Source organism: Dermacentor albipictus, chromosome 3 (genome assembly GCF_038994185.2).
Source record: "Dermacentor albipictus isolate Rhodes 1998 colony chromosome 3, USDA_Dalb.pri_finalv2, whole genome shotgun sequence".
Taxonomy (NCBI): domain Eukaryota; kingdom Metazoa; phylum Arthropoda; class Arachnida; order Ixodida; family Ixodidae; genus Dermacentor; species Dermacentor albipictus.
This window is the reverse complement of record NC_091823.1, coordinates 12,914,410-13,166,964: the sequence shown is the minus strand read 5'-3', so window position 1 is coordinate 13,166,964 and position 252,555 is coordinate 12,914,410. Positions and strand designations below refer to the sequence as shown.

The 252,555-nt window shown below is 44.0% G+C and overlaps 6 protein-coding genes and 2 long non-coding RNA genes across 13 annotated transcripts; 4 read left to right on the top strand and 4 right to left on the bottom strand.

Moving 5' to 3' along the window:
• The first annotated feature begins 13,711 nt into the window (after positions 1-13,711).
• Positions 13,712-32,913, top strand: LOC139057240 (uncharacterized). The gene is made up of 2 exons (XR_011512654.1): positions 13,712-14,232; positions 31,430-32,913. It is a non-coding gene; the product is annotated as an uncharacterized lncRNA (long non-coding RNA).
• Positions 23,371-33,337, bottom strand: LOC139057239 (uncharacterized). Of its 3 annotated transcripts, none has more exons than XR_011512652.1 (3): positions 33,256-33,336; positions 31,693-33,117; positions 23,371-23,480 (listed from the first exon to the last, which is right to left on the bottom strand). It is a non-coding gene; the product is annotated as an uncharacterized lncRNA (long non-coding RNA). The 3 variants fall into 3 exon arrangements; XR_011512653.1 differs by lacking the exon at positions 23,371-23,480 and adding an exon at positions 25,780-26,019 and having other exon boundaries at positions 33,256-33,337; XR_011512651.1 differs by lacking the exon at positions 23,371-23,480 and having other exon boundaries at positions 31,448-31,988; positions 32,120-33,117; positions 33,256-33,330.
• Positions 33,338-33,698: 361 nt separating this feature from the next.
• On the top strand, positions 33,699-72,993 carry LOC135898861 (centrosomal protein of 135 kDa-like). The gene is made up of 18 exons (XM_065428032.2): positions 33,699-34,091; positions 34,168-34,294; positions 35,149-35,319; positions 36,574-36,812; positions 38,374-38,478; positions 39,497-39,610; positions 41,438-41,497; positions 41,571-41,700; positions 47,271-47,485; positions 49,537-49,725; positions 54,829-54,884; positions 56,125-56,293; positions 56,508-56,618; positions 57,202-57,345; positions 58,975-59,184; positions 63,208-63,410; positions 69,817-69,921; positions 72,574-72,993. Exons 1-18 carry the CDS (start codon positions 33,927-33,929, stop codon positions 72,716-72,718), a joined length of 2,658 nt encoding a protein of 885 aa, XP_065284104.2. The 5' UTR covers positions 33,699-33,926; the 3' UTR covers positions 72,719-72,993.
• A 2,884-nt stretch (positions 72,994-75,877) lies between these two features.
• On the bottom strand, positions 75,878-81,220 carry LOC135898862 (phosphatidylinositol 3,4,5-trisphosphate 3-phosphatase TPTE2-like). The gene is made up of 16 exons (XM_065428033.2): positions 81,048-81,220; positions 80,397-80,558; positions 80,274-80,315; positions 80,027-80,188; positions 79,835-79,945; positions 79,613-79,767; positions 79,465-79,529; positions 79,316-79,376; positions 79,022-79,103; positions 78,784-78,934; positions 78,619-78,699; positions 78,440-78,545; positions 78,079-78,176; positions 77,655-77,750; positions 77,514-77,587; positions 75,878-76,257 (listed from the first exon to the last, which is right to left on the bottom strand). Exons 2-16 carry the CDS (start codon positions 80,555-80,557, stop codon positions 76,152-76,154), a joined length of 1,551 nt encoding a protein of 516 aa, XP_065284105.2. The 5' UTR covers position 80,558; positions 81,048-81,220; the 3' UTR covers positions 75,878-76,151.
• Positions 81,221-84,930: 3,710 nt separating this feature from the next.
• On the bottom strand, positions 84,931-109,711 carry Atg13 (Autophagy-related 13). 3 transcript variants are annotated; one of them, XM_065428028.2, is made up of 6 exons: positions 109,139-109,711; positions 103,641-103,979; positions 100,225-100,430; positions 95,413-95,517; positions 89,124-89,397; positions 84,931-87,717 (listed from the first exon to the last, which is right to left on the bottom strand). In XM_065428028.2, exons 1-6 carry the CDS (start codon positions 109,292-109,294, stop codon positions 87,502-87,504), a joined length of 1,296 nt encoding a protein of 431 aa, XP_065284100.2. In that variant the 5' UTR covers positions 109,295-109,711; the 3' UTR covers positions 84,931-87,501. The 3 variants fall into 3 exon arrangements, with proteins under 3 accessions (XP_065284100.2, XP_065284101.2, XP_065284102.2); XM_065428029.2 differs by having other exon boundaries at positions 103,641-103,976; positions 109,139-109,709; XM_065428030.2 differs by lacking the exon at positions 95,413-95,517.
• A 177-nt stretch (positions 109,712-109,888) lies between these two features.
• On the top strand, positions 109,889-126,849 carry LOC135898860 (post-GPI attachment to proteins factor 2-like). Its single transcript, XM_065428031.2, has 6 exons — positions 109,889-110,249; positions 113,026-113,272; positions 114,656-114,762; positions 114,843-114,951; positions 118,400-118,533; positions 126,589-126,849. The coding sequence occupies exons 1-6, from the start codon at positions 110,094-110,096 to the stop codon at positions 126,619-126,621; spliced, it is 786 nt and encodes a 261-aa protein (XP_065284103.2). The 5' UTR covers positions 109,889-110,093; the 3' UTR covers positions 126,622-126,849.
• Positions 126,850-128,780: 1,931 nt separating this feature from the next.
• LOC135898858 (NF-X1-type zinc finger protein NFXL1-like) lies at positions 128,781-190,813 on the bottom strand. Its single transcript, XM_065428027.2, has 19 exons — positions 190,616-190,813; positions 189,973-190,299; positions 184,320-184,438; positions 184,124-184,254; positions 179,761-179,939; positions 178,480-178,641; positions 177,695-177,795; positions 176,075-176,189; positions 171,280-171,395; positions 166,239-166,370; positions 164,830-164,920; positions 162,975-163,095; positions 158,991-159,150; positions 154,161-154,274; positions 148,482-148,613; positions 143,522-143,634; positions 136,835-136,958; positions 135,437-135,613; positions 128,781-128,997 (listed from the first exon to the last, which is right to left on the bottom strand). Exons 2-19 carry the CDS (start codon positions 190,295-190,297, stop codon positions 128,842-128,844), a joined length of 2,568 nt encoding a protein of 855 aa, XP_065284099.2. The 5' UTR covers positions 190,298-190,299; positions 190,616-190,813; the 3' UTR covers positions 128,781-128,841.
• Positions 190,814-191,280: 467 nt separating this feature from the next.
• kibra (WW and C2 domain containing protein kibra) lies at positions 191,281-245,855 on the top strand. 2 transcript variants are annotated; one of them, XM_065428025.2, is made up of 18 exons: positions 191,281-191,722; positions 196,612-196,721; positions 199,336-199,430; positions 200,117-200,353; positions 202,998-203,177; positions 204,300-204,550; positions 206,064-206,306; positions 208,663-208,896; positions 219,160-219,318; positions 225,063-225,284; positions 226,251-226,494; positions 231,153-231,312; positions 233,744-234,000; positions 237,083-237,181; positions 237,770-237,935; positions 240,619-240,692; positions 240,776-240,891; positions 245,076-245,855. In XM_065428025.2, exons 1-18 carry the CDS (start codon positions 191,595-191,597, stop codon positions 245,242-245,244), a joined length of 3,144 nt encoding a protein of 1,047 aa, XP_065284097.2. In that variant the 5' UTR covers positions 191,281-191,594; the 3' UTR covers positions 245,245-245,855. The 2 variants fall into 2 exon arrangements, with proteins under 2 accessions (XP_065284097.2, XP_065284096.2); XM_065428024.2 differs by having other exon boundaries at positions 233,744-234,006.
• The last annotated feature ends 6,700 nt before the right edge of the window (positions 245,856-252,555 follow it).

Here is a 252,555-nt window from a genome sequence, read left to right as displayed (position 1 = left end):
AGATCACTGTTGCGCAAGCTGCCGTCGCTACGGCAGCTTCCGACATAAAGAGTGACGTACTTAGCTTTTCGTATATAAAATAACCAGCCTAGCAACTGATTTCAATGTTGTTGCAGCACCGCTAGGGGCGGTGACGTGCTGTCAAAATCACAATTACTCCCATTACTCTAGAGAGAGAGAGAGAGAGATAAAGAGGAAAGGCAGAGAGGTTAACCAGATATCAGTCTCCGGTTTGCTACCCTACGCTTGGGATAGGAGATAGGGGTTAGGAAGAGGACAGAGAGGAGAACATTAAAAAAAGAAACACGCACACACGGAGGCACACACACACAAGAGACGTTCCAGTTAAAGACGTTCACTAAGGCCGGTATAGATCACAAAAAGCGCAATAGTGCTTGCACGGCCTTCTTTTGTGACGGTATGTCCTTTCGATAGTGTAAATTTTTTTTTTCCCCATAGTGGTTGGTCGTCCAGCTGGTCAAGTTCGTGGCGAAGGCATTCCCTCTGTGAACCGTACTGCGGGCAGGCGCACAAAATATGTTCAATCGATTCTTCATGGCCGCAGTGGTCACAGGTTGCGGCGTCGGTCATCCCTATGCGGAATGCATATAGGCTTTGGTGAAGGCAACGCCCAACCACAGTCGATATAAAAGCGTGGCGTCTCCACGGCGAAGCTGTGATGGCGCTCGAAGACTTAATGTTGGATCAAGTGAGTACAGTCGCGTAATTTTTAAACGTTGTTTATTCCATTGCGACGCGGTGCACTGCCGAGCAAGTAAGCAGAGCTTCCGTGCTGCGTCAGTTCTAGAGAGAGGAATTGGGACGTGGTGCTCCTCAGTATGGGCAGAGGGGGCAGCTTGATCCGCCCGTTCATTGCCGATAATCCTGCAGTGAATTGGAAGCCACTGGAAGGTTACCTCATGGCCTGCATCACTAATACGGTGTAACGTCTCCGTAATATGAAATATTATTTGTTCGTGTGGTCCGCGTCGTAAAGGTGACAGTATAGGTTCATCACCAATGTGATGAAAGGCAGTAAAGAGCGCTGCGAACTCTGCTGCCATCGATGTTGTCGCGTGGGTTTTCTTAAATTTGATTGTTTTAGCTTTCGCTGGTATGACGATTGCCGCCGCGGAGCTGTTTGGAAGGACAGATCCATCAGTGTAAATATGCGTAGAGTCACAGTAGTTCTCGAATAAATATAGTAGCGTGAGCTGTTTAAGGGCTGGTGATGATAGATCAGCTTTTTTCCAGGTATGGTGAGGTTGATTTTTGGATGAGCGAGGCACCATGGAGAAATCAAAGGTCCCGCAGCCGGAGTGAAACAAGCTGGCAATGATTCATCATATGCGGTTATCGTTTGGCTGAAAGATGTGTGTGGTCTGTCCGCTGGTACAGAGTTTAAGTGGCGACGAGGATTCCTTGCTAGATGCCTTCTATGGGTCCTGAGCACTTCAACTGCAATGTGGGTCTTGACAAGGTGGTCTCTAGCGATTGCTATCGTAGCGACTGTTGAAGCACTCTGAGGCAGGCCTAGACAGATCCGGAGCGCTTGAGCCTGAAGACTTTGTATTGTGTGTAGATTCGTTTTACCTGTGTTGGTTATTGCTGGCAAGCTGTAGTGCAGAAATACTAGAAAAAAGCACCCTGTACAGTTGTAACATGGCACTTGTCGACATTCCCCAAGTCTTGCCAGCGAAAAACTTGAACAGGTGGCAGATGCCTGTCAACCGTTTTTTCACGTATGATACGTGAGAGCTCCATGACAAGTCCCTGTCGATTATAACTCGTAGAAACTTGTACGATCGGACCCGTTACTCTAAATTACCATTACTACCATTACTCTAAAAGCAACGAAGCATTGCGTACCCCCCTCAGCAGTTGTAGTGGTGGTTTTCAACACCTTCACTGGACATCCACCTTTACAGGGCCGGTATGGCGAGTCATTTTTTTCTTTTAATTTTGCCTGACATTCTTCGATGATATGCTGGAAACAGCACGCATACGCCACTGCTGCGCCAGTGACGTCACGTCGTACATCTTCGGACGCAGCAACAAATCGCCTGTTGACAAGCTTGTTGGCGCTTCCGCACTAACCCGCCAGTGCCAGGGTGATCACACCGATGAATATGTTTAAAAATGGGATAGCATTTCTTGCCTCATTCGGTATCTCACGTCTTATACTGGTCATAAGAAGCCAACAAACAATGACACCAAGAACAACATAGGAGAAATTACTTGCAATTACTAATTGAATTAAAGAAATGATAATGGAAATGAAACTTGCCGCTGGTGGGGAACGATCCCACATCTTCGCATCACGCGCACGATGGCATCGCATGCATAATGCGAAGACGTGGAATCATTTATCCTTTCATTAATTGCATTAGTAAGTGCGATTTCCCCTATGTTGTTCTTGGTGGCCTTGCTTGTTTGCTTCTCATGATATGATTAATAAATATCGGGCCCCTCGGTTAACCCCCTTCCTTCTCGTTTTCTACATTGGTGCCACACGAACACTTTTGATCGAAATTCTTGACTACGATTAGCTCCCTCGCGTAGCTTGCGCAAAGGAGGCAATCACGACCGAGAAATTCGATCCGGATCAGGCTTAATTGCGATCAAAAGTGCGGAGTTTGACAGCCGTATTAGAGAGCAGCGACCATGATGACGCCGATGAAGCATGATTAACGACTGCGATAGCGCGACGAAAACAACAAAACGACAACAAAGTCATGACGACGACGACAGGACCACTGTGAAGTTATGAAGACGACGGCGTCATAACGACTACGGTCTAACGCCTGTATAAAGAAGTGCTTGGGGCTTCTGAAATAATTCTTTATACAGGTCACTTCTTTGTAAAGGTTGCGTACCGCACAACTCACAATAGAACCGGGACAGATGAACAGGACAGATGATGAGGTTTCTAGAGACTCTACCAAATGCTATTGGTTTTGGTCTCTCAGAAAGAGAGAGAGAGTGAACTTTTATGAGAACCAGCAGTTTAGTCGGCTGGGCCTAGGCCTCCCACGATGGGACGTCGAGGTCTTGCCTCTTCGCCGCTTCGTAGGCCTGCTGGGTAGCCCAGACTTAGTCGTCAAGATGGGAGCTGCGCAGGGCGGTGTGCCATCTCGACGAGAGGGTCACGGGATTAAGCTCTGGGTATTGATGTTTGCACTCCCATAGCATGCGGGGGAATGTTACTGATTGAGTTTTACAGATCTTGCACGTGTGGCTTGGGTAGATGTCGGGGTATATGATGTGATAGCGTGTGACGGAGAGGTATGTATTGGTCTGTAACAGGCGAAGTGTGGTTGCCTGTGCTCTGTCTAACTTGCGGTGAGGGGTGGGAAAGCTTCTTCATTCGAGGTAAAATGACTTCACAAGGTCGTTGTATATTGTAAGGCGGTCGCGTCCTGCGGGTGCACCTGCACCGTCTGCGGCACGGTTGACTAGTCCTCGTACTACGGAGTGTGTAACCTCGTTGAGGTTAGTGAGATGTGGGTGGACATCGCCGGCATGTGCTGGGATCCAGACAAAAGTGATTTGATTTTCAGACGTATGCGGGGCTTGTTGTAAGATACGGAGTGATTGTTGAGAAATACGACCCTTGATGTAGCTGTTGGTTGCTGTGCGAGAATCGCTCAGTATGGGGTGACACGCTGGGTCAAGAGTGGCCAGGGCGATGGCCACTTCCTCGGCCGTCTCGGCATTTTGGGTAACGATGCTGGCAGCATGTCGGAGCAAGCCGCCTGTTGTGGTAACCGCCGCAAAGCGACGTCCGTCTTGGTGTTCAGCTGCGTCGACGAAGGTGACGCCCGCTGTGTTGGTATAAGCTATGATGAAGGAGGTAGCTCGCGCCTTCCTGCGTTCTTTGTTGTGGTCTGGGTGCATGTTTTGGGGAATAGGGTTGGCGTGTATCTATTGCTGAATGTCACGTGGTATTGGGTGTTCGTCTCCATGTTGGCGGTGGTAGGTGTTATCAAGCTTGGTTAGAATGCCGCGGCCCGTTTGCGTGAGGGCAAGCCGCTCCAGTTGGGATCGACGTTGAGCTTCAATTAACTCGTCTAGGGTGTTGTGGATACCTAATTGTAGTAGAAGTTCCGTGCTCGTGTGGTTGGGTAGTCATAAGGCCGGCTTATGGGCTCCTTGATGATGATATCCAATTTAGTCTTTTCAGCTTTGTACCAGTTGAGAAAGGGCGCAACGTAAGTAATGTGACAGATGACAAAAGATTGGACAAGACGGATGAGGCTTTCCTCACACCCCTTCGTCTGTTGGTCACTCGTTTCAGCAGTCTGGATGTAGCGGTCTGTCGAGCGATCTTGGAGATAGCCGTAGAGGTGGCTCCATTGGCTTCTATGACCATACCAAGAACGCGGATGCTAGGGACCACGGGCATGGGTCTGCCATACCTCAGGTGGAGTTTGATTTCCTCGTATTGGCGTTTATTCATGGAGCCCCGTGGGGGACGTCCACGGAGTGTGGGGTGGTATAGGAGAAGCTCCGACTTTTCAGGGGAACAGCGGAGTCCCGTGCCTTGAGGATAATTTTCTACGACGTCAATGGCGTTTTGTAGGGCAGTTTCGATTTGGCCGTCACTGCCCTTTGCAGCTCAGATTGTAATGTCGTAGGCGTATAAGGTGTGTTCAATGCCGTCGAGTTTTTGTGGTTCTTGTGCTAATCCGAGCATAACCAGATTAAACAGCAATGGGTAATGACGGAGCCTTGCGGTGTGCCCGCGCTGCCGAGGGAGAGTTCCTCCGATCGAATGTCTCCGACCGAGAAGAAGGCCTTCCGATTAGATAGAAAGTCTCTTACGTATTTGTAAGTGCGTTCTCCAAGGTTGAGCAAGGAGATGCGTTCGAGGATGGTGGAGTGCCTGATGTTATCGAAGGCGCGCTCGAGGTCGAGACCCAAGATCGCCTTCGTGTGACGGGATTCGCCATCTAGGATTTGATGCTGAAGTTGGAGCATAGCGCCTTGGGTGGAAAGATGCTCTCTAAAGCCAATTATCGAGTGGGGGTAAACAGATGTGTCTTCGAGGTGAGTGTTTACACGGGTTAGGAGTGCGTGCTCCATGACCTTGCCTACACATGAAGTTAGCGAAATGGGCCGGAGATTGGCGAGGCTAGATGGCTTACCGGGTTTGGGGATGAGAATTACTTTGGCCGTTTTCCATAATGGAGGAATTGATCCTTGGCGCCAGCAGTTGTTAATGTATTCGGTGAGTTGTTTCACCGAGGGGTCATCTTGATTTCTTAGTGTTTTATTCGTAACACCATCTATGCCTGAAACCGAACGGTTGTTCAGCTTGTGCAGGGCAGCATGAATCTTTGCCACGCTGAAATCTTCATCAAGGGCAGGGTTGAAGGTCCCCGTGTATGGCGCGTGAGGTTGAGTGGGCCAAGATGGGATGTACTTTTGACATAAGGTACTCATAACATGGTCCTGGCCCTGTGTCTTGCTTTCTTTGAATAAAAGCTTGGTGAGGCGATCTTGTTGATATGAGCGGGTGGTGGTGCTATCAATCAAATGTTTGAGGACTTTCCACGAGCGGGGGTGGTGGAGTTGCCCATCTAGAGAGTTACAGAGCTCTGTCAATTGCTGTTGACTCAGAACTCGGCAGTGTGCTTCAATTTCCTTGTTGAGAAGTGCGACCATGCGTCTGAGTCTTCTATCGAACCGCTGTCCCTTCCATCTAGAGAGGATGGATGTTTTGGCCTCGATAAGGTGGGCGAGTCTGCTGTCCATGCGCTCAGACGGGGCATCTGTTGTGATAGTGCGGGTGGCCGATTTAGTATCAGAATGTAGATCGCATGACCATGATTCTATGTCAGTAATGGGAGTGTCCGATGTTGCTGTTACACGGCGTTTACGGAACGCATAACATTTACTGCGCTTCTTCAATATACTTATTTTCTTTGACTTCCAAGCATTTTTTGCCTCCTACCAACAAGCACTCTGTGGTAGGTAGGTAGGCTGCTGCATGTGTCACCTGGTTTCGGGCCTTTTTAAAAATAATCATGATGATGATGATAATAATAATAATAATAATCTTCATTTATTCTTCAAATATATATGTAATGATTGGGACGTGTCTGTTGAAACCAAGCATGGCTTGTATTGCATTACCCGACAGCAGGGAAGAATTCTAGTTTGCAGAACAAAGGCACGTACATACGTATGTGCACTTTTGGCATACACGGAAAAATACATATTTATTACTGCGATAGCAATTCTATGGACACTCCAGGCGCATTTCTGCTTACGCCGTGGTGTTGCGTGCAAAGTCCAAGGGCGATAGCATCGTCGCCGTGCGCTGTGTGCTCTATTGAATGGTATGGTATGCGAGGGTGAGCAGGCGACCGCACGCAAGGGAGGCAGGCGGGGAGAAAGCGCGCCGTCTTCCGTCGCGCGCAAGGCTTGGGAGGAGGGGGGGGGGGTGTTCTACTCCGGACTGCTGTATCTTGAAAGCCATCTGCGACGGCGACAGAGTCCGCCGTGCGCTGTGTTTTCGTGGCTTAGTTCGCGTTGATGCGACAGGCAGCGCTATTAGATTCGTCGGACGATCTCGCCGCTGCCACCATTTGAAGGAGTTGAAGGTCGTAGAGAGGAACTCGGTGAACAGGATTTATTTACATTATATACATTTTAGACAAGACATACATCGACAGTCTAGCGTGACTCCCATATGGAGCCCGCAAGACTAACATACAGCAAACAGCTCACGAGCACACAGCTCACGAGTACATTTCGAGCATGACAGGGAGCACGCAGCTCACTAGTACATCTTGAGCACGACAACGAGCACACTCTAGCAGTCGACAATCGCTGCTTATAAGCACTTGGTCCCCCCCTTGATTCTAAGCGGACGGAAACGTTCGTCCAGTCATCGTTCGACGTCACCGAAGATGACCCGCCCTTTTGGAGGTGGAGGAGGGCTCACATACACGTGCCGCACACACACACTGGTGTAAAGGTCCGGAGCCGACGTCAGAGGGGCTTCGTAGAACTCTGCTCCGTCCCGGGTGACACGCCGGGTAGCACATTGTATGTTGTCTCGAAAAGCTCATGGGGAGGTTCCGCCAATTACCTCCCCTCGAGAACTCCCCTGAGCTGATCCCGCGCCACGTGGCTGCCAGTTCTTTGAAGTGCGCCCCGTCCGGTTGGATTGGAACACGTGCAGCGGGCTGAAATAGCTGGCACGTTGTCACCCCGTACGGCCATTCCTAACAGCGCGAAGGTCAGTTCGCTCGCTGTTGCTGCCGTGCAGCTCACCCCAGCGTTTTGACAGCGAGTTTCCGCAGTCATTGAGTGAGATGTGTTCATGTTTGCTTGTGCACGCATGACACCGTGCTTGTTAATTTAGTTCATAAGCGAATGCTTACAAGTTTATACGGCCCATAAAACTACTATCCTTACTTCGTATAGTTGTCTACTAATTTGCTATCGCAATCGATGCTTCGTCTTTCGGGCGAAACCGCAACTTTTTATTGAAAGGAGAAAGCAGTGCTAGTTGTGTGTCAGGGTGACAGTGTTTTATAGTTAAGTACATGATTCTACAGCTTCCGGAGCAGACTACTCACAACTATTCAAAGAAGCACTCGGCAAGGTTAAAAGGATAGTTGTATAGTTCATTTTTACTACATTTCCGATTCACTGCCTAACGCGAGACAAAAGCGGGGACCGCGCATCACGTTATTTGGCACCGCTCCGCGCGGTCATCGGCGCAGCATAGATATTATATTTACACGACGCACCAAATTCCGCGGACCAGCATGACGTCGCGGACACCGTATCTGCTTTGTCATTGTTGGCAGCGTGATTTAGCGACACGTGGGTGGCACTGAGCCACGAAGTGTAGCTAGATATGGCTTGCACCATAGAGTGGCTTGCACGGAAATCATCATGGGCGCCATGTCGGTCATCCAGCAAAAGCTGCGTTTGTGACGTAGCGTGCAAGCTTTTCAATTTAGTGTTCGATGTCGTTCGATACCTGTCGCAGGTTAAAAAATCGGGTGGACCACGGCAAGTTAAACCGGGAGGACCCCGGCAAGGTCCACGACAAGACCATGCGGCGTGGGAACGCAGCGCGCCTTAGCACCGATTATGGCCGGGTATTCGAAAAATAGAATAATATTCGATTCGCGATTGGAATTATTCGGACGTTCGCTGTTCGATTCGAAATTGAATATTCGAGTATCTCACACCAATAAGCACAATAAAGCAAGCGGCACATGATCTCCAGAGCATCCAACGAGCAGTGGGGGATCAACGCTACGACGAGCGCGGTCCGATTCCGTGGGTTCGGTCGCCAAGGCCAGAGCGTGCAGGTGTGTGGTCGGAATCAATTCGCATACAAGATGGGATACCTTGGTCGCATTGAAGCACTTTTTACACTGTGCATTGAAATCTGCGAGCCCCCGGGCCCGTCGCGTCACGCCACGTCACGCCGACGTCACCGTCGGCATGACGTGGAATGAGGGATCACGTGGACATGGCGGCAGCGTCGGCTGCTTCGGAAGCGTCGAAGCGAGCTGGAAATGAAAGTTTAAAGTCCCACCTGCGCCGCGGTTCTGATTAAGTGGTGAAGCTTTACCGCCTTGACTTTACCTGCTTGACAACATTTGAAAGTACTATAATAGGTAGTGGCTGCCTTTGGAGGCGTGTAGCATGGTAGGCTACTGCTCAGTGCCGCAGTGCCGGACGTACGCAACGGAGCCCGGTGTCAGCCTTATTCACACGTAGCTGCAGGGAAAGGAGCTGTGTGAAGCTTGGCTCGCGAAACCGGCAAACAGCTACAATTCGGGTATGCAGCAAGCACAGACGCGAGGAATATTTCTGCTACGGCGCCGGGACTGCGATGTTCGGTGAGTAGGAGAAAATGCGCACTGAGCCGCGCCCACTGCCTGGCTAATGTCATGACGGTTTGGTCTATGAACTTGTTGATGATAGATACTGGCAAGTTCACTGGAACGGAAAGGGAGCGATAAGATGCACATTAAAAAAAACGCAGGCATATGGCCATGGATGTTTGTATTATGAATTAATGTACTAGATTACGAAAAATAGAGCAGAGGGAACTCACACGCTGTGAAGACCGATAAACATACAGTGCGACGCAACTTGAGAAATAATATTGAAATGTCCAAGAATTTAGAAGACAAAAAAAGATTGAATCGTCGCGACGGCACATCACAGTCGCCGTTGGCGTCCAAGTCCATAACAAAGTTATTTTTGGACAGTTCTGATAGCGACCACGCAACAATGGTTGCTAGTGTACTGTCAAATGCTCATATACTGCGGCCTAAAGCTCACGGCGCTCACACACACACATACGGTGCGAAAACGCGCTCACAGCGAAAGCAAAACATTGTGCGCGGACATGCATGCAGACGCGCAGTCGGTCGCTGCGAACCCGTGCAATCGCTGGATTGAGGCTCCATTCTGTTATGCCCCATTTGGTTACACAGACAGCCCACTATAAGAACATATTTCACATAGTTTACTCTCAGAGTTTGGCTACCTTTCACGAAAGAAGCCGGTTCCGGAGACTCCATCGCGGTGACCGCGCGCAGTGGCGTTCACTGTACGTATTCGGTAAAGAGATAGCGTCTGTAAACGATTCTGTGCTTTCAGTTTGCCGAAGATTATTATATCGACAGTCAAAAACTTCCCTCGTTTTGAGCGTACCGACGTAATTGTCCAGGAGGGCTGCCGCGTGGTGTTTTTATTGAGCACCGAAAGTGAAACTTATGAGGAGCGCACCACGTGATTCCTCATACTACGCAAGGGCGGCGCTTCCGACAGATGGCGACTCCGTAACTCCTCGCCTAGGGGCTTTATCCTCGCCGTCCCAGCGATCGCCAGCCCGCCTGGCTTGCATAGAGTTTCTCACTACATTACCTAGAGGGAAATCTGGCGCTGCTGCGCTGTGGTATGCATGGGAATGCCGGTATATTGTGGATTCGGATTGGCACCGTTCTCTTAGAGACAGGACACCTTGAAGACGCGCTTGGCAAGTACCCTTCCGTCTGTCACAATGATTCATTTTCTACTAGAACAGCACGTGAAAAGCTGTTTTAGCTTTATTATTACGCGAAAACATGTTTTGTTTAACTATGAGAACTTGTTATTGTGTGCACGACTACATGTTACGTAAAAAGTATCAGCGGGCCGCTAAAATTGGAGGACAGACGACAAGGTTCGCGCTCGCTATGAAACAGTTTGTCGTCTGTTCTTGCTTTTCTTCGCTTGGTCATGCATCGTGGGTGAGTAAAGATGTAATATGTGTGAATGGAAACATTTTATGAAGATTTTACTTTGAGAACGCTTTATTTGCGTAGTCATATCCACGTTTTAGACGAAGCCTCTTACAACACCAGCCAACACGAGCCTCGCAGACACATATACCGTCATTCCCATGACGGCGCGGTGCCCCCTTAAGAAACTCCCATAGACGGTAGCGCCAGATTACCCTCTAGGTGTTATAGTGAGAAACTCTATGCTGGCTTGTCGGCGTCGATCATAGAGTTTCCTACAAAATTTTGTAGGAAACTCTATGGCGTCGATAAGCGGCAGAAGTGCGCGCCATTGGACGCTTAGAATTGGCTCCGTTGAAGAGCAGCCGGATTTGCTCGTTTCATTTCGGGCGTGCTTGGTATAAAAACCGGCTGAGCCCCAACAATGCCCTAACGTCCCAAACCACTTTCCAGCCCGCGTTACAGCTTCCTTTATTGCCTCTTCAGTGTCGTGGCAATGGGCCGGCGTTGAGCGTACCCGGTGGTTCTAACGGGTACGTTGCGTTCACCCAAATAGCCAACTTATTACTGATTTGGCTTGGCTCCCGTTGGATTTTTAAAAGGCGGCGGTAGTGCGCTTTAGACATTTCTTGAATTTCTTGTGAGCGTCTGTGCAACAAGGTGTAACCTTTCTCTATGGTGAAAACTTTACGAGGTGTTTCTGCGTTGTATGTTCGATTTAAGTGGTCTTCGCTGCCGTGGTTAGTTTGTTTGGCTGGTTAGTACATGTGCAAACGGTCTTTTGTGATGTTCTGGAGTTGTGGAAGGTCGTCGCCCCTATTGCAAGTACTTGCGTTGTCGCGACATCATTCGAACACTATACGATCAGAGCAGAAACAAGTGCTGTAACCTACCCCGGTTATTGTGTAGGCGTCAGCTCTCGAAGTATTGGTCAATGCACGGTGGGAGCCCGTTTTATCTGCGGATGCGTGCTTGCACCAACTCTGACGAAACTGATCATTCGGGACCTATGAAAGCAGTGCTGTGTTGTTTTTGTTCCCTGCTTAGTTCGCCTGTTTACATACTCGCCTGAATGTGTGCTATTGTGGTTTTTAAGTTTTCCCCCGTGGGTCTGTACCAGATACCTCGCATTCAGCTGCTTGTCACCTGTAGTCGTTTATAACTTTGCTGCAGAATTTTGTCCTTAAGTCGAATAAACTTTGGAAGGAAATCGTGAAGCTTTACTCCCGGAAAGCGCTTGTACGTCCATAGAATTTACAGTTCAAATGCAACACATATCCTCATTTAAATTTTAGAAGAATTTATAGTTTCCGTAAATTGAAATTGCAGATAAACAGAATTCAATAAATTGAAGATTTCTATATGCACACCAAATAAGTTCTGCAAAGTAAAACGGTTTGTTACATTAAAGTTCAATATATGGAGGTCTAATTGTACAAAATTGATTGATATAGGGGTTGATTGGATACAGGGTGTGCATATTCACACGCCTGGTTCCGTAGTCAGTCGTTACGTGCCGCTCTACTTGGGCAATAAACCAAGCAACAATGTTAATGTTTTCGAACTGTTCATATATCGGGAGCACACCAAGAAGGTGATCTAAAACCTCCAGGCATATGGTGACTTTCTGTTCCAAAAGAAAAAAAAAGTAATAGTAATAATGTGTACAGTGGCATAGCAGAGTAAACAAACAAAAAAGCTGCCTTTTTAAGACAATGCTACATTTTTTTTTTCCTAATTACAGCAGCTGTGCAAGGTGTTCTAGACCAGTTAGGATATTTGAAAATTCAGTGTGATGGGCCAGTCTGTTTCCCTTAGTGTTATATTGGCCTCATATTCTTGCGAAGTTAATCATATGACTCCTGTATCCTTACTACATTGAACTCCTGAAATGTTTTATTCCGGCCACTGCTCCTCATCCACCATGCTGCTTCTGCTTAATAGTTCTCAAGGCAATTATATTGCCCTCCTCTCCCTATTATTCAGGCAGAGAAACAGATCCACATGGCCATCACAAACTAATTTTCACTTGCACATGCCCTGGCGTTCAAAACATTGCAGTTGAGCTGGAAGCTAGAATCAAGCTAGAAGCTAAAGGGAAGCTAGAATTAGCACTAGTGAAATGTGAAGGTTGTTAGCAAAAGTGCCCACAGTGTGTGAGGCCACAGTTTATGCGAAGATAAAAGTTTTGAGAAAAATTGTATAAATTTTGCAGTTGATATTGTTGTTTTATTAATGCTGCTCTTGCTTTAGTTATCCTTTTTTTTTAGTCACCATATGTGTTAAATGTCACAGCATTTGATATTATAGCATTGACATATATCAGTGGGGTGGGGGGTCCTCATCTGGATAGTTCATTTCTAATGCATACACTTTGCATGGCTTGTTCGCGTTGCCAACACCTACTGTATTACTTTGCTATTAAAACCTTCACAATTGTTTTTCACACATAAATAAAACAAGCAGTCTAAAAATGCTCCTTTGTCTCATGCAATATAGCGCTCCTCTCAACTAAAGCTGTATGTTCTCGAGACACAAGTTGACAGCTACATGTTAGCTGCAAAACCTCTTAAATTTGCAACAATATTGAATATATTGAGACAAAAAAGCTATCTTGGTGAACATAATGCTGCAGATGCTGACCAGCACATGAGTAGTGCTTCTTTTATTACAAACATTTAATCACATTGCAGAGAGTGTGTACCACTTAAATCACAATCATTTTATTGAGATATTTTTGTGTCATTTGCATGTGGCAGAAGCAGGAAATAGTAAGCTGACTCTGCCTTAAAGCAAACATATGCATGAGAGAGCGCTTAAAGCATTACTTGTTCAAACCGAGGCTTTGGTGTCTAGATTTCACGACGAAGAGAGTAAAATGTGAGGTCACACACCCTGTATTCTGAAACCATCTATGACTGGAAGCTTCATTCCACTGAGATGAGCGCAGTGCCACCCCTTGACTGAAGACGACGCTGTGTTTCACAGTAATTGACATGAAGTTTAATTAAAGCTAAGCAACCGCCTGTGTCAAGGAGTGGGGCTGCTGTGCATTTGAATCCAGGTGGAGGGTTGAGTGGAGAATACAGAAGTTAGTCACCTTTACCGATCCTTGAGCCTCTTAAGAGATTTCCTACAACATCTAAGCTCAGCCTTTCTGTTTTCTTACAGCATGGTTATTACAGGTGGTACAAAACATTCCATTGTACAGTTTCTATAATTCTTTGGGAAAACATACATCACCTCACTAAACAGGAATAGGCTCGATAGGTTCACTGGTATCATCTATAGTGTTTCCATCCAAGACCTATTGCTATTACAAGGCATTGCAGACATTCAGTGACGTAGCCAGAAATTCATTTCAGGGAAGGATTCTCCACTGGTCACTACCACTCCCCCATCACCTCTCTCTCTAGCACTACATAAATGTGTGGAAGGTTTTACATCACACCAAGACAAACTCCTAGCACTCCCCGGACAGGAATGCTTTAGCAATGAGGATGCACATTTTTACGTTGCCAAAACTTTGCTTAACTTCTGACAAAAGTTTTTCATTGCTAAGACTACGCCTAAAATTATGCTATCATCCTTGTGCTGTTTTTAAAAATGACTATATTAAAAATAACATTTTGTTTACAAATTGATGTATTTATATAATGTATATTATGACCTTGTTGTTACATTACTTAGGAAAGTGAACTGTGCTAAAAACATGACAGCGCTCTGTCTTGTGTCTTCTTGTTTGCAGCCCAGACTTGTTGCAGCCCAAGTAACAGTGAAGGTCAGCGTTATTTTCTTACCAGATTTGCTAGTGAGTGGTTCAGCCATGGCTGTGTATGGAAGAGAGCGGGCACTATTTTGCAAGTCGCCTATTACTTAATTGCAGGCATTATGGGCATGCTTCCCTGACACCTGCCTATTCTAAAGACTGCAAAGCAGCAAGCACAGCACATGCTATGACAGGGTAGGTGAATCTCAGCTAAGGCAACTGGCCACAGCTATCTGGTGTTGAGCGATCGAGCAGTGATGAGACAATCCCCCTATGTTCCATAATTTTTCACTTCATTCTTGATGCCCTTAATGCGTGTCACCACCCTAGCCCCCTTACTGTATCATCCTCCCCACTCCCTGGAGCTCTCTGAAACTCTTTTCAGCTAATCACTGTCCCACTTTTCAACATTCACGGGGTTGTTGAATGACACAGCATTCTATAACATTCCTATATTTATGTTTCTGTGTGGACATCGAAGCCATTCACCGAGCTCCCATAGTTTGTTGTGGCGGCTTCTTAGCTTCCCTGGTCCAGCACCTCGTCCTTGATATAGATTGCCGCGCGCAAATCAGCATTCTGTAGGCCTTTCTTTCTTGTCCCGTTTTCTCTCCATTTTTTCATTCTTAGCAGTGTGTACAAACTAGCCTGAGAGCAAGCTCTTCTGAAGTTTATTAGCATAATGAAAGTCAGAGTCGATGGAAAGTAAAAGAAGAAAGAAGAAGGTGGGGGAGTGTTTTTTATGAGTTTTCTAAACAAGCAAGTTGATATAAGTAAGTTGTATAATAGCAAGCACCAATTATGAAAGAATAAAAAACACATTTGCACTTCTCGTCTGACGAAATTTACTGTGCTTTTACAGAAATGAAAATCATTGAAAAGGAAGTAAGTGTTTACGTTGAGATACGAGCACGTAATCTGTAAGCCTCGTAAGCTTATGTCAAGTAAAACAACATGAAATCCTGAGAGATTGAGCTTCTTAAGTACACGTGTTATAATAGGAACACCAACCTTCTTCAGTATGATAAAAGCACTGTAGATCAAGGTTCTCCACGTAGTGGAAACATTGTTAAATCTGTTAAGATGTGAATGTGGGCAAGTTGGTAACAAAGTTCTAACTTGCTAAAGCACATTACTGTCCTCATCGAACTAATGGCTATAGTTTCTTGTACATGTGTCTTGATCACATTCAGCACAACATTATGCATTTTTAGCTTTCTTTAATACATTCTGTAGCCCCTCAATGGATTCAAGATGCTAGAAACCTATGTTGAACTACAAAGTGCTTGCCATTAAAAAAGACAAGAAGTCAGTTCCTGTGTTAGAAATATTTATTAGTTAGAGAAAGGCTAAAATTGAGTATGAACATTAGCCATGTCTTGAAGTTTTCATCCTACTCATTTTACAGTTGAAGCTAGCTTGCTTCTCAGGTTACTTGTGCTTAGAATTAAAGCACAACAAACAGATGAATGGCTTGCCGGGGCGTTATTCACAGAAAGTGGTCACTTTTCTCACTCTCTCCATAGAGTTTCGGCTACTGCTGGTACTGTTGGCCGCATAGCAGCCAGTGCAGAGCCACTGAGTGTCGTGTGCCGATGTGCCAGTTTTTCTTAGCATGTGGACACTTCTCCCACGAGTTTCTTCGATGTTGTCTTGACGAGGGCCGAACAGTGAATGAGCCAGTTCATCTTGAAATTTTATAATTGGCGTAGAGTTTCCTTCAAGCATGCCACGAATGTTCCACGCATTTATGATGACACATCCAACAAGAAACTCAACAGCTACCTTTCTGTACCACTTGAGTCCTTTTCTAAGGCAGTTGTGGTATAACGTCATTTGGTCACTATAGTCGACGCCCTTTTTTGCTGCATAGTAATCGAGACCGGCCTGATGTTTCATGATTGGTGCACCGTCCCTTGTTTTCTTCCCACTGTCCACCAAAGTTGCTTCATATATGGCGACAGATGTGAGTATCAGAACAGGCCTCTTGTCCATCCACTTCAGTGCCTTCACTCCATTTTTGGACTGAAGTTCGGTACTGCCATTTGCAACCTTTACTTCAGTGAGATCTTTTGGCAGCCCTTTCCTCACTGAGCGAACTGTGCCACAAATGAAAGTGTCTTCCTTTAGAAGGCGAAAAGTGAGCAGCAAGCTCATGTAGAAGTTGTCTACGGACAGCGGGCACACAACTTCCTTGTAATTTTGCAGGAGTTTCAAGCATACATCTTCGGCATGTCCGATGCCAATTGTTCAGTCACACTTTCCGGCATATACATCAACCTTTAGCCTGTAACCGTCTTTGGTACATGCCTTGAACAGCCTGACTCTGTAAGAACGAAAGTCTGCCACACCATGGCACTATTGTTTCATCTATTACAACCTCCTATCCTGGCTCAAGCACAGTGGCAAAAATTTTGGTTCAATTTCTCTACCAGAGGATGGATCTTAAAGACATGATCCTGCAACTCTGCAACCAGTTAATTGTCTGCAAAATGCCGGAACCTCAAAAGGAGGGAGAAGGCGGTCACGGCTCATATTTTGATGAATGAGTTCAACACCATACAGGTTACTTTTTGCCCAGTAGTGACTCGGATAGGAAGATGGACGAGATTAATACAAATTGGTATTCCAACAAATGCTTTCGTTTGTTGGAGATTGGTTTCCATCTAATTTTTCAACTTTGATTTAGATTTGGGAGTAGGAAGACGGAGGAGACCAATACAAATCAGTATTCGAATAAATGCTTTAATTTCTTTGGCATTGGTTTCCGTCCAATTTTTCAAGCGTGATTTAGATTTAGGAGTAGTTGACTTCAACACTTGTGTGAACCTGTTTGTTTCATTGACCATCATTTGCCAAATGTCATCCGTAATAAACAGTGAACATAAAGATGGGGCATAACGGCTAGATGGCAACTGAATGATAGTGGGTGGCCTAGAGTATGTGTGGTGTCACACTAGGCGAAGTGGTTGTTGCCGGTGTCCATTTCTCTAGAGATGGGCTGAGAGAAATGAGAGCATTGTGTCCTGAATCATCCACCTCAGAATCATCAGTCAGGTCTGACTCTCCATTCGACATGCTGGCTGAGGTCTGTGATGGTTCGTAAACACTATCTTTGTCACTGATTTCACTGTCCACTGCTGAACATCTGACACTGAAGCACTTGACTCATCCGCTGGTGATCGCAAAGTTGCTGGTGCATTCTTCTGGCCCAAAATTAAGTTTATTTGTTTCCTCTGCATTGTGCTTTTTTTTTTCATCCGTAAGGGGCATGAGGATCTATCTATTAGACACGCTGAAAAGTTTGGGAGTAGCAAGAAAAATGCAGGTACTTATTCCAATGGCACGTATTTCAAAGACTCCTGCGAAAGTTTGCAAGAAACCCAACTGAGAAATGCGCCGCCACTCCACTCTCCGAAACAAACATGCCACCCCATGTCCAATGCAATAAAAATATATATTAGTTGCAATTTCAAACCTCAGATGGCAACACAAGAGCAAGAATTCTTGCGTGTGGGTCACTGGTGAGTCACGCCACACGGAGCATAAAAACGTTTTCGTTGAGTGCATCGTGGATTGCCAGTGGTTCATAGCATTTAACATCAGACAAGTAGTCTACTGGCTATCTATAATCTCACACAACAAAAATCGTACCTCTGAGTTAAAGTGTCATAATGTTATCACAGCAGCAAGCAGATGAATGCCCGTAACTTTGCTGCTGCATAGGAGCACAGGCTGTGCTGTGATGGCACTCAGAGTGACACGTGACTTAGATTCAAGGCAGCATCAGTTATTTGTTGAATCTGTTGCTGCAGTGAACTAATTAAAGTTTAGAGAAATAATGAAAAATACAACCCGAATGTCTGGGTGCTTTTGTTTTACTTCGCACTGTAGCAAGAGAGATGAATTTCCGTTTCGTCTCCTTTTCCCGACGTTTGCACGCGCGCAGAGAACCAAACTATACGTCATTGTCTACATGTGTTCCAGCATTGCGATCATGAATGCTCTTTTATCCTCTCGCGTTTGCCTCAGTGCTGGGGCACTGACTTATACCGCTAATCACGTGTTCTCGTGTAGAGCGCGCATTATCGTCCGCTACAGGAAACGAGACAAGCGCAACACCTCGCGCGACACCGTCACCGGAAGTGTGCCGGTGACGGTGAAAAAAAGAAGACGGCAGGGTATACCCGCCGCGACCCCTCGGCTCCGGTATGGGAGAACGCAGTAAAGGAAATTTGCTTACACAGGCGAAACGGGGAATGTCGAGAGAGTGTTTATATAGGCGGCGACGCTCGCCTCCTGAAATCATGCGTTCGCGGCACTTCAATCATTCTCTATCTGCTGTTAATGAACCAATTTGAAAAATGCTTGCGGTAGAACACTTCTTAGAGGGCACGTAACAACTTTCAGTGTATAACCAAAATTTGTTATGTAGCCTGTGAGGGGCCCTTTAAAACAAACTCGGTAAAAATCGGGTGTACTGTGGGATGTTGTTACAGCTGCGTCGAGCTTCACAGCCCTTCACAGCTGCTGCGATATTTGAAGGTACAGGATTGAGTGAGCGTCTGTAATCCGGACTGAGCGACTGGACGATATCCCCGGTGGACTTTCTCTTCTTTCTTTAATCTTTCCGTCCCCATTTCCCTTTCCCCAGTGTAGGGTAGCCAACCGGGCTCAGTCCTGGTTAACCGACCTACCTTTCCTTTATCATTTGCTCTCTCTCTCTCTCTCTCTCTCTACACAAGCATTGCTGTGAAGCCTGTGGCAGAAATAGAGTTTTATTCAATCAAAGGACTGCATAGAGCGCGCTCTCGTGTTGTGCTACGTGAATTAAATCATTCGTTTCCTGCCTGCACAAACGTTTGCATCTCGAGTGGATTTCAAGCACACCGTATAATAACGTGCAGTTCCGTCGTGCTTCGCAGCACTATACACAAGCACTGCCGTAAAGCTAGTGGCAAAAGTACGATGTCATGAAACCAGATCAATGCATATACCTCGCTATTTTGGTGCGCTGCGTGAATGGAAACATTGCTTGCCTGCCTGCACAAACGTTTGCATCTCGAGTTAATATCAAACAAATCATATAATATGTGCAGTTTCGTCGAGCGCTTCACCGCACTGCATGCAAGCATTGCCGTAAAGCCTGTAGTATAAATAGGGTTTCATGAAATCAAATTAATGCGCAAACCTCGCACTTGTGGTGTACAAGGTAAACAAAGAATTCGTTGCCATGTCTCCGCAGTAGTTGGTCACGTTGATTTGTGTGAGCATATTGGTTCATGTGCCCCATCTACCTCTGTGATGAGAAAATAAGCAAGAATATCAGCTGCTATGTGTCGATGCATATGCTTTTTATTACAAGGTGTAGGAGCAGTACATCTTACTGCATGAGTAAACCACTCATGGAAACAGTACGTTCCTTGAACATTGTAGCTATTTAATAGCCTAGGAAGCGCGCTATATTCGAAGTTGCAATTTTTTTTTCTGTTCGCAAAATTCAATAACTCGATGCTTTTTCTAAAAGCAAAAAATTATAAATTTCGCAATGATACGTATGCTGCGTCAGTAAGTTAAGTAGGCAGCACATAATTAGGCTAAACCAGAGGAATATCCGCAGGTATTTATACAAATGTACAAACTATTTAAAAAAAATGTTTTCTCAAATGTTTTCAGTGTGGAGTAAGGAGTTGCATGTGCGTCCAGCGCTGATTTCCAGCGCTTAATTTTTGTTGAACCTTGATGTAACAAAGACGTAACACTCAGCACTCTATTTTGTTACATCAATTTTTTTTTTTTTTACAATGGAACACTGCATTCTACTATACGTGCCGCTCATGCGCCCCAAAATTTTGGCCCCTCTAAGGAAGTCACTGTTCTCTAAGTTTCGCCCGAAACTTAGATATCGCTACTTCCAATTGACACTCGTGAAACCAGCAGCCACGTCGGCTTGCCGCCTTTACACCGGCCGCAAATTACTTTTAAAAAATGTGGCACGCGCGGGCCGTGTATATGCACTCTGCTGCGCGCGGACAGCCATATGCACGGGCACGGCCAGGCAAGAGACGTCGCGCGCTCTCTGACCCTAGCGCGCACTTGATCACGGGACGTGGACAGCGCGCATAAAGCTGCCATCCTTCTCGGCTCACAATCGCACCCTTTCATTCGCAATTAACCCCAGCATGTGGGATGCAACGGAGCACTATAATTTTTGTCACACTTGGACTTTAAACCAAACATCAGGGCGATGGCGAAAATTCGCTTAGGGTGTCCAAAAATTGCTATCGCAATAATACACTATGGAGAAAGGTATTATGTAAATTATCTGTGGATGGGTCGAAACCCCCTAATTTCCCAAACACGCACCCATCCACTGGCACGCTGCACACATGGATCCCGCGCGGCACGCTGCATCATTAAGGCGTATCGTTCTTCGCTAGCTCTATGATCATTTATGCAGTAGTCACTTGGCGAGAAGCTTAATTTCCAACCTATGCGCAAGTGTCGTAGCTGAATTTCGAAAGTACACGGACCATATATATGTTGGAAAAATAATCGGAACTCACTATTTAGACTCGCCAAAATTATAATTAGCTGCTCACTTGAACTCATAAGAATATACTACTCAGCCGAGCTCACTCGGGCTCAAACTCGCCAAAATACTGCTCAGCTGGGCTCACTCAGACTCATGGGATGATCTCAGGGAGTTGACTCATCAGTGAGTTTGCCAGCGTATGATGTGTGCTGAACCACAAACCTGGCTTTCTTGAATAAAAACAGTTGGTCGCTGCAGCATATGGATGCACATAAGTGTAATTCAGAGAGCGCGGCATTGTAAAGGCTGCCACAGTTACCATGCCATGCTGCAGCTCATTTCAATCATGTCAAATGCAATACCCCTGCCAGCTTTTAGTCAGTCGATCAAATGTGATTGCTATTTATCTCATCACAACACCTCATTTTCCTGCCCAAGGCTTTGGGTGAATTTTCCTTGGCATCCATTTTGTTACTCTAACAGGTTACCAGTTATCTGTTGCCTATACGAAATTTGAAGTTGTGCACATGTCATGTGGACTCCATGCCAAACTCGTAGTACTGCATGCGTTTTTGCAGTTAGGTCTAGAGTTACAGAATCGCATGTGGGAGTTACTTTAGTTAGCAGCTGTAGCTTTGGAACAAACACGTGCATGAGAGTGTGCTTAAGTGTTACCTGTCAAGACTGGGAGCACCAAGGCAACTTGTGCAGTAAAGGCATGGGCAGTACGAGCCCACAGATTTTACTAAGTGTGGCTGAGGTGATGCGTCTAGATTTCACTATGAAGAGAGCCAAATAAAAGGTTGCCTATCCATCATACCTATTCTGGAGCCTTTTCTCGAGCTTTTCTAAAACATTAAGCTCAGCGTGTACACTTTATCACAGCATAATTATTACATGTGATATAAAACATTGTATTGTGCAGTTTCTCCAACTCTTCGTGAAGGCATCTATCCATACATTAAACAGGAATAGGCTCAATGTTGACATATCTCCACAGTAGGATCTCCAGGACCTCGTACTGTCACAATGCATCACAGACATTATTTAAGTGAACTCCAGAAGTGAAGCTCTTCGTTAACATTGGCTAAAATTGTATTTTTATATAGCAAAGTGATCATGCATAAATCTGTATGTCATGACAGAACACTTTGTTTCTCACGGACTTTAGTTTACAATTGTTTTCAAGATCAGGAAAATTGTGCAGTGTGCTAGTTGGTTCAACATACTTAACACTGTTGTGCGGAGTGACAAAGGGACAGGACTTGAGCGAGAAAACAATAGACACCTGAGCACAAACTATCAACTGGTGATTATCACAAGGCAATGATTCTGCTGAAAAGTAGGAACCAAAGGAAAAGACAAGTCGTGGAAGCTTACAACCTCAAGGTGGACCCACAGGGCTCATGTGTCAGCCCGCCGTCTATTTCACTCAGCAATAAAGAGATTAGCATAATCACTGACAATAGAGGGTGTAGGTAGACCGGGAAGAGGACTCCTGTGCATGCGTGTAGGCTTTATGTACGCTTCACTTGCAGAAAAATAAACCAGTTCATAGTTTGCGCTCAGGTGTCATGTGTTGTTTTCTCGCTCAAATCCTGACCCTTCATCGCTCTTCGCAACAGTGTTAAGTTTTCAGGTTGTTCACTATGTGATGTAGGAAGGGTAAAATTGATGGCAAATCCCAATATTCTCGGGCATATCGCGAAAAATATGGCCCAAGTCAAGTGTCATTTTAGGCTTCACTGTCCCCTTATATAGGGCAAATAGTAATAGTTTGAATTCTATGGACGCTGGTTGCTTTTTCTGACTTAACCTAGGCAGTGCTCAGCTCTCAGTTGAAAGGAACAGGTAAACAGGAGGACTTGCCACATAAGCAGAAGGTAGCACTCCAGACTTAAGCTTAATATACTGCGTGCTTCCACAGCCCTAGGGGGCTAGTCTGTAAGTGTTGACTAAGTGGACTGTCCATTCCAGTACACGCTGAATGAATAGAGCACGAGAGCCCATGGTGACGATTGCCACTTGCTCTACCAGCTTATAGCTCTACCTAATCAATGTGTGCTGAAACAGTCCACTTAGTGGATCCTTACAGAATCCTTCCCTAGACTGATGTTTATGTTGGTAGGTTGCAAGTATTGCACTTTCTTTCCTTTGATGTGGGCAGTTCCCACATATGGATGCAATTTAACATATTGTATTCATATTGCCTTTGGTCTATACATATCTAATTCATGCTTATAACCAGGCCTACAAGCTCTTGTCCTGCATATTTATATAGCCTTCTCATTGGAGAATGGAGTCATTTTCCATTATACCCTCAAGCACTTGAAGTAGACACTGCAATAACCCCAAGGGAGGGGGGACAGTAACGCAAAAACCTTACTGGGCTTGTGGTGCTGCTGAAGGATGCACACATACCATCTATGCTAAAATTCCCAGCAGACATTCCAAAGTTTGTACGAGTTCGACTTTAGCTGGCTAAACTAAATGATTCATATTGAAGGCAATTCTTGCAACATTTGGTCAAACTGAATGAAACTGGACAGCACAATTAGCTGTGTTCTTCTACCATTTATACGACTGCTGCCCCGAGCATTTTGCCTGTTACTTTGCCTTTCGTTTCTGTACTATCAAGTTCAAGTACACATGTACTTTATCACTGTACAAGTAGAATGGCTTCAAGGCTTTTCCTGGGCATTCAACAGTCACTATTTATTCCTATAAACCTTCCTGCATGTGAAGGCAAAAGAAACTTATTAATTCATGCTGGAAGTATAAAAAGACAGGTATTTGCACAGAAAATGTTTATTTTGAGCACCGAGGTTCTTGCTGATGTAGATATGGTGCTGGCTCCCTCCTTGCCCGAAGCATGTGCTTGCTGTACACAGCACCAGATGATGGCGTCCTAGGTCAAAAGATCAAAGTGAAATAAGAGGCATTTTGTTTTAGCCCCGGAAAGAAAAAGCAGGATTGAGACATTAACATGTATAAAAAATACTTGCCTAAAGAAAAATTAATACACAAGCAAATTCACTAAAGAGGTTCACTTTCAAGAGCGAAAGTATGGTTACGATGAAAATTACAAGGAAGCTTCACTGCTCATTGAGGTTTCGGTTCAGTAGTTGTTGAGCCACGAGGGTTAGCATGCTACATCTTGCATATTATGTTTTGTAGAACAATATTGCACTTTGAACAATGTAGTGCCTATTTAAATGAACTGAAAAGGAACGCTGAAACTCCAGGCTAGTTTGGTCTGCACAAGATATGATACAGACACTGTACTGCATTCATTTAGTGTTTTTGTCACTGATCTCGTGCACAAAGGTCATTCACACCTATCCTACATGAAATGCAGTTACTTCTTTGAAGCTTCATCTAGTCCTTGAATTTGCTGCATGCTTATGTCTAAGGGAGTTCGTTTGGTTCCTGTTAATGTAGTACATCTAAGCAACTGTTATCAAATGCCCATAGTGTTCCCTTGCATGTACAAAACATTTTTGGCCCTTTCAATGCACAATACTCATTACATTTGACACTTGGGACTCGTGCAAGGCGCCATTTAGTATTATATGCTTGTCCAAATCTGATAATACTTTCATAGCTGGGTCATTCCCATGCCAAATGCCTTCGTTATTACTGTGACCATCTCACACTTTTTCTTTAGAATCTTCTTGTCCACTTTTAAGGAAGCACCCCACGACACAATGTCTCCATCCTAGTGGTGCTATGGAGTTAACTTATGTGCTAGTTGTAGCAGATGACGTCAACTGAAGGCCACTGAAGATAAAACTCTCTGCGACAATTCCTTTTACACAAAAAATGCAAACAATACAGAATAGTCAAAATGTAGTTATCTGGCAAGACTGGCTGCATCCATCATCTTTGTTTGGCGCAATTCTGAGGTGGCTCCATGTTACAAGACGCTTGGCGATTATTGCCATGTGACTGTTTGGGACTCTATAAAACACAAGAATTGCCTTACTCCGGCCTTTCTCTTTGTGCAGCGGCCAAGGTTATTACCGTATTTACACGATTGTAAGTCGACTCGAATGTAAGTCGACCCCCCCATATCGCGTGACCGAAAAAAAAAAAATAAGAGAGCATACCCGAGGGCACATTCAATAACGAAAATTTATTAGTAGCTGACATGGTCACTGGACTACTCGTCTTCACTAGTGCTGTCATCGTTGCTGCAGTCCCACAGCGCGTCTTAGTCCAGCGAAATTTTAAATTTGGCAAACGACCGCACCAGGACATCTTGCAGAACAGCAGCCCACGCCAAATGCACCCAACCACACGCAGCCGTCAGGGAGGCTCTTTTGACAGGTCCAGTTGGCGTAATTTCGCAGTCTTCTGCCGCCAGCCACTCGTTGTACTCGCGGCGGAGCAGAACCTTAAAATTAAGGCGAAGGTCCGGGCTTGTTTCATGACCACGTCGCACTTCACTGGCAGGGACCGATCACGCATTTCAGCGACGTACGCCGCAAGCTTAGCCTACAGCTCCGGAAAGCGTCCAGACTTTGGCACGTGGGAAATTTCGCACTTGTCACAGGTGAAAATTTCGCTTTGCTGCAGTCGCCACTCTCGCACCACCCGTTTAGAAACATCGAAATTGCGGCCCGCTGTGCAGTGATTTGTTTCTTCGGCGTAAAGGATGGCAGCCCTCTTGAACGCTGCTGTGAACGAGTGCCGAACGATTAGTGGGCCTGGAGCACTCATGACGACTGGGGAAGCATAGAAGTAGCACAAAGCCGGCAGTCAAGTGGAACGCGTCAAACCAATGCCAATGCCTTCAAACAGAGAAAGAGCACCCCATGAGCAGCCAGCGAGCGGTGACTGCTCTTCCATGAACTACCGATACTCCCCGCAAGCGCCGCCGTTCTAAGGGTGCCGCCGCAAATGGGAACAGCGGCGCTTCCATCAACTATCGACACCCCCCCCCCCATGAGCGTTGTATGCACTGTAAAACTCTCAAAAAATGTTGAAGAACCCTTCCGAAAAGCGTACAAACACGCGGGATAGCGAAAAGATACGGGTAGGGCCATAGCGCAAACATAAAATTCTAACTACGTTGTAGATCCCGTTGGTATCGCTTTTTTTGGCGGGGCCATGTTTCGGTTTCGATTGTAAGTCGACCCCCCAACTTCAGACTTTCAAATTTAAAAAAAGGGGTCGACTTACAATCGTGTAAATACGGTATTCGTCCAATTGCACCGTGTCCTGCTCGTGTGTCCATAGACTAAATTCTTCACCACATTGTTTTTGCGGTATTTCGTGAGTGACCCATGAACTCATCTTGGGGTGGGACTTCTTATCTTTGGCGTTTGCTTCTATCTCTTGTCGTCAGCGCCTCACACAACTGGATGATGCCACTGGCAATTCTCTTCCTAACCACGAAGAATGCATTTGTCTCGTCACCTCTTCCGATTACGTTCTTTGGCCACCTAGAGAAAAGATTATAGGTGTCAACTCCTGTAACATTGTGGATGGCGGCGTATTCATTCTACCCTATGACCATACCCTATCTCGAGCAATTCTGATTACCCCTGGCCTTATTCGCTTCTCTGAGGGGTCTGCATTGCTTACTGGAATAAACCAAATCGAACCCCAACTGTTGCCTCGTGGATCAACTGTCACTTGAGCTGTTGACACTCATGTTGTTGCAATTGTCACGAAGACAGCTCAGTGTGTTCTTGCGTCTGTTACCGTGCGCTGAACAAAATCGTGCGCAAAGATGTTCACCCCGTGTCACGGATGGATGATGCACTAGATTCACTCCACGGTGCTGAGTATTTTTCTAGCCTTGACTTTAGACCAGGCTACTAGGCAAATACCGATGTCCAAATCCGACAAAGCAAAAACGACATTTGCTACCCCTGATGGGCTCTACGAGTTCAGTGCGATGCCTTTTGGACTCTGCAATGTGCCTGCCACATTCGAACGCATGATCGATAAGTCTTGTGTGGCTTGAAATGGAAAACCTGTCTGTGCTATCTCGACGACATTGTGTTTTCAACCATGTTCTCACAACATTTGCAACATCTTGATGAAGTCCTTGCCCCTCTTGCAAATGCTGGTTTGCAGCTCAACACACGCAAACGCGCGCACGCACACACACACACACACGCGCGCGCACACACACACACACACACACACACACACACACACACACACACACACACACACACACACACACAAATGCAGTTTGGCCAGCAAGGCCATCAAAGTTCTGGGGCACATAGTCTGCAAAGAAGGTATTCGTCCGGACCCCGAGAAGCTTACTGCCATCCTCGAATTTTGTGTCCACTGCGTCAAAAAGACATGCACAGTTTTCTTGGACTTGCTTCTTCCGGCACTTCATATGCAACTTCGCTACACTTACGTCCACGCTCCATCAACTCCTCCCCAGTAATGCACCCTTTGTTTCGTCCGACGAATGTGAACATGCTTTCCTGCTTTTGCAACATGCCCTGACGTCAGACCCAGTACTGCGCCACTTTGATCCAACCGCGCCCACCATCTTTCACACCGACGCTAGCAGTCAGTCTCGGTGCCATTCTACTACAATGTGACAACACATTCCGCAAACGAGTAATTGCTTAGGCTAGTCGTGCACTAACCAGTGCAGAACATTACTACACCATAACCAAGCAGGAGTGCTTTGCTGTTGGGTTGTGCAAAAATTTCACCCATGTCTTCATGGCCGCCATTTCACAGTTGTTACCAACCATAACACACTGTGCTGGCTTTCATCGCTAAAGAATTTATCAGGTCACCTGGGTTGCTGTGTGCTTCACCTACAGGAGTACGATTTCAATGTCACCTACAGGGCTGCAAAGAAGCATCAAGACACCAATGCTCTCTCTTGCTACCCTCTGCCGAATCATGACGATTCACCATAACCTCTCTGCGATTGTGTACGTCCTGAGTCCTCTTCATCGGCTTTACCCATTGTAGCCCTCGAATGGCTAAGACACAACAGCCCATCTGTCCTTGTGTCCCACTAACGCATCGACCCATACTGCTGAACTATTCTCCAACGCATGGAAGATTCTTCGTCACCTCCAAACGCCTGACTTCGTCGACAACTTAATCAATTCAAGCTGCACAATGGGGTTTTACATCGCAACATTTATCACATCGATGGCAACAAATGGGTCCCGGTCATACCATGTTCTCTGCAATGTGAGGTGCTTGAAGCCTTTCACGATCATGCGACGACTGGTCCTCTAGGCTACCACAAGACTTACAACAGAATATGAAGTTGCTGCTCCTGGCCTGGCCCATCTTCAGCCGTTGCGAAGTATGTTGCACCCTGCGTTCATCGTCAAAGCAAACCCAACAGCTCCTTCTGGCTCTTTACAACCTCTGCCTTGTCCAGCTTCGCCTTTTGAAGTAGTTGGAATAGACTTGTACGGTCCTCTTCCCATGACCTCACATGGAAATCGCTGGATTGCAACGGCCATAGACCATCCAACACGCTATGCGGAGACAGCATCTCTACCATCCTGGACTGCTGCTGAAGTCGCCGATTTCTTTCTACACAACATTATCTTACACCGCAGCGCTCCGCGCGTTCTCCTCAGTGACCGCAGCAGTCTTCCTCTCTTCTATCCTTACCGAAGTTCTGTGCGCCTCTAACACAATTCGCAAGACGACTTCCAGTTACCATCCGCAGACCAACAGCTTGATGATTGCGATGTACAGTCACGTGCAATATGAATTGCAACACCGGTGCCCGTGGTCGAAGGGGTTCCAAGGCTGTACGGCTGTGCAGACACATGGTAAGTTCCAGACCGAAACACAGCTTCAATTAGTGGTGTCTATTAAACTGCTATTTCGAATGTCAGAGCTGCTGCGCAGCCGTGGAGCCCCTTCAACAACGAACAAGAGTGTTGCAAGTCATATTGCATGCGACTGTACATCTACCCTGGCCACACGAACGGGGATGCAATCCTGTCGTTCATGACATTCGCCTATAACATGGCTACGCAACGTACCACTGGATTTTAACATTTTTTCTTCATCTATGGCTGTTCACCAAGTTTCATTCTTGATGTATCATTCCTTTCGACTCCTGTACCCCCATCAGTTCCTTTCTTGGAACAGTTTGAGTCTCGCCTCGCAGAGTGCAGACGCCTCGCCCCGCTTAACACCGACGTCTCCCAGGACGCTCGCAAGTTTCGTTACGACTCGACCCACTGTGCTGTAACTTTTTCTCCTGGTGACAAAGTTCTTTGGACTCCTGTGTGCGTTCCTGGCTTATGCAAAAAATTTTGCAACACTTCTTGCTTATGCAACACTTCTTGAATGCCCACAACACCATATCGTCGGGCAGCGAGCACAACCTGCGACACCCACGTGGCCACAGTGACGAGAGGCGGCCTGCGCAGCTGGCCGGTTGGGGTCATCAGGTTGTCGCCGGCCATCCACTGATTATATTGTTCACGGACACAGTCTTTAACAGGCTTGTTGAGCACGACGTCCAGTGGCTGAAGTGTTGACGTCATGCCTCCCGGAATGACGGCGAGTTCCGTCCTCCCGTCACGGAGTGCCAGCTTCAATCCTGCGGTCAAGTGCCCGCGAAAGGCATCCAAGACGAGCATGCTCGGACACCGCAAGAGTGCCCCTGGTTGCCGATTCCAGACGGTCTTAATCCAATTGAGCATGAGGGCCTCGTCCATATAGCCCTTTTCATTCACGCGAACGACATCCCGTGGGAAAGCCTCTTTCGGCAGCGTCTTCCTCTTGAATATTATGTATGGAGGCAGCTTTCTGCCATCTGCAGTACATGCGAGCATCACCGTGAATGCTCGTTCCCCGTAGAAAGAAGCTCGACTTCTTTTGTGCCGCGTTCGCACACTGTGGTGAGCGACGGCTTGTCGAACCACACCGGCATTTCATCAGCGTTGCCGATCTGTACCAACATGTAGCCATGCTGCTGCCGGAGACGGATATCATAGCGCTGGAATTCGACCAACTTGTCCTCGTATGCCTCTGGCTGCTTCTGCCAGATTGATTTGCGCTGTCGAAGTGCGAATCCCTTGCGTTGCATGAAGCGACGAACCTAATAAATGGAGCCCTTGAATTGTTCCTTGGGCAGTCCGGATTCTCGGGCGATCTCAATAGCTTTGATGCAGATGAGTTCTGCTGTGACTGGCAAAGATCTGGCACGATGCTCGCGGACAAAATCCGCCACCCTGTCTTTGAGCTCCGGGTGCACTGCGCCATAGAACAAAGAACTTCGTCAGAATAAAGAACCGCGCAGCGCTTGCGAGTTGGGCCGCGTCGGTCACCAAGGGGGCGATAACAATGTGGACGCCGAAAGGTCTGCGCTCCTACATGCTGCCAGACGACTATTCATGCTGTGCCAAGGGCCGGTATGTAAGTCAAGGGGTGAACTTGTAGTAATATTTTTGGGAAAAAACCTCAACCTATATTCCGCACTATACGGTACTCGCACTGCTGGAGACATATGCCGTGGCCGAGAACCTACGGCTTCCCGACTACTCGGGTGCCACCACCTGTGCCACACGCAGTTGCACTGCGGCACCCTGCCTAGATGGAGTCCATAAGCCAGGAAAGCCACGCACGGCAATCTATGTCCGCAGCACCCTGGCGCGTGCTGTTCTACCTGTTGCCGACATCGCCGGTGGCCCCTTGGAGTCATGCGCCGTTGTGGTACGCCTTGGCAGCCAGGACACGGCTGTGGCGAGCATCTGCATCCGTCCAGGAAAGCCGTGGGATCCCTCCAGCCTCATCCAGCTGGCTGTTCGCCTTGGTGGGCATGCAGTCCTGTGCAGTGACTTCAACGCACACCACACGGATTTGGGAAGCCGCAGCTGCACCCGCTGAGGCAAAGGCCTCACAGATGCCATCAGCTGAGCTGGCCTGCTGACCTTGGAACACCAGGGAGCCCACCTACGTCTACCGCAGAGCTCGCACGGCCATTGACCTCTCCCTCAACACTGAGCAGTGCTCCTACTCCTGGGCCACAACTTCGGACAAATGGGGGTCTGACCACTTCCCTATTGTGATCAGCCCCAGGTCTGGGAGAAGGCCTAGGTCAAGAACTTACGTCACAGACTGGTCCCTGTTCCGGAAGCACTGCAGCAAGTTGGACGATGGCCGTGACTTCCTGAGCGCCATCGTGGATTGTGCTCAGGCTGCCACCGTTCAGTGCTCTACCCAACCAGATACCCCCGCTCCGGACCTCCACCTGCTCAACATTCGTGCCTCCAGGCGCCGTATGGAGCGTGGAGCAATCCGGACGGGCAAGGCAGAGCATTGGACTGAGTACAGACGTGCAGATGCCCGCTGCAGACGCCAAGCCCGGCGCAGGAGGAGCCTCTGCTCTGCCATCGAGGGCAGGTCCAGGGGACCCCTGGCTTGGAGACTGCTCAAACCCCTCACCAGCAGGAGAGGAAGCCTACAACCTGTCCTCGCCGTGGCCATCACGCTGAGCATCAGCGAAGAGGCCCTTGCGGAGCTCCTCGCCAACCAGTTTGCGCTGGCTGTACCACGCACTGCAGCCATCCTGAAGGTAGGGCAGCCTTCCGTCAGCCTGCCTAGCTGCCTGCACAACCACCACACAGGGTCTTTGCTTCTGTAAATGGCCTGTCATCCAGTCTTGGGAGCCTGGCCTCACAGTTCATTGGCCCAGAAAGCAGTCCGAGCGCTTTTTCGCTGCCTGAGGGCAACAGACTTGAGTGCCTGACTATAGACATCCTACACTTAAGTTCTCTCTCTTCCTCTTTCACTCCCCATTCCCCTCCCCACGTGTAGGGTAGCAAACTGGACTCAGCCTGGTTAACCTCCCTGCCTTTCCGTCTTCCCTTCTCTCTCACCACCCAGGGAGGCCATCGAGCCAGGTTATGGCTATCTACCAGGACCCGCTGACGCTGCACGAGCTCCAAGCATCGCAGTGCACCAGGAGCCCAGTGCACCAGGAACCCAAATGCTTCGCAACCTGGCCGCCAGCGAGCAGCTGCACCTGCTTGACTGCTTAAACATCTGGCAGTCAGGGCAGGTGCCGGAGTCATGGCGCACAGCCTACGTGGCCCCCATCCTGAAGGCCGGCTGAAAAACGTGAGCTCCTATCGGCCAGTCTCACTCACCTCTGCTGCTTGCAAGCTGATGGAGGCCATTGCTTTCTGGCCGATGAGCAGATAGGCTTCCGGCGGAGCTGATGCAGTGCGGACTCCATCGTGGACGTGGTCTCCACGCTGGAAGAGGCCAAGGCCTATGGTGACGCCGTGCTCCTGGTGCTTATCGGCATGGAGGGGGCCTTTGACGGCCTGCCCTATCCAGTCGTTCAGCAGGCCCTGGACCTATTTGGTAGAGGGCGTCCCACAAGGATCAGTGGTGAGCCCTTTCCTGTTCAACCTGGCCCGACTGCCTGCTGTCCTGCAGACTGACCCCCACAACCACGTGAATACCTCCATCAACGCGGACCACATCGCCCTATGTGTGCGAAATCCACCACACAGCCACAGCAGTGCGCGCTCGGCTCTGCAAAGAGCCCTCGACACCGCCGCTGCTTACCTGAGCTGCATTGGCCTTGCCATCTCGGCAAGGAAGACGGAGGCCATGCTGCTCCACCCAAGAGCAACCGCCCGCTGCACAGCTGCAACTGGAAGGCGACCTTGAAGCCCGGCAGTGACGTACCCGGGGCTACACGTTCATCACCGGCTGACCTGGCTGCCTGCTGTCAAGACCCTGCATGTCCAGGTCCTCCAGGTCCACAAGGCAGTCTCCCAGCTTGTTGCCCGAGGACAGAGCTGCACCACTAGGTGGGCTCTGCGGCTGTACCATGCAGTAGCCACCTCACGCCTGCGGTACGTCCTCCCACTCGTGGCACTACCACGTGCCCGTCTCAAGAAGCTGGAGCTGCAGCATAGGGCCGAGATTAGGTTCTGCCTGGGCGCTCCCTGCAGCTCTGAAATCGCTGCAACCTTGGCCGAGGCAGGAGCATGGTCCCCATCACTCCTGTCACAGCCCACATTCTACAATCAGCCACAGCTGTGCACATCGCTGAATGACACTGCGTTCAGGAATATCGGTCACATACCGACCGCACACACAACCCCCACCACATCTGCACTGAGCATTACGCTGCGGAGAAAGCTTATCAGTGAATGGCTACTGACAGCGCAGCGAAATTTTGGTTCTAAAGCAATTTTCCCCGACCGTGCAATGAGGCCGCAATGCGAGACCGCAACGAGGCCGCAATTTGGTGACTTTATTCACTACCGCCCTTAGCCGGCAGATCTGAACCATGCATCAGGAATGTGCATTTCCATTGGGGAACAATAGAAACTCTTATTTAGGCTAAACAAGCGCGCGTACGTACGTACTTACATGCCGCACTCGGGACATCTGCCATTCAAATATTCTGCCATGTAGCAGCACCGTAACCAAGTAATGTTACTGTTACGTGCTTCTGACAAAGACTCTAAATAACTCTGAAGGAGCGCAGTTCCGTGTAATATACGTTCTCTGCATTAGGACACTGCAGCACTGGCTGGCCGGTGTGGCGGTCCCTGCAATGCATCACAAAAGCTCGTGAGGAACCTGGCTATAAAGTATCATCACAGAACATTTACATATGGCATCATGCAGTCGAAAGATTAGCTACGCGTAGTAGATGCACATCAAACGCAAAGACGAAGTATACTTACGAGAAGCAAAAGCCCGAAAAATAAGCAATCCACCGCTTCGTGCACTCCGAGCCTGCCATATGCCATATTATGCCGCCAAAAAGGCCGGATGTGACATCACGGACGTGAAAAAACAAAGACCGAATGTGGCGTCCCGGACGTGACGTTTGGGTGAACCTAACGCTTGCGCTGCGTTCACCGGGTGAACGCAGACACTTTCGTGGCAATGCCATGCAACAGTGGTCGTGACGATACGGAAGATACCGCCAATGTTTGCTAAATAATCATACATTTTTTTACTTGCGCTCTACACTGACAGCTCGACTTACGCGCAGCGCAAGAAAAAAAAATCTAATTAGATGCGTCTTGTAAGTAGCGCCCTCTCTATTTCTAAACAACAACCTTTTGTGGTATTTGTACGGGCCTGCCTTAGAGAACGGGACCTGGATGGATGTCGTCATGGGTGCCGTACTATGGTTGTACTCGGCTGGCTTGGCCAGTGGCGGTTTTGTTTAAACTATGGTGACTGTGATCGGGATGCCTATAATATTGCGGAAGATGACCGAAAGGTACTTTGGAACTGTACACAATGGTTCCTACTTTGCCAAAATGTTTAACTTCACGTAGTCCGCGGCGCGTTTGAATTTGTTCCCCCTCCGATGCCAGCCTAACGTAACCTGTGCGGGTGACCGATGGGTTTCAAGTATGACGCTCTCCGGAGCGATCTTGCTGAAATGGGCTACACGGAAGACTTCAGCCTCGAGTCTGCGCCTCTGGTGGCTCGGTTGTGGTCGGACCTCTGTAGCTACCAGGAACAGAGCGTGGATGCAAACACGGCTCTGCGAAGGATGGTGCAGGTGATCGCTAGTTCGTTTTCAAATGTCATGTATCTACCGTAACATGATGATAACACCCTAACCAATTTTCGTTCAGGAAAGGCAAGAGAAAGAGGACCTGGCCGAGTGTTATCGAAAGGAGAACGCCAAAGCAATCGCCGAGGTGAATCGCCTGCACGCCTGCGCCATGCAATTAAAAGAGAAACACACAGATAAACTGAAGGGTGAGCCAGTCTGTATAAATCGCACTGTACTTATGATCACACAATGCCTCCAGCATTACTACACGGGAGTCTGTATATAGTGATTTCGATAAAGCTGAGCTTGCATTCGCTGAGTCTCTTGCGTACTTCTTGAAGTTTTTTAATCTCGATGCTATTTTTACTGTTGGAAAGAGATTCGCATACAGCATATTCGCATTGCTTGTTGCACTAGATACATGAACCGCTATCCCGACTCATCACATCACATGCTTTACTTAGTTGTTCTTGCTATTGAGGGGTTGGGGCTGTAGGTTTTTTTTTCTTTTTTTCATATGCTGATCGCTTGCTTGCAATCATTCAACACAAGCACTACGACCACAGTTCATTTGCTCCAACATTTTCTTCCATATTATTTTTGTGATCACCTTCCTGCTTGGACTTCTAGAATAGTGGATTTTGTTAGTAAATAAATGAGCAAATATTGATATGCTGTGTGGCCCTTATCGACTTCATTAGCCATGCACCAGTGCATATATTCCTAATGCCCTATTGCGTATGAACACCCACGCAGTATCTTGGATTGCGCTACTTTCTCCATCTTTAATTGAAATCGCACAATAAGTACAACAGCTGAAAAGTTAAAATTTGCATGATTCCATTTAGTTACATGCAGATGTTGCTTACACATACTTTATTGCCAAAAACACATACCTTAAACAAGCCAGAAAGGTATTTCAAAGTACATGCACACTTTCTGTAAGAATTTCAGGTGCGATTTCTCAAACATCAGTGTCTTGAGTTTTAAAGTGAAAATGAATGTGTCGCGGTGTGGTGTAACTGACATCATCTCTCCCATTATTGCACACTATTTCCAGATTTGGAAAATAGGCTTCATGAAGCCGAACACTATAAAAAGAAGTTTGAGTTTGTGAAAGCAGACTGTGCAAACAAAATAAAACAACTCGAGAAAGAACTGCAGCTGAAATCAGACAGGATCTTACAGCTGCAGTCAGCACTGTCAACGCAAGCAGTTGTTCATGTTACAGGTACTGCCGATACTTATTTTTCTTGTGTTCTTTGCTGCACGAGTATAGCACAAAATTCACCCCAGTTTGCCTACATCCATTGCTTTGAAGTGAAAAGTAAACCAATTGAAGCTTGCAACTTGGCTAATAATAATTGAGTGTGCCTAAATTAATTTGTGAACTGATGTGCCAGACATGTAGTCACACACTATTTGCAGCTTATATCAGGAACCTTGAAAACTCCTAACCTAACCTTTCCATGTTTCTGCGCAGTTGACAGAGATATTTATTGTTAAATTGCGATAATTAAAACTAGGACAATGCAAACTTCTGCTTGTCTCAAATTTTTCATTGGTCAACTATGTTGTTGATAGATATTAAAGCAGCCTCAATCAAACAAGAGGTTCATTTAATACATACTTTTAGAATTCCCAGGACAGAACAATGTGGCCAGAAATAGCTGGTGGTGGTGATAAACTTTATTGAAAGGGGAAAGGGTAAAGAGGGACGTGGCTGAGGGTTTGGGCTCAAGTAAGGCCCTGGATGAGAGGATATATATGAGGCATGGGCGCATAATGTAGGTGCACTTTCATTGTGCCTGCTGCTGTGTGTATTCACGTACCATACTACCAGATAGCACTGCTGGCCCAGTTGTGTATTCTGGATCATATGCAATTTTTTGCACAGCTATTCTGATCGCACATCTGCAGTTAATGTGACTGGGTAGGTTTTATTTGACGCAATAACACATAACTGTGTTTCTAAACCCTTTTTATTTAGATTTGAATGATTCAGACGTCTGATAAAGCACACTGTGGCAGCTCAGTGGCAGTGGCATTCTGCTGCTGAACACAAAGTCGCCTTTCAATTCCTTTCTGCGATAACCTAATTCTGCAGTTGCCACAGCCAGAAATTGCCTACTGCAGCCAATTGTAGCCAACCAACTGCAGAATGCAAGAATACTTGTACCACATTAAAGAACCCCAGATAGTTAAATTATACAGTCCTCGTAGTATAGCTTTGGGATGTTAAACCCCACAATTTAATTATTTTCATTTTAAATTCTGATAATTAAAGAAAATTTGGGCACCTTTGCAGTTTCGGTCAACATGAGTGCATGGTGTTACGTTGAATGTGTCACTGTGCTGATGTATTGAGTAGTAAGTGTAATAACCCTACTTCATTGTTACTGATAGTTGGGTTAAAGCTTTGTTGAGTAATGTGCAGTATGCTTATGAGATGTGCTTACCTTTTTCATGTTGTGTTTTCTCATAGATGCTGCAAAAGTACCTGCGTCCTATCGAACTCAAGGCATTGAACTAACCTCGTTACTGCCAAGGCAGCATGGACTGGCTGGTCGGAAACCACGGCCCCAAACAGCCATACGAGATGCCCAAGAAATCGACATTATTCGGATGGCTGATACAAGAATCCACCAGCTACAACATGAACGAAGAGATCTCAAGGAATCACTATATCAGTCAAGAGTTTCTGCAGACTTGCTACAGCAACGAGTGAGGACTCGTGCAATGCAACGCACAAACATGCATTGTACTCCCACACGTGCCACATACATATTCACACTTAGTGTTTTTCCTACCTTCATCAAATTCAAACAAATTAAAGTAATGTAAATCACAGTGACTCTTTGTTTACGATATCAATGTCCGAGTTGGTAGCTTCTAGATAAGAAGTGGTCTGTCACAGTTATTTGCTCTAGTTAACATTTAAATTAGTGGTTTTAGATGGCTAATGCATTCAAACAGTTGTAAGCCCATTCCCGGCATTCTTTAGCCAGACAATGATATCTTATAACATATTCTCGGACGATCACTTTCAGAAATAGTTTACCTTCAGCGAGATTTTGTAAGAACCGGATCTGGATGCGTGCGCACTAGGTTCGAGCAAACACTAGAAAGAAGCTCTCATGGGATGAGTCTCGCAAAATCTCACTAAAGTGAAGCTATTGCTGAAAATGATCACCCGAGAATACTGCCCCTTGATTTCAGAAGCTCTTGTGGGAGCTATGTGAGTAATTATCCTTGCTGAAATCAAAACTGACTTGGAAAAAAAGAGTCTGCAACATCAATCTCGCTGCCCCTACCTTTCATTAGGCTACCATAATCACTACATTGACATTGCTGCTGCAAGCTGGTGCTTTATGGCTGGCCAACGTTTAGGTTTATCATTACTGCCTTTCTTGACAAGGAAACAACCTAGCATCTGTTGTAAATAAAAAATTCATAACAACCAGGAACCTTACCACTGTGCTCAAGCAGTGCATGAGAAAATTATCAAGAGAACAGACTGGTGGGCTAGTTGGTACTGCATAGAATGGAGCAAAATGCAGAAAAGCACGTAGGACAACAGAAAGAAATGAAGCGCTGTGTCTTCGTTCCCCTCTGTTGTCCTACGTGCTCCTTTGCACTTAGCCTCAAGTTACAAAATTATCACTTGGATTTGGTGCTACATTGGCATCAAGACACTGTGCTGTCACTCAAAGCAAAAAGGTATTGAAAGTAAGTGGTAAGACATTGCTCACACCACTGTGCCAGCGATAATTGTACATATTTCACCTTGCGCGATGTACAAAATCGACATCAACGGGGACATCACACAAGAAGAAAGCATGAAAAGTCACCAACTAACCCCTTTCATCAGCCTTTTAAATTTACTGCATACTAATTCATTTACTAGAGCCTCTCTAAACATTTATTCAATCTAATGGGAATAAAGAGCCAGGTACCTGAATGTTACATTGCACGCATAGGCCAGGGGGCAAAGATGGCAGTCCACTTCAATACTTTTTGAAACCTTGAGGTGTTGCACAAGAACCCAGCCTCCTTAAAAAAGTATGTATTCAAGGTTGTGATGTAAAACCATGTAGCAAGGTGGAGTCATGGCACAGAAAATATTTATCAATTTTGACCAGTAAAACATCAATTTCATCCATCTACTGGTGGGTGACAAAATTTAGAATGGCTGTTTAAACAGAAAGTAATGCAAAGCTCATACAATAGTTTACTTGGGAGCTGAAGCCAGCTTTTTGTATGTGCAATATATCCTTGGTTACAGATTGAAGCACGAGATGCTGAAATTGAGCGCCTCACAAGGACCCTGAGGGAGGGCCTTCCACACACTGCGTTGCAAGACGGATGCAGCTGCGGCCAAAAATTGCAGGTGACATTGGGTGCAATATTTCCAATGTGCTACTCTTAGTCAAGATTTTGATGGAAGCTTGTCTGATCGGGTAGCTTGTTAGAAAAAGTAAAAAATTAAGGTCATTGATCTAGTCAATTATTGACATTTCAGAATCCACGTGAGTACCTTGTTCAAAGTGCAGCAAGGTATAATGTCACAGTCAGTTTATCATCTATTTGACTACAGGCCCTGACATTACATAGGAGGGAAATGAAAAAGGATTGAAAAGCATAAAATATGTGCACAATTACTTAAATGTGGGTACTATACAAGGTGTCCCACGTAACTTTAGCCAAACTTTAAAAATATGCAAATGCCACGTAGCTGAACAGAACTAAAATAATGTTGTTTGCCGTCGCTTGGAGATACTCATATTTTTTGCATTCTGCCTAATTACATGATTAGTCTTAATTAATGAATCAACTTCTCAAATATTATAATTAAATTAAGAGTGTCCATGAGAAAATTGTAGAGCAGCGTAAAAACTGTAAAACAGTAAACTGTAAAAACAGTATTCTGTTGCTCAATACAATGCACGAGGCACTTTCTGTGTATTCGTGGGATTCTTTCACACTCGGAAAAACATTTTTATGTAGCACGTTTTGAGCAGCAGAAAGCTGTATCGGGTGTTCTTCATGTTGCTCTATAATTTTCTAATTGTAACTTTGTGCAAATGAGAAATGTGCAAGTAATGTACACTTTGTGCAAGTGCGCCTAAGTCTATGCTGTGATGTCGCTCATAGTGACACCTTACTTCGAGAATTATTCAAGGCATCATCTGTTATTTGTGTAATCTGTTGCTTCAACAGACAAATTAAAGGTTAAAGTAATAATAAAACACACAAACCAAATGTCCTGTAGATAACAGTGCAAGAGGGAACAAGATAGTTCTAAATCAGTGGAAGCATCGTGGCTTACTCTTTGCAGCATACATCAGCAAATGTTTATCATTTTCCTTTCCCAGAAGTTAGGATGTATAGCGATCCTTTCTGTGCAGGTGCAGCCTCAAGCTAGTGAAGAGGGAAAGGGTGCCTCTACAAACCCACGCTCCAATGAGCCCCAAAAGCCAGCCTCTGCCAAACAACCGGTGAAGCAAGTTCGCAAAGTTAATGTGAGTTGTTTGTGATATTTGTTTCTTGATTGCATAAAGGTCAGTACAAAATTTGCAGGTTGCCCACTCCTCAGTATTATTTAGTACACATTCCAAAACAATGCAGCGGCCGCCTCAGCTGTTTAATGTTGTAATCAATTGAGACATTTGTTTAATTTATTGCCAGAATATAAACAATTGAGTGTTTGCTGCTTTACTTACATGCCTCCAAATTTGGTACACAACCGAGACGGACCATGAGAAGCTCTTGCCCGTGCATTATTTCTACAGTATGAAAGAGCACTAAGAGAGATGTAGAAATGACCGAACAATGAATTTTTATCTCTTCGTTATGCTTGTCTTCTGTACTTTAGAAATAATGAACCATTATCAACTTGACCAATTTATTGTTTTCCTAAACTTGCTTGTGTGATTTTTTGCGCCAGGCCATAATTAGTGTTAGTGGCACCTGGGTATGCCAGCCTTACCCTTATCAGTGCGTAGGTATATGACTCGCTGTAATATCATTACAAGCATGTTCCACTACAAAATTATAAGACTGCTGCATGTAGTTAATACCCTTTTGCTGCAGTGTGCTTCCTCTGTGGTGCCTCTTCAAATATCATGCGGCCAAGGGTGTGGATTTTTTAAATTCAGATGTGTAGCTCAGAGCTACAAAACCTGATAGGCAAAACCTACGATCACTTTTATTTCTTCTCCCCAATTTTCTCCCCCTCATTGCTTAATGTGTTACTGATGTGCTTGCATGAATATAATGCAAGTTCTTTACGTACTGCACGTGAACTGCAAAAAATAAGGGCAGAAGGAGGGTACAACACATGCGCCAGCTTTAACAGCAACAACAAAGAAGTTAGTGCACGTGTTGTACTTTCCTTCTGTCGTTTTTTATTGCACTTTACTTGCAGTACGTCGTACCAACAAGGCAAAATTTCTACGCTGCTTTACATATTTACCACCTTAAAAAACACATTAGGTTATGCGCAAACATATGCTTCACACATAACACAAAACTTCCTTTCCTCCTAAATTTCATGCCTCAGCATCAATTGAGCTCAGCCATGAGGCAGATAAGTTTTGTCAGAAATCTGACCTCTGAATGTTCTGGACAGAGTATAAATACATTTTCGAGACCTTGGAGTCGCTATGCTGAGACCTGGTGCATCCAGAGCATAGATCAGTGTGTGCATACAGTTTCTTCCTTTTACATGCGTCTGTGTCCATGATGTTTCACTTGTTCTATTTTATTTATTTATTTATTTCTTCATACTGTCAACCCTCTGCTGAGGGTTCTTACAGGGAGGGTTTAAATACAGGCAGACCATATATACAGGTGCATCAAGCGGCGGCGGAATCGCAAAAATACATGTTTAACAATTTTTCAAATTCAGAAACATCACTGACTTCTGCCACAAAGCTTGGTATTGCGTTCCAGAGTTCAATCACGGCAGGGAAAAAAGAAAAGCGGAACACATCACTGTGAGCAAAGTATGGACGTAAAACATATTGATGGTTAACACGACTGCTTCATTTTCCTGGAAGCTGCACATACTCATCTTTGTTAATTTTTAAATGTCCATGTAGTATTCTGTAAAACACTTTCAGACGATTTTTTAGCCTTCGTACTTCTAGTGTTTCCAGTTCACAAGACTGCAACATCAGTGTAACGGAATCTAAACGGCGGTACTTTGAGCATATGAAGCGCGCGGCACGACGTTGAACTTTTTCTAACTTTGTAGTCATTTCTTTCTGATGAGGGCTCCAGATGACTGAGGCTGAGACTGACTTATTGTTTTCTTTCTTGTGTGCTTCCATGCACAAATTACACAGTTTGGACACCTGCATCGGAAAACAGACCCACGGGCAAGAGACCCGAAGTCAGCAAAAAGTGTGAGTCACTGTCTCTTTTTTGAAATGTATTGCATCAAAGTGTAATGAAACATGATTGATTTTACTTCTGCAGAAGCGTCCGACAAGTGTCACTAGGCACACTGACCAACAGTCAAAAGGTGACACGCTTGAGGAGCAGATACAAGCGCTGGAAAAAGAAAAAAGAAAGCTGCAGGAACGAGTGAAAGAACTGGCTAGTAATGGTTAGTACTACTAAACCTGAAACAAGTTTCTAGTACAGTCAACTTCGTTAATTTGTCCCTGAGGGGGCCGACAAAATTTGCCGAATTAAACAAGAAGCAGAAAAAACACCAAGACTCACAGATTTATTTGGCAGTATTTGCCCCGATCCTGAATGTTTGCAAATCGAAATCGTATCCACTTTTTTGTGGGTTGGAAGCAGAAAACTAACATAAGAATGACATAAGAGGTTCTAAACAAATCAGATATCTAACGCACACCCACTTTAAAGCAAGGAAAACATGGCATGCCTCCAATTTTGGCAATAGGAAAATAGACGAAACCAGCAAACTTTACCTACACGGAATCGAAATTTATTTACATAATCATGACCACTCTCGGACAACACTTCATAACTGTCTATGAAGAACCACAACATGTCACCTTCCGTATGGTCGACCGCACATTAATTATTCTACATTTATCAAATGACTCCGCAACATCACGAATGGGGCGGTGGCCCACGCCTTGACTAATCGGTTCACCAGTCTGTCCTGCGATGTGTGCTACGCTCCGGAATGCGAAAAACATGTGAAGCAACTTGTTGCCAATAGTTTAACATGTAAAATAACTTAATGTTTGAACGCACTTTCGTTATCAGACTGAAAGCAGTGCATTGTCGCTGTCATACTATGCGAGAACTCGTTCTGTTGGCATCCATTGTGGTCATTTTGTGATGGCAATGGCACTTGGCTAGACTGGCTTTTACGGTAGGCTGCTGTATTTATTTTTATTTTATTGTACCCTCAAGACCGAAGTATTACAGAGGGGAGTGGGTAAAAAAAACATAGACAAGTAAATAAACAAAGCAGCAATAAACAACAAATGTGATTAGTTAATTGCATCCGGGAGTAATTATGTCTGATAAGGCCGAACGAAACTTTGAGTTGTTCTTGATTGCGACAACTGCACCGGGAAGGTGGTTCCATTCCTGAGAGGTCCTAGGAATGAATGATTCGTTACAGGTTCTGGTGCGGCACTGAATGATTCCAACCTTATGGCTATGATCGATGCGAGAGGAAATGTAGGTAGGAGGTGATATTAGATTATCCCGTAGGTACAAATTGTGGAAATATAGTTTATGAAATAAAGCAAGGCGAAAGCACTTACGCCGGGCTAAGAGAGGAGCAAGCAACAAAGAGTTTTTCATGGCAGTTACGCTTGATGTACAGCTGTAATTGCTATGAATGAAACGTACGGCATTGTTTTGGATTAGTTCAAGTGATTGAGTAAGGGTTTCGAGGTGCGGGTCCCAGATAGATGAGGCGTACTCCATTTTACTCCTAATAAGCGTTTTGTATAGAATTAATTTTAATGATGTAGGAGCAGAAGAAAAGTTTCGGTGAAGATAACCTAGCATGCGATTAGTATTGTTAATTACGCTGTTGAAGTGCAACAACCAGGAAAGTGACGAGGTTATGTGGACGCCTAGGTATCTATAGGAGGTTACGACCTCCAGGGGAGTATCATTAAGGTAATAGTTCAGTGGAGGAATAATGCTGCGAGTTACACGCATACATTTACATTTACTTACGTTAAGTTGCATTAACCATACGTCAACACCAGTTAGAGATAGCGGTTGTATCGTCTTGTAAGAATTTGTGATCAGATTTGTCCGAGATTTCACGGAGGATAACACAGTCATCTGCGAAAAGGTAAATATTAGAACAAACGTCATTGGGTAAATCGTTAATGTAAATTTAAAAAAGAAGAGGGCCTATAACTGATCCTTGGGGCACACCAGAGTCTACAGGATTAGATGGGGACATATGATTTTTTAACACAATATACTGCGACCGATTAAAGAGAAAATGTTCAAGCCATGCAAACAGGTGAGGATCAAGTTTAAGTTTACTAAGTTTAAATAGAAGTAATTTATGACACACTTTGTCGAAGGCCTTGGCGAAATCAAAGAAAACACAGTCTGCGAAAGAACCTTTGTCGAGAATAAGATGAAGGCTGTGAGTAAAAGAAAGAAGTTGGGTTTCACATGAAAAGTTTTTTCGGAAACCATGTTGTGCTTTTGTAAAAAATGAATTATTGTGTAAGTGCTTTGCTAAATGTGAGTACAGAATATGTTCAAGAACCTTGCAAGGAATGCTTGTGAGGGAAATGGGGCGGTAGTTGAGTGGCGAATGTTTGCTACCGGACCTATGAAGTGGGACCACCTTCCCGACCTTCCAATCTGCAGGTAGCCGATGGGTATCGAAGGATTGCTGAAAAATTTTCGAAAGCAGAACAGTTTTGGTTTTAGTTTTGTATCAAACTGCACCACCCAGGTAATTTTCAGATGAATGTTCTTGGAAAAAAAAAGGCGAGCGTTACAGTCGGGTAAATACTGTAATAATTCACTGTGAACTACCATTTTCCTTTTAAAATCTTAATGGGGCAGGCTGAAAATAGCTTTTCAATGGGAGATGATGTTAGTTCAATGCATTCACTGTACCCTACATACCGCCAAGACTAATACTGCTGCTGTTGGAGTCATCACAGCGGTCACCATAGGGGTTGGGCACATGAGGGATGACTAGCCAAGTTCAAATTATCCAGTGAGGTCTAATTTCAGAATCGAAATAACAAAAGTTCCCACAGAAATGTACGGCTACCAGCCAGGACCTTTGGTTTGGATTGAAATAACCAAAAAATTTATTTAACGGAAGTCTACTGTACTCCCCAACCAGCAATCAAGAACACTCAATTATTTATAAGGCAACTTAATTAGTACTTGTGATGCATGTCGGTATTCTTTTGCACATTTGTGTATGTTTTGATGTTACCGCTTTACCATTTCTAATGTTGGCTGTGTTTTCATGCTTTTAATTACTTATACAGCAGCATCGCGAAACATTGAGGTATGGCAGACTCATTATTACAGTGGAATCTCGATGATACGATCACGGCTGATACGAATTTCTGGATGATACGAATTTTTCTGTGGTCCCGGCCGAGCCCCATTACTTTGCAACGTGTTAGAGAATGGTTGTTACGAATCAGTTTTCGACCCGCGTCGGTTGATACGAAAATTACCGAAGACATTGGAAATTTGAAAGTGTGCTTGGCGAAAGCCAGACGCTGCTGCCGTCTGCGCTCCAATTCATTCGCTTTGGTGTTCGGCGATATCGCCTGTCGCTGCTGCCGTTTTCGTTCTGCTTCCCTGCCTTTGGTACCCGGCGATCTAATCAGTCGCTGTTGGCGTTTCTTTTCTGCCTCCCTTGCTTTCGCATCTGGTGACATGTTCATTCGTGGCATGCGCATTCGCTCCTTGTTCTTCTGGCGTTTGGTGTCGGGGGAATCCGGCGTCCACTGGCGCTTCCCCGAACCGCATGGCGCGCAACACGGGCCTCTCACTCGACTGCAACGAAACGGCTGGCGAAGCAGCGGCGGCAAGGTAAATGTACCTGGTAGCGAAGCTTCCATAGGAGCCCATACGTTCAAAACATGGCGGTCCATCAGCGGTCCATGGGGCTTAGCGCCATCTGTATGTGGTGGGAACACTTCCGGCGGAAGAAAAAATAATGTGATGCCATGTCCGTAAAAAGCAGAAGTGACGTCATTTTCGTTTTCGAAGGCGCGAAATTTGTTTTGTTGTTCTTCCTTTGGAGCTATATATTCAAATGCCCTGCCATTCGACTTGATGGGCGTTTCGAGCTTTCAGCGTGGAAAGCGATGCAGGAAAAGGCCAGCCGTACAGTTGTCGATATCGCATCCCTGCACAGAACATACTTTCTTTGGAGGCCGACGAAAGAGTGCTGATCCTATTGTTGGATGCCAAGCCCGTCGGCCAGCGCGGTCGCACGAAAACAACTACACAATTATCTGGCGGTCGTAACTCACTACATTTGACTGAACAGATTAAGAAGCAATGAAGCTACCCGCGTCACCAAATTCAGACAAACTTTGACAAGCAAGAAAGCACAAACTGTGAGGGGGGCGTATTTCAACAGGTGATACGAGTGCGCCTTTCTGCCCATTTCCAGACGTGAATTGCATTGCGAGTGATAGTTGCGTCAACGCCCCCTTGTAGCGATGGGCGCTTAAAAAATTCATTTATTATTAATAATAAAATTAAACTTGTATTTTCTTAACTCGTCAAGAATGTATAAAATTGTCTAGGAATTTTATTTTCGTTGAATGAATTTAACTGCGTCTCGTTTGAATTAAAAAACGCGTTTTTCTTTCCCAACGTTTGTTCCCTCCAAACATAGTCGCGCTTCAATCGCTGCTCCCATAACCCCCCATGCTGATGTCGGTGACAATCTGTACTGAACCGCTTTTCGCCCGAAGCTTCGCGACCTATTTGAATCGACCTTGGCGGCGGTGCCACCGCCGACGCGCGCGCGCCCGTTCTACCGCTACTGTGTGACGTCACGGTTGTTATGCGCAGCTGCGCCCCTGACCGGCGCGCCGGTTGCTAAGGAGGGGAGGAGGTTGCGCCGCTGCGCGGAGGAGAGACCACAGTTGGCACGATTCCAGCGCACGGATGGACGCCACCGCGAGCATGAGCCCCACCGATGGCAGTGAAAGAGAACAGCGCGCAGTTACGCGATTTCTCCCTCTCTCTTTTGGTGCGGAGGCGCGGTCGCGGCGCCGGACAGCGCGGAGGCCGCGACTGGGCGCGAAGAGTTTGAAACGGTGGCACTTGTGTTGCTTTTGTGCTTTTCTTCATTTTCCGCGTGCCATCGGACGGAGTGGCTGCTGTGCTTCGGGCCGCGTTCTTTGTGTTAGACGTGGGCGACGGCGAAGGACCCACCACCGGAGGCTGAAACGCTGCATGCGCGCTAAGTTCTGAGGCGTGCGCGAACGAAATCAGCGACGACACGTGCACGCGTTTTTATGGATTTGAACAAAATCTGCTAATTGACCTGACAAAGAAAAAGAGGCAGAGGACATTAGAGAATTTTCTACAAGAAATAAATCCTTTTTACGTACGTGTGTCTGAGTGAGTTCACCTCTGACTCTTTGATTTAGCTAGTTTTAATTGTTTCGATGATACGAATTTCGGCTAATACGAATATTTTTCGTGACCCCGTGAGATTCGTATCATCGAGATTCCACTGTATTTGAATGCAGATAATTACATAACAATGCCACTTAACTTAACCTAATCTCAATGTTTTGTTCAACCTGCTATGTTTTCAAGACATCTTGAAGATGCCAAACTTGAACAAGGTTATCATGGATGTGAATTTTATGGCTTTCAAGGAGCAGAGCAACATGGCCTTAAATGACTGACTGAGGAGCACTCATAATGCACATATAGACAACTGCAAATAGATAGCTAAAATAGACAGACTATTATTGCATGTGCATCTACATATCTGTTTGTGTACCTTTTCTGGCCTTTTGTCTGTTCAAACAACTCGGTGTGTACACCTGTTGGCTGCAATAAGTCATAATTATGTTTTGCACCATGCTTTATTCAATCTCGGTTAGTTCAAACATCTGACAAGTCAAACAGAAATCTGTGGTTCTTAGGTGTTTGAAATAAGCTGACTGCATCCTTGCTGGCCTGTTGGTGTTCTTGTTCTTGCAGAACGACAGCTTCTCCTTGAGATACAGGGTCTGCTGGCCAACAAGGGACAGTCAGCTGCCTCAGACAGCAGTGCAGAATTGCATGCTTTGCAGAGGGAGAGAGACCACTACAAGGATGAACTGATGCGATTACATCAGGTGCTCAAGTCTGGAAATGCACGACACAAACTCCCATCATCAAGTGGTAGCGAAAGTGGAAACCAGACCAATTCCAAGGTGTGACCATGCAGATTAGTGACTTGAAAGCATGCATTAAGCAGTGAAGTTTAGATTCTAAAATTACATAAACAGCTGAAGTGACAATGCCAAAGCTGACTGTGAAGGTGTTTTCACTTGCATCATATTGAGCAGCATGTGGTGGCATTTGGCGTCACAAGATAGTTGACAACCTCAAAGCACGAGTAAAATTATGACTTTCTATGTGACTAGAAGTCTATATATACATGAGCTGGCTTAGACTCCAGGACAAAAGGCCTTTGAAGTACTGGATAGATGGTAGTAATGTGCATGTGGACACTTCACTTTATTGCATCCCATGACATCCGTCTTCCTTGAACAACAATGAGGTAATGATGGGGACTAATTTGCCATGGTCATGGTGGCTATAATGGACATTACAACAGCGTCCTATGGCTGGCACCGTCACAACATTGTAACTTGAAGCTAATGTGCACTTAATACAGTTAAATCTAACGAACTTCAATATAACAAAGTCTTTAACTTTTCATAACCTCTTGTCTATAGGGCACCATGTATTTATAACCTCAATATAATGAAGTATGTTCGTATGCGATTTCAATGTAATGAAATTTCATTTACGCCGCAAAGGAATGCCAAGACAATAAATGGAATATTCCGTGGGCGCAGATGGGCAAATGGTTGAATTACAAGTGGCTACTTGCAAACGCACCTCTCAAATCGTGTGGTGCGACAAGAGCGCCGAAGTGGAGCCACATCTTGTTCTGTATAAAGTGCAATAAGAGCCTATCGCGGCCCGCACACTTCGTGCTTTAGGTGCGAGTGAAAGTGTGCAAGAGTGAGACAAGAAATATGGTGGCTTCATGAGTGCTGCCTTCCCATGAGAGCAAAGGGAATGAGGGGGAGGGGAGCTCGCTCGCGGTAACACATTTAAGTGCGCGTGAAGGGCGGGGCTAGGGAAGGGAGAGGGTAAGTTGACATGTATCACGATTTCTGGTGCGCATCTCGGTTGTGCCATACACGACTGAGCGTATACGTAACCACGCAGCCGCGCACCCTGCTTTATAGGTAATCTGCCGCATGTGCAAAGAGTGGGCATGCCAAGACAGCGTGGCACTATGTAGGCTGTCTTCTCGCGTGTTTAGTATTGGAGGTTATGTAATCTTTAGTTTTGGTGACCTGTTGGAGTGAGACGCAGACGAAGCTTTTGCTCCCTGCTGTCTGCGCTTTTCCTGATAGCGTTGTCCCAGTGCAGGTGACACTATCAGCCGTGGGGGTGGAGTGCACGTGAAAGTGTGGCTGCTTCGCTTAATTCCTACCACCGATGTGAAAATATCGTCAACGTGGCATGAAACCGTATCATTCATCGCCGTCTCCAAAATTCATCAAAATTGATTGCTTTTTCATTCAAATTTGCTTTTTCAATTGCCTAATAATTCAGAAAATTCTGCGGCTCCTTCCCATGTGAAAAAAAATCGATTGGCGACTGTACTATTTGCGTAAAAGGTTGATTTTCAATACAACAAAATTTCGATATAACAAAGCAAATTGTCGATTTTATCTACTTCGTTATATTGAGGTTTAACTGTATATTCAAGCAGGCTCACATTATGAAGCTTAAAGTGGAGAACAAAGCCCTTCACACACCTGCAGTGCCGGCTTCTGCCAGTATCTGAGCACTAGTGTTATCTCTTGTCATGGCTGCACAACTGCAATGAGTTGATTACCACTATTGCATAATTGTCATGCAGGGAAAATTAATTACAGGGGATGCAAAAGAGCCCCACAAGTGCTCTTGTTCCTCAGCATGGCGGCATCTTAACCTTTGCTGTAAAGGCTAAGATATAACCTTCTGTGACAAACAGCGCTTTGTTGCTAATTCCTAACCAGACTGTATCTGACAAATTAAACGTCTTTCCTTCAAAGAGGCATTAAATTCAGAGCTGTGAAGCATTTCACGAGCTGTCCTAGGCAGGGAACAGTAACTATATATGACCAACTGTCATGTCGTACTGCTTTCTGTAGCTTAGTGTGTAGAATTATGGCGTTTATCTGATGGTTCATCACAGAATCTGCAAGCCAGCCAGATGTCTGCAGAAGATGAGCAGTTGTTGAGTCGGCTGGAGCTGCTCCAGAAGGAAGTTGACAAACTGACAGCCATGGTGGATAATCTGTCCAAGCAGCGTGATCACCTGCTTGGGGAGAGGGACAGCCAGGCTCGCCAACTTGCCCTGCTCACCGAAAAACTCAAGGAAAAGGTGTGGTCCTTTAAATCTAATCTCTCACGTTCCCTTTGTTTTCTTGCTGTTACTGGGCCAGAAGGACCATTAGCGAATAAATAAATAAAAAATTCATGCAGAAACTCCTCTCGGAGTTGTCTAATTATGTGTAAGCATTGTGCGACTTGCCCATCTCCATGCAGCCCGGTGTCATTATGAATGTTATGAAACTTGATCCGACCAGTACAAACGACAGCGCTGTGGTGACGCGAACTGCTGCGAATGACACAAGGAAACTACTGCAGATGACGTTCCAATCATTATAAGCCATTATCCCTCTTTAGAGCCTTATCCATCCATGTCAAACCATTACCAACTGTGATCAACTGTACTCCGGCGGTGGCAGATGAACGATGCGGCCACGAGGGCCCTATCTTGAAAGTGATCTGCCATGGGGACAGAGTGCACCGAGTGCTGACAGCTTCGTGTGTGCTGTATTCTCATCGCTTGGTTCGCATTGAAGCAAGGGCAAACCAATTTTTGCCAACTGAAATTTGTTGCTCCATACTGCTTCAAAGGGGTCTTTTTTACCTAATCTGTGCCATTACTGCACCACAACATAGTTTCAGCGGTGTTAAAATTGCAAAGCTGCTATGCAAGCAATACAAAGCATGTCACTGCTACATTCATTGGCGGCATTCATTCACAGCATTACAACCAGTGAGACAGCCATTATGACAGCCGACAGAATATAATTCCTTTCTTTATGCATCAACCATGAGGCATGTATTAGCCTACATTGAGTTGGGAGGGGCTACGCTAGCTTTGTGATTGCATGATCAACACAGTAGTTTTGTGCATAGAGGGCTGATGCGGAATGGGGCTTTGTTGACAAAAACGCCATCAATGTCAACATGATCTTGGATTGTAGCACGAAGTGATACGGACAGAGACTAGAAGCAGACATTACGAGCGCTAATACTCAACTAAATTTTTACTGAAGCTGACAACATATATATAGGTGATTGCAAATACCACCGCATATGAACATGACAAGGTCTAAAGACATCAGTTAAACATATCAAGAGGTAGGGAAGCCAAAAAAGAAAATAACAAAAAGACACTACTTGAGATTAACACAAGTGCTGTGAAGATACTGAAATTCGCATTCTAACAGAGACAAAGATGTGTGGCTTACGCAAGTCTCACCTAATCTTTTGATGTGAAATGCCTCGATTATTTCCCGTGTGGCTTGGCATTTGTATTTTGAAAGAATTTTTGTGTCTTCAAGACACAGTATCTTCAATTGTCGTGCAACTTGATTTGTTGGCTATTTCAAGCTGTTAGTGCGGAAAACAGTGCAAAGAAACGCCTACCGTACAGGTCTCACAAACACACCCATGCAACATCGCTTCTTTACGGGCTGAAAAATGCTTTGGGTTTTGAATGCCAGTCGCATAGTCAGACATCAAGCCCGTCGGTTAGCACAGCCACACAAAGACAGCTAAGTCAACAATTATCTGCCAGTCGTAACTCACCACTTTTGACTGAGCATGTTCCCCACGATGAAACACTTCTCACAAACCCTCCATCAGTATTCAGACAAATGTCAACAAGCAAACAATACAACATGTGAGGCAGGCATATAGTAGCAGGTGAACTTTACAAGTGCACCTTTTGGAACACTATGAGAGTTGCATTGCATTGCTGTTGATAGTGACGTGAACTCCCCCCTTTTTTTGTGCATGCTGAAAAAAAGATATTTATTGGTAACGGTAAGTGAAAGAGAGTTGCCCTTTCTTTCCCCACCACATGTACATAAAGTTAATTCGGAATTTAATTTTTGTTGAACGAAATGAAATTGTGTTTTGTTTTCAATAAAAAATAAAGGTTTTTCTTCAATAATGTTTGTTCCCTCCTCACGTACTCACACTTCAATCACTGTTCTCATAGTTGCCTTTGTTGATGTCGGTGACAATTCGTTCTGAACCGCCTTTCAGCTGAAGCTTCGCGACCCATTTGAATTGCTGTTGGTAGCGCGATGATATCACGAAGAGCAGTGGCAACAATGCTTTGTCTGCTTCTTCAATGTGTCTTTGAAACTCGAGATTATGCAACCGCTAGTACTAAACGCTCTGGAAGACAGCACACATGATGCCATGCCATCTCGGCACGCCAGCTCTGTGCACGCAGCAGATAACTTCGAAAACAGGGTGTGTGAGCTGTGTATGCGTTCAGCCATGCTGAAAGCCACGTGCAGCCTCGACTTCGCTAGAAAAGCTCACTATGACATCAGACTTTGATGCCGTCTGCTCGGGCCCAGGTAACTGTGCATCGGTGAAGTTGTACCACATTACATCCTAAAAGAGCGAAAGAGTGTACTTAGTCAATTTCAAGAATTTTTACTATCCCACAACTGGTCAAATACGAAAAAGTACTTTGAAATCTGTGATGTCACACTGGGCACTGGTGTTTCAGCGAAAAATTTAGTAAGAGGAACTGTGACCATCATTTGCTGTACTGATAAATCCACTTATTACCTCATAATTTCAGGTTTAATGTTCCTCTTTATAGTAATGTCCTTTTAATGGTCCTTGCGCGTTTTGTGCAGTGCCACCAGGAGCATGCAATCGTTCATGTAGGCTCGCCGCTGCTGTTGTGGCATGCTGCGGTGAATCACACACAGTGGAACCCCGACCATATGACATTCCTGGGACCGCGAAGAAGCATTGTAAAATGCGAACATAAATTATGCCTATAAATTTACTACTTATTTCGCGCAACGGATTTACAAGAAACTTCAATGTAAAATACTAACATACTCTGCTGGGCTTGGGAACCCAAATTACTAAAAAAGTAAATGCGATAAGAATTAATGATGCAGTAGAGGTATCAATCATGCTTTGCTCAAACGGACCTTTACGGCACTCCACTGCCCACTGCCGCGATTCCCGCCAGCCGGCGCGAACTTTAAACAAGGTCGGTAAGTTTCTTTTGGACCTTGTTTGATCCGTGATTAAAGAGCCGCTCGAGTTGGGCAACGTCCGAAAGGAGGTCCTCTGCGGCGTCGCATGAACAGATGAAGTTTTAGATGCCGCCTGTGTGCCGTAGCACCTCGGTGAACATGGTAGGCACAGGCACAGCATCTGTGGCGTCGTCGTTGTCCTCGTTGGATGTCGCAGCGATGTCGGCACTAGGCAAAGCCTCCTCAATGGCATCATCCAGCGGCACCTTGCCACAGATCGCAACGTTGTCGTCGGCCTCCACGTACTCGGTGAAGGTCATGGTGAGGTTTAAACTCTCGAAATCGTCGTCGGCGAAGCCTGCATCGGCCTCGAGCGGCATTGAGGTTGTTGCATCCCCAGCAGAGGAGGCAGTCTCTCGCTTAAAGCCACGGTGCTTGAACGAGTTAGCGATTGTGCTTCGTGAAACTGTGTTCCACGAACTGGCAATAAAATGCATGGCGGCGAGCACAGTGATCTTTTTTTCCCGACTCGCTGCGCTCCATAGCCGCCAGCTGACGCTGCACTAACCGCTTCCAGTACCCTTTCTTGACGCACGCACTTAATGATGCCGGCATCCAGCGGCTGCAGCCAGCTTGTGCAGTTGGGCAGAAAAAAAACAACCTTTATGTTTTTCAGGCTGGACTTATCAAGTGGGTGGCATGGTGCGTTGTCCACGAAAAGCAATACTTTCCTCGCGCTAGCACCGATTTTGTTATCCAGCTGCTGCAAAAAATTTCTGAAGAGCGAAGATGTCATCCACACCTTTTTGTTGAAGTTGTAGCTGCATGGCAGCATCTTCAAGTTCTTAAAGCGCCGTGGCTTTGCAAACTTTCCAACAACGAGCATGGGCAGCCTCTCAGAACCATCCTTATTAGCACAGAATAGTGCCGTCACAGGCTCCTTACTACACTTGCCACCATGACAGCTGTCACCCTTAAATGCAAGGATTTGCTCAGGCTGCATATGGTAAAAAATACCGCTCTCATCGTCGCAAGGCTTGTATGCAGCAATCATCTCCAGCAGCAACTCCATCCACTCGTTCACCGTCGAAACGTCCACGGAAGTGCTTTCTCTGCAGGAGCGGCTGTACACAATCCTGTTTCATTTTTTAAAGCGATCCAGCCACCTGTTCGATGCCTGAAAGTCGTCGATGCCCAGACGCAATGCCACAACGTCCACCTTTTCTTTTAGAATGGCGCTGTCAACGTTGATCGCAGAGCTCCGTGCTTGATCCAGCCACTTGACGAGAACGTTTTCTAACTTCTCATGCTGTCCTTTCTTTGCCACTTTTCGCTTGAGCCCAAACTTGTTGGAATACTGCAATATTGCCGCTTTGTTTGCCAGGATCGTCTTAAGCGAAGATTTGGGTATCTTAAGGTCCCGGGCAATGCTGGCTTTCGTGGCTCCATGCCGCTTTTCAGCTTCCTCGATAATATTCAGCTTATTGCAGAGTGGCAGAACTGTCTGCTTTCGGGACATTGTGTGTCACGTTGCTCCACACAACTCAAAACCTCCACTGAACGCCGGTCGCTAGGATTACGACGAACACATGCGATAAATCTAGGCCTCTCCGCACTACCTTGTCGGCGATCTGCTTCTGGAAAACTGGAAGTAGAGAAACGCCTCCCCAACGCGACGAGAGCCGACGCCGCCAAGAAGAGAGGGAGAAAGTGATTGTGGAGAAGAAAAGGCGCTATTTCAGCACAGCAAGTGGCGCGGGCGGCTGCTGGTGGGAGAGAGAGAAACGAATGATGAGACGAGGCAAGGAAGAAAGCTGCGCCGGAGTGAACAGGTCGAGCGGTGTCAAGCGCTCTGCATGCAGAGAGACGAAGCGAGGAAAGAGACCGGCGGCACTTTTCTTTCGTCTGCGTTCCGTCCCGTGCTTGGCGAGGGTCGTCGCCTAACGCGGGTAAGGCGTAAAATTGCACCAAATAACCAGGGTTTTTAATGCATTGCTTTTATGGGGACTCCGCCAGGACTGTGCTAATCCGTCGTAAAAACCGGGTCGTTGAAAAACTGGGGGTGTATAACCGGTGTTTCACTGTATTTTGCTCCTAGTTTCCATGAACAAATGATTGTATAAAGAAAACACTAAACTATATTTTGGTTTTCTGTTTTTTTTCCTTTTCCTTTCTAGGATAAAGATACACAGACTGCCCGCTTTACATGCCGAGCTACAGAATCGCACATTGAGTAAGTCACTGTCTATATTTGTCAGACAAGGTACAGCAGCAAATTAAGCCCTAATACTGTATCATATTTGAGTGTTTTGCTAAAAATACGAATTCACAATGCAGTAGTATTAGTATGCAGCATCTCTTGTTTACTTTACCACATTTGGCTTGACACAGCTACTGCCTGATAGCCAATCAAATTCAGGTCATTTGGACAGCTTATGAAGAAAGCATTGAGCCAACTTGCAAACTATGGGCTCGTATTCTCTTTGTTTGCTTCAATCACTAGAGGACAGGACAAGCGAGACATGACAGTAGAGGCAGCTGTGGTGCTCCCAAGTCTCTCGACTACCGATTTTCATGTGAAAGAAAAATTTTCTCATGCAATCAAGTGCGAGCACAACATTCTATTTCTTCAGCATGTCCATGTCCTAGCTTACTTTGCGGCAGAACTCGCTCATGGCAGATAAACTTTTGTAAAGGCCATGCATTGCTTGCGAATTCCTGCAGTAGGTGAGGCCTGTTTTATACAGTATACGGTAAGATCTCATTAATTCAAACTCTAAGGGGACCGGAAATTTATACAAATAAAATGGAGTTCGATCTAAGGAGAGCCCCTTTAAATACTATAGCGCCCGATCAGTTGTGCAGTACAGCGTGCAAAGCAACCAAAACCATCACTGGGCTCCCATTGAAAAAGTCTTATCTTCCCTCCATCAGCATGCTAGATGTACCAGAATAAGCTTAGGACCCCTAAGTTTTGTATAAAGTCCAAGTGCGATAAGATCACGCCTCGCATGCCGTTTTCTGTGGGTGCGAGGGAAAATGTGCAAAGGTGAGCCGAGAAGGATGGTGGCTTGATGTGCACTTTACTCCTGCACGCCCAACGTTGGAGAGAACATGGTGGAGCGAGCGCGCTAGGAGAGGGGCATGGTGAGTGCACGGTAATGTGATCAAGCATGCACTGGGAGCTTCTTCTTGCAAAGCCTGATGCAAAAGGAGGGCGCAGGCTGCTTCAATTGCTCCGGTTCGGTCTCATCTTCTCGCACTAGCGACGCATCGAATTTTCACTTTTGGCTCAGATTTGTCCAAAAAGTGCTGCGTGCGAGTGAGAGATGTTGTTCAAATTTTTAGAAGTTTTTCTCTATTCAAATCTATAGGACATTGCTGGGACCAACAGAGCAGTTCGAATTATAGGAATTCCGCTGTAACATGCCGGATGCTGTTTGACTTAATAAACATCATTTTAATGTCCGCAGCAAACTGCAAGACAACCTAAACGGCAAGGAGAGTGATGTCGTGAGGCTCACATGCCGAGTGAGAGAGTTGGAAGCAGAAGCTGCGTCAGCAGCTGAATCCCATTCCCACCTCCTGCAAGAAAACCAGAGGCTTCATGAGAACTTAACACTTGTGGCCAAAGAGCACAAGGTCTGTATGTGGAAATCGTAAACACTCTTTGAGGAATTTATTTATGGTGAATGAGTGACTCCCTGTGACGCTGAAAGAAGAAAATAATAAGAATTGATTTCTGTGATATTTTTATGAGCATTCATACATGTCAGACGCCACTGTTTTGCTTTTATGTAGTTTTACTTCATATAAGAGGAACACTGCTTCTGCATGTCCTTTCTTTGGCGTACAGAACATGGCAGCTGACTTGGAGAATGCTGTACAACAGAAGAAAGACCTTGAACTTCAAATCCAAGAGTATGTGATTAAAGTGGCCAAAATAGAAGAGCTCCTGCGTACAAGGGTGAGTTTAGCAGAATGCCTCCATTGATGATTGAGCGCTGTTTGAACTGTTAAAGATTAAGCAGCTCAGACTTGCCACGAAACATGATAATATGTACTGCATAACTACATACAAGCCAGCTTACAGTTCGTAAAGATTGACTGCTATCTGTGGGAATGCCCTGTTGGTGTAACACATAGGCATAGAACGACCACTTCTGAAACATTAAGACAGGCTCATTAATCATTAAAGACCGATTTGCTGCTCTGCAGGTAGCACTTAGACAAGGAAGGAAACAAACACAATCGCCGATTTTACACATTTATTTTTCTCAGAAGTAGAATGTACTTATGTAGAAACAAGATTACATTGTCTTTGCGAAAGGCATGTGGTTGTCTTCCTATTATAAACGCATCCTATTTCTGGAAAAACAAAATGCTTACAGTCACAGCTAAGCTCCCGTGCTGCTAAACTGTCATCTTCTTTTAAATCTAGTAATTCGTGTAAGATAGGCGTATGCTAGTAGCGTTAATCTGGATTATTGCATATGAACCCCTGAGCATCTGGAATGCGCGAGCAGCTTTCTCACTTGTTTTCTCTGCAGGATCGAGAGAGGGAAGATCTTTTGGACCAGTACCGGTCCCTTATCTCGGCCAACGCTGATCTACGGACTCAGGCCGAGCAGAGCCAGAAAGAACAAGACAGCAGTGATGCCACACTCAACAGTCTCCGTCAGCAGCTTGCACGAGTGAGATGCTGCGAACTGCAGTAGCTAATGTTTCTAATTAGGCACATCGTGGGAAATGACCAGCGTTTCTTAATCGTATGTTGCAGCTCTCGACTGTGCATTGTACCAGGAGTATCGTGTTTATTGAGGTTAAACGTGGTGCGAATCAAGTGTGCATTCTAAGGAACATGCCACAGAAGAGTTGTAGCTTTAAGCGTGCCATAGGAATTTATGAAATTTGCGCTTGCTATGGTTTTTCTATGTGGTTGCTAAGGGAATAAAATATTTGCCATTTGCAAGCTGGTAGCTTTATCGAGAACTATTTGTGGGGAAAAAATTGTGCATCAGAAGGGGACATGCTGGATAAATTTAACAGATGTGGATATATTGGGCGCCCTGTAGGTATTTATTTATTTGTTTGTTTATTTTTCTTAAAGTGCCCAAGAACAGCCTTACGCCTCAATATTGGTGCACTTGTGTTACAAAAATATTTCCAACTTACCATCGGAGCAATACTCTTTCAAATAGCTAATTAAATTTCTACCATAAGCAAATGGCTTACTATTCTTGTTTAAAACATTGTACGTGTAATGTATATCGGAGATCCTCTACACTTAGACGGACCCGCCGTGGTTGCTTAGTGGCTATGGTGTAAGGCGGCTAAGCACGAGGTCGCAAGATCGAACCCCGGCCACGGCAGCTGCATTTCGACGAGGCCTAAATGGGAAAACACCTGTGTACATAGATTTAGGTGCACTTTAAAAAACCCCAGGCAGTCCAAATTTCTAGTCCCCTACTACAGCGTGCCTCATAACCAGATCATGGATTTGGCACACAATACCCCATTATTTATTTAAATTAATTGCACTTAGACGCAGCCATTGAAAGTACCTTTCTAAGTTCTGATGTGCTCATTTGAGTGCATTAATTGCAAGCAGCTGTGTATTCAATATCATTGCTGCCAGTGTAGCAGCCATGCCCAAGAACAGCGAGATACATGGAGGCAGTGAGGAGAATGCATGAGGCCTGCGAAAACGTTCCACGGGAAACCAGAAATGCCTATTCTTTGGGAAAATGCTGCGAAGAGTGCCAGGCACCACAGTTTTGTCATCCCACATTCCGTTTCTCTGGAGCTTGGGCTGAAGTTTTGCAAGGTCACACTAGTCATTTCAGCATTTTTTTTTTTGTTGTTGTTGTTGTTGTTGTTGTTGTTGTTGTTGTTGTTTTTCACTTCTTAAATGTCGCAACATTTCTGCAGTTTCAGTGATATCCTACTAAACATTGGCCGACAGCCAACCATATTATGCTTCCTCGGAAAAAGTTGTTGAGTTTGAACACGGAAGACTGATGTTTTAATTTCAGATTGACTGTATTGGCAAGAAAACAAAGTGTAACACCTAAGGAATTAATAGCACTGTGAAAAAGAACTGCATGTTTTACATTCTAGTGCTTGGCCAGCATTCACTCTGCTGATGCGCTTCAGGCCCTAGTCCCTTTGCAGACTTGCGCACGTAGAACTTGAGCATCATTTAATTCATTGCATCTTCCCTTTCTTCTAGTATTGTGCAGTCACTGCACTGTTAGGTATCTGACTGTGTTGCAGTTGGAATCGCTGGCTGCCATTAGGTGCCTGTGTTTGCTTCTCTGCAGCACATGAGTGTGACGACAGACCAGGAGCAGAAGCTGGCTTCGCTGGGAGCAACAGTGGCAGCCTTGCAAGAGTCCCTGCAGCACAGCGCTGCCGAGGGAAGTCGGCTGAAGGAGGAGCTGCAGAAGAGCTCAGACATGCGGGCAAGACTCGCTGAGCAAGTGGAATCGCTTCAGGACCAGCTCGCCAAAGAACAAACTGTCAACAATCAGGTAACAATGAAATATGCCTAAATAGCATTTTATAAATTGCTATTCAGGCGTATGCAGAATGACTCAAGATCGTTTTATCCTCCCTAACTAGATATAATCGCTTGACAAGCATAACAGCCAGGAAAGCCAGCGTTTTCTTCCCATCTTTAGCAGGTCGTCGAATATTTCGCCACCTGAATTTATTTCATAAAATATACCACCATACATCCTTCACAACAAATTTATTCTAGCACCACAGTACTTGTACCATCACATCGATCATCATCCTAAGGTGGGTATTCTATCCTATAAAACAAGAGCATTCTCTGGTTCTTTTTCATTGCACGCAGCAACTCAGTGGAATTGCCTTCTTGCTCACATAACTTCTATTAACTTCTATGTACCAGCCACCATTGTATAATAACATGTTACTTGAATTTTTCATTGTTATTAATTACTCACTGCATTTTGTTCCGTTTACTACTATTCCTGTTTTTACAGTGAAACTGTTAAGGGCAAGTTCCCCCAGGATCTCGTCCGTGTGTAGACACAAAATTCCCTATATGTGGGCTGATGCCGAAGATAATGCAATGCCGGGCTGACCCGCAGCGAAGGTGACGCAGGCGTTAGCACTCCCCATACATGGGCCGATCCGAAAGATAGTGCAATACTAGGCCAACCCGTGGCAGAGGTGACGCAGGCATCAAGCAATCCCCGTACATGAGCTGATCCCAAAGGTAGTTCAATGCAGACATCACATCTGACGAGATGAGGGTGGTCTTACAAGACCTACGCTGCAACATGGCATCGGGAGCCGACCACATCCTATTCACCACCCTTCGTAATCTAAGTGACGCGGATATTAACCACGTCACCCATATCTTCAATGAATTCTGGCACAATGGCATGCTTTGCCAAGCATGGCGACATGCCAGCATTACACTGATCCCCAAATCGGGCAAACCTGCAAAGGTTGAAACCTCACAGCCTATCTCCCTAACATCCTTCATTGGCAAGCTCATGTTGAGCCCTTCCTCAAACAAAAATCATTCTTTTCTCACTCTCAATTCGGATATCGAGCTCATCTGCCTGCCAAAGATGTGCTTTTACAATTACAGAGAAAGTCATCGGACCTCCGTTGTGCACCCGAACGAGAGCAGTCATTGCCTCAGACCTTAAAATGGGCATTCAATAATGTTGAACATGCCCTCATCCTTCGCAATGTTGCACAGTCGCACTGTGGAAGTTGTATGTATAACTATATCCACACATTTCTTCGAGATTGCACAGCCACTGTAGAAATGGGACCTCATTGATCCAGTACAATTCGCCTCGTAGGACGTGGGACACCCTAGGGCTCAGTTCTTTCCCCTATCCTATTCAATATCTCGCTCGCAGGGCTCCCCCGGCCACTCGACCAGATCCCCAATGTCACCCACGCTATTTATGCAGAAGACATTACCATCTGGTCAACACGGAGCTCTGACAAAGCCATGCAGGGCCGACTGCAGCTAGCAGTTGACACTGTCTTCGAGTACGCAAGAAAAGGTGGCTTAAGATGTGCTCCGCAAAAGTCGGAGCTCATAATCATTCGCCCCCGCAGCCATTCCTCTACTTCCCCCATCACTGTGCACATGGATGGGATACCCACCCCATAGGTTAATCATTCTCGCATCCTTGGCCCACATGTCCAAGCAGATCGCTGGTCTAACTATGCACTGTTGCCCTTCTATCCAGACAGATTGAGAAAATTCTGGCCACAATCTGGAGCGTCTCCAACAGGTGCTCGGGCCTTCGAGAAGAGGACCTGCTGCTCTTGGTGGAGGCATGCGTGATCAGCCGGCCTACATACCATCTCCCCTTTCAGCGGTTGACCCAAGCGCTATAGCTTCACATAGACGCAATGACTCGCAAAGTGACAAAGCTGGCCCACGGCCTCCTGAACTATATTTCTACACGCCGTCTCCTTAACTTAGGGACACATAACACACTAGGCGAGCTACTAGAGGCACATTGGATCAGCCATTGCCAGCACCTCCTACTCACCCATACTTGCCGCCATCTTCTCACATGGCTAAGATAGTACTCTGCCCCACTTGTTGAGGCTGAAGCCCATCCAACAACCTGGTCGCCTGCGATACACCAAGTAGTAACTATTCATCCATTGCCACATAATATGCACCTCGAGCATAACAAAGAATGGCACAAAGCCCATCTGTGATACATTGGCCACATGCCTGCAAACATCTCAGAAACACAGACTTTATATACGGACACAGCACGCACCCAAGAGGGCTACACCTCGGTAGTGTTGGATGGCACCGAATCCCTGAGGGACTCTGCTGCAATGCACGTTACAAATGCCGCTTACAGAGAAATTCTTGGCATTGCTCTCGCAATTTGATACACTATCCGTGTTCCCGAGGAAGCGTACATACTGACGCATTCGCAACAGGCATGCCGGACGTTCCTATCAGGACATGGCATTCCAAGAGCAGCACACCAAATTCTCAAACAGATCCCGTAAAATGCACCAACCACATCTCCTCGCATCCACTTGCACTGGACCCCTGGTCATACCTCGCTGCTGGGTAACAAACGCACACATGCAATTGCCCGAGGAATTTCCCTCCAGGCAGTTCGGCATGGTGAGGCAACTAGTTCAGAGGGGGGGATCCTTTGCACCATTACAAAGACATCCTCTGTCATTATACACACATTCGTCACACCCACGTCGCACCACCGCCCGTCCTTCTCGTGAGAGGAAGCAGTGGCATTATGCCAGTTACAAACCGCAACTTTTCCAAATCTTGCCTCTCTCGATAGATTCTACCCACACTGTTATGCAGACTGTTGCCCAGGATGTAGCAGCTCGCCCACAATCTTCCACATCATGACTGAGTGCACTGCAAACCTCTTTCCTCCCTTGCCAACTCTCCTTTACCCCTTACTCAACAAAGAGCTGTGGGACGATGCCCTCCATGACGGACCTCTCGAGGTCCTCTCAGCCATGATACAAAGGGCTCAAAACATTGCCGGTATCATCTTAGGCACCCCGCACTGAGGGTTCTTCCCATGCTCCTCTCTCCATTCAAATATTAATAATAAGGATGTTTTACTCTCTCGGGTGTTAAGCACTCCCCACAGGTGGGCCGAAAATAGTGCAACACTGGGCTGACCTGCGGCAGAAGTAAAGCAGACGTTAAGCACTCTCGATACATGGGCCGATCCTGAAGATAGTGTAATACCGAGCCAAGCCGCAGTGGAGGTGAAGCAGGCGTTAAGCACTTCCCATACGCGCACCGATCCCGAAGACAGTGCAATGCCAGGCCACCTGTGGCAGGCGTGCAGTTTGCCATTAAGGGGCCCACGTACACAGCTTTGCTGGTCATCCTTCTTCACAAAGTGGAAGGGTACCGAGTATTTGTGTTTTTTTTTTTACCAATTCCCCTGTGTAATGCCTTTGGCCGTGAAGCTGAAATAAATAAATAAATAATAATAACAATAATAATAATAATAATAATAATAATAATAATGAGTCTGCACAGCAAAAGAAGTGCACGATACACATTGACAGAGAAGGAAATGAAAGACCAGCAGCGTACTGAACACTATTGCACTCAGCACTATTGCCATTTACACTTAAGTGCTCTTAAAAATCTGGTAAAACTTTGTGTGGTGCGTGTACACCTTATTTGAAGTTGTTACATCATGGTACCACACAACGCTTTTGTGTATAGTTTGCTTGTAGTCTTGTTCTAAAGCACTTTTTTATTACCAAAGTGTTCATTAATCAGCCCAAATCAGTGCTTCGCTTACACATATTTTGTGATACAGTGCAGAATAAAACAGGTATGAAGAAATAACCTAAACACATGACGTGCTGTGTGCGTTCTCAGTTCTCTGGTCTGTTTTCTTTCTCGTTGTCCATGTTCTGTATGCTGCTCGATTGAAATTTCTTGCTCTGAAAAGCCTCACACACAGTTAGAAATAATATCTTGATCTGTAAATTAAATATTTGAAATATGGCATGCCTGCTTCCAGATTTCTGGGCACTTGAGACGCCTAGAGGACGACCTTTCTCTGGCACGCACTGAAGCAGCTACGGCTCGCTCCGATGCAACCAGCCTGGAGCGCTTGCTTGCCACATCTCGGGAGCAGCGCTGCCAAACAGACATTGCCCTCGAAAGGCTCTCTACCGAGATGGAAAACATGAAGCAGGAGCTGCAAGCAGGAGCCACAAGCAGGTATGCCACCCATGTGGCGAGTGTGCCTTGTGAGCACATTTTATGTAGAGATTGCCTTCTGCAGGTTCAATTGTGGGGTTAACATCCCAAAACTGCTCAATGGGTTTGAGGATTGTCGTAGTGGAGGCCTCCAGATTAATTTTGACTTGATGTTCTTACGTACAGCTAAATCTAAGTGCCCTCTGCAGGTTACTAAGCTGCAGCCATCAGGAAACTACTCATTTCACAATTATCAGGCAACACTATGCAAGTTCAAGCAACTTTTCGCATTGCCTGCACTCGCAATCAAAAATTAGTGCTTCATGTGTGGTAAGTAAATGTGGCAATGTATAACAGGAGCTGGATATATTACAACTGTAAAATTGAATAGCGCTGAGCGGTCCTTTTAGTTTTGTGCTGCGAGTACTGCTTTTGAGTTTTGCTGCAGGGTATGTTATCGAGTTTTGCGATTAAATTGGTACAGGGTTATCTTTTTGTTCAGTTTCTACGTTACCATGTTGGCTGTAGACCAGGATCATTTGGACGATATTGTCTGAGAAACACTGGACGCCGCATGCCACCAATTCCCTGCGCAACAAGAGACCGAAGAAGCAGTACTAGCTGCTACCAATGGGCCCTCACTGCATGGCATGGTCGCATTGCCAGCACTCGTGACATGTCATCGCAGTAATGGCCTCTCCCCTCACGCAACAGCTGGCTTGCTGTCGCAGTGGCAGCCTGTGACATGGCACCGCAGCCAATGCGAATTCAGCTGCCATTCCGCTGCTACAGGCGCCACCAGCTTTCTTGCTCCACAGGCCATTTGATGCTATCATGTTGTATATATGGTTTAAGTATTAAATGTGAGATGCAATATGTCTAAATTGTTCACAATGAAATGCACAGAGCAGCATGTTTGTGTGATGGCACTGCTTGCATGGATTTCACTGGGCACTGCCTACATTAGGGACCAAACCATAGTGGCATAACATATTGGATGCAAAAGTTTATACAGTCACCGACCAATAATTCGGACTCAATGGGGACAGCCAAAAAGACTGAATAAATCAGAAGTCTAAAATACCAGATTAGCCCGAAAATAAGTGACTTCTTTCCACAAGTGCCCAAAAGTGTGCAGCATTCGCGGATTGTTACTTTCAGGGGTACCTTCACTTCGCGTGACTAGCGTAACACTCATCGGCATCTATGAATGACGGCATTCTTCGCACAGTGCCTAGCATGTTATCTTATTCCAGTGAGGAAATCCTGCCTCCATCGACAAGTTTGGTGCTTGTCACACGAGATATCACGAACGTGAAAGTATCTTCAGAAGTGATTGTACAAGAAAGTGGCCAAAGTTTGTCAACTCATTGCTACGCACACATATGCTTCCCTTTGGCCTATACATTCCATGGCCGCAATGTTGTAGCAATGCCCTTTGTGCAATTCCCTTTCACGCTTTTCGTGTTTCGTCAGTGGTCAGAGCGATGCTCGCACACTTTATCAACAGGAGCAGCCAGCCATGAACATTGGTGAATAAGAGCGGCATAGAATGGAGCAGAAGGCATTGCTACAAAACCACGCCCTGTTTCTCAACCACTGTCAGGCTGTTGCTTCAAATACGACAGCACTCAATGCACGCACCAAACTCTCATCGGTGACTACCAGGTAGACTAGGCTTCATTAGTCTTGGCTTCAAGCTGGTGACATATCAAAAGAAAAACATCGCTATTTCTGCTCCACTCAATGGCCAAATTTAGCACAGTCGTGTAGTTGGAGTCTGAATTATCACACAGCGCGATGTAAGGTGTTAGAAATTTCGGTTGTCCCTATACATTAACATTAAGTCTAGGGGCTAGTGGTGGCGTGGCGAAGCTGTCCGAATAATAAGCAAGCATGTCTGAATTATCGGTCGGCAGCAGGACATTTAATGAGGAGGGAAGATAACCGATGGTCATTAAGGGTTACGGACTGGATTCCAAGGGAAGGGAAGCGTAGCAGGGGCCAGCAGAAAGTTAGGTGGGCAGATGAGATTAAGAAGTTTGCAGGGACACATGGCCACAATTAGTACATGACAGGGGTTGCTGGAGAAGTATGGGAGAGGCCTTTGCCCTGCAGCGGGCGTAACCAGGCTGATGATGATGATGATGATAAACTGTACATAACGACATTGCACAATTTGACAGTACAATTTCACACAATATAGCTATACAGTCGAACCCACTTACAACAATATTCAAGTGTCACGAAAATTCCATTGTTGCAACCGATAATTATTCTAACTGGGTAGCATAAAAGAATCAAAATGGGGGGATGGCAAAGCTGATATGTGAAAACTATATGGCGGAGAGGCCAGTGCTCACCCCAACCCCCACCCCACCCCCCACCACCACCACCACCACCTTCCTCCATCCAGCTGCTGATTGTGTTCATTCGTTTAACTGCTTTCTGAGTGCTCCGACCTTGTGTAACAAGCCACAGCTGTTGGCGCTAAAGAATGGCACTGCTGTAATAACTGCAAAGAGGTGTCATGGGTGGCAAGTGATATGCGAGCGCCACCGAGGCATCGAGTTAGTGGCCCCAAAAGGGACCTTTTAAAAAATGCAAGAAAGTTGCTGCAGCAGCCTGTCAGCTTGAGAAATCCAGAAGAAAGGCTGAGGCGAAATCGCCACAAGCATCTCACCACATACTTCTCACTGGCTTACACGAGAAAACCCTGTGTCCATCAGCCTTGCACGCTTTATGAAAAGCTTGCCGACATCCTTCTCGAAGGCATCCTGGTGCTCCACGTAGTGCAGCAGATGGTTCCTCATGGAAACGAAGTCCCGGAGGAACTGAATCATCTGCTGAGCCTCCTGTGAGGACAATGTTGAGGCAGCCTGTCCTAACTTGTCATCACTGCCATTGTCGCCGTCGCTATCCAATGCAAGCACGTTCGCAATGATCGCCTTATCGGTCAGAAGCACTTAGTTTCCAAATCCATAGCCATGCACGTTATTTTCACTGGTAACGTCGTGCATTGCCAATGCTGATCGGGCGAATCAGCCATCTTCTGTTTTGGCGGCGAGTCAAACGAGGCTGAGGAACCACGTGGCCAGGAACAATTTTGATGCAACCAACAAAGACGAATGCGAGCAATTAAGCTGTTTGCAGAACTGCGCTGAATGAGGAGCCAGCGAGCAATCTGGGAGCAGCGCAATTGGCGCGGTCCATTCATGTTCAGAGGGGTGGAAGGGCGATCGGAGAGGGGCACCCACAGAAGGTTGGAAAATGAGTGCGCGGTGGCTGTTGGGACGGCAGGCCACTGTGCTGCAGCTTGAATTTCTCGTTTTCTTTTTTTCTTTTCAAGGATTTTCACTACCTTTTCAAGGACTTCACTACCTTTCAGCACGGACACCCAGCAGCCAGACTTCATCATTGTAACCAATAATGTGGCATTGGGACATAGTAGTAAGCGGGTTATTGCACCATGGAAAACATACAAAAGTTGACGGTGCAGCAGCTGCTCATTGTTATCACCAATGTATTGTTCAAACCAGAATCGTCATAATTGGGTTCGACTGTACTATACGAAGGTGGTACTCTATAGAAGGTGCAGCCGATCTGAACCATTCTATATATATGAATGCATTACAATGCTTGTGTTACTTCCATAGCATTACTGGAATGAATGTAAACTTTGCAGTAATATGGCACTGGAGCAAAAGCTACAACTGGTGTCAGGCTATCAGGATACACACAGTCATGTGAATTCGCGTGCCCTTGCATGATAGAAGTTCATCTGCTCAGTCGCAGTCTTGGAATGCTAGGGCATGCTTTGTAGGTTTAAGTCCAGCGGACCATTACTGTTCAGCAGAATATTTAACAAGTGTGCTCAGGTCTTACGCTTCTTAATATGCAGACCTTCCATTTTATAACCAGATCAGTGAAACAGTTAAGGAGAAGGACAGTTGCGAGGAGAAAGAGGGGAAAAGTTTTTGTCTCTCGCAAGAGTTCTGCAAAAATTCGCAGTGTGAAGGAAGTTTAATGAAAGGAAGCGCTGGCTTTTCTGCAAAGCTTAGTTGCCTGATGGCCAAGAGTCTTTAACCTGGAGCACAATATTTTGTAGCACAGAGCAAAACAGAAGACATGGGTCAGAGAAAGGGAGGTGCGGGCTCACTCCTCCCCTCTAGCAGCCATAGAGTTTCATACAATTACTAAAGCGAACTGTGGTACTAGTGTCTACACAGGGTGTCTACCAAGTTGACATTTCCAAATTCCCTGAGTTTTCCAGGTTTTCCCTGAGCACCTTTGCGAAATTCCCTGAATAAGCCAGAACTTTGTTTTATGTCAAGACAGGCCGACACCGCGTTGCCCGATGCTGTCACTCTCTAGTAAGCATACTGAAACAAAAAAAAAAAGACTTAATCCAGTTTGAATAGTAAGGAGTAATATCTATTTTATTTAAAAAGAAAACAGAAGGAAGGTGTAAAATGCACAGAGAAAGAAATGGTAAAGCCCATTCCAAATTGAGTCGAACATTTTCAAATACGAATGAAAAGGAGATGCATACATAAGTAAATATTTTTTTAATATCAGCTATTTCCATCAACTGATAGCAAGCTCATCTGTATGAGGTCCTGAACTTTGTCACAACTAATTATTAAGGTTATCTCTCAGCAGCTGGAAAGTCAACCTCAACTGTCCTGACATACTCTCAGCCCGTACACAACATCTCAGTGTTGGGTTTCACTGCTTAAACAATTTATTTTGGTTTGGATGAGGGTCACCTGTGTCTCAGCGTCAGCCAACACTTAGTTATTTTAGCTCAAGCTCCTTCAGAAAGGCGCCGGCAATTCCTTTCCCGTTAATTCCTCAGTGCGTCGGTCCTTTCTGTTCTCATCCTCCTTCTACCACGCTTTCACCACATGGATCATCTGAAGCATCCTCTTCGTCAGTTGTACAGTCAACATTTGATTTCTTGGACTTCCGAGGGGCCGCAAAAAAAAATTGAAAAAAAAAACGGGCAGTCTGAAAAAAATTAATGCATGTCTTTAACTGCCTTTAAGGGCTAAAATTACCACAGGCAAGTCTGAAAAAGCTCTGAAGGCCTGCCAGTACGCTTATTAGGCATATCAGGGCTTGTACTGTGGCAGGAGACGGGGTGCACGCATGTGTAATTAAGGAATACATACTATGTCCCGTGACAATGCTTCGCCGCCTAACAATAGTGTACTGAGGCGAAGCTAACTTTCGAAGACTGGCATTACGCAACGCGCAGTGCTCTGCGAGTTTCACAGCCAATCGCGAGGATTACAAAGGCGGAGTCGGTGCCATTGGTGATAGCGGTGATAGCGGTGATAGCTTAATAGCGGACATAGAAGCAGCTAGGCCTAACGTTGCCGCGGTGGTGGTTATGGCTGCCAGCGGATCTGCCTGCGAGAGTGCCGGTTCGAGGCGGCGAGATAATCAAAATAGCGGCGGTGGCGGCTTTGATTAATGCCATTTCAGACCTGCAGTTAGGGCAGTGTGCATTGACTATATGGAGTACGTGGTGGTGCCACAAAACAGTGCAAATTATCGGGCATGTCCGAAAAATCGGGCGTCTAGAAAATCGGTCGTTTACTACTCTGGCAATACATCGTGCCGATGACACGGCGTCAATGACGATTCGTTGCGATTCCTCTGTTACTGGAGCCAGCATTAACACGACTTTCGTTCTCTTTCAATAAAGTTACAGCTAATTTTCCCTGATGGAAGCACAAATTCCCTGAGTTTTCCCTGAGTTCTTCCAGACTGTTCAAATTCCCTGAGAATTCCCGGTTTTCCCGGTTTTCCCGGTTGGTAGACACCCTGCTACAGGAGCTGCAAGCAGGGTGGTTCAGCCATCATGGGTATCATGGTTAGTACATAGATTTGCCTAAGCTTCATCCTTCCGGCTTTAAACAGCTTCATGATTTGCAAACTATCAATTTTCATGAAAGTGCTGCATTATAAATAATTTAATAAGCATTATTTAAATTGTCCAATGGCAGAATTTTAACACAGAAGCCCAATATTGACATAATTATGGCAAGGATGCATAGACAAGCGGAGCTACTGCAATTAGAAGTAATTACGCGTATTTGCAGATTCTTATTGCCTTCTGCATTAAAAAATAAGTATAGATTGCTTTGAAATTTAGGCCAACAAAGGCAGATAAGGTAAAATAAACGAAGCCCCAAGAACGAAAATCAGACAAATATATGTACCAACCATCATTCCCACGGTGGCTGAATGATCACAGCACCAGAGTTTCCTCTAGTAGTTATTGTAGGAAACTCTATGCCAGCAGCATTGCTTGTCTGGCTTTAATGGTTCGAAACTGGTACTGCCAAATGAAACGAGGCAATGCCAGTAGGTGTGTGGCTCAAAATAAGCTTTTGTCATTCTCTGCACTAATTTACAGGGCAGCCCAAAATGAGGAGAACAGTTTTCTCAGAAGCAAGCTGTCGGAGTTTGAGCATGCAGTGGAGCAACTAAAGCAACGAGTCATCAGTGAGCAATATGAAAGGTGAGACACAGACGCAGCAGCCTTTCTCCGTACAGTTTATAACACTGTGTGGTGTGGTGGTGCTTATGCTTCAAGATAATACAAAGCAGGGGACTTGTCCGCCACCTAGCGAACAAGTAGTGTGACCAGCTCCATTTACTGTAAGCACATGTCAGGCTTACCGTGTTTATCAAGTCACTGTAAAAAATTTCTCGTTTATAACGCTTCTCAAGGCTCGTTTGGCTATCCGATCTTCTTGTTCCAAAACATGGAGGCTTGGCATCTATGTATATACCTTTTGTATTGTAGTTTAATGTGGTCTCACTTGGTACATTTATTTTGATTGAAAGCTAGAAAATGATTACCACAGTAATTTCATGGTGAAAATTAGTGTTGTCAGCAGTGATGACGACCGTTTGTTTCACCTCAGTGTTATAATCCAAATCCTGCAACCTCCAAAGTATGGAAATGTGTCGTACAAAGTATATTCTTACATCAATTGTATTAGACTTCTAAGCACTGGAGTCTTCTTCAGCAAAGATATTGCACATCTTTTTTACCATCTTTAGAGAAGTAATTTTGCTTGTTCAGGATTTTCCCTGAAAAGGCCATCTGGTTTTTTTTTTCTTTCTTTCTTTTACCTGTATGTCCCCCTGTGACTAGGCCACCTTCCAGCACAAGCACCACCATTTTACTGGCAGCATCATAACTACAAAGAGAGGCCAGCTTGCAGTATTTTGCACTTCATTAATTGGGCAATCAAATGTGACTTGTCCATATGTGTACACACACATCTGTGTTATGCATTGCAAGTGCAAATATCAGTGACAGTAAATAGTAAACAATGCAGAAGAATTTACGCAAGCAAGAGGAATACTGCATAGTTTTAAGATTTAAAAAAATTCGGAGAGGACAGTGTAGGTTTTAGCACCTACGACACACCATAGACAGCAGCAGCTACCTAATGGTTTGTTTAAAGGAGTACTAGCACATATTTGAAGCTGTAAGAACCCTACCACACACTTCTTCCATGTAAAAGAATCACACTTAACAAGTACAAAGGTTGGGAAACACTTATATTTTAATTTGATACTAAAGTCTGGAAATGTCATACATGGTCTCATCGAAATTACCGTGATGAGTGAGCAGAGTTTGCTGATTTCTTGTCGCAATAAGGCTATCGGTGTAGCTAATAAAAAAAATTAAGAGGGCTGTGGGCATTTCTTCTGGCTGCATTCGCATGTGGCAACCACAGCAATCAGAGGAACAAAGTGAACTAGTGTATTGCGATATCATGACACATCCATCTCCCGAGGACTGAAACCAAGACTTAGTTAACAGAGGAACAAGTATGATAGTAAATAATTTAGGGTTGTCGGACACTTGCTAGTATATTTTTAAAGGTTTGCAGGGTTTTGGCCTTCAATTAGAATAAAAAATATATATATATATGTCGGTACTCCTTTAAGATTGCCTCATGCGTGCATCATGACACGGTGCCCTGAAAGGTTGGAACTGCACTTGTTTACTTTGAGTAAAGAAGGGAAAGGTATGCACATTGCCATGCCAATCAGCTTGATAGGTCAAGGCACGAACAGGCACTCGGTGCAGAAAGCAAAAGTGTATTAAATCGTGAAGTGAACTCTTACAAAGTGTCTACACTCTGGGGTGCAACTTTTATTCCACAACAGTAATCACCAACCTTGCATTCATTTTCTCTCCTTAATGTTCCTTGCCCAATACTTTCCTGCCAAAAACACCAGGCGAGTCTTTGCATTCCATCCTGGCTTTTGAGCAAAAGTATTAAGTCCCAGCTTGACCGAGTTGGGGCAGCAAAATGTCCAGACATTTGCATTTCTTTTTCTACTGAGTAACAATCAATGAACCAAATTTCTTTTTTCTAATGGCTGACAGCTCACTTGCACATTCTTCCGTATTCTGCTATATTATGACGTAGTAGTTCCGCGGAAACCCGCAAGGTAGAGAGAAGTAATGAAATGATTCCTTTGTAGCAATAGCTACGAACGGGTGGATGTCTAATTCACTGCTATATTATCATAAACATAAAGCCAGTTTCTCTTTTGTTGCGGTCCTAATTCTGTTGTAGGCTCTAACCATTCGCAGTATTACCTCTAACTCCATGTTAGCTAGGGAAGTGCTGCACCTTTCTTGATGTAAATCATGATATGGGAGGACTAAAAAAATATGTGCAAGATTGTTTCTCGTACTATGACTAGTGGCTCCTGGCACTGACAGCCTGTCATCGCCAGCCACAACTTCATCCACTCAACAGTTGGGAACACTGCTCAGCATGTCGCTGTATTCCCAACAGGAATGTAGCAAGTGCAAAGCTTTAAATCATTGCAAGATTGACGATGATTATTCTTGTGGGATGAAACAAATTATAAAAGGCATAAAAATTTAAAGAACTGTGATGTTCAAAAATTGGAAAATGCTTAGCGGTGATGTAATTTGGTCCACTGCTTGAAGGGGCAGGAGTAAAACTATGCCATGGAGTGGAAAGGGCGCCCTAAGAGGCAGGACTTACAATAGTTGTAGTAGCCCCAACTTCTTGTCAAAAGACTAGAGAGCTGTAGGCCACAAAACAGTCTCCTAAACATCCCACTGGTCAGGAACAAAAACTCATGCAAATTGTACATTCAATTTCTGCAGGGAAAAGTGCAAGGAAGAGTTGAAACGACTGCAGCAACAAGCAGCCAATGGACTGCACGGCAAACTTACACTGCACGGTTTCACAGGTTCATTACAGACGAGGCTCAACTTTAGCCCAGAAAATGTAACCAGGGCTCCGCAATAGCCCTAGTCTGTCATTGAAGCTTCACAATAGAAGGCACAGCACATGTCATTTGAACAGTGCATTTCACATAATATGAATGCAACCTACTCATTTGTACAGAAAATCATTTGGCATCACCATACTTTCATATCTTATTTTACTGCAATTTTCTTGAAGCATGCCAAAATGCTTTGCACTATTGCATATATCTTCTTGTTAGACCCACAATGCGACTTACATTGTATATTTCTTTTACTTGGCTGAATAAATTTTTATATGTCCCCTGCATCCCAACATGCAATAGAGAACAAGCTATTTGAACATTCAAGAGAATTTTTAAAGCTGAAAGTTAGTGCTCTCCACACTGCTTGCACAACGACCACATTAAAGGTACACTAAAGGCAAATGCTAAGTTGATGTGGACTGCTTAAATACCACTCCAGAAGCCTCGCAATGATTGTTTCATGCCAAGAAACGACAAGAAAATTGCGTCTGAAGGGTCCGAATCAGAGTTTCATATTAGCATAACTAGAGGGAAATCTGGCGCTGCGATCGTTCAACCATCATGGGAATGACCGGAAGCGCAGTCAGTCAACAGAATGCCAATCCATAGATTGGCATTCTGTTGACTGGCAAACTAGTCTACAAGTATTTTTTGGCAGTTTTGGTTTCGCTTGCTATAATTGCAAGCTATAACCTATTATAACTATAATAATTGCTATAACCTGCAGTGGGACAGTGCAACACAAAGCTCTCTGCCTTTGTTCTGTTGCTCGAAGTGGCTATAGCGCGCTGGGACAGCAGCTGGGACGATGTCGCAGTGTGGTGTCGAAGCCCCGACAAGAAAGCGATGGCGTCGTACACATTGAAAGACCATGTTTTGACTGTTTGGACCTCAGTTTGTTAAGTGTGTTAGGTTGGCGCTGTAGCGTTACATGCTTTATGAAACTTCAGAATAGGAGAAAGAAGGCACTACTGATACAAGACAGACAGTTGTACTTCTAGTGGCTTGACAATCAAATTTTATTGAGGGCTTCATTATGCATAGCTTGTTTATGTGCTCATTGAAATGCATGTTTTAGGACTTTGAGAACACTAACGTGGTAGGAAAGATTGCTACTTCCTGGCTGTAGTGTAGGGTCTCAAAATGGGTAAGTGCAAAGCCGTGCCGTAATACTTCAGAAGCGGTACGTCAATATAAAATACAATGAAGCATACTTGTAGGAGGCCTCAAGCATCCCTGCTAGCACTGCAGCAGATGTGCTTAAAGGTACTTGAAGACGTTCAGCAATCGTGACAGCCGAAGCAGCCTTTCGAAAGAGCAAGAGAGTTCGCAAGTGCCTGTCGTCTGCGAGAAAAGTCTCACGTTTGCAGCGAGCAGGCGTCGTAGCGGAGGACACTTGTAGCATTCCTCTCAGAGACGCAACACTTTCTCACAATATGAAATTTTTATTTTCATAAATACTTCATGAGTATTATTATACAAGTACATGCACGGTTGTTACAGCTGTTGTAAAAAGAAATAAGTTATTCTCTGGCATCAAATCGGTAACAGAATTTCACTAGAATGCCTACCCTGGTGTAAACCATGCTTCAACCTCAAAGTCATACAAAGTTCATGTAACGTGTTGTGCATTATATAAGACACTTTAGAAATAAAATTAGATTTTACTCGATAATATTTGAGTATAGCTTCGTTTACTGCGCCGCATTGAAGGCACAGCCGCAAGCAAACGCCGCTAGTCTAAAGATTGAAGTCATTCCGAAGCCTGTACTTCCCATGTAGGTTGAGGCAATGCTCAGGAGAACCCCCGTAGACACTAGCACCACATTTCCCTCTAGGGTACTTATTTAGAAACTCTATGGTCCGAATACTTTTATCGCAGTTCAAATCTCCCGCCACCCAACCGGGGTGTGGTGACTTTGCGTACGCCATCACCACCCTTTGTTGCCATCTGTGAGTAAAACCAAGCCCGACAGACGGCAGCACAGTTTTTTTGCACTAAACGCAAACGCGCGTTCGTGGACAAAGCAAGCCAAGACAGAGCGGTGGATTCGCCGCTGCAACTGCTTTTTGGTCAAGTGGTGTGGACCATTCGAGCATCCCACAACATCACATGGAAGTTGAATTCTCTGCTACTTAGTTTGTGAGAGTTTCGCGAGCCAGCAAAACCAGCGCAACACTACGCGAGAAAGAAACTGCTGAAACGTGAAGGCGTGGGTGGTGCAGAGTCTAGCGAAAACTGAACCTTTCGACCGCCCGTGTCTTCAAGGGTAATCCGAATGGTTTTTTTTTTTAAAAACGAGATAAACTGGACAAGTAGCATTTTATTTAATCTTGTAATGCAATACAGAAATGTTTTTGTAACGAGTGGCTGAGTACTAGTGACAGAATTTAACTGAGGTGTGCTTTCATCATCGGGCAAGTACTTGAATGTCGTGGGGGAGTCTCCAATTATGTCCTGCACTTACATCAATTTCTCGATTACTAAGGCTTTGATAGCGATATTATTGACACCTGAGATTCTCGACCACTAATCTATCACTTTAGCATAACTTCATATTTGCCTTTAGTGTCCCTTTCAGTACCTCAATGTATAGTTTCCTCTAAAATTACTTGAGGAAACTGTAGCTCTGATCATAGTTACCACAGGACCAATGGGTATACTAGTACATAGACTTGTCCATATCCATGCTAGTGGCTTAATAGACTGCCTTCTTTCCGGAAGTTCCCAAGCAATCATTCTAAAAGCACAAACGCATTAAGCCTCTGTGCATGCACGTAGTACATACTCTTGCATTTATAGCGCAACAATTCGTTGGATATGATCAGTTTGCAAAAGAATTTGAAGCCAGAAGGATGAAGTTTAGGTACATCCATGTAAAACCCATATGCTAGCTTAACCATCATGCTTATATCTTAGAGACTAGTGCCAGGTTTCCCCTCTGGTAATCCTTGTAGGGACTGAGCAATAAAATTTCAGTCAGGCACATTTATAAGTGGGATGTGGAGAGGCACATAACTATGCAAAATAAAGCATTCTCTTCCTTCAATTCTGTTACCACTATAACATCTCACCAAACAGCCAATATGTGCAGGTGAGCTAATGATTAATGGAAAAAAGGGAACATTAATCATTACAAAATGTGTCCCTTACACAATTTGCTGCAAAACCATGATTTGAAGGTACAATGTAGAGCACTGCTCCATTTTATTTGTAACATACTACACAAGCCTAAACATACATTAATAAAGAGCATAATTTGTAGTATAAACAGTATGTACATGGCTCTCTGAAGGCAGAGTTTCCATAAATACAACCGTCGGTTGTAGTCGTCTGTGGTTCTCCACACTGCCAGTGTGGAGTGCAGCTGAGTTGAGTAGATTGGCCAGGATTGCACATCACAGGGAAAAAAGTCAAGAGGCACCGGTTGTGCATGCAGCATCCTCGGCTCAGGATGGATTGGCGAAAAGTAGCTCGACGGCAAAGCCGGCGTCGTACACCTTCCACGTCTTCGGCTTGTGAGGGTTATCAAGAACGTCTCTTGGCAAGAACAGCCTAAGACATTCAAAGGCAACAGCTAAAGAGCTCATACAAGCCTTTGTAAAAGCCTTCTTAATAGTTACACGGCATGTCCACACAAATAGCTGATTGAGTACTATGTGCTTACTATGAAGATAAGGGCACAAATTACTTTCATGAGACGAACAAAATGTGCATTCTAGTCACTAACTAACCATACATTGAAAGAGCTACAAAAGGCCACAAAACACTGCAATCTTCCCCACCAGAGTGTTGTGAAGCAAAAAATTGAGTCTCCTTCAGTTCAGCTAATCGTTTAAAGACAAAAGTATATTACATTGCGTTCTAAGATATACCAACGGCTGAACCTAAAAAGTGTAGAGAACTTTCTGCTCTAGAACATCCCGAATACAAAAAAATAAGATCATGAAGCCACACGACATACTTGTGTTATGATTTAGGCACAAAATTTGGAAAAGGGAAGTTTGGCCTTTGTATTGCCTTAGTAATCCATTTTCAGTCATAGGAATGAAGGTTGAGTTTCTAAGTATTTTGCCAGTCAAAGTTGAGTTACTTATTTAACTAAGTTCTGCAGACTTTTTGTATGGAATAATGATGCTCCAGCTATAGCCACTTGCATTATTGCAATGCAAATCCAGGTGTGCTCAAATTGTGGAAGGGCCATGTCCTTTAGAGGGCACCACTTTCCATACGTTAGCCACACTGTGGGGCATACGTAGAATGATGGTGACGATCTCACTACTTGTCACCACTGCTCAGGTTGGTGTATGGAAGCAGAAGGGGAGCAGCACAAAGTGCAAGTTGTTGGTGCTCTACCAATGACAGGTATAAAATATCTGCTGTGGTAATACCACCATAGTGGACCAGTGGCTCCCATGCATGTTCACACAACTGGGCAGGCATTGCAACAAAGCGGGAAGTTATGCTCCGACTGTCAACATAGTCCGGATCCGAGTCATTTGGTGAGCAAACAAACAGCTGAATTGTGATTGGGAAAACATGAAACTACAAGTAACATCAATGGCCACTGTATCACAAGATCGCTGGCATGATTCGATATCCTTTGCAGTGTGCAAAAAGCCTTTTGTACTCTTTGGTATTTATGAACACATTTTGCTCTGAATAAAGTGCAGATAGCCAGCAGTATGCCTGATCTTCTCGTGTTCCTTTTTTTGCAGTTCATTTGACAGTTTATTACGTAACAACCTGCAGTATGTGAATCGCCACAATACAATTTTGTGGCTAAGAGACTTTGCTGTACAACAACTTACTTGTTGTCTTTGATGAAGCTGGTGTGGAACCAGAAGTAAAACGGGCAGTCTTCATAACCTCGAGGCACAGATGGCTACAAAGAGTAGAGAATGGTTAATGTGCAAAACTTACCAGTGAAGGCCATTACTGAGTACACTTACACTTTGGCAGGAAAACTTGAATTTCACGTCCCCTTTAACAACAGGGAAGTTAATGGGACTCACTTCAAGAACGTCAGCTTCAGAACGGTAGTGCACCTGAAAATGAACAAATGCAGGCACAAAAGTATGAAAACAAAATTCTGCCAGATTAAGTTTAAGAAAATGTGCTGTAGGGCAGTGTTTACTGGTGTAGCCTTTTGTAACCCTGTGGAGGTAAAGAAATAGCTCCCACACTGTCAAGCTCATCACAAAATCGTGAATCGTGAAGTAAAATCGTGAATACTGAGCACATCTTATTCGTACAATTTGGCACTAGGGCAAGTAAAAGTTTTTCCCTTGTATGGCCACAGGGAGTTGCTAAACTCTATATAGTGGTGCAATGCACTCACTGCAATTTCAAACAAACGCTTTAGCAAATACTAACCTGACAGTTCATTTGACGTCCAAAGTCCATCTCGAACACCTTGGACTTGGCTTCAAAGACTTCACATGAAAAGTCTGTTCCTGTGCCTTGTCCAACCCCTGTGTATTTTAATACGAGCCAGTAAGAGAAGGTTCCACTGACAAGACACCTGTGACTCATGAAATCAGTTCATCTTCTGCATCTTTAAACTGATAAGATAGCCAACTTGGGCTGTACTTTGGGTCAATCACTTTTGGAGATATGAGCTAAAGTGACCAGCTGAGCCAGCAGGCATGACGCCTCACTCCTATGAGGTGATGTGCTACATTTTCGATCAAGAATACAGCCCCTGGTGTTGAGAATGAATGCAAAATGAACTCGCCTGACAACTTGTAGATCCTTATTTCTTTGACTTTTAATGAAGCCTCATCAGGCACCACTCCATCATGCTTCTCCTTCACTTCCTGAAAGTATTCTACGTAGCGGCTCTGCAGATACAAAAGCAAAAGTCATTTTCCGACTTGTCATTCTTTAAAAATGCCCCAGAAAATGTTGACATGCCTGACTAGGGGTCTCAACACCCTGAAACTTGGTCCCAACGGTCTTGTCTGTGCGGACATTTCCAAAGTATTCCAGACTTGCCTTTAAGAAGTAAAATAATTTATAACAATTCTGCAATACTGTGCAATGCAGTCTTCTGCATGTTCATCTCGCATTGTGTCTCACCTGGGCAGATTCAAAAAGGCCATTGTGCATGAGCAGCATACAAATCATTGTTCCTGTTCTTCCTTTGCCGCCTTTACAATGCACAGCCACTACATTTTCAGGATTCTCATTCAAGAACGCTTGAGCCTTTGCCACAAACTCTGTTGCATCCCTGCAAAAAAATATGAGGAAGAGTGGCAATTTATGTGCAAGGGTTTGTTGTACTTTTGCACTTGCTTAGAATTTTCTAACTACGCACCTAAGTAAAGGTACGTTGTGATCATCAATTAAGTAGCGTTCAATGCAACCATTGAAGTGGCTGTTGTCGTAGGTTCGTTCACCTGGAAGTTAAGCATTAGTATTAGCATAAAAATGCAATCATGGACAGCAGGGCATATTGAGTAGAGTGGTGATATTAGGAAATTTGTAAGCCTAAGGTAGAGGTGAATAGAAGAGAGCTTCGTCATGCAGCAGGCTAAATAACCTAATGACAATTTTGAGTATTAGCAATATGCCTTGGCATAGCAGGACTGAATGCATTAGAAGTCCTCACTGCACATATTGTAGATGCGGTAGTGGTTTGGATGTTTTGTGCTGAAAAATCTCTCCACTTCCTGAAAGGAAAAGGTGGCCAATCACAATGTTGCCATTCAGTGGTGCACCTTTTTAACGAAAAAGCCAGAAGTATAGAAAATGACTTACTTGAATTGGGTTTCGATACCATGACATCTTTCCAGATGACGGATATGACATTGCAATGATCCTATCTGCACAAAACAGCCAGGAACACATAGTATATTGAGGCACCCTTGGAGCAAATAATTCATCATGAAAGATGTGACAAACTCACCAGTCACGTAAACAAGGTCAAGATCGAAGCCATCTTGCCTGTACCGTCGCTTATTCTCGGACACCATGAGTCTGGCGCCCTTGGTCAAATTTTTCTTTTCAGTGTAGATTCGAAGAAGGCTAACTATGCGAACTACTCGACCAATTACCAGAAGCCTGTACAAGTAAATGAAAATGATGTGCCCTAAAGGCTCAGTTTTAATGCTTGAAATGCTTCACTTACTTGTAGTATCCGGATATTTCGACAGAGACATATGCAACTGTGGCAACAAACGACAGCGTGACTACAATGAAGTCCACAGCATTGTACCAACGCTTCAGGAACTCTCCAGTACTGCAAGGAAGAATTATTGGAACACGTGTGTTGAAGCTGCAATGCATATATATGTTAAGTATCAAGTAAGTGATTGTTTACCCTTGAGCATATATCCGAAAGAGGATCTCGAGGACAAAGAAAGAAACAAAGCATAGTGCCACAATATCATATGCATTCTCAGCATGTGCCGGCTTGTTTGGTTGACATAAGTCTGCTATAAGCACACTTATGTCAATAATAATTAGAGAAAAACTGAAGAGTCTGTAAAAAGAAGAAAACGAAAGGCAACGATACAGCGGAACTGCCAAAGCAAATATTCTTCACAGTAGTTGGAGCCTACACGCACCTGAATCCAAGGTGTTCCACAAATCTCTTTAGCATTGCATGCCTGTAGAAATAAAGTGCCACAATAAGTTTCGTGTTTGACTCTGACAGGCTATAAGGCACAAAGCTAACAGACGGTACCTACCTTGGGATTTGCTCGCTGGGCTGATCAAAAGCGCTGCTGTTCAGCTGGTGACTTTTCTCAATCACGACCACCTCTGATGCCTCTTGGCCGGTAGTGCCGTTGCTGCTCGTCGCGCCTATTTGCTCCATGCTTTCGTTTGCGAATTGCGTGTACTTCACCATTCTGCCAATAGCCAATTCAACGCAATTAGCGCCATAATAGCACGAACAACAGGTGTCAACGAGCTCATTGGGCAGTGTTTTCGGGCCGTCAACAACCTTTAAGACTTTCCTAAGTTACACCTAGCGCTGTGGCCCCCTCATATATACTTGGGCGTTTGAATGCGGCAGGCTTGCCACGAGGCAGCTGTTGAGAAACTTGAGGCGTTGTCGAATTCTTTCCTCCCGCAGCCGGCGCAGTAATAAGTCGACCGGCCGAGCTACGGCGAAGCGAAATCGATCCGCTTCCGCGCGGAACGAGAGTGAACACCTATGCAAAACTTTCTAGCTTTTGTTTTCATTTCGCACTGATTATTCTCTTACACCTGTATACGCAAACAGGTACGCTGTGACGCGCTTTGCATGACCAAGTAGCAAGATCCGCCCCCTTTCCCCTAGCAAGCAAGTTGACGCGTACACGGGAAAAAGGCAAGAAATAAAGAGACCAACTCACCTGCAACCTTGTCGTAACGTCCTCGCACGAAAAACCTCCCGGATTCAGCACAGTAACAACGCTATGGCCACTCTCTAACTACTTTAGAAACTAGTTAGCAACTTTTCGTATCCCGACCCACGTCCCGCGGCCGCAGCTCGCGCACCAGCTGTTCTTTTTTCTTTTCTTTTTGGTTCGTTCGCACCACGTGATGCCATAGGCTGTGTCCGGAAATGAGCCGTGATTGGCCCTAGCCAGCCGCAAGCGTTTGACATTGGCTCGGCGCGAAATAAAATCGGCTCGCGCCTCTTTCAAACATCTCAATGTGCGCGCTAACGTGCACTCGTAACAAACGTCTTTACGCGGAACCGAGGAGACATATTCTGCATATTTCAGATGCAGGCCCATAAGAAAGTTCACAATGAACTTCAACAATTTCTTGTTATATGTTACATTTCGGGTCATCGTACGATGGCAGGCCGGAAGTACGTGTTCAAAAAAGATTTTGCGCTAACCGCTGCACTGTTCTTGCTCAAATTTTCCAGAACGATTGCATTTCGGCGTCTACTTTGTTTAGTAAACACTTGGCACGATTATTCGCCTGTTTTTAAAGACATTAATGTGAAACTGTTTTCGTCTATGGTAAAAATTGCGTTTGAAAAACCGGCCCTGGCACAGACTGGTTTCGCCACCTGCCGTCATCTACAGACAGCAGCGTTTCATGGAGGGCTGCCGTGTGTTGCCCGCTCCTGGAACAGGTGACCTATGAGGTGATTGCCCTCCCTGAAACGCTGCTTTCTGCAGATGACGACAGCTGGCGACACAAGTTTATGTTTGCGCCGTCCCGGCGGCAGCTCGTATTCACATAAGCTCAGGCAAATTTTGACTTTTTTCTTAGAAACCAGGCAATTAACTGTGCCAAGTGTTATACTAAACGAAGTCGACGCCAAAATGCGATCGTTCTGCAAAATTTGAGCAAGAACAATGCAGCAGTAAACGGTATATTTGACTGACGTTTTCATCCAAATATACTGTGCTTATTGAACGTACGTTGTACTTTTCTTCATTTTACTACCGGGGCCAGCGCGATTTCCTCGGCCATATATATATATATATATATATATATATATATATATATGATTATCAGTGACACGCAAATGCGTGTCATTGATATGATATGCGTGTTTATAATGCGCAATGATGACGATTTATGATGCACAGTGTATGGTTTAGTCAGTGCAGATAGCGTGCCCTCTGCTCTTGATACGGTGCCTTTAAAGCTGTGTATGTGTTGTACAGTACATGCGTTACTGTACTCTGACGAAGGCTGGTCCACCAACCGAAAACGTTAAGTAAAGTCTTCCAAAATGTTCGTCGTCTCTTACTTATGCTGAACTTTGAAAAAAAAAAAACCCACATATATATATATATATATATATATATATATATATATATATATATATATATATATATATATGAATAAAATGAAAATCAGACATCCACCCATTCGTAGCAATTGCCACAAAGGAAACCCATACGGGTTCCTCGAAAGAAGAGCCTCATAGTTGAAGAAAAATTCGTCCTGGTCCGGGACCTTTATTCATTACTTCTCTCCACCTTGCGGGTTTCCGCAGAACTACTACGTCATATATATATATATATTTCGCATGCGAAATGCGAAGGTTGTGGGTTCGGTTCCCACCTGCAGCGAGTTGTTTTTTCATCCACTTCAATTTCCATTACTTTCTCGTTTCTTTATTTCATTTATTAAGCACAAGTAATTTTCCCTATGTTGTCCTTGGTGTCAGTGTTTGTTGGCTTCTTATGATAATATGACTAATATATATATATATATATATATGTACACGTAATCACGGATTCTTCACGTCAAATGAGCGCCTGACTCCATCGCCACGTTTCAGTCAATTCACTTAATTACTGTGAACACTATTAACAAGAGTAAAGCAATAAAAGCAGCTAGTTGTTACATGTTCATGATTAAGTTGCGCTGAGTTTTATACTGGCAAAAGATGACGTCATCGTTGCGCTTCGTCCGTCTGCGACCTTCTTCCCTTCTTCGTCAACTTTTTGGCCAGTGTAAAATTCAGTACAACATATTCATGGAGAGTACTAACAAGTCCTCATTGCCAAAAGCCCCTCGTACATTTAGAAATCTACACGTGATACCGAGGACCTCCTCGTACTCTGGGCACTTTACCATCTGAAAAGGGTTTGGAAACAGTGCAAGTGTGCACAAATTCCTTCGAACTATATTTGCCTAGTAACGTTTCAAACCTACATTATGTACCATGCAAGACTTCATAAACTGCAGCTTGACGAGATTTTGTTGTATGCCACACAAACACTCTTTAAACAAGTACACACAGAATGAGTTTTGGAACACTGAATTTTGCTAATTCCTGACATTTTCCAACCTGGAAGATCTATTTAACAACTTAGGCATTATCTGTGCATCTGCGTGAAGAAACTATTGTGTAGTAGTAGTAGAATGCCTTGCACTGCATTATTGTTGGTTCGATTCAAGATAAACCCACTCAGACATAGGCGCCAACTACGGGTGGGCTCCAGGGCTCAAGCCCCCTCCAGAGTTTTCAGCAGAGGGACAGAGTCCTCCCCCCCCCCCCCCCCCTCCCCTAAAGTGTCATTACCCGAGTTGTTACCCACATCATTTGAGGTCTCTTTTGAGTTGCCCCTACCTTTTCATTTAAATTTTATTGCAGCTAAAAGCTTATTGCATCATTGTTAGGGCAGAGGAGCACAACTTCTAATTAATATTTTCGCTTTATTTCTGCAAATCTTGGCAAGAGGACAAGCATATTAAAACACTATTGGCGGCTACCTCATCTGTATTTCACTTTTAACTTCCACAGTGAACACCATGCACAAACGCGATATATATGTATATCATGTGTATATTTATATATATACAGAACAAAGTTTATTCTATTTTTTAAAGGGAACAAGCTAGCCAACTAGCATTTATTTCTCATGGTGTAGATAGCAGATGCCTAGATAATGCATGTGTTGCTGTATGTTCACCTTGCTTCAAATTGTTTTGCATACTTTATTGACCCTGAAAAAAACCTGCACACTCTAGTTACCCCATCGGCAGAGTCTTTAACAACGGCATGTTAAATGCACACAAATGATATGTGTCTCTGTATTGTTTCTCTTTCCAGTAGGCAATGCTAACAAATCATGCAAAAAAAACCTTCTAATTTATAACATTTATTAGGGATAGAAACATTGCCACTTCCCTGCAGAGGTCATAAATATGTTAAGTTCACTCGGTAAGTGAAATGAGGCCAAGTCGGACTCACTCGAAATCAGAATGAATAGCAGCGACGCGCAGCAGTGCTTATACTTGACCCCACAAGAGGCTGCAGTTTTGCCGGAAAGGCGAAGCTGCATTAGTGATAGCAAAGTATAAGACAATTACACGAAGGAAGATTACACCACCGAGACGTCAGTCTCTTGGTTGTGCGAGGGGACTCGGGCTGTGAAATTGAACTTTCTCCTACTATGATGTCTTGTAAATGCTCATACAAGGCAGTCTCTTCAGTGAAAAATTATTCCTGGTCACACAAAGTATCAATTGCAACTGGTATTAAAGGTTATATATATATATATATATACTCACATAAGTGGGGTTCGGCAGGCTGGTTGACTCCACACCCCCCCCCAATGGAAAAATGAGAACTTTGCGCCTATGCACTCAGATATAGTCATTGTCCGCACCTCAATTGTGGTGTGGTGAAAACTGTTGTTATTAACCGCAAAATTTCATTAGAGGTGAGCGTAAGTTGTGCAGGAACAAGCAAAATACTATGCAATATATTGTTTTAATCACACAAAATACATCACGAGCACACAGAGAGAGGAATTGTGTTTTGGCCACATTTATTGACAGAAGCAGACAGAAACATGGAACAAGGCAAGTCACACTGCAAAGAAACATGGTCATCGTCATCATGTCAAACTTCACTTGGCAGCACCATGTGCATTTCAGTGATCATTTCAGGATATGCATTGAATAGTAGTATTGATAATCGTACATGAATTGCCATCAACAGGAAACAATAATTAAATTTTAACCTGGTTCGAGAACAGTGATGTAAGCGTATCTGACCATATATATTCCTGACATCTAAATTTCAACACAACTCTCCATCATTTCTTGAACAAACACTGCCAAGTGCCACCTGGTTCAGTTGCTTGAAGTAGACAACTTGGAGGCATTCTTCTTGGAACGTTGCTTCACGCTATTTGTTCAACTATATGCGCAACATACACAGCTATCACAAAGGACAATGAATTTTCACCATCTTGCAAACTACAGGAAAGGGTGATAGGAAGTGGAGGAGTGGCTCCTTTGCATTGATCAAACACCAAAATGCAGCAGCTGCGAGAAGACTTGGCATCATTTGCGCAGACCTAACACTTCAGCAACAATTTATAATACACCCTACTGTCAGACTTCAAAAACATTCCCTCTGCACCCCATGTAAGCAATTTAGTGCACAACAGACTCAACCAACAGTGACAGCTGAGTTGGGCTGTCGTAAGACCCTATTGGTGATTACTACGTGCCCTGTCATTCACTTTAGAAAGAGTAAATACTGTTCACTGTACCAAGGACTTAAGTCAATCCGGCAACTTTTTAAATGTGGTACGTTTGAATGTGGTACATGAAGTTGCTTAAATGGTAGACAATAGTTCCACATGGTGTAGCGGACCAGATGCCAGACTCGTATCAACACATACACTGTGTAAAGTGCTCACACCTCGGGACTCAAAATCTACTTCAACCGAGTACACAATAATATCTTCCGTTGTGGTCATAATCGTCAGACAGGAGTCTAAATTCTGAAGCAAGTCCCCGAATTTTCGAGCTGGCACTGTTTATTGGTGTAATCGCCAGCATAGGCAGACATTCCTGCTACTGGGAGGGGTCTGGTGCATAAGTCGAGCTTACCCTGCACCTCCACTACAATTGTTGCGTACTCAGTAGAAGTAGATGTCGAGTCCTCATATGTGAGCACTATACACACCGTACGCATTGATGCATGGCCCTTAATAATCTTCTCCAGTCACTGGTCTATCACACCATGTGGCAATGTCATCATGGACATCTAGCTCAATATCATTCCTGTGCTTGCATGAGGGAGCCTATAGTTTTGTATGTTGCCACTTTTCAACTTCACGAAATCCTCATCGACATTCTTGCAAATTCACATTCTTAGAAACTTGGTGGCCATTGGCTTATCTCTAGAAGCCACGAATAAGCAGCACTTCTAGCAGAAACAAAAGCAGAGAAGTCTAATCCCCAATATGATGATGGGGCCACCTGGTGATAGAGACTGATATTACTGCACTGATACTACTGGCCTCAGAGGTCAGGGGGGATGTAACTGTGGGTTGCACCAACTGGCCTCGACTCATGCCAATATAAAAGCTCAATGCGATAATGGGCACTTTTATCAAGCGGGCACAGCAGCACACCTTTCAAGTGCAGCTAAAAAGCAGCCGGCTGTGACACCGTGGCACCATTTCACTGCTAATTCTTTTCATACAAGGGGCATTCAAAAACTTTTCATTGGAAAATATTTTTGTGAGGAGACTTCACATACCACACTTTTCATAAAAGGTATTGCAAGGCCCCTTAAAATTTTCATTGGATGCGCTTTGCATTTTTTATGGCTCCTCTCTACAATCTAGTGAAGCACGTAAAGCACCTGTCAGGCAAGCCAGCTTAGTGAGCACAGCTCAATGTGCTTGGTATGTTCATACTTGGCTCATACCACTGCAGCTCTGCACTGCTGTATGCACAGTGCCAATATAGCACTGAAAGCCAAAGCATCCCAACAAAAACCTGGGCAGCGATATTGAGTACAATTACCCAATATCCCTCCACCTCACGCCCTTAAATTACCATGCTTGAATGTTGAGTGCAAAAGCGGTCATGGTGCAATGGGCATGGCAGTAGCTAATTCATTTACGGGCAGGTTGAGAGGGCAATTTCAAGCTCCCCATTAACACAGGTATTAACTAATCAGAAGCACCAAAACACAGCATAGCAACATTGGGTGTATTGTGCCAATCCTTGGTCTTCTCATGTGAAGTAGCCACTTCTGTAGTGTGTCACCGGTCTCACTGACAGGCAACAAATGGGTGCCACAGCAAACCCCATTTGTTTTGCCTAGTCACAATGCTTTTTTTTTTTCTGCTTACATGGGGTTTCTCTTCCCCCTTTTTTATTCTTAACATGCACTTTGTACTTGAGTCCTTGTCCATGACTGAGCACACCATGATGTCAACGTTCTCATGATAACGACACTCGTAACAATCCATCAACCACTGCATCGAGGCGTGGAAATTCTCCCTGCACAGTCCTGTTGACTCGCGACTGGCCCGAGACTATCCCTTAATCACATTCCACATTTGACACAAGTCTTCACTTCAGAGAATCACTTTGGCAAACGGACTCGACGAACTGATCCAGGTCAGGCAGACTGGACTCCAGTGCGGCCAGATGTGCACTAATTTCGGACACTTGCTGCTCTAGCGTTGGCTGGCAGGAAAATGAAGAGAGCATCGGTGCACTCTGACACTCCTGGAAGAATGTGCCCAAATCTGTGCCACCTTCCTCGCCATCAGCAAACGGAGGTTTCTGTGGGAATGAAAACAGTACATGTGACACAGGTGTGCGAGTTGCATGCATGACCTGCAAGGCGCAGAAAAGTTTTCATGAAGTATTTACATGTGAAATAATATAGCATATGATTATAGCATCAGTAGATAGAGGGTATATTACATTTCATACATAGCAGGCAATGCTATGAAGGCTAGTGAGATTACTCACACTAGTTCGCATTCATGGTAAAAATATAGTGGGCCACATATGAAAGAAAGATACGGGTATGGATTGGGTAATTAAGTGTGACCTTAGGTTTCTTAATTTTTTTTTGTCACAATACATGATATAATTAAAACATGAGAAGCATTGAAGCTCTGAACCTATTAAACATTGAACAAGTGGAGCGGCACCCAGTGGCCACAGCATACTGCTAGCACTCGAGACCAACATAGTATACGCGTTGCCACAAAGGTGCATAAATAATACATGACGTGATACAACCGTACGAGTATAAGGTTTAGTTGACATTCATAAAGTGGTTATTCCATCAAAGGAATTGCAGATCATAGACAACTGTACTGTGAAATATGTAGAGAGAGACTTTTATGACCACACGGCTTGCATAGCTTTCGTCAGCATTGCTTGCAAATTATGACACTGAGTATAGTACATTGCAATCTACTTATACAAATGCCATTTGATTTGCCTGCACTTTTTCAACTGCATTTCCATTGTTCTTCATTGTGCAAGCTCAAAACAGCAGCATCTAAGGGTTGCCATTTGTTGTACAGAATGTAGGCTTCATGCTGAAAGGGTTGACAAGTTTTCTCTGAAATTGCGAGAGAGGCTAGGGAGGACTCGTGCAAAAGTAGGCAGGCTAATTCTGGCACTCGGAACTAGTTTCATGAAGTGAGGGTTGAATCAATATGCCTAATATCATTGACAATACCTGAAGATATGATCACTCTAGCAGGCTTCCGTCACATCTTAGCCGACACAAAAACATACACCAAGGATTACTTTCACGCTCGTGCAAGGGGAGCACAATTTTTTACTGTTTCAGCAGGCCATGGGTTCAAAGTGCACTTTAACCTTATCAACTGGCCCGTTTCCCTTCGTGACAAGGATGAGCATTATGAAAAGTGGCCACTAGAATGAACAACACAAGGTAGTTCTATAGTGCTTTTGCAGTAGTCACCTGCATGCTATGAGCTAGGTGAGTGCTAAGATCACTGAAGGAAGTTCCAGAAGAAAGGTGCACTCTCTTTGAACTCTGCCTTAAGTGCATATATAAAAAACGTAAAAGGGTAGACACAGAAGCATGTACCATATCACGCATTGGGAAACAAGAGGTCTGGAAGGTGGTACCATTTCATTCACAGAGACTGCTTCACTAACGCCACCTCTAGAGGCAGAAAGGTGATCACATTCACACGCACCAATTCAACCAGCACAAAGTCCTCGGCTGGAAGCAGCACCTCCCGGGGCTCAACAAAGGGCTCGTTGACGTCAGAGTCATTGTCCTCTTCTGATCGAGACTTGTTACTTGTGGTTGACTTGGCAGGCATGGAGAGGAGCGAAGAGAAGGCAGGCTTTGGCAAAGGCCAGGGGCTCTCATCCTCCCTGGCCGCAATCTCCTTGAGATCTCGCGGACAAGGAGGGGCAAAGGCACCCTGTTGCATCTCACCAAGACTGTCACCCCCATCTTTGCGCCTGCAGTTGACCCACACACCAAGCACGTGTTGTGAGGCATGCAATCGCAGATTAGAACTGCTCATTATTTGCAAAACCTTAAGCAGGCTCTCCCAACGTGATACACACTGTTTTCCCTACAAACTATTACAGTGAAGCACTTCATCAGTGGACAAGGCTAGAATAATGTGATAATTCCATTCTTATAGTGTTCCTGCTAGTCGCTTGCTTGAGCAGCCTCCACATAAGGTATGGCCAGGGCTGGCCAGTAGGGAAAGATGAGTAATAAGAATTGAACAGAATCGGGCAAAAACAATCACAAAAATACGCAATGACCCTATTGTGTGTTTTAAATGCTAAAGCAGCCTGGCTGCACTGAAGCTTTGAGTCCTGGCTATGGAAGGCCACATTTTTAAGAGTTCAGAGTGATGTAAGGATGTGTTAGTGTGGAGCAGGGAATGTAGAGATAGAAAGTGCAGTTAGTGAAACGTGTGCACTATGCACACGTTTGCACGTTAATCACTATGCACGTTACCTAGTGCAGAATGGTGCCGCCTTGCTCATGAGACGGTCCAAGAATGCCTCAAAATGGCAAAATTAAAGAGTAGAAGAGCACAGACACACTCGTGAACAAGTACAGGCAACAGGAAACTTGCCCCCAATCACCGAGAACAGGTTAGCAGTGGCCTTTCTTTGCTGCTGTGGCCCTCTTTATAAGAATAAACCATTTTCAAATGCTGCAACAAGGGATTAAAGAACGCAAGGAGGCATGATACAATTATTCCATTATGCTATTGTGATACGGAGCAAAAGCAAAATATCAGTTATATCCATACATAATTGCTGGAAAGAAGGCTCATGCACTCTGGCCCAATAATTTCTAAACTTACATACTATACTAGTTGGCTGATGAAGATAATTAAAATATGCAATGACTACAATACAGCTACGAATGCTTCTGCAAAGTCAACAAATTTCACTCGCCTTTCCAGCAGTAACTGTCTAATGGGAAAAGGAAGTGATGGCCAAAAAGCATGCAATGAATCTGTCTAGAGTCTGGTGGCCCAAACATAAAGTTATGCCCAGGAATCAATAGTGGTTTTAGTGACACGAACAACAGGGCCAAGAAGAAAAGAATAGTAAAAACCAAAAGACAAAGAGCTTAACTCTTTTCACACGGGAAAATTCAATCTTAATATGCAGCACATGACATTCGATACATGCAATCACATATATTCAATGCGGAACTAGATGCAAAAATGAAGCCTTTCTGAACGTAGAAATTACGATATGAAAATGCAAAAGACATAGAAAGGGTCATAGTGAATGTGCAAAATGTTCTTAAGTACATGTACTGTCATTAAATTTAATTTCAAAACTTTGCACTGATGGAAAATATAAAATCACATTCGTATAACTAACCAGACGGCACTTACACATGCCCATTCAAGAAAAGACTTAAGCCAGGCAAGAACTCTGCTGGTTCTCAAGAGACAAAATGGCTGACATGGTGGAACACAATAAAATAATGTGAAGACTATGTCTATCACTGAGCAGGCAAAATGTGTAAATGACCAATTAAAAATTAAACTACAATGCTGTTCTATTTATTGCTATTCTTAGCAGAGCATGTGAATTAGGTTCTGAAACACATTCAAAGAAGTTATGACTATGAAGAACTTCTAGTCTAACAAAATGTAGCATCACCATGTAGGAATAGATGCCATTAAACATAAATGTTATCCAAAACAAATGTCAAAATCTTCCCGTGTGACAGGGTTATTTTTTTCATGTCAAGACCATGCCATTATTAACAAAGAACATGATGATGGTTCAAGCTACTCATGCAGCGGTCCAATGTTGTAAGCTTGCCAGCGTCATTACACGCAGAAAGAAAAATAAAACAAGCAGTGTTTGTGGTAAGAATGAGAGTCCAAGTTTATGGTGCACCAAGAATATTCTGAAAATGTGGTGCCTTAAAAAAATAGAATGAAAGCATTCCACCAAGAACATGCAACAACGCGGGCACACAACCTCAAGAAAGTAATTGTTAGAATAACATAATGGTACCCCTGTTAAGCAGGCAAATTCAGTGTCACTTTGAGCAAGCATCACTTACATGGGTGTCATCAGAGGCTGTCACGTGAGATGATATAGTGTACAGCTAAGGGTCCTCGGAGTTTACTTTACTTAAGCACCACCACCTTAAGTGGCACTAGTTTTCAAAGGTGGACATTGTAACACCCAGCTTTCCCAACACCCAACTTTCTCAGTCTCGTTGTTTCTTCTACAAGTTTTATTCCAGCTTCATCTGTTTTGATAAACAAAACAAACCATATTGACCTTCCAATGCTCAATTTCAGCGGCCATCACTACTGCATTATTGCTGTGCACATACCTGTTACAGTGGATTAAAAAATTGGCCAGTTAAGCAACAGTTTTGCTGTCCAAGCAGTTGACGCATTTTCTAATGCTAAAAGACAAACCCTAATCATCATCTCAAATGCTTTTGTAGCTTCTTGTAGCCACTAACACTGGTTTCCAATGACATTGTTTTGTCATGTAGCAGCAAGCGACCAAAATGGCATTCAATAAGGTGAAGGTAAAAAAAAAATTTAATTATGGGGTTTTACATTCCAAAACCATGATCTCATTATGAGGCATGCCGTAGTGGGGGACTCAAGAAATTTTGACTATCTGGGGTTTTTTTAACGTGCACCTAGATCTAAGTACACAGCAGGTGTTTTCCCGTGGCCGGGATTCGATCCCATGACCTCGTGCTTAGCAGCCCAACACACCACAGCCACTAAGCAAACATGGCGGGTTTGCTCAAGGTGACACTACATTTGCAAACCTGACCAGTTTAAGATTCAGGCTTTTACACACACACACACACACACACACACACACACACACACACACACACACACACACACACACACACAAACACACAAACACACACACACACACACACACACACACACACACACAGTGGAACCCCGATTATACGCGAAAAAGCGTTGTAAAATACGAACATAACGTATGCCTATAAAAATACTACTTATTTCGCACGACGGATTTACGAGAAACTTCAATGTAAACTACTAACATACTCTGCAGGGCTTGGAAACCCAAGAGAGAGAGAGAGAGAAAACAAGGATAGGAAAGGCAGGGAGGTCAAAAAAAGGAAAGAGGAAGAAAGGGAGAGAGTAAGCATTGAATATGTGTGGGAGGGACACCATACACAAAGACACTATAAACGGTCTCTTAAGCCGGTGCACTTCAAGTACTGCACTAGTGCACGAATCGCTTTTCGAGCCAGTGACGGGTGAGGCCACGGTCCAAGTATCTTTGACTCGGTGAACGGTCTCGAGTCCAGTCGGCATAAAGTTGCCCGCAGAGAGAGGCGTTGCACATCGTAGCGAGGGCAGGTACACAATAGGTGCTCGATGGTCCAAAAGGACTTCTTCTTGGGCAAGTTGGTGCTTAGATTTCTTAGGTATACTTTGTGGCGCAAAATACATTTCTGGAAAAGGGACAGAAGAAAGGGAGACAGTGAAGCGCCAACTGTCTCCCTTTCTTCTGTCCCTTTTCCAGAAATGTATTTTGCACCACAAAGTATACCTAAGAAGTGCTCGACGGTCTCCTCGCACCCACAGGAGTCGCACATTGGGCTCTCGGCCATTCCCATACGGTAGGAGCATGCGTTCGTGAACGCCACTCCCAGCCACAAGCGACACAACAAGGTTGTTTCGTCGCGGGAAAGGCTAGATGGCAGTTGTAGCTGTAGCGTGGGGCCCGGTTTACATAATCTGCAATTGAAGGCACTTGAAATCCAGAGAGCTTGTGACTTCTTGCGTGCAAGTAGGCGAAGTTCTCTGGCAGCGCCCGACCTCGTCAAAGGTGTTGGACGCGTCTTGGTATCTTCGTGGGCACACCGGGCAGCCTTGTCAGCTAGGTTGTTGCCGACGATGCCACAGTGAGCAGGGATCCATGGAAATATAATGTGGTGTCCTCTTTCCAGAGCATGGTGGTGCACTTCCCTGATGTCAGATATCATCTGCTCGTAAGTTCTGTGACGTAATACAGACTTGATGCTGTGAAGGGCTGCCTTAGAGTCACAAAATACGACCCATTTCTCTGTTGGCTCTTTGGTGATGTACATCATAGCGGCATGGATAGCTGCAAGTTCTGCCGATGTAGATGTAGTCATGTGCGACAATTTGAATTTAACTGTTACGTTCTTGGATGGAATGACGAATGCAGCAGTTGAGCTGGTAGGTGACGTCGAACCATCGGTATATATATGAATGCGGTCATGATACGTCTGGTGCAGTTATAGGAGCGTAAGTTGCTTCACAGCCGGCGCTGGATGATTGGACTTTTTTGTAATTCCAAATTACCAAAAAAGTAAATGCAATAAGAATTAATGCTGCAGTACAGGTACCAACGATGCTTTATTCAAACGAACCTTTACAGCACCCCACTGCCCACTGCCGCGACTCCCGCCAGCCGGCACGAACTTTAAAAAAAGTCAGTAAGTTTCTTTTGGACCATGTTTGATCTGTGAACCAAGAGCTTTTGCTCGAGTTGAGCAACGTCCAAAAGGAGGTCCTCTGTAACGTCGCGTGAACAGATGATGTTCCGGATGCTGTCTAGGTGCCGTAGCATCTCAGCGAACGTGGTAGGCACAGGCACGACATCTGTGGCGTCGTCCTCGTTCGATGTCGCAGCGGTGTCAGCACTAGGCAAAGCCTCCTCAATGGCGTCATCCAGCGACACCTCACCGCAGATCGCAACATTGTCGTTGGCCTCCACGTACTCGACGAAGGTCGTGGTGAGGTTTAAACCCTCGAAATCGTCGGCGGCAAAGCCTGCACTGGCCTCGAGCGGCATCGAAGTTGTTGCGTCCCCAGCAGAGGAGGCAATCTCGCTTAAAGCCACAGTGCTTGGACGAGTTTGCAATTGTGCTTTGCGACACTGCGTTCCACGAACTAGCAATAGAATGCATGGTGCCAAGCACAGTGATCTTTTTTCCCAACTCTCTGCACTCCATAGCTGCCAGCTGACGCTGCACTAACCGCTACAGGTACTCTTGCTTGATACACTTAATGATGCCGAAGATTCAGGTATCTTAAGGTCCCGGGCAATGCTGGCTTTCGTGGCTCCATGCCGCTTTTCCGCTTCCTCGATAATATTCAGCTTATCGCCAAGTGACAGAACTGTCTGCTTTCAGGATAACGTGCGTCGCGTTGCTCCACACAACTCAACACTTCGGTGAACGCTGGTCGCTAGGATTACAACGAAGAACACGTGCGATAAACCTAGGCCTCTCTGTACTACCTTGTCGGTGATCTGCTGCTGGGAAACTGGAAAGAGAGAAGCGCTTCCCCAACGTGATGAGAGGCGACGCCGCCGAGAAGAGAGGGAGAAAAAAAGTGATTGTGGAGAAGAAAAGGCGCTATTTCAGCACAACGAGCGGCTGCTGGTGGGGGAGAGAGAAACGAACGATGAGATGAGGCAGGGAAGAAAGCTGCGCCGGAGCGAACTGGTCGAGCAGTCGAGCACTCCGCATGCGGAGAGACGGAGTGAGGAAAGAGACCCGCGGCACTTTCGTCCGCTGTTCCGTTTCGCGCTTCGCGAGAGTCGTCGTATAATGCGGGTTAGGCGTAAAATTGCGTCAGATAACCAGGGTTTTTAATGCATTGCTTCTATAGGGACTTCGCTGGGACTGCACTAATTCGTCGTAAAAACCGGGTCGTCGCAAAACCGCGGGACGTATAACCGGGCTTCCACTGCGTGTGTACACACACACACACACACACACACACACACACACACACACACACACACACACACACACACACACACACACACACACACACACACACACACACACACACACATGTTATGTATGTATGAAACGAGCAAAACAAAGTGATGCAGGCAAGTTATTTGCATCAGTGCAAACCCAAACAAAAGTGAGGGGCGTAATGAACATCTAATTAGCAGCATAGACAACAAACAAGCACAAACCCATTAGCACATCCGTTGTGACCTGCAACGCTGCTTTGCCTCCTGATCCCTTCTGGAGGCAAGTCTTTGTCGCTTCGCTTTACGGCATCAGTTGCTACGTCCGTGCTACAACGCATGTGGAAGGATGAGAAGAAGAAGAAGAAGAAGAGAGAGAAAGACATGGGGCAGAGAGGCGGTCAGGCAAATCAAACAGGATTGGCAAGAGTACGGTGGGGCACACGTAATAAACAGACACCTCCTCTCATGCTCAATCCAGTGCAGTCAATGTGAACACTGGGGGGCAAACAAAGGCAAGTTTTGAAAAAGCCTCAAGAAAAAGGACATCAGGGGACTGGTTCAGGATGGGAAAGGAGGGGGCTTGATGAAGGGGCTCTACTAAATTAAATTAAATTCTGAAGTTTTACCAGCCAAAACCACAATCTGATTATGAGGCACGCTGTACCGGGCCTCCGGATTAATTTTGACTACCGGGGATTATTTAACATGCATTTAAACCTCAGTACCACGAACATTTTTGCATTTCACCCCCATTCCCTTGTGGCCATGTGGCCAGGGTCAAACCTGCGACTTACAGCTGAGCAGCACAATGCTATAGCCACTGATCTACCAGCAGGTAGGGGTCTACAGTGCTTAGCTGACTGCAGCTCATGCTTACACATTTGCCTGTCCTCCCACCTATGGCAACGGGATTCACATCATCCTGTCACTGAATATAGAGCACTTGTACGAGCACCCCACAAGTGGTGGTGCTCGTAGAGGTTTCATCAAAAGAAATGTAGCTATCAGAAGCCTGAGTGCCACCAAGTCCTCGCTGTGTCACATCATATTTGTAAAACTCCTGGCTCTCAAAAGCTCTAAAGGGTGAGGACAAGAACTCTCTCTCCAGAGTGGTTTCAAGCAGAGCAGATGTACCAGGAGGACTTCAAGATATCACAGGACCAGATACAGCCATGCACATAGTGGCGCCATTTCTTTTTGCAAATCCCATAAGTTTGGCAGTGCACGTCACTGACGAATAGGCCCCCCCAAAAAATTTTACAAATGGCTGCACATCACTGATATATATGTGGTGCAGTGGCCCTGAATGAGTGTGCTTATACAACAAGAGGATACAGACAGCAGAAAGGACTGCTAAGAAACAGCTACGTCGACAAGAGAGGTTGTAGAGCCCCTTCACGCACAAATACCAAAGAGCCAGCAGTCACTGAAAGACAAAAGTGGCCAGCAGACACTTTTTCTGCTTCATTTCTTTTATATATAATCTAAAGGAAACATAAAACTAACACTTTCATTTCACTTAAAGACAAAACTGCTTCCAATGACCGCTGGCCCTCCCTTAGATAATGTTGGCAGATGTGATGGTTGATACCAATGATAGAATGGTAGCGAAGCCTTGTGAGCTAAAGTAATGATCAGGTGTCTACCGTATTTACTCGTTTAAGTCCCACTGCCGTACAAGACCCAAACCTCCACTTTGGAGAGAGAAAATTTTGACAAGAATGTTTCCTTAAGTGTCACACGCACACCTGAATTTGTGGCTTCCGAGGTTGTACTGGAGTACTGTTGCAATATCAGAGTTTATGCCCGCAAGCTTTATGTAACCATAAGCCTGTTTTGTGCAAGGCCTGCACCCTGCAAAAATATGGGGTGGGGGGTGAAGAAGTGTAGGGCTTACCCGAGTAAATACGGTAAGTTGTTATACCAAAAATTAAAATGGCACAAATAGTGGCAATACAGAAAATGCAGTGTGCCCGACAATAATTTTTCCAATGACGAACTAGAACCTCCTGCACTATTCGCTGGTGGGGACCAGTGATATGGCGAAAGAAATTATGCTTAAAGGGACACTAAAAGAAAAATAAGCTTAGCCATAATAGTACATTACACTTGTAAAATACCATTAAGCGTACCTTTACCACCAGAAGAGGCTTGGTAAACCAAAAAATTCAAAAGCCAAAGCACAGGTGGCGCCGCCACCTTGAAATTCCCGCACCAACTTGCCATGAAGTCATAAATTTTGATGACATTTGCTTGGGCCAAGTTAATTTTTTATTGGTAGAGATTGACCCCATTGTATTCTAAAAGAGCCAAAGACTGAACTTTGCAAGCTTCAAGAAACTTTAGTCAGCCCGAAACAGCTGAAATATTTGAAATTCATGACATCACACTGACGTACTGATGCCCAGGTTTCAGAGCAAAATTTCAAAAATGAGACTGACCTTTAGTTTCTCTATTAATAATCAACATATTATCACAAATTAAGAAAACACTTTTGAAAGGATACTTTATCAGTCGTAACTGATCTAGTGTTCCACATCCCCTTTTATGAGACACTAAAGAAAAATGTCAAGCTAAGCTAGACTGGTACATAACAATTCTGCTGTACCATACAGGTTACTACCACCTAGGCAAGTCAGAAAAAATGCGAAGATGCAAATGGGTGGCAATGCTATTTGGCAATGCCACGTGTTTTGGCAGCATCTGCTTGGGACTGATTAATTGTCGGTACAAAAAAGTTACTAAGATAACACTGAATTCGAAAGTAAGGAAAAACCCAGCGTGGCAACTTCTGGAAAGCTTCCCTACACAATACAGGCACCATGAAATTTGCATTGTCACATTGCTGTCATGGACGTGCTGGTTGGGGCTCATTTCTTTTTTTAAATGTAAGTTTTGAAATTCATCTTTTCCACTAATAATCAACCTTCTTGCATGAAAGAAGTAAAAATATTTTGAAACATACTCTACCTGTCTACCCGCTTAAACTCATTAAACTCAATGTTTCTTTTTGATGTCCCTTCCAAGAGTAGAAGCAACAAACCAGATAAGCAATTAATGATTCTGCATAAAATGGAGTGAGTGCTTTTTCGTGCCACTTAAATAGCACACTCCCTTTTTAAGTTAATCAAGATTTTGTTAAAGCAGGAGTTGTGGAAATGTCCTTCTAGATTTACTAATGACATAACTCCAACTGAAGCTCTGTCCACAAGTAACTGCGCTTCAAGCACTTTCGCACATAAGAATAAAGGAGGAGAAGTGAATGCTGGATATATCACCTAGAGCAATGCTAGAGGTAAATAAGTGTATGCAGCAACAGTGTCTCACACCTCTTACCTACACACAACGTCCAAATATTTCACGGGTAAACTTGTTTGTGCACATACAATCTCAGCTGCGTAAAAGCACTATGACAAAAAACAAAAGCCTTAGGTTATGTGCAATCAACACACTCTATCACTTCTATGTGCAACACTGATGTGAGGTCAAGTGGAATGGAGCAATAAACCATTATTTTCCCCGACGTTCTGTGGAGCTTTGAAAACAAAATTTCCTACTTATCAGACAAAATAATTTTTTGCTTCGATCAATGTGAGGTGTGATCTTTTGATTTTTACCACTCTCTGACTGCACAATTTCAACAGTTAATTTCCCCTTTAAAGGGGCCCTGAACCACTTTTTATCGAAGTGGAGAAACGCATTCGAAGTGAAAATAGACTATTTCAGAAATACTTTGCCTCAAAAAGTACTTCAATGCATTCAGCAGAAGCAAAGATGTTGGAAATCAAACACGACCCTCCGCTATGCTCTCGTTCCTTTTTGAATGCCTTGCACTGTGAAGGCTACGGCGCAGTGGGGCATGCCTTCTATTTGTCACCGTGGCACGCAGCTCTAATTTCACTTTGGATGTTAATGTAGACGCCACAACTTCTGCCTTTGGTGCCTACGACGGGCTAAACATAAGCCAAACACGGTTGTCCTCAGCAGGCCGCAGTGCGCTTAGCCAGTGGGATTGTGGCAGCACCCCACGGCGGCTGCGGTATCTACACCATGTAGCTGACCGCAGCTTCATGTCAGCTATCGGCCAATAGCAGCCGTCTAAGGGAATGACAAAATAGTGTGTCCGGTGATAAAATAGTGGGTCTAGAAGAGAGTGAGGACAGGGCCTTCTGTTTAAAAGAAAGCATTTGAGAGAAAGGTGACTTTGCGATCCGCTTGCGAGCTCCATGTACCGCATACAAGAGCAAAACTAGGCCGAGATGTTCACAGCAGCGTATGCTACTCGCGGACTATGTTATTTCACTAAGCCCAAGGGTTGGTTCAGGGCCCCTTTAAAATGACCACAGCATACTGTATTTACTGACATATTGCACCTCCAAATTGGCAACCAAAATGAAAATGTCTTCCTCAAGCCGCACTCTCTAAAATTGCTGCAAAGACAGTTGCCTACTTGTTCTATCAGTGCTGACACCGACTCGGAATAGGTAAGGCCAGAGCCACTTTATTTATTCATTTTGTGACTCAAGGTACAAGTGTCTAAAAAAACAAGAAAAGAAAAGGCCTTTTCCGTTCCTGCTTGAGTAGACCCTATTCTGCTATCACAAAAGTTGTTCGGAAGTAATTTCTTTTTGTTTACTGCAGCTGGCCTAAGAACCCCCAATTTACAACCACTTCGTTTTTCGTTTTTATATTTAGCACCTAGAATGTTCTACCGGAAAATGTTTTCCACGTAGTTATCACTCTTTCCAACTTTGCACTAATTTATCCCGAAAGAAATTGTGAGCATTATGAGAGTAAGTATGGCAGCAAATAAACTAAAATAAAAGCACACAATGTACAGGTTCACCTATGTCAGGTTACCAATGGACTGGTTACCAGTACGGATTGACTGAATAAGATGTACAATTACTACCATAACTACTGGAATTAAAGCAAATTTTCACATGACCTGCAGCTCATTATAAATGAGTTTGACTGCAGTGTGTTATTGGTTAAAAGATAAGTACGGAATGCCTGTGCCACGATCGTGCATACCTAGGTCGCATCCGCATTCCTCGAGGACTGAGGTCGGGCTTGAAGTAGTCGCTCTTAAGCATCATGGCGGGGTGGGTCTGGTTAACAGCCTGTTGAGGGGAGATGGTCATCTTGGTGCGGTAGACCACTCCCAGGGTCAGGGTGCCTGTGGGTGTTCCCACTTGGCCCACCTGCACCCTCTTGTAGTCCTCACCCAACATATCTAGCTGCATTATTGCAGCCGGGCAGGAAGAAGATACGAGGAGAAGACATGAGGGCCAGCACTTTACCACAACACAGCAGAGCCTGCTTTCATAACTCTTTATGCTGCACAAGTACACTCGCGTAGAGAAAAGCCAATGGTTGCTACTGAACTGCTGTTTTCTGTAGCAGGAAGTAATGATAAGTAAAACATAATAATGTCAACAGAATAGTAAACTTATAAACAAGGCAATGTCATTATGCATCAGAAACAAACAACCCTGGAGCAGCTGAAGATGTGACATGCAAGCTCTCTGTGCCAGGTGCAAACATGCACTCAGCATCCTTACGGTACATCCTCCCTTCAGTTGTCACCAACAGCAAAGCTCTTCAATTTACAAGATGTTCATGCCACTGAAAATGTGCCAGAACAAATTAACAAAGTCAAACCACATCAGTTACTGACAGATAAAAGTAAAAATTAACTAGGCCTGCTGATATTGACACCCATTGATGATCAGACATTCATGCTTCTTATCAACAGCTACATTAAACGAACTTTCATCTCATTAAAGAAGCAACCTTGTTAGCTATGGTATGGTTCTTGCAACAAAAACATTTAGAGGCCCGTGGTAGTGGGGGACTGTGGATTAATTTTCACTACATGGTTTTTTTTAACGTGCATTCAATGCATGGCACACAAGTGTTTTTGCATTCCATCCACACCAGAACATGGCCACTGCAGCTGGGATGCCACAACCTCAAGCTTAGCAACGCAACACCATAGCCACTAAACCACGACAGCGGTTTTAAAGCGAAGCTTTCTTTGCTAACCCTCCCGCACTTTGCAGACCGTGACTGCTGGGTGCCGCCGCAGTGTTGTCAAATAGCTTGCACTTAACTCTTTCGTTACCACAACTATAAAAATCAATTAATTCGAGTGATAGTGTTTCTGTGAGTTGATAAACATTTACATTGGGATTCCTCTACTAGCAACATCATATATAACAACTGAAATGATGGCTCAACTTTAACTATTTGTCAGATTTGACAATTTTTGGCAGATTGGGAAGTCAGTAATAATAAATCTTCTACGGGAGATATTGTCGAAACTAGCCACCAATGCTTCCAGCCCTCCTCCAATAAAAAGAAGCAAAATTTGTGGTTTGGCCCACCCAGCAACCAAATTTTTAAATGACAGCAGCAGTGAAAACAAAGAAGCTTCTTTCGAGTTGTCAATTTTGCAGTCCAGCGTAGAGTGCTTTGTCAGTGTCTCAAACAACAGTAGATGCTCGTGAGTGTGTGTTATTCTGATAATTGTGTTCAATAATATCAATGCAACTTAATTTTTTTCTGTGGGTTGCTGTTATCCATCAGCACTTTGACAGCACATGTAGAAATTATTACGAGCAATCCTTCCCTTCGTGCGGGATTTTCACTCAAGTGTATGCAGTCAACCTCAGACTGACCTTCAACAGAAGTGACATTTTGAACCCCACCATCCTTATTCATTACTGTACAATATTGTGCAAAACTCCTCACTGTTGTACAGCACTCAACAGGGACTGAACAAAGCATGTGTAGGCTCCAGCACCAGCAGAAAGCACACTAGACCAGCTTGTTTGCACAGAAAAGCTCATCGAATGAAATAATAAAATATGCGGAAGCCTCCGTATGCTCACTGACCTGACCACCATTGCTTCGCGAACCTAAAGAATGTAGTAAAAAACAAACCTGGTGCCTGATGCAATGAGTAAAAACAAATACTTCCTGTACAATAGGAACTTGCACATTGTCACATTTGTGGAGCTATTGCTTTCCCGTATAGCATCCGCATCACTATGGCTAGTACTGATGCCAACAAATCCTCATAATAATTTTCTTGCATGATCTGACTTACAAAGGTCGGAATGAGGTGCATATTTTGTATGCTTCAGATATTTTTTTTAGTCTCAGTATATACACAAAAAATATCAAATTCTTACTTTTATTCATGTTCCTTGAGTGCTTCTTTGAAGTTACACATAAGAATTCTAAAAAATTATCTGAGAAATCATTAATGCTATACATTCATTCGAAGCCCCATGGTCAGGCTAAAATGTTATGTATCACAGCATACGACTACTAGGTCTAGAAATATAATGTTATAACATAATATCACTGAAAATAAGCGCGTTTCTAGCAGTAACGAAAGAGTTAAAAAAAAAGAAAACTATTCATGTGCCCCATGGTGGGATCGAACCTTGGTCCAACACAGCAGCTCCATGCTCTAAACATTAGGCCACAATCGCACATATACTTCTATCGTACTAACACCAACTAGCTCTTTTGAGATTATCGCCGCATGTGTCGCACTGCACAGTACATGCACGCGCACCTGACCAGATCCGAAGGGGCTTTGTTTAGACAGCTTGTAAAGTGGATATGTGGTTTGGGAGAAGGCCTTCTGTATGACCTTGCACTGACATTACAATAACAGAGAAACTAACACAAGTTTCAGCACTCTTTATGCATTTAAACAAAGCTTCGCTGTACACAGATTTTAATAATGTTTATTGGATCGGCCTTAACTTTTTTTTTTTTCAAACAAATCTCCTTATGATAACAATGCTGATCCAATAAATTTCTAGCTTGGTTAAAAGTTATTTGATATGACAGGGTTATACCTTAGCAAGACATTCCATACCTGCATGTGTATACATGTGCATGCATGTACTTAAATTTTCATGAGGCAAACTACGAAAATGCTTAGTTCCTTTGTAGCCTAAGTGTCTTGCCAGGCACCGTGAGGTGCAGTCTGACAGATGTCCAGACACCAAAGTCAGCCTTGCAAACAAAAGCTGAGCGCCCAAGCAGGATGACAATTTGGTTCCCTTAATGTTCTCTTTCTCAGCGGTCCAATAGCTTCCGTTTGCATCTGTTCAGCTTGCATTTGTTGAGTTATACTCCAAGTGACAAGACGTTTTGCTCAGGTAATCACAGGCTTAGATTACCATAAACCAAGTAAAATATGATCCAAGATGAAAGTATACACACTTTCTTGTTTTGTTCAACACAGTCGTAAATGAAAGCGCACATATAGCAAAATATCAAATGCATCACTTTCACCCATAGTCACTCTTAAGTACATTGTCAGCAGCATATCTGTTGTTCGGTCAACTGAATGGTGTGTGTGGCATTGGTGGAAATATCCTTGTGAGGATCAGAATCAAAGCAGAAAGACTTCTAGAACGCACCTGGGGCTCCCCCATGTAGACATTGAAGCAGATGATGTAGGAGTCACGACTTTGGTTATGTGAAAGCCTGTATGCTGGCGTCACACGCGTGATGGTGATAAGTGATTTTAGTAGGAGACTCATGCGGTTGTATACTGTGTAGATAGCCCGGACGGAAGAGTCGCAGACGTTGCTCACAGACAGGTGCCACACCTCCAGCACCAGAGTGTCACCGTCGACAGTCTGAAGTGAAATCTGCGTACAGAGACTGGGCCCGCCTGGCTCGGGTATCTGGCCGGCCATAGCTTCATTCACTCGTGTCTGGATCTCGGGCAGGTCTGGTATGTCCAAGTTGAACTGCTGGCACAGAAATAAAACGCACCGCTTGACTTCAGCACATGGCTAGTAAATAGGGCAATCAGTACACATTGACCAGGAGTGGCCTTACACCTATCTAAATGACCACAGGAAGGAACCACTTTGCTGATGCATCGCACCTAGCACAGTTTTTGCATATTTCAATTATCTTTTTGACTATTTTCTGTAACTCCTTCCTCTGATAAGGAATACTAGCCTAGCTCCTGAGGATAGTTGATGACTAAGTTCATTAATGGTGTCTGGATCAATATACAGTGGCACAGTAATCTACATAAAGATGAGAGTAGAAAACTGCTACTTGTCCAAGCTGCCTGCAGCAGAGCATAAGAGAACCCAGCGACAGAAATGTTCCTACTCGGGGCCACAGTTCATATACATCCTGCTGTAGACCATTTGTAAAAAACTCCAGGCAAGGTTCTCTGCACAGCGAAAAGTTCTCCACTATGTCAGTGCAACATCTCCCAGAGTTCAAAATTTGGTTGAGCACAGGCCCTCTCTAGTGTAATGCATATAAACTCACCGTCTATGCAAGCATTTGACATACAGTGAATTTCCATGCCAAACCTAAAGAATGCTGGCACGGCACTACATACCCTCTTATCACCGCAAAATGTCTGGAAAAGGCCTAATTTTTATTTTGGGTAAAGGGATTACCGCTGTGAGGAGTAAATTTTTGCAATGCAAGGAAGTTGACATTAAAGTGATACAGAGGCTTCACTGTGAGCTGGCTCTTGGGGAAGGTTGACCCACCAGTGCAATAGTGGCAGAAGTATGCAGCCTAACAACATGCAGTGATGGGATGTTGTATGCAATGAAGGTGACTCATCAAACACTCCACGTGAGTCACAATTTAACAATCGGATAAAACGATGTACTCATACACATCTGTAAAGCACCGTCAAAGGCTAAATGTTTTATGAACTCCAGGACCAACTCAGAGCTGCAAAGCATGAAAAGCACCACAAATGAACTGTGTCAAAAACATTGAGAGTCGCCATGTATATTGATAACATAATGCTAGCGTCTACTTACGATTAGATAATACAGCTCAAAGGAAATTTGCACACATGCACCGGCCAATTACCCGAGTTGAATTTTCCTTCTTGCCACTTGCATCTCTGCCTTTGCCTACATTAGGCAGTGCAGTGCAGTGATGCTAGAAATGCGAGGTTTTGTAGGAGGGCTAATGTGGCCTCTGGAGGGTTGTCTTCTTGGTAGCCATGCATGACCTTGCTGCTAGTGGGAGGGAAAGGCAGGGTGTGTCTTTCATAATGACATCAAGATACATCCTCCCCATACCTTGTGATTACCTGTAGGCTCCAATGAAATTTCTGCTAAGCAATGCAAGTTATTAAATTCTGTGGATGCATCACCATCTTTCAATGAGTCCTCTTTCTACATCAGGATCATGTTTTTTCCCACTTGAACAATCCAACTACATCCTTGCGTTCAGTACACCACCCTTCTCTGATTTCTGTGTCATATTAAGGTGCATAGTCCTGTTGTATCATTTTGCGTATGTTTTGTCTATTCCAAATTATCTATAACACATTGGCACTGCTTTTCACAAAATCCTCCCATTGTTCCTGTAGCATCTTTGCTGGTCCAAGTAACCGCCCAAAATATCAGAGGCCTGCACTGATTTACTGTGGTAGTGCATGTTTCAAGTTAAACCCGTCCTTGGTTGATAAAAGTGGGGTTTAAATCTAGAGGAGGCACTAAAGTTGACGACTACTGTGAAACCTAATAATCTTGTGACAAATACTTCATGACACACAGCTATCATGATACAGGGCTATTAAATGCTGCAGTTTTTATCATATGGTGTGGCAAGCTGCTTTATAATTTCATACCTGCCAACCTGTGAACACTAAAGTTAGTAAAAAATCCTGTGAACATGACAAGGGGAGAGTCATAGCATGCATTTTTTTGTATGTCTTGTCCTCAGCACACACCTTTTGCAGTGACACATGCACACTTTATTAACAATCACTTTCCTTTAGATGCAGCAAACTTGCAACACCAGATACTAACAAGCAGCACGTTGTTTATAGATTACAGTAATTTTTGCAGCAACCTTGCGGTTGCTTATGTTGCTTTCTTAAGAAACTATGTGGAATAAGCTTACCAAAAGCAAGTACTTCCTGGTTTATACTGTGCCTTGCACTTCCACAACAGGATGGCATAGGTATGTACCATCGCAATTTCTTTTTCTGCACGCATTTTTTTTTTTTTGCAATAACGCCCTGCAAATCTTTCAGGAGCTTTAAAACATTCTCGCAAACAGAATTCGTTGTGAGACATAATGCAACATTTGTAAAGTCATAAAACAAGCCCAAATTCATAAAATTGATGAAATATTACAGACGTAAACTTTTCAACTACAGAGATTAGGTGAAATGGAAGGACCTTGGGATATTTTGAGCTTATTTGTTTTGTGCAGTAAGTTACAACAGCTAGATAAAATTTTCCATTTAAAAATGGAGCGTTTCTGTTTACCATATCAAGGAGATAAATGCATGAGGGGCCACCTTGCTTTTCACTTCTAGGTCTGTGCTCAATGCAGCCATTTGTTAGTGGAATACTGAATAATTATATGTAGTAATAATGTACTCACTAAGCTGCCAAAGCACAATAAACAAACATGCACTTCTAGCATTATGCTTTTTCTATTATGTATGCCAGTGAGCCAATAAAGTTAACAGACCCCAAAACTTATTAGCAGCCTCTAAAACATGAAACAGGTGTAGTGCAGTGCTCTCGCAGCCAAATTCTTGCCTAGGCTACAAATGTATTATGCACTTTTGCTGAGCCTAGTGTACTGCTCCTCAGAAGGCATGCCCCATCAGATTTAGCTAATCTCAGTTATACCCTGGCTGCTTAAAACCAGTCATATTTTGCACACAAGCTGGTCGGTATTTGTGGGTATATCATGCTGTAGGGGTTGAAGTACGGACGTCGGGATGAAAACCCAAACTTGGGAGGGTTTATTTACATATTATACAGGGAGGTAAGCGTCAATTAACATTCGTACAGTCATTACGGGCCGGCAGCAACTCGGACGCTGCGGCTCGCGGCAAGAAGTTCGAGAGAGGTGAATCAGGGAATCAGGGAATGCTCCAGAATGCTCAGGTCTCTCTGGAAGGCTTCTTATACACCCTTCGTGCACTGTAAGTCACGTCATGTTTGACAAATGGGAGAGTCCGCTCCGATGACGCCACTTTCAGCCAATGGTAGGCGCCCGTGTCGCGGTGTCACACCTGGCGGCTCTCTGCGGTCTTGCCTCGCAGACTGGCAATGCACTTCTAACGAGGAGAAGGGGAGGGCTGCTCATGCTCCATTGTCCGAGGGCCCCTTCTAATCCCGGCGGCACACGACCTGGGGGCCGCAAACTTGTTTGCACGTGTCTCCTCTGGAATGCGCTTTCCTGCTTCTGCATTCCTCAATTAGCTGTGCTGCAATCCGATGTGGTCTGGGGAACTCGAAGTAATCGCAGGAAACAGCTCCATATCTAACAATGCTTACAAGTTCAAAGAAACCCATCATGAAACTGGTCTGTTCAAGAAATCACCTCTCTCCCCAATACTGTCACCACTGACTGAAGTTGAAAAATCCCATTGTGACTACATTGAATGCAGTGTTTGCAAAATTGCTCCAAAATGTGTTTAAGACCGAGGATCTCACTGGTGCCAAATGTGTGACTGCAGTTTGCATCTCTCAACAATAAACCTTCAAAAATGCTGACTTTCTAGATAAACAAGTGAATCATCATGATCTTCAAGCAGAGCTTCAGAAGAGACCACAAAAAATGTAAACAGTACCAGGCTTGTTCGTTTTGCTCTCCTGATATTCAAATCTTGTCCTGCAAAGCCCTGGCCTAAATTTTGGAGCAGCAAGGATTGAGTATCATAACTTCCACATTGTATTTTACACCCAATAACAGCTATACTTTAAACAAAACTTCACATCCTCTAGGGCCTCTTTTGTCAAACTATTATCATGCACACAGTTCCTTCACCTAACACTCAGTGCCCACTATGTTCATGTTGTTCCTGACAGGAAAGTACAAGGTGCACAGCAGGAGAGAGGGAATGTGCACAAGATAAATGCCAAAAGGGCGTAAAAGATTATTTGAAGAGTGTAAATCTAATCAATAGACCAATTAAAATGTTCTTTTCCAGCATCACCACAATTAGATTTAGTTGGCCTAGCTGTAGCACAAAACAATATAGAAACATATTGCATCACAGAACACGCATTTCACATTGCCAATTTATTGACATGCTCGTTACCTAAGAAGCAGCAGTTGAAATAAATATCAAACGTACACGCATGCCCAAACACTAATGGCTGTAATTTGTGATGTTTTATTAATGCATTGTAGGGTGAGTGTGCCGGTTTTAAGGCAGGCTCTAGTACTTAAACATTAGCAATAGTCTACTGTCAGGTCACAAAAGCTGGAAAGGTCATCGCGTGAAGATAGCGCATTGCCAAACGGCGTGCTAAAAAAATGTCTTCGCGAAACCACGCTCTTTAAAGCTTTCATCTGCTCGGCACTCGTTAAACAAATGAATTACGTGAACATGTGTTATCATTTCTTGTCGTATGTTTTAATTTATATCCAGGAAGTTCATATGCACTAAGCGTCTTTGTTGGCATTTCTTTCTACAATCCTATCTTCAGCGGTGCTGAAAATTGGATTGTAGAAAGAAATGCCAACAAAGACGCTTAGTGCATATAAACTTCCCGACTGAAAATTGGTTTGTAGAAAGAAAGAAAGAAAGGAATGCCAACAAAGGCGTTTAGTGCATATGAACTTCTTGGATTCAAATTAAAAACATGCAGCAAGAAATAGTAACACACGTGTTCACGTTTCAAAGCGTGTCACGGTGCAAACCACTGTCTCGAGATGCGTAAAAGTGGGCCGCATCGAAGCTGCCTGCCGGTTTGCGCAAGGTTGGCGAAACGCAGCAGCGCTGTCACTCGCCCTTCGTTAGTGTCACCGCCAATAGAACAGTTGCGTACTGACTTGTGGGCAAAACACGACACAAAGATCGCGATATGCCAGGCTTGCAGGCGGCCTCGAAGGTCGCCGCTTCCGCGTGACGTTAGGGTCGCGTTGTAGGAAAAGGCACGCTTACCCAGTCCGACAACGAGGCGTGTGGCTTAGATTTCGTTTTTTGCTTTACGCCGAAGCGAGACTGCACGATCACTTGAACAGACTTGCAGGCCAAGAACAGGGTGAACTTGTCCAGTTCTTTTCTATCGTGCGGGGAGAGCTTCATGACTGTCGACATGTTGACAGCTGCGGTAAGGCGCGATTATATGCCGCGATTTCTAGACGGCTGCAAGTCCGCGGTACCACATCCGTCGCAGCAAAGGCCCGTCCCCGGGCTTGGGCCTCATAATCAAGTACGAAGCACGGCGACGAGTGGACAGCACGCATAAACAAGGACGAAGACACCTCTAATCACAATCTCCAATATGCGGGGATGCCGAGTGTACCGAACGATTCGGAAAACTCACTCGCCGACTGCGCGAGCTTCAGCCTACAACGCGTGCGGATGAACGCTTCATTCGCGCATTCGCCAGTATTGTATATTCACTTTCCCGGCACATCATAATTGATAAATTCATTCTAAATACCACTGCACTACCCAAACTGCGCCGACCGTAACAACACGACATCGTTAATAGATATCCCAGCATGCCGCATCTTTTCGAAAATAACAAAAAAGAAAAAAATTCAACGCAAGAAAATGTTCATTATATTTTGAAAAAACTTCATAGAAACATGCTCACATGCTCAGCGATTAATAAAACGCCAACTAGGGTACTAGCTTATAGGGTTTAGCAAAACAAATCGAGAAAACAAAGAAGAAAAAAGTTCGCAATGGTGGCTGTGAATGAGCCTCTTCTCTCTGTCCGCTGGTTCCGCAATGTTGTCTGTGTAGCAGCGCCAAAATTTTAGCCACAGAGGCCAACATCTCCGCAATATGCCCGCTATCAACAGTCCGTTCGTGGCACAGCAACTAAACCCAAGCGCTGGACTCGTCAAGCTAGCTGTTTAGCACGCGTGTGTTACTGGACATTCCGATGACACCGACAATGGCACGGCCGGCGGAACTTCTCCGCATACCGTTTCGGATATTAGCAGTGGTGACCGTGTTGCTTCCCTTCACTTCGTTCGTCTTCTGTGTCCTGTGGTCGCTGCTGTACAACTTTTCTTCAGTCACGTCGACGCACTGTGGGGTACGCGTATACCTCTTGCATAATTCATTGCTCCCTGCTTCTTTGACGTAAACGCGTACGTTTTCCTTTGTTTAAACACTTAATTTAATGCCTCCGGAAGACTGGATACACAAATTCCCCATTCAAAGGTAGAAATAAAAATAATTGTATGTGAGAGGGGCTCAGCTACGGTTACTAGTGCTGCTGCACTCTACACGCTAGCCCCTCTTTATTTTTTAATTTTTTTTGCCGGCGTTCTACGGTTCTGAAAGCAGGGGCGTGATCGGGGATCCCCGATGGCGCACCAGGTGTTTAATGTTGTATCCGCTTCGTTCCCTTTGTTTTCTATCCTTCTTTTATTTTTATTTTCGCAATGGAGGACCCGTACCGCGCAGATGGCACGAAGAAATAGAGTTATTATGTGTTCACGTCACTGATCAACACAGAGTTCAAGAAGCGGTAAATCGTCAACTGGTCGACTTTCCGTTGCATCCTCCGCCTTACGTTCATAGTAATCTGCTACGAACTTGCAGCCTAGATTTCTATTCTTTTTTCCGGGTATAGAAGCGGAGTTAAACTTGATATTTTCGTTCTGCTTTGGAATGTAAACATGTGAAAGAAAGCAAGGTTTAACTTACTTGACAGGCTGTTTTTTCTCAGTAGCAAAGCGAAGGCGTGTATTTATTTATTTATTTATTTATTTATTTATTTATTTATAATACCGTCAAGTTACTACGTATAATGCAATATGTAGTGAAGGGGTAAGAACTGAATACCTGAAATTTGAAATCAAACTTCGATAACGAAAAATTATGGCTAATTCGAAAAAAAAGAAAAATCGGTGTCAGTGCATTTTGGCGCAGCTTAATACAAATAAGTTGGACCAGAATGACAATTATGCCGGACTTAATGCTATATCAGTCATAACAGAAGGTATAAATAATCCTCGTTTGACACTCTTGTGTCTCCTGATGGGTACTACCATGAAGTAACATCACTGACCTGGTTGTCGCAGTAATTATCAGTTCATTCGTATACCTGATTAAATATAATTGTGTGTATATGCAATCTTATGCATTTGAATTAAAGCAAATGTACCATTTCTGTGCAGCTCATGCAAACGCTGTTCTATCACTGAAGCTTCACTGCTTTGGGCTTTTTGCTAGGACATATAATAATTTGGACAAAAAGGTTCATGTGTAAAGCCAAGTGCTTTTTTTTTTGTAATTGGACACGTGCCTAGAAAAATGAAGCCATTTTAGAAACGACCTATGAATGCACAGTAATTTGAATACTGCCAGTCTTGTTTGGGGAAACAAAATGCTGTGAAACTATTGCTGTGCCGCTCATAACCAGCATTGCTTACATGCTGTATTCTGATTGTTGTTTAACCTCCTTGAAAAATATGCCTACTCTATATTTGAGTTTTCATTCATAAACATTGCAGTCGGATCAAAACAGCACAATATGTCAGCCAGATTAAGAAAAAGGTGAAACATATAGGCATTAGCTTTCCTGCATTACTGCACTAGCTGACTTCAGTATGTGCAAAAATAAGTTTCTTTCTTTTTTTTTTTAGAATCACTGTCGTATAGCGAGACAGTAGATAAGGAATCCTGCCAGTCACTTTGCAGTGTTTGGCTGAGTGTCCTATAACAGTTACTGCATTTAAATTAGACATCAGAATAGAATAAAAGATTCTACATTACAGAAATTAACTGTGCTAACTTGTAATGTTCTCCTGTACCAGCTTGTTTAAATGTTTGAGTGTGAAACTTGGTGTGTTGTGGTTGTGCTGTGGAATGATCATTTTCAGGAAGCTAAGTAGAAGTGGATGCGACAAAAGAAATTTGTGGGCAGGCACAGTTACCAGTAGGAGTTCCTTGCTGCAAAAGCTGTTGTAAGCATTTCCATGCAGTGTTTGCACTGGTGGGACGGTGTCCTTCCATCAGCTTCATTCTTCATTGCAAGTATGAGAGAACATCTCTTGTAGCTTTCAGTTCATTGTATTAGCAGAAGTAGGTAGGCGAAATGGCATTTGCCAAAGCAGAAATGTTTTGTCACTACTGTGAATCCTCAGTTTTGCCAAAGAAATATTTTGATGAAAGTTGCAGAGGGCTGTTGAGCAACAATGATAGTTGCACAAGATAGCATGTAGGAAGCTGGTTGCTGCATGGCAACCCCTTGGCTAAGAAATAAATATTGAGCATGTAGACACATCTGCATGGGCACACATTGGCCTGAGAGCTTGTATGCAACACAGAACAGGCTCAGGCCACCTTACTCTCCTTTGTCTCTGGCTTGGGCCTGTGCCAGACCAAAGTACCTTTGTGTCAAACGGGTGAGCTGAATACAAAGCAAGGCTACTTCAGGCAGTGATGAGCAAATTGCTTGTGTGTCGCTGCAAAAGTTTATCACAAGTGATACAGCGTGAAACACTGAGTCCTACTCCATTTAATATTGGTCTACCCATCATGGTTACCCTTTTAAACTTTGGTTGAAACATGAGGAATCTTTGTTTCGCAGTTATTTAGTTGTACATGATGGGCAGGAACAGAATGGAATCACAATAAACATTGCTCACTGCTGTGTGGAGGATCACACATTGAATGTGTAACCTTATGCAAATAGAAACTGCTTGAGGATGGCAGCATCAACTTCATGCACGAAATGAGGAAGTTGACAAGCTGTGTGAGAGTTTGCTGTCAAAAGAGAAGTATTGCTGAACTTTTTCATTCCAGAACATAGCTACAGAAAAATAAATCTTTATAGACACTGCCCTCTTGAATTCCTGCAGGTGGCAAACTATCTTCCATCTGTCAGTGCAGCGATAGGGGGCCACACACCACAGCGCTACATTTGGCGCTTTGGGATCGCCCTACATTCTGCTCCTAGGATTCTCATCAGTGCTATGTACCATCGCTACTACCAGAACATGCTTGACACCCAACATCAGTATGTTGCCCGAATTGCCTTCTGGATAAACGTTGCCGAGATCCTCACGCTGCTGGGCCTCTCCAATGTCACATCTACTGAAAATTATGGCAAGTGCTTTGCTTTATCCAAACACTTGGCTTGTCTCCAAGAGATACTACACTCACAGACACCTTTCTGTGGCAATGAAAGAAAAGTTGCCTGCGCACTGTGTTTCTGCACCAAGTAGACTTGTAGGGTCTGACAGCACCTTTGGCATCATGGCTTTTGGTCTCTTAGAACAGATACTAAATCAACATAGCTTCAACGTGCAACGGTTTCCATTTGCCTTAAGAGGAAGCTTTAAGAGGAATTTTCGCAAAACGAAACTATCAAATTTACAACTCTAACTCGACAACAAGAAATGATAATATAATTCTGTGAATTGCATCTAACAGTACATCTAAAGCGCACAAAATTGGTATGTTACACATGAATATAAAAAAATTTTCTAATATTGAAATACAGCTTTTGCAGAACCCTTGTAACCAACGTAACAAACTCATGTAAGATGTAAAATGACATATTGAATTTGTCTGCTTTGAATGATCTAATGGATGCCGTTTACAGAACCACGATATCTGTTCTTGATGCAGAGCTATGTATTTGTAAACTTCGTGCTTCTATTTTTTTCAAACGGTCAAATATTTAAAAATCTTTTTAACAAAATTCAAGCCCTAAATCAAAATTCCGCTTCTAACAGTCACTAGAATTTAACTTTCTCTCTCAAATGCAACTCATTTCATTAAAATCGGTCCAGGGGTTATCTCAGAAAAACGTTTTTGCATTTTACATGTATTTGAATTGGCCGCGTCGGAGTTTGGCCTGAGCTAAAGCTTCCTCTTAACATGGAATAGAAAGGGATTAAAGTAATTGAAATCTAACACTCAGTTGTGTATTTGTTATATAAATAAGATGTTTGTTTTCTCTTCTACAGTTTAAGCTAGCATGAAATAGAATGCAGGACTTTTTTTCTGGAGCCTTGCTTCACTAGTTTTCCCTTCACTGCCACAGAAAATTGTCCGTGAGTAGAAACATACATTGAACCAGCCTACTTAGTTAAAAATTTTACGACAGTCATTGTTCACGTGTGCATAGACCTTCTTCAGTGGTGCTCACCTTGTACTTATTTGTCAGAAGCTTTGCCAGGGCAGTGTCACTTGTTGTGCCAAGAGAACTTCAATTGCGATTATTTATCCATGGCAGACAAACTCACAGAAAATGTTTTTTTTTTCTTTAATAATTGTTGTTGGAGAAGTGACCAAATTCGCCTTTTATTGTTCCATTTTGCATTAAGCTGCTATTGCTTGTGCTTTGCTGGGCTATCATTAGACACTGTACTTTCCCTTTTCAGCATGTTGCTGCTTCAAGGCATAGGAGAGTGTTATATTAAAAACAAGCGGGCATAATCTTTCACTAAAAACTGCATTCCACTTTTTTTTTTTCTTTTGCAGCTGTCCATGAAAAGATGTTTGTAACATTCATATTGTGCTCCCTTATGTACATGATACTGTGCTGTGTTATACCAAGTCTCGGTCGAAGACGTTCACTCTCAGGACTGGTAAGCGGAGCTACTGAGTGTGTTCCTATCAGTAATAATTGCTTATTGCCTGCTTTTCTTGTCCCTCCTCTCTTTCATAGGAAGCATACTCCTTGAAGGTGAAGAAGCAGCTGACTGCAATGTCTGTCATCCTTTCTCTTCTGTGTACCTTCTTTTTCGTTCGACATACCACACGCTGCGAACCAGGAAGTGAGTAACCTCTGTTGACATTTAAGGGGGTATTACAACAGACAGTGGCACTTAAGAGGCCCAGAAATGGCCTTTTGTTAATGCTGCAGTTTCTTAATTTCTGAGGTTTTCCTGCAAACCTTCTACAGGCTGTAGCATCCCTAAAATGTATCACATAACAATAAAATTTTTAATGTTTATGATGAAATTTATGATGATTTATGAGGTTTATGATATCGATTAGCACTAGAAATTTATCTGACAGACACTTCAGTGGGCGACCTTGTCAGCCTTTGCTGCACTTGAAAGTAGCGACCTTTGCTGCCTTACCACTCCAGAATCGAGTAGACTATGTTGGTTGGCTCAAGTATAGGGGATACATATTAGTGCAACAGGCAACATATTAGCACTCGCCTTGTTCTTTTTTTAGTCCCTCGTACTAAGTTTTAATTTCCATGATGCAATAATATGTACCCCCTGCACAGAATCGCATTGTGCGCAAGCACCTTACATTCTGTAGAATGGACATAATGGGATGACTGTTCAAAGTTGTTTTTTAAGTAGTGTTGTTCCTGAACACCTGTGTGCTATGGTACCTACGGAATATAAACAGTAAAGCTTGCAGGCCCCTTTGCATATGTTGACAATGACAGCAGGTAAAAAACATTATTTTGAGTCATTCTGGCTCAGATAACATTCATTGAAGTGATTGTGAAAGCTACTGAGATATGAGGTGCTCGAATGGCTCAACTATATTGAATTTACTGTGATTGGTTATGTCAGATTAGTATGAAGAAAGCCTGTGGTAGAGCCTAGTTGCTGTTATCAACCAAGGTCCACTGACAGGCCTTGTCTTTGCATTAAATGTTATCGCTGAATAACATTAATTCTCGGGAGTTCTACAATGGTACTTTTTTTTAATTTATTTCAAACTACCTTACAGGCACCAAGGGGAGCATTGAGTTAAAGGGGGCGTCGTTGAACAAATGACAAGAGAAAACCGATATATGAGCGCTAAAAAATTTGAGCTAAAAATGTTTATAATGATCACATGCTTGGCAAAACAGTGTTACAAATAATAACGCTAAATGAACATAGAGAGTTGTCGGGATAGGAATGAAAAGTACAGTTCACGGTAACATAAGATGTGACGTATCACTCGCGCAAAATAATGTACATAGCACAAGCACATAAAACAAACAATATTGAACAAAAAAAGAAGAAAATATGGCACATATGTGACATGTATTATATGACATGACTTATGTACAGATGAATATATTTGTTATGATGAAAACTGTGGGTTCAGTAGTTGTCTAAATTTATCATTGCTCATTTGCACGACAGTGCTGTTAGGAAGCAAATTCCATAACCGAATCGCTCGTGGTAGAGTCGAGAAGTTACATGTGTTAGTGTTGCCATAAATCCAAGTGAGGCTTAAATCATTATAAAGTCCTAATGTGCACGGCACGCATTCCAGTGGCAAGTTATTTGGCTTCATTTCGTGAACATATCTACAGAGCAAGGACAGGAGTGCTATGTCACGTCAGCTACTCGGTGATTGAAGGGAAAGGTCGAGTTTTATTTGAGTAATGCTCAACTGGTAGCTGTAATTTCAGGAAATGAATTGACCAACTCAGTTTTGGATGGCTTCTAACATGCGGTTTAAGTATTCATGGTAAGGAGGCCATATAGGGGATGCGTACCCAAGCTGGGGGCGTACAAATTATAGGAATGCTGGATGGGCAGTTGCGCAAGTTGTGACGAATTTATCCAAGAGATGTGGAAGCGTTTGTGCATATGGTTGTGATGTGAAAGGCCCAGGAAAGGCTCTGTGTAAGATTTATGCCTAGATACTTATGTACTGATGCCCGAGATACTAGATTTATATTTATATAATAGGGAAAGCTATGAATTGATTTTTTCGCATGAATGTCATTAGTTTGCATTTAGATGAGTTAAGTTTCATTTACCAGTCTTCACACCATTTCGTAACAAGATGAAGGTCCTCTTGAAGAATGCGATGATCATCAAGGCTGCGAATTGGTCAATATAATATGCGATCATCTGCAAAAACACGCATGCAGGATGAGATGTTATTGGGCAGATCATTGATGTAAATAAGAAAAAGCAAAGGTCCTAGTACGCTGCCCTGCGATACACCAGGACTGACATATGCAAGGGGTGACGTAAAATTATTGACGACTGTAAATCGCTGACGATTTGTTAGAAAGTTACGAATCCAGGAGAGCATTAAGCAGTCTAACTTGAGAACAGATAACTTGTAAATTAGACGGCAGTGAGCTACAGAGTCGAAGGCTTTGGAGAAGTCGAGAAAAATGCAATCTGTTTGAAGACTATGGTGAAGACTGCAAGTCTGTAGTGATTCCTAGTAACTGTGCCTCACATGACAAGCCTTTCCTAAACCTATGTTGGTTAATAAAGAAAAATATATTTGATTCCAGATGATGTGAGATGCAATGATATGTTCAAGCATTTTGCAGCAAATACTTGTCACTGATATTGGACTATAGTTTTCTGGGGAATTCTTGCTGCGATTTTGGTGTACTGGTATCACTTTTGCAATTTTCCAGTCTAAGGGAAGCTGGCCTGATGATAACGACTGGCGCAGAATAAGACATAAAAATTTGCTAGATAGTGCGTCTGTATTTTAAAAAATTTTTGAGTTAATATTGTCGACACCCAAAGAAGTAGTCAACTTAAGGTTATTTATGAGACCTGTGATACCATCCTCTGTTCATCGATGGATTGCATGTACTGGTAATCTAGATCAGTGACTTGTGGCAGATTTGAATGGTCTTCTAGTGTTAATATGGATGAGAAAAATGCATTATGTCGCTAATGTCTAAAGACTCTGGCTGTAACATGATGACGGGTTCGGCTAGTTTGTCATTGTTGATCATTGAAGGTGTTTAAGAAGAGCATGCACATATTTATTAAACTTATTTATTTTTAAAATTTGTTTATTCGTTTACAATTCAATTCTGAGTGAACCATTGTCCTGTGCTCCTTCTGTAAAGACGTGCCACACTCCTAGGATGGAGTTGTTGTCTAGTGATTATGATTAAAACTGGTTGTCGATTGGTGGGAATTCAATGTTTCACGTAGTGTGCACACACAAGAATTCGAGCAGTACATCTTAAATTGAGAAGTTTTCGCATGCGTTCAGTCTGTGTGCCTGTCATAAAAATACTACAGGTATGAAGAACGAAACAAAAACTATACATCATAGCATTCGAGGGCTCTTTAACTGCTGTCCCTTTCATGACCTCGGCAAGTGTGCTGCCCTTTCGCCAGCCATTTAAGAGAGGTTGCACATTTGCTTCGAATTGTTGTGTTAATGCAGCACATTCACACTGCGCATTAGTTAGACATTGCCCTTTAAGCCATAATGAGATGTGTGAGAGTTTGTGTTTTTCCATGCCCCCTTTCCCTTTTTTCTTTTCAGTGTACACCCTCTTTTCAGCAAGTGAATACATTGTGGTGATATGCAACATGGGATTCCATATGACTTCCTTCTGGGACTTCGCAGACAAGGCGCTTTATGTTTCAAACCTTCAGTGTGAAAGCACAGAGGACAAGGTCAGCTGAGTCACTGCGACATAGTGTGCCGATATCTCTCTGAAAGATGCCCTCGATCCCAATTAAGAGTGAGCTTGGCTCCGCTTGGAGTTCAGCGTGGTGCAAACACGTCATCAACATTTCCGCATTGTGAGCATGTGCATGTTTCTCATGCAAGCAGCTTTACATAATCATCTCATACCATAAAAGCCCATGTGAGTCTGCTCCATCAATCCTGGTACTGCGAGCTGCTGCTAATTGGCTGCAAATACCGAATGATGCTGAATTGACATCACACTTGTTGGGCTTACTCCTGTCATTCTGGGTGGGACCAAATGTTCATCATATAACAGCTAAAAATGGAAGGGCGGGTTGGCATATGTTGTCTTCAATTCAGCTTGTCTAAAAGAGGCAACACTTGACCTCTACTGTTTCGACCTCATCAAGATGTGTATATTTCTTTTGAACAATCTGAGGTCGCAACTAAGGCTGTCTTGAAATGTTTAATCTATCAGGCTATGCCTTTGTTTAGCTGAGGTATGACTTGACTGTTCTCCAAAATAACTCTGTGAAATGGGCGAAAAACTAAACCTGGCTTGTTTACGCATTTGGTGCAGCCAAAGCATGTGTGTGGCAACAGCCATTGTATCTACATTGTTCAAAATAACTGGAATTTGGCATTGAAAGATAGGCTTTTCCTGCTTAATTGCCCATTGGGGACTATAAAACAGAATTGAATTAAGCAATAAGATGTGTAAATGTCAGCTTAGTGAAATTTGATAAATGTGTATGCCCTCTGCTGTCATAGCTTGGCAAACCTACAACACAATCTCCGTTTTGATCTTGATATAGGAGGCATGAATCTGCATGACAGTTTTACTTTGTAAAAGGCACAACTAGTGCTATAGTGATTTCTCTTTGCTTGTAAAATATTGGAGGAGGTAGCTGTTCTGGGTGGAAAAGTCTTCATCAGTGTTGTTTAACAGAAGAAAAATGTCCTTGTATTTGATGCAGCCTTTTCATGTAATATTGTGTTTTTTAATGGTTATATGCTTTGTACATTATTAGCATTCTTGCATGGGGGACAATGTATTTTGATATATATAACTACAATTTCTTTTAAATTGTCTACTGCTTTTAGAGAGTCTCTCTGGAATCTAAAGTGTGATCTTATTTTACTGGTGTAGGGATCTCATTTGTGTTGTAGCTTCTGTAGAATCACAGGGTTTGCTATTGTACTTTCATTTCTGAAGTTCAAGTTATCATTGCACTTTCATTAGTGTTAGAGTGAATAATGCTAAGCTTGCTAGAAAGCCAACTATTTGCCGAAGAAGGCTACAGAAATGTTGGCGGGCATTTTCACCTAGCCAAATGTTATGAAGCTTTGCCATCTGTCTACTTGATGAATAAAAAGCAATGCTTGCCTTAAATTTATCCATTATTATTTATGTATATTTTGCATGCCAAGTTTACAAACCAGGCTTTTTATGCAACTTAGTGCCCTCACATACAGAGCACTGTTTACCACTCACATTGTGTATTCCTCATAAATATCACATTTATCCTCATACTGATGTTATGCCGCATGGCAAACTAAGTGGGAAAAAAGATATCACTTGCGCTACCAGTGTAGGCTAGCATCAGATTCAAGTCTGATGTTTTCTTTTCATGCTAGACTTCTCAGTTCAGAAGTCTGGAAGGCTGGGCACTTATTTTACTTGGTGCTGCAGCATTTTCGCTTGCTCTGCCTCTTCAAGCATGTTGTACGTGATAGTCTCGGCACTTTATTACTTTTGTTTTGTTTTAGTTGCGTGGTGGTTGGACTTGGCAATTTTCTATGCAAGCTCTACATTATTCTGAATAATTATTGTTTTTCCAGTGGTGTTTATTGCTTGGCATAAGCTTTCTTTAGAAGTTGCATCTCTTGCACATTGTGTTGGAAGCCTTGTTTGCCATGTTCCCAGATGCTTATTTGTTGGTATCCTAACACTGGGCTTGGAGCTGTGACACAAGGTGATACAGTGTGCGTCTGTGACATACACTCTTGGTCAAAAGCGTGCAGGTGACGTGACATGTTGTTGGAGCTAGGTGGTGTTGCTGCCCCACATGCTACTGCAAACCTCTAAAGAGGCATGTGTAGCGAAAGAGCTTCCCAAAGTTTTTCACTCATGCTAGTTGCAGATATTTCACATTTCAGACATGCCGATTCACAGTGAAAATTGGTGCGCTTTGGCTGATTGCTACACCACCTGTGGGAAAGAAAGCTATCTACAAAGTGCTGTGCCCACGAATCACACTACTCTGTCAATAACCGAAAAAAAAGTGGGTGTGCTTCAAATACATGGCTATGAAAACAATAAATATCTCCAATTTGCATGTCCAGCGTTTCCCTGCCACCACCCAGTCCCCCTCCTTTTATTTCCAGTACTTTCTGTTTAGCAGGCAGTGGACAGCAACAGCACATCAACTATGTTTAATTTTGTCACTGAATTATGGTGCATTGCTAGCCTGCACAGGTTGGTCTTGAGCTCAAGGCAGAGGTTTTCTAACTGTTATGTTTGAAGAACCCTGGTTCCCCAGCTCTTTACACTGTTGGGGCGTAGTTGATATGGCAGGAGTACATAGGACCACGAGTTCGAATTCCAGCCACATGTATGACAACCCTCGGTGCTAAAAATGGGACACAGAGTATGAACAACACATAATGAATGCTAATACATCAAATGATTTGCTATGGAAAAAAGCACCATGCAACGTGAAGTGGTTCTGTGGCAGCTGACTGAGTGCCACTCGTCATGTGTGCATGTATGCCCTTTGAGCAATCAAATTCTTTAAGGTTGATGTGAAATGAATGCCTGCGTACTTTTCTCCTTCTGGTTAGGTGCAGTGCACTTGCTTGTGTTACCTTGGCACACATGTGCTGTATAACTGATACATACTGACCCTCGTTGTGAACGAATCTTCCATAGCTGCAAACGTCAGCACCTTGCCCCTTATTGGCTTTGAGCTAAGTCTAGCCAGCACGAGGCCATCCCTCTTCTGTACACAAGGAAGCATGTGGTAGTGTTTATTTTTCATGCTCTTTGTCCCATCTTCAGTACTTGTCAAAACTGGCTACAAAGTTGCTGCGCAGGCTTATGGAAAACTGCCTTGCATACTTTTGACAGCACATTTGGCATTTATATCTAAATGCGAATGCATTTTACAGCTTGTGAGCATCAGCTACTCTAGTCAAAATGGCAGTGGCCTCTTGTGTAACATTTTGGACTTTGAACCTCCATCTATATTTTTTTATCACAAACTGCTGCTCATAGATGTTATTCGAATATATACAATACTTATTTCTTTCATAGCCCAAATATGGTGTCTGTACTTCCTGAAATGTAACTATATAACCAGGCAAAGTGTGAGGAAATTCCACCTTTTTATGGCTTCCCCATTCCAAAAGCTTGCATGGGGGGCTCTCATTTCACTTTGATTAATTGTTCATTTACGGGGCGCTAAACTCTTGGGCTCAAAGCTGATGAATGTTCATTGGCAAGTTGCAAGTGTTCCAAGCCTTCCGAGGCCAGAATCTTTTGTTCATTTGTGAGCAGGTTGTACTGTTGATTTCCGCAAGTTCATTCTTGTTTGCCTTCACTGTTAACCTTTGTAACAAAATTGTGCCTTGTTAATAATAATCTTTATTGTACTTTTGTTTCCTTGCCTATTCATTTCTTTTTCCAGTATTCAGGCTTCCTTTCTGGAAATTGTGTATGTGAAGCTTGTTAGCGACGAGCTCGTATAGTCCAAATAATCACGAGCAGATAGTGCACTCCTGTCAATCTTTTATCACCTTATGATTATTTAAGTTGCACTGTAGTGTTGCTTTTCAGGGCCATGGCATTATTTTCCCTCTCTAGAGAATGTTAATGCAACATGATCATGATCTTGCACTTTGGATGTAATACCATTGTCTGGTTACTAAGTCCACACGTTACATGTTCATTTGAAGGTTATGCAAGTTCATATTTCAAATGCTCTTTTCTTTTGTAAATAACATTGTTCAATGAAATCCAAGTTATCAATTACATTGTCTGTTACAACAAAGCTTTCTAAAAAAGTTTCTCAGTTTGGGAGGAATCGTTGAATATCAATGCACAAGTGACAATGCCTAGCATAGGGTATTGCAGTCTGATGATATTTAAGGTGCTACCGTTTTGGTAGCTTTGAAAGCCAGATCAGTTTGTTCAGAAAGCCATTTTGTTTTCTAAAACCATTATGCCACCACCTCCTTTTCTTGCTGATAAAATGAGGGTGTTGATCTCCTCTGTTCCATTACTGAATTGTCATAGTTCTAATTGTACATATATCTATGCAAATTAAATGGGCATACCTCGAAAGCGTATCTCGCTCTGAAATGTTCATTTTCCTGTCTGGAACGCAGGCTGGTTATGTTGGTTCCTTTTTGACAAGCAATTCCAACTAATTCATAATCGTCATAATCGTGCCGTGCGACTGACTTGCTTTCTTTACAAGACTTGTATTGGGAGCGTCCTTGTTATACAGTTCAGTAGGTGGTGTGCCTAGGACAGCCTTTAAAAAGTTCAGAGCATTTAACACAGTGTTGAACACTTTTGCATGGTGTACGATGAATTCAGTCCAACATAAATGATTGCTGCAATTACAGGATCGCATAGTCAGGGATGTATAGTTACATACTGTGGATGGCTCTAGGAGAAATGGCAGCCATCATTAGGCAAGCAGATGCAGCCTTTCCCAGTGATCATTACCAATTGGAAACCCAATGATGGCAAAGGTGCCAATTGTGTTTGCTCTTTTCTCCATATCCCACCCGTGTGCAACACCTCGCCCAATGTTTGCGACTTAAGAACAAGCTCAGACACAGGTCAAATGCAAGCACGCTGTCTTGGACAACTACTGAACTGATTCTTATGGAATATGGTGCAGTTGAGAGAGAAACTTAAGTTTTATTGACTGTTACAGTTGAACTTTAGTTTGGGGTCACGGTAAAAGAAATAGCCAGAAAGATAAAAATGTTAAGTGTTCAGTTCTCAACTCGGACTCTACATGAAAAACAAATATCATAATTCTATGAACTGTATCTCTTGGGGTCCAAAAGCAGACAAATGTGATCTATTCGCTTACAACTCGCACAAAATCGTAACATTAACTCAAACTTCTACCCAGACAAGCGGTATATGTTGGAGTGGTGTTCACAGTATCACGACAGTTGTATGTATTGCTTAAGGTTGTAAACTTCAAGACTTTCGTTTCTTTTTCTTTTGGGAATTCCTGTAAAAGACTCTAGGTGTAAATAAAAAATAACCTGCTCTCCTCAGCTAGTAGATGTTATTTAAATGCAACAAACCTTACGAAAATCAGTTCAATGGGTGCTGACCAAAACCATTTCTATATATTTAACTCCACGGTAATGCTTCCTCTTAAAGGGACACTAACATTAAATCCATTTTAAAATCTTATGTTCATACATTTGCTGGAAAAAGTTTGATCCTTACTAAATACCAAACTTCCATTATTTAAATTCTGTGCTGAAACAGTAGTGACGGTCTGTGCGGCGTCGTGGATTTCAATTTTTTTTACATTTCATCCATTTTAGGGAATGATGTTCTTGACACTTGTTAGTTATAGTCTTTTCTTCCTTTAGAGTGCAATGTAGTCCTTTACTAGTATCAACCAGATACGAGCAGATGTTATCAAAATTCATGATGTTGCAGCTAGCTGGTGTGAGAATTTTAGGGGTGACATTGCTGCTAATCTTTTACTTGCTAAAATCTTTTCTCGCTTGCCAAGATAAGGCAGGGTAAGAGCTGCCACTTAGCTATTGCAAAATACATATTAATATTGTTCTTTATTGTCCCTTTAAGTAGCCAACACTGTCACACCATCAAGCAGCCAATGACTTCAACTTCTGCACTGCATATAGCCGTGAGAAGAAAACATTCATTGCTTTGCAGGGAGGCATAGTGTTTCTAGGTGGTCTTCTTTGCCATTTGGGAAACTGAAGTTAATTGTGACCACTAAGACCACATGCCCCATCAGTCTGCATTGAGCAGTAGGACATCATACTTTAATTGCTTAAATTAAGCATAGTTGAGCCATACAACCTTGAGGGAGAAAGATGTCCGCCATTGAAGTTCAGCGTCAATTAGTTAAACCTGGTAATGTCAAAATGACTGACATGTAGATGAGTGCTACAAGTACTGTATATACTCGTGTAAGGGCCGCACTTTTTTTTCCCCGGAATCTTGGCTGGGTGCGGTTCTTACACGAATCAGGCCGCCTGCTAAATGTTCGTACTGTTTCTGCAACTGTAGCAGAGGGTAAGGGAGGCGCAAATGACATAATGCTGCAGTAAACGACCTCGGATGCTGGCCTATGATCCCTGACCAGCGCCGAGCCATACAAGGCTCTTTTCTCTAGAGGCAAAATGCCATCGATCTGACTGGAAACACTGCCAACACAGAAATTATGGCACGGCAGCGCCAGTCTAAGCGGAGTCCATGGAAAAGCTGCTAGCGTCATCCAGTAGCAACGAAACCAACTTTGCTTTCCGGCGGGACGTTTAGAATTTTTTCCCAAAATGTTGCCCTCCGAAGTGGGGTTGTGACCCTTGCACAAGTATATATGGTATGTGCCGAATTATGGGAAAGCTTGCTTATGCTTTCACAAATTGCAAGCTCTATGTGATTTATATACAAGTGCCACCACTACACCTTGCCAATTTATGCCATATAACTATGCAGCAACACTGCACTCGGCCAACATTCAGCCTACATTTAATAACATTCACATAGCCATATCCAGTTTCAAAAACTGCCAGTCTTTCCACACAGTAGTGAACTTGAAATGCAGTTTTTTTTTTTTTCTGTGGTTATGAGAAAGTGGCACGTCTAGCCAAGTAGATGTATGATACAAATGTTACGAACACTCTGAAAGTGTTCCTTTCACATTTGTATGCTAAAAAGCATACAAATGTGAGGCATATGAGGATTGCAAATCCTCACATGCCTAAATGTGTTACTATAAGAAGTGCAAGTACTGAGTTTGCTTTCTTTAGGTACTGTGACTGGTGCGTAATAAAAGTGCTTACTTCTGTTTGGCGTATCAGGCTGTTATTTTTCATCGAAATGTCCTTCAGAAAACTTGGCCACATTATAATGGGCTCCGTCATCAAGCAGGTGACACTCAAAACTAATGGACAGGCTTGTTGGAGAGAGATACACCATGCAAGTACTTGCACTCTTGTAAAAGAAACAGAGCAAGAATCCCTGCAAAATATAGGCTTGGGAGAGCATTTTTATGTGCTGCAAGCCAGAATTCTATCATTAGTGCCTTTTTAATGAAACAGACGTTAAAAGCTCCAAACCGAGTTTGCTGCGTTTGTCCTTTTTCCTATGCCGTCATCGACAGCCGTCGTTATTGTCATCTTCATTATCGTGTTACCACCAGGCGATCATCTCAGCCTCACCTTGGGTTGAAAAGAAAGAACTTTACTCTCTACCAACACTGCAGATAGGAGCTCTTTCCTCTGTGGCATTGTGCAACTAGTTGGGAGCCGAGCATACTAACCATTGCACTTTCATGTGGCTTTGGGGTTAGGTAATAGCGCAGGGTTTTGCCTGTTGCACAGAATGAAAGTGGTGCCATCCAGTGCATGCATTTTGGAGGCCACAACAGGCAACGCTGTAGCATACGATGTGTGCATTCGAAAGTAGCCATTTTGAAGAAAATGTTTTCTGCGAGAGCCTGCTGCTGTCACAATGTGCAAGTTCATAGCCAGAGGAATAGCTGAAGTGCGACAATCATTTTTCTTTTGCATAACAGGCAAATACTTTTGTTACCCATGATTAACTCTGGTAATTAATGGTACTGGCAACAGCACTGTATTCTAACCATGACTGCATGCAATAAGAATCAGATTAAGAGTTGCACAGGTGTCCTCAACACATTGCTGTTTTTCCACATAGTTGCTCTTGGTGACAAGTACTGCACTCAGACCTCTGGAGTCCCAGATAAAGCAAGACCTATAAACTGTACACTGTCTCCTTGCAGGAACGACTGCTGCCGTTGAATCAAGATGTTTGATTGGTTGTGCCACAGAGAAAAAGATCCTTGAACAGGAACATCAGCATTCCCCTAGCCTCAATGTGCTGCGTGTCACTGGACATCTGTTCATTACGAGGAAACCAAAAAATTGCCACTGAAACATCCAGCACTTTCTTTTCAGATCTAATTACGTACTTGAAGACTCTACGACCAGAGGCTTCGACTTTGCACACGTAAATAAAACCCTCTAGGATTGTCCTTTCCACTGCGCCGAAGGGAAACCAGTTTTAAGCTAGGACTTCGTATTTTACGAAATTGAGTAAATATACTGTGATATTTGTTAGTGCAGGAGCTGGGTTCCTGTACCCGTTTGTAATTTCTGCTTTTGTAAATGACCAATCTGTTATGGAATCTTGCGCAATAAAGCTAATTTGTTTGCAAGTGGTTTATTTCATTTTGATGCGAAAGCGTCAAATAGCCCATTGAGAGGAAAAATCAGCCTCTGTAGTCTGTAGCAGTGAAACAGCATCTCAATTCCCATTGGCTGCACACCATATCACAAGCATGCCTCGACAGAGTTTCCATCGGCTGTGACGCCATGTCACGAGCCCACCTCAACGGAGCAGAGCGGGTGAAAGAACGCCTGCTGCTATAGCACGGCAGGTGTTGTGCGACGGGAGAGCACATCACCAAGATGCCACATCACCCTCATTCTCAAAAACCGTAGCATGGTCTATATCTATCTCTCAACCCCACTGGGCTTAGCTGCTGCACGTGCGTGCAGGCCTTGGTGGCCGTTGCTGCTTCCTCGGTTTTGTCGCACAGGACATCAGCGGCATGCAGCGTTCAGTTGGACATTAATGCTTTCACATTCACAACTCGTAAGTGCTTAGGTGTCCTCGGAATATTTTATTTATTTTTTTACATTATGCAAGTAATGTAATCTTCAAAAAGTTCAAAGTGTCCAATGACATATTTGGTAGCAGTGCACACTACCAAATGTTGCATGAATAGGTGTGCGGTGTGCACATGTACATAGTCTTTTTAGTAAACCACTGGCTCGTTCACGTTCAAACTTTGTGTAGAGGTGGCACATAGCGGCGCATGCTGTTTAACAACACATTTAAGTGCATCGCCTGCTTTTTTCATACACGATCAACCAGAAGCCCATATCTCCTGCTGCAATGCCAAACAAATAACAAGGAAAGAACAATGAAGCTATCTCTTGCTCGAACCATGAAACATCCCTTGTGGCAAGTTTAGTCCCAACTGACATGTGATGCCACTATCTTGTGCCAACCAGAGGCCTAGATAGATAGATTCTGCCTTTGTTTCAGCAGAATCGACATTATAATGTAATAAGCATTCTTGGGATACTTCACACATCTTCTGGTATTTATGTCTGTGCGCACTTCTCTTCACCAATTTAGGTCACTGGGTAGTCCAGGGTTTAATGGGCAAGAGCATCGAGCTACTGTGGCAAGGGAACTAAGTATGAAACCAGCTATCGAACCAACTTGGGTCACTGGGTATGTGACATTAAGTATGCGTCGCTTCAACGAACCTCTCACACCAACTTGGGTTACTAGGCATGTGCCACTAATCAATGAACCTCTGACCTCAATGGGTACGTGCAGCTTTTCAATGACACACACACACAAAAAAAAACAACTGCTGGGCAGAAACGAACCCATGTCGCCTATGTTCAGAAAGCTTGTCTAAATATAGATAATTCAGACACGCTATGTGCGGACTTCTCGGCACCGTCACTAAATGGTGCAGCGTGTACGGAGGGAAGTGAGAGAAGGAGCCTGGCTGCAGTATATGCCCTGCACATTACACGTTTAGGCAGTCGCAATATGGTGTGTTGCTACATTGCTTTAATGCTAATCGCAGTAACGTCATCTATCATCCTGAGATAGCTTTTGCCACAATTTTTTTGTTGGACTTTGCGGCAGACACTTACTTGTGATTTACTCAGTAAAACCGGCAAGTAATGCACCCAAATGTGGCATGCACTGCAATATGCCACCTCTACGTGAAGTTAGAGCTCAATCATCATAGATGATTCAGAGTTCATCATAAATGAACAAATACATCTTTCACAGAGACGGACAAAAACAAAATGATTCAGGCACGTGACCACCTGAAATATACATGAATGCACATGATGAATGATGTCAGCAATGGACTATAAATACCTGCAGTAGTCTGTTTATTTTTTCTCTTTTGTTAGAGTAGTGTAGTTTGAGTCATTTCTTACTCATTCCACTGCGTTACCCAGATGGCTAATGCCATAGCAGCAAACAGCACTACAGCACTGAGTGCAATCAGAGCCTGAATCTGTCCAAATTTGTGGCCTTTTGTCTTCTCTTCTGGCTCTGACTTAGGTTCTCTTGCCTTCAGGTCTTCTTCCTAAAAGAAGAAGAAAAAGTTAGTGATAGTATTCCACACACAAAATCCTTGGCTACAGCTCTGCTGAAACACAATTGTAACCTGAAATGTTGTGGCGTCGCCAAGATATTCAAGTCCAAAAAAGAATAGCTCATAACCGACTTGCCAAACAGTGAAATTCAGTAGACTTCCATTAATTTGATTTTTCACTTAATATAATCCTGATCATAAGCCCCAGCAAGCACCCATCAATTTCTATGGGTCAAAAGTTTCACCGTATTGAACCTGAAATTGTCCCTCACTAAAAAAATTTGAAAATGACTGGTTGTTAGAATAAACCTGACCCAAATGGCTTATGTCGGGACCTCACTATCTGCAGCGTCTGTCCTGGCAGTGCTGGGGTACATTGATTGCACTGAATGCATCGAAGACACGATGTCTCCAGCTGAAAATGCTTATTTTCAGCCTGCCTCAGGAAGATTTTCTCAAGAAAATAGCAGGTAACAATGATGTGTATTTATTTGGCAAGAACAGCAGCTAGCAATTGGCATATTTACTCGATTCTGATGCATCTTCTTTTACCAAGAAAATTGCTCTATAAAGAGCCTGCACGGTGCAACTGGAAGCAAACCCAAAACCACATTTACAGTTTTTGCGACAGCCTGCCATCAAAGCCAATGTCATCATCGTTGTCACTATAAGATGGTCACACATCAAGTTTTCACATGATACGGTGGTGGATACAATGATGTGCTGCTTTCAGTCTTCGATTACAAAAGTTCATTCCACAGGCAAGTTATTTTAAATGCTAAGCTAGTGGTAACATAGTCAGATCAAGTGTTTTCAACGTTCCAGAGGATTGAATGTGTCATAGAAGAAACTAGTGGCGTGTTAGTCTAGGTGTAGGTCATAATAGTGTTGTGTTTGTTGTGGAGTCATTCCATCAATGTAATGTGTCAAGAGTGTAATGGATGAGATGTTGTGGTTCATTAATGAGCAATAAAGTGCTATCTGTGAGCAAAAATGTTGAGCATCAGATGTAAATAAATTTGCATTCTGTGAAAATAAACTTCGTTTTCATCGTTTTACAATTGTCAGAATCGGAAACATGCTACATTTTTCTCATTTAAAAATTGGCTGCATGTTGTTTTTCTACTTTAAGAACTCCAATATCATTTCTATACTAATGTCAGTGGAGGTCCAAGCTCATTTCTACTTTAGTTTTCTACTTTCAACCTAAAAAAACTAGGCACACATTAGATTCAGGGGCATGTTAAAATTGGGCACATACTGCCAAATGAAGCAGCAGTGTGTTGGGGCATACCTTCTGCCTCTGTTACTTTGACCTGTTGAATAATTAGACAGTTATAAAACAAAATATGGGGTTTTATGTGCCAAAACCACATTCTGATTACGAGGCATGCCGTAGTGGGGGACTCCGGAAATTTGGACCACCTGGGGTTCTTTAACATGCACCTAAATCTAAGTACTTGGGTGTTTTCGCATTTTGCCCCCATCGAAATGCAGCCGCTGTGGCCGGGATTTTATCCCATAACCTCCATGCTTAGCAGCCCAACACCATAGCCACTAAGCAAGCACGGCGGGTAATTAGACAGTTATAGCACAGCGTATGCAACTATAGTGTACACTACACGCTAAGCATGCTAATGCTAAGCCGCGCAAGTTTGTTACAGTTTTAGTTGCCCTGCGAGATCTTCGGACCTCAGAGGCCACATGCCTACGCCACGGCTATCTCCCGACTTCGCCGATAGGTGCCGCTGACATCTTGAATGTTTCTTTCATTAGGCTTTGACTCGTTCAAAACAAGAAGCGATCTTGAAAATTCTACAAGGTTATTCACAATACTGTTGTCGAAGCGGCCTGAGACTAAGCGAAAGCCGTTTACACAGTCATTCGCTACAAACTAAGTGAATTTAACAAAAGCAACGCCAAATTCAATTCGAAGTGGGCAGCTGGGACTGCCACCATGTTTTACATTTATGCAAACTACGCAAACATACCACGCTAAATCTGAGAAATAGTGTCCGCATGCTATACGCTATGGCCTGTGGAGCGTTCTGCACATGCGCAGTGACGACCCACTATAATATGGCGTATGTAATGGTATAGTGTGTGCTAAGTAAAACTGTCTAAATCAACTTTGCCAGCCCCATCAAGATCGGATTAGGAAAAAGTTGCTGCATAAAGCACACAAGGACGAGAGAATAGAGACATGGACTGGCTCAAACTTCCAACTATAATCAGCAATACAATCTACTACTGTCAATTCGACACTGGCGGGACCAAACAAATTGATCGCTTTAACCCTTTGAAGGTTTTCGCCGTACGTGTATGGCAGCGGTTTTCTGTCCCGCAAGGTCTTTGCCATACGGGTACGGTTTCGACCCTCCATATGAAATTTCACGCCATAATGACGATGCGTGCTCTCTGGGAGGTGGTGCCACCTCTTAGGACTTACAAGAAGCGTTTGGAATTTGTGCTACTTTCTTAGGGAGATAAACAGAACTGGTTTGTAGCTTCAGCACGTCGCGCAGACTGCGGCAACACCCCTTTCGCGGTTTCGGTTTCGCCGCGTGGTCGCAACGAAGGCAGGCGAAAGGTCATTTTTCTCTTTGTCGGCACTCTCTTGCAAAGGCGGTGGAAGTTGATTTCTATCTTGATTGGTGCTGCTCTTAGCTTGTTTATAACCGCCGTTCGCGAGGTATCCTCACTCTCAGCGGGAACACGCTTTCGCGGTTTCTGTTCCTCTGCATGATCGCAACGGAGGCGTGCGAAACGTGATTTTTCTCTTTGTTGGCACGCTATCGCAGGGGCGACGGAAGTTGATTTCTATCTTGATTAGTGCTGCTCTTAGCTTGTTTATCACCGCCGCTCACAAGGTATTCTCGCTCTCTGCAGTAACATGCTTACGCGAGAGGGTGCCTCAGACCTCTGCCCAAGGCAGCCGCACGCAGAGATGTCATGTGCGCCAACACAACTCGTCGCTCCAAGAGAAGATGCACGCATTTTAGGTGTGCGGATTGCGATAAGGCGCTGTGCGGAGACCCGTGTTTGAAGGAGTACCACACTCTGAAATACTATTGAACATTTTGCAGTTCTGAGTGATGCCAACACCAAAATACTGTTCCTAATATTTTTTTACTATTTATTCGCGACTTTATACATCTTGTACATTCAAGATCCACAATAAAGTAATTTGACCACCTGGGAAAGTTTTTTTCAAAATAATTCAACGCTCAAAGGGTTAACATGCTTTTGGCAAACTTGCTGGCCTATGCTCCTCCAAAATTGCCTCAGTGCCTCTGAGAGGGAAACAACTGGTAGTTGCCATGAGACGCACACTCAGGCATTCAAGCACACTCAGGCATTTTTAGGTGCTGCATATAAAATTCCGCTGTCCTGTGCGAAGTCATATTGGGCAAACTGGACATTGCATTAATGATTGTGCTAGGGAGCATGAACATTTGGTAAACTACAATGGTATAGCCCAATTGCCTGGTCATTGTCGAATTTGCATGTGCACTGCGAGACTTCAGGAGATCAAGGTTTTAGCCATAAGCAAAGATTCTGCTGCCAGAGAGCTGATGGAGGCATTTTGTCACCTCTAAAGGTAATGCATGCATAAGCGATACATTGATTTCTTTGTTTGGTAGTGAGGAGAGGTTCTTGCACAGCATGCTGTAGTGACACAATCATTTTGTACACATTTCATCATTTCTTTTTTTTTTTTTTCTCCTGTAGTGAATGTGTGCTGCCTCATTGCGCATGTGTCATAATGTGCTTATATTGCCCGACTCTGACTGCAATAATGTTTGTGCCAGTCTGTGACTCTACCCTCTTGTCCTTGTCTGTTTTGCACAATATATTTTTCTATGCATTATGAACCAACTAGCCCAGCAGCAAGTTTCATTAAGATCAAACTAATAAAAGTCGACTTTACTAGCTCCGTACACCATAGATAATGCACTCCGATAGGCATGTTTAGTAAACTAGTGTTATGTTGCTGTGCACGCTGCTGGACTGAATCAGAATGAATAGGGAAAAAAGTTCGTGTTCAGTAGATGCAAAAGAAAAAAACTCAGTGTCCTTCCACTCTGTGATGAAGGATGGCCAGCGAAGCTGTGTATGTGGGCCCCTTAATGGCGAACTGCACCTCCGCCACGGGTTGGCCAAACATTGCACTATCTTTGGGATCGGTACACATATGGGGTGTGCTTAACGCCTGCTTCACCTTTGCCGTTGGTTGGCCTGGCATGGCACTATCTTCGGGATTTTGTGTCTACACACGGACACAACCCTGGGGCAACTAGTCCTAAACAGCTTTGCTGTAAAAGCAATTTCCTCATGGTGTAGGCAGGCAGCCTACAATGTTGAAGCTCTGTGTTCCATGCAAGAGTGCTACGATGCTCCAGTTCGTCGCTGTGTGCCTTGGAAAATGATCAAAAAAGGTTTCTGCCTCATCTGTTTGCAAACTTTCCCTGACCGTATGTAAGGATTTCTTGGCCCATTATGACCCATGATAAAAGTGCCAGTGTGATTTTCATCAAAGTTTGTGAACAATAAAAGAACAACACGAATATCACGTCTTCAAAAAATGTAGAGAAGTTTATTGGTTCTCAAGCTACAATGGTGTGCTACATCTAGTACACTGGGCACACGGGGTTTCAATGGCCAAGACACTTGTCATTGTGCTCCTACCTGCCTGTATGAATTTTTTGAAGCACCTTTTTTCGAGGCACAAAGTGGCTGGGCGCTTCTCATGTCTCCATGATGCTCGGGTGTGACAAAATCGGCATCGCAGCTGTTTCCTGATTTTTACAGCGTAGTAGCTGTGACCATCCAACTTGAGCATCCAAACACACACATAATCACAACCAGCTAGCACAGCAACGGCAGTGCCGACATCACGAGTGCAGCTAAAGTGCCCTCAATAATGCTACTGCAATGCAAACATTTTGGCAGAATATTGTTGCAGGCTTTGCTAACCTACACTAACCGCAGACAGTGTTCATGGCAAAAGCATCGGTGTTGACATTGCCATCTTCGTTGTTGACAATGTCAACAATGAAGCATCGTTGTTGACATTGTCATCTTGTTGACATTGTCATCATCGCCAGAACCAGCTGACATTGTCAGCTGGTTACCATAAATTATATATGTGTTCTGTTCTTTGAAAGGAAGTGGCAGGTTAGACAGTTTGTTTCTAACATCCTCAAGATATGTGCTAATACTAAACACTGTAAAAAGGACAATGCAAATATGTAAAGTAGGCAAGCAGAAATGAATTAAAAGCGAGTACACATTCTAATCCGCCACAAGTCCACAGTTTTGCAGAAATTGGCACGAAATTTTTAGATATGGTGTAAACAGTATATTCTACCCTGTATTAGAGTGTGTGAGTGTGCCCTCTGGGTAGAACAAATGTAAATAGCCAAAAGGAAACGTTCAGCTGTTCAAGAGGTAGGGATGCGAAACAAAGTGTACCGATTCTAGTACAGTGGGCACTAATAGGTCAACGTAACAGCACGCAAACACACCAATGTTCTTTGCTTTTCTGATAGTAGTACTATATACAGTGAAACTCCATTAACTCATGTTGCAAAAACCAGCAGAAATTTCGAGATAAACAAAATTACAATATAAACTTGTTCAGCCATGCATAGAGCGTAGAAAGCTTTTTCGAAATGCCACCACTAATATATTCTCAGTCACTTTCATATGCAACAAAACCGTTTATGTCGCCATCTATAGACAACGGCATTACTGGCACTGTACCAATACGACGTAGCTGCTTGACGTCGAGTCAAGACGATTTATCCTAATGCAATATTATTGATCCGAATGACAACTCCTATTGCTTTCTTCCTGTATTTTTAGAGTCAAGATTTCGAGATATCCACGCTCTGCTGCAAAAGCTTTTCGAGATAAAAGGTGAAAAGAAAATGGACTTACACCACGGCCAGAAAAAAAAAAAAAAAAAAATCAACTTATCTCTGCTATCTAAAAAAATTGGTTAAGTTAATAAAGATTTACTGTATGTTTTCTTTGGCCGTTAACATTTTTTTAAGTAGTAGTAGTATTCAAGTAGGACACATCTGGTGTTAATGGCTTTTGTACAAATGAAAAATTGCTCTGTACTTGCATATCCCTGAATCCATGTAGTGCAGTCAAAGTTACAGATTGCACTAGGCAACTAGGCATGAGAACCATGAAAAGGACGTCATTCACGCTTCCATTTATCCACATTGTATACTGCTAATCCACCCATGATCTTTCAATCCAGCTGGTGTTGCATGAAGGAAACAGCAGTGAACAGTAGATGGGCACTTCTCCTGGCCTTATTTCTGGTATGCTGCCACCAACCCGTGGCAGTGACCACATGCATGGCTTTGGTGAGACAGTACAGTTTCATGTGTGCGCACAGGACGCTGCTACTGACCTGTACACTGGAATGGCATTCATTAGTGCAGTCAAGACTGCTCTGAAGTTCGCAGCAGGGTCCCTCTACTTTGCGGCACTTGCAAGGACAGCGCAGCGTGACCTTCTTGCGGCACTGGCTACGTGGGGCGCATGTGCCTGGATGGCAGTTGAGGGGACACCGATGGCCACATTCCAGCTGAAAGGAGAGAGAAACAGTGAGAAAAAAACACAATTTTTAAAAATATCTTATTATAGTGTTTAATGCCCCAAAGCAACACATTGGTTACGAGGGACAGCACAGTGGGGAGCTCCAGATTAATTCAGACCACTTTGTGTTTTTAGCACCCACCTAAATCTAAGTACACAAGGGGTTTTGTTGTAGTCTGCCCCTATCAGAAAACAGCCACGGTGGATGGGATCAAATTTACAACCTTGTGCTCAGCAAATTCAATTCCCTGTTGCAAAGGCCAGAAGAATGCGCACCTTACATGTCAATGCTTGCAGAGTACTGCACAGTGAATATCTTATCTACCCCTCAATCCTGTACAGTCTAATGCAAAACCTAACCAATCTGGTGCAATTGTGTGGGGAGGAAAAGATGTACTAATTCCTTAGGAATGCTATAAATATAGATATGTCACCACCTGCTCTGCCATCCAGTGCAACTTTACCAAAATATTTTTTAAATACATGTTAGCAACTAGAAATCGAAAAATATGCCGAAAATTCCACTGGTAATGAACATGCTTAACATCTTTCTATCTTGCATCAGTCTGATACTTGCGACAACGGACATTAGGTGTAAACAAATTGTCATTCTGAAAGGGACGTTCTGGGAGCATAAATGTGTATTGACCAGTGGCTTGGCTTGGCTGGATTGCAGCCATTAGAAAGCATGCCAATCCCATGCAATCATACCTATCACACGAATGCATATAAATGACATCATGAAACACATTTGTAATTTTGCATTGCTCACATGCCACTTATTGTCATGGCAAGCCACCGCCGGTCCATCAAAGTCAACAGGATACTCCCAGCTGGCCTGTCAGAAGGAAGCATGACACATGTTTCCTTTGCATAGACCCGATTGCAATTTCTCTTTCCACCAATGTCAGTGTGTTTGCTCAGAACAAATACCAGGTATATTAAAGGAATTTTTGTATCAAATGAGATTTTGTTGTAACAATGTTCAGCTGTATATGCGCCAGTACAAATGTTGCATAGCCATGGCCACATTCCCCAGTGAATGGTAATTTTCATGACCACTCTTGGTCATTTTTTGGGGGGGCAATGAAAATAGTACACCACAGTTAGTTCAGAACTGTTTCAGTCATGGAATGAAATGATTAGGGTAGAAGCACACATTATATCTGCCACCAGAGCAGCACAAGAGCTTGCATTTGCAGCCACCCACCTGCTTACAGCACCTGTTCTTGCAGCTCTGCAGTTCATCCTGCCGGTCCCTGGACTCCACCGTCCACTGGTGGCAGGGCACGTAGACAGGGTTTAGCCCACAATGACACTTCATCTTGACGTACCTGCCAGTTGCAAAAATGCCTTTAATTAAATAGTGCGCTATAATTGATGCCTTCACGCATAATGGTCAGAATTATCAGGGTCTGTAGTTGGTAATGATCCTTTTGTCAATGGATCAGACGCCACTGTTATTATGCCAGTATCTGCCAAACAAGACCTTCGAGATCAGCCAATGGATGCAAAAAATATGAATGTAAAACAACTGGACTGTCACAAAATGAGGGCACAGCTATTATTATTACAAGTATATTTGGGCTTTGTTTTGACCAAGCTGTTTATCAAATTATCCAGTACCGTGCTGACATATCTTTATTCCTTTTTCGTAATCTCAGAACATACTCTACAGTCGCAAGCAAATATCTAGTGACTGTAGGTGCTGCGAAAGAAACATTTTTCTTCATAGCCAAGGCATGAAAGCTGAAATCCTGAGATGCAGCCTATGTGCGTTCGTTCAACCATTGTCATGCATTAAGAGGAAGCTTTACCTTGGGCCCAACTCCGACGCGGCCTATTCAAATACATGTAAAACGCAACAACGCTTTTCTGAGAGAACCCCTGGCCTGATTTTAATGAAATGTGTTGCATTTGAGAGATAAATTTAATTTATAGTGACTGTTGGAAACATAATCTCCATTTAGGGCCTGAATTTCGTGAAAAAGATTTTCAAAAATACGGAAGTGAAAAAAAAGTAGACACACGAAGTTTATAAATTAATAGCTCTGCATCAAAAACAGATATCGCGGTTCCCTAACCGGCATTCATTAGATGGCTGAAAGCGGACAAATTCTATACGTTAATTTATATCTTATGTGAATTTGTTATGTTGTGTACAAGGGTTCTGCAAAAAGCCATATTTCCATATTACTGAATTTTTTTAGATTCATGTGTAACATATCAATTTTGTCCGCTTTAGATGTACTATTAGATGCAATTCACAGAATTGTGATATAATTTTTCCTTGCTGAATTAGAGAGTTGTAAACTAGGGAGTTTCGTTTTCTGAAAATTTTCGAGTTTTGTCAATTTTTTATAAAAAGTTCACGACCTAAATAAAAAATTTGAAACCAACAGTCACTAGATCTTAAGTTTGTCTTTTAAATGCAAGAAACCTCGTCAAATTTGGTGCAGTGGTTGCCGAGAAAAACGAATTCTCCTTTTACATTTATTTAGATAGGAGCACCTGAGCTAGAGGTTCCTCTTAAGGGAATTACCTTTTGCACAACTATGCTAGAAGAAATTTAAATTTCTCGCTGATGATGTGGTCTCTAGACTTTTGCCCTTGACTGTATATATGCTTGTCTTTGTAAATATTTTTGTCCAGTAAACTCTCCAGGTAGTGTTGGTTGGTACATTCAATTGTAACCCTTGTAAAAGAAGACAAGAGATGATTAAAAATATCACAATCATTACTTAGCATGAAGGGGCACTTTAGCCTGTCATGGTGGCTAGCTATTGACTGTTGCTACCCTAGGTTTAAATATAGGATACATATAGTCACGTAGCAGTCGAGTGATCCCTCTTGTGATGCAAATTTCACGGTCAAGAAGTAGACGTCAGTCGCCCTGCATTACTCCTACGTCTGTGGGTGTTTCAGTGCCGATGGAAATAACGATGCTGGAACAAGGCGGGATATTGACATGGTCATCAAGAAGACTCAAGGCACGCTGACTGGAAGTCCTCCCTGACGGTATCATTTGGTCTGTGGGCAGCGTTATCAACTTCGACCTCGGGTCGATGATTGTGCCATGTTGGTTCAGGAAGTCATGACGAGAATTACATCTCGCGAGCATTGTTAGAGGACAATGAACGTTGCAGGGTAGGCCCGGTCATGAACTGTAATTCTTGCCATGCAGATTACAGTCAGCATTATCAGGTGTCCTCCGCCTGTCCAAATTTGAGGGCCGTCCCATGTAGTCTTGACTTTATTCAACTTGGCGGTGGATAATCCACTGATGCCCAGAGGCTACAAAAGCGGCGACTTCATGGCCGTCAAGATGCACGTCCAGGTCGGTGGCTTGGTTCTTTGTCTTGCACTGAAGTTAGGTCCTGGTGTCGGATCACAGTTGCATTGCATTGGCTTGTGGCTTGTACATGTCTTCTTTCGTAGGTCTATTCTTGGCTTCCAGGCTTCGTCGGGATGGCGGTGTGTTGTTGCTGCGTCGTGGAGATAGATCTTGAAGCATCGGCAGCGGTGGCAAAGGGTCTTCAGCATTTCAACATACAGCAACCGCACCTCTATCAGTTACTGCTATTAGTTTTTCGGATATGGGCTTACAGACCAGGCCTGGGCTGGGCTAGTGTATGGTCGGAGCTGTGGCGACAGGTAGCATCCTGGCGCCGGCAAACGCAAAGGATGTCGGGGCCTCTAGTGTGTTGCGGCGATGTAGTCGACAATGTCACGTGGCTGTTCACCAAGCTGTGGACATGGTGCATTGATGGTGAAGCCGCTTCGGCCCATCTCATGGTGTGAGCATTGGTGGTAGACATGGCCTGTTTCTCCACAGTGATACCAGAGCGGACAGTGGTCAGGAGTGCACCAAACATCCGTCTTCCTTGGAATGCTGCGTCGGGCAACGGTGGACGATAAAACTGCGGCATTACCATGCCCTGGCACAGGCGCGGAGGGAGAATGTGACAGCGGGCTACAGCGGTGTATGTCAGCTTCCGGCCGAGGCTGCAGCGATTAAGGGACTTCCCAATCGCCGACTCCTATATTGAGGATCTCCTTGCGTACGACATCAGCAATCGAAGCCACTTGAGGCTGTGATGAAGGGAACAACTTCTGAAGTTCTTCCCGCACGACCACTCTGACGGTCGCGCACAAGTCAATGGTGTGCAGTGATTGAATTTCGGCCTAGTTTAAAATCGTGTGGTGGTTGTATTGCCAGTTCCGCATTTCCAGTGTTTTCTTGATGATGGTGGCCTCGTGAAGAAACTCTTCAACGGTCTTCAGTGGGTTTCATATCATTCCAGAGAAAAGTTCTTGCTTAACACCACGCATGAGTAGGCGAACTTTCTTCTTCTCGGACATATAGAGATCAGCATGGTAGAACAGATGGGTTATTTCTTCCGTGTAAATGGCAACGTTTTCGTCCAGGAGCTGAACTCCAGCTTTGAGCAGTTTCTGTCCTTTCCTTGTGCATGACGCTCGCAAAGATTGGTAGGAAGCCGTTGTGGAACAGGTCCCATGTTGTCAAGGTCGACTACCAGTTCTCAAACCACGTCCTGGCGGTGTCTTCTCAGGCGAAGTATACATGCTGCAGCTTGTCGTCGAGTTCCAGTTGTTGAATGTTGCGATTCTTTTGAAAGTCTCCAGCCACATTTCTCGGTCATCAGCTGATGGTCCACAAAAGGTCGGTGCCTCTCGAGGTTGTTGCAGCAGGACAGGCGATGCCGGGGCTGTCATCATGCCTACTGCCTTGGTGTGGGTCATTCTGGTCTGCTCAGGAAGAAGTCCATGCTCTGGGGGGGCAGGTATGGTAGCCTGTGGCTTGCTCGATAGTCCAAGGCAATGCTGCTGTTGTCTTCGGAGTGTGGGTGTGACGGGGGCATCCGGTACATGAATGCAAAAGCACCTCCACCAGATGTCACATAGTAGCAACCGTCACGAACACAGGAGCAAGACTGTGAATGACAAAACCAACTTTTTTATTGGGTGAACTTGTGCCCACAAAAGGAACGCTCAAAGCACAATGATAGCGGTGAACACAGTCAGCGATTGGCGAAATCTGATCAGCGGGTCAAGGGCGTCATCTTTTATACACCACTCGTCAAAGGTTCTAGTGTAATACAAGGTTTGGCAAGGACATGCACAACAGATAGAATGGACATTAAATTCGTGTAAGTTCCAAATCATGCAGGCGTGTCTTGCGCTGTGCGATAACGTTTAACATGTGTTAGCCGCTGAACAGTGGTCATCGGAGAAAGATAAACAAGCACACATGTCAGTATAAAATGTCTTTGCGACTCAAGTAAAGTTTAATTTTTTAACATGCTCTTTTTCACACATTCACACAAATCTCTTCACAAATTTGTTTGGACTTTTTTTAGACAAGCTGTTCTGTGTATCTGAGCCAGCTTCAAGGAGACTATTGTGTCTCTGACCAAAGTTTATCTGGTTAACTTGGTGATAATGGTTCTTCATAGTGAAGCCCGATGCAGGCTTGTACTAGCTGATTGGACATGACATAAATAGTGTGAGTATAGAACTTGAACAAAGGTATTTTTGACCAAGTTCCATCTTCACATTGTCAGTTTGATATTCATAGTGAGTACTCGTTTTCTGGCTGCCTCTTGGTCATAAAGCGTGGAATCAGCAAGATAAGCTTTCATGCTATATGCACGTCTGGCCTGCATTTCGCAAAACAAAGTTGGATAAATCAATGTAAAAACGTGATGTAAAACTCCATGAAAGAGAACTGGGATGCAGAAAAAAAAAAATGGGACGAATGATTGTCCCTTTGTTTTCATTCTTTTCCCCACCATATAACAAGCTACGTAGATTGTGGTTGTGCTGCAATGCTCGTGTACTCAAGTGCAGGCTATACACAGAGTCAAACATTTTTTAAAAAGAAGCGGCATCAGAAGCAAGAACATGTTTGCTTACATGTCGTCACTGCTCCAAATTTCTTTAGTTTGCATCAAATTGGTATCTTGTGAATTGTTCAAAAACTGGTGCTGCTTTTCTTTTTATTTTTTGCGATAGCAGTTATATACACTCCAAGCGAATTTTTGCCATTGTCGTTGCCGTGAGGTTCCATATATATTTGGGCATATCTATGCTATATGCCATGCCATGCTATATGACATGCGGTATATGCGGGTTACGTTGCCACACCATTCTATCACTAAAGTTGCTTCTACCCAGTCTTACATTCCTGACAAAACTATTCCTCAGAATTTTTAGAATGGCAGCCCACAAACAAATGTCATGAAACAAAATGCTGGCAGCACATGCCTTTTATCTGAAATCTTCTCAGACTTAAATACAGTCAACTCTCGTTACAATGGACCTTGATAATCTAACAAAAAAAAACTTCCGTTTTATCTGAAGTCCGTAATATCCAAAACACCTCACTTCCGAAACTTTGGTAGTGATGTCTTACGTTATTGCAAAGAGTGAGTTATGAATGTCCAAAGTTAAAAAAAAACACAGTTATACCCAGAAGGCGAAGCATTGATTGCGACAGCAAATTAGTAGACACCTGTGCGAGGTAAGGATTGTAGTTTTATCTCGCTCGATGACCGCGGAAAGTAGCTGTCAAAATGTTGGAGTGAGGAAGTGCGGCAGCAGCAGCAAGTGAACTGACAGCTGTCTCTCGCTTCAACGTCAGCTAAACGTCGAAAGCACAGCACATATGAAGCTACCGGCACTGGATGAAGCCACCGGCACTTTGTCCACATGAATAACTTTAAAGAGAGGGCCCGTGCGGCCGCGTCATACGCAGAAGCCGCAGGAATAGAACACCCTCTCTCACCAACACCTTGCGTGCAACGAAAGACAGCACGCATCCTCGCCGCTTTCCTCCCTTGCGCGCACTAGATTGAGCCGCCAAAAGAAAGACACGGACAGAGACAGGTGCTCGTCCTTGTTGTCCTGTCTCCATCCGTGTCTTTCTTTCAAGCATTGCCGCCTTTTCAAATATGTACCAACACGCCCAATTCGCCACATTAATTGCTTTGAAGATGAGGCCCGCACAGGCACCCACTTTGTCCACATCGCAGATCGCTTTCAAGATATGGCGCCTGCAAAGCTGCACCGTAAGCAACAGTCGCTGGAGTAGAACCCCTCTTTCCTTTGCCTCCCTCAGTGCCTCGCGCACAAAAGAAGACTGCGTGGTCCGTCCCGCCTTCTTATTGCGTATGCGCGATATTGAACCACGATCATTGGCTGACCCTCGCAAGTCGGTTGTCAGCTTGTGTCAACACGGCAAAAGTAGGTTTTGTACGCCCGATCTTGAAAACATTTCCGCTAGTTCTGTCCATTGTAGTGGATAGTCCATTGAAGCGCGGTCCATCAAAAGCGAACTTCATTGCACTAATAAAATAGGTAGAAGAAGCTAAGGTTGAAATATGGTCCGTTATATCCAAAAGTCTTGTACGAGGGTCCGTTGTAACGAGCGTAGACTGTATTGAAGCTGCTAAACAATAACAGAGCTTGAATCTGAAAATGATGTAATTTTATTGCGTGGCTGTGCACTAACTCCGGCATCGGCCCAGGAAAGAAATTTGATACATGCCCAATACGGAAATGTGGTAAAGCAGCTAAGAAAGAAGTTGGCTTTAATTCATAAACATAAATGAAATTGTAGGACGGCAGAATCCAAGCAGAGGAGCCCTAACACAACAGCTCATTTTTACTTAGTCAGCTTACATTTACTTCAATTCATACTGGCACTACAGTTGCGAGTCTTGCAATTTGTGTAATATTCTAAAATGTTGCTATCGCATTCATTGCTTCGCCCTTATGGCAAAACTGCGATATTTTATTTCTCTTGTACCATCGTTTTCAAATATAATCTGGTTTCTGATTTAAAAGAACTTCCTGCACAACCCGGCAAACTCACTGGGTGCATGGAGCACAGTCTTCTGGGTGGCATGGTTTATTACAAGGATGGCTGCAGCCAGGTGGGCGCAACTTCTGGCAACCTTCGTCACATGTGCTGCAGTTGCTTCCAGCCTGTTTTAAATTGCAAAAAAGAAAGAAGAAAAACCTCACATTGCTCTTCATATGCCACAATATTTTCACTCACTCAAAAACACCAAGTTCATGCTGACAAGAGAGCGAAGCGAGTTGGTGTATTCTTAACAGAATACGATTCAAAGCAAAACATGGTGATTCTCAATTCTAACACTTCAGAGGTTCTGGGGCACTTCCCTTTGTATCCATGGCATTGAACTTGTATGCAGTTTTCTATTATGTGGTCTTAATAAAGAAAAAGTCAGACATCCACCCGTTCGTAACAATTGCAACAAAGGAAACCCATACGGTTTCCTCGAAAGAAAGGCCTCGCAGTTGAAGAAAAAGTCGTCCTGGTCCGGGACTCGAAACCAGGACCACCGCCTTTCTGGGGCAGCCGCTTTACCATCTGAGCTAACCAGGCGGCTAGCAGATGGCAGGGTGAAGTCGTAAGTATTATGTGGTCTGTAAAATAATATTACCAGATGCATCTGTTTGCACACCGCTGTTATATTGCAGTCTAATATTCTATGCCTTCAATATTTTTTCTTTCTCCTTTCTTTTTAACCAAGATAAACAGTGTGAACATACAGCAAAACTTGCTCATGATCACTGTCAATGTGTGTACAAGAATCAACACTTGCATGTACTATTGCACTTCTATCTGGACCCATTACTAGCACATTAGAATGGCAGCACAAAGCAAACATGCAACACAGAGAAGAAGGACCACAAAACAGCGCTGGATCGGTACTATATTTTGTGGTCCTTTTCTGTGTTCTGTGTATGCTTTTAGCATGCATTTCAACCAGCTAGCTGAAGTATCAGACTCATTACCCATTACTAGCCTTTGACTACGGATCCAAACAGATCTTGTAAATACACTGTACGCTTAGGTCAATTACAATTGGATTGAATTGTAAGGAAGCTACTTCATGGAGGTTGAAGGGCGGATACATCACAATGAGCTACTCCGGCATCTCAGACTTGTCACTGACTACAGTAATAACAGAAAATTAATAATGTCACACTTCAAAGTGAACGAATGGAAAGTTCACGATCTTTTGTTGCAATATCCACAGACAAGTTAGACACACTCGCACCACTCTGTCAGTACTTGTCATGGAAGTGTGACATCCTCTCTCTTAGCTCAAAGCCGACTCTTAGCTCAAAGCTGGTAGCAGTGCCTGGCTATGACCATCAGGATAGCCAGCGCAAGTGCCTGCCGTCATAAGAGATTTTAATTGCAGAGAACTGTACGGTACCTTCAGTCATAATTTTCTGTTGCTATAAAACTACCATTGCAAGGTCTTTAGAAGGGTAACCAAATGATATACAGTAAACCTTTCTAATTCGACTTCCATTAATTAGATTTCTCATCCAATTCCATCTCGACCGAAGGTCTCAGCCAGCACCCATGCATTTCTATAGGCCCAAGGTTTCGTTGTTTCAATCCTAAAGTTGGTGTTCGCCAGAAAATACGAGCTCCACCAGTGAACATGCACACGCCTGATCCCTAAAGTGACCCCAATGACAACCCCTTTAGTGGCAGCATGTCTAAGCAGAACTTAGGGGACAGTGAATGTGTTGAACACAAGTCATCTCTTGTCGAAATGCCTATTTTTGGCCTGCCCTAGGAAGATTTTCAAGTAATAATCATAGCTCACAACGTCCGATTACAGTATTTGCTGAATTCTAATGCACACCTTTTTTTTTCCAAGAAAATTATGCTGAGAACTGCCTCCACGGTGCAATCGGATACGATATCAAAACCGTGTTCCCAACGTCTGTAATCCTTCCGCACAAGACAGCTGTATTGCGGTGAAGCCGACTTTAGGAAACTGGCCATCATTGTGCAACACATATCAAACCCTTCCCCTATTTTCTTTGTTTTTTTTTATTATTATTATTATTTTGCTAAAGAATTGGGTGCGCATTAGATTTCTATTTTGTTTAGGAGCTTTAATGCCATTTCTATGCTAGTTTTCTACTATGGACACATAGAAAGCAGGTGTGCATTTGGTTCGGGCGCTTGTTATAATCGGGCAAATACTACCAAATGAATCAATGGTGTATTTTAACGTTTTTCATGCATCTTGTTTGATTAGACATGCCAGATAATTCGATCAATTGTGTTGGCTCTGGCAGGGTCAAATTAATAAAAATGAACTGTACATTGATTTAATGCTTATGTTTAATGGCCATTTAACCCCTCGAGGGCTCTTGATGACCTCAGTTCATCACAAGCGACTGCCGATTGTTGGCTTAAGACAAGCTCACCTCGTGATGGGTATTTCACCACTTTCGGAATGCCTTGTGATGAAAAGAGGCCATCAACAGGCGATTTTCGTTTCATAACATAGATGGTAGTAGCTGTTGTATCATCTGCACTTTCAGTGAGATTTTTCACATAATATGGCAGCTAGTGTGCCCGGCACAGACACGCTGTTGTGTCATCTGCTACCTGAAAAGGCGCAGCATTGAAAAAAATGTCTGCAAGGAAACCAGGGCCTCGGGTATGTGGTGTGAGAAAGGGCGGTCCGGGGTGACATGTTTTGAGTGCTATCATACTGCTGGTAGTCCTCAATAGTTTGCACAGTATCAGTTAAAGAACACTGCAATCTAAACATTATATAACCTTTTCCATGAAGCTTCAAGGAGTAAAATGGACAGTTCATAACGGTAAATAAACAATTTTATTTGCCATACAAGTGTCCCAGATATATTTTTGTGTTCCAAGCATGTTTTGAAGCATTTCATGTCATTATAAAATGAGCCATTTTGGATCTGGTTCTCGAGAAAAAAAAAAACTTAGTGACCTTTTACTCTGTAAACGATGACCAACGAAGCTGTGTATGTGGGCCCCTTAATGGCAAACTGCACCTCCACTGCAGGTCAGCTCGGCACTGCACTATCTTTGGGATCAGCCCACGTATAGGGAGTGCTTAATGCTTGTGTCACCTCTGCCGCAGGTTGGCCCGGCATTGCACTATCTCCGAGATTTTTTTGTACACGCAGACACGATAGCGGGGAAAGTTGCCCTTGACAGTTTCGCTGTAAAAAGAGCCCTTAACTCTTTCTATACTTCTAGAAATGTGCTCATTTTTGGAGCTACATTAACGTATTAGTTCAAGATTTCTCAGCACACATCGCAATACATAAAATTATAGCCTCATCGCTGGCATTTTGAATGGATGTAAAGCAGTAATAATTGCTCAGACGGTTTTCGAGAATTCTTGCACGAAACTTCAAAGAAGCACTTCAAGGAGCGTGATGGAGGCCATGCTGACACATCCCCCTCCCTTCATCACGCTTTCAGACAAATAGCTGGCATATTTACGCATGCACAGATGATAACCCCTGGATTGGACAGCACGTATATATTCATGAACTATTCCCAATCACGTTATTGGAAGTTCAGCGCTCGTCCTTGTCGTCTCATCTGTGTGTCTGTGTCTTTGGTGTGCTGCCGCCTTTTCAAATATGTACCAACAAGCCCAATTCACCACTGTAAAAAGTTAGGGGGTTAAGGCTACTGCGCAGACAGCAGCAATAGAGAGAATACATTTATAGCGCACACTAAAACACTGGATCCGAAATAGTGGATCTCTCGGGATCCAAATCCACTTTCAACAACCTTTTGTATTAACAAAATTGTGAAAATAAATTTAACTAGGAATTATTAATCCATGAACCCTCTGAAGGTTTTTGCCATACATGTACGGCGGCGGTTTTCTGTCCCGCAAGGTCTTTGCCGTACGAGTATGGTTTTGACCCTCCGTTTGAAATTTCGTGCGATAGTAACGATGTGTGCTCACTGGGAAGTGCTGCCACCTCTTACGACTTACAAGAAGCGTTTGAAATTTGTGCTACCTTCTTGGGGAGATAAGCAGAACTGATTTCTAGCTTCAGCACGTCATGCAGACTGCAGCGACACCCCTTTTGCAGTTTCGGTTTTGCCGCGTGATCGCAATAGAGGCACCCGAAACGTCATTTTTCTCTTTGTCAGCATGCTCTCGCAGGTGCGGCGGAAGTCGATTTCTATCTTGATTGGCGCTGCTCTTAGCTTGTTTATCACCACCGCTCACGAGGTATTCTCGCTCTCTGTGGCAAAGCGCTTACGCGAGAGAGTGCCTCAGACCTCTGCCCAAGGCAGCCGCACGGAGAGATGTCATGTGTGCGCCAACACAACTAGTCGCTCCAAGAGGAGAACAGACACGCATTTTAGGCGTGCAGACTGCGATAAGGCACTGTGCGTAGACCCGTGTTTCAAGGAGTACCACACTCTGAAATACTAGTGAACATGTTGCAGTTCTGAGTCATGCCGACATCAAAATACTGTTCCTAATTTTTTTTTACTATTTATTCCCGACTTTATACATTTTGTACATTCAAGATCTGCAATAAAGTAATTTGACCACCTGGGAAAGTTTTTTTCCAAAATAATTCGACCCTCAAAGGGTTAAAGGCAATCACATTTTTGGTACATTCGACTGATTTCTACTGCATTTCAACTAGGTTCGCAGAGACGTGGGGCCTTCTTGAAATTGGAGTCAGAGAAAGCCGAACCAAGCTGATGTTCAGCTTCTCCCAGAGCAATGCAACAAAATATGTGATCAGGATATTCTGTACAATTTCGGTCACCCTCCCAGAGTGAAGGCGAGAGCCCCTTCAAGTGCTCCGAGCTGGAGCGCAGCCCTTTGAAATAAGCCAGATAAATTTGCTTCGAGTGCGCGATCTGACCAGCCAAATGTAAACCACACCGCGAGAGCGCTCTAAAGTAACCAGTCAAAGGAGCTAATAACAACCATTAGCATCACGTTTTTGATGGTCTCTTTCTGTCATACCTGTGAATCATTGGGTGCTCCTTCGACTTCATGGCACTCCATGGCACAAGTGTGGTTACCACAGGCTAAGGAACGACCACAGGGCTTCCCGCACGAGTATGACCGCAGCTCTGAACAGGGGAATGTGCTAATCTGCACAAATGAAAGCATCTGTGTTAGTTAAATAAACCCTAAAACTATATTGATAAATGGATAAACCCTGAAGCTATATTGATGAATGGATTATTGCAATGAGAAATGCACGAACGTATTAATTTGGCTAATTTTCAACAACCTGTAGCTATTCTTTTACGCATTCACTGTGATGTGGGCCACAGGTGGGTCACGGCACTTATTCCTCCTGTGTGGCTGTACACTGCTTTCCTGCAGGATGCAAGTGAAGTCAATCAGTCAATATATCAAACACTATTTATTTCTGCTTCCATTGTCAGAGGGCTACAGAAGAAAAGGCCGTAGTTTGATGAGCTTTTGAGCCCTAGACAGTTGGACAGTGGTATAAAATCAAGTCTGGAAGGACAGGAAAACTGACTTCAATAAAGATTATACAGGCATAACAACAGTAAGCAGAAGGACAACCAGTCTTAACCTCGTAAGTGTTTTGGACGAGCTCAGCCTTTTTACAGATTTAGAACAATAGCATCTTCCACTGACAGCTTGCATGTGAGTGGCGTGTGCAAATTAAGAGCGCCGCTCAACTCTCACTGAAATTGGGAGCGGAAGTGATGCACTAGAGTTTTGGTGTTAGACCAAAGAGGAAGACTTGTCGCCCCTTCAACCAAAAGTGAAGATTTGGAAAGCAAAGACGACAATGGCTTGGCCCAACAATGATGCAGCATGGACGCTGACAGCTCCCCTCAGGATCTGGAGGGGGGTTGTCGTGTAAGAATACATGAAAAACTTTCTTCAGTGAAGAACTTTGCTTTGCAGGATAGTTGATTTTGAAACAGGCTACATTAAAGCATTCTTCCTAATTTCTAACTGTATCGCTTGTGACAATCGCAAGTACAGTCAACTACAAAATTTTACAGAACACGAAATCTAAGAAAAACTTGAATATCTGCACGGCCTCACAACACAGCTTAGTATTCACTCTTACAGACTCAACCCGTATATGTGAACAACATTGTGATGTTCTGTTTTGCTGACTACTGTTACAGGCTATTTGGAAATTGAATGTTTTTTGAGGTCCCGTGGTCCGTAAACTTTTGTGGTTGACTGTACATATAGTATATTGCATAGTGAAAAGGTTAAATGAGGTTTTCTACACTTAAAACACAAAACAAACTGATTGAAAGCTTTAGAAGGGTTTTCGATGGATGGAAGTTTGAAAATGAGTAGGGGTGTACGAATAGTGATTTTTGAGATCGAATCAAATATGAATAGAATAGCGTGAGAGGTGACTTGAACCGAACACCGAACACTTTTTGAATAATAAACAGCCATTACCACCATTAATGTAAAATGATGTTCATATCCTATTATCTTCTTAAAGTTAGGAAGTTACATAGTACATTATGAAGTGTTGTTTATTAAAGATGCAAATCAAGCATTAGAAGCAAACATCAGTGTTTTTAGCATGCATGGAACTCTTTAGAAAGTGCAAACAATTGCTGTATAGTCTGTAAAGTATGGCTACCTAAGCAATGCAACCTGCTCCATTGTGCAAGTTCTCGTGTTTTGTGTCTATACTACGCCCGCTGGGGTGAAAATACACAGTGCTATTGCTCCAATTTTATATTTAACTGTGCGCAGTTAACATTCTGAAATATTCTAAAAAGTATCAGAAAAATATTTGCACTTATGCATAATGACTATTCGACTAAAAGACCAAATCGAAAAGACTACCATTCGATTGGTTACTCGAAAGTTTCGAATATTCACACACCCTTAGAATAAGCCCCCACCCCCTCCCCAAGAAAAGAAAAGAAAAAAAGAAAAGAAGGTCACTTTTGGCCAAATAATAACACTTAAGGAGTTAGCAAGAAAGAAAAAAATTATAAGTGCCTACAATGTGCCAAAATACAGAAATTTCAGGCTTATTAAGATAGAGAACACGTAATCAGAGTAAGATGAAAAGCAACAAAAGTACATGTTTGCATTTACAAGAAAAGAATAAGTACTGCACAATAATGGCCATATTGTGAAATGACAGCTAAGTTAAGCATCACTACATGTACCTATATTAAAGCCCGCAAATGCAATGGTGTTGAGCAGCTTAGATAAATAGTGTTTCAGTACCTGTGAGCCTAGTTGTGAGCGTTATGTGCTAGTGGAAAAATATTGTAATGTGTGAAAAGACACAGATGAAAGAGGCTATTTACAGGCTATTTACACTGGAGCCAGACAGCCAGGCCAACCCTCGCTCACGCTAAGGGCAGCAACCAACTTCGTCGTTCTCGCGGCGGCCCGTCTCTTGAGCATCGCTTGATAATATCGTAATAATATCTTATACGACATAAAGGGTATGATGGTGTGTGAAAGGTGAGTGAAGCTGTACCAGAAATAATTTAAATGTTGCGTCTGAGTTCTTGTTTGTAGCGAAGCAAAAGACAGACATCATAGAGGTTTGGGTATGTTTGTATTAAGAAAAATCTCTGAAGGGGAGCAGTCTCCACGAAGATTAAATATGATTCTTAGGGCTTTCTTTTAAAGAATACAGTTTATTAAGGCTCGTATAGGCAGCAGTTCCTCAAACAAGGTGACAGTAATGAAGATGTGACATGAGTAATGATTGAAAGGGAAGAAGTTTCACATTGGTAGGAAAAGATTTTCCATGGTGATGTAAACTACCAACATTAAGAGCAACCTTCAAGGCTGATGTAATCAACATGCGTATCCCACAGTAGCTTAACATGTGTATGCCTCAGTAGACCATCTGAAGGTACTAAGATAGGCTACAAAGTCTTCACTAGAAATCAAAGGAGAAGCAAAATTTTTGTTGCTTCTAATTTGATACATTGTGGTGCTATCCTTCTGCAGTTTCAGGAAGTTCAAAAAAAGCACAGCTCCCTGGTGACTCACTCGTGGGTCAAGACACACCAGAGAAATATGACAAGCGACCCACCGGTGGATCATCACGCACAGGAATTGGGGCTTCAAAAGTTTTTGCTGCAGTGAGTGTGCTAATATTGCAAGCTATCATGAAATATTCATGAGACAGCATAACACGGGATACTGTCTATGTCTAAATGATTCTCTTAGATATGAAAAATAGTTTAAGGGCACTTTTATGTATCACCAACTAAATGTCATTAACTGTGCATGCACTATTGTGACTTTACTCATGCCCTGTCTCATAGCAATTAGATAGGTATTACAAGTCCTATTTCACAAGCAGATAATGTTACAGGCTCTGTTCAACAAACTCCAAAGATGTTTGGTTCAGATATAATACAAAGCTCAGTTACATTCTCAAACTAAATTGACAATTATCCTGTTATGTGATTATTTGTTAATACTGGTCAGTTATTAGATAAGTTCAGTCATAAGTGCATTTGGCTAATGTCACCATCACATGCTGATATCTAGTCACGACGATGCACTCTTCCAATACTGTATAAAAAAGCCACCAGGCTTTTTATAGTACTGACAGGAAATGTCTGTCATGTCTTTATTGCTTTATTGGAAAGTCGTCAACACAGTAATTACACTACAGAGCTCCAAATGCCCAAGATCGCAACAAGTAATAATTCATGTTACATTTTAATGGAACCATTTCAATATGCGTGCAAAGAGCAATACAGCTTCGGACGTGAAAAAGAAGGCTCATCATGTCCTCGAAACTTGTAGCGATCTCGTGGTACCAGATACTACTGGTGTGTACGCACACACTATGGCCATCCTGCTGCCATAGTGTGTTTTCATTCAGCATTTGACGAGACAAAATAAGAGGCATGATTATGCCTAATTATGCCTAATTATGCCCAATTATGCTAATTATGCCTACGAGACAGGAAGACAGCAGTATGCCTGAGAGAGCATGCAGGTGTTGGGGATATTCTGACTGAGATTAAGATGTAGAATGCACAGAACAGATAACATATTAGTATGTTTGAAATAAAGGAACGGGCTCCAAGGAAAGGCAATCGCAGCCAAGTACGGTGTTGGTGGGGTTGTGCAGGGTTCCACGATCGTAAAAGCAAAGATGTTGAAAAGGAACAATACTTCATTCGAGGGGAGAACGTGCCCTGCATTTTCAAGAAAAGAGCACAATTGGCAGGGCCAATTTGACAGATTTCGACGATGCAGTCATTTCATGGCCTTCAAACACCACACTGAGCTGACTGGCGAGATCAACCACCATGGTTGCTCAGTGGCTATGGTGTTGGGCTGCTGAGCACAAGGTCGCGGGATCGAATCCCGGCCACAGGAGTCACATTTCGATGGAGGCGAAATGTGAAAACACCCGTGTACTTAGATTTAGGTGTGCGTTCAAGAACCCCAGGTGGTCGAAATTTCCGAGTCCTCCACTACGGTGTGCCTCATAATCAGTAAGTGGTGTTGGCCCGTAAAACTCCATAATTGTTTATTTTTTTTTGACTGGCGAGCTTTTAAGTTGTTTGTGATACTGCGCGGCTCCCAACTCCACTTTAGGCGACGTGTTGGGTCTCCTTTTTCCTGTCCAAAGCTGTGCAGCGCTCGATGCATGCTTAGAACGGTTTGTTTCAAAGGTGCTGCAATTAAATATTTGAGGTCATCTTGAGTATTTATTATGTAGTCCACAGCTACTCAATGCAGTCGATTTCTGTTAATTTAACCGTGATAGACGGACAAAATTAATTGCATTATCGGGTGGGTCGAATTAAAAAAGATGCATAAGAAATGTCCAAACACACCGCCGATTCATTTGGCAGTATTTGGAAGAACACGCCCCCGAGTCAATTGCACACCCAGTTTCTATGTACCCAAAGTAGAAAATTAACTTAAAAACGACCACTAAAGCTCCCAAACAAAATAAATATCTAATGGGCACCCGATTCTTTAGCAAGAAAATTATGTGTTGCACAATGACGGCCAGTATTCTAAAGTCAACATCGCCACTGTACGTTTGTATTATGCGGTAAAGCATATGAACGCTGCAAAGGAGGTTTTGGTTCTGTATCCGATAGCACCGCGCATGCAATTTACGGACCAATTTTCTTGGGAAAAAAAAGGCGCGTGTTAGAATTGGATAAATAGTTTAATCAGACATTATGAGCTACGATTATAGCTTGCAAATCTCCCTAGGACAGGCCGAAAATAGGCATTTTTAATGAGAGATGACTTGTGTTCAACGCACTGTTCCCGAAGCTCCACCGATACAGACACTGCCACTAAAGAATCGGTACAGGGGTCACCATACGGGTCAGGCACATGGGTGCTGAACAGACAAGTTCAGTTTATCTGGCAAAAGCCAATTTTAGAATCTAAATAACAAAAAATTGTGCCCATAGAAATGCAGGGACTTTCAGTCAAGATCAAATTAACTGAGAAATCCCCGATCCATAATAACATTTAAAGCTATGCTCAGTGCTGCATTTCTTACTGTCTCCATACTCGGCTTACTGTAGTGTTGCTGGAACGGCCACTGGCTGAAATCAACTTACATAATTTGATGAACTCAAATGCTAAAGCACTAAACTTGTCTCAATGCAAGAAACACAACCACAGCACTATTTACATAATAAAAGCTGTTCTTACAGAATGTTTGCCACGGCAAGCCAGTTGCATGGGCACAGTACACGGCGGGCAGGATTGAGAGACCAATTCCATCCGAATTGCAGCCAAAGGTTCCCACGGTCCAACACGTTGACCCTTAAAAAAATTGGAATCGCTGTTTATACAACTTGCTCACAGTGGGTGTTTGGAGACTCCATGCCACAGCGCTCAGCTGAACTAAACCTTTTGTCAAATAATCTTTCAATATAATGATATTTCTTTTATATCAGTACAAGCTGATGAAAGAAGCGAGACAAAAATAAAGCAAAAGAAATTTGGAGGATGCTTAAGCTTCGCCTTTAAGAGGGCAACGCGATAGCATTAAAAGATCCGTGACTGCTTCTTACGCTTGCCAGCAACTGGAGTATATGTAACCATAATGTTTACCAGGAAGCTGTGCACGAAGGCGGGCTTTCTGATAGAAACGTGACCTATTGCATGGGCCGCGATGCGACGGAGGCATGCGCCAGCTGGAGGTATTGCAAGGAACCGGGTACACCACTCCGCGGACCCCAGAACGTCCGCGCGGCAGCCCACGCAAATGGCGGACGCCGCGGCTGGTTTGTGAATGGTAGAAACGCTGGAAAAGGTGTTTCTTTGACTTTTCGCATAACAGAATTATGTTTTCTCGTATACTCAAATTACAGACCGAGAGCTATCACATCTGCAGGTTATTTGCAAGTCACAGTTTACGATTTTTCCACGTACTTTAGCTTGAGAAATTCAATTAACTAGTTCAGTGAATTCCTTGCATCACGTGGAGGGCCTGGGTACGGGTGGTACGAAAATCTTTTTTGCCAAAATGACGTACAACGCCGACACTGGATTTTCTGCTACACGGACTCCTTAACGCTATCACATCAAAAAAAGAAAGCTTGACATGGGTCTCGCCCATTTTACATTAGGCGAGATAGCACCAACACTGTATATACATCTTACACTCAATGTACCAAAGTTACTTTACCTAATTAGAAATGAACCTAGGAGAACTAAAACAAGTACTTCAGCTAACCTTGTACAGCCTCCTGCATATATACATCGTGCGGGCATCAACCACATCCTATATTAGTGCCTTCCAATGATAAAAATCAGCGAGACCAGAGCAGTAAGCATAGGTGCCCAAAGCACTCTCCAGTGCAAGCATCTGCTACGCTGTTCCCGTAAGTACGATGCACGCCTATATCATAGTGTGCTTGTGCTGTATAGTAAAACATGCAGGAGGCTGTACACGCTATAAACAGATGTGTACAAGACACGTACCCAAAGCACTTACGCAAGATTTGATACAACAAGTAGAATGAAGATATGTAGACAGAAGAATTGGGACAACACTTGCAGTGTCAGCATAATGTCACAAGTAAATTAAATATCAGTAGTGAAAGAATAGAAATGATGATCAAAGGAGGAGGAGGCAGTGAACCGGCTCAACGTCTCCTAGTTAACGTACAGGGCCGCAACGGCATGCAACCCGAAACTGTCTAAGAAGGCAAAGAAACAGGATGTTGGAAACGCTGGTTGCATTCATTCTTTTTTTCTGGAAAGCATGGTTTGAATTTGGAGCAATAGCCCTCGTAGATGAGGTCATGTCACATTATGCATACGTGTGCAAGTTATATGGAGGTGTTGACAGGGATTACACTGAAAAAAAGAGCCATAAATGACAACAGTTAGGTATTCTAGCACAATGAGGAAGGTAATGATGGGGATAAACACATGGAATGTGCAGAAGAGATCCAAACATTGGGGATAATGTAATAAAGCATACGTAGCCATGGCTGCGCATACACGAACCACGCATGTCCGCTGTCACTGTGCGCACCCAGTCTTGGAAGTCAAGTAATCTCAATTTTCAGAGACATGTTGAACAGGGAGGCAGCAAATGCATTCGCTCTCCTCTGTTTGCACTCTCAATCATGCCATCACTGTGAGAGCGAGTGTTCGCGGTCAACGATTGAGATCTGATCATGTTTGCCTGTGTGTATGTGGCATAATGCTTTCTAATTTAATTAAACAAACAATGTTTGCTGTCATTTATATGGCTGACAAAACTACTAACATTACTTTGTGTAGCTCTGCATTATTTTATTGTTATTACCAATGCTTCGCCTTGAGTAAAACTGCAACTTTCTTGCGATTTCCTCCTTTTTCTACTGCCTGATAATTCGGAAATTTTTAGAGCCTCTTCAAGGCGAGAAAAATCCTGTGATGACTGTACTTTCTTTAAATAAAAGGTTGAATTTCAATATAACAAACTTTAGATAGAACGAAATGAGGTGCCAATTTTACCAATTTTGTTATATCAGGTTTTTTTCATTATATTGAGGTTTAACTTGCAATTTTTTTCCCTCTACATCCTTCTCATCTTTGCAATGAAGCTTTCACGCATGTACATAACATACCACAACATATTGTACCAAACTTAGCAGAGAAGGATGCTAGGTGCAAAAGCACATTCACAGTTGTGGTGCAATTTTACACAATTTTGTGAAGCAAACCAGAGCTTACCATACACATATGTATTTTGATAGAAAGTTCAATCTTGTTTTAACAATGTTTTACAAATACCTTTGTTCTATCCAATATTCATTACAAGCATACAGGCTAATATACCAAGAAAAGCAAGAAACAAAGAAAAAAACAAGAAAAAGAGAAGAATGAGAACACGACCAGGCGTAGGCCAAAGAAATGCAAGCGTGCTGTCTCTGACGGGCCAGCAAGGGATATTCTCCAAATTTTGATGGCTTGTCAACAGCTTGCCATGTCAATACGTTGCAGCGAAACAATAAGTTACATTTGGGATAAGAATTATCCCAAATAAGAATTAGGGATAAGATTTAATGTAGAATACCTTAATAACTTGCGATTCGCTGATGACATTGCCTTGCTTAGTAACTCAGGGGACCAATTGCAATGCATGCTCACTGACCTGGAGAGGCAAAGCCGAAGGGTGGGTCTAAAAATGAATCTGCAGAAAACTAAAGTAATGTTTAACAGTCTCGGAAGAGAACAGCAGTTTACGATAGGTAGTGAGGCACTGGAAGTGGTAAGGGAATACATCTACTTAGGACAGGTAGTGACTGCGGATCCGGATCATGAGACTGAAATAATCAGAAGAATAAGAATGGGCTGGGGTGCGTTTGGCAGGCATTCTCAGATCGTGAACAGCAGGTTGCCATTATCCCTCAAGAGAAAAGTATATAACAGCTGTGTCTTACCAGTACTCACGTACGGAGCAGAAACATGGAGGCTTACGAAAGGGGTTCTACTTAAATTGAGGACGGCGCAACGAGCTATGGAAAGAAGAATGATAGGTGTAACGTTAAGGGGTAAGAAAAGAGCAGATTGGGTGAGGGAACAAACGCGAGTTTCTGATAACTTAGTTGAAATCAAGAAAAAGAAATGGGCATGGGCTGGACATGTAATGAGGAGGGAAGATAACCGATGGTCATTAAGGGTTACGGACTGGATTCCAAGGGAAAGGAAGCGTAGCAGAGGGTGGCACAAAGTTAGGTGGGCGGATGAGATTAAAAAGTTTGCAGGGACAACATGGCCACAATTAGTACATGACCGGGGTAGTTGGAAAAGTATGGGAGAGGCCTTTGCCCTGCAGTGGGCGTAATCAGGCTGATGATGATGATGATGAATAAGTTACATATATGCACTTCACATTGTCATTAACATGCAGCTGTATGATCACTACGATAACAGCATCGTTCCCATTCACTCGCTGGCTGTGGTCCAACCAAGCCAAACCATTGGCCAAAACATGTCCATTCATCCATAATGTGCCATGTCAAATTGCTGTTAGTGAGTACAGCTGCCAACCAATTTTTCCGACACTGAAGGAGCGATATGCAAACTTGAACTCCGCTACTACAGCCACCAGTCTAGCATGTGCGCGTAACCTCACACTAAATCATCTATGTTCTATCAGTATGAACACATTGACAGCAGGTTTTCCACAAGGCTTACTGCCAGTAACTGCACTGGCTCTAAGCAAGTTTTCATCACAGCCGAAGTGCCCAGGCCACTATGCCTAACCAGTGCCATCAAAGTGCACACAAAGTTGCACTTTTATGCTGTGCTGACATGGCGGCAACTTTGTTCATGGCTGCTGTGTTACCAGCATCTTGTGCACAGATTATGTCTCACACGGATTATGTCCAAAGAGCTATGTGGCACAGAGTGCAGTATCCTTAATTTTAATTGTTGTTATACATTGGTTTTAGTGGTAGGTGAAAATGCCAAAAGAAAGTCCAAATAATCACGCAGCTGTGAAAAATCAGTTGGTGACAGGGTCATTTGTTCTACTGAAATAAATATTTAGAGCCACATGAAAACAAAAATTTTCTTTGCTATAACTGATATCAGCTTCGATATCGCATCTGACATTGACACTGTGTCGAATCTCACATTTTTGGTTTTGTTATAGCACTATAATATCTCAATGAAATAAAACATGATTAATCAAATTTTAGATTTGCCATATAAATGTTCACTATAACGAGGTTCGACTGTACATACATTTGAACAACTGGGTATAGGCTTCCCAAACAAGTGAGCGTGTAAACACTGCTATGCTGATCTCAAGCCTGGAGACAAAACCACTTCTATATAAGCCACATGGAAACAACTCCTAACTTTATGCTTTTGCACAATATAATTACCACATATATACAACAGCTATAACCACATGCATCCACATGCACACGCACACACATTTTCAGAAAAAATAAATGTGTTTTAAAACATAATGTATGGATCAAGATACTTTATACACATTCCCCAAATGACAATTGCAATAGAACAAACCTGCTTGGGTACAATTTTGGTCCAGACAGCCAAGTGGCAGCGAGCCTTGCATATGTGGCCGCACTTTAGTGTGCGGTTGCACTTCTGGGTGCAAGGCGGGCAACGACCGTCATGACAGAAATGTGGGTCTCGCTTCTCATGATTGCACTCTGGAGGGATGCTGAAGATGCCACACACAAAACAAAAATGTCAGTGTGGATTCCTTTCAAAGACAAAGCACTTAAGTGAACGACTATGAACTGAACTTTGAACTTTATTGTATAACCATACGACATACAGATGACACTAACATGGACAAAAGCCACTTTCAACTTCACTGAGTTTGTGTCTGCTATCAGCAATTGGCAACGCACACATGTAAAACTATCCAAATGTTATACATGCGAAATATGTCTATTCAAAGAAAGTATGGGTTTATTAATAGCATCATTTGAAGTAGCAGCAAACAATGACAATAATAGATAACTAAATAAATAATGCTAGTTATGTACCATGTGTCCCAGCTAACATTAGCCAAGGTGTTTAAAAAAATTAAGTAAGAAAAATTGAAGACACGGTGCAAGATACGAATGTAACACCTGCAGTGTTCGGTCGGCAGACTTCTGACAAGCGAACACCATAGGACTTAAAATCGTACTTTGTAGTTTTTTTTTTTTCATCTTATTTTTTCGTTGAACAGCTTGGCTAGCTTAGCTGGGACACCCTATGGAACTATACAAAATAAAACATAAAACACTAGCTAGCTTACATCACCTTCCATTTGAAAAGAACATCAATGAGAATACATAACCAAATACATAACAGCACTTGAGTAAATCACACTCTTAAAAGTTTACACCCTTTGGGTCATATATTGTCCCGCAACAATAATCGCCATCTGTGTTGTCCACATTTCCTTTCTTTAGTGCTGCGAGCGCGGTACTCCTAAGTCACCAACAGCTTGCACGTTATCAGCGTGACACAGCATTCTCGATAGGAAAGTGGTGAGCGCAGAGTTTTCAAGAAAGGAAACGCAAGCAAGGCAGACGATGATTATTGTTGTGGGACAAGATATGCCCCAAAGGTTGTCAACTTTTTAAGAGTGCATGCTTTACATAATAAAGGAATAGTAATACAGAAAGATAAGCCACTCTCAAATCTCTTGAAGTGTCTACCAGTTCAAACGCTATTTTTCTTTCTTGAATGTGGCAGGAAAAACTGCCACATGCTGCTACAATCATGGAGAATCCATTTTCAAAAGACAAATCATGTGGTGCAGCATAAGCTCTAGTGTCAACATGAAACAAGTGGCAGTAAAATTCAGCTATTTAGAGCAAAACCCGACTTATAAAGTTGAAGATACTACATTGCAACTCACAACACTATGATAATGGGTCTTTTCAATCCTTGTCTCAGTAGTATGTGTTGCTGGGCTCATTGGTTGATACTGAACAATTTCAGGCCATACGTGTTATGGCCTGAAATTGTTCAGTCGAATCTTGTAGGCAGAAAACTGTGGCTAAGCCCCAGCAGTTATGCAATAAAGAAACGGCGGCTAAAAATGTCACACTTTTGATTTTCACGTAAAAAAAAATTAAGCTATCATGTATAAAAGCTAAACCTTATAGAATTATTGCTATGCAATTTATTTGTGTCCTCACATGGACAACTGCTCATAAAGTTTCTTTTTAATGCAGTACCTGTAAAAGAGCAGAATTACTTCGCAATTAAAGGGACACTAAAGGCAAATATTAAGTCAATGTAAGTCGTAGATTGAGAACGTCTAAGGCATCAATATTATCGTGAACAGAGCTTCAGTAATAGAGAAATTTACGTAAATGCAGGACACAATTTAAGACTCCCCTGGGACATTCAAGTACTAGCCCAATGACGTAGGCACTCTTCATTATATAATTCTTCCACTAGCACTCAACCCCTCATAATAAAAAGATATTTCAATTGCATTATAAGACGGAAGAAAATGCTACTCGTCCAGTTCTATTCGATTTTTAGAAAAAAGAACTCATTCGTCAAAAGGTTTCCCTTTTGCTCGACTCTGCAGCGCCTGCGCTATTGCATTTCAATAATTTCGTTATCGCGAAGTGCTGCGCTGGTTTAGCTGGCTCGCAAAACTTTCACGAACTGCAAGTAGCAGAGAATGCCATGTCTATGTGATGTTGCAGGATACCTGAACAGTCCACGTCACTTGGCTGTAGTCTCTAGAATACGTGACCAAGAACAGCTGCAGGCAGCAAATCCAATGCACTGCCTTGGCTCAGTTCTCCAAGGCCGTACTTTTGCGTTTTGCGCAAAGGAATGTAGCACTATCTGTTGGGCGCTGTTTTACTCATTGACAGCAGTGAAAGGCGGTGATGGTGTATGCAACGTCACCCCTCCTCCCTTGGGGGCGAGCGATTTGAATTGCACCAAAGGTATGCGGACCCTTCAGACACAATTTTCTCTTAAATGAAGTCTTTTCTCGGCATGAAACAAATGCTGCGAAGTTTGTGGAATGGTATTCTTACAGTCAATTTTGACTTAGTATTTGCCTTGAATGTTCCTTTAACCATGCAGCCTGCAATTGGTGAATGTACTCTGCACCTGAGCTTAGGCCATTACGAAATGCACTCAACTCCAAACCCGACACATGGGCAATGAACTAGTTGATCCTTCCTACACATAACATGTGTTTTCTGAAAGCTCTCAAGGGCAGGTGTGCAGCGTGCACCTGTCACGCCATCCATGACAACGACTTACCTCTGCATGAATGTACCCTCAGTTTTCTATCTTTTCTCTTTTTCATGCTACAGTCGAATCTCATTAATTCAAACATGCATAATTCGAACTTCCGCTTTATTCGAACTGACACTGTGGTCTTGTAAACGTTATGTGCAGTCCATTGGGCGAAAACACCCAGTAATTCAAACGTGCAAGTATTAGCGACGATTAATTCGAACATACCACGCTCCAACAATGCTCTCAGCAACGCGCCAAATCATGTAGTGGCACCTCCTACCAGCATTGGTCTTACCCCACCATAGAGGAAAAGCTTAGGAGAGACCCCTCAATGCAGCACTCAAAGTAAAAAAAGCACACACACACACACACACACACACACACACACACACACACACACACACACACACACACACACAAAACCACAACAGTAACGGAAATTTTACTTTCTTTTAAATGGCAAAGTCGCTGTTTCTGTGTGGCGCTGTAATGCCCTAGCCGCACTAGCAGCAAAATTCGCGTGGCGGGAGGGATCAGTCTTGGACCGATTTTTCACGGCTGACTGCCGAGGGCAAGTGACCCGTGAGCGGAGACAGAGGGCAGAGGTAATTAGCGCCATCCATCAAGTTAAAAGAAAAGCAAATCCACTTCCCTCCCACCCTTCCTCACAACTACGCACCCCTCGCCCACCTTCTCAACTCTCTCGTAACTCCCTCACCTTTGACGGTCTACGCGCATATCGGCCTCGGCGCTGCTGCCGCCTGCTCTGCCAGTCCGGTGCCTGCTTTTTCCTTGAAGTTTCGTTTTCTGCCGTTATAGAGAAGCGAGCGATGGCTGGCACGGGTAGTTTCTTAGTCCTCGCTTGCTATGTGCTTGCACACCGCAGTAGTTCATGACTTGCACCCTCCGTACATCGTGCTACGGTGCACAAATACTTCAAAAACAATTCCTTCGAACAAATTTTTCGGCCCCTTCAAGTTCGAACAATTGAGATTCAGCTGTATAACCCACTTCACACCTGTGCTTTTGCACGTTAACCGACAAGCACAGCATCTTTCATTAACAGAGGATTCCAATCACAGGCAGTCACTTTCTTTATTTTACTTCTTTTCTGTCATTGCATGAAACAAGTTGCGCCTTCATACAAAGGCATGTCTGAGAGAGGGATGAAGAGGCTGAATCCAACACCTTTGATATGGGAAATAGTTTTTTGTTAGCAGCTGTTTACATTAAAATTGAAAGACAAGCAACAATAAAATTCTAACTGACCTGCAGGGCTGATGACAGGCAGGTGCCTTGGTCATTCGCTCCCGTCCACAAGGCACAGCTACCTTGGTTGCCTTGCATCGACAAGTCAGTTCCACCTTCTCGTTGCATGGATAGCAGGGACCTAAAGCCCAGAGGGCCAGCAACATTGTATGCCATACACATTTCTCTGCTAAGTTTTCATGTTCCAGAGAATGCAATAAGACCAGGGTTCTTGCAACAACACACTCATTCGGCTGTGGCTATTACTACTACAAAGGAAAGGTAAAGCAGGGTTCTCAGAATAGAGAGTTTACCTAGACAATTTTTACTTGACTACCATCTAAAAAAAGTTTGCACCTTCTGGCACTTAACTTGTTCCCAAACAATAATCGTCATCTTTCTTGCGTGCCTTCCCTTTCTTTAAAGCACTGCACACGTAATGCATCGTAGGATCATTCCCCACCTGTGGCAAGTTGTTTTTTCATCCACTTTTATTGCCATTAATTTATCATTTCTTTAATTAAATTAGTAAGTACTAGTAATTTCCCATGTGTTTTCCTTGGTGTCTTTGTTTGCTGGCTTCTCATGATATGATTAATAAATATCGGGCCCCTCAGTTAACCACCTTTCTACTCATTCCCTTTCTTTAATGTTTTGTATCCGGTACTTCCAGGTCACTAACGGCAAGCACATTATCAGCGCAACATTGCATTCCTAACGTGAAAGTGGCCAGTGCAGAGTTTTCAAGAAAGGAAACTCAAGTCAGAAAGTGCTCATTGTTTGGGGACAAAGATACACCCCAAATGGAGTAAACTTTATTCAGAGTGTAGGAGAACTTGGCAGGACATAGCAATGCAAGCATGCCAAAAATTAAAGGAAATATGCTTTAGCATTTGTTCCAGTTATATATCACCTGGCAAGTAGGAAGAATCCTAGTTTGTAAATGCACAACAGTGCTGCTGATATGACTACACACTGGCATACAGTTAGCACTTAGTAGTATTAGGACGGATGTGAATTAATATAAAATAGTTAAGTGCACTCCGTTTACTGCTATTCTTTAATGCACTCATAGATGCAGCATGCATGTGCCCATGTGTAACTGTTTAAAATGTCTATCCCTGAAAATTTAAGCCCCTTTTTTTCATACACGAAAGGGGTACATCTGTAAGCCATCTGTATGGTAATACAGTTCAACCTCATTATAAGAAAACTTAGTATAACCGTTACTTTTTTATAGCCTAGGATGACTAATGGCAAATATTTTAGTATTATAAGCACAGTTGTATGACACACAAGTCAATTCCATTACCAAGAGGCTCTTGTATGGTGTGAGCGAACTAGTGTGAAATAACTTCTGATATTACTCCCTTTCGTGTCTGCAACAAAAAAAGTGTATCGGTACTGAAAACAAGTGAAGAAAACAATGTACAGTTTGGCTGTTGATCAACATTGGCACAAAGTTTGCACATTTTTTCAACAATTTCTCCTTAGACAAAACTCCTTTCTTAGAGCGTCCAAGGCCACTCTTGCATGTCAATACAGTTATGCCATGACTCCCTGCCGTTGGCACATGCTAGCATTTCTTACTGCATTGGCATATTGGATGCACAAGTATGCAGCATTCACACTTCTGGACACTTTCGGCCTCACACAACAGCATGCTACACGTTGCGGATTTAATCTGTAACATTGAAGAAAGGAATGCTTGAAACTTTATCCTGATGGTTTGCGAGATTCAGGAGTCTGGAATTGCTAAAGCAGCATCCAGCAGCTGTTTTCCTAGGTAAATATGTGGTGCACAATTGTTGATTATTGATAAGTTTGGAGAAGGAATGATTAATTAGGCCAATACAGTTCTAATAAAGAATCTCACCCATATGACAGCAACTGGAGCAACGATGATTCTTGCAAGCCAAGGAGCGTCCACAGGGCTGCTCACAAGGAGGACACCTGCCATCACAGCACTGAAAGGCCAAAAACAATGAGGGTAACTTGCCCCTTCTCCAAATACTGTTTTCCTAACGTTAGGTTTACTTTATATTTAGCACTTTTTATCACTCAGCAATGGCAGCTGTCATCACTCACACAAATATGATGTACCAACAACATATGCTAGTACAGTTGCCTCCTATACTTACGCAAAATATTGTACAAGCAAGCTGCATCTCTAGACAAGGAAGTCTAGTGTAGGCAAAGGGAGCCAATGCATATGTTGACGCCTCTCTACTTCACTGTTGGACACTTCGGGCAGTTTTTGCAGAGAAACTTTTTAAAACTTAGCACTGTATATTAATATTTCCTCCCAGGAAAATACACACCAAAAGGGTTTGCTCAAACTTCTTTTTGCCTGCATCACACTGCTACATGATGGCAGTGCCGTTGCATCTTTGTGGCTTACACTCTTCAGCTTGTCTAAGAAGTGAAAAACAAGCAAGCCTTTTCCGTCTAACTTTCCCAACCTTGAACAAGCAGAGACTGCTAAAATGAAATTGTGTTCACACTGATCAAGTTTATCATGTTTTTTTGCACAATTACAATCGTAAAAAGGCAATGAAGAGCTTAGAATTGTAGCGTTTAATTTCACGTCAATAAGGCAATGATGAAAAACATACATTCCAAAAAAGAGGCCTTTCCCTCATGAAATGTGAAAATGTCCGAGCAGGTCATAACGAAAGAAAGACAAAGCAAAAAAAAGAAATGTGCAAGCAGGTGCTTACTCTACCACACAATTACATTTGCCACTAAAAACCAGGAAAACAACAAAGTGGCAACCACAACTTGCAAAGGTTGAAACGCCACCGAAAACAGCAAGGGCATCTCAGGCAGGCACCATTCTTATAGTCATTACAGCCTGCCATGCCCACACATTCACCTACAACACCAGTGATCAAGCAACTGCCACTTAACATCCTCACTTATGGTGGGGCTTCAGCTTCTAGGAGTCATAACTTGAATTTGTGTTTTATCCTTTTTGCGCCAAAAGTAACTACGGATTGCCATGAACTAGCCAAAACCCACAGCATGTTGATTGTACGACTCAACACAAGTCGACTAACACGGCTTGCTCCCAACAAGCAAAGTTAAGAAGCTCTGGCCTGGACAAACAGCTTGAAAGCTACAGCTCGGACTCCAGAGATAACACACACAGAAGCAAGAGCAGCAACTTGGGGATGGCACTTAAATTTTATGGCAACATAAAAGGAAAAAAGAAAAAGAAAAAATGTTTAGGGAATTGCATTTCTCACAAGGTAAAATTTAAAAAGAAAAGAGCAATGCCCTTGCCTTGCGACTGCATGGGTGTCTTCGGCAATCTCTAAGCCTTTTGCATTTTGTTTCACAGGTGTACTCCCGGCTACATGGGACCTCTTTTTCTCGTGCTCCACACCGACATCGCTTGGGACGTATCTGAAGGCACTGGAGACAGCAATGTATTGGCAGTTTAGTTACTGGGAGGGAAACGATTGGGAACAACCCATGACTCTTATTTTTCAAGTTACAGATATAGTATATGTGACCGTGCTGCATAACCATACATTTATATATGAATGGTCATGCAGAAAAAATTACATAACCATCATCAGCTCTCTGCATGTTTAGAAACTATCACGTTAATCACCATCTGCAGTCATCTGTATGAACCAGGTAACCTACAATAAAACCTGAAACCGTAAAAAACAACCACAATGCCCAAGAAAAAAACCAAGTATGGTTCATGTATGCTGTATTCTTCGTTTTCTCCAAGTGCGCAAGCCCACAAACAAGTGTGTGTCTATGCAACCATGATGTCTAAGAAAAAGCCAAGAAGCATATTTTACATACACTGTCGTGTTTTTGATTTCTTCAACTGCGCCAAGTCTGCACATGAGTATGAGTCTTCAAGCACACCTACCATGCATGTGTATAGGTGACTTTTATTAAGAAAGAAATAGTTATCAGCAATTTCTATCTTACTTACACACACATGCGCACGCGCACGCACACACGCACACACACGCACACACACAATCAGAAGGTACAATACACCTTTTGATGGCAAGTTTAAGTGCAGCAAGTACTTCTTACACACAAGTTCATTCTTGTGCAGTACAATTGTTGGAAAAAAAAAGACCAAGAATATCTGTGTGCAGGTTATGTACTGACCACTTTGTGCACTACCAGCATATAAGTAGAACACTGTCACTCATTGAAATAAGGGTACTGCATGCTTTGGCTGAACAGCGAATCTGCAAGATATCATCACTTCTATTGTCTGCATTTAAACATCAAGTATCAGAAAAGTACTAGTATAACGCTAAAACATAAGCGTCATAACATAAGTGTCAAGTTACATGTCCCTAGTGACTTATACCCATGTCACATGGCCATGCACAAACACCTTCAGGATAAGGGAGCACGAGACTTCCTAAGGGAGTTCAACCTGAAGAAAGTTGTGGTCGTGCCGCACAGCCAATATCGAGTTATTAAAAGAAACTGCCAAGGGCACATTTAGCGGTGTTTGGTTTTTGTACAAATACGAAATGTAACATATAATTATGTCCGTAGCTATTATAATTAACACTCCTTCCATAAAATATACATTATTCAATATACATGACATGGAAAACATACAAGTTGTTAAAAACCAAAGTGCGCTCCCTATACACAGCAGTGCTGACAGCGACACTAGCCGCCGTGTACTTATCCGAGTCTTTCTTTGCGACGTGGCAAGTACACTCTGCATTCTACGACTAGAACTGCTGCAAACTAGCATGCTCAAAACACAACATTTCGTGCACGGTGAGCTTATGAGCTTTCCTTTTATTTTGTGTACTTTGTTGGTGTCAGTCATGAATGACCACACCAACCACTGCATGACTAGCACGACAGAGGTTACGCTTACATGAACCCAACGCGAGCAAGTCAAGTAAAAAATTTGGGTGACCGAGCCTGACGTGACCACATTTACATGAACTCGCTTCTGACGAGTCTCATCAAGGATGGCACACAGCGTCTAGCCGAGATGTAAATGTGTTCGAACTGGGCCTCTGGTTCACGCTTCATGGGTCTTATCACTATGATTAGGTTGCACTGCACAGTGCTTGTCTTGGCCTTGTCTGAATACCATTCCTACTGCTGGCGCCTAAACCGCGACATCACAGTGGTCCAGCACAAGTCTCAATGCTCACGGGCACGATGCGTTAGCGTTAACATGCAGGCTGCAAACGGGTCAGGCTGGGTCAACCTATCCCTATAGAGTTGGGCTGACTGTGCCCGACTCTACGCTTGTTCAGCCCAACAGGCTAGCGTTTACATAAACTTGACAGGCATATAATCTCCGAGAGGGCTGGGCGTTGTCATTTCCTCACATGGCACATCGCATTGTGGCAGAATTATTAAACTTTAATTGTATTATGGGGCTGTACGTGCCAAAACTACAACCAGGTTACGAGGCATGCCTTGGTGGCAGACTCTGGGTCAATTTTGACACTGTGGTGTTGTTTAATGTGTCCATAAATCTAAATGCACAAGTGTTTTTTTATTTCGCCCCCATTGAAATGCAGCTGCCAGGGCCAGGATCAGGATCAAACCCGCGACCATGAGATATGCCATAGCTGCAAAGCTACCGTGGTGGGCATAGAAGTGTTGATTTGATGTGCAACTGCTTTCGTTGTGTCGCGTAGACCTTATGGTGCGCTTTAGTGCGGCTCTGCTTCTGTATGGCCTGCATAAGTTGTCCGCCTGACAAATATACATGGTGTTTATTTTTCAGAAATAGCAGAAATGTACCATACCCTACCTTGAACTTAGATTTATAGAGTGCCCGCAAGTGCTGTCGTGTCTATAGTAGTAGCGTTTCCTCGCCTTCTCACGTCACCTTCTCCCTATCTCACCTTCCCCTTCCTCTTGTATAGGAACTGCAAGTGAAGAGGTGCGAGGCTGTTGTTCACATGTCTCGTGACTGTGTTGGTTTTACCCATTCTCTGCACCCTCTCCCCCCTCCTGTCTGCCATTCTATGTAGCTTCCCTCTAGTCTTGCACATTACCAGAAAGGCAGGCTCTGCGGTTTCCGCAATGCTTTAGCGGGGAGGTCACAGATACTTACAGCTGTCAAGAAACTAACCTGGGAATGCCGAGGGAGCTCCAGAAGGTACTGCGCACATGCGACACGATGGAAAGGTCCAAGCGAGTTTCTTTCTCACATCGCCTTTCCTCTCTGCCATGCTTCTGTTATGTATACACACGCTCTCAACCACCCCCCAATGCAGTGTGCCAGACAGCAGCAGCAACAGCAGCAGCGGGAAAGTCGAAGGAAGAGACAAAGAAGACTTCGGTTTAAAAATCTGAGGACACCTGAGCACTTTTTATGGTTTGTGAATGTGAAAGAATTATTGTCCAAGTAGACACCACTGAGTGATCCTTCGAGTTACCACTATGGCACTAAGTACCATAGTGGTACTTGGTGCCTGAGCTAGCAAGCAGCAGCAGCCTGCGGTGCCAATGCTGCATGCCACCACCAAAGCTGGCAGGAGTGTGCAGTAGCTATGCCTAGTGCGAGTGAGAGAGAGAGATACGGATCACACACCGGCTTCCAAGAGTGAGGATGACGTGGCATCACGGCGATGTTCTCTCTCCGCACAAGCTACAACACCTGGCGCACTACAGCAGAAGCAGGTGTTCCCTTTCGCCCACTCTGCTCTATCGAGGTGCACTCGTGACGTGGCGTCGCATCCAATGGGAATTTATCTGCTGTTTCGCTGCTGCTGACGACAGATGCTGGCTTTTTTGCTCAATGGGCCATTTAACTCTTCCGCATGAAAAAGTTATTACCATAATGAACTTGGATTTTGCAGAGGAAGTATATGGCAAGGCAGACGAACTTCAACTCAAATAATGCAAGTTTAGACTTAACAAGATATTCACCGACAATTACTCCCTAATGCGAAGTTAGAGCACAACTCTATACGTGTTTTCCTTTCGCAATATATTGGCTGATGCGGACAATCCATCTCATGCGGCACATTACAAATGAAGCAAAGTTTGGCGCGACTTGGGCAGAACGTGGGTGACACATGGGAGCAATTCACAGCAGCTGCCACAGACAGACCTCTGCTCATGCAGCACTTTGTTTCCATACAGACAATGCATGCTACTCTGGCACCATCTAATAGCCATAGTCGCCACAAAGTCCATCTTGCATGACACTACGCTTTTCTTACGCTTTCACCACACCCTCCTCCTCCACGTTCCGTCTCATGGTTCTGCTGCACCCTCCTTTCCTTTGCTTTCCTCCTTGCGCTCTCCTCGCTATCACCGTCTTTCATCTTCCGCTGCACTTTGCGTTTGCTTTCATCCTTCGCCGTGCTGTTTCGCTCAGTTATAAGGAAGACCGCTGATGCTCACCGCAGGAACCTAAAAGCTGCAATCTACAATTTCTTAATTACCGTATTTACACCGAGATAGGTTGAATACAAATACAAGTGGCGCCCTATATAATCAACTCGCCCAGAAATTTAAAAAATAATTCGTGCATAGGTCAACCCATATGTTTGTAGTGAAGCAAATAGCTTTGAACATGAGACACCTTTATCTATCGTAAGCTGGACTGCTGAATCTCGCTGTTCAATTCCACAAGCTAGATCACAAGCCAGTCTGGATGACCACCAGACTGGCTTTACGACAAGCGTGAGGAAGGAACTGCGTTAACTCGATACTTTTGCTAGCTATGTTCATGAATACACCTGGAGATTCTTTGGTCGCGAATGTAGATAGACAGCTTAGTTTGGGCCATAATTTCGAAAAAAGAAAAAGGTCGACTTACATTCAATAAATACGGTAACTCTCTTTTTTAGAACGATGGGGGGCAAAGAATTTGGAGGCAGTCACATTTTCTTCCCATTTCTTCTTTCAATATTGAACATGACACTAAATTTGAAATATTCATTATCGTATTTTAACATTCAATCCAGACAATATAAAAACTGGGCATACTGGGAGCAAAGAAGAGAGAGAAGCTTCCCATGATGAAGTGTGTGAGACAAAGATTAAATGATGGCATGTTACAACAAATACTTATACAGCACAATGTAGCTGATGCTTGCCAGGCGAAGCATGCCATATAAGCATGCACCGTTACTGGCTGCGACGTTCAATTTCATGCTTCGTCATGCTTTTCGTAAGAACCAGAAAAACGGAACAACAGCGTAAGAACAAGAAAAACATAACGAACAGGAAGGTATATTAATGAGGTTCTACTGTATTAGAAATGAACTTTCTTCACATCAACTAGACAATTCAACATATGGTCTTGTGCTGCATTAGAAATGGTAACAAATCTGCTCGTTACTGGAGGGCAGCTGCCTAGGTGGCAGCGCTGACTGCAGTGGTGGATGCCACAAGCGAGCAGCTTGTCACAGGTGTCTCCACAAGGTCCCACATCTTCGGTGCATGGTAGCTCCCACTCTGAAGCAGTAAAGCAACAACATGTCAAAAGTGTACCACGGGTCGATTTCAGGCATCTGGCACTCTGACACATGCCCTAAATAGAAACACTACTCTTTTTCAGATTGTTTCCATTGAAATACGGCCACCATGACAAGGTATCAAAACATTGAGCTCAGTAGCAGAACGCCTTAGCTGCTGGGCCAATAGCAAATGTCAGTAATATGAATAAAATATAACCAAAAGGAAGTAACTAAAGTGTATACCACAAGGTAAAGACGTAAGGCACAAAAATGAGCAGAAGACAATGTAAAATTATGCAGAACCTCGTTCATACGTTCTTGAAAAAATAAATGCAAGGGAAACGTACTAACCTGCAAAACGTATGATTCGAAGTAACTAAACATTTGATGGACTCAACTGTAGTTGATATCTACATGATGCAAAGCATTACACGAATAATTGTGGCACGAGGCAAGAGATGCCGACGTGCATTGCACTGTTGGGGCTTCCATGGCCCTAGATGCATTTTGTTATTTTGCTATTAACGTGACCCTGTGTCACAAAAAATCCAATGTCAGTGTCAGGTGTCGCTTGGTGAAAGATCACTCTGAACAACAACCACATAGGCCCTCTATGTGGCCCAGATGCGTTACTGAACTAATTGAATTCCTCAAAGTAAGATATTTTAGGAAAATCATAATGTACGACCTAAACACGACCTACAGACATGATAGCGTCACGGGTTTATTTTGAACATACCAGAAAACATCATTCTGTTACGCGGACAATCAAACACAAACCCCATTTCCGAGCAGCACAACCCACTTAGTTTCATGCAACAACATCGTTGCGCTTGGCTCCGCGCCTCCGCAAGAAAGCTGCGGTTGCCAGAAGTGCAACAAGCAGCAGCCGGGGATCTTTTAATTCTACCGCATTCCACTCTTAAAGGCGAAGTTTAAGACTTCTGCAAATTTTTGTGTAGCATATTATTAAGATGGTGACAAGAAACTAATATGAAATTGAGCTGGTGGGCGACGTCGGATGCCACGGGAGGAAAATGTGATGCTCACATCACGCCACCTGATGCAGGGTACAGCAGCGCGTTCGAGTTATCGCCTACTAAATGTGTGCAGTATGTTTCCAATGGCACTATGCCCCACGCCCTGTAAAGATGCCTAACGCAAGTGGGTTGGCGGCGATAGCTGTGAACGCGATGTGCAATGACCAGGGAGGCGAATTGCTGGTACCTGAATAAGAAACTGTGTGCGCGCTGGCGTTCTTACGTGAGACGGGCGGATGAGTACTGCAGGGAAGCGGACACAGTGGGCGGCTACTCTTCTGGATCGCGCACACCTTGCGTCTTTTCTTGTTTACATGGAATCTAGCAGCCAGAAAACGTATCATACAATCACAGTTTGGCTACATACTGAACGTTGCTGCCAAAAGATTGCGTTTTCCAAGAACGTAAGAACTGATAAAAAATTACAGGGCCTCTTAAGATCTCTTGTAAGAGGTGAACAACGTAAGCCTACTCTTCCTCCTCTTATCATTTGCCTCTTTCTCTTTTTTTTTTTAGTCATTACTGCTCACTACTAAGCATTTTTAGTAATTTGTAATCAATTGCGGTCATTACAAGCCGTCGTTATACATGTTGGTCATATCATAGTCATCAGTAGTGATTACAAGTCATTTCAGTCATTATTAGTAATTACTGGTCATTACTAAGCATCTTTAATCATTCCTAATCAATTGTAGTCATTACAATTCGTTTTTAGACATATTGGTCATTTCATAGTCATTTGTAGTCATTGCAAGTCATTTCAGTCATTATTAGTGAGTACTAAGCATTTTTAGTCATTTTTAATCAATTGTAGTTGTTACAATTGTCGTTGGACATATTGGTCAATTCATAGTCATTACTAGTCATTACAAGTCATTTCAGTCATTATTAGTCATTGCTGCTCACTAGTAAGCATGTTTAGTCATTTGTAATCAGTTGTGTTCATTGCAAGCCGCTGTTAGATGTATTGGTAATTTCGTAGTCATTACAAGTCATTAGTGGTCATTATTAGTCATTACTAGTCATTCTCTACCAATCTCTATTATAACGTTATCATTCACTAGCTGTCACTATCAATCATTTTTCATTCTTTAATCTATCTTCATATGGCGTGATGATGCTTCGGCGGACACTCCGGCAGTCAGGTCTGCTGACACACACTTCACCACAAGCCTAGAAAGGCATTCACCTTAAAATAAGTGTAACTTTACTGATTCATTTTTTGTGTTCTCGGTCTCGAACGTTGGCGCCGGGAAATCGTGTGTAATAAGATCGTATCAACGAGGTTCTACCGTACTTCCGTCATGCCAAATGCACAATCGGCTTCCTTTGAAACCTGCGACATGAGATGAAGTTGAGCGTATGGTGGAAGACCGTCTGATCAGGATGATACATAGCAAGAAGGAAAGGGCCGAGACACTAACCAAAAAGATTTAAAGGCGTTTTAAGGTTTTAGCTCCCCCGCAGGATCCTTGTTCACTTTTTTTTGGTAGCAGAGCGTGGTGAACAAGGCTCTAGTGGTGGAGTTGAAACATTAAAAACGCTTTTAAATCTATTTGGTCAGTGTCCTCACTCCTTCCTTGTTATAAAAACTATGCAATACGAGAGTCCAGTTTTTTCATCCACTTTAATTTCCACTAATTTATCATTGCTTTAATTTAATTATTAAGTACAAATAATTTCCCCTATGTTGTCCTTGATGTCCTTGTTTGTTGGTTTCTTATAATATGATTGATAAATATCGGGCCCCTCGGTTGACCCCCTTTCTTCTCGTTCATTGCATAACGAAAGTCTCGAATCCGGCAACATTGACGTCTTCAGGTAGCATGTGTGGTTTCATTGACCAGTTGCCTTCACCTAAAAAGATCATGTACTCGAGACACCTGTGGCAGAAAGGTTGTTCCCCATCCGCCGCCAAGGTTTGCGAGTGGTGGCGCTGGCTAACACTTCCAGGGTTAGTTCTAGTAGCAAAACATAAATACCCAAGAAAGTGGATGGGAAAACAGTGCCGCAGTAGCTCAATTGGTAAGAGCATTGTATGTGTAATGTGAAAACGTGGGGCCATTCCCTCACCTGTGGCAAGTTGTTTTTTTATCCCCTTTCATATCTATTAATTTATCATTTCTTTAACCCTTTCGCTGTCACGGACGTACCAGTACATAATCGCGCTTCCCCCCCACAGTGTCACTGACGTACCGGTACATTCTCAATCGTGCATTCAAAATTTCGCGCCTGAGCGCAAAGCTGGCGCTCCTGGATTGGCCACGCCATCTTTTGACTCTTTCTACAAGTTCGTATATTCGCCCCGACCTGTGTTAGTCCACATATTGAAGAGTACAGTGTGACTGACACTCCCCACTTTCTCTTTGCCGAGTGGCGCGGTGGCTCCGCGTTTGCTGGATCATGCGTCACGCGCGTGTGGTTATGGGTTCAAGGGTTGTTCTGCAATCTCCGCTGGTTTGAAGGTTTTTATTTTTCTTCTGTTGATGTGCCTGCTATGGCGCGTCAAGTTCAGGCGCACGTGCCGTTGCCTCTCCAAAAAGGGTGACTCAATTGCTGCTTTCGCTCTCTCGCCGCACCCTCGCTTCAGACTTGCAGCAGTAAACGTAAAGCCCTTAGAAGTTTGTTTAGCCTTTTTCCATCCCCGTCTGTCTTCTTGATCACGCAACGTCCCATTTCTCTCTGCTGTGCGGGCGACTGAAAGCGCATCCTCCCTGCGCGCGGTTACTTTGGGATGGCTCAGCGCGCGGGACCTTCGTCTGCTCATTGGAGCGGTGGCTGAATTCCGATTCAGTATACGAGCCGAGCTCGGATTCGGACTCGGACAGAGTCGCATGCGAGGAAGAGGATTCCGCATCATCAGATTCCGATGTTGAACGGATTTTACAGTCAGGCTGATGATGATGATGATGATGTTTACTAACAGCAGCTGCAGAACACTGAAATGTGCATATTGCATTGACTATGTTATTTTTATACCAATCACAATCAAAAATAAATTGCTATGTTCATTCCCTGTTATGCTCATTCCCTGAAACCAAGCCGACACTGGGGGTGCGTCACGGCCAGAAAGGTCCGACAGCGAAAGGGTTAATTCAGTTATGAAGTACAAGTAATTTCCCCTATGCTGTCTTTGGTGTCTTCATTTGTTGGTTTCTTATGATATGAGAGTCCAGTTGTGATACAATGAATTGTCAGCTTTTAATATTTGCTTTTAGTGTCCCTCTCAAAACAAGGCAAATAAACAAATGAACTGTACAGGAGATCCAGGGAAAACACAGGGAAGGCGGAAGATGGAAATTCAAGACGACGAGAAAAACGAAAAGAAGGTGAAAGCAGGAGCCAACGTTTCAACAAGTCGACTTGTCTTCTTCAAGGCTGTACAAGAGATGTAGTTTTGATCAACCATTTCTTGTACAGTCCTTCATTACGCACAGATTGGCTAAACCAGCAGAACCAGATGAGCATGAAAGAATCGCATGCCTCTCAATTGAGTTATTTTTAAATGATATTGTTTTCAAGTGCACTCACAGCATGCCTGTCACACCAACAAAGAGTCTCAATGGGTGTGTTGCACAAATGTAATAACTGTCCCCAAAAGTGGTCAATTCAAGATACGGCCCAAGCCCTAACTTACTTGACTTTCCACAGGGACACTCCCTAGGGCCTGATCTTGGACAGACCGAGCAAGGGCCCTTGTGACACACACTTTCACACTTGTGCTCTCCACATGACAAGAGCTTACCACAAGCCTGTAAAACACAAAGCAGTGCATCTGCAATTCATCACACCATGCCACTTCACCACAAAGTGCCAATCAAGGTAATAAATAACGTGTTGATAAAATATTTGTGCAGAAACCTTTGAAGACGATCGTCAGAGTAAGCGAAGATGATACTATTTTGTACCACACTGTGCTTGTCTCCAGGCAGCTTTTTTTTATCTTGTCTAGCTGAAGTATCATCGTCTTGTGTGGATGTTGCTCAGCTACAACTTGCAGTCCAGTGCAGGCACGAAAACAAAACTAGGCAGCTTTTGTGTGTAGGCATCAACAGCAAGACACTGCTAGAACTTTGTTGTAAATGCATGTCTAGCTTTAATCATGTATAGTAGTGTTTCACAACATGCAATGCATCACTGAAGGTCGCAAAATTTGTATTTATGTTATACTTACTCAAATCTAATCTTTCTGTGATATTGTTACCTTGTATGCTTAAACATGTCATTCATTGCATTCAATGTATACTTGTTCTTCACACCGGCTTGTGCCCAACTATGACCTGCGATATGTTTAAATACTTTTTCTTTAAATGAGACTTCTATGTACTTCCTCACTGCACCTCTCCTCATTCAATATGGAAATTCGCTGAAAGTGAGACCCCTGCAGCGAAGATGGCCAATCATGGGTGGCACTTACCCAAGAGAAACTTTCCAGTTATAGAGACTGACATCAAAATACTACATGTGCTATTCATTAAGCTTGTAATATAAACAGATAAGAGGAAATGAGAAAGCCACATTAAACTTTAAAGATTAGGTGAGTGGCCATCTGAAGTAACCAAAGGTGCATGTCATCGAATAAACACCAACTCCTAGTTTTCAAGTAACTTTCAACATTACTTGCTGACATAGCATGTCCCCACCATCCTCTCATACTAAGAGAAGCAACAGAAAGATCCCAGGCTCCCTAACTACATTCATTCGCCATGTGTCTAAGCATTAAACATTTCAACTAACTCATTTGATAGCCTTAGCGAGAAAGAGGAAGGTTGACAAGTTACAGGAGACTAAAATGTTTAAAAAATAGTTTCAAAGGAGCTTTTGGTGGAAAAACTTTCAATTTTTTGTACATTAATGCAGTACATAGACAGGGGGCAGCCTTTAGCATACACCACACAGCTGACCTGCAGAATTATCATAACTATGAAGTGGCAGCTATCAATTTCACCACCCACATTTCGACTGTGCAATCAAACAAACGTCCAATTCACTGTTTTCTCACATTTATCATTTTTGTCAGCACACTTGCTCTATTTATTAGAGTCAGCTGTTACCAGGACAGTGACAGACAATAACATAATCAGACATTATAAGTGATGGTAAAGATACCACTTGCCATTTATGATAAAGGGCAATATTTTAAACATTTGTATACCGTGGTAACAGCAATTTTCAATGGCAGCATAACCTGTTAGACACCATCCTGCATTTTACGCACAGGTAGATCTCTTGAGAATCAATAAAAGCAATAGCTCACCTTTTCACATTGCCACAATGGATCAGCACAAGGCCTGTCTGCTTTTGATGCCCCACATAAGCAAGCCTGCCGGCTTTTTCGTGGGCAAGGCTTGCATTCACCTGGAAAAAAAGCACCATAAATCTTAAAACAGTTGTAACTACTATCAACGCCACGTAGAACAAAACAGAGGACATCAGTGTAATTGAATACCAATAAATTTAAAGGATTGCTGTACTTGGGCTACATTATCTACTGCCTATTTACCAAGAGATTGCCCAAAGCTGTAATTTGTCCATAACATGACAACTGAGACTGATCTATATAAAAAATTTACAGAAAGATTTCCGAGAATGCAAAAGTGAATAAAATACTGCGGCTATTACTTTGACATGTTGCTTAGATCCAAATTATAATCTTGTTCTCTGTTTTTAAGTACCTCAAAACTATTGTAGTGTCCCTCAAATGTATATAAGACCTAAAAGAATAAAACAATATTTTGGGGTTCTATTTCCAGAAACTGCAAAATGGCTTATGACGGGCGCCATAGTGAAGGTCTCTGGATTAAGTGTGAACCCCATGGGTTCTTAAACGTGCACACAAAGCACTGTACACGAGTGTTTTTTGCATTCTGCCTCGATCAAAATGTGGCCACTGCAGAGGAAAAATTAACCCCCGCCCTCAAGCCCACCAGTACAACACCGTAGCCACTGAGCTACCATAATGGGCATGGGTTGCAAGCTCCAGTAATGCATGTTTCAAGCAGTCTGCAGTGTACTTTCATGACAATGAATGATGGCACATACCTGCGTGACACGTATGCTGACAGGTGTGCTGACCGCATGAAAGCATCTTCCCACATGGGTTCCCACATGACCAGAGACGAGAACTGCAGCGCCTGGCAGTGGGATCGGCTTTGCCACAATAGCAACTGCTTCGCACCATCTTGGGACAAGGAGGGCATGGGCCTAAAAACAAAACATATCCGGCCCTCACTACACACACCTTACATGCAAAATTGCAGCCTCAAGAAATGTGCACAGTGAACTTAGCTGAATCCACAAAGTAGTAAAGTAATGGCTTACGGCAACAGTTTGTCAGATAGCACTGGCCCTTGTTTAGCCATATGTGCCATGGCCAACTTTTAATCGCAAGGATTATCTGCCCAGAAAGAGCTGACAAATTAACTACACATTAACTCATCTCACTCAACAATGCAATGTTGTTCGTTATGATTCCTTAATTCTAAATGAAATTAAATCATACTTTACCACTGTGTTTTTGCAGTAACATGCAGAAGTGAGAAATGTTTAACATAGATTTTCAATACAACATGCATTCCAAAAGGGTATGCAGCAGTTACAATGTGTGATGCAGTATTCCACATAAAGAAAGAAAAGAAAAAGTGCAGTTGCTCCTGGCAGTAGGTGACTCCCGATTCATTTTTGACAACCTGGAGGTCTAACTTGCACCTAAAGCAAGGTGCACCAGCTTTTCTGTAATCTGCCTCCATCAAAATGTGTCTACAGTGGCAAGGAATGAACACATGAGCTTGTGCTCTGCAGCAGAATGCCACAGTTGAACACTTTGCTACAAAAATTACTTGAACGCTTCAATCATTCAGCTTTGGAATGACGGGTAGTACATGGACTTCTCTTATCTTTCTGCTTATGAATTAGCAAGTTTTGGGGCATTACTTAACAAGCTTTAGCTTTTTCAATTTCCAAGCAATCATATTTTTCTTAATGCATGAAAGCAGTAGGTTTCAGTGCACGTGCATAATCATTGCAAATTGGTGCATCTATAATGCAATATTTTGCTCGAAATGATCAATTTGCAAATCGCAAGGTTGTCCACAGCCAGAAGAATTAAGTTTAGTCAAATCCGTGTAATTACTATTCCCCCGCTGCCAGAACCAGCATACTTGCAGCTCACATAGACATTAACACCAGTGTTCCATCTAGTAATTTTTTTTCAATATTATAACAATGCCCATCGAGCCACCGCAGCAAGTGTGGCTGCACGATTCCCAGTATCAGTCTGCTACAGTGGAAGTGTGAAAGGCTTCGACTGAAACTTCCACATACCTGGATGACACAACAGCAAGCAACGGTGGCCACAGGCGGGCACTAGATTACGTGAGCAGGTCTGGCCGCATGAATGTGGCACCAGCCAAGGGTCATACTCGGGGTTCACCTTCTGGCCACAGAAGCACCGATACTCATTCAGACCCTCCCTACTGCTGTGGTCCTTGCGACACTTCGGGCTGCAAATGTGACAACTAATGTAGTGTAACCAAACACACTGGGCCATACGTGTTACACACAAGGGTTCCTGTATATGCTCCTGTAGGGAGCACAGTTCTCTAAAAGTTTGCTTTCTTGGGATTCAAAGGTATGAGGCAGAGCCACTCCTCACATTTGTGGCAGCCAGGCAATAGGCTACTACAAGCTTTATTCTATACTAAGAGCTTTATTCTTGAATACTACCACTTAAACGAGAAATGCATAAAGATTATGCCCATGAGCCTTGTTGCCATGAAGAGAGTGTTTAACGAGGCTGAAGTGAAAGCTTGCCGCTTAGCTAGATGCCATAGAAGCAATGGAGTCACTTTATGCCATCCAACAGCACCACTGATCTTTTCTCAGTGACAATCCCATCATTTCTGCTGGTTACACTTCCCTGTCATTAATAGTGCAGTTTGGCATATTGTGCATTAAACATAAAACTATCAATATCAAGCATGGTTTCAGAGAAAGCATGCTCCAAAAGGCCACCTCAATGCTCATTTGCAACAGAAAAGAGGCAGCATACCACAGATAGGCATTTGTATGTGCGGCCAATTAAGGTACGATGGACGGGCATTCTTATCCTAGGATTTTAGCAGAGCATAGCATTCAAGGCAGTTCTACAGTTCGGAATAGCACAGCAAATACTAAGGCAAGTTCATTGCAGCAATGGAGTCACTTTATGCCATCCAACAGCACCACTGATCTTTTCTCAGTGACAGTCCCATCATTTCTGCTGGTTACACTTAAGTAACCAGCACACTTAAGTAATGGTAAAGCTAGCACAGCAAAAGCAAAGCAGCTGTAAAGTTGGTTCTTCAGCAAATGACAGTGCAAGCAGCCGTGCGGAAAACCAAGTGCATAACTACCTCCTGTAAGATCGTACACAGGAATGCTACATCAGACTACATGGCGCACCCATGCCACAGGTAGTGTTTTACATGTAAAGATCATTCAGTAATGCAATGCGCCACATTCATTTTTCTCACTTGATAAACAAAACTCAGCAGCATGCTCGTTCACTTTCCTGCAAAATATTTTGAAATCTCACAGCAGCCATTTCATTAAAATGTTTTCCGTTTAACTGGAATTGCAGATATTTATACAAACTACAAACAATGCTGAATGAAACAGTAAGAAGGTGTCAAAGAAGTGCACACAGAAAATTTGGGTCTCGTTTTGCGTTACTAGATGGCAGGTAACCCAGTGATTAGACTATGGAGACTCAACTCCCCAAGAGCATGACAAATAATTAAGTTATCTTTTAATGTGATCAGTACAAGATGTGCGCAACTTCACTACGGCTTAGGACGTGAAAAGGAAAATTCCAAACCTGTTGTGGCAGTCTCGTGGTACCAAATGCCATCGACACCATGCTGCCCACAGCCGAGTAGATTTGGCACTCAACGAGACAAGAGCACGTCCCCCAGCCATTTATAGAAGAAGCAATCAATTGGAACGGCCAATTTTGTAGCTTTTCAGTAACACACACATTATGTGGCCATCAACCGCTGCACTGGAATGACTGGCAGGCTTTTAAGTTGTTTGTAACACCACATGGACCGCTAACACCGCTTTTGGTGATGTGGCGAGCCTTTCTCACGTCCAAAATAGTGCTCTGCTTGATGTGCATTTTGAACAAATCATATGAAAAGTGCTGCAATTATTTGTGGTGCTCTCGAAAAATTGAGGCATTGTATGGCAATTCTGGAGTTGGCAGTTACCTAAAGAAGCAAAGAAAGCGGGAAATAAAATTTTGACATAACTACTTTAAATAATTTCGATATACATTGTATTTAACACTTCTTCATCACCACTGTCAATGAACTGGCCACAACATGTCTGCCCACAGTAGACAGAGTAGACCCTGTACTCCTAAGTATCCGGCTGTTGGTTTCCACGTGAAAAATTTTTTTAAATTCAAGGTCGAGTGCAATGTAGTTGATTTCATAGAGATAGTTGAACATGTACTTTTTTATGATTTGCTTTAGTGCACATGTTCAGCCATCTTTGTAAAACATTCTGCATCTTTAGCTGCTGTGAGCACATGAAGCGAGCTCATGAAAGTCCCAATTACAACAGTTGCAGCTAAGAAAGAGAAAGCTTTAGCATGGGCCTACCTACGATTTCACTATTCAAATACACGTCAAACACAGAAATGCTTTTCTCAGACAATCTCTGGGCCAATTTGAATGAAATTTGTTTCATTTGAGAAAAAAGTTAAATTCTACCAACTAGAAAGCAGAATTATTATTTTTTTACAAAAACTGCCTTAGATTAACAAGCTAAAAAGAAATAGGAACCACAAAGTTCACAAATCCTTAACTCTACACCAAAAACAGATGTCACAATTCTGTAAATTACATCTGTTAGGGCATCTGGAGCAGACAAAAGGGTTACATCAATTTATAGCTCATGTGAAGTTATTACAATGTTTACAGGGGTTTCAGAAAAGTCCTATTTGCAAATTAATGGTATACTTGAGAGCGGTGTGTAACACATCAATTCTTTTCCACTTTAGATGTATTATTAAGTGAACTTTAGAAGAGTTAACTGCTGGGCTAGTTGGTGATCTTGCATACTGAAAAAATTTTGCGCCAAAAAACACAACACACACAAGAAAGACGACAACACCACAGGCGCTACTTCAACTGTTTGATGAGGGTGAAAGCACTCGACATATATAGCCTTCCAAAACACCGCGCATGCGTACAAGGCAACATGGAGTACATATTTTTATCAAAGTAGGCATGATAGAAACTTCAGCTCAGCCTCGTAAAGAAAAACCGATGTATCGCTAACACAGTTAGGACCAGCTTTCTTGATGTAGAAGGCTTCCAATGTTTCACGCGATGTCTGATGTTTGCCTCTACCCAAAATCCTCGCTTCGCGGAACCGTGGAACGCAATCGGTGCAAGCCCTGCAGTGATCCACAAGTCGCTCACCTTCATTATTTTTTATACCTTTTGCATGTTCCCTAAGCCGGTCGTTGACACAACGCCCCGTCTGTCCAATGTAGGATTTTCCGCAGGACAGAGGAATTTCATATACGACTATGTGGCACACTTTACGAAACGCTGGCCATGCTTCTTCTGACAGCCAGGCCTTTGGCTTTCGCAAGTTATGCGACAGCTTAGCTGGGCAAGCTTTTGGGGAGCGGAGAACACCACCGGTACATTGTTAGCGATACATCGGTTTTTCTTTACGAGGCTGAGCTGAAGTTTCTATCACGCCTACTTTGATAAAACTATGTACTCCATGTTGCCTTGTACGCATGCGCGGTGTTTTGGAAGGCTATATATGTCGAGTGCTTTCACCCTCATTAAACAGTTGAAGTAGCGCCCGTGGTGTTGTCGTCTTTCTTGTGTGTGTTGTGTTTTTTGGCGCAAAATTTTTTCGGTATTAAGTGAAGTTTACAGAATTCTGATATATTTTTTAATTACCGAGTTAGAGTCATAATCTTTCTTGCAATTTTCAGGAATTCTTCTAAAAGCATTTTGACACAAATTAAAAATCCACTTCCTAGAGTCAATAGATATTAGCTTTTCCTTTTTTTTAAAATGCAACAAACCTCATTAATATCACTGCCGTTGTTTCTGAGAAAAAACAATTTCTCCGTTTGTATGACCACTCGAAAGCCTGGTGTCAGACAAGCTGAAATGCTAGGCTATACCAGAGGAAGCCACATGTGGCAAAGGTGCTGAAGAGGGTACTGATTGTGCCAGGGCGCTCGGTTATGCCTGCCATGTTAAAAAAGTTTCACAGACTGGCAAATCAGTTCTTTGGAATCTCGCGAGGTGGAGGAATTATCATGAAAGGGAAAGATAGACGTCCACCCGAATGTAGCACGAAGCTACAAAGGAAACCCATATGGGTTCTTTCTGAGAAAACCATGTAGGTTTCCTTTGTAGCTTTGTGCTACATTCGGGAGGATGACAATTATTCCCTTTCAGTCACAGATAGATAAAAAGAAAAGAGGGAGATACCTTGCTTACACAAATCTGTAGATCTAAATTGTAAAATAGTCAGCTCAACAGGATTGTAATAACTATAAACTGAGGGTACTCACGTAAGTTGGAAGTTTTTCTCTTAGTATCTTGTACTCTCCTGTGGATCTACTTGGCAATAGAGCTGCCACTCAAAAATAAAATATGAAACTTACCAGTGCCACTGCAATTTCTGTTGAGCTATATCTTCTTGTTGTTGCTGTTGCTGCTGAAACATGCTGTCTTTGGCCCATTTCTGCACACAGCTGAGATGCAGAATACCATAACATCCCCCACATGACCAGACCTGAGAGCAAAAATAATTTGCATTATTTTGCTGAATGCCCTAACATCTCTTCCTTTTTTACTCACCTTCTCAGTTCTCTTTATTGACTCAATACAAATAAGGCACACTACAGCCCCAGACACAAGGTTGTCGGTCAAAAACTGGACAGTTCTTTGCAGATCGCCTGATCCCACATCATTCAGTTCTGAAAGGCAGTTAAAACACAGAATGAGCATAATAGACTCCAGACGAGCTACTATGGTCAAAAAGTTCTACACCTGAGAGACCATTCAAAATTTTGAAACTCGATTGAAAGTGCTGCAATCCAGACTTGCAAGTGTGCAGTCTTTTGTTTTTCCCCATACTGTGCAGGCTTCTTTCAGAGCCCAGAAGAAAGAACCACAGAAAAGATAACGCCATGGAAACGAACTTTATTTTGTGCTCTGAGCCTTTGGCGCCGACTAGGAGGGGGGGGGAGCAGGAGCAGAGCGCCCCCTCCCCCACATAATTTGTCCTTACCAGAGTTCTGTTACCCAGATCATTTGAGGTTTCTTTGGAGTTGCCTCTAGCTTTCCACTTAAATTTTATTGTGGTAAAAGCTTACTGCATCATTGTCAGTGCAGATGTGCATAGCTTTTAATTGATGCTTCCACTTGATTTCTGCAATTCCTGACAATAAGAGGAAAAGCTCGTTGGAAGCGCCAGCGACGGCTACCTCATCCGTATCTTTAACAACATTTTTTGAAATTTCCATTATGAAAACCATGCACAAACACAATATATTTAAATATATACACAGGTCAAAGTTTATTATACTTTTTCATGAGAAGAAGGTAACCCACTAAAAATTATTTCTAATGGTATGGATAGCCTATTCTTAGATAATGAATATGTTGCTGTATGTTAGCTTCATTTCAAATTGCTTTCGTTACTTTTTTGATCCTGAAAAAAACCTGCAGACTTCAGTGACCTTTCTGTAGAATCTTTTATCAATGGTGTGTGAAATGCACATGAATGATATGAGTCTCAGTATTGCTTCCTTTTTCAGTAGGCAATACTAACGACTCACAAAAAAAGAAAAAGTAACCTCTTCTTTATTAGGGACAGAAACAACGCCACTTGCATGCAGAGGTAATATATATATATATATATATATATATATATATATATATATATATATATATATATATATATATATGTATTTATATTTATAATACATATAGCAACTAGTATATACATATAAATATGTATAATTTACTCAGTAACTAAACTTGAGGCCGAGCCGTATTCACTCGAAATCAGAATAACAGCCGTCATTTGCATCAGCCACCATACTTGGACTCACAGTGGAAAAAAAAGGAAGGGGGCTGCAGTTTTGCTGGGAAGGGGAAGCAGTACTGTGATAGCGAAGTTTAAAACGATTACTCGAAGGAAAATCGTTACCGTATAAATTCGTGTAATGGCCACACCCCCAACTTAACAGCCAATATTTTTTAAAAATCCAACCCAGAAGCAATCAGATTCGGTGCACCGATTCCGATCATGCTCAACAGCAAAATCTTGCGCACAGCGTACTTTTTCGCATCGCTACTGGATAGTGAGAGGAGGCGATCACCATACGTATGGCGGATTTCATACCTGTATTGGAAAAATTTGGTCAAATAGGCCAGTCCCATGCAAGGCTCGTCAAAATTGCAACAAAAAAGTGCGGCCTTTACATGAGCGCATACATTAGTTATATGGGCAATGTAAATTATGGTAAACATTCACTTACTAATTAAAACAACAATCATAGTCTAATGCACAGACCATTTAAAACTCTAAATATCTGACTGGATGACCACGAGCCCTCGCTGTCACAACACTGGGATATGAAGATCGCCAGCAGAAGGGGCGAATGATTCGTACAGCCATGCGATTCACCGCAACTCCGCAAATTAAATTCATCATCATCTGCCTATGTTTATGCTCAGTATAGGACAGCCTCTGTAATTGATCTCCAATTACCACTGTCTCATGACTAGACTAGGCGATCTGCAACACTAGGGACACAGAAAGACAGCCTGGAAAGGAATACAGTGACATGAAGTTTGCAGCCATCCCTACTCACCCTTGCCCTTTATTATTGCACCGACCAATGATTAACTACAATTATAGACGGCTCGTGGGCCGCATAAGTGTCAGCGGTGCACACTCATTCGCAGATACAGCAGGCATAGGAGACAAGGCACACACTTTCCTTCCCAAGCGCATGTTCGATGATGTGACCTCCAACTAACCTGAATATTGAGCGCATGGGAATATAATGCCCATCAAAAGCCACCATCTTTTTCGGCTCACTGTAACGTGCTTTTTCTCGCACCCACGATGTATGGGTAGCTCATTCATTTGACTTTTGAACTCTATATGGAACTTCAAGGCGACGACGAGGAATAAAATGAGAAATAGAAAACATGAGTCGAGCTCGCCTTTACCATGGCTACAGACGTCGCAATGTGCACCCGCTACAAACACAGGATGAGCACCAACAACAAAACCAATAGTGGGCACATCGCTTACCGGTACTTTGCCAGAACCCGTCCGACGCTGAGAAGGAAGTGTATTTTCCGCCGTGTAAGCACCAGCAGAAACATAACACAAGGCACGCGGGAAGGCAGCATACGCGAAGGGACAAGCCATCTCGGATTCAAAGCTTGAACCCGGAGCAGATTACCCCCAAAATAAAGTGCACAACACGTGTATGTGGTACTCCTCAGGCGTGTGAACAACCAAGTGCAGATACTACAAACTCTGAGAAAATGTGCATATGGTTCTTTGCGGCTGTCTTGCGTATCTGGCGTAACTGACTAATCCGGAAAATTGTTTGCTTTCGTTCTAATGGAGGGGTCCACCTTCTTGAACGTTGCATGGCGATGAGTCTTGATAAAAGAAAGAAGTGGGGAGCTATCGCATAGCTGTCATCCATTCTGTACCAGGGTGCCAGTTTTACACAGAGAGAGTAAGGCATACATGAAGTATTCGGTTGGGAAAATTTATCAGGCGCTAAAACGATGCAAGGAGACAGTGAGGGAAGCTTCAAGCAAACCACCTGGCTTAGAAAACGCATGAAGTCCTACAAAGGAACGAGAATCGGCTACATAACAGAGCAAGTAGGGTGAGTATGCAAAGAGGCTTGGTTTTGCTATTTGTAAATACCTCCAGCCTATGCTATGCATTTTCCTTATCAATTTTTACTTCTCACATGCTTTATCAGCTGCTCAATAACGCAATCCACAGTGTTCCTACTTGCTCTCATGTCTTTTTGCACTTTTGAGATATTGCTGTGTTTTATTATATATTGAATTATTTATTAATATGGTTGTTCATTTGTGTGCCTGATAACTTATTACCGTATAATATTTTATTCCAGTGAAGGGAAAGGAATGAAGCCAATGGCATAAGGCATGCTCTGACAAGTAATTAAACTATTGCGTTATGGAGTCCCATTGCCTTATGCTAATAATTATGGTCATAAGTTGTGTTCAGAAATTGTTATACGTAGTGCAATTTTTATGTATGTCATGTCTTATCTTTTCAAATGGCCTTTTGTCAAGGAAATATTTCTTGATTGTGTGTATGTATTAAAAGATTCAGAAGGCGTTACATGGCTCTTCTCATTGATGTGTATTTGTGCGACTTAATACACACAAAACACATATATCATCCTTAAGTGTTTACCTGAATTCCCTTGTCGTATGGCTCATCCGAGAGACACGAGTCTCTTGAGTCTCTTGGTGGCGCGGACTCGGGCTCCAAAATTGAACTTTATCTCTTACTATGAGGTCTTGTAACTACTCACATAAGGGCTTATCTTTGGTGGTCATATTAAGTATATATATATATATATATATATATATATATATATATATATATATATTCTGTAAGCTGATTGGGCCTCAGCCACCTCCTGGGAAAAATGAAAACTTTCTGCCTATGCTTTGAGCGCACCCTACAATTTTGGAAGCATGACTTATGCCCTAAAGCAAATGTCTGGCATTTTAGATAATAAAAGGTAGCTAATTACCTAAATTATCACACTTCCAAAAATTTAGTAACTCAGGATAACTATGAATGAGATATTGTTGATCTTATTAGTCTAAAATGTGCCACTTTACTTTGAAAGTTTGGTTCCATTACGAGAAACACATGGTGCATGTATATTGTGCACATGCTTATATACAGGGTGTTTCAGCAAACCCTTTCACATTTTTTTAAAGGTTGCCTGTGGCAGATATCACTATTATAGTTTACGAGCCGGTGTACTCGAAGCAGCGGACAAGACTTGCACAAAAAAATTAAATGCAAAATCGACTAATAAACAAGAATTCACGAGTTAACTTTTTAGCTAATTATGTTATGACCCATATTGCAATTTACAAATGCTAGCAGTGGACTTCACAAGGGGGATTCACTTGGAACGAATTCTCAGGACGACACCAGTTTCGAGACATAAGTTCCCGAACTTTGCGGAGAAATGCATTGGTGTTCCAGTTACTTGTGTGCTTCAGTGTGTGAAACGACATTTTGTTAAAAAATTAACTGGAACGCCAATGCATTTCTCCGCAAAGTTCGGGAATTTATATCTCGAAACTGGTGTGATCTCGAAAATTCGTTACAAATGGATCTGCCTTGCGAACTCCACGGCTAGAATTTGTAAATTGCAATATGGGCCACAATGTAATTCATTAAAAACGTAATTAGTGCATTTTTATTAATTAGTAGATTTTGCATCTCAATTTCTTGTGCAAGTATTGTCCGCCGCTTCGAGTAGACCAGCTCATGAACTAGAATTGTAATATCTGCCACAGGCAACTCTTAAAGATTTTTGAAAGTGTTCGCTGAAATGCCCTGTATATGTACATATAGGGAGGAAGTGCTGGAAGGGGCCGTCATCAGTCTCACTGTTGGCATTCTTCAGCCACAGTGATGAAAGCAATGCTCTGTAAAACACTGTTGTGCGAAATCCTAAAAAAACAGCCTACAATGGCAGACCATGAGACCCACGCATGTCACTTCAGCTTTGAGAAGACAACAAGAAGCGGACCCTGAGGTTATTTCTTTTACAGTGACCATGACCGAAGTAAAACCCCACAAAGCACTTGTAGTGACTGTCTTAGGCATTGTTACGAATGTCCTGCATATATCCTCCCCTGCTTTCACTTCCAGTGTGAGAAAAAGCGAACGGCAAATTTGATATGAGTAAAACAAGCAGTTGCAGCTACGAAAAAATTCATGTAAGCCTAATTTAAACAAGTCTAGTACTACATTTTACGAAATTATGCATGAGAACTCAAGAGAACCAACACTTGCACCACTTGGTAACAAATTAAACATCTTGAATTTGAGCAGTGGGCTGAAGACGGTAACAGAAAGAATGATGAAACCCAGCACCCACTACATCCTTACATTCATGCTGACAGCTATTCTGTTATGTGCCAACTTATACATTTTTCATACATGATGACTGGCAATAGTAGTGGTAGCAGACTCTACAGTATTCGATATTTCTCAGCAAAGAGCTTGTGAAAAATGTAGGATGCGCTTCGATTTCTTTTACACGTAGCAAATGTCAGTGGTCCCCATCGCATATATTGCCCCACGTACCTTTCCTTCGAATACAAGCATTTTTCCATTTAACGCCTTCCGACCAAACCACCTTGGCGCACAGACACTTAAGGGCTTGTTAAAATGCACACCGACCTGAGTAAGAACCAACGACGCGAGAAAGGATTCCCTCCGTCTCAAGCTCTTCCTCTGAAGACGACCGATCGTCTCGAGACTGTGGCAGAAATTTTTCCACGTTCGCCTGTATTTTAGCACAGGCTTCTTCGAATTTCCGGTTAACCACCGGCGCTGAAGACTTCGTGTCGGCGTCTCCATTCCTCGCAGCTCTTGACGAAGCCGGTAATGCTGTTCGTTGTGTTTGCAAAGGCACTCCCCAAGCATTGTATCTTTTCTCGGAATCATCTCGTCTCTGGCGGCCGCGTCCACCTCTGCCACGGCCAGCCGTCCGCGGTTGATCCATGCCTGGAGAAGAATGTTCAGCAAGAAAAGCACGGCTGGGAACACATCTACGTCACCACAAGCTACCGTGCTGCACAAGAAGCCCGACAGTTTGCCTCTTTAAGCGTTTGTTGCACTCTGCTCTTGGCACAGTCAAATACCATTAATGCTCAGCAGGCAACTCTGCGTAGCAAAAACTCGGAGAATGGGGAGCAAGGAGGCGTAGCAAATCCACGGTCAACGACAAACGTTTAGTACAGCACGGGGAAGACACGCAAACCACGCAATAGTAACTGCAACAGCAAGACTTGAATTTTACGAATCGGAACCATATACTGACCTGCGTGTAAAAATGCAGAGGCGGCTTGTCTGCTTCCTACAACTCTGCCACGGTCGCAGTCCGGGCTACGGGCAGATAAGTACACTAAACATTTAAATTGCGTTTCGATGATCTGTGGATACACGAAGCGAACCTACCAGCCGATCGGCTGCTCGCCAACGTGAACGCGTGAATCGCCGCATCAGCGCTGACTGCGGAGCATTTACATATCAAGAGTAGGGTACAACCTCACCTTCAGACATACAGATATATACATATAGAGCGTTTCATTGGATAAAACTTATCACGTGACAAAATACAGCCATGTTCCTGTTTGTGCGCACATACATCTGCTGGTTCTGCTACGGTGTCTCCGCTCTTGACCGCATGTGGTTTATTTTTGAGTTGTCCAGCAAAAACGTGGGAACTGCAGGCATTGAAACATTAAATTGGCTGGCACAAAATCTTATCAGAAATGTCACACAATTTCACTAATTCGTCTCTGTAAAGAAACGAGCACAAAAGTCACGGATGAATTTCTTTAGGAAAACTTCATGAGGTAATAGTGTCATGTCAACATTGATGCTGGCCATGCTATGATGTCACAATAAATAACAGTTTCTTCCCGTCCGAGGTCTCACTTCTTTTTTGCACTGTGTGATGTGTAGTATGTATCTCCAAGCTAGTATCCGGGGCTAGCACAGCTGAAGTTTGAGACGTGTTATAGCGATAAATACAGGCAACGAAATTATTGCATCGCGTCAAGTTTCCCGTTATACTTTCGTTCGAAACTTGTTCGACGTTCGCAAAAGCAAGCGCTAAACGGCGTCCCGCGAACCGCGGTTATCGGATGCTCGCTTTACATTGGCCACTACCTCTGTGACGTCGCCAACGTCATTTCTACGATAATGTGCTATTCAAGATGGCGGCAGAAGGTAGCGTTTAGTTCTGTCTGGCGAAAGGAATTTCGATCATTTCTTCACTTTGGGGCGTGAAAATTATGCCGAAAAGACGAAATGGTGAAATCCCGCTACCTTCCGGATGGGACATCGGAACCGACTACGACGGCAAGATCTATTTCATCGACCACATCAACAAACAGACGACATGGATTGATCCTAGAGACAGGTAAGCGAGGGTACGGCCAAAGGAATGTGCGTTCCCCGTGAAGGCCCCCTCGGGCTAAAGGCCCAATGTTCTCCAGATTTTTGCGCTTGATCGTCGCCGAATGTGCGCCGTACTCGTTGTCGGCAACAACTACTGTGTGTTCTGCGGGATGTCACAGAAAAAAATGCCTTCAACGACGGCGTTTCCATTTCGGATGTACCGAGGAAGAGATAAAAAACAAAAATGAAAGGAAAGAGGAGCATTCGAAGGAATGTCGTTGCCGCACACAGATGAGATGCGGGTTTGCTGGAGCGCGTTGTGTTGCGTCAACAAAAACAAGTTACCATAGGAGTACTGTGACAAGAGGTCCAGGGTTCGGATTACATTCGACATTCTGTCCCCATTTCCCCGAACAGGCCTTTCGTGAGCAGCTAGCGGCACCGGCGGCAATTTTTTTTATTATGATTCATTTCTTTTTCTTTCGAGGACGGGGCCTCGCGGCAGCTACTTAGCGCGGCGACTAGGACTAAAGAAAATATGCGGCTTGTTTGGCACGCGTGATGCCATCGCGTTTCGGCAACAGCGGACGGAATGCGCTGTGTTGCTACCCTTGTTAACCACTCGGCGAAAACTTTTTGACTCCTCCGTGTCGGTGGCGTAGACGCTCACTCCGAGTGCGTCGGCAGTATGTCTGCGAAGCAAGTTTTTCGCGAGCAACAAAGTTGACCGACGATCGACACCCATGTGCTCGCGTGCGGTGTCTGCTTGTTTCAGCCGGCTGTTCGGCGCTCCTGAGCACTGTCCTTGCGAGTGCTCCTTGTGTCTACCGTGTTAGAAACTTGGGCTCGTCAAAGATCGGGCGTCGAGGTACGCCCGCACGATTTTGCTGTTCCCGGTGCGCAGGCCGAACGCTGTTCTAGGTCAGTTGCCGCGTGCATTCAGGAAGGTCGAACGTCCCGAACGCGCTGGCACAGAATGCAGCAGCAGTTTGCCGCATTCGTCGTCTTGCTCAGATACTGCGGCTCGCACGGAACACACGGAAACGGGTGCCGCCGTGCACGATAGGGTCGCCCGCGAGTGTGAGCGTTTTTAGATACGCGTAGGAAAAGAAGGAAGGCATGAGAGACGGCGGTGGCCCAAGCCAGCGCTTCCTTCGCATTCCAAGAAAAGGGCCCGAAAAAATGATGTCAATGAGAACGGGTGAAACGTCAGCGCGAGGAATGTTAGCGGTGCTCGGCGGACGCCTATCTCTAATGGCACCCCCCCCCCCCCCCCCCGCACGCCGTAATAAACACACACGCATGGCAGAGCGCGCTTCGCGCGCGCGTCGCCGTCGCGGCTTTTGTTGTAGTGCCTTTTCTCTCGCCGAAATTCCGTTCACTTTCTCTCGCCCGCGCTTTGTATTTCTCTTTTTTCGCGCCTGGAATGAGCGTCAGCATGCGCGTACCGATAAGCTGAGGTGCGAGTTCCCGCCGCAAGTGGCCGGCTCCTGTGCACTGCCGTGAAGCAGGTCGCAGTCCGCACTAGGAATTAAACAAAAAAGAGAGAGAAAGGAAAAACGAGGTTGCTCTGTGCCACGGCTTCGTAATCTATGAGTGGTGTCAGTTTTTCTGTGTTGCCCATAACTTGACTGACAGTTCCCTCGCCCCCCCCCTTTTTTTTTTCCTTGCTTGCGTCAGTTTTCACGCCGTGGTCGCGAACTTCAGCTTTGTGCACTTGACCCCTGAGCATACTGAAGTAAGATTTGACATTAAGGTTGATTTCTCTTTAACCCGCTCAGGTACATAAGCGAATGAGCCGAGAAATTATCGATGTGTAGCATATTGTTCTTTATTTGGGCCTTCGAAACAATACTGAAATGCTTTTCAAAAATATATTTCCGATAGCTTGTAGGTTGTACCTTGGAACATATGTGTCCTTATGAACCATACTTAAGGGAGTTGAACATTTACGTGGGCTTCTTAGCTGCTGTAAAGCTCCTTGGAATAGGGAAGTGCAAGTGAACATTGCAAATGCTGCAGCAGGTTAATATGTGGTTTTTGAGTTTTGGCATGGGGAAGTGTCTTGTCTTGAGCACATTCTTATGTTCTTGTGTATCTGCCCAAGACTTATGCGCTGCTCTCAGATGAAAAAGTTTCAATGAGAAACTGCGACTGCTTGGCAGAACTGCAGCGACGTCAGAGCGGGCGTAGTAGGCTCGTCAGCTTGCGGTTTGACGTGCATGATGTAGACAATGTTTACTCCTATGTCCAAGAATTCAAGGAACACTTGAAGTCAGTATTTTCTTTAACTTCCAGTCCGCTTTGTAAGTTACCTTTCAGCAGACAGGACGTGATAGCTTGCCAGAAGGTTGACAACTTGAAAGACCTTGATTTTTTTCTGCCAATGTTATGAAGATGTTCCCATTTTGCTCAGCATACCAAATTCTATCTTTTACAAGCACTTTTACGAAGCACTCCAGCTTCATAACGTAAAATATTTTTTTGTTATGAAGATCAGCTGGTTGTTTGCACTGGAGATATTTCCCTGCATCACACGCAGCAATGAGTTTTGATTTGTTGTTTTGGATGTCTACTTCCATTTGATGGCCTGTTGATTACACACATAGTTTTTGGGAGCAGTGGTTGCGAGATTTTTGGCTGACACACCTTCTCTCTTTCACTTTTTCGGTGCCTTTGAATATTCTGTTTCCTTGGGTTGTTCTGCCTCTATTTCGGGACGAACGTAGTCAAAAATCCTTTTTGTCAAGTTGTAAAGCAGGCTCATTGTCGTAGTCCAGCAAAATCTTATGGAATTTTTTTCTTACAGTATGAAGATGAAAAATTTGCTTTGTTTTCCTGTCATAATATTTAAGAATAACAGCTTTTATCTAAAATAAACCAGCTCATACGTAAAGGCACAAAACATGCAAATTTATTAATTTCAAGCAGCTATTAGAAAATGAAAATGCCACCCCCAAGCGAACGCCGCCAGTTGGCATCCAGCATTCTGTCATGGTACACTGGGACACATATGTCCCAATGCCTCTTTCTTGGTAAAAAAGTATTTTGTACTCATTTAAATTAAAGAATCTTTATTAGTTAAGAACCCTAGATCATTAAACTTCATGTTCCATACATTATCTTCCTACATATATTAGAAAAATCTGCCAAACTAGTATTTAATTTGTCAATTGTAGTGCAACTCCACCACCGTTTCGTCAGTGTTTTGTCATATAGTTGTCAATTGAAAGAAATTATTTTGATAATGGAAGCTAACTAGTTCTGTAAATTGCCCTCAGTAGGTTTGTAGGGGCAAAACAAGTATTGAGATGTTTCAAATTCGGGGACACATGTGTCTCATGTGCATTAAGGGTTTTAACTGTTGTCACCATCACCAGCCACTCTGAACTCTGAAAACGCGTCTTTTTTTTGGGGGGGGGGGGGGGGCAGTCACTGCTAGTGTGTTGGAGGAGTGCTTGAACTCCAGTACTTCCAGAAAACTTGTTTCAATCTGCACAGCCCCGTCGTAAGCTCACTTTAACTACAGCAATCTTACATTACAGAAATAGCCAAAGGCATATTTGATATAGTCATTCATCTATTTTGCCAACAGTGAATTTTAGTTCTTTTGGAAGGCTTATTTACAGACAAGTTGCTCACGTTTTATCAGTTACATATAGGAAAATTAAAATATCCTCTTTATCTCCTAATCTGTGCTTAGTACAGGCAAGAAACCTGAGGAGTCATGCATTTATTCAGGACCTACCTTTTACCCTGTGTAGAGACAGTAACATTCACTGCACTTATTTTATTTTGCATATATACAATATTTTATTCCAAAACAAATATAATAATAAACTTAGGCAATATATAAAAAGTATGACATACCTTTATGCTATGTCACTGCAAAAGCATTCTGGTACCAGCATGCTGCGTTCCTTCTGCAATTTTTAATTATTTTGCTTATTTAATCTGCAGCAGTGCATTGTTGTTTTTCTTCCGTGAGTTCTTCCCACATTCATTATTTATTTTTTATTTTTTTTCTTTAAAAGTCATCATCCAGTCCATGGCTGAAGCATATTGTACTTGGGCTTGGTTATTTGTCACTGTCTGCCTTAAATGTTGTGAGCTTAGCTTGGAGATGGTAGTAAATCTTTGTCCTGAGAGCTTATTCAAGCCACTTTCTACTTCTTGGCAGCATTAATTGATTTGTCTTTATTGTTATTTTTTATCTGTGGGCATATAAATTTAGGTGAATTTTATCCTGACAGGTCACTGTAAGCAATCTTGTATAAAGTCGGTAATTGTAAGCAGGAGCTTTAATTATTGAGAGTGAATTTGGATTTGTATGCTACAGTAAAGTATCTTAATGGAGTTCATTAGGTGACTCGTGAGTGCTTCTGGCAGAATTTTACCTGTATTGTATAGATTAGCTGACCTTACGAAGGGAATAGGCAATTAGGTTCACTGCCAAGCACTTCGAATGAGCACTTACCCACTACTCACCAAAAAATGGCTGTAATCAGCCCGCATGAAGTGTTGTTTCTTTGTTATACCAGTAAAAATAGAAAATGAAAGAGCAGCGCATGTGCCAATTTTTTGTCACCTGTCTTCTGCAGCACCATTATCTTCCCACTTTAGATCTTTAATAGCATTCTCTTCATGCTTCAGCTTGGTGCATGTCTCACCTTGTAATTGCACATGTCATTCTGCAAATGTGTATGTGGTTAAAAGGGTATGAATGTGAGCTAGTTGGTATGAATCCATTGGTGGAAAAACAACACGAAATAAACATTAACAAGGGAGGAATGTATGGGGTGTTGCGGGGGTGCATTTCCATTTGCAGGAAGGTTGCTTCGTTTTTCCCTGTGCTATCAGTGGGGTCTGATCAGTGCCCCCCCATTGTTCTGTTTTTTTGAATGGCTCCAGGTTGACAAAGCCACAGTCATTTGCAGATTGCTTAGGTAATGAACTTCCCTTTGGCTGGGAGGAATGCTACGATGAGCAAGTTGGCGTTTACTACGTTGACCATTCGAACAGTGAGTTTTTCACGCTCATGCACTTTTCCATTGCCTTGGTGAAGTACCAGATGATTTGTGTGACAAGGCTGGATTATGCAGGCTGATAGAAGATATCTGGTGGATTTTTGATGCTTCTGAGGCAGGAAATTTAAAAGGAACAAAGAGATACGGGGCACAAAAACACACTAAAGTGTTTTTAGTCTGTCCTCATGCCCTGTTTTTTATTGGTTCATGCTTATGAATTGGACAGCTGCCAAAGTTCCTGAACCAAAATTTTACATGAGCATTGAATCATCTAACCATTGTCACACCACCTCTGCTTTTACCTCTGTAATACTACGTGGGTTTGGTGCTCTTTGGCCTGAACTGGCCCTTGAGCCATGAAAACCCATTAATCAATCAATGCTTGATATCTGCCATCACATGATCTACACCTTAAAGATTGCCATCTTTCAAGCTTGTTTCATGCCCTAGGCATCTGAGTCGTAGCTCGTTGTGCGGGCAAATTTACACAAAACCTTCCTTTTCTGCCAAAAGACCACCCCAATTTTTTACATGCAGAGAGGTGTTTGGCTCTGAACAAGTTAACATTTCAATTTTTCAACTGCAGGCATTTCTGTTTATGTAGCGTACCAACTTCTTGAAATGTGATGTGTAGTCCTAACATGTACACCTGCTTCTTGGAAGTAGTTCTTAGATGCAGTGTCCTTGGCAATTTTTTTTTATTCTTTATCATATTCACGCACTTTGTGTAACTGCATGCATTGTGTGCAAATTTCAGCCTGACTGGCAGTTTAAAGCATGCTTAAAGGGACACTAAAGGCAAATATTAAATCAAGCTAAAGTAGTGATAGTTTAGTGCTCGAGAACACCTGAGGCATCAATATTTTCTCAAACTGAGCTTTAGTAATTGAGAAATTCAGGTAAATGTAGAACACGATTAAATACTTTTCCGGGACATCCAAGTACTAGTCCGATGACCAAGGCACTCTTCATAAAATTTATGTTACTAGTACTGAACCACTCGTAATAAAAAGATCATTGTATTGAATTATAAGACAAAAGGAAAATGCTGCTTGTCCAGTTCTATTCAATCTTTAGGGGAAAAAAGTTAATTGGAGTTACCCTTGACAACTATGCGGGCGGTCGAGAGGTTTCGTTTTCTCCACCCTGCACCTGCTACACTTTCGCATTTCAATAGTTTTATTATTGCGTAGTGATGCGCTGGTTTTGCTCCCTCGCAAAATTAGCATAAAATGCAAGGAGCAGAGAATGCTGCCTCCATGTGGTGTTGCTGGATTCCCAAACGGTCCACACCACTTGACCAAGAGCAGCTGCAGCAGCAAATCCAGTGCACTATCTTGGCTTGGTTTCTCCATGGCCGCACATTTCTGTTTGCGCAGAAAACGATAGGGCCCCCTTTCGGGTGCCGTTTTACTCCCCGATGGCAGTAAATGGCGGTGATAGTGTGTGCAACGTCACCACTACACGCTCAGTGGTGGGCAATTTGAATTGCACTAAATGTATGCACAATTTTCTCGTAAACTAAGTCTTTTCTTGACACGAAACGAAACAAACACAGTGTAAGGTTTCTGGAATGGTATTTTAAGTCCACATTGGCTTCGTATTTGCCTTTAGTGTCCCTTTAAGTAGCTTCATCAGTGTTTGTAAGTGAGTATTATTTTTGTAAGAGCACTGTAAATAGAAACCAAGGATGCCTGCAGTTTCAGTAACTGTTAAAATATAAACAAAAAATTGCTTTCCTTATGGGGTCACAGACCATGTGGCACAATCTTCAGTGGCGAAGAATGCCCCCTGGCTGTGCTCAGCACTACTGTAAAACGGGTTTCTGTTCGCTGACCTAACAACATGCAGTGCGTTACAATGGCCAATAATTGATGAATCATCATACCAATCTTGATTTGTGCTTCCGTGATAGTTTGTGGAAGTGATTTTTTTTTCCCGATCCATTTTGTATAGCCAAATGCATGTAAATGTAAATCATACCCAATGTCCCCATGGTACTGTATTTTTGGTTGTTGGTCACTTTTTGCAACAGTAAATAATCTCTCTAAATACTTGCCTAGTCTTTGCAGTTGGCAACCCACTTTCTTTGTTATAGCACTTGAAGCAGTTTATCATCTTCCAGCTGTGTTTCTCTTGTTCAAGAATTTAAATGTCAAGCAGTTCTTAAATGTGCCTGAGCATGCACACATCCCTGCCTGCATGTGTCAATACAAAGTTGCAGTTTAATGTGGTTGAGGAAATCCCATCAAGACACTGAGGCTCTCTTATCTTTTGGCCACAGGCATACAATTGCTGTCTTATCATTTATGAAGTGCCCACGAAGAAAGTGATGTTATGCTTGCCAGAACATTAAAAGACATTAATTTATCATGAAAACGAGCAGCTGTCATTTATAAGCTACTTTTGTCCGTGCCTTGCATGGCAGTGAAGCAGCAGAAGTTTAATTGCGTGACCTGCCATGTTAGTTGAGCAAAGAGTATGTTGGCAGGCCTGATCTATCAAAAAGCAAAGGATAGTGGCTTGCCTTTTGAGGTCTTTTGAGCTTTTGAGGCCTTTTGATTTTGGTTATATTTGTTCTTATTATGCTATTTTGTTCCTGTGCTAGAAACAAATCAAATTGAAGACCCCAGGCAACAATGGAGGCAACTTCAAGAGGCTATGCTCAAAGAGTACCTGCTTACTGCTCAGGATGATCTTGCAGTGAGTGCATGTTATTCTTTATCATTTTTTTTCTATTGTTTGTTTCTTTTTTGACCAGCGACCTAAACATAATTTCATTGTTGTAGCTTTTTGTGGAAAATTTTCACCTCTGTATCTTTGCTGCATAGCTTTAGATTTGTATTTGATACAAAGCTGGGGAGGAGGGGGCGAAACATGGGGATTTCTTTTCCATATTTTTTTCTTTTTTTTCAAACACATGTTAAATATAGAAAGGCTCCCATCATGTGACTGCTGAATCAATTCAAATGAGATTTGTCACAAAAAATAAATTTCATTCTAGTGGTTGCAGGAAATAGACCTTTTCTTTAGGCTCTCAACTATAGTTTACAAAAATTGTAGAAAATGGGAAATTTAAATTGAAGCACAGAAATAAAATCAATATTGCAATTCTTTTTATGCTTCTGTTAGAGCTTCTGAGGGAGCATACCAAATGCATTATTTTATAATTTACTTGAAGTAATTTTCTTTGTTTCTGTAAGCATTGCAAAATTTCACCTCATATTTTTGGTAAATTCCTGATTGGTGCACAGTATATGTCAGCATTTGTTCCACCTTTGTCCTGCTTCTTCTTGACTTTTGTGTTTTCATCTGCATAAGAGATTATGCTGTTCAACTGTATATTATAGGGCAGGCGTTACATGTGAACCATGCTTCCTTTGTTGCAGGCTAAACGTGAGATGGTGGATGTCAAGCACCAGCGACTAGCCCTCGCGCAAGACGAGTTTGACCACCTGTCAGGTGCCCTAAAGGGTCTCTCACTGCAAGGCAGCTCGACCACTTCCCTGCACTCCTCCTGCACATCAGTGGCGTCGCGTGCTAGCTCACTGGATCCTGAGCTGCTGCGCTCAGATGTGGGCCGGGCACGACATCGAGTGGCAAGGCTGCGTAGAGAGCTGGAACAAGTGAGTTACCCAGTGGGGCAGCCCAGGGGCTATGGGCGTCTTGCGTTGGAGTTTGAGGTATAGTAGCGGCTCAGCCTCAAGAAAGCGTCACCGTCATTACTGCTGCGTCGTGGGCTGCCATGAACAAGAAGGCCTGAATCCCGACATCAGATTCTACCATCTTCCTTCAAGGCCTCACAGAGCGGAGCGTCGGGCTAGCTGGATAACTTTAGTTAGTCGCGCTGGAATCTCTGTACATGATGCCGGTTGGCACTCATTCGCCTAGAGCACTACAGCAGCAGCATGCTTGCATTTGCCCAGGCCAGCCTTACATGTGCATTTGGTTGAGATTATGGCACGCTGAGGCGAAAGCTGAAATGCATATACGCAGGGAACAGCTGCATGTGCATGCGTAGAATGAGGATTCGTGCTTTCTACAACACAGGTTGCCTCGTACGTCCTTACATAGGCAGCTGTGCCACACCAAACAGCAAAGCAGCGAAAAGTGTACCGTGGCAAGTACCAAAAAGTTGGGAATGCACAACACAGCAAGCAGCAAAAAGTGAGAGATGCATAGCATAATTCACAGATCATGTCAAAGGAATGCTCAACACAGCAAGCACTGAAAAGAGAGATGCATAGCATAATTTGCAGACCATGTCTAGGAAATGCACAACACAGCAAGTAGCAAAAATGAGAGATGCAGTATATAATTTACAGGTCAAGTCCAGCATCTCACTTCAGATAATCACTATTAAATGGCAGATCAACATAGCAGCAGGCATGGCTGGTAATTCACGATTCGAGACCCGGCCACAGCAACAATGAACAATTCGACCGATGCGAAGTGGTGAAGTGACCAGGTATGTGCAAATCACCACAAATGGCCAGGCTGATTCGGTGACAATTCACTACCCCACTACGAGCAGCACAGGTTAGAGAGTTAAATGTGCTCATAACCTCAAGCCAGCATGTTGAGGCAGCGTAGCAAGGTAGTATTGATTACAGCTCGTCGATGTTCGAGTGCTGTCATTAAAAGCTACATCAAGCGAGCAGCGCACGAGGTTACTGTGAGCTCATATGCATTCCATCAGTTATTTATCAGTTGCTAAAGGGACAAATGGCCGCTACTACAGCGCAGGCATAACTACAGCGCAGGCTCACTGTTTCGCGGCATGTTGAAAGAGTGCTGCCATCGCAGTGCGCACCGTCGTGCGCTAAGCAGTTTTGTACACATGCTGTCTGCTTATCGCTGCGGTGAATCATTTATAGCAAGCATTTCCTCACATTTGTGCGCCTGAATCTAGCAGCATGCAAACCTTACCTGAAGTTCAACTTCGTACACACCTCGCTTCACTTGCGATTGACACCACGCTAAAACTTAGCCACTTATTTCTTGAACGGCATACATGTATTCGGCGTTGCATAATTTCTTGCCTTTACACAGCGTGCCACCCCTGAAAAAATTTTCAGCACCTGATATTCGCTGCAAGCCGTGGTACAATGCAACCGAAAGTGGCGGGTCCATATTGTAAACAAAGCTTTCCAAAGCAGACGATCGAGCTTGGTACTACCCAGTTCAGAACAGAGGGCGCTTTTGAGCACCATTTTCGCAGTGCCCCCTGGGCAAAGCAGGAGCCCCATGGCATTACACTGCTGAGCTCGAGGCTGCGAGTTCGATCCCAGCCATGGCACCCACATCTCAGTGGAAGTGAAATGCAAAAACACTCGTATACTTAGATTTAAGTGCACATTAAGGAACACCAGGTGGTCAGGGTTAATCTGGAGTCAACAACTTTAGTGCGCCTCATAATCATTTTGTGGTTTTGGCACGTAAGACCCTAGAATCTAAATAAATTTAGTTTTTAATAAGTGAATTCACTCTCTTCCCTCTGCCTTATTGTTCTATGTGCTAAGCAAGCTTTGCTGAATTACTGTGTGTGAGCTGCCCACAATAAAATAGCAAAATAAAACTGCACAGTTTGAGAAACATGCCAAGGGTCTTAACTTCGCAAGCCGGCTGCCTGCTTGTTAGGTTACATTAGGCAGCTGTATTTGAAAGGATGTTCTGCCTCTGCTACCATGGCCATAAGTTGCATTGGCTAACACTCTAAGTCTAGGTCTAGTACACATGAATACCCAAGAAAGTGGACATGGGGGAGGGGACAGCCGTCTTCATAGAAGCTCAAACAAAACTGAGAATATAATTGATTTGCAGCACCATTGAAAGGCACCTTGTTGATCAAGCAGAATCTTGCTTCCAAACTGAAGGAACTGGTTTGTATGGGAAAGAAATGGCTCGCACAATAATGAGCTTATCAATGGGGCATGTACATGCTTAAACCTCTATAGGTCATAGACTGGCCACATTATTTATCTGCCTTTGGTATAGGATAAAGTGAGATTAAATACCATTTAGTTGGTTTTCGTATACTAGTATTAATATGAAATTTGAGTAATGCTCTACCAAGGCCTCAAATGTTTTAGCTAAGTAATTGTCATATGTCCCTGCCAGTGATAAACAATTATGTAGACACCATAGCAATTGGCAGATAGGATACCCGGAAGGATGGGAAGCAAAAGAGATAAATTGTTGTGCCATCGTGAGTATGCTCCATTCGGCTTAAATGTTTATTTTTCTTGCTTGCTTCTTTCTTTTTTCCAGGTGAGATCGGAAGTCCACCAGCGGGAGCAAGGACTAGAAGCTCTGCGGCGAGTCGAGCAGCAGTTCTGCGAGCTTCCAGCAGGCTACAGCCTTGATCAGGCAAAGGCAGTGCTTGAGGAGCTTTGCAGTGTGCAGCGCTCCCTAGGCAAAGGTCACAGAGAAAAGACAGAGCTGCTGCAGGTGAGTTAACTTGATAAATCTTTCAAGACTATGGGGACAAGCATGTGCTATGGTACAGTTTTATTGTCAACACCCGAGTGATGTTTTGTGGCAAAGTGAACTGCTCGTTACACTGAGTGAAGTGGACACCTAACTAGCAGACGTAAAAAAAATGCATACAAAACAAAGAGCAAATTTGTTGTCTTGTTGTTGTTGACAATCTTGTCAAAAAAGTGAGCAAAAATCTATTTCTTGAAAATCACATATTCAGTTTCTGTAACTCTTTTTCTTTCGATTCTCCAATATCTTCACAGAAAGCAAAGTAGAATTGCTTTAAAAATTTTATGCAGCCAAGGGGATGAACAATTTTGTGGAAATCATGAAAAACTGGTGTTTTTCAAGCCACGGTATTCAAGCAAGCTCTGCCAGCTTGGTCTCGTCCGAAAGTGCATTTCTTCTTCTAGTTTGCCACGTCAGCTGCTCCTCTCCATGGAAACAAGCACACACAGAAAAAAGCCAATGTCTGAAGGCTGTTCAGAGGTTTTCGATTGGTTGCGTCTGCCACATGGCTCTGGCGTGCTTTTCCATTGGTCCTGTGCTTGCTTCGCAAGGGCATCATCTGCTCCTCACATTAAAATATGTCCATGTCTTCTATCTCTTGTCCCGGACTGCCCAGGACTGTCTGAGAATCTTCGTATACCAACACTGATTGACTGAGAACCCTTGGGCAGTCCTGGGCAGCACTCAGACAAATCAGACACCTAGTGCCACGAAAAGCAAGAGCACTTTGCCATGAAGCGTCAGTACTGCATGGCAAATATGAACTGGTAGCCTCATTTGTGGCCTTGCTAACATGAGCAATAAGTGAAGTTGAATCATGTGCTGAAGCATCTGCTTCGTAGCACTTCTTGCTTTGTGTTAACATCATGTCAGCATGCAATCTTAGCTGGCTACCGTAACTAGTCTTTGTGATAGCTACTTTTTGTTTTCATTGAAGTGCTGCACAAATAAATGCAGTTTTTTTTTGCCTGGTTTTATCAAATCGGGAACTCTCATTGCTGTAAAGTGAAAAGCTGCTGAGAGCGTTGCTATGGTTTCACATTTAAAATGGCTTGTGACACACATTGTGTTATTGTGGAACAGCGGCTGTGGCAGCTAAAAGAGGAGCTGTCGCGGGATGTGTTGGACTCACGCGTGCCAGTGGAGCGACCAAGTGCAGCCTCCCAGACGGACCTGTCGGGCGAGCTGGCTCCCTTGGGTGCGCGGCTTGCCGAGGTGGCTCGCACGAGGCTCAGCTACGATGAGGCACGGCGTGAGGTACAGCGCATCCAGCGTGAGTTGGCAGATCTCGAGGACCGGCTGTCTCCAGGACAAGCTGAATCCGACCAAGACAGGTGGGCTTTGGACAGCATTCGAGATGCTTGACTGCAGTGAAACGTTGAAATTAGAACGGCAGAAAGTTTTCGCTGCTTGGTGTAGTGTAGTTCAAAATTTTGGGAGACCAGAACTTAGACAGAATACACAAAGAAGAACAAGGCGCAGTTTGTGCGTTGTTCTTCCTGTGTATTTCGTCTAAGCGCTGGTCCTTCAGAAATTGAACCTTGATGATACAACTCCTTCCCCGCCTCCTCTATTTAGCTGGTGTGCGTATAACAGATATTGGATACAATAGGGTTGTGCAAATATTCAAATTCCTGAATAGTAGTTTTGAATATTCTGCTATTTGCTTTAAAAAAAATTAATTCTTCTTGTTGAAGTGAAATAATAAATCTGTGTAGCTTCACTGCAATAGAGTTTTGTTATGCAGTGAAGCATATCTGCCATGTTGTGAAGCATACTGAGAGTGGAAAGGGGCACTGTAACAGGACCAAGTATGTGTTCATCATAAATGTGTGCAGGCACCATCTCCAGTCATTGTCCGAACAACGAGATGCAAGTCTTACCAAAACGTCTAGTCAGAATAAAAGTGATGTTATGCCACTATCAAATACTTACGTTTTCTCTAGTCATTGCATCTTTAATTTGTGCATTGTTTTACTTTCATGTTCTTTTCATTTCTTTTCAACTTCCTACAGGCACAAAGGCAGTCAGATCATACTTTGTTATTAATTAACCCCTTGTTGCTTTTGCCATTTAATTAATTACTTCTGCTGCACTAAATTTTGGTCTCAGTCTTCTGCAGAACAAGTCATTCATTCCAATATGCAGTAGTTCTTATGCATATCAGTTCACAGCCACCTTTCTGCCCAACAGCTATTTCATATGATTCGAAAGTATTCATCTCAAACCGCTATTTGCTTCAATCTCAAATCCACTATTCGCACATGCCTGGGATATAATGAAGGATTTTTGTGTCAAATGTGACTGCGTGATAATGAAGTTCTACTGTATTTTGGAAAGTGTGCATACCATACGTGTGCGGGTGGGGTGTCTATTCATGTCTTTCTTTTTTTCTAACTATCCCGGAACACAGAACCCTCTCGTACTTCCTGTCATCACAGGCATGCAGAAAGAGAATGAGAGCCTAAATTTGTTCAAAAATTGTACTTAATCATGTAAGTGCTGTCAGTAATGCTACACCTGTTCATCGAGGTTGCTTGACTTGACTTGAAATAAATGGCTTCTTAATGGGAGGGAAAACAGTGCTGGATGGCCCTTTGTTTTATGCCATTACATTGAGTTAACGGCATACTGCCATCAAGGCACTGATAAAGGTTTGTTCTTGGTGAAATTCTCCCCCATTTGCTTACACGTTTGCCTGGTAGTCTTGCTAAAGCCTTAACTAATGCACTGCTATGGCATGTGTTTACAAGCACAATTAATTGCAATGAAGCAATATACAATGAACCTTTGCTCACACCATCAAGGTATTATTTCTCACACCCACCTGTGTTGTTATACCCGCAGGCTACTCTTGGTGCGTGAAAAGGAGCAGCTTCTACACGAGCTTCGAGCACAGCTGGAGCGGGGAGACTCGCCCGCACTGCAAGAGGAGATTTCACGGCTAGAGCGAGATCTGGGCGACGCGCTGGAGAGCTCCAACCGTGCCATTGCACAACGGCTGCGGCTGCATGAACAGAAGCAGCAACTGTTGCAGCAGCTCAGGGATGCCACACGCCTCACTGCCTGTCTCGAGACGCGCCTCCAAAGGTGTGTAGACATGGTGCCTAGACTGCTGCCACAAAAGAAACCAATTATTTTGTTGCGCCTTTCATGTTTTGACTAAGGGCATCTTTTTTCCTCAGTTTAGCCTAAAATGACGCTAAATTGTTTTTTAATCCACACTGCTGTTGCTCAACATTGTCTGCCATTTTCCTTTTCTTTCTAAGAAATCTGGCAGAATTTCAGTTACTTACGAAAATTTCTCATGATATAAGTGCTGACTGAGGGCAAATGGACAACTAAGCCTTTGTTAAGGTACACCCTTTTCTTTTCCACTAAGCATCAATTGCTGTGAAAATACTTTATGCTTAGCATATACACAGGTTACGCAGACAGTAAGGGGGTTGGTAGGTAAGGCAAAAGAAAGGAAAACTTCTGGGGCACTCCCACATTCCCAATTGTGAAGTTTTGCTGCAAGAAACTAGTTATAAGCAGGTAGAAGGTCCCTTTAAGGGGGGATATGGGGATCAAAACTAACTTTCTTATTTTCCAGCCGATCTTGATGAAATTTTGCACAGGTGTTAATAATACTACATAAACAAAACTGTGAAAATATGGTGAAAATATGGCTGCAATATCTGAAGTACTTTAGTGTTTACAAAATTTTTCTGCTTTCATTTTTGCAAAATGCCTGCACACCTGTATATTGATGCTAGGAGTTCAAGCAAACATTGATAACACTCCTATATGTATTCTCCACACAGTGACATTCCTGTAATTTTTTTAGCCTAACAGAATTTTTTTATATTTTCATTCTTTGGCATCTACTTCAGTTGCATGAAAATCTCGACTGTGAAAACAAAAGATAACAAATTATTGAAGCAAGTATTTTGAAAACAAAACATGTCACTGTGTGCAGTGGTGCACTATGAGTGTAACAAAACAAACGGTGTAAAAATATTCATAACGGTGGCTGAGATATTGGCTTTGCAAGTTGACCTTGGTGGCAGAAAAAAGTTTTGAGAAAAAGGCGTTTGAAGTTCTGGGCCATATTTATTCGACTAGAAACCGCCGGCCTTGTAGGTGCAGGTGTCAGGTTGATCTCTTGGCTTCTTGGATCTTTTATGCTTGCTTTCATGTGCTTTTTGTGCCCTCTTCTTGCACAAGGCATCTTTCTTAGCCGCTCGACTCGCTTGAGTCCGTCGCCACCGAGCATGCTCCTCCAGCCGTAAACCCCATCTTCCGTTCGTTTGCCGGCACAGAACCAAGTGACGCGCGGACAGTGGCGGCGGTCATATTCAACACCTCCGACAAGATTACTTGTGACTAAAGATGCGACTGTATGGTGCGACCGTTGCTGATGCACGGTTCGTCTTCACGGCCGGCAGACGCACGCGCTTGGACCGCACTTTCGTCGTTCATCTCGGTGACGGCGGTGGCACAATCGGGGTACGTCGCGGAGCATTTGCGGGGCGTTGCAGGCCCGGAAGCATCGCAAAAGGCCGTTATTAGTTCGATATAATCACCACTGGAACTCAAGGATGCAACAGTCTGCGAACTGCCCGGCAATGCGTCGATAGTCTAAGCTCGCGCGCGGACGCATCTCTGCTAGGACTACTTATCCTTCGGAAGTTCGGCGGCTTGCGCTTGCGGCTGCCGAAGCGGTGCTTGGTCGCGAATTTCGTCGTCCACGTCCGCCCAGTCATGCTCGAAACCACAAAATGAAAATAGAAAACTCAAATCCGAATAAAGCGATGAAGCGGCGGCGCACCTCGAATATCCAACACGTATACAAAGGGGCAGCAGCCAGCGCGCGAAGAAACGGGAGAAGCAGACGCCGCAGCAGCTCGCCTCCGGAACCGGCCAATGGGGCGGCTCATACAACGCACGTGACGGAGCAAGCCAATCGGCGGCCGCGACAAGCAGCTCCGCGACCTTCAGACTTTTTGTTTTTTTATGCTTGCTCTTCTCTCTATCAGGAAATGAAAGAGAGGCGTCAAAAGGCGAAGAGGCGCGCTTTTCAACGGTACCAGCATGGCCGCGCCGCGTACTGCCGTTCCGGAGCTAGGGACGCTTGAAAACAGCGACTTTTCCACCGATTTTCACGAAATTTTCGCTGTATTGCCTTATGTATATATTTATTTATGGTACTTAGCAGTCGTTTTCAGCGGAAATACTTGGAAAACTTATAGAAAAGGGGTCAAAGATTCAATATCTGCAACTTTCTAAAAAGTGATTTTTGGGTCGTTTTTCAAGATTTGATCCCCGCGTCCCCCCTTAAATGCTAAAGTGTTTTGCTAAATACTGAAAGAGACAGACAAAAATATTGCTGAAGCGAGTTCATCTAAAATGGCACCTGTTATAGTCTGGTTTAACTCTATTTGACCATGTCCACACTACACAGCCTATCGGCCAGCACGCTGTCCGCATCATCGAGCTCCTCCCTGGGATCCCTGAGCACTGGCAGCTCTCACGGCTCCTTGGCCAGCCTAAGTTTTCCCGACATCTATGGTGGGTGCACGGCAGGCATGGACATGGCCTGCCGCCTTCCCCATCGCCCCACAGGCTGCAGCCCCCCGCTCTCACCCCGCTCCTCGTTGTCATCGCTGTCACCTCCTGTGTCACCGCACTGTGATGGGTAAGCCTTGCCATCAGCCTCCTGTGTATTGTCTAGTAAAATGGGCCAATTTCACAACAAGCATTGTTGCAGCCGTGACAGTTGGCAGTGATTCAAAGCATCAAATACTAGGGGTGTGCAAATACAGTGCAGTTCACTTATAACACTATCAAGAAGAACGAAAAATTCGATCACTACCTATAACCAATCGTCGCTGTATATGGACTGCCATATAAAGAAAGAAAGCTATCAAACATGCCTTCGAAGCTTCTAAACTAAATTTGTCACTTTCACTAAAAAATATATGTTGTACAAAATAGGCGGTGAATAATAAAACGTTGATTTATACTTCTAATCAGTGTGTCAAAAAGCGTGTTAGGCGCACTGAAGTAGTCCGAAATCTACACTTGCTTTCACAGAAGTTTCAGGTTCACAAACATGCTGTGCGTCGCATCGTGCTGCTTCGCAAATACTGGTGGCAATAATTTAGCTTTTATGAAATCAATGAGTGACTCGATCAGGTTTGGTGTCAAAGACAGGCCATTGTCAATCTCGCCATTATTGCTGCTTTTATCATCGCCTCCATCGCACAATGCCGCTGTCTATCGCGACAATGATCGTGCCCCGTCAGATATCTCTTCGATGACCGAGGCAGCACTATTTGCACTCATAAACTCCACCATCGAAGCATCAGCGGCTTTCACATGTTGGTTTCATTTCTATGGGGAATTCCGCCTTGATGCACAAAGCCCACCTTTTCTCTTTATCGGCAGACCCCTGGTTGCAGCTGCCCTGATCGCGGCTCTTGCCACGGGTTCATACAGTAAAACATCGTTAATTTGGATTTCATAGGACCAAAAAAAAATGTCCAAGTTAATCGAATGTCGAATATGGAGAGTATCAAGAAAACAATAAACAGTGCTTACTACATCAACACGCTTTTATTTAGTGAATGAGTGAGCCAATCATGTTTCTGTTTTGCACAAAAGCACTGAGGAAGCTGCAGTTCTCATCATCTTGTGGCCGATTAGTGCTCACAGCGGCGAAGGCCTCGCGACTTTCTGCACAGTGCGGCCGCGGCAACGTCTTCATCTGAGACAGGCGTTTTTACTACCGCGCGCACATCCCCGTTATTTTTTCGCCAGTGAGCTAGTTGCCGTCTATCACGATGTAGCCAGTGCTCTTCATCCTCTTGTCATAACGAAACAACTGTTTGTCGCAACAGCCGTGGACGAAACCGCAGCCGCTGCTGAGGTGAGCAACAACGACGACCTTGAGGTTCTGAAGGCGCGCGGCCGATGCCCGCACTGAGTCAAAACGAAGCTGTTGTTTATTACAATTACAAACGAAACTGCAGTTGGTATCGATGTGATCATGGATGGCGACTACAGTGGAATCTCGTTGATACGATTCTCACGGGCACCGAAAATAAAAACGTATTATCCAAAAATCGTATTATCCAAAACGGACTGCAAAAGATCGCGAATAATACATACTTGGCACAGAACTTGCTTTTATTAAAGCACTTTAAAATAATCCGTCACTTTGCGCTGCACTTTTTGCTTTTCGAGGTCCTGCAGCAAGCTTTTCTGGAACTCGTAAAAACGAGTAGCAGTTTCCTCGCTGAGCTCCGCAGACGCGACAAAGCCACGAAGCCCGTCCAAAGCTTCGAGAGCACCGTCAGTATCTAATGGCCGACGATCGCTGCTGCAATCTTCGGCGTCTTGGGTGTCATCGTCGTCGCTCTCCTCTTCAGCGGTAACATCTGCAATGATGTCTTGGACGGTGCGCAATTCACATGTCGCCAGGTGGTCGTGCGCCGATACAAACTCTTCCGGAGACGCGTCGACATTGAGGTCACCCCAGTCCGGGATGTCAATCTCTGTGCCGTCATCTCCATTTTCCTCAGTATCGCCAGGTGCACAAAAAAAGCCACACTTCTTGAAGCAGTTGGCGACGGTGTCAGGTTTGACGCGATCCCATGACATCGCCAGAAAATGGATGGCATCAAGAAGATCCACCTTCAAGCTGGCATCTTTCCGGTCAATCTTGGCCAAAAAGCGTCTGATCAATAAGCTCCTAAAGTGAAATTTCATGTTTCTAATGATTCCTGCATCTAGGGGCTGCAAGTGGCTGGTGCAGTTGGGCGGCAGGAAAATTACTTTTACGTTTTGCAGCCACGAAGTATCGACAGGGTGCGCGGCACAATTGTCGAGAACCAGAAGAATTCTACGGTTCGCGGCACGCATCCGGGCATCCAGAAATGTGAGGAACTCTGTGAAAAGGGCTCCAGTCATCCATGCCTTCTTATTCGCTTTATAAATGACAGGAAGGCGTGGGTTACGCGAAAAGCAGCGTGGTTTCCAGTATTTGCCAATGACAGTAGGCTTGAGCTTCTCGGTTCCATCAGCGTTGCAGCACAACAATACGGTGACTCTTTCTTTGCTTTTTTTTCCGCCTTGACACGTCTCGCCTTTTATGCTGAGACTTTTCTCGGGCTGAAGATTGATGAACAACCCAGCTTCATCTGCGTTGAACACGTCCCTTGGCTGGTACTGAGCAATCACCGCCGGCAGAGTCGAAAGCCAGTTGGAGACCTGATCTTGGTCGGCAGACTTCCCTTCGCCGGAAACGGTTTTATACGACAGGCCATGCCGTGTTTTAAAACGATGGAGCCACCCGCCCGAAGCTTTAAAATCTTCGATGCCCAACGGGAGTGCTATCTCATCAGCTCTCTCACGAACAACTGTCCCGTCCACGTTCATGCCCGCCGCCCTTACTTCCCTGAACCATGCCAGAAGAACCTCTTCCATCTTGCCACGCTGGGCGCCCCTTGTTTGCTTCACGCCGGCGCCGAAGACTTGAATGTTCTTCTGAAATTCTTCTCGCTTGCCGACGATCGTGTTCAGCGTCGAGACAGGCAAACAAAGTTCGCGTGCCAGGTCGACACGTTTCTTCTGCGGATTTTCGTCGACTTTTGCTAGGACGTCGAGTTTTTCTTTCAGCGATAACGCTTTACGCTTTCTAGACATGGTGAAGCGCACGGGTGAAACGCGGCACCAAAACAGAAGAAACAATAAGGGTGAAGTGCAAGCTGAACGCTCGAAACACCAAAATGGCAACGAGAAATGGCAAGCACAAAGCCAACAAAGCCTACAGCATCGTCAATGCATGCGCCAATCACTGCTTCTTGGTCACGTGATTTTACCGTGAGTACTATGTCTTAGGATAGATGGTGCTAAAAAGCTTCGGTGCGTTAGGTGTGCGAGCTTGCAAAAATTGCTCCCAGAGGCCACCACACTTCTGCAGGCGCTGTGCAGAAGCACGGCCGGACTCTAGCCGAGCCGAGCCAGGCCAAGCCTCGAGCATACAAAGCGCGCGTCGCCGCGTCTTTAGTCCGCCGTGCCTGTCGTTTCGCTCGATGTTAATTTCAGTAGCTCTGCCCACCCGCTTCAAAGGACTGGCTCTGATGTTATCATCATACAGAAGACGTTTCCGGGATCGTATTATCCAAACCGACGTGGAAATACGATCGTATTAGCCGTACAAAAATGCATTTACCTCTATAGGGCATCGGCCGGGAACGAAAAAAAAAATGTATTATGCTGAAAAACGTATTTAGCCGAATCGTATCAACGAGATTTCACTGTACACAGTTACAAAGGCAGGCGACCGACATGTGTACTGAGTCAAAACGAAACTAATGTTTTCCGCGGTCGACGCAATCATAGATGGCGACTACGCAGTCTTGAAAGCATGCGTCAAAGCAAAACTACTGTTTGTTGCAACCGCCGAGGCTGAAACCCCAGCCACTCTCAGTACAATCGTATGGCAACTAAGCAGTCCTGAAAGTATGCGGCCAACGCGGTGCTGTGCATGGTGGTAAATGCAAAAGTAAAGTCTTTAAAGGCACAAATAAGCACGAAGCATTCTGCCGTTGCTGTCATTCATGTACACTTTCCGCTGATGACTATGGCAATGCGGACTAGCGATTGGCTAACGACATTTTTTATTTTATGTGTCGCACATTTGCGGCGCTTCAGCGCTTGCTGAGCTTCGAGAGTTGTCCGAATTAACCAATGCATGGCCAAATATGTCCAAATTAATGAGAGCTTCATTGCATTAAACAATGCATGCGCCTGCCGGGACCAAAGGATGAGCCTGAATTATCAGATTTTCCAAATTAACGAGGTTTTACTGTACTTTTTTGAGTTTTGCAAAATTTGCAGCTTCGTCTCAAGCAACACAGTTTTGCACTTCGTCGGCATCACCTTCTACTAATTGGCTTGTCCGCTGCTGCAGGGCTGCTTCCACAGCGCATTTCTGCGCTCACTGAGAGTAGAAAGGTCAGGAGCCACTTCCTCTTCTTGCTTTTTTTTTTTTTACCCCTCTTTCTCTTCACGCATGGCACATAGTCACATAGCATAGTAGAGCACGATTGTGGGCGGTGTAGACACAAGATGGCTGGCGCCATTTGGGATGTGCTGCGCCCACTCGCGATGCACTCCGTGGCTTTCGCAGTCAATGCGCAGGTGGCACACGCTGTGCAGTAATGGCGGCAGATACGAACTCGCGTAGGCAAACTTTTCGCCTCAGCTCGGCATTGTTTGTTTAACGGGAACTTAGAAACAGAAATGTCACGATTATTCTGCAAGAAGAACGCCGCCCAAGAAAGCATGCTGATCGCATGAAATACGCGAGTTCAGAGTTCACACACTCGCAGATTCGCGCAGTTCAGAGCTTTCTACCCACATGTAAACGCCCATACAAACTTCCCCCGCATGCTTGCAATAGTTGCCGGCTGGTTGACGGCAAACCCAAACCCCGCTTTAACAGCCGTCAGTCTTACCCATACACATGATCTCACGACTGGTCAGGGATGAGCTACTCGTAGGAACACATTAGCGACGATTTGCGGCCCGTTATCACATCGGGCTGGTGACAAATTTTTCACACAGCCACGGCCAAACCATTGGCCACACTGTCTAGCCTGTCAGGCCTATTGGAGCTGCATCGTTGGGTGTCTGCGACTAAAGTTACGGTTACCGAATCTGCGCAGATCTCTTCACGCCGGTCGCGCTACCCTCAGAAAGCCAACAATCCGCCTTGCCAACGAAAGCAAGTGCACAGTATGGCTGTTGCATGTTCACGGCCACAATATTTGCGAAATACCGTACGGTGGCCCGTCATTCCGAATACCGCTCGTAGGGACACAACGGTCTCTTTTCGTAGCTTCGAGGGACCCGTCACAAGAATAGCTTTCGATTTACATTACGGGCTAGAAAATATCTTGTGACAGCGCGATGACCCCCATCTGCAGACGTATGTGTACAGAGGACTGACGGATGCAGACAAAAAAAAAATAGAAAAGAAGTACGGGAGGTCCTAGTCTCGCGAACTTGCTGTGGATTTCCCTCTTTAATGACCCTTTATAGTCTGTGCTGACCACGGTTGATGCGTGTGGTACTGTTGACCACACATAGCAATGCAGAGTGACATGATACATATTCCCTGCTTTTGTCGGTCATTCAGTTTGTCTGGCCTTAGCAAACTGAAGATAACCCACAGAAACCACCTACCATAAAGATTGACAATACCCCCCTCCTGTTTTCTGGACGAAAACTGGGAAGCAATACTTTCCAGCCCATTATTAAACTGAGAACACCATCAGTTTTTAGAACAACTTTACTACTTCAGCTTTAGAAGGTAAGATGCACTTAATAGAATTATTTGACAGACATTCTATTCATAAAAAATGTTTTCCTGGCCTTTGTATGCAAACTGATTTGTGATCAGTGCTGGCATAATAATTTGGTGTTCCCTTTAATAAGAGTAGACCATACTTTGCGTCTCGATTCATAGGTACCTAAGTTACTTATGGCTAGCAAGATTCTTGTTAAAGGGACACTAAAGGTTACCAGAAAGTCAAGTTAAAGTGGTAGAGCAATGTTCTAGAACGTCTAAGCCGTCAATATAATCGCGAACAGAGCTTTAGTAACCGAGAAATTGAGGTAAATGCATGACACGATTTGAGACCCCCCAGCGACATTCCGGTACTAAACCGATGACGAAAGGTCTCCCCGTAATTTATGTTACTAATACTCAACTACTCGTATTAAAAATATCATTTCATTCGATTATAAGACGGAAGAAAATGCTACTTGTCTACTTCTACTCGATTCTAACAAAAAATAAGATTTTGACGTTACCCTTCAGTAGTATAGGTGGTCGAAAGGTTTCGTTTTCGCTCGACTCTGCGCCGCGCACGCTTTGGAGTTCCAGTACTTTCGTTATCGCGTCGTGCTGTGAGGGTTCTGCTGGCTCGCGAAACTTTCATTTGGAACAAGCAGCGAGAATGCCACGTCCATGTGATGTCGTGGGAAGCCCTCGTTGCTTTCCCGCTCCGGAGAGCCGGTGTCAAGGCCGCCGTCGTAGTACGCAACGACGCCGGCAGTGCGAGCCCTCAGCAGCAGGGCGCGCTCGTCGGTGCTCAAATCGCTGAAGTTGAGCCCACCATCGCGAGCCAATATGTCGGTGTCAGGGTCCATTGCGACGAGCGTCGAAGTTTGCGTCATAGAATGAAGTAGCAGCTTATGGGCGTCTTGCGCTGGAGCTTGAGGTATAGTAGCGGCGCCTGGTGGCGGTGCGGGAAACGACATCTGGGTCGGCTTGGCGAAGCACGTTTCTAGGCCGAGTTTTGCGTCGATTCGCACTTTTTTATGCCCTGTTGCGAGTGCGGAAAGGCTCGTCACTTCTCACAGACCACGCCGACCACGCTGCGAGCTCGCCGCAGCCTATAGTTTAACGAAAACGGACTTTCTGTGTGCCGTGGGACGTAATGTGGGACGTAATTAGTTTCTCCTTCCGCTAGCCACCATACTCCCGCTTTCGCTCTGCTGTCGGCTCTGTCTTGGCTCTGTTTCTGGCCGCGCGTTTGCGTTTTGCGCAGAAAAGCCGTAGCGCCGTCTGCGGACGCCGTTCTACTCACCGATGGCGCAACGTCACTATGAGACCATGATGTCAGTTCTCCTCGATCGGAGGGCGGGCGATTTGAACTGCGCTAGAGGTACGCGGACGCTTCAGAACGCATTTTCTCTTAAAATAAGTCTCTCCTTGCCACGAAACAAGCGTTTCGAGGTTTCTGTGATGGCATTTCAACAGTCCACGTTGACTTAATAGTAACCTTTAGTGTCCCTTTAAGTAATGTGATTAGCCTGCTGTTCATGGGCAGCACTGTGTTTGTTGCACGAAACTTGGAAGCATAAATGTTTGCATTAAATTTTTTTATATTCAATATTTAATACGAAATTAACTTTCTTGGTATTTGCACACCCCTATCAAATACGATATTTATTTGCACAATGCTCGCACCCTCCACTTTGGCCATCAGAAATAAAATTTTGTCTACCTCGAGTACCGTATTTACTTGCATAGTGATAGCACTCGCATAACGATCACTCCCCTGAATTTTAATGGAATTTTGTCCTCAAGATTCGACTTTTTTTCCTATCCCCTGTAATGATCACACCCCGAACTTGCCACAGCGATACGTCGTGTGCCAAGTCTAGCTAATGATGACCATGCTTACCATCTGTCGAATGCCACGCGAATTAATCTTCAAGACATACCAAGCGGTCTGCACGCACCGAACATTCTTAAGCAGATGCCCCATTTCATTCCTTTACGGTAGTCAATGCATCCTTGAAAATGACTGGGGCAGCGATCATGCAGCAACTAGTGACATCACTGTTGACAGATTCTGAATAGGCCAGGCCAGAGTCAGTTTATTTGTATAATGGTTTAGTGACTCTGCATTCAGCTAGTGTATGCAAATAAAACACCTTTGCAGTTCCTACTTGTAACAAGAGCACAGGTTCTGTATGAGGTAAGTGATGCTTGGAAGTAATATTTGTCTGTACTTACGGTGGCTGGCTTGAGAACCATAATTTACAGCTACTTTATTTTTATATTTAGCATATAGAACATTTTCTTGGAAAAGATTTCCCACGTAATGACTGTGCCCCACAACATTGCACCAACTTGCCGTGAAAAAAAGTGCAAGTATTATGCAAGTAAATAGGTGGATGTGATGTGCTTCAGTGGGTCCTCACTGTTGTTTTTGTATGATGACTGCACACTACCTGCGACAGTAGCTTAGTGGCTATGGCATTGTGTTGTTCAGCTTGGGGTCAGTGATTGAATCCCAGCAATGGTGGCCACATTCTTATGTGCGCAAAATACAAAAATGCTTGTGTACTTATATCTATGTGCACGTTAAAGAACCCCAGGTGGTCAAAATTAATCTGGCAGTCTGGAGTCTCTTACTATGATATGCCTCATAATTAAATCATGGGTTTGGCATGTAGAACCATGGAATTTAATTCTTGTAATGACCACACTATAATTAGAGATAGTAATTTTCTGTGTGGTTGTAACATAAAGCAGCAACATATGTAATGCACTTCTGTTGTGATCAAAGCATGGGTGACTGCGTGGAATGGATGCAGTTGTGCTCCACTGGAAATACATAAAAAATGTGTTTCATACAGTTGATGCTTTAGTCCTTGCTGGACTAGATGGCATCTGTGACAGCAGACACAGTGTTTGGCATTTTCTTACTTTCAAGCTGAATGTGCAAGGATGTGGCTCGGTTAAAGAACATGTTGGCATTGGCTCAGACTTTCTTGTGTCAGTTACTGTATAGACTCGTGTAAGGGCGGCAGATTATTTTCACAATTTCGACGAGATGCGGCCCTTGCACGGGACCCACCCTTTTGGTCAAAATGATGCTGGCACAGTTGGCGACGCATGCACACCCCAGATCCCTGGATGTACCATTGCGTCAGAGGTCAATGTGCAGCTCTTGCAGCGGCATGCGTAAGTACGCAGTGCATGGCATAGAGACACCGAATGTGATCGCTACTTCGTTGAAAACGTTTTTTTTTTTTTTTAATACAAATTCTTGGCCACGGAAGTCGTATGAATGGCTTTGTAATTGAATTTACATGTTCACTGTGGCTGTACTTCTTGAAGTGCGTAATGACCCACCATTGAGTCACCAGGGAGTTGTGCCACTTTGAAACTTGCTCAAGGTGCACAGAGAGGGTGCTACAACGCGTCAAATAAGAAAGAGCAAGAATATTTGCCTTCTATTGATTGCTGTCAAAGGTGTTGCTTGTTTATTGCAGGAAAGCCCTGCACAGCCACACACGGGGAATAACTGCTGGGACCCATGTCGATGACTTATTAATGATGACGATGATGATGATGTATTAATTACCGTATTTATTCTTTTAATGATCGCACTCGCATAATGATCTTTCCCGTGTAATGATCGTACCCTGGACTTGTCGCAGTGATATGTTGTGTGCCAAGTCTAGCTAATGATGATCACATTTACCATCTGTCGAATGCTGTCAAATGCTACGCGAACGACTCTTGAAGACATGCCAAGCGGTCTGCACACACCAAACATTCTTAAGCAGATGCCCCATTTCATTCATTTCATCACTTTCTGCACTTCCATGAAAAAAAAACCTACAACCAAACTTGCCTTGGCTTTATTACTTGTAGGCTTCATAATGGTATTGGCGAACAACAACAAAAAAGATGCCCTTCGATTCTTCTCGTCTGCACTCGTAGCACACAACAAATCGCAAGTGGCAACTATAGTGGCCACGTTTACACTGATACATTAGAAGTGTACCCTATTCATACGCCGACACTTGTAACACAGCTAAGATATTCGCCCACCCTTAGCGGAAACGTGCCGTATTAGGATAGCAGTGAAGACAAATGCTGCAGTTTCCGCAGCATGCCCGCCATGTGTTTCTATGTCACTGGCAGCTACGCACACCCATCTTTGTTTCTGTCCCTTGAAGCGGACATGGCTACGTTATTGTCGCAGACTTGCCGATTTTAACGATATTATTCCTTACTGATATCGAAGAAACTGTTTCAATACGCGTAATGTACTCACGAGAAGAACAAAAATTCCGTTCGGCGCGTTCGGCTTGCTCTGCCAGCCGCCATATTTGTTTTGGTGTCCCGCACTGTTACAGTGGCAGCCACCTGCTTGTTGACCTGCTGTCATCCCGCAGCGAACATGGAATGAAAAAAAATTATTTTCGTGGGAAATTTAACCCATGTAATGATCACACCCCTGAATCTGGGTCAATTTTTTGGCAAAGAAGTGTGATCATTATGCGAGAAAATATGGTATTCTTGACCGGTTTGTCGGTCATTGCCACACCAGTGAATGCATATATACTTATGCTGTGGCAGGTGCAAAGGCATGGTGGAGGTTCCTCGACCTCGGGGACCGGAGCCTCCACTGAGCCCCATCTGTGAGCAGGAGTGCCTTCGCACGGGTGGTGTGTCTGCTGCCATCAGTGACGAGTCCGTGGCTGGAGACAGCGGTGTCTACGAGGCTGCGCCACCAAGGTAAGCCGACTGTCATTGGACATTTGTTTGCTTTCTTGGCGTTGTCATCGTCATCAGCACTATGGGGCAGCCATCACTTCGAGGTGTCTTCTGTTAACCCTGTTCTCCATCAACTGAGTTTGTGCAGTACTGTAAAACTGGTTTGAACAAGCTTGCTATCGACGCTTGGGTTTTGTAGTTGTTCATTCATCTGCGAACTTCATTTGAAGAATGTTTAACTCTATCGTTACCTCACGAAAATGGTCGTTTCTTGTAGGTGTCAGAAAAAAATTATTGACCACTACAAATAATGTTCCAGCACACATTGGAGCATAGTATATTGTGCATAATGAAATGCTCTTTCCAAAAATATATGTTGCCAAACAAAAAAAATTTATCAGGTTAAACATAAAAAAATCTAGAAACTGCCATTATCGCTGCCAGTTGATAAAACCAACAGTGAAAGAACATGATATCCACAAAAACATTAATATCAGACGAGATTCAGAATATACATTTGAAAGGTAACACAAGAATAGTGTCTGTAAAAAATAAATGCTCATTACCCCACTTTTTTTGGATACAAAAAGAAACTAAGACCAATTCATCGCTCATGCCATGCGGTGAAGCAGTTTCTGGATTTTGTGAAGCATAGGTGCACTCCACACTTTTCCCAGAAAACATCTAGCTTTTGTTCAACTTTGCGGTCCTTGTAACACAATTTGCAGTTCCGCTTTTTTGGCATTTTCTGAGGATGGTCCAATAAGTCCAATGATCATCTGTTAGTGGACAACGTTCGGTACTCTTGGGATGATAGCAAAAAAGTTATCGTTAGAGAAAGCCGTCGCTTGACTGCTATAGACAACGATTGACAGTTCCGAGAGCAATGCTTCACGCTTTTGAATTTAAATGCACGTAGCCTCATTAACAAAATTGAAAACTTTAACTGGCTAATAGAATGTCATACTCCATCAATTATATGTGTGACTGAGACTTGGCTAAACGAATCCATTCTTGACCATGAGTTCTTGCCTCCTAGTTACACGGTTCTGAGAAAAGACAGGCCTTCTGGCCGTGGTGGCGGAGTAGCACTTTTTATTAAGAGTGGTATTGAATTCTCTTTACTACCTCAACTTCCAGATGTTGAATCAATATGGTGTAAATTAAAAATTGATGGTCTCGCTATTGTTATCGGTGCTATCTACCGTCCGCCAAATTCCGCCCCTGACATTTTTTCGGCTATCAGTGATTATATTGTCCGACATAAGCTTAACTGTTCTAAACTGGTACTAACCGGTGACTTTAACGCACCCGCTATAGATTGGCATTCGTTATCATCAACTGGCCGTGATAGGATAATTTGTGATTCGTTAATTGACATGTCAGTAGCTTTCGATCTATCGCAGCTGGTTGTCGATACAACGCGCGATGATGCTGTCTTAGATCTTGTTTTTGTCAATGATGACCTGGTAAAGAATGGATATCAGTGCCATGTTGTTGACGGAATTTCCGACCATAAGGCTGTTATTGTTCGCCTAAATGTTGCTTGTGTACCAGTACGACCAACGTTTAAAACTGTCCTGAATTTTGAGCGTGCTGACGACACTTCTATTATTGCTAAACTTGCATCATGTTTTGATGATTTTGTGTCTTGTAGTGAACACTACAGTGTTGATATGTTGACTAACCAATTTTATGGTATAGCTAATGAGTGTATAGCGCAATTTGTTCCTCAAAAGAGTATAAAACGGCATGCTACACACCCGTGGTATACCAGACCAATTATACAACTCAAACGTCGCATTAAGCGACTGCGAAAACGACGTAATGCACAAAATAATGACGGGGAGTCCCTAAATAAATTACTTAAATCTGAACTAAAATCCAAAATGAGTGAGGCTAGAAGGTTCTATTTCAATACCACATTATCCTCTTTTATGAAAAATAATCCACTTAAGTTTTGGAAAACCATCAACCCTGCTACCTCCTGCCCGTCATCCTTCGTAATAAATGATGTGTCCTGTTCGGACCCTTCGACAATCTCGGAGGCGTTTAATGGCTATTTCAAATCTGTGTTTGGAGATGACAATGGTACCACCCCCGACATTGGTATTATCCAGGAAATGCCTCCGTTTCCAGTAATTGAAATGAGCTATACCGGTATTTATAACCTTCTCTTGAACATCGACGTCACTAAGGGTGCCGGACCGGACGGTATACCAAACATGTTTTTGAAGCGCTATGCAGAATGGAGTGCTCATTACCTAACCATAATTTTTTGTAAGTCATTAGAGACATGTACTGTACCGGCCATTTGGAAAATCGCCAACGTAATTCCTGTGTTCAAATCGGGTAATAAGCAACTAATTTCCAACTACAGGCCTATCTCGTTAACAAGCACTTGTTGCAAACTCTTAGAGCACATAATTCACAAACATGTCCTTCAGTATTTAACTACTAATAATATATTGTCGCAGAATCAACACGGTTTCCGCTCTGGTTTTTCTACAACTACTCAACTCATTGAATTCACTCATGACATCGCTTCGGCTCTAAATAATCGAGGTCAGGTTGATGCCATATTCATAGATTATAGCAAAGCGTTTGATATGGTGTGCCACAGACAACTTCTTCTTAGGCTCAGTAAAATTATTAACGATGATAAAATACTTGGCTGGATAGCTGATTGGCTACATTTAAGATCTCAGTATGTTACTTTTAATCACGCGCAGTCATCGTCGGCCACAGTCACTTCCGGGGTACCACAGGGCTCAGTCCTTGGGCCCCTGCTGTTCATTATTTATATTAACGATGTCACACAGGTCATTAGGGACACACCAGTGAAACTGCGATTGTACGCCGACGACTGCGTGCTCTATACCACAGTAACTAACAGACGAGATCAAGAGGTTCTCAACAATGTATTTTCGTCCTTTTGTGGTTGGAGCAATGCGTGGCAAATGAGTATTAATTACCAAAAAACTGTACAAATGACTTTCACTAATAAAAAGCAGCCGTTCAATTTCAGTTATAGCTGTAATGGGCACTACCTAAATTCTGTGAATACCTTCAAATATCTTGGAGTTACCTTCACTCAAAACTTAAAATGGCAGCTTCATATTGAAACAATTTGCGCTAGGGCACTTAGGAAACTGGGATATTTAAAGCGAACCCTCAAATTCTCAACTAAGGACTGCAAATTAACAGCTTATAAATGCCTCGTCAGACCATTACTAGAGTACGCCTCAGTGGTTTGGGCACCATACACTGCACTTGACATTAGTAAGCTTGAAGCTATACAAAAGAAAGCAATACGGTTCATTTTTAGCCGATATGACCGCAACTTTTCTCCCTCATCTCACGCATGCGCATTATCAATAGAACCCTTGGCTCATCGACGCACACTTGAACGTATCACTTTGCTACACAAGATTGTACACGGCCAAAGTTGCATTGATGCCCCGATTTCCTTCAGTCATCCCACTGGGCGTGCCACGCGCCGTTCACACCCACTTAATATTGTTCCTTTCCAGTCTTTTGTAAATTGTTTTAAGTATTCGTTTTTTCCAAGCACTGTTGAAATTTGGAACAACCTAGCTGGTTCCTTGCGGGAAAAATCTAATGAAGAGTTTGTGAAGAGTTTGTGAGTTTGCGAAGAATTGTCTAACCATATTTTGTAATTACGTTTCAAGTTCATTGTATGTTGTGTTGATCGAATCTCTGATGTATCCACTCCTGCTATGTCTCATGTATTGAGACAGCAGTATCTGTAAATAAATAAATAAATAAATAAATAAAACATACTTCACCATTTCGTCTAGAGTCATGCACCTCTCCCAGGACCGATCGCTCCCAGCGTAGCTGAACAACTACAAGATTATGCATCCAAGCAAATCTGTTTGCATTTTTGCAGGTTGTCTTTGTCGCCTCTACAGAGAAGAAGAGTAGAAAGAAATCCCACACCGTTGTAGACTGTCTTGCGCTGATCCATAGTCCTGGACAGAGATGTGCTACGGGCGGCCTTCTTGGCGTGATTGGAAGTTTCTTTGCTGCCGATGGCAGCACATCATAATTAAACCAAGCAGGCACCCTGAAAGTAATCAGTAGAGCTCTCAGGTCGTGCAAAAAGATAGGCAGATAAGCGCGCACAAGGTAAGAGACCGCTCAAGGCCATAAACGAAACACGCTGGTGAACAGCTGCGGATGTCCCATGCTGACTCAATACATTGCCACCGTCAGAGCTTGACTGCTTTGCTGTCATCTTCGGAATCATAACTCGAGTCCTCATCACTAAATTGAAGTGCAGGTGCAGCATGGTTTTGAGCAAGACACTTTTCTTGCGACGCAGCCACACTGGACGATGCCATGGGAGCGACTTTCGATAACTTCGTAGTGACACCGGCAGCGCCCTTTGCCATGATTTTGCGAGAGAAGCGTTACCGAAACTCTTGGACATGGCTTGGTAATGCCAGGTCCACATGTTGGACATATGCGGTGGAGCTTCAGAAATACACTTTGGCAGAATAAAACGTCTTAAACTCCAAACCAAAGCTCACTAGTGAACAGCTGGCGTCATTTTTGGTTAATTATCACCACTCAGCACTATCGGAAGGCAAAGCCAGCAATATAATTTAATTCTTGACTTGCTTGGAGTCATTTGATTACAAAAAGTTGGTGCCGGTATCATGCGGCATGCTCTTTTCTCATGCGCGACAGAAGGTGACAGCCACGCCTCTTTTCGCAACAACACCCGCACATTAGTTCATAAAAAGGTCCGTCAAAAATCATGTTGCCGAAGCGCGAAAATTTAGACTTATTCTGAAAGTGCAGTTCCGGTACTAACTACTGGATGGCCTTAAGTGGTTAAGAAACGGCTCCAACATGTCGAAATCCGTGATCTAAAGCATCGATCACCAGTGATCGAGTTGAATAGGCGTGGTAACGAAAGAGCTAATCAAGTGGTCTTTCACTGCATAGTTGCAAGTTTTTATATTTCATTAGTCATTCTAATTTTCTTCCACTCTCAACTGCAATTCGCTTCCCTTGTCCTTTACTGTGCTTCTCTACTGTACCACTGCTTATTTTATAGTCTCTATGCTGCACTGTGTGATCTGCCCAATTGCAGTAAAACCAGATTAATTCAGATTTCACGGGACCAAGAAAAATGTTTGTATTAACCAAATGTCAAATTAATTCACTGAGGGTATCAAAAGAGCAATAAACAAATGCTTTCATCAACATGCTTTTATTTAATGAATAAGAAAGTCATGTTTGTGTTTTGCGTAGAAGCAGTGCAGAAGCTGCAATTCTCATCATCTCGTGACTTATTAGCACTCGCATCGGCGAAGTGGTTGTGACTTGATTTCTGACTGAATTGTAACTTAATGAAGACATGTAAGGCCTGTGCCTTCATTTGAGACCTGCTTTTGACTATCGTGGGCACATCCCAATTATTTTTTCGTCAGGGAGCTGGTCAGTGACAGATTATCTGTCCATCTCAATGCAGCCTAAGGGTGTGGTACCAGCATGTGGGGTCACGGTATAATGTTTTTTCATCCAACAGCTTCCGTCATGTTTGTGACTTTATGCATGCACTGCACTGAGTCAAAACAAAACAACTGCTCACTGCAACTATGAAAATAAAATGATACATATGGCCACAAACTGAAGCAGCAGCTTCATTTTGAAAGTGAATACTCTCAAAATGAAGCTGCTGTTTTGTCAATCGATAGGGACCATAGCACTCTGATTTGCCTTCCCTTCAGGCCTGGCGATGAGGAAGAAGAGGACGAGGAGGAGGATGAGGAGGAGGAAGATGATGATGATGATGAAGAAGATGAAGATGACGAGAACCCGCTAGACCAGGTGGACTTCCCCTGCCTCCAGCTCCAACTGAGGCTGCAGCACTGCACCAAGGACGGCATGCTGAACTTGCGTATAGAGAAGGCACGACACCTCAGCATTCTTGTGGCTCACTGTGCCTCTGTGTAAGTGCCACATTACTGCTGCCCTGACTTACGATCCGATTCTTTTGTTGCTTTCAAGGGAAGTAAACAGCGTACACTGCAAGTTTGAAGGCCAACATTGTCGAAGTTTTAGACTGCGTGAAAAGCGTAGTTTCATATAGTGTAGATAAGGAGCAGCCTTTGTTCAAATTTTAAAGTTTGAAATGTGAGTGGATGCATCATGAACAACTTGCAGAAATAGACATTTCTAATTAAACACCATCATTAATGCATGCAGGAAATTACGTAAAACCCACAACCTTGAAAACCAGCATGGCTTCTGGACACGAGCTCTGCGATTGGACAATGCCTGCGGCATGCTAAAAATTTTGGAGTCAGTGTGCTGGCATATGTGGCATAACTGTTAAACACCAAGTGCATGCATTTGCAGGTGCTCTTTAGGCTTAACAGTGAACTTTTCAAAGCGACATGCTATAAAGTGTTTCTGCTATTGAATTTTGTGCTGTTCGTTTCAGCACTACATTTGCACAAAGAGCAGTGTTTGTAAAAAAGAGAGCGTAATTAAAATGTCTGGCTATTCATTAATTAGGTTTTCAGCAGTAATTGTTAGAATATGAAACTGACAGCACAACATGGCCCTTGTGAACAGGTGTCAAGAGCTGGCCGCATGCGCATTTCAACACTTGCAAGAGCTGGGCAAGAATTATCTGTTTGTTTGTAGAAACACAGTGCACCCTGGGGTGAGGCCAAACAGCTGAGGAACACACTTATACATACTTGGGGGAGGCACTGTGGGGAGAGAGCAGTGTTGATGTGATACCATGTGGACAAACTGGAGTGGGGAAACAACTTTGAGCACACTTGTAACGGGACTCTTCCTTCTCACACTTTGGAGTTGTCTACGTTATTGGGTAGCAAACTTGGCCTGGCACTGCATTACGGCATGTACTGGCATGGCTTTTCAAGTATGTCCCGTCTACCCTGCAGTTGTGTGCGTGCTACGGTGGTTCCTGGGGGTCCTGGCTGTGGCTGGCACTCATCGCCCTGGGTGCGGCTCGAGAGTCACCAGCCTGTAGGCGCCACCACTGCAGATGCTGCCAGTGGCCAGACTGGCGGTGAAGAAGACACTCTGGGTCAGGAACTTCACCTTCCTGTGGGACCTCGGCTGTCGGGACACACCCTGCAGCTTCAGCTCTGGTGCCAGAAAGCCCGCATGGTCCAGGAGTGCCTGGTGAGTGGCTCTTTATATTGCCATAGTCTTCCTATAGCAACTGCTATAGGGAGGTCTAGCGCTGCAATAGTTCAGCTACCATGGGAATGATGGTTTGTATCTGTGAATAAACACATTGTGTGCAGAAGTGACACCACAAGAAAGATGGACAACAAAGTGCAGTAGTTGGTAGCAGCACTTGATTGTTGTCCATCTTCTTTGTGGTGTCTCTTCTGTGCACAACATGTTTAGTATTTCTGAATATCACCACCTTGCCTATCACCACATTGTTTTGGTTTGCACATGGATTTGTCTGTTTGTGCTTGTCTCAGACATTCTTATGGCTGCATTTATTATGATTTAATTTCCATGCAGTCACACTTTTCTAAACACATGAAGGCACCTGCAAACATGCACAATCATTACAAATTGTACAAATTGTAGTGAAATATTTTGTTGCAATGTCACAAAGTTATTTTAAGCCAGAGGGATGAAGTTTAGCGTAAATCTGTGTGCTACTTATCATTCCCAGGCTGGCTGAACTGCCATACTTTTAGCTCCTGTTAACACAAGTACAATGATATTTTTTGTGGGAAACTCTGTGTATATTGCCACACGTTGCTTTACTTTTTTCCACTGACTGCTTTCACTGAACTGTCGCTGGATTATCAGATCATTGCTAACGAACAAGGTGCACTTTGCACTACTGGAAGCTTCGTAAATGTCGCAAATTCAATGGTGACGCAGGCGTGCTTAATTGTATTGCGTGTTCAACACAAATAGTGTTGTGCAATCTGGAATCTACGTGAGCACCAGCAATTGCTCTAGACTGTACGGCAACACATGTGTAAATCTCTGGCAAATTTGAGACATGAGTTTTTTATTCAGCAGCCCCCAATCACTCTCACTGCTATCATTGCGACATTAGCAGGGCTTTGCTTTCAGGGCACAAGTTCTTAACATTGTATGTTGATTTTGTTTCTCACAAATATACTTTGTACAATTTGCAATGAGAAAGGGCAGGTAAATGCTGCTGATCAAACAGCTTGACTGTTCTTCTTTTCCTAATCACAGACATGCACAGACGTGCGTACAGTCGACTTCCTTTAATTCAACCCTGACGGGACTCACAAAATTAGAGAACTTTAGCTTGTCCGGTATTCAGGTAAACACAGGCAGACTGGTTGTTGGGGCGGAGATGTAAACGTGAACGGCCTTTTGACTTTTCGGCAGCAACACTATTGCGGCAATGCCGTAATCTCACATTTACATCTCCGCCCCAATGCCCAGTCCGCCTGGGTTTCCCTAAATACTGAACAAGCTAAAGTTCTCTATTGATCAATTATGTGGCGGGTTGAACTAAACAAGATGCAGAAAAAAGTGCCTGAACATCCCACATTAAAATGCACACCCGCTTTCTATGTGTCCAAAGTGGAAACCTAAAGTAGAGGTGGCATTAATAGTGGTGGGACACCTGCATCAACTGCGCCATTTTGATGCAAATGCAAATTCCTGTGCCAGACTGCGCCAAACATGGAAAATTGATAGAAATTGCGCCACGCTGCACCAAAACGACTGGCATGTGTGCTCTGGCAGTGGCCGCGAACAGCAAGCAGATTCATTCTACAAAAAAGAGTGCAGCCATTTACATGCCGCACACCGTGCGAGGACTACTCCCGCACAGAATTTTTGCAGTGGGCTGGACTTTCTGGCACCCCCAGCTAATGGCTGGTGTGCATGCGGCCACTAGAGTCTACTAGAATACGGTTGAGTGGGCTGTGTAGTGCGGCACTTCCTATAGCTGAGGCACAAAACAACAAAAAGTAGGCTGACGGGGCTGCGAGCAAACTGGATACAGTGAAACCTTGTTAATATGAATACCACATTAAAAAGCTTTTCAAAAATCCCCTGCTGACTCAATGTAAAGATATTTCAGTACTGCAAACTTCAGACTGCCGATCTTTACAGAATAACAATTATTGTTCAGTTTCCATGCCATGTTAACAACGCCTCAGTACTATGAACTAATATTTCGAAATCTGGGCTTCTAAGATTTCTGTTTCCTTTATGGCAGCCAAACAGTAGGCTAGCAGACAATAAGGCGCAGAAAAAGAAGGCTGCGGCACACGAGTTTGGAAAACCTGAGACGGCACAAAATAAAAAAATTGAAAAAAGACGTGGTAGAGAATTTTTTTATCTATTGTAGAGGCAACAACACATCGGGCTTTGCGAGCGCATGCTCTGCCCAGTCAAGTGTTGCGTAACAGCAGAGGCACATTTCTTCCTTGTTTTAGAAGGAACCTTCTTCGGTGGCAGTGCAGATTTCAGTGTGAATTAGTGGGATGTGTTACATATTGCTTTCAATACATTGTTGGATGGACACGGCGGCTACTTTGAATTATCCAAAATTTTGAATTAACGAGTAGTGAATTAATGCATGCTCACTGACCAGGAGAGGCAAAGCAGAAGGGTGGGTCTAAAAATTAATCTGCAAAAGGCTAAAGTAATGTTTGACAGTCTCGGAAGCGAACAGCAGTTTACGATAGGTAGCGAGGCATCAGAACTGGCAAGAGAATAGATCTACTTAGGGCAGGTAGTCACCACGGATCCGGATCATGAGACTGAAATAATCAGAAGAATAAGAATAAGCTGGGGTGCCTTTGGCAGGCATTCTCGGATCATGAACAGCAGGTTGCCATTATCCCTCAAGAGAAAAGTGTATAAAAGCTGTCTTACCAGTACTCACGTACGGGGCAGAAACCTGGAGGCTTACGAAAAGGGTTCTACTTAAATTGAGGACTACGCAACGAGCTATGGAAAGAATAGTGATAGGTGTAACATTAAGGGATAAGAAAAGAGCAGATTGGGTGAGGGAACAAACGCAACTTAATGACATCTTAGTTGAAATCAAGAAAAAGAAATGGGCATTGGCAGCACATGTAATGAGGAGGGAAGATAACCGATGGTCATTAAGAGTTACGGACTGGATTACAAGGGAAGGGAAGCGTAGCAGGGGGCAGCAGAAGGTTAGGTGGGCAGACGAGATTAAGAAGTTTGCAGGCACAACATGGCCACAATTAGTACATGAACGGGGTAGCTGGAGAACTATGGGAGAGGCCTTTGTCCTGCAGTGGGCGTAACCAGGCTGCTGCTGCTGATGGTTATGGTGATGATAATGATGATGAATTAACGAGCTTTTACTGTAGTAGACAGCTATACAAAGTAAAAATAGCAGTTTTATCAACCATATAAACTTGTAAACATTAGCTTGCTAACTAAATTATAAAGCAGGCTGTCACGCAGGCACAAGCAGACATGAACACATCTCACTCAACGACTGCGGAAACTTGCTGTCGAGACGCTCAAGTGAGGAAGCGCAGCAGCAGCAGCAAGCGAATTGACCTTCGTGCTACCCCTCACTTAAATGCGAACCAAGTGGCGAAAACACAGCACACAATCTGTTCACATCACAGATCACCTTCAAGATAGGACCCGTACAGCTGCGCCATACCTGGTAGCTGTCGGTGTAGAACGCGCTCTTCCCCCGGTGCTGTGCGTGCGACCGAAGATGGCGCGCATCCTCGCCGCTTTCCTCCCTTACACTTGCTAGATTGAGCTGCCATCATCAGTTCATCCTTGCACGCTTTCAATCACACGTACAGCATACAACGCACAGTGATGGTGTTATCGCCCCTGTACTTTATACAAAACATGATCGCAACGCCAGTGGCAGAAATGCACCTGGAGTGTCCATGTAATTGCTATCGCAATAACTACACATTGGAATCGTTTTACATCATACCAGCCAAGGGTTGATCGCGGCTTTGGCTCTGCGGTGACATATGGTGACCCAGAAATTGTGTTACCACGTCAGTTGGACCGCATAACTTGAGAACATTTGCCGTCTTCATCATGAGTGCACGTGTGCTGACTGGTCAAGTTCGAATTATCCGACGAAGGCCAATTTTAGGATCGAAATAATCGAAGTTAGGGCTCATAGAAATGCACAGACACCGGCCGGGACTTTTGTTCAGGATCAAATTAACCAGAGTCGAATTTATGGAAGTCTGCTTTAGCAAGTAACATAGCAAGAAGCATACTTTGAACACACAAACTGAGAAAAAATATAATAGACATTGATGGCATCACACACATTTAACATACAGAGTTGAATTAAAAAAGTTTTATTTTTATTCATTCATTCTTGAGTTGCTTCTGCTTTACCTTCACTACACCACACTTCCTACAGAATATAATTGAAGGTGCTGGGTAGACAGCTGCAAGTATAGCAGCTCAGCCAGCATGTGAATGATGAGTAGTACTGCCTGAAGCTTATCCTTGTGGCTTTCAAACAGCCTTGTGACTCTGCAAGTTGAGCATTTTCAACAAAATGTTGTATTACAAAAGCAACAATTTGCAATGATCATGCATTTTTGCAGAGACCTATTTCCTTGATGCATTTAGAAAAAAATATATATTTAGAAAAAATACTGTGGATGGGGTATAGGGGGAGGCCTTCCCTAGATTTGTAGCTCATGCTTCTAAAGTAGCGTACATATTGCATTTGCAAAGAGCAGAATTATCTCTAACTGTGTTCTCTAATGCATTCACTGTGTTTAAAGAATAACAATATATTAACTCAAATGCAAAAACATAATAATCATTGCCTTCCTTCCCAGGGCTGTGCTCAGCTGCCTCTGTGTGGCCTGAACCCATCTGCGATCTTGCTGCGTTGGTTGGAACTTTTCCCCCCTGAAATGCTAGTGGCAGGAAAAGACGAAAGCAGTGATGAGTCAACAGTCATCTCTTCGCAGACATCCACACTCACAAGGAACATAGGTGAGGTACTGCACTGCAGCCATGGCTTCCCCTGAAATGTGAGAATTCACAAGTGCCTGCGGGGGGCAGATCCTTGTCTGCCCCCCGCAGGGGCAGACAATGAAATGAAATGGCAGCAAATGAAATGAAAGATATGAACGGTATGCCTTTCTTTTCTTTTTTTTTTTTGTATATACAGTCGGTGTCAAAAGTTTTCAGACCACAGAATTTAAGAAAAAGCTGAATGTTTCCAGCCTGTAAACAGTGTAATGCTGTATACTTTTTCTGGCTACAATCACAAGCTGCTAAAATATTCCACATTTTGTGAAGTCCTGCGGTCCTTTAAGTTTTTGACTCATTGTGTGTAATAGACTTCCATGAATATTCTAAATTTCAAATATCAATACAAAATTTTGCTATTTGCACACTCTTGGGTGACCTGCTGCAGTGACTTCATGGCTTCATGGCTGCTGAGCGCGAGGTTGTGGGTTTGTTTCCTGGATTCCGCAGCCACGTTACAACGTGGGGCCGAATACAACACTCGTGTAGGTGCTGCACCTAGGTGCAAGTTTAAAAAAAAGCCCGGGTAGTCAAAAAATTAATACAGAGACTCCCACTGTGGAGTCTCTGATAGCCTGTATGTCACTTTGAGGCATTAGACTTTTATAGCCAAGATTTTTTTTGGTTGAAGAAAAACAAAGTTGCAGAGCTGAAAACAAAACAAAAATGGCTAAAGGGAACTACGCTGCAAATTTGATTTGATACAATTTTAAACAGCTCGAATGAGCAGATGTGCAGCGCTTGTGCTATGTTTGTACTACAGTTGAAACCCATGATAACGAAATCCTGCGACTCGATTCTCGCAAAATATTTTCGTATCCCGGGCGAATGCTCATAGGATTCAATGCATTTTGTACCTCTGGACAATGTAATATGACTGTACTACAATCCTGCATCAACAAAATTTGTCAGAATGTAACCCTGCATATTATTTACTCAGGCAAGGCTATCAGGCTTTAAAATGTGCTCAATTGCGATTGCTTTGCACTGAAATTGTGTAAAATACAACCACATGATGCTTGTGTGGGTGCCCCATTTCTGTTTACAAAAACAACCAAGTGTAGAAGTGATCGTGTGCACTGGAAATACAACATGACTGCCATCTTGTTTGTTGATCGCCCATTTGAAACAGCATGCATGTTGCTACCGACGTGACGACAGTTTTTGCACACTTAGAAGTTCGTTCGATTCGCCTGCAACACTGTGAACCAGTTCAAGGCTGTTCATGAGAAGTTCAGAAATTGTGCAGCTCGATTTCTTCGATGCAGGCACATCACGACATTAGAAACGAATGTCAAGGTGCAGATGCGGTGCTGGTGTTTCGTTTTTTCTGATTAACGTGCGCGGAGTGCGTAAGCTTAATAAAGTACTGAACTGCTAGGATGGCCAGCTCCTGAGGTGCAAGTACATTTGGGTGGTGCTTGTGTAGACACAGCAGATGCATGTAAGCAGGGTTTTAACAGTGCTTGCGCATGTGCATTGTGTCGTCTGCTGTGCGGCTGTTTCGCACAAGTATGTCTGCACCAACTCGGCACTGACAGTAGAGAGGGTGCAGCAAAATCATGGACCAGCCCTCCACTCTTCCTGCACCTGTTCAAAGGGCACCATTGCTGCACTGCTGAAACAAATGCCAGTGTGCAGCACTTCGTGAGCTGGTTCGTTTGGGTGCAGGTGAATTGAACGTACCTCTAGTGCAGTGCGTAATGTGCACCTCGGTGAGAAAAATGCAGCAAGGACAAGGAAATCCATGTCCCACCGACGTGGAATTATTTATGGCACTTGAGATGGCAGTCACAACATGGAGTACCACACATCGGGCTGTGATTGAGCAGTTGTCTGGGAATACGCACCCTTTCTTCAGGAGCGCTGGTTTTGATGCCGTCGAACAGGCATAGCATAGGAATTTGGGTCCGGACGTTGATTTACGCGAAGGGGTCGTAATCTGGATCGATTGCCTTCGGGTATGTGAGATGCGACCACTTCCACACTCGGCACTGAACCTATTGGCGCCTACGAACGACAGCATGCACTGTAAAAATGCTGATGCATGCATGGAGCACTGATGTTCCCCGCCTGGTGCCGAGTTATGCAAAATCTCACAAAAGTGATCATGCCTCCGAAAGCAATTGACCGAGAATACCGCTCCATGGCAGTGCTGCCACTGCTGATCGACGCATGCCGGGCACTTTGTACTGTCAGCAATGCAGTGCTACATCCTTGAGCAAGCTTGCCAAAGTAGGCTAACGGAATTTTGACAGTAAGGTTTCGTTCTGCAATGCATTATGCTGTCTCATTTCACAAGAACTAAATTCTCGCTAAAGTTAATATTTCTTTTGTGTGTGTTCCCCACCGATTTCGTTATTGCGAGGTTCAACTGTATGCCCTCTTGCAGGTGCACCTTGCAGAGAAGAGCAGCAGCCTCGGGAAGAGCCAAGAAAAGGAGGCACCCTGAGGCTGTCATCTGGGGAGCCTGTGGTGCACTGTGACAAGGAGACCAATACTGAGTGCGTGTTCCAGCCAGAAGGGCGCCGAGGCCGCAAGGGCGTCATGGGGGACCTGGCTGTGAGCTTGGCCGTGCCTGCAGCGCCGATTTCCCCAGTCAAGCGCTCACAGACTTTCGGACCTGCAAGTCACCCTTACGTCTGCAGGGTGAGGGTCAGTGCATGCCTTTTCTTGTTCTTGCTTCTAATTGCAGGAGTGGATTGAGTGAGATCACATTGCACTGCTAGTATATTCTCTGGCTCCTTTGAGGGTCTGACTTTATTTCTCATTCTACACTGTTTTTTCCTTTCTCCCATACTCTGACAGCTTTAGTTACTATTATAATGGTGCAAAGAATAGTCATGCAATACAATCTCCATTACTGTTTATTCTGACTGCCTCTTCTCTTTGACATTTAAAAAACTGTCTTCTTGCGTCAGCTTTTTTCTCATCTAACTAGCAAGTATGATGTCATCTAGCTCTGCTGTGCCAAGTTTGTTGCTCTTAGTGTGCTGCCTCTCAAGGCAAATCATTGTTAATGAAATGCATATGTATCCCTCAATAGGTGTGTGCTGGATCTTTACGTATATTAAAGTTCATGTGTTGGCAGGTATGCAACATGTAATAACACCAAGGACTGCATCCCACTAAAGTTTTCTGCTATATTTTTCTACTATCTTGGTGAAAAACCCGGCTTTTAGGAAAGCGCATGTTTGGGCTCTATGTGTGATAAATTACCTTTTTGTAATTATCAGTGCCTCGTTCACCACGAAGCTACTTTAAATCGAGTATATTGCGAGCCGTGGCAACATGGAGTAACTGCTGCAACAACCCCAACTTCAAGAGAGCGCCATTCCCATGCCATCTAACCAACCATTCTTGCACTTTTTTCGCTGCCCTTGGTGGCAGCTTGGGCGAAGGATAAATCGCTTGTGATTAGACCAAGCGTGCACTCCTTGAGCAAGTAGGGTAATGCATCGCTCCTATATTGGCTGCTGCGCACAATGGCGTAGTGGTCTCGTCCAACGATTGCCCAGCCCGTCATCTGCTGCAGATGTTTGCCTGCTTCTTAGGTCTTTGTGTGCACCGCTTCACTTCTCGCTAGTTTTACGATCACTCGCTGCACTCTCTTGAGTCTTCCCTGCCTTTAGGATCTCTCGGCGTGCCTTCTACTTGAATAGCCATAGCCTGCCCGATCATTGTGTGTTTGGATTTGACATGTGAAATGAAGCTCAAAAAGCTACACATGTTCGGTGCGCGGAAGCGCTTTATTAATTTTGTCCACATGGCAAAGTTGAATCTGGCAAAGCATGGCACAAACAATTACATCGACTTGTCTAGCAATGTATCATATTTTCTACCGGTACAAAACGATTGTATCGACACTACCATCTACAGTGAAACCTCATTAAACTGTAGTTGGCCGGACGTCGGAAAAAAGTATGTACTAAACGGTAGTACTGCTTAAGCAAAACAGCATGAGATCGCCCACTTACCTGTCAAAAATGGAACTTGGGGAGAGTGTGATGAAAGGGCAAAAACATGCAGTATTTATTCACTTCGCGCGATAAAGGTCTTATTTTTGTTTGATTGCCGCGAGCAGCGACGACAGCGGCCTCAAACTTACTGAAGCTGCAAGCCAGCTTTTCAGCCAGCCCCCTCTTCTCTGCAAACACTCACATGGCATATTCCTCATTGGCGTTGCCTATTCTCCTTGCACGGGTGCAGCAGCGCTGCAGTAGTTGCGGGGTGTTTTTTTCATTACAGGGTGTTGTTCTTAATGCGACGATTGCATTCTTGAAGCTGATATAACGCACAGCTTCTGCCACTGTCAGGCCTGAATTGCCCGTGCTGTCGCTTTCCATGTCATCCTCATCACTGTCGTTAGGCAACACTTTGGCAACAACAGAGGCAACGATGGCAAAAAATCGAACCTCGTAGCCGACATCTTTTGGCGGTCGCAACAGCATTCTTTGCATTCCATATGCCACACACCGTAGTCAACAGTAGATCCCTGTCGCATGCCAGCACCGACTTCTTCGTGCCACGTGCGATAGCACAAATTATGTCCAATTTTTCTGCTTATGCTTAGCACCCGGTATTTTTTATCCGAGCTTCGGCATGACCCGAGTCCTTGCGTGCATGACGCTGAAATGATGTTGATGTGGCTTCACACGAAAACGCACGGGATGCTTGGAGGCCGTTGTTCCAATCTCTGAGGCTTGTTTGGCCCGCCCGATAGGGACGATGCACCACCGTGATTGTGCGACGAAAAATGGAAACATTACGTGTTAACTGATGCGTATGCAATAAGCTGGTATGGTTTATGCGCATACAAGACGCATTATGTTCAGTGGCCGCTGAGTCAGCGATTTAACTTTGCTACTTCTAATATACTACTGTTTAAGCAGGTACAGTTTAACGAGGTTTTACTGTACTTATCTTCTCTGCCATCGGCGGAAAAATGCATCATTGTAAGTGTGCCTGGTGTCCAGAGTGCATCAGCCTCGGCAATTACAGCCTGCGCATAGACAAGGCCAGAAAAGAGAAGCAGCAGAGAAAGAAAGTGCACAAGGACACCTCTAGCTACTCTGCGAGGTCCTGAATAAATTTCTGAGGGCAAGACCAGCCAATTTTTTCTACATATTGTTTCAGAAATTTGTGATAATCAATTAATGTTTCAGAAATAGCTGTCTCATCAACAACACTAATTCAGTGCTGTAGTAAAATGTTTCTGTAAAGAAATTTAGAAAAAAGGCTCCGTCTTGCCTTAAAGTACCTATCCTTGAATCATCATCGCCATTTTGCTTTCGTGCTGCTACCTACACCATTCAATTTGTACTGTAGTGCAACCCACTAAAGGCACCAAGCATTCTGCGGTCACATGTGCAGTAAAATAATACATAACGAATTTCGCAGTGCCAGAACATTTCGTAAATTCTTTAAGCCTGGGCTTTGAACCTACCCTGAAACTGTCATGCAGACATCTCAAGAAACAAATAAAGTTGTGGTCAAGGATAGCCTCTCTTCTTAATGTTACGGTCATGATCAGTGTAGGAAAGTGATAGGATGAGCCCTGCTTGTTTCAGAAAGTTCAAAAGCAGGTGTAACAATAAAGTTTGGAGCACTTTTTCAGTGCGATGACGCAGATAAGCCGAGTTTACCCAAAACATGGACGGTGGTAATGAGGATGCCCAAGAGTGCACCTGTGAGCTCTGCTGATTTTTTTGTGCTTGTTTGTATCTTGCAGCTCAACCGCAGCGACAGTGACAGTGCCATGCCACTGTATCGGAAGAGTGGCCCTTTTCAGAGAAATGCTATGGAACGTAGAAGCCTACGATGCAAGAAGGTAAGGACATGCCGAATGTGATAAGATAATAATGCTGTTCTCAGCGTCTGTTAAACCCTGTGAACACTTTGAGGCACTATGGTTACGTGAAATAACCACCACTTTATCATCTTTTTCTGTTTGCATCATGGTAGCTTTCCTTTTGTTTCATTAGCACAGCTTACTTACCCAGGTATAATGTGCACAATATTGCCCAAAAATTGGGTCTGAAAATTGGCTACATATTGTAATCGGAAAGGACATTGAAACTGCATTTGCGGCAGAGCCAGCATTATCACCATTGTTATCACTTCATTTTTTTTTTTTTTTTTTCCTTAGAGGAAGCGGGTGCTCTTTAGGTTAGCTTTGGTGCCTTGTTAAAATCGGGTAAACGTGCCACGATATTTTTGAAGTTTGTTGCATGTCATCTGTAAATCTGCCCGGACACCTATGGTAAGAATTCTATTTGCAAGCTTGGCAACAGCCATGCTGCACTTTATGCGTCCTAGGTGTGGGAGTGGTTCCCAAACTTTCTAACCCCAGGTAAAGCATCCAGCTTTCGTGTAGATTTGGGAACCTTGCTCATTCATTGTGTGGTTTTGGGTGCAGTCAATGGCTCAGGGAGGCAAGACGGCCAGCCACGCATCAGGGGCCCGGACGTCCCTGGATCTGGCACTGGATCTGCAGGCATCACAGACGCGGCTGCAGCTGCTACAGCAGGACTTGGCTCGCCTCAGGGAGATGAAGAGGCGCCTCGAGGACACAAAAGCAAGAGGCAAGTCCCATTTTTGCGTCGACGTGGATACGTTACTGACCAAGATACGTATTTGCCATTGAAAGAAAGGAAAGATGAGAACACAGAAAAGTAGAACCATTGATACTGGCACAAAGTCACAATGGCAAGCAAAGAAACAGACTTTCATACTTTGCATGTCTTTCTTTCTATGTAAGCGAGAGGTTTGCAGGAATATATAGGCTTGAAATTATCACTAGTGATGTGGCGGTGGAGCTAATGTTTCATCAAGGCGACTCATAAGCTTATCAGGACAAAGACAAGTCCTCTTGTCCAACTACTGATGATTTTGTTCTGTGCACATATATTTTTAATGGTAAATACAGTAAAAGCTCGTTAATTCGAACGGCAAGGGGAAGCCGCTTCAGTTCGAATTAACGAAAGTTCGAACTAACGAAAGTGAAGGAGGGCAACAGTACACTGCGATTTGGAAGCAGTAGGGCATGTCAGAAATTTGGCGTGTCAGAAAGTGATGGCGTGTGCCGCGGGCACATGCCATCTTCAAGTTGAAGCTCTGGGTCCGACTGTGCCACACCACCGATGTCCACTGAAACGAACGTTAGCCGAGGCTAAACACCATCACAATGAATCGCGACGGCCGATACCTCCTAAGCAGAAAACAGAGGTGCACAACCGATGAAGACTGCCGAGACAAAGACGCTGAACATGTGAAGGTGGCGAAGGCCCTGATTCGTTGGTTCTTGATTGCAAGCGCAGCTGCGAGGTACTTGATTCGCTGTGTTTTGGAGCTTGCCGTGCCATCTCCGCACAACATTAACAGCTGTACAAGATTTGCAAAGCCTCTGAGATTCGCAACGGGCAAGAAGTCTCGGAGGTTACGTAGAACGGAGAGGCGGCAGCCGCCGCTGCCTTCTGGCGGACCCCGCGTCGGTTAGATTTTTGTCCGATTTTGCCTTCTCTCGCCGTTCTCTCCGTTTCGGAGGCAATATAGCCTTGTGTGTAGGCAGTAGGCGCGTTTCTCTGGCCGTGTGCCAGGCGAGCGTAGTTCGAATTATCCGTGAGGGAACCTTCTCGCGTTCGAATTAACGGACTTTTTTATACATAGACTTCTATGGAGCTTGGCCGGACCAAATTGTACAGTTCGAATTATCCATAAATTCGAATTACTGAAGTTCGAATTAACGAGCTTTCACTGTAAATATATATTTCAGGAAGCATCCAAGTAGGCAAAAATTCCGAGGCACATTTCTTGTCTACAGTAGGGCCTGTCTTTTTGTGCATATTTTCTGGCTATATTACCTAGAAGTGTTTCTACCTTTCTGTATTCTGTTTCACTGCTCTTTTTAGGAGTTGTTCTGAAGCACATTGCTGATTGTCCCTTTGCTTACATCACTTTCAGTGCTTGCCGATTGCCTAAACAAGCGGTAAAAGTCTCATAGGGAATTAGTTTCTTTGTACTCTCTTGTCAGTGTTAGTTTTTACATTGATGCCGTGTTCATAGACAAAATCAAAATGGCAAGCAGAAACGTCACAGCTTCAATCAAAGTACATTGCTACAGAAATTTTTCTATATTGTAACATCACACAAGTCATATTTAAATGTGAAAGTAATCACAAAAAAGGCTGTTGCTGTGTACCTTCGATAGCTCCTGACAAAGTTGAATTTTATTGGGATGTCTGTTGTTCTTAAGCCTTTTTCACTGATCGCATGTTTGAAATGTGACACTCAAATCACTCGCGAGACATCGTTACTTACGATTGCATATTTTGAACATTGCCTGTGTCTATTTTTGTTCTGGTCACCACTTGGGATAACCCTGCTTGAACGTAACTGAACTTGAATTATGGTGTACTGAAGGATGAATTTCATGCCATCTAGCCCTATAGTGGGTGGCAGCCTAAGAATGTCATTGCACCACTGCAAAGGGCATTTGTAAAGTGTGCCAGACAAGTAGGTCTGTGCTCATATGCATTACATCAAACGGACGTCAACATCTGAAACTGGAATACAGAGGGCAGCAAGCACTGGGCGGAGGTTGTACTGAATTGAGTTGGCATAGGTAATGTGCACTCCTTTGTTTGGGTAGTTACAGTGACACCACAACATGTAAAATTAATATTAGGCAACGCACTACTGAGTAGAACACAAAAGGTGGAGTTTTATCTGAGGCTGACCTCTGTCTTCCTCAAGTTTTTCTCTCCTTGTCTACATTTTATGAACTGGGTGGGGTTGCATAGTACAGACATCACTTATTGCATAAGGTTTCAACAGGTTTGAACAATCAACTTCATTGAACATTGACACTGACCTTTCTGTGTAGCACACCACACCACGACGCACTTCACTGTTGTTTTTATTTCCCCACAATGCTCTATTGCATATCTGCGTTTGAAGCAAATGTCTTATGTTTTTTGCTTCTGCTAAGTAAAGTAAACATTCCTGTTTATTTGCAACCCGCCGTGGTTGCTCAGTGGCTATGGTGTTAGGCTGCTGAGCACGAGGTCGCGGGATCGAATCCCGGCCACGGCGGCCGCATTTTGATGGTGGCGAAATGGAAAACACCCGTGTGCTTAGATTTAGGTGCACGTTAAAGAACTCCAGGTGGCCGAAATTTCCGGAGTCCCCCACTACGGCGTGCCTCATAATCTGAAAGTGGTTTTGGCACGTAAGACACCATAATTTTTTTTTTCTGTTTATTTGCAGGTGAAACTGAGATACCTGCCTGGCTGGCTGATGATGAACGATTGCGACAAGTACTAGCAGCAGCAGACCGCCAGGTAAAATATATGAGCCTATTGTTGCGAAGTGAAACTCCAGTAATGTGCTGCATTCTCAACATCTCTTTCTGCTGTTGCTGCAGGCCTCGAGGCAGACAGTGGAGGAGAAAAAGACGGAAAAGTTGCTCAAGAAAACTTCTCGGGAGATATACAGGTTGCGCAAGAGTCGCAAGAAACAACCTGACATGGCGTTTTTCAAGTATGTTTTCTTCTGCTCACTTGAAACAGCCAAATGTGTGAGAAATACTGTATTTACTCTAATGCACACTTTCTTTGCGATAAAACGGGTTCAAAAATTTTGTGCGCATTAGAATCGAATACAACCCTAATATGGGCTGCTTTCTTATACACGTTCAAAAAGCCGACGTTCGATTTCGCCTGACGTCATTAGACCAGATTGGCCTAGGCCGCAAAATCGAACGTCGGCTTTTCGAACGTGTACAAGATAGCGGCCCTGCGTTAACATATTGCTAACGGCATTTCAAAATGGCCGCCTCGTATGTGCTTCGAGCCTAGCTGCCTTAGCTTTCTGCATGTGCTGTGGTATGTGCGCTTAGGCAATGCTTCCTTTGGCTTAGGTTAGTGCACCGTCCGTCTTCCCGTTCTCTATGTTTGCCCTATCAGCATGGAAGTGCCAACTGCAAAGATATGCTGAGTTCATCGTGATGCCGCCATTAAAAGGAAAGCAATCATGCGTGCTCAGACGGACAGAAATCAGGCCACGTCACGGGCGTTCGGAGTTCCCGAAACTTGCATGCAGGACTGGTGTAAACAGGAAAGGCGTTCTACACTGACAGCTGCTACATACAGCGCGGCCCCTATCGTGAAAGTGATCAGGGGCAGAGACAAGAGTCTATGCATCTAGGCGTACCACGCTGTGTTCTCGTTGCTTAGTCCACATCGAAGAGAAAGGCCGCACAAAGGTCAATTCGCTCGCTCCTGTTATCGCACTTCCTCACTCCAGCGTTTTAAAGAGTTTCTGCAGTCATTGAGTTAGACGTGTTCATGCTTGTGTGCGCGTGACACCTTGTTTGTTCATTTAGTTAGTAAGCGAATACGGCTGATAGAACTACTATCCTTACTTCTCGTATAGCTGTCTACTAATTTGCTATCGTAATCAATGCTTCGCCTTTCGCACGAAACTGCGACTTTTTTTTTATTGCAACTTTAGTGCATTGGGAGTAAATCTTTGTTTTTTTTTCCAAATGAGATAAAGTTGTATTTCTGTATGAAAGGGTGCGCAGTACTGTTAAGGACTTCTCTTTCTTTAGGTCACGGCAAAGGGGTGTGCTTACAATCGATTTTTTTTTTTTTTCTGCCACAAAAAATGGGTGCATGTCACAATCAAGGGCACATTAGAATCAAGTAAATACAGTATGTGCGGAGCTGCTTATTACTAAACATGTTGCTGCTTATTTTTGCGGTCATCGGCTACCTTGTTCCCGTGTCAAGCTAACCTATGACCTGTCGTGTGGTGCATGTTTATCATAACTGCCGTAGCGTAGTTTTCCCCTGATAGCATAATTTTCTCTGACATGCTCAACATTGGTGCTAGAAAAAGTGTGAAGTAAACTGGCAGGGCATCGTACTTGCAGTGAGACATATTTAAAGCATGTTCCAGGTGTATGTAGTGCGCAACTGAATAAAAATGTATGTCTTGCATTGCGCTTGCAGCCTTCATGACAGTTCTTAGAAAATTTCAGTTTTATTTTTGATGTGAATAATTATGGGTATCTCATTATAATTCATTTAGAAACAAATGTGAGTGATTTATGTGCTCTAAATCATAGATTTCTGAGCTTCCATATGGGCAGCTTATTTCCATTTTGTCAGGGGCCCAGACGCGCGAGGGATACACCATGTTTGCCTGACTCTTGCGTGCATGAGTGAGTTGTGAGAGAAGTGTATCAGGGGACTGCATCTAGTTGCTGTGGAGGAGGACTCGCTCTGCTCTGTTTTTCCCCAGCTGAACTGCACTGACTGACTGCGAATGGATACTCTGCAATAAGACCTCATGACATAACAGTCGCAGCACTGCACTCTCACTTGGGAGATCCGCCATACATTTAAAAAAATTTTTTTTGCGTTATTATGTATATTGCTGCTCCTTTTGACTTCTGCAGTAGTTGTTCATTACCTACAGTTCATCACCAGGCCTGACACTGTGGTAGGGTGTCGGGTAGGTGGGTCGCGGTATATCCCGCTTTAGCAACCGCAGACCAATGAGTAACGACATGTTACTGCTAATTTGTTCTATGCTTCACCATTACGGTACTCTGTGTCAGCTGCTGTGATCCCATTTGGATGGAAGTCAAGCACCGGTTCTCACATACTGCACATTGCCATCGCCTAGAGATGAACGGGGCAAGGCATTCCCTCCTCCATAGTACCTAGGCGCAGTGTCCACATTTCTATATCGCAACTCACGCATGTGCACATGCGTCAGGCAAAAGCAGCGCACCTCTCGTGTGTTTGAGCGCTTGAGAAAATAGAAATACGCATATTGCCATCGTAAACAACTCTTATTTGCTATGTTGATGCAAAAGGAAAATGCATTGAAATGTGTGCAAATGGCCCTGCACAGTATAACCATTCCAGACACTTTCTTCACTTTACCTCCCCATCTTTGTCTCTTTCTGACTGATTAAAATGTTATGTTAGGGTGTTTAATGTCCCCAAGGAACTCGCGAGCTTGAGGAAACACTGCACTGGGGAAGCTCTGGATTAATTTTAACTACCACAGTTTCCTTAAAGGGCCCCTGAAACGATTCAGACAAATTTTGTAGTCGCGTAGGGTACAGCTAAAGTTAATCATTCGCACCACAATTTATGTGAAACATCTCATATTAAGAGAGCTATGGACGATTACAAGTTACCCTCCTCCATAGTCGTGCATTTTCTCCTCAACTCCTTCGCCGAGTGATCAGGGCTAAGCTCCGCCTTCACTGGCTCTGCGTCATGATGGCACGTCATGTCGTCGACTTCCGGTTCTATAGGCGCGAGCGTGCAAAGCCTCTCCAAACTCTCTGCCAGCTGCTTGGCAGTTGACCGCAAGCGAGAGTTATCGAAGCAGCGTGCGTCGCGAGCTGGTCATTTCGGCGGAATGGTGGAGGCATAAACTCAAGCTGATGAAGGGACTTTAGCGTAGACGTATGTGAGCTGCCTGATCAGTCTCCACGATCCAGCCACCCGTTGGCGCAGAGCTTAACCAGCCAAAGAGCTAATATTGTTCTAACCAAGTGTAAAACATTTTGAACATTTACAAAAACAATGTGTTAACAAATACACTCCTGCGGAAAATTTACACCAGCAGCTAAGAAGAATACATTTCATTACTGCTACTGTGTGTGGTTGAGCTCTGTGCCACCAGATGGCTGCACCATGCAGACCATTCACATTTGCACTTCTGCTAATTGCGTGAAACAACACAGTCAAACAGCCAGGCCCGCTTGCATTTACCCTAATACCAGACTTGCGAAACGCTATTGCGTTAGTAATCTTCCAATGTAAAGTGACAGCCGCAAACGTGCAAATCCTGGTGCCGATCGGATAGCGGCAGTCCGATGCACTGCAGCCAGTCCGCTCGTCTGCTGCCTTGCAGAGGGACGTGATGTTTCAGCTTGCCATATTGCCAGTCGCTACATTTGCAGTCCACAACGCAACAAAGTCGAATCATAGTGCTCGAGAAAGACTGAGACCGACTCTGACCACGGAGCACTTGTCAAGATGGAGCATGTTGTAACACAAGCAGACGACGCTTGTTGTGTGCCGGAAGTGCTTAAATGTAGTAAGAAATTGTTCTTGTTCATGCTCTTTCTGTTACTTTCTTTTTATAGAAACAAATGGACTAACATTCCAAATATTACGAACATCATTTGTTCACCATAAAGGTGGAAAAGTTATCAATGATGCGCCCTGGACAGCTAATCGAATAGCTCACACTACTGGCGTTGATTGGGTGATTTACGTCGTAGGGGCAGCTGAAAATTCCACCAAGGAGTGTGCTGTAATCAGCAGTGATGTACATTTTTTAAAGCCTTATAATAAATTACACGCTTTATGCAGAGAACTTAGATGCTTCAATTAATGATCAGAAGGACCTACTCTAACGACTCAGTATGTTTGTACACAGTCGTCAAAATTGTTTCAGGGTCCCTTTAATGAGCACTCAAAGCAAGGCACACAAGCGTTCTTGCATTTTGCGCCTACTGGAATTTGGCACCCATGGCTGATAACCAAAGCCGCAACCTGACCTACAGCATAAACCCTTTTGCAAGTATAACGCCCTGCAAGTTTACGCATTTCTGCCTCATCATGTTTTCTTGCACACAGCAGTGAGACTCTCAGATGCTAATTGAGTGCTGTGTGCATTCTGCCCACCAGAGAAAAAATGGCCTTCTTCACACGGGCCCAGTCCACCGTTCCTGTGCTTCCTCCTGAGGCCGACATCGCGGAGGAGGAAGTGGCGCGCTCCCCAGGAATGCCAACCGCTGCATCCACCCAACAGCGCTACGAATACACTGTAGATCCTGTGCTGGGTGTACAGGTGTGACATCAAGACACCCAAGTGCCTGAAGTCTACAAAGGCGGCAGACCGCCGCGCCACACACTGAAACATCGATCAAAAGTACGGCCTTGCATGAGGAGTAAGTCTCTCACGGGGCCAGCTAGCCATCGGCAGACCACCAGAGCCGAATGCCCGAAACCTGAGCGTCCCTTCGGAGCTTGTGTACGTACCTGAGACCACCTCAAACGCCGTAGTCGCTGTGCCAACCATGGCTGCTGCTCTAAGCCCAAGCCAAGGTCAAGCCATAGCCATGCTGTGCCCAGCCTGCGCCCCGGTGTAACGGTTTCGGTCACGGACACTTACGAAGCACCGCTGCCCACCAACACACGTCTTACCTCTTTGCCGCAGAAGTGCCTTACAGTTCTGTGCCTACTGTAAATTATTTGGATGCTTTTTTTTTTTTTCTTGTGATAAAGTACAAAAAGGGATTTATGCTGTTGGCCTTATGATGTACAGGAAGGAGCCATGTGTAACGTCACCACTTTTTTTGGACTTTGTTTTTCCATTGTTCCATTTGGCCTCCCGCACCAAGACATCTGTGCCTGGGGAAACAACACCCTCTACTTTTTGGACAATAAAGGTAGAACACTGACGTACCTAAAGATTTTTTTCATTCCTCTGTGGCTGCTTTCAGAAATCCAGCATTTCGGCTATTGCTTTATCTACGTGGAAAGGTAAGCACAGAAATTGTTTAGTAGATTGTTTGCTCCTTTGCATTAGGCATTGTTTTTCATGAGACACCTTTACTTCTGCTGGGGTCGGTTGTGTGGCAACATAAGACCGTACTGGCGTACCGGGGAACGTTGATTCAACTCTTCCACTGCTATTTGCAATCACCTGTTCTCCACGTGCCTCTGGTACCAAATGTACTTTAGCTTCATCAACTGTACAATGCTGTATGCAGCATAAGCAGTGGTAAGTGCACTTCTTGCAACTTCATAAGCAACGTAATGCCATACACTACACGCAGAGCCACATTTAAGTGGCCTGTTGGAGCTTTTGCATCCATATGGTCATTCATAAATTTTCTAGATAAAATGTTTAGCACTGCTTCCTGGTCAGGCAGAGTGGTGCCAATCTTGCACAAGACCAATTTGTCGCAGTTCAGGGGAACGAGGATGCTCATGTCGGCTTGCAAGATGAAGTGTTTGGACAGCAGTCAAACATCGCCATGGATTACGCCACGGTATTCTGAATCTGTGCGGAAAACATGGAACAAGGCAGTACCACACTTGTACCACCATCATCATCACCATCGGCCAATTTTTACGTCCACTGTAGGACGAAGGCCTCTCCTAATGATCTCCAATTACCCCGGCCCTGCACCAACTGATTCCAACTTGCGCCAGGTATCCAAAAAACCTCATTTTCTGAAAGGCATCATTTAGTCGCATTGCTGTAACTTGATGGAAGAGCAAGACAAGCACTGCAACAATTGTCCCATAGCCGGAGCTATATAAGAGGCAGAATTAGTAACACGGCGCTCAAAATCCTCAGCAGAGTTCCAATCGCTCAGGGACAACCCACACATAACATTATCTGGATACCAAGCCACGCAGGGATCAGGGGCAACGAAGGGGCAGTCAGCCTAGCTCGAGGGATGACCAGCCGAGCAGGAACGTCAACCGCCCCTGAGGGGCCACAGATCAACTGCGGGAACAGCTATTCAGAGCTATTAAACCTCTATAAGGGGCTAAGATATCAATATCCTCCACCACATAAAGCATTAACAAAGGAGGAGGCCGCAGGATGGCGGAGACTGCAAACGGGCTCCTTCCCAAACTTACACATACTAAGTAGGATGTTCCCCACGCAGTATAGGGCAACCTGTCCGTGGTGTGGAGCTAAACCAACATTATACCACATTACATGGGAGTGTACAAGAAACCAGGCATTCCACAAACGCAAAACACCAAGTGCGGAGGAATGGGAGAGCTGGCTCGCCAGCCGCGAGCTAGGGGCTCAAACAGCTCTAATAGCGCACGCGTGGGAGGCGGCCCAGCTCAGTGGAGGCCTGGGCTAGGGGCCCATCCATGGCTGAAGAGGACCCAAGCTTCAAGAATTCGGCCTCGACCCTCTAAAACCTTAAAATAGTCGATAAAGTTTTCCATTCCATCCCCATTGACAGCTGCCAGAGCAAGTTTCATTAGCATTTTCCACCTGAGCCAGATTGCTCGGAAGTGTTTTCCATGCTGGAGACAACCATACACAAAATAAACATTTATTTTTCACGCCCACACAACCCCTTTACTCTGCATCACTTGCACTAGTAGCTTTCAAGTGGACTATGAACCAGGGTCCAAAGGACAAAGAATCCCAGAAGCTCTGCAGAAGAACATCTTACATGTAAGCAAATTCAAAGGACACCCAATAATGAGCAGCAGTTTCTTCCAAGATCTTCACATGGCTAAGCGTTGCCACCCTACATATAGTGACTGCTTGCAGTGTAGCAAAATTCCATGCAAGGCAACATAGCCAAGCTGTTATTTTCACTAACCTTTAGCTTTCTGTGACTTCCACTCAACTAACCTGTGAGAAATTTCCAATGAAACGATAGCAAGAATGATCATTTACGTGATAATTTTACGCAATTTGATGTAAAATTAAGTGTCATACTTTTACGTTGCAGAATATGACATCACATGAAAGACATCGAGGATCTACACCAAGGAGGTTTCTAAAAAAAATATGTATGGAGTGGATGTTTGCACAGCTTCTTACGAGCAGACGTTAAACGAGTACTGACACAAATTTTCGATCTTGTTTTTCCAGCTGCAATAAGCAGCTAATGACCCAGTAACCACGGCACGAAACATCATTGGCTTCAGAGCGCTACAGGTAATTCTTTGGAGTCTTGTTTGTAGCGACCAGAACAAGTTTCGGTTTGAGGGCGTCGGCAACGAGACGTTCATTTGAGGGATCGCCAGCCGTTTGTGCACAGGCGCGAGTAAGAGCGGGTGCGAGAGAGGAAATTTGAGGGCTTTTGCTCCTTGAATATGTGACACTGCCGAGACACTACTACAGTGTACTAGATATTCTAGTACACTGTAGCACTACGGAGGAGATTTCTCTCCGCCGCTGGCTGCCCACGCGGTCATGCAGTGGGCACGGACGCCCCATTTGGTGATTGCTGTGTTTGAAGAGGCAAGGTTTCTGGGCTCACAGTACGTCTCCGCGCACGGCGTCGCCAAGTGGCCCCCGAGAAGTGGAGCCTCACGACGCGGCACGACGGCGCACGGCGATAGACCCACCGCAGGTTCGAGCACCGAGCCGAAAGACCTGGACGGCTCTGGCCGTACGCATGGGCGCTCTCCCAGGAACACACGGCGTCCAGGACAGTTAAGGCGTTTATTGATAACCAATGGCCAACATGTACCAGACTGCACACAAACACACGGAGTACACTCGGCGCCCGCGGTTCCCGATGGCGAGGAAGGCGGGTTACACGCCGCGTCGAACAATGGTTTACGCGCGCGGGCCGAAATGCGTTCGCAAACGCTACCTAGCGCTTCCCGTCACCGACAATGGTCTGCGACGGTTCGGACACGCAAAATGTGATGCACTGAGCGCCTGCGACTACCGCAAGGGCGGAACGCAAAGCCACTCAGCAAGTCACACTTACGCAAGCTAACAAAGCACGTGAACGTCCCCAGGCCGGGGCGTTGGGGACACAAATAGCTGGTCGCTCACGTACCTTGCAGCTTGCCTCTCGTGACCGGCGCTCGTCCCTCTCGCAGCACGACTCCCCCGCGCACCGCGATCGTCCCCAGTCGGGGCTTCTTCCCTACGTCACGCCCCACGACCCAATCGCAGGGCCGCGTAGCATGACGTCGCGGGACGCGGCCGCGGCGCCCGGGGAAAACGGTGCGCGGGTCGAGGGGCAGGCATGTGGGAGAGGTTTTCCTCGCAATGGCGAATAAGTCCGGAGCCTTAGGCACAGCAACGACTGCGCCCCGGTAGACCGAAGGAACTTCCACAGGTTCTAACTGGTGTTGTATAAGTGGCGGGTCGTTTTTTTCGTCGCGACGATAGATTGGATTTTTTACAAGCACTGCTCCAGGAGGGCACACGTAACAGGCAAACGGAGGCCTCGGGAGAACACCTGAGGTTATAATAAAGCAGGTGGCGCAGGATCTCCAGGTAACCCATAGAGTTTCACAGTAGTATCATATATTATTTATTTAGAAACTCTATGAGGTCACCCAAGGAGTAGTCGGGGGGATCAAAGCTGGAAGCAGGGCGGCCCGTGGGTTGTGGCCGCGTAGGCCGAAGCGTGCCAGGGGGTGTTTGCATAAAAAATTGGCTGTCAGCGATAGCGGGCAGCCGATGTTATACACCCCCGGCATGCGCAGTCCTCGGTGAGCGCCAACCCAAGGACCAGTATGGGTTCTGGCTCGCGCCTGCGGCGCTGGTGCTGAGTCGGTCATCCTTACCGGCCACCTTTCAGCCACTTGCGTTCAACCGCGATTGCTAAGGCGCTCGAGCTGCCTTCTACATTTTTAATCTATATGCCGCCCGGGCTCTACTACGGTCGCTACTGCTCCCACAGAAACATCTGTGATGTTATTTACAAGGTACATCGCCGTAAGGCGCGAGAAAGCTATGATCCGCCACGACTGACTTAGCGCGAGTGCTACAGGTGCGAGACAGTCTGTCCGACAGAGGGGTCGCCAAATTGGGCGTCAGTGCCTGCTGCTTCCCCTATTTTACCGTGCCGGAAGCCAGCGTCAGAGCGTAAACAAACTCGACCCCACTCTGCAATAGACGACCGCACGCCAAGTTTCATCCTAGACGCCAGCGCTCGTTTCTCCCCTGGCGGAGCGATTTCATCTCCAACGGGTGTAGGTTTCCGTCGCCGCTTCCCTTCACGGTCGCGCCCGCGTTCAGTTCGCGCTGCGCGCGAAACGTCTCTTGTTTGCGGCGGCACCTCTTCGGATGACTGGAAATTATTATTGTGTTGTTAACTGTCACGACAGCAATGTAAACATGAAAAGGTTGATGCCACCAGTGAAATTCTGCCGATTCACAAGAAAATGGTACGAAAGAAGCAGACGACAGACATGGATTACTGCGGTGCGCCGAGCGAAGTAAACATCTGGCAAACGAAGCGAGTTCGTTCATTGATCACTCCTGAGTGTATGATGGTTTCTATATGTAACCCACGTGAAATTAATAATTACTCGGTACATAATCCTTTTATTCATATAAAAACATTAAGTTAAACGAGCGCTTGTCCTGTCTTCTTTCTCGTGTTTCGTTTGTGTGTGCGCTGTCTAAGAATGGAAACCACGTCTGTTGTATGCGCTAGCAGTGGCCGAAGTTCACGCGTGCCGAGAAATTGAATATGTGCATGATGCATTGAACATGACCGGAGTTCATTCCCGCTTCACCACTGCACCGATCGATCGGGTTACTGGACGATACACACCCGCGTCTTGGTCGCGCCGGCATTGCTGAAGCAGCAATGATTAATAATACTTTCAACTTCCGTCTCTTGAGTACTGTTAAAAAATGACCAAGCTGTCTACATTGCTGCCTCTATTCCATATTGTAGGGGACGTACTAGTTAAAGTTGTGTGCGCATGTCGTACTTGTGCTATGCAGCGATATATCTTGTTTATTTCCGCGCAGTGTCGATAGAAGTCCATTGTCGCCATCAGAGACAACACGGATTTGTAGCAAACATATATATATATATATATATATATATATATATATATATATATATATATATATATATATATAGTGTGAGAAACTGCAAAAATGACTTTAGCTCGTAGGTGCCGTATGTATGTGCCGCATCGTATGTGCTGACGATTTTTCCGGCGGCACATACGATGTCGTTTCCAATTACCTGCTCAGCGTCACTTACATGGTTAAGCAGACGCTGCCCTTTCGCCGCATTGCAGCCATAAAAATAATCGTCAAGCGTACCGATCTTCTTAAAGGCAAATATAGCGTGTGCAGTTTGTTTCACACTAGGGGGAAAACTCGGAACGTATTGCGTCGCGATGAGGCAAGCAATGGAGTCGTGCGGCGGCAGCAGCTCGAGCAGGCGCACACGCTTGAGGGGCAGTGTCGTGATCTGCGTCGTCTGCTACGGCGGCGCGCGCTGGCCGCATTTTCAGGAAGCGTGGTACTGTCAGGGGCAGTGCACCGATTTCATCGGTACTGCAGGAACTGAGCTGATATTCTTTACTAAACGTTGTGCGTCGCCCCACTCTGATCCTTCATTGGCGATAATGGAGTTCCACAAACTTCTTTTGACAACATGGTTCATTTGTTCTTTCGAAAGGCCGGAGTACTGAGCGTGTGCACGTATATTTCTTCACTGTGTGTGCTACCGTAATGAGCAGCGACAAAACGCACCAAGATGTGCGCGCAACGTGCTCAGTCTTTGTTTGACTCGAAAGGAAAACAAAGCACTCAACAATGGGAGTCGAACACGGTGAAACAAACGGACACGATTAAATGAACGTTTTAGGTTCAGACAATGAGCTGGAAGTGATTTTTCTCGACAATAATTCGCTACACCAGACAGACCCTGCCCGCCGGTGGGGAATTGGACACGTCACGCTCGGAACTTCAGTTAGTATCTCGTCATGCCCCCAGCGGCAGCGATGACAGCGCTCATCCTGGAAAGCAGTGAAGTGTAGAATGACTTGATCAGGGATGTGTTCATTCGCTGCAAGTCTCAGTCGCTGACGACGGTGGATCGAAGCCTATCCTCGGGCGACTGATAGAGGGGATGTTGCGCCAGCGATACTTTCAACGAGCCCCAGACATTTTTAAATGATGTTGGCGCCCGGGGATTGAGGCGGCCGCTCCAAGAGAGTGACTGCGCGCTCTTCTAGCAGTTCTTGCACAGCACGAGCAGTGTGGATCGGCGTCCTATCGCGTTAGAATATATATAGTCGCCTTCCAGAAGCGGGCCGTCAAGAATGTATGGAATCAGTACGTCATCTATGACTGCCATGCAGCGATGAACTTACATTCGAGGCGTATCAGTGGGCGTCGCGCAACGCTTAGCAAAGAATACCGGCTCATTTCACGCAGTAACGATGTGATCGGCGCCCTGCACCTGACAGTAGAACGTTCCTCGACAATGCGGCCAGCGCGCGCCGCCGTAGCAGACGACGCCGTTCAAGATCCCGCCCCTCGAGCATCTGCGCGAGCTGCTGCCGCCGCCTGACTCAAGCGCTCGCCGCATCGCGATGCAATGCGCTTCGAGTTTTCCCCTAAATGTGAAACACATTGTACACCGTCCTTCGAAGGAAATGTCCACGCGCATACACC

Coding starts and splice junctions, on each gene's coding strand:
- LOC135898861 (XM_065428032.2), top strand. CDS start 33,927: ATGGGTTTCAAGTATGACGCTCTCCGGAGCGATCTTGCTGAAATGGGC. Junction 47,486..49,536: donor GAAACCAGACCAATTCCAAG/GTGTGACCATGC, acceptor GGTTCATCACAG/AATCTGCAAGCCAGCCAGAT. Junction 57,346..58,974: donor TCCGTCAGCAGCTTGCACGA/GTGAGATGCTGC, acceptor GCTTCTCTGCAG/CACATGAGTGTGACGACAGA.
- LOC135898862 (XM_065428033.2), bottom strand. CDS start 80,557: ATGGTGAAGTACACGCAATTCGCAAACGAAAGCATGGAGCAAATAGGC. Junction 79,104..79,315: donor CCGCATCTACAATATGTGCA/GTGAGGACTTCT, acceptor CTTAACTTCCAG/GTGAACGAACCTACGACAAC. Junction 78,546..78,618: donor GTGTTGAGACCCCTAGTCAG/GCATGTCAACAT, acceptor TTGTATCTGCAG/AGCCGCTACGTAGAATACTT.
- Atg13 (XM_065428028.2), bottom strand. CDS start 109,294: ATGTCGACAGTCATGAAGCTCTCCCCGCACGATAGAAAAGAACTGGAC. Junction 103,980..109,138: donor ACGCCTCGTTGTCGGACTGG/GTAAGCGTGCCT, acceptor TTTCTGTGCCAG/CAGTTCAACTTGGACATACC. Junction 87,718..89,123: donor ACTTTGTGCTGGTTGAATTG/GTGCGTGTGAAT, acceptor TCATTCCCACAG/AAACCTCCGTTTGCTGATGG.
- LOC135898860 (XM_065428031.2), top strand. CDS start 110,094: ATGACACCGACAATGGCACGGCCGGCGGAACTTCTCCGCATACCGTTT. Junction 110,250..113,025: donor TCACGTCGACGCACTGTGGG/GTACGCGTATAC, acceptor GAATTCCTGCAG/GTGGCAAACTATCTTCCATC. Junction 114,763..114,842: donor GACGTTCACTCTCAGGACTG/GTAAGCGGAGCT, acceptor TCTCTTTCATAG/GAAGCATACTCCTTGAAGGT.
- LOC135898858 (XM_065428027.2), bottom strand. CDS start 190,297: ATGGATCAACCGCGGACGGCTGGCCGTGGCAGAGGTGGACGCGGCCGC. Junction 184,439..189,972: donor CGTCGTTGGTTCTTACTCAG/GTCGGTGTGCAT, acceptor ACTGCCTTTCAG/AACTGAATGATGTGGGATCA. Junction 166,371..171,279: donor ACCTAGGCAGCTGCCCTCCA/GTAACGAGCAGA, acceptor TGCTGTCTCCAG/TGCCTTCAGATACGTCCCAA.
- kibra (XM_065428024.2), top strand. CDS start 191,595: ATGCCGAAAAGACGAAATGGTGAAATCCCGCTACCTTCCGGATGGGAC. Junction 204,551..206,063: donor GCTGAATCCGACCAAGACAG/GTGGGCTTTGGA, acceptor TTATACCCGCAG/GCTACTCTTGGTGCGTGAAA. Junction 226,495..231,152: donor GCATGGTCCAGGAGTGCCTG/GTGAGTGGCTCT, acceptor CTTCCTTCCCAG/GGCTGTGCTCAGCTGCCTCT.